At 35.0% G+C, this 245,324-nt stretch overlaps 9 protein-coding genes and 5 long non-coding RNA genes across 16 annotated transcripts; 6 read left to right on the forward strand and 8 right to left on the reverse strand.

Annotated features, from left to right (window-relative positions):
• Nucleotides 1-10,172: 10,172 nt before the first annotated feature.
• Nucleotides 10,173-61,931, reverse strand: LOC100373358 (BTB/POZ domain-containing protein 7-like). 2 transcript variants are annotated; one of them, XM_085491528.1, is made up of 8 exons: nucleotides 61,851-61,931; nucleotides 41,760-43,239; nucleotides 33,289-33,497; nucleotides 31,015-31,090; nucleotides 29,025-29,332; nucleotides 24,449-24,623; nucleotides 22,897-23,204; nucleotides 10,173-11,442 (listed from the first exon to the last, which is right to left on the reverse strand). In XM_085491528.1, exons 2-8 carry the CDS (start codon nucleotides 42,958-42,960, stop codon nucleotides 11,260-11,262), a joined length of 2,460 nt encoding a protein of 819 aa, XP_085347654.1. In that variant the 5' UTR covers nucleotides 42,961-43,239; nucleotides 61,851-61,931; the 3' UTR covers nucleotides 10,173-11,259. The 2 variants fall into 2 exon arrangements, with proteins under 2 accessions (XP_085347654.1, XP_085347651.1); XM_085491525.1 differs by lacking the exon at nucleotides 61,851-61,931 and adding an exon at nucleotides 53,653-53,826.
• LOC102800874 (uncharacterized) lies at nucleotides 54,012-55,605 on the forward strand. Its single transcript, XR_438252.3, has 2 exons — nucleotides 54,012-54,228; nucleotides 55,204-55,605. It is a non-coding gene; the product is annotated as an uncharacterized LOC102800874 (long non-coding RNA).
• Nucleotides 61,932-62,100: 169 nt separating the features above from the next.
• Nucleotides 62,101-63,784, forward strand: LOC144350282 (uncharacterized). The gene is made up of 2 exons (XR_013420204.2): nucleotides 62,101-62,280; nucleotides 63,149-63,784. It is a non-coding gene; the product is annotated as an uncharacterized LOC144350282 (long non-coding RNA).
• A 1,013-nt stretch (nucleotides 63,785-64,797) lies between these two features.
• Nucleotides 64,798-114,104, reverse strand: LOC102802144 (uncharacterized). 2 transcript variants are annotated; one of them, XM_085491536.1, is made up of 21 exons: nucleotides 113,912-114,104; nucleotides 109,781-110,158; nucleotides 108,734-108,819; nucleotides 102,674-102,911; nucleotides 99,983-100,111; nucleotides 99,620-99,726; nucleotides 95,085-95,222; nucleotides 93,752-93,882; nucleotides 90,546-90,643; nucleotides 83,600-83,825; nucleotides 78,903-79,076; nucleotides 77,792-77,924; nucleotides 77,334-77,440; nucleotides 76,309-76,366; nucleotides 74,991-75,053; nucleotides 73,755-73,894; nucleotides 73,024-73,110; nucleotides 72,838-72,918; nucleotides 72,122-72,247; nucleotides 70,996-71,261; nucleotides 64,798-69,047 (listed from the first exon to the last, which is right to left on the reverse strand). In XM_085491536.1, exons 2-21 carry the CDS (start codon nucleotides 110,122-110,124, stop codon nucleotides 69,029-69,031), a joined length of 2,751 nt encoding a protein of 916 aa, XP_085347662.1. In that variant the 5' UTR covers nucleotides 110,125-110,158; nucleotides 113,912-114,104; the 3' UTR covers nucleotides 64,798-69,028. The 2 variants fall into 2 exon arrangements, with proteins under 2 accessions (XP_085347662.1, XP_085347666.1); XM_085491540.1 differs by lacking the exon at nucleotides 113,912-114,104 and having other exon boundaries at nucleotides 109,781-110,169.
• A 1,400-nt stretch (nucleotides 114,105-115,504) lies between these two features.
• On the reverse strand, nucleotides 115,505-116,214 carry LOC102800702 (uncharacterized). The gene is made up of 2 exons (XR_438251.3): nucleotides 116,005-116,214; nucleotides 115,505-115,774 (listed from the first exon to the last, which is right to left on the reverse strand). It is a non-coding gene; the product is annotated as an uncharacterized LOC102800702 (long non-coding RNA).
• A 200-nt stretch (nucleotides 116,215-116,414) lies between these two features.
• LOC100376020 (nucleolar and spindle-associated protein 1-like) lies at nucleotides 116,415-123,970 on the forward strand. The gene is made up of 8 exons (XM_085491547.1): nucleotides 116,415-116,593; nucleotides 117,944-118,403; nucleotides 119,048-119,256; nucleotides 119,421-119,492; nucleotides 119,781-120,024; nucleotides 122,242-122,346; nucleotides 123,151-123,250; nucleotides 123,733-123,970. Exons 1-8 carry the CDS (start codon nucleotides 116,504-116,506, stop codon nucleotides 123,815-123,817), a joined length of 1,365 nt encoding a protein of 454 aa, XP_085347673.1. The 5' UTR covers nucleotides 116,415-116,503; the 3' UTR covers nucleotides 123,818-123,970.
• A 6,757-nt stretch (nucleotides 123,971-130,727) lies between these two features.
• On the reverse strand, nucleotides 130,728-135,695 carry LOC144355916 (uncharacterized). Its single transcript, XR_014930802.1, has 3 exons — nucleotides 135,654-135,695; nucleotides 135,220-135,310; nucleotides 130,728-131,067 (listed from the first exon to the last, which is right to left on the reverse strand). It is a non-coding gene; the product is annotated as an uncharacterized LOC144355916 (long non-coding RNA).
• Nucleotides 133,648-135,094, reverse strand: LOC146748121 (uncharacterized). Its single transcript, XR_014931216.1, has 2 exons — nucleotides 134,955-135,094; nucleotides 133,648-133,955 (listed from the first exon to the last, which is right to left on the reverse strand). It is a non-coding gene; the product is annotated as an uncharacterized LOC146748121 (long non-coding RNA).
• A 3,560-nt stretch (nucleotides 135,696-139,255) lies between the features above and the next one.
• LOC100375875 (trafficking protein particle complex subunit 6b-like) lies at nucleotides 139,256-146,055 on the reverse strand. Its single transcript, XM_085491570.1, has 5 exons — nucleotides 145,740-146,055; nucleotides 143,034-143,213; nucleotides 142,531-142,614; nucleotides 142,218-142,311; nucleotides 139,256-140,369 (listed from the first exon to the last, which is right to left on the reverse strand). Exons 1-5 carry the CDS (start codon nucleotides 145,818-145,820, stop codon nucleotides 140,338-140,340), a joined length of 471 nt encoding a protein of 156 aa, XP_085347696.1. The 5' UTR covers nucleotides 145,821-146,055; the 3' UTR covers nucleotides 139,256-140,337.
• Nucleotides 146,056-146,083: 28 nt separating this feature from the next.
• On the forward strand, nucleotides 146,084-173,910 carry LOC102800589 (pinin-like). Its single transcript, XM_006815435.3, has 9 exons — nucleotides 146,084-146,258; nucleotides 147,278-147,379; nucleotides 147,863-147,931; nucleotides 149,072-149,150; nucleotides 149,580-149,677; nucleotides 149,909-149,984; nucleotides 155,515-155,670; nucleotides 157,837-157,975; nucleotides 172,534-173,910. Exons 1-9 carry the CDS (start codon nucleotides 146,134-146,136, stop codon nucleotides 173,016-173,018), a joined length of 1,329 nt encoding a protein of 442 aa, XP_006815498.2. The 5' UTR covers nucleotides 146,084-146,133; the 3' UTR covers nucleotides 173,019-173,910.
• Nucleotides 173,911-175,036: 1,126 nt separating this feature from the next.
• Nucleotides 175,037-187,346, reverse strand: LOC100373060 (actin maturation protease-like). Its single transcript, XM_078008540.2, has 7 exons — nucleotides 187,232-187,346; nucleotides 185,906-186,109; nucleotides 184,422-184,493; nucleotides 183,269-183,393; nucleotides 181,883-182,006; nucleotides 180,782-180,852; nucleotides 175,037-176,658 (listed from the first exon to the last, which is right to left on the reverse strand). The coding sequence occupies exons 2-7, from the start codon at nucleotides 186,076-186,078 to the stop codon at nucleotides 176,324-176,326; spliced, it is 900 nt and encodes a 299-aa protein (XP_077864666.2). The 5' UTR covers nucleotides 186,079-186,109; nucleotides 187,232-187,346; the 3' UTR covers nucleotides 175,037-176,323.
• Nucleotides 187,347-192,109: 4,763 nt separating this feature from the next.
• Nucleotides 192,110-217,929, forward strand: LOC100374116 (polycystin-1-like protein 2). Its single transcript, XM_085504768.1, has 32 exons — nucleotides 192,110-192,170; nucleotides 194,908-195,054; nucleotides 195,356-195,706; nucleotides 195,821-195,857; nucleotides 196,072-196,244; nucleotides 196,358-196,537; nucleotides 196,831-197,081; nucleotides 198,054-198,224; nucleotides 198,988-199,020; nucleotides 200,095-200,226; nucleotides 200,324-200,414; nucleotides 200,522-200,586; nucleotides 200,810-201,055; nucleotides 201,582-201,690; nucleotides 201,794-201,915; nucleotides 202,021-202,297; nucleotides 202,405-202,493; nucleotides 203,168-203,398; nucleotides 203,739-203,909; nucleotides 204,283-204,443; nucleotides 204,856-205,160; nucleotides 205,491-206,131; nucleotides 206,400-206,529; nucleotides 207,281-207,516; nucleotides 208,617-208,797; nucleotides 209,515-209,745; nucleotides 209,877-210,000; nucleotides 210,347-210,569; nucleotides 210,870-210,963; nucleotides 211,709-212,272; nucleotides 214,953-215,184; nucleotides 216,720-217,929. The coding sequence occupies exons 1-32, from the start codon at nucleotides 192,110-192,112 to the stop codon at nucleotides 217,273-217,275; spliced, it is 6,615 nt and encodes a 2,204-aa protein (XP_085360894.1). The 3' UTR covers nucleotides 217,276-217,929.
• Nucleotides 217,930-221,632: 3,703 nt separating this feature from the next.
• LOC102801667 (muscarinic acetylcholine receptor M2-like) lies at nucleotides 221,633-223,486 on the forward strand. Its single transcript, XM_006815439.1, has one exon. It carries the CDS (start codon nucleotides 221,633-221,635, stop codon nucleotides 223,484-223,486), a length of 1,854 nt encoding a protein of 617 aa, XP_006815502.1.
• Nucleotides 223,487-235,059: 11,573 nt separating this feature from the next.
• On the reverse strand, nucleotides 235,060-241,101 carry LOC144350281 (uncharacterized). Its single transcript, XM_078008539.2, has 5 exons — nucleotides 240,846-241,101; nucleotides 240,653-240,753; nucleotides 239,503-239,689; nucleotides 237,974-238,009; nucleotides 235,060-235,755 (listed from the first exon to the last, which is right to left on the reverse strand). The coding sequence occupies exons 1-5, from the start codon at nucleotides 240,898-240,900 to the stop codon at nucleotides 235,487-235,489; spliced, it is 648 nt and encodes a 215-aa protein (XP_077864665.1). The 5' UTR covers nucleotides 240,901-241,101; the 3' UTR covers nucleotides 235,060-235,486.
• Nucleotides 241,102-245,324: the final 4,223 nt, after the last annotated feature.

Below are 245,324 nucleotides of genomic sequence, written 5' to 3' on the forward strand. Positions count from 1 at the left end.
CATTACAATCTGTCTATAGAGTGGGGTGTTTTGGTGTTCATTGTGACATATACTTACGTTTACTCGCACGTCTAGGCATTCAAAAACGCCGATCAGTAACGTTGTGGGAGGGATTGAAACTACGATGATTTCTGACGTCACGAGGTTGCCATTGGCTCCGGTAGGATTTGTCCTCAACGACCCCGGTTTACGACTCTTTCTTTAATACCAGAGAAAGGTCTAGCATTTTTTGAACTTTGAAGACGTTGTACTTTTATCACTTTTTATCACTGGTAAAAAATATTTTAGCGCGAATAAGACACAATAAAACTATTTTCATATGCATATTTCATATACGTTTTCATATGTATCATTGTCCGGTTGCACGGCCTCTATATACTAGTACTAGTACTTGATTGCGCAACGGTCGGTCAATGACCATAGCATGTGACACATTTCTGCACAATAGGGTTCACATTGTGTGCTCTATATTTCATGTCATTAATTAGCAAAGTTTTCTGGAAACAATAATTTCACACAAATGTATACATTTGATTGGGCTGAGCAAGCCCCCCACCCCCACCCCCAATGAACAACAGGGCGGAGATGTACATGTTATCCATGTAGTACCCTTTAGTTGTACCCCGGGAATTAGATGTATACACTTTCTAATACCTGTATCGTTTATCATTGATTTTCTCGTGCGCATCCCGGTAAATATATGATTGAGCAATCGCCGGCCAATGGCATCATTGATTATATCTCACATTTTTGACCCAACAACAATTCTTTCGAAAACTTCAGAATTTTCTGGTTTCTGCTACATTATTTTGTGTTTTAATTGGCAAAGTTGTCAAGAAATAATAACCTCGCTCAAATACACTTGAAACTCTAGAAAGTTAGAAGAAAATTAAATTGTACAGGCAATTAACGGCCTCTCAACCTCAAATCACGTACACATAAGTCGACTCAGAGACTTGTTTACCAGGTTCCGTCTGGGGATAAAGAAATAGGTCTGCGTTTTCATGTTAAAAGTCATCCATCTTAGCGACTCAACGGCATGCATTCATAATTAATTAAAATAATAAACCATTTGTGAATCCAGGGGCCTGTCTATGCGTATTGTTGAGTGCATCATAATTTGACATTCCCTGTTGTGTTTTCCGGTTGTTCATTTATTTGAACAAAAGGAGTACTAAATAATGAATAAATGTGACAACCCTAAATAAATAACTTACGTGGAATCCTTTCTAATTTGTCATCAGGCGGAATTTCGCGAACAAAAAAAAATATTCCAGATAAAACAACAACAAAATAACTACCAAAATATTTTGCGAAGCGCCATTAACAGAATCGTAGAGATGTGGTTATTCTAACTGACTTTCTATCTGAATTGTACACGCACTCAGTTCATTCATTATTCATTGTTATAATATTCGATCTCTAATACTAGTAGTATATTATGCAGGATGTCTTTATTTCACAGCAACCCTTAGGTCACTAAACCTCTGTAGGTCCAATACCGTCGACACTCCAGGGTCCGACTATCATATAGTGAGAAAGGTGAGATGCACTTTTGCTTTAAAAAAAGTGAACACTATTCATTCAGTAGAACCACGTAGTTCCATGATGGTGGGGCATTATTAGTGGATATAAACAAATACCAATCTATAGGAGAAATGTCTCCACGCAGTTTACTATACAGGACTTTTTAAATTACTGGAAACCAGGGTCTACGGTGAAATCTAGTAATTTAACTTAGCTTCAACACCCTTTGTCGGATTTGACATTTTCAAACATCTATCATATTGTGTTATCTTTTGAATGTTGTCTGCAAATATTTTTGTTTAAACACAATAGAATATGAACATACCCAAAAGCGGAAAACATCAGAATGTCAATTTTTTATTAATTGTTGTAAACTTTTCTGACCCCGTTTTTCTGTACATGGAAACACAAACTCGGATAAAAGGTAGTGTACAACTTGAAGCTAACATATCTTTCATTATTTTCTTAATTTTTTTTCGAATTAATTTAACACGTCATGACCAAAATACTATCTTCTTAATGTCTTTAAAATAAATGATGTTTAATAAGTAAGGTTAAAAAGGTGCATCTCATTTATAAATTCTTTATTAAAAATTCGCTACAACACTCCAAGTGCAAATTTGTTAAAGTTATGTAGCTAAGACAATGTTGGTGCAATTAAACTAAGCAATATGAATACAACAGTACAAATTACATTCTGCATATGAATACAAGTGTGGCCGGTTTACAGACTGCATAAGAACAGAAGGTTTACAGAAATAAACCAACGGCCAGAATAATGTGTCACGTGACCACCTTCACTCATAATTATGCGGAATTCAGTGTTACAGTTGCTAGAGCTTTAGTCAATATGCAAGGTCTGGAGTTGACGAGGACTTGTACACACTTTCTTAGATGGGCAAGGGGGATAGTTGGTACAGGTTACAGGAAATAAAAAGACATTTTGCGTTTTTACAGGAAATAATATTAAAGTTCAATATACAGTAAAAAAAAATAGGTTTTTACACTTTACAGATAAAGCAAATTCCTCATTGCATTTTACATTTTTATAATTGTCGCATACGACTTATTTACCACTTCCGTGTCACTGAGAATGTTCTAGAACCGTACTGTGTCTGGGTGGAATATTCTAGATTTTTGGGGGGGGGGGAAACTGGTTGAATTGGTAATAGAACACTGTAGGAGACAATAGAAGGTAATGGAACATTCTAGAAATTTATAGTAAATTCCAGACTCATTATGTATGCTGATGTAATGGTCTATTTATAGACAGTGTGGGTATATATAGGGGAGTTGTTCAGCACTGAGTTCAGATCGGAGATCTCGTTGAAATGTATTGGAGTTTAAGTATCTAGTTATTGGAGGTTTGGAGTTTTACCGCGTTATTGTACTTGATGTTTGCAGAGTATTATTATTTCTTTATTCCACACTATATGGCCACCGGCCTAAAGTACTGTTACATTTCAAAACTTAAATTACACACGGTCGCTTTAAAATTACAAGATACATATACAAATCATACATAGTTTCTCTGTAATGAAAACTCTTAAACAAATATTTACCCAAACTTAGTAAAATATACGAGTTAGTACTCTGTAGCAATGCAATGAATTTCATCTTGGTTGGTGGTGAAAAATAATATTTTGGTAAGAATTTTTGTCTAAGTGCTTCATATTTTGGACAAACCATAGTAAAATGATATTCGTCCTCTGTGACCCTGCAACCAAATGGACATAATCTTTGGTCACGTGGAATACCCAGTGTTCTACCATTTTCAATTTCTAGGGGATGACAGGAAATTCTAAGTCTAGTTATAGCACATGAATAGATAGGAGTAGTCAACGAAATAGCAGCAAGATATCTTTCATATATTAAATCTTGTTTAAACATGCAATATGTTTGAAGCTTTACATTTTTATTAATTTCTGCACACCAATTCTGTCTAGATATATCAAAACATCTTCTTTTAAATTCACTGAAGAACATCTCACTATTATCAATTCTTTGTTCATACCATACATGTCCATAACCAGATGTACATAAAACATTTTTTACCTCTAAAGCCCAACACCTAGACCCCCTTTCTGCTCTATGGTATAGATAATTATAACATTCCTTTAAAATAGTTGAGCCGCCCTCTTGAATCAGTTTCAGCCAAAATCTGACCATTTCAATATTAACATAAACTCTAACTGAGTGTCTCCCTAATTCACCTCTTACTGCAGCATTGGAAGCGTTGAAACTAACTCTCAATAGAAATTTACAAAACTTATTTTGTACTTTTTCTATGTCAGCTATTACACCCCGCATTCCCCACACACAACTACCGTATAACAAAATTGGCAATATTTTACAGTCAAATACTTTGCATGCAAGATCAGGCTGCAGTCCCCCAACCCCATAATGTTTTTTTTTCCAAACAAAATAGTGCTTTTCTAGCTCACTCCGAGATATCTTTCTGTGTTTGAAACCATTTTCCCGAACTCGAAAAAACTATGCCTAAATAATTATATTTTGCTACAATTTCAATTTCTTTACCCCTCAGAAACCATTTTTCATATTTTTTCAGACGAGCCCCTTTTCGGAAAACAATTATTTTTGATTTCTTCAGATTAATATTCAGTCTCCATTTTAGACAATAATCCACTAAGTTATTAAGTAATCTTTGTAATCCAACAGGTGTGCTGCTGAACAACACCAAATCATCCGCATATAACAAATAACAAAGTTTTAAAGTATTTATATACACAACTGATTCCTGTCCTTGTTGGAGGGCACTCTTAAGGTCATTTATGTAAAAACAAAACAGTAAAGGTGATATAACAGAACCCTGCTGCAGCCCAACATTAATATGGAAAAATTCAAAATTCAATTTTTGACAACTTATAAAATAATGAACAATGGTGTACTCTATCAAATGCCTTTTCATAATCAATAAAGGCACAATAGAATCTAACCCCAACAATATAAATATATTTTTCTACAAGGGTATAGAGAACAAAAATATTATTCAAAGTTGATTTACCTTTTTGAAATCCACTTTGTTCCTCAATTATTTTATTATATCGATTCAACCAATTACTTAACCTATCACTGAGGATACTTGTGTATACTTTGCTTATAGTATTCAAAAGCATTATACTTCGATAGTTTGCTGGGTCATCCCTGCAATCCTTTTTGTACACTGGGGTAATTAATCCCCTGCTCCATTCTATAGGAAACGCCCCTTGATCAAAAACTTTGTTATATAGACTGTACAACAGATCACAGATGTATAAAGGTGCAATTTCCAAAACTCAGAAGGAATTCCATCTGGGCCAGGTGATTTATTAGCCTTCAGTTTATTCAAATTTTTCTTCACCTCTGTCATAGTAATTGGTTGGTTAAATTCTACCAATTCCAAATCTACATCAGGTATACCAATATTCTCTATATCTAAATCAGTCATATAATCTTCGATTGAAGCGTAAAAATCATTGTAATTTTCATTTTCCACAAAAACCGGGGTAAACAAATTAGTGATATAATGTGACCATTCCTCCATAGTAATATTTTCTGAAACATTAATTTTATGTTGCTTAAGTTTCTGCCAAAATTTGTTTGGACAGGTTAATTAGTTCATCCCTTCTGAGCTTTTGAAATTCTGCTTTTTTCTCTTTAATGAGTTTTTGATAGGATTGTTTAGATAGAAGGTAATATTTAAAGCTGTTCTGACTTTTTGTATGTCTATAATGATTAAGCGCTTTACTGACTGCACGTTTGGTGACTAAACATTCTTTATCAAACCAAAAATTTCGAAAACACTCATTTAACTGTTTTGACTTGCACACCATATCTTTTCCACAAGTATAAATAATATTAGTTAAATTAGTAGCTGCGTCATCTATATTTCCTTCTATCACATTCTCGTAAAACTCATGACTTAGATTTCTAATGCCCTCTGAATTAAAATTATTTCTATAAACATTTGCTTTTTTAGTATCCCATTTTAGTTTGTTCAGATTCTCAGTATTATGATGGACAGTATCAATAGTACTATTTTCATGTTTGGAAGACAGCATCATGGTAAGTTCAAGTGATAGATGGTCTGATTCAATTCTATTACCAATGGAAAAACCCGTAAAATTTGAGAGATTATTTGGGCTTGTTAAAATATAATCAACTACACTAGTGCCTATACCTGAAACATAAGTAAAATTTCCACTCCCTGTTTGTTTGTTTAAAGAGTCTTCCATTCACAATTTTAAAGTTGGTACTTTTACAAAATTCCAATTTGCAGAGTATAATAATACCAGTACCAGTTGAAACCTCATCTGTTGGCTCCGTGTTCGTATGTTATCATCGCCGCCAGGGAAGTCTTTATGTTGCTGTTGCCATTTTGGTATTTGAACCATCAAACCTGTACTATACCAATTACGGTAATATTACGTTGCGTGTGACAATAATATATTTGATAATTTGGGTTTAAAATCAAAATTGGAAATTGCGTACGAATTACGACATTTAATGTGGTAAATGCTTTATAAGCTTACAAAAAATAAGATTTTTGTACAAATTACGGACGAATAAAATAGCTGATTACATTTTACACCTTGCCCATGAATTTACGTTTTTTATTTATTTAAATCACATTATTGCGAATTTACGTTTTTTGTTTATTTAAATCACATTATTACGAAAATAAAAATATTTGTCGGTGTTTTAAAAAAATAAAAAAATAAATAGTTTAGTTAATTGAAAAATATCAAAAAGTAACGGGTTCAAACCCACAACGTTATCTACAGCAGGTAAAGAGCAGGCAGAGCTTCAAATTGACTGATCAATCGTGATTTCCGATGGAGATTCTAGGAAAATATAGGAATTAGAATAGATATATTTCAATGTAAAGTGTTACGCAGTGAATTATTCATAAGTAAATAAAATATATCTTTTATATTTATGTAAATTAACATACGTTCATCGACGTACAATGACATTACTTACAACCGACTACTGAAGCTATCAATTTTATAATTTTTTCGTTTTTTTTTTAAAGTGTGTGTTTACCCATATAAACTCAAAATTTTGTTCGAAGTCAATGAGGGTTTATATATGCTGAGACCACTAAAAAAGTGGTCTGAGATATATGTTATATACCCAAACTCTCTCACGGTGTTTTTAACACGTGCTAACACACTCAGTTGAACGTGATTGACCACACTCAGTTGAACGTGATTGACCAGTACAAACTCCAGGTGTGATTGACATATAATGCACTCGTGTCGCGTATTCGTTTACATATATCTACTCGGCCCTCGTGTCGGTCAAATATGTAAACGAATACTCGTGTATTACTTTGTACTTAGTCAAACTCTGTGGTTTAGGCAAATCTTGAATCACAGACTCGTTAATTGTATCATGGATGTACATCCATGGTTGTATCATATACCTTCCAAGGTATATGGTTATATGAGATTCAACGAGATGAATGACACCACGTATTAATTTTGCGACCACCGTTTCAAGTTTCGGAATCGTTCTGTATTTGTTTGTGTTTTGCTTGGTTACAGATATTGAATTTCGTGCACAATAGTGTTCATGACTCCCACGACATTCTGGTGTTGTTATTAGTAATATTTAATAATAGAACCACTAATTATATATTGTCACTTATCCTGCGCACTAGACTTGCATAATCTCTTGTTTTTTTTGTGTTTTTTTTTTTGTGTTTCTTTAATAAAACGGCTGATAAAATAAGATATGGGAGTGTATAAAAAAAACGCGAAAGCCGGCTTTCACAGTAACCCGGCTTTCGCCATTTGTATTCTCGATAACGCAATCGTCATGTCACAATCGTCTTTATAGGATTTGGGAGGATTATGCACAGTCCCTCAACAACGGTATGGGGGGACTGTGAACTATGCGACAACACATGGACGCAGGGTACTGTAGAAGAACTTATTATTCACTGTGATTTAGTTTAAGTGCAATGCCACAAATTGAGTGTAAAACATGTGAAGTTACTATCTCACTATCATTATTTCGCTGGGAAATCCATGAATTTCTAAAACCTGGTGAATATGGTCAAATGTCAACATTATTATAGCGAAACAAGATAACTATACAAATTTAACAGTGCCTTGAAGTTTTTGAAAATAGCAAAGCAGCACATAAGAGTCGTCGTAAAGTGTGAACGATTCGACACTCACTGTTATCATGTTACATGGCACCCAAGTCGAACACGACGCAACGTGATAATATTATTTTGTGTTTCCAAATGATAATTTTAAACTAATACCTCTTTTGTATTCACCAACTGTCACACACTTGTGTCATAGTGATCTTCACAAAATGCCAAAAATAGTTTAGCCTGTCTCTCAGGCTAATTAATACAATTGTCGAAGATTATCAGCAATGACCCCTGATTGACTCAATTAATTCGTCTAACCCACAACTAATTTCTCCACCTACAAATAATCGCAAGTTACACACTGACTGAGTATACTAGTACTTTAACTGATCGATATTGAGTAATCCCCGGGAATTCCAATTCATGACACGGCCCGAGAACAAGCATGAAATGGGGGGGGGGGGGTGTTCGCTGCGAGTTCACAAACCCCTATTTACTTTTTCTGATCACAGTCTCTGTATCACTTCAAGTTGATCAAAAGGTGAATGCAAATACTGTTATTCGCCTTTGCGTTATGCATGCATTATACAGTATTTGTGTAGTAATTGGACAGAAAGGGGTTAGTTACAGTCACAATATTAGCCCGTCCTTTGTGAACTGTACCATCATTATAAAGTCACAGTTGTGGGTGTGTTTCAATAAATTGATTTATATCATCATTGTTCAAGACTCGGGATTTACGAAGCCAGGGCAGGTACGAACGTAGTTTAACATTTACACAAACCAAACACATTAGCGTATTACAAGATTACCAAGAGTTTTATTTATACGTCTGCGTATTACGCAATATTTTACGCACAAAGAACAAATATATACATGTATTACACCAAAGACTATAGTCTTTGATTACACATATGTTGGCGATACGCTTCTTGTAGTTTAGTGGAAACTGTTTCCAGATATCAAGGTATGGTTTCACCGTCAAGCGAGGACAGACACACCAGGAAATCTGCAAAACAAATAGCATTCAGGAGAAATAAATAACGCTTTGTGCGATACACGATTTATTCTATAGCAATGTTAACATTAGTTTTGTTATTTTGCAAGGACGCAGTGATTTACTCCTATTTCAAAACTGTCACGCAAGAGGAGCTCATCATGATGGATTGGCTTTTTAAAACATGCTCGGAGGCAACAGTTGACAAGATAAAGAAACAAGTTTGATTAAAGGTTTCAACAGAGTCTTTAGTTCCAGACAATTAAAAGTTCTCTTTTCGTCCACCAATTGCTTTTCACATAGTCACTTTGGGACCTGAAAACGTTTTACATTCATAATAGTTATTATACATCTGTCATCGTAACGCCATAATTTAGCGGCATTTTACGGGGTATTTTTATCCTACCATATTAGGAAATGCGAATTCCAAATATGTAGTGATTGCAGGCATGAATGTCCTCTAATAATAAAAAAACAAACATGGCAGCTCCAAGGTTTGACCGGACTCCAAAGAAGTTCGCTGATTCTGTTCTAAACATTTCGAATTTCGGCATTCTCATGGTTTATTTTTGGAAGGAAAGGATGTATAATAATAAGGTTATTACGAGGATACCGCAAAGTATAAACTCAGACAGTATGCAGTTGCATGACCTCTCCTGCTGTACTGTATTTGTGCATACTTTTCAGGATCCTCATAATAACCTCATATTAAGAATACAGGTATTCCTGGGTTCATCATCAACAAAAGAATTCAAGACTCGCTCTTAAAATATTTTTTTTTTAAATATATTCTGTATATTGATCACAAATGGGCACACCATCTCATGATCAATAGTCCAAAAATAATGTGGTCTGTATCATGTGTATGCAAAATCCACACTTTCAACATTGTACACGTTGTCTATGCCACATATTTGCAACAGAGTGAAACCCCCAACAATTCCTGTCCTGAAATTCTTGTCTTTTTATATCAGTCTTATCATTCAACTACAGTTTCTATCAAGTTTCCTGTCATTTGCAAATTGACAACAGAATTTATATGTTCAAATTACAAATCACCTTGATGCAACCCTTTTTTTTGTAAGAATACTGTAAAATGATTAATTTTCGCTGATTTAGCATTTCAGGCATATTCAGTGGGTTGTAAATTCACAGTTTTATCATTTAGATATGCTAAATTTTACATATTCACTGGGTTTTAATTTAGTGCATTTTCCATTCAGCGAAATTAAAACCCAGTGAATAATTTACCCTTTTACGGTAAAACAAAAAGGACTGCAGCTTTATATTTTTTGTTGGGAAATACCAGAGATTGAAGATGGTTCTATTTTCTTCTAGGCCATGGTGCTCTAGATCAGGGGAGGAGGGGTGCAAGCATACGACAGCTTATTGTACAATAAGGCCTCAAGATATCATGCCACTTTGCAACAAAAGATTTAAATAAAAAACTCATCCATTCAGACCCCATGTAGAGGGTGTTGTATAGGGTTACAGTCCACACACAGGTTACAGGTACAAAAAACAAAACAAACAAACTGGTTTAAAATGTAAATGCGAGACAGCCTTTTTATTTATTCCCTTTTGTACAAATACAAATTTCATTGCATTATTTAATAAAGAATTGATCTCCAGCCATTACTGAATGAAACCATGGCCAAACAAACAAACAGAAAAATAATAATCCAAAAAACAACAACAAAAAGAACAGACAACCATTGCTAATTAAAAGTGGGTGTCGTACTTTAAGAAATCAAAAAATTACAAAATAGGTGCATAATGTAATCTGGGGTACAGTACAAGTAATTCGTTATTAACTACTGGTATATTTCATTGTACTTCTGTTAAAAATTTGCAGGGCTAGCGTAAATATCATCACATGAAATATTACAGAAATAAAAATAAGAATGTTTTTTTTTTTAAAACAGGACTATTGGAATGCCACACAACTTCAACATATTTCAAGCCCCCCTCCTCTTCCTCCTCCTGCCCATACTAAGCCAAATATGCATAAATGCTGTATAACAAAAAAAAAAAAACTGTTCCCTTTTAATAATACAAGTACAAATGCCTGGTTTCATTATTTTCACTGTACAGACTAGACGTACAACTGTGGAAGAGTATCCCATTCGATTTTAAGTACACAATCGTTACGCGGTATCACATTAAAATGTCACATTAATTATAATACATACAAAATATGTATAGAGTTACATCAACACTACAGTATAGTATAGTATAATTATCAGTTATTCAGATTCTAGAAAATGCTTTTTTTGTGTTTTCCATAAAAGTACCAACCAACACTCCCATTAAGGAAAATTTTTGTTCTGTCATTGATATGCGATGCAAATATCCCTGTTAAAACAAATCAGGAAAAAAAAGGAGTGTTGACAGCATTCCAGAACCTCACAACATTGTTACACAGGTTATAAATGCAATGTTTGAATTCAAACAAGAATTATTATCAAAATGACCAGTTCTGAAAAAAATTGCAATCTTAGAAATATGGAAAATGAGAGAAGGAAACAAAATCATTTGTTAACAGATCCCATTGCATATTACATATTTCACATATAAGAGTATCTTTAAAATCTATAAATTTGTTTTTTTCTGATTTTTGTTTTTTTCATAATTCCCCCATTTGACCGTTTTTGTCACGAACAAAGTGCTCATCTCCCAGTTCAGGTTCCCGCAGCAACATCTGATTAATTGACGGGGCTGTAGCTATGGTGATATCAGGTCCAGTTGCCATGGCGATGTCTGGCATCATTTCACTCAGCATAGGAACAACTTGAGCAGCAGCTGCAGCCTAATAGCAAGGAGGAAAGGTACTCATCATTAATTGATTTTGCTTGACACAATGTCAATCTCATCAAGATGATGATTTTAATCTTGAACCCAAGTGACCTCCCTAAAACAGATGCCTATATAACAAGTATGGTAACTAGAGGGAGCACAATAAATGATTAATTCTATTTATAAACTTTGAATTCAGTCAGTCAGTCGCTGGAGTTTAGTTAACAGAGTTGTACAAGACCTGTAGAGCTCCAGAGAATGTACCTTTTTTTAAATTACTGTAGAGCCACAGCCTTACTTTGGAAACGTAGAAACAAAGTCAAAACAGCTTTCTGTGTTAATCCAACAAATTTGATCAGAATTTGCATTAACAATGCGTAACTTGTCATGTCTACATGGTAGCACAGCTGACCATTCTAGAAACAACAAATTCATTTCCGACGTCATATTACAAGCACCACTTCAGAAGTGAATGAATGCTTTAAAGCTTTGAAATTAGAGAAAACGTGGTGAAATAACTGAGGACTGACATCAGTACACAGACCTCAACAAGACACTACAACTTAAATCAATCGCACGGGAGTCGTGTAATACTACCAATATCATTTGATTAGTATTGAATTGGCGTATTTGCCGAGTCGTCAATCAGAAATAGCGTCAAATTGATTATTTTCGACATTCGAGCCTACCTACCTAGGGCAACAACCAGACATTTGACGTATGCAAGTAAGGAGGGGAAAAAAAATCAATTATATTTCACATCACGAGTGAATTAGCATCTATTCGAAACACACGTAGCATGTGCTGATTATGTTGATTTCAACAATGACACAGATTCAGTGACACAGCTTTCACGTTTTCTTAAAAAAGCAAACAAAACATTAACATTTGCCGAGATGAAGTTCATATAAGCAGCCTGCCAGCTGGCACAAGTCAGCTAATGGGAACATTTAATACAAACGCAGTTCAGTCCACAATTTCAAGGAATAAAAATAGAATGTGGTTTTAAAAGTATTGTGAAAGATTTGGAAGTACCTGTTTTGACTAACAACCTACAAAATATATTTAGCAAAAAAAATAATGAGTAAAAGGAATGAAATTCAGTATCAAATACCCAAGGCATTTACACCATTTACGCCTGTGTGATTGAGACATCAGTAATACCTCACAAAACTACTTATAAATCAGTAATTTTGCATTTCAATAAGCTGGTAAAGATGGACAACAAAGTTGCACAAATTTATTGATATGTTGAAGATGTGCAATCAGGAAGCTGTCACAGTGGGAACGATAACAAGTCCTTGTTTATCCATAGACCTTATCTTTTTCTAAGGTCTATGGTTTATCTTGACTGTAACCGGTTGCAAATTTCGCTTCACACTTGCTTCATTTGAGAACATATAAATTAAAGTTAGAAACCCTCTGATGTACTGAAAATAAAGCTCATCATTTTCTTTGGTCTTCAGTTCAGCTTGGTCCTTTTTTTTAGTTTCAGAATTTTTTTGAACAAGTCATGTCATGACAAGACACAGTGCCTGTTAGTTCAGTAGTAAACCAAACTGAAATGTGTCAGCCATTTTGAATCAGAACATGAATCAGAACAAAGGAAATGATGTATAATTTAGATGTAAAGTTTGATAGCATTCAGTCAGTGTTTGTCAGAGACATTGCACTAGAACAGCATTTGTGTTTGGCCATTTTGTCCTGTTATACATCTGTTCAAAGTACCAAGATAAACAATAGCTATCCATATATAACTAAGATCTGGCTATTTTTATTTGCATCAAGGTCCCATTATGTCCAATGCATGTACCAAGTTTGAGCCAAATCCATCAATACGTGACCAAGATCTGTGAATTGTGTGCTCGATTTCTGGTGAAAACTTTTTTTGCTTTGTAATCCATGCAGCCTTATGATTGGCAAACTGTAAGCTGTCTGAGGGTTTTGACATGCCATCTTTCTATGTGTCAGTTCTGCCCATAATCAGGTAGCAAGTTTAATTTGATAGGAATCTGTTTAAGAACTCAGTCTGCTGGGTGTAGTGGCACAGATGCTACATTCAGCTCTATAAAAGCTGGTACCTACAGCAATGGACTTGAGGTATTACAACTTCGTTGCGTTCTGATCTAACTTGAGGGAATACTTTTTTCACAATTAACAAGACTCTGTAGACTTGTGTGTCCCAGACTTTTTATTACAATATACAATGAAATCCTCAATGAATTCTTAATCCACCTCTGCCTGATCATTGTTCGAATATGTCTGTGTGGCAGTTCTTAACATGTGTGGTATCATGTGACTTAACTTGTCTCGTGCCTTTTCATCATACATCGTTGTGCTCGGCAACATTAAAATGTCCCACTGCTCATTAAAATCATTCTGAGCACCTAATTGCTCTTGATTTTGTGCATCGTAGACATTACAAAATATTTGGTTGATTCATAGTACCTTGTTTCTGAGACTGGAAACTGAGTTATGGAGACTGTAATTGCTGGAAAAAACAGCCGCAGCCACTAAAAATAAGTGATGCAGAAATACCGCTTCATTCCTTATATTGCCTGGTTTGCTTGTATTTTTACCTAAGTAGTATTTTTAGTACAAGCGCTAAACCTGTTTTGTACATGGTTAACCTTAGGCTGTTTATTAGTTTTATCAACATTAGAAGGATTAAAACTTTTCTTCTGAAAAGTTTTCAAGAAGAAAAGTTTTCAAGCATTTACAGACATTGCATGGTTTTCTCGACAGCACCAATTTCTAATCCAGTGGAACGGCCGGTCTCATAACAAAATCTACCAACACATTAAAATATACACATGGGATGGAATATTTAGGGAACTGATCATTACCACCCAGCCGGTTTCCTGTGAGTTTGACTCGGTTTACCGTACCGGTCGTTGCTTTACCGTACCGACCGTTGCGTTACCGTACCGACCGTTGCGTTACCGTACCGACCGTTGCGTTACCGTACCGGCCGGTGCTTTACTGTACCGGCTGGACAATTACCGTACTGATAGGACCAATACCGACTATTTATCACCTTCGATTAATGAATGCATGGTAAACAAAGCCCCGGTAACTGATCGGCGCCCTGCCGGTAACCGTGAGTCATGCATGAATTAATTGGGCATTTTGCAAACAATAAGAATTTTTTTTTAGGACTTGTACAACAGAGTGTTACGTCCCAGTCGACTAGAGGACTCGATGGTTTAATTATTTGTTTATATTTGTCAGTAGCTCACACAGTGGAAAGAAAGTCGGGCAACCGTCGAAATACAAATAAATAAATAAATTAAATAAAAAAGTCTTTCTGAAATTCTTCGCATGTGTTTTTTTCAATATATGTGTGTTATTCACATATTCATGATCGCCTGTAACGCTATAAAACGACAGTCCTAAATCGTAGCTTACCCACAACGTTGAATAAAACGTCTCAACCTGTCGCATGAATTCGATGATACTTGCATAATCTGTCAGCGTGACTCGCTTGGCCGAGCTCACATGTATTTAAATTCGGGCTTGGGCGTTCGAAAATCTGTTTTGATACTTTGTTGACAATAACACGCGCAACGCGTGCACGTAGTCCAGATAAAATTCAAGTGCGTAAAACGGAATTTGACCTTGCTCTAGTTCAACATTTTTCCATTGCTTTTCGACCTCATTTTGTGATTTTGCTTATGGAATTGACCAAACATATTTACACATCCCTTCCAACAATCCCCAATGTAACTTTATTATAACAAAACAGAGTGTGCAAGTGTGCCGGTACATCTCTTTTTGGAACATGTGATTGGCCCTGAAAAGGGCTGTTTGGTTTGGGGCAGAATACGTTTTAGACTGGAAAGGTCGGGACTTTTTTTTTGTTTTACAAAAAAAAAAATATAATTACAGCCAATACAAAGTCAGCTTGGACATTCAGTTGTGAGACATAACAAAATAAACGGTGCCAGCGATAGATTTTGCGAATGAAAGAACAAACTAAACGCAATCAAAGGCGCCGACCACTCGCGTTGGAAATAAACTAATAAAACGCGTTGCGACGAGAAATCTCGTCTGCATCTATCATTCGCGCACACGCACACACATGCTATTTTCGTATGTTGAATACGTTGGCAACGTCGTCAAATATTTAGCCCAATCACTGAATAAAAAAACATCCAAGCACACGTGCACTGGCGCCAGATAAAGTGAAAAAATGAAAACAAAATTACGTCTGCACTGTGCATTTGTAACAATAACCAAAACCATTAGGTTACATGCCAAAACTACCGACTCAGGATTCATCATACACAAATATTGCCACTTTCATGGAACTGTTATTTTTGTAATCCACTTTGTCGGCTCAGTTGATTTGGGAGCACTGATCCCGATTTAAAAAAAAAATCGTATAAAATAAAGACGCAGTTCCGTCTGTAGTCATATCCAACAGTTCACTTGGACGTACTGGGAGCTCCATGGTCTCACAAAAATCATGTGTAGCATTATCACGCGCAACTTGAATGTAAATATTATGCAATAATAATGGTAAAGTTTAATCTCTGACAAATAAAAAGACGCAACAAATTGCCCTGGTGGTGTATTTGACCTCGAAAGCTACCGTATAGCAAACATGAACAAAATGATTTATAAACAGACTATAACTACAAACTAAACAAATTCTACTCAAATTAATTCTACAGTTCTGCTTTCTCTGGCGATCCTGTGCATAAAACTGAAATTTAAACAGGTCGGCATTTTACCTGTAAACCGGAAAATCAATGCATAAATTAACTTGTCAGAAGTGTGAATTGCCTCCTGCCAGTACGGTAACGGCCTTGCCGGTACGGCTAATGACCTTCGGGTACGGTAAAGCAGCGGCCGGTACGGTAAAGCAACGGCCGGTACGGTAAAGCAGCGGCCGGTACGGTAAAGCAACGACCGGTACGGTAAAGAAACGCATGCCGCAGGAGACTCACAGGAAACCGGCTTGGTGGTAATGATCAGTTCCCTTAGATTAAGAGATTTATACTGAATTTCCATAAAGCTATCGTGACAGTGGGTCGCATACATTCTGAACTTCGGTTCGCAATTCCCAGGGCTAAACAATAACAGGTGGTATAGGACATTCCTTTTCTTAAAGCTGTGTTCAACCTGACAAGACAAACTTTTAAATATTTCGCAACTAATTCTTGGCAGCCCCCTTTGGAATACAGTTTGAGGTTCTATCTAACACCTTTACCGGGTATATGGGAAAATAAAGAGTTTCATTTGATATCTTTCTACCCAGTGGGTTTAAGGTAAGTATGGTTTAAAATGGAAAAAATTACAATAACAATAACTTCTATTGTCTTCCTGACAATGTAAGACATAACGCTATCGTTGCATTTCAAAGGAAGGAAGACACTGTACCCAAATAATAGAACTACACAAGAGCAGAAAATTTCGTCAAAAAATTGAAAAAAAAAAAATATCCATCAATACTCAGTAAATGATTACACATAAACTGATTAGTTACTTCTATAGTCTTGTCTAGTATTCAAGATGAGAAAGTCACGACAAACGATCCCCTGCCGCGATCCAATTTACATTCACTTTTCCAGATGTTCGTTAACAAATAAACCTTCTTCACTTATTTAAATGAATTGCATGGGACAAAACAAGCATGGTAATTGATTTGGACTGAATAAAAGAAAGACACCTTGACCTTGCCAAGTCTTCTAACAATCTACAACTGTGCTAAGTATGCTATAATGAGGACAAAGTCAGGGGCAATCTCAAAATATCACAATGATACATTTTTGTCATTTACATATGACACTGCCCTGAGTAGCAGATGAAATTGAGACAGTTTGCTGACCGTTCACATTCAATGATATAAACAGAAGAACAGATTACACTGTCTAATGCTGTGTTGCGGAATGTCAAGCCAACAATGGCTATGCAAGTCGTGATGACATCATATTGACATTTAAATTGAAACATTTCTCAACAGATTTTCGGTTAATTTACGTAACAAATGGGCCAGTCTGACCTAATGTACAAAAACACATTAAGAAATTAAAAGCCGAGCATATATGGAAATAGACTGAACCGATTAAAACTTCTGCGAAATTTTGAGAGCGGCCCTAAACCATGTCCGAATAAAACCCACAGGGAATAGGTAACATGACGATGAAAAGACCTGACACATAAATGGATATGAGGAAACAGCATATGGACGTTGTTCAACAGAATAATGCTTACAGATGCGTTCGGTAGACATACGAGTGAGGACAGCAATAGATTAATAAACGTATTCATCAGACGGCACTCAGTATCATCTAACAACAACCTTTAAGTCATTTCAATGACAAAAACACTCTCAGGAACAATCGTTAGGTGGCAGGAGTTTTGTAATCGAAACCAAATGAAAACTAAGTGGGATTGTGCTCCGAGAAAAGAAAGATGGGTATAGACGCAGGTTCGTGGGCACTCGGAGTGAAATTTTGTTATTTTTTGCTCTTTCTTGCTCGGATAATCTTAGCTAAAAATATAGAGGAACCGAGGCACGCATTTGGGATTAAAAGTCCTGAAAGTTTTTCTATATTTTAAAATCGTCTTTTGAGTATGGTATGTTCCACTATTCACAATGCCGCAAAATTTCAACAGACTGTAGCCAAGACTTTTTTGATAATAAAAAGCAAAAAAACTCCCAAATGCCTACGAACATGCATCTATACTTTAAACCAACATATTGACATTTATCGTGGTATAGAACTTGATTTTCGTTATTATCAGTTTGCGTTCAAAGTGTCTTTCAAAATAAATAGGCCTACGAATAACATGACAGATAAAGAAGCTTGTAACCACGGTAATTAATTATTAAGATAAATAGAAACACAGATGGTAATAAAGTATAGTGCATTTCTTGGTTTGTCAGATGTTGAACAACGTTGGAAAATGATCAATTGACACATTTAGCTGAAATGAATTTGCAAAACTGCCAGGCCCTATCATTATATCAAACATGTTCCCTTGGGGCAGGAAGTCGCAGTGATTTTCAAGAAATTGAATCATGGATGGTAGCTTAGGTCATTTTCACAACCGATTACAATGGTACGCAGACCCATAATAATACCAGTAATGAGTTTTTCTTTATAAATTATGATACTTCAACACTATCTAGCATTATACATAGTTATTTCATCTCTACATCACCCTGAATGTGTTCAACAATTGATCAATTTACAAGTTTTCATTTCAATTTTCCATACTAATATCCTTTTGAAAATTGCATCCTGACCCCCGTCATGTTTCATTCGTCTAAAGTACTGTAAAACGCCGCTAGAAATTTTCAAAATTTTATGATTTAAAGACATTTATGAGGACGCACACTTCATCGTCTGTATAACACGAATATGTATTTCGAGTTGATTAGTACTCGATCAATTTTCACCTTAATGGCAATATACCTGTAAATTTTCAGTCAATCAAGAGAAACCTTTGTTTCTAGTAATTTATAAAAAAAGCACATCTTAGATACTTCCTAGCCATCAGTCTAATGACTAGGATGGTAATGTTTACAAAATAAATGCTATATTTTTTCTATTAATAGCACATGTCCTTATGTAACTGACCAAGATGTCCAAATAAGTCAAAGTTGAAACAATTCAGCTACAAGCGACGTTGCGGTCAAAAGAGCTCCGCTGTAATTGTAAACGGAGTTGCAAACGTAGGGTGGTCAAGTTTGGCACCAAGAAAGAAACTAGTCATTGTGTTATTACCTGTTTGAAGAAATGGAGATTGTGGAGTATGATATGGTCAGTCAGAAGAAGATTTTTAAAACTCAAAATAGAATGGAGATTGACCTTAACATCAACTTCAACATGGTTGTCTAATTGCATCAAACATATAAACATTGAAATGACCTGAAATATTTTAAAAATATTGGCTCAGGTAGTTCATAACCCAACACAATGTGTACTGAAAAATACCATGGAAAACATTGGCCCGGGTTGTTCAGAACCCAACACAATGTGTACTGAAAAATACCATGGAAAGCATTGACCCAGGTAGTTCTGAACCCAACACAATGTGTACTGAAAAATACCATGGAAAGCATTGGCCCAGGTAGTTCAGTACCCAACACAATGTCTACTAAAAAATACCATGGAAAACATTGGCCCAGGTAGTTCAGAACCCAACACAATGTGTACTGAAAAATACCATGGAAAACATTGGCCCAGGTAGTTCAGAACCCAACACAATGTGTACTGAAAAATACCATGGAAAACATCGGCCAAGGTAGTTCAGAACTCAACACAATGTGTACTGAAAAATACCATGGAAAACATTGGCCCGGGTAGTTCAGAACCCAACACAATGTGTACTGAAAAATACCATGGAAAGCATTGGCCCAGGTAGTTCAGAACCCAACACAATGTCTACTGAAAAATACTATGGAAAACATTGGCCCGGGTAGTTCAGAACCCAACACAATGTGTACTGAAAAATACCATGGAAAGCATTGGCCCGGGTAGTTCAGAACCCAACACAATGTCTACTGAAAAATACCATGGAAAGCATTGGCCCAGGTAGTTCATAACCAAACACAATGTGTACTGAAAAATACCATGGAAAGCATTGGCCCAGGTAGTTCAGAACCAAACACAATGTCTACTGAAAAATACTATGGAAAACATTGGCCCGGGTAGTTCAGAACCAAACACAATGTGTACTGAAAAATACCATGGAAAGCATTGGCCCAGGTAGTTCAGAACCCAACACAATGTCTACTGAAAAATACCATGGAAAGCATTGACCCAGGTAGTTCAGAACCCAACACAATGTGTACTGAAAAATACCATGGAAAAGATTGACCCAGGTAGTTCAGAACCCAACACAATGTGTACTGAAAAATACCATGGAAAAGATTGACCCAGGTAGTTCAGAACCCAACACAATGTGTACTGAAAAATACCATGGAAAGCATTGGCCCGGGTAGTTCAGAACCCAACACAATGTCTACTGAAAAATACCATGGAAAGCATTGACCCAGGTAGTTCAGTACCCAACACAATGTGTACTGAAAAATACCATGGAAAACATTGACCCAGGTAGTTCAGAACCCAACACAATGTGTACTGAAAAATAGCATGGAAAACATCGGCCAAGGTAGTTCAGAACTCAACACAATGTGTACTGAAAAATACTATGGAAAGCATTGGCCCAGGTAGTTCAGAACCCAACACAATGTCTACTGAAAAATACCATGGAAAGCATTGACCCAGGTAGTTCAGTACCCAACACAATGTGTACTGAAAAATACCATGGAAAACATTGACCCAGGTAGTTCAGAACCCAACACAATGTGTACTGAAAAATAGCATGGAAAACATCGGCCAAGGTAGTTCAGAACTCAACACAATGTCTACTGAAAAATACTATGGAAAACATTGGCCCGGGTAGTTCAGAACCAAACACAATGTGTACTGAAAAATACCATGGAAAGCATTGGCCTAGGTAGTTCAGAACCCAACACAATGTCTACTGAAAAATACCATGGAAAGCATTGACCCAGGTAGTTCAGTACCCAACACAATGTGTACTGAAAAATACCATGGAAAACATCGGCCAAGGTAGTTCAGAACTCAACACAATGTGTACTGAAAAATACTATGGAAAGCATTGGCCCAGGTAGTTCAGAACCAAACACAATGTCTACTGAAAAATACTATGGAAAACATTGGCCCGGGTAGTTCAGAACCAAACACAATGTGTACTGAAAAATACCATGGAAAGCATTGGCCTAGGTAGTTCAGAACCCAACACAATGTCTACTGAAAAATACCATGGAAAACATTGGCCCAGGTAGTTCAGAACCCAACACAATGTCTACTGAAAAATACCATGGAAAGCATTGACCCAGGTAGTTCAGAACCCAACACAATGTCTACTGAAAAATACCATGGAAAGCATTGACCCAGGTAGTTCAGAACCCAACACAATGTGTACTGAAAAATACCATGGAAAGCATTGGCCCGGGTAGTTCAGAACCAAACACAATGTGTACTGAAAAATACCATGGAAAGCATTGGCCCAGGTAGTTCAGAACCCAACACAATGTCTACTGAAAAATACCATGGAAAGCATTGACCCAGGTAGTTCAGTACCCAACACAATGTGTACTGAAAAATACCATGGAAAGCATTGGCCCAGGTAGTTCAGAACCCAACACAATGTCTACTGAAAAATACCATGGAAAGCATTGACCCAGGTAGTTCAGTACCCAACACAATGTGTACTGAAAAATACCATGGAAAGCATTGACCCAGGTAGTTCAGAACCCAACACAATGTCTACTGAAAAATACCATGGAAAGCATTGACCCAGGTAGTTCAGAACCCAACACAATGTGTACTGAAAAATACCATGGAAAGCATTGGCCCGGGTAGTTCAGAACCAAACACAATGTGTACTGAAAAATACCATGGAAAGCATTGGCCCGGGTAGTTCAGAACCCAACACAATGTGTACTGAAAAATACCATGGAAAGCATTGGCCCGGGTAGTTCAGAACCAAACACAATGTCTACTGAAAAATACCATGGAAAGCATTGGCCCGGGTAGTTCAGAACCCAACACAATGTGTACTGAAAAATACCATGGAAAACATTGGCCCGGGTAGTTCAGAACCAAACACAATGTCTACTGAAAAATACTATATTCCAACTGTTACAGTTGTCTAATAGCAGCAACATATAAACATTGAAATGAACTTGAACTAAAATTCAATATTTATGAAAAAAAAAAAAAAAAATCACGAAAAAAATAGGGATATCATCACCAAATGAACAATTTTGAAAGAAGACCAGTCCATGTGTTTACATTATGAATCTCAAAGCAATCTGGCAGGCGGTTTTGGAGAATTAAAAGATTAGTAAAAAAAACCACAAAAATATTGACTAAAAATAGACACCTGCATATGGTCTAATGAAATTAGTAAATCAGAGTCTTGCCCTTGTCAAGAACATTCATGCCAAATTTCAATGCAACATGACAAGTAATGGTTGAAAAAAACATTTTTGACGAAAAATGACAAAGATATGCCCTAAAAATAGAGATTTGGATGTGATGTTATGAAACGAACAAATCTGACAGAGGGCCGCCCCAGGAAAGGATCTAGCTTACGGTTTGGGAGAAGAAGTTGCTTGAAAACAAGTTGACGGACAATGTACGATGAACAGATGACAGGTCCAGTCAACCCATGTGCTCTGTTGGAGAAGTTCAAATACAGTATATGTATATGAACAAATTTGAAGGCAGACGAGAGATTCTGAGAAAATACATGTTTCAGGATGAATCGTGAAACTATCAAAAAAACCAACTATGAATATTTCTGCCGGGGAAATTTACAACAATGAACTGTTAATTTATCCAGTCATAATAACTACCAGGTACAGGTGAGCAGGGCTTTAATGGTTTTACTATGTTAATAACACAACTATGCTTACCACTGGGGAATCAGGAGGATTGGCCAACACAGGAGTTTCTGGATGGCCGCACCACTCTTGTTCTACGTTTCTCCTGCTATGAGAGTAATAATCATTGGTTGGGTCTGTGCTGGCGTCTTCTCCACCACTCTTGAATATCTCTACCGCCTCATCTGGCAGGCCGAATTCCCGGACGACACGCTTCTGTATTTCGTGTATCACGGCACCAATATCGCTACACGGTAGCGAGAAAGCACGCTGAGTAAGATTACTTCGACATAATTCTTTTTCTCTTTCCATTATGGCCCTCGTCGTGTGGACATCAGGGGCTGTAAGACAACACGGAAATAATAATTTATGAGTCAACTTGTCGTTGAAATCTTGCGATTGGAAATAAACAGTATAAGTAAGTGATATAATCAGCACACAGGTGTAATTACTACTATGCCTCGGGGAAAGTATTGAAATAGCTCTGGAAGCAATCATTGTTGTAATAAATAACCCATAATAATGTCAGATAAAATATTACCTCATTTTGAATCATTGGTTTCATATTTAGTTTAATCTACTTTTTTTTTACTGTATTAGTACATGATAAAATGTACAAGTCTGGAAATCTTTGATAATTTGTACGGCTATACAGCGATAGCATCTCTACGGAAAAAATACTACAGATTATGAGAGAAATTTTAACGCTAAGAGATGAAAGACAGACATTTTATTCTGAGAAAAATTGCTGAAATAAAACAAATTGAAACACATTTCCTCTAAACTCGCAAAAAAAAAACACACAAAAACAATCACATGTTGTTTATAATTTGTTTGGTACTTAAACATCAGTCGTCACCAATTGTACTGAGTAGTGCACGACAACAATTCACCAAGGATCATGGGTAATTTAAATGCACTACAGACTGTCTGATGACGTCAAACCGAGCATCTATATTGGGAATTGACAAGTGATTACAGGTTTTTCTTCCGGTTGGTTTTAATTTCACATGAACAAACAACATTAATTCCGCTCATCATATATCTACTCAGACAATCAGGGTCAGTCTGTTCGATAGATTTTAGTTGTTTTTTTTAATTGCCATTTCTACTTAGAGTGGAGAGGGGCGGGGTCCATCCACATATATAAATAATTATTCACAGCCCATTCATTGCCCAAATTATTATCTTTAAACAGGTGGTGGTTGTTTGTCAGCATTATGTTGACTTCTAATGACTCACACAATAGTTAATGGTCACGCTGTGGTTGCTTGACACTACACACAGCAACAACACACAGGTACGATGTAAACACAGCCAGTAAGTTACATGTGACCTTGCAGATATTATTTCCTGTAACTTTCCCAGAAAACCAAATGTAAACAAAATTTAGCACTGAGCAACTTTGCTATTGATCTTACTTAATGACAGTAAGCGTAAAGATGTGCACGCAAATGAGTCATAGAGGAGATAGCCAAAAACAATAAAAATTTGAATTCTGAATTACAACTGGCGACTCTGTATTTCAGCACATAGTATTCTATATAGTAAATGTAAATGGTATATTTTTAATTTTTATAAATACCTGGCAGTGATCCAGCAATGACACTGGGATCGGTGACAGCATCCACTTGGGTGTAACCTCTGCTCTGGTAAGACTTGGCATCTACCATGTACAACGTGTCCGGTATGTGGGACATACGAATCATTCGTAGTCTTACAAGCTCCATTTCAGCTACCATGTGCTCATCAAGAATGGCCTGCAAATCCAGGAATTAAATACATCATGTTGCGTGGGAAAAGAAGAAGAAAAGAGGAGAAGTGAAGAGAAAGAGGAAAAAGGAAGGGGAAAAGGGAATGTACTATAAATATCTTTTTTAATTTATGTTTATTCTAAAAATGAATTTTTATCTAGAAAAGCATTTAGTTACAAGTTTTAGTTTAGATAACCAACTTTTATTATCCTAAGCGACAGCTGCTATTTTTTTTTTTTTTTTTTAATCACGGCTACCAAATAGTCAGTGTAAATGTCAATATATTGCTTCCATAGTGCAAAAAAAGAAAACGTTGTCAATATTACACAAATACGCTGTATTGTAGTAACACAACCAGTATCCATCACAAGATCTGGTATAGTTGATTGATTGATTACAGATCGCAGAAATAAGCTATGAATGAGAGGAACTCAAACAGCCCCCTCTATTGTTATTCATGTGGCTTGTGAGTCAACTAAAGACTGCCCTCACAGGCAACTGTGAACATTATTTATCGGATGAAAAGTATCAGCTGCAGCTCAATTGATGAAGTTTAACAACCACAAATAAAAGCAGGACACTGTTCAAATTTACTACCTTATATTTTTTTTACAGTGAATGTACAGATGTGTTTAATATAGGCAAATGTTCGTACCAACATGTTTGAAAGTGTTGTACATGTATGGCAATGCAATCCACAATCTTAATGACCTTATAACATCAGTACGTGGTTTTAATCACTTTAACTTGAATAAATTTACGATGCTGTTTTAAATCGCTTATAAGTTCCAGTGGGATTAGCATTAGTAATTGTAAAATTTTAAACAATCTTATTTATTTTTAAGTAAACTAACAAGCTTTGAATGACAAATCAATTTTCATAACGACAGCAATTTTTAAAAACAACACAATTGTAACCCCAAACTACAGAATCTCCTGTCTGATAATCAGATTACGAGATACGCCTTAAGGGATCTTTTTTGTTCCTGGGTATTTGGGCAATAGGGATCTTTGCCCATAGATTTGACATCTTTTTCAAGTTACAATAGTATGGAAATTTACGAGTTAAACTATTGCCTGTTATTCTGTGTGTAGTATACATTGAATTAGCATATGGCCAGATATATGGTATGAGCTTTCATTGCGTTATTGAGATGCTATATGATTTTTAAGAATTTATATATAAACATCATTTTTTGTCACCTGTGGTTTTGTTGGAGTTGTGTGTCAGATGCTGTCAATACTGTGTTATACTATTAACTGACAAAACTACTGTAAAATCTGTATTAAGGTAGAGATGCAGTTTATTTGGCTTGCTTTTTAATTGAGTAATTAGACAATGAAGATGGTATTATATATCCAACATGTTATATATTTTCTGAAAGCTTATTATACAAACTTTGTAAAACTTGTCTTTATTTTAAATATCCAGAATGCGTTTTTGATTTTGGGTCAAAAATATGCTTTTTTGGACAAAAGTGGTTTAAAAAAAATTAGCTTAAAAACTTCAAGTCCGTTTGTGGGTAAAATTACATCACTGGATACCTTGGTATACTACTAATTCAAATGCGTCCACTCATCTTGCTAACGGCTTTCAAAGTCGCACAGCATGACCTCAAAGTTCACTCTTTTCTATTTTTGCATAATTTATATATCCATGTTAATTGCGGACTTGTTATTTTTGTTCCACTCGCCGTAATAAACTGTCCGGACGCATTTTGAAGGGGGAACACCTTGTCAATAATGTGTGAAAATTTCGAGGCAAATGGCCAAAGCGTCTATCAGCTATTTTAATTTAAAACCCAAGAATTCACCAAAAATAGAAGACGAGAAAAAGGCTAACTTGCATATTTGCACGTTAAACCGGGAATTACTGCTTTGTCATACTTTGTCATACTTTCTAGACTATTGAAATTGAAAGTTAACGTATAGACATAGACTTTTGATGTAAAACGTTGGACCAGAACAACTGCTCTTGAATATATAAATCAGAAACACGTCATTCATACCAGTGTTTTGATGGGGTCGGTAAAAACAGTGGCAATGCCCAGTAAATATGACGTCATCTCATGAAATATTAAACAGGGGGCGGTCCTAGGAAGGTGACCTTTTATCACGATCAAAACATCATGGCTTCTCTTCGATGTATTTTCAATAAAAAATCTACGAGTATTTCAGAGCCTATGGTTTACCATGAAGAGTACAAAGTGGGATATTAAATTATTTATCCTCGATGATTTTTATGTAGTATTGAGAACCAACTCCAGGAAGCGAACGCACAATAATGAATAATTGCGTAATCCTAGAATCGAAACGCGAGGCACAGAAGTTTTGTTCATCGTTTCCAATCCCATTTTTCCTACTGCAACATATTTGTTAAATGAAATATTTGAATTATGTTCGTTTTTTAAGGAGGCATTTTTTTATTTTTCCGATTTTGGCAACGCCTTATTCAGGGATTTTCTAAGACAGTCGCAGACAATCAGCGCACGGATGTACGTACAAAACATGCTGTTGTACTACTGGCGACGGTCGCCTGCAAGAAGAGAGCTCCAGCTCCTAACGTAAAAGTTTTAAAATTTCGGCCGGTTTTAAATAATTAGTGTTGGAAATCTGACATGTTTTAAGAGTGCAAAATTAAGGTGCATTTTCGAGCGGTCAAATTTTTCTGAATAGAAATCGGCAAATGAAAAAAATAGGAGTGCTAAACAGTGTGCTTCGGTAGTTTAAAAAAATGGAATGTCCGTCAAATTTACGTAAACTTCCCCATTTTCACGGGAAAAAGCAAAGGTCGTGGCCGTGTTGCAGGCTAAAAAACTCAAAAATCAAAACAAAATCATCAATCAGTAAGTATTATGACAAGGAAAGCAAAACATTAGACGCGGAGAAGCGGTCAGCGCGTCAAAAGAGTTGTTACCGTAATGTATCAAGTTACAAATGTACCTCTCTCTGTGATTTATTTTTCATTGAAATTATTTGGTTGTTTTCAATTAATTTTAGCGTACCTCTGCAATTTATTTTAGCATTGTCAGTTGTTTGCTTCATTGAATTAAACGGAGTTCGTCCGGTTGCAAACAAAGCTGTCTCGCACCACCGAGCAAAACTTGTGAATGATCGAAGTACAGGTACCCATTGGACAAAAGATACACAAAAGTTTGTATCTCCCCGACCCAGTGCAATATATCCAGTTAGAATCAAAGCTCACGTGTACCTTATTTGAGGGACCAGATTCTGCCGTAAATTCGGGAAGGATTTAGAAAAAAATAAAATGGGACTTTTAAGGTGTATTTTGGCGTCATTTCAATCATTCCTAATGCCTAAAACAGAGTTTTACCGTAGTCATTGATGCCTATTCAAGAGTATGATGTTTATTGTGACTAGCGTGAATGGGTAAGCTTCGTTTCGACTATGAGCAGTTATCACTGTAAACAATGTTAAATTATTCTTCACATGCTCAGTTTATTTTTTGAGAACAATTATTTAAAAATAAAATCTCTCAGTCAATCAGAAACTCGGATTCATGCCTTCAGGGAAAGTCATGTTTGGACGCTCACATCGATTTGTTTTTCGTTCGGTGGGCTGATGCCTTCAGTGTAGCTTTTGCATCTTCCGACATAGAAATCATCTGAATCTTCTTTCTACCTCTCTTTCTTTTCACACCACGCATAATGTAATGATAAAAATTAAGAAAAAACGCTGAGGAAATATAATGTTTGGTTTGCTAGCGAGCGAGAACTGATTTGAGAATAATTGCACATGCGTGTGAATCTCGATTTGCATATTGTCAATCATAGGTCTTGTTATTTGGTTACTCATGCAAATTAGGCAATTGGACATAAACATTGCCACGTGTGAGTGTTTTTTATTTTTAACCGCAAAATAAACAGCAATTTTAACGGTGTTCCAATAAGAATTCATTGGTCAAATTTTCACAGAATGTTCTTTAGATAAAACTCTATATAAAAAACGAAAAAAACTATTTTTGATTGAAATTCACAAAAAAAGTGCATCTCTACCTTAAAAGCCACAGCTTCTATTAAAATTGTACAATGCAACAGAAGGGATGCAGCTTCCATTAGAGCATCTACACATATGAGAAATGGTGAATTTTGGGATCTCAATTGTTCAAAAAGATTGGGTGCAGCTTCCATTAGGAATGCGGATTTTAATACAAATTTTACAGTTATCATTCAAACATCCATCACATCACTTTGCATTAATTTTAGAGATGAGTAAAACCACTTAAATTTTGTGCAATTTTTACATAATCAGACCCACAACAATGATTTAGAGTGTGAGGTGTGAAGGTTACATTTCAGACAACGATGTGACAAAACACAAATGTCTAACTTCAAATGTGTGCCGCTAACCTAACATTTTCGTTATGGACAACATCTTATGACATACCTTAACCTCGTCCATATATGGAGTGAACAATCGTGGCTTGACGTACATCGGATTATTTTTACATCTAATCCAAGGGTTGATAACCAAGGACTCATCGTCGCTACCGAACATGTGTGACGGCGGTGTACTGATCAATCCCCTCCTAATTACATTGGTTAACACTTCGTTACTGTGCGGTATTATGTGATCAACCCGAATATACGGCAATATATCGCTGAGAATCTCTCGTAATTCGCTGTCATCCAAGTCTCGTCGCTTGATTCCTTTCTTGCTTACACTGTGTTGAGTATTACTCAGTAAATTGGGTTCTAAGAAAGAAAAAATGGATACAGATTGTTTTAATTTAAACATTCAAATTTTAATATTCGACAAAGCAAGGTTCTGACCTTCATTCGTGTCAGCAAGTACAAGAGTGGCTAAAGCAAGCCATGTCACATAGTAAAAGAAAATACTCTCTGGAGAATCTTGGTTGTGTGGCTAGTGTTAATGGTACATGAAACACGAAAGCTTATTTACAAAGATGGCTGATATGATCACCTTATACTGTGACTTGACATTGACATAGACCATCCAGTCATTTATTCACATTTTAGAATGCTCAGAACAAATTGAAAATTACAGCAGATGCTGAAATAAACACTATGCCCCCCCCCCCTATCACTCTACCTTGCACCGTTGCACTATTCAACATTGCCACGACTGTTTGTTATGACTTTGCCTTCAACCATTGGAAATTAACATCATTAATTTACATATCAAAAGTTCCACTATACTGTACAGGCACAGTCAGCTGGCGAACAAGTGGTAATAAAATAAATGCGATATTTAATATTAGGGGTCGCCATCTTGAATACGACCGGATTCGTTTTTGTGTGGAAAAAACCCTTGCATATGTACATCTAATTACACGAAGAACTTATTTTTGGGGTATTTGAAACTCACATTGTCATCTACCTGCAAGGCTGTCGCTGATTGGCTGCTGAGTTTGAATGACAATTTTTGGTTTCAAATACCCCAGGAACTTTGAAATGAAGTTATATATTTGTGAACAAATAATTCAAATGTAGAATTCTCCAAAGATTCAATTATTCGACAAACTGATATTTCAAGTGATTCTTTTCCTCAAAATGATTGTGTCCAAAAGTGTTGCCTTGTTGGGACTGAAAGCGCTGAAAGTAAAACAAAAATCGCTCCTAATAATATTAGCAATTAGAATGAAAACTGAAAGGAATTTGGCGGTTTTCCTGATCAGTTTTATTTTGTCACTCGCTGTAATTTTCATGCCCATACAATAGATAATGAAAATAAATTGTGGGCTCACAAACACTGGTATATTGGTAGAAACAACTTATGACATTTCACTGTTTCTGTAATGGTTTCTATGGTGATATGAATTCATGCCACCAGGATATAGTAAATGATTAAAAATAAAATAATGGGATCGCAATATGTTATGAAAATTGACAATTTCACAATCAGAAAATCTTATCCAGTGAAATATACGAAAACATAGTATTGTTGTTGATTTGAACTAAAATAGTGCTAAAATTCTTAAAAAAAATTGTAATATTTTCCAAATACATGCAATAAGGAACTAAGGAATAATTGAATTTGGCTAAAACTTTCTTAATTTTGAACTACATGTATTACCATTGTTCTTGATATCAATCAACACTAACATAATTAGCAAAAGAATTTAAAGAGAGCCCTCTACAGTTCACATGCACATATCTTTCCTTTTTACAGCCAAATCACTGTATAGAGCTTTAATTAATTAAGTTATTTATATTATTGGGTTTATTTTCACTTATTTGCTGATAGCTAATTTACAACCCAGTTAATGTGTAATAAGTTAACAGAATGCATATACAATATAATGTATTATTTTCTTTCACAAACTAGTGAATTTAAAACCTAGTGAATACGTATCCATGCAATATCAAATCCACCAAAATTAAACCCAGCGTAGAATTTTAAAATTTCAAATTACCTCTTTCTTCTATTCTCTTGATAAGTTGATGCTCGGCCCATTTTAACACGGCTTTCAACACATCTAGCTCACATACCTACAAGAGTTGAAATAGAAAACAACCATAATCAATCACTTAAAATGAGTCAATCAATCATTTATTTATTTCGTCTCTTGATGTCAGATTGAAACAAGTTATTGAAAATGACACAGTTCTCGAAGTTCTCTTTGTGCTCATCATATTAAAGCGGAGGGGTTGGCGCGAACGTGTCCTTGAAACTTGAGTTCCAAGTGGCGTATACAACAGATTGTTTATTTACATCAAAACACGTGTTTCGTGTCATAGTAATATGGCCAAATTAAAAACAGCCGTTATTTGGCCATCTTTGATCTGATTATGAAACACACTGATATGTATGATGTATGTGCCAAATACAAATAAAAATGGTACATAAATTGTGGAAATATAGTAGTAAGGCCAAAAAGTCAGATGGCTGTCAATCGGCCATCCTTGACCAGATTTTGAAACAAATTGTCATGGACATGCATCCTAACATGTATAAAGTACATGTATGTGCCAAATTTGAATGAAAACTGACAGAGCACGTCCAAGATACCGCATAAAAAAACAAAAACAAGATGCCTGCCAGTCGATCATCTTTGATCCAATTGCGAAATAAATTGTCATGGACATGTATCCTAAATGTACCAAGTTTGAATGACAACTGACAAAGCATGTCCAAAAAACAACATTTTCAAAAAACAAGATGGCTGCCAGTCGGCTATTTTGAATCGAATTGCTAAACCACTGCATGTGCATATGTCCCACATAAGGTACTAGGCACATGCAAAGAATGAACGGAATCAGTCCACACGATTCTGAAATATGACGATGGACAGACTGACAGATGGACACACGAACGGACAGACTCAGGAACTCACGGACGGTCGGGGACATGTATCCTAACATGTATGATCTATATACTAAGATTGAATGAAAACTGAAAACACATGTCCAAAATACGACATTTTCAAAAAACAAGATGGCTGCCAGTCGGCCATCTTTGATCAAATTGTGAAATAAATCATCATGGACATGTATCCTAACATGTATAATCTATGTACCAAGTTTGAATGACAACTGACAAAGCATGTCCAAAAAACAACATTTTCAAAAAACAAGATGGCTGCCAGTCGGCTATTTTGAATCGAATTGCTAAACCACTGCATGTGCATATGTCCCACATAAGGTACTAGGCACATGCAAAGAATGAACGGAATCAGTCCACACGATTCTGAAATATGACGATGGACAGACTGACAGATGGACACACGAACGGACAGACTCAGGAACTCACGGACGGTCGGGGACATGTATCCTAACATGTATGATCTATATACTAAATTTGAATGAAAACTGACAAAGCATGTCCAAAATACGACATTTTCAAAAAACAAGATGGCTGCCAGTCGGCCATCTTTGATCAAATTGTGAAATAAATCATCATGGACATGTATCCTAACATGTATAATCTATGTACCAAGTTTGAATGACAACTGACAAAGCATGTCCAAAATACAACATTTTCAAACAAGCAGCCTATCGGCTGAGATAGCTCCGCTGTTAGCAATGCACATTTCAATTAAAGAACTGAAGACGCCATTAGAAAATGAACAATATGTATAGTATCAAAGCAATCAGACTTACAGTTTTTAACAAGAAGTCGAAAATATCACTTTCTACCAAAAATGACTGCCAGTCGGCCATTTTGAATCGAATCACTAAACCACTGCATGTGCATATGTCCCACATAAAGTACTAGACACATGCAAAGAATGAACGGAATCGGTCCAAGGGATTCTGAGATACGACTCCGGACAGACGCACGGAGACCGAATTATAAGTCCCAGTTTTCGGACTTCCTCCGAACGGGGACTAATAACAATTTTGTCAGTCAGCAGTACACCATAGTACTGACAGCATCTGACACACAACTCCAACAAAACCACAGGTGACAAAAAATGATGTTTATATATAAATTGTTAAAAATCATATAGAATCTCAATAATGAAATCAAAGTTCATACCATGACCATTATAAATTTATAACTAGAATACATGGCTAACAAATTCAAACAAAAGCAATACAGTAGGTGCAATGTTGAGGGCGCTGTAACTATTTTGGCTGTAAGCAGCATGTAATTATGGAATAATGGTTTACTAATGTACACGAAAAACCACTATACAATCCATCACATGTAGCTTTGAATACCAACAAGTGTTTTTATTACGTACCTGTAAATAATCTGATTTCAATCCTTCAATCAGATAGCCTTTATTGAGCTCACATAAAACCGGCGATGTCGCTATTGCCAAAAACTCCTCACGTAGAAAGTGCATAGCCTGTCTATTAACCCACTGTGAGCCATGTGCTTGTGAGCTCCAATTCAGTATGGTTATCAAGTTGTCTTGACACAAGCTTTCTGCTATGATATCCTCACATGCTGTAACAAAAATATACAAATAATGTGGATTAGTTTTAACTAAAAATTATTCTGACTGGCTGCTCTTTTTAAGGGCACACGTTCATTTCCTGATGAAAGTAAGACCCACATTTCTTAAGCCTAATCTATTTTCATTTAGTAAAGCAAACAGTTCCCATTTAAAACTATACTTTGCCAGATATATCCAATGTTTTTACTCATTTCTACCCAGAAATATTGAAGAATATAAGAAAAAAGTGCAGAAAAATGTGGGTGAGAAAGTCTGGTGATTAAAATGTTAAGGTCCCATAAAGATGAATATACATACAAAATCTGTCTGTGTATGAGCAAGAGACAGATTTACAAAAATACTTGATTTGGACAAAGATTTCAGAGAATTTTTAACAATAAAATGGCCACCATTTGTCCATCTTGAAATGAATTGTCAAAAGAACATATTTACATATACATATGTGGGACAAGATGTATGATGTAATCTAAAGTTTAATCAAAGAAAGCTTAGAAAGAACTCCCGTGTGCTGAGAGTTTTGGAGACACATTACAAATTAATTCAAAATTACTTATACTTGAGATATTGATGGAATAGCTGAAAACTAATTATGCAAATAAGGTAACTACCTGGCAATATGAACAGATTTAAGTGTAAAACTAATAAGGTCTGCACAATGTACCAAGTTTCATTGAAATGTGATTAGAACCAAAAAAATATTAATTATTATACTAATTAGAGAATTAATATGAACAGATTTTAACACAAAATTAATCAGACTGTCTATTGTCCTAGAGAATTTATGTACCAAGTTTTATTCAAATGTGATGATCAATACTTGAGATATCAGTATTAAATAATTATGTTAATTAGGTGATTAAGAAGCATAAATAGTTACCAAAAACTAATATGGTGCATAGTCTTAGGTTCATTGAAATGTGATGGGTACTCTTTAAAAGTTTCATTGAAATCCAATGAGTGGTTTTTAGACATCATAGAACAGCAAAAAATTAACTAGTTATGCAAATTAGGTAATTAATAGGCACAATTATTTATCCCAAAATTAATCAGGTCTCTGCATAGTCCTAGAATATCTATGTCGCAAGTCTCATTGAAATGTGATGATTAGTACTTGAGATATCAGGTGAAAAGCTGAAAATTAACTAATTATGCTAATAAGGTGATTAATATGCACAAATATTTACTCAAAAACTAATTAGGTCTCTACACAGTCCTCAAGTAACTATGTACCAAGTTTCATTGAAACGTGATCATTACTACTCAAAATATCAAAAGCTGAAAATTAATTAATTATGCAAATTAGGTAATTAATATGTACTGAAAATTACCCTAAAAACTATCAGGTATGTGCAGTGTCCCAAGTTTTATTGAAATGTTATGATTAGTACTTGAGATATCAGTGGAAAAGCCGAAAATTGATTAATCATTATGTAAATTAGGTAATTAATAATATTAACAGATTTTTACCCAAAACTAATCAAATCTACGCATTAGTTCAGAGCATCCATGTGCCAAGTTTCATTGAAATCCAATGAGTGGTTCTTCAAAAATCAGTGCAACAGTCATAGAACAGCTTAAAATCAGTTAATTATCATGCAAATTAGGTAATTAATATTTATAGATTTTTACCCAAAACTAATCAAATCTGCGCACTAGTTCAGAGCATCCATGTGCCAAATTTCATCAAAATCCAATGAGTGGTTCTTTAGATATCAGTGGAACAGTCTTGGAACAGCTAAAAATCAGCTAATTATCATGCAAATTAGGTAATTAATATTCATAGATTTTTACCAAAACCTAATCAACTCTGCGCATTATCCCAGAGCATCTATGTACCAAGTTTCACCAAAATTTGATTAGTGGTTCTTGAGATAACGGTGGAACAAAAAAAGTGACATACATACATACATACATACATACATACATACATACATACAGACATACAGACAGGGTAACTGCAAAGACTCCCTTTTGTGCTTCGCACACGGGAGTCAAAAATGTTTGGTCATATACGAGATATGGAACAGGAGTCATTAAAACAAAATGGCCATCAATCAGCCATTTTGAATATGATCTGGCTCCTTACTACTCAGTGTACTTTGAAATACTTTATTTTAGCTGGAATTTATTTTCGCTGAAAAGTGTTTTTGGGTGTTTTGTATGGAATTTTTTTTCACCGATTTCTGACGAGTTGAATGTGAAATATAGGAAAAATGTATAATCACTGGATTTTATTTTCACTGAATCTTCAGTGAAAATAGCTCAAATTAATTCCAAGCGAAAATAAAGTATTTTACAGTACGGACCAAGTTGAACGAAATCTATCCATACACAACCAAGATCCAGCTGCAGAATGGCAGAAATGCTTGATTTTGACGAATTTTTAGTATAAACAAGCAGCCTCTCGGCTGAGATAGCTCTGCTGTTAGCAATGCACATTTCAATTAAAGAACAGAAGATATCATTATGGGACTTGCTGTTTTCAACAAGAATTCAAAAATAACCATAAATGATTGTGGTTTTTAACAAGAAGAAAATATCACTTTTTACCAAAAATGACAAAAATATTCACCAAAATTAGAAAATTAAAGATATCATTACAAAATGAACAAATCTGAGAGAGATTCACATGTAGTACCTATATATGTCATATCAAAGCAATTGGACTTGCGGTTTTTAACAAGAAGTCGAAAATATCACTTTTTACCAAAAATGACAAACATATTCACCAAAGTTAGAGAATTGAAGATATCATTACAAAATGAACAAATCTGAGAGAGATACACATGTAGTACCTATATATGTAATATCAAAGCAATTGGACTTGCGGTTTTTAACAAGAAGTCGAAAATATCACTTTTTACCAAAAATGACAAAAATATTCACCAAAATTAGAGAATTGAAGATATGATCATGAAATGAACAAATCTGAGAGAGGTCCACCCAAGGTACATATACACCAAGTATCAAAGCATTCAGGCTTGTAGTTTTCAAGAAGAAGTCGAAAAAGCAAAACATTGACACGGACGCCGGACACCGACGCCGGACAATCACTCATATGATAAGTTCCGCTTGACAACGTCGACAGCGGAGCTAAAAATGACAATCTTGAATCGGGTCATAATACTAATGGAAGTGTATGTGTTGCCCAAGATATGTATTTGTAAATGTGATCGGCCAGGAATGTCTGAGATACAAGTGCAGATGCAAAAAAACACACACACAGGTCAAAACATAATTCAATTATATCAACGTTATTTTTTTTTTATGTAACAAAACTGAATTTGACAACGGTTGTTATGTTCTGAAAATTGCAATCAGCATTTCAGATACAATTGGTAATTCAAAAAATATCATGGAAAGCAAAGTAAAGTAAATGCAATGATAAAACATCAATCAAGTCGTGGCGTATTAAGTTGCTGTCACACACTGTAGTAAAAACAATTCCACATTGCCCCAACAAATAGCACCCATGGGACACTAAAAAGACATTATTTCCCTATCGTTACAATATTGTTAGTAACTACCATTGAGTGATGGTGGTGGTTTGTGGCTGTTTGGAGACGCCACTTGCCAATTTAATGCACTAACACACAAGTCCCTTGCTATCTGCGACATCAATATTGCAACATGTAATCAAACAAGGGAAAGGACAGGGCAATATTTTTTAAATAATGATTTTGAGTGTATTTGAAAACCAACGACATATTTTTTTCGTCAACATTTTATTTCATTTATATGAGAACTGTAAAAGTAACTTTAAAAATGTTTATAACGTTGATATAATTGACTTCCACATATACCATACATTGTTATATGTTATTTTCACTGTCTATACTTGAAATCCGATTTTGAAATCGACAAGTACAAACAGTGGCAGCTCGTCAGCAACCTTATCAAATCAAAATGTTGTCTGTATGCTGTGTGAAAGAGTAAGATAGTAAATAAAAGTTGAGTTGCCCATGTCCATCTGAGAAATACTTCAAACTCTGGGTACTTAGATACTAATAGTTTGAAACAAAAGCTAAATCTTCAATTTCTGGCACGTATGTGTAACTCAGCCCATAAGCGTGATTGTGCGTTTTCCTGCTAACATGACTCACAGAGACCGTACGGTTATTAGAGAAAACCGATCAACCTTACTGAAAAGACTATTGAGTGGAAATTGAAAGGGCGAGATAACATCAGAATGCACGTGTTCTAGTATTATTCGTGTTGCTGACTGCCTAAATGAAAAGTATCCAGATGGTAACAAGGGAAACCGTGTATTTTTCAAATAATAAAACTCTCATCAGGCAGCTCTCAAAAAGTAGATCAAGTGAAGACAGATATACATTTACTGTGAAGTAAAAAAAAGGAAAGCAAGCCAACCAGCAGTATACCAGTAAGCTCATTGTTTTGCAAACAAAACAGCAACATTGATAGTTTAAATGTAGCAGTTTGTAATGATAAGCTGATATCAATATTGCTACTTTGTTATCAAAACAGTGAACTATATTAAAATATTGCTGGTTGGATTGTTTTTTTGTTCACATTAAAGTCATACCATCTTGAAATATGTAAGTAGGTGTGTGGGTGTGTGTGTGGGTGTGTGTGTGGGTGTGTGCGTATGCAGACATCAAGTGGGTCACAACAATGAAACAAAACTGAAATAAACCCATTTTTGTTTTGGACAGGAAGTTACAAGTCAAACACGAATCGTGTCTGTGAAGAATCTCAGTCTCAGCCCTATGCTATGCTTTGCATATTCAGGTAAAACTATTTTATTGAGAAAAGAGTAAACGGAGGGGCACAAAGTGGGTCACAAAACAATGTTAACTAAACTGAGTTAGGAGAAACCAACTTTTGTTTTTGGCAGGATGTTAAACGATTGATCTGAATCATGTCTGTGAAAGTGTCTCAGAGCTACTTGTGCTTCTTCATCTTGAGTAAGTAAAAAAAATAACTGAAGTGAAACTTGAAAGGTACATGTAACACGGCAGCTGTCTGATCGCAGACAAATAAAAAAATCAAAGAAAGCTTAGAAAGAATTCCCGTGTGCTGACAGTAAAAGACACATTTTACGAATTTTAAGATCAGCCTTGTAATTAATAAGTATGGCAAGTAATATTTGTCTGCTATTTGAGATGCACAACATGAAAACAATGTGATCCTCGTTGTTGAAGTTCAAATTTGATTTTACATCTGTGGTTTTATTCCAGAGCATCTTTACCACAGGTTCAATTCAAATCTGATTTTTTGTGACATCAGAAATTAGCTACTAATAATTAGATAAACAATATACATGTTTTTCACCATTAAACTAATCATGTCAGATACTGATGGAAAAGCTGAAAATTTACTAATTAATATGCAAAACAGGTAATTAGTATGCACATATTTGAATGTAAAACTAACATTGTTTATGCAATGTCACAGACCATTTATGTACCAAGTTTCATTGAAATGTGATGACAGTGTAAAAGCAGAAAATTGGTTAATTATGCAAAAACGGTAATTAATATGCACATATTTTGAACACAAACTACTGGTAATCAGGTCTGTGCATACTTCTAGAACAGCTATGTACCAAGTTTTATTGAAATGTAATGATTAGTACTTGAAATATCAGCAGACTAATTATTATGAACAGTAGGCAATTAATATGCATGAAATTTTACCCAAAACTAATCAGGTCTGGGCATTGTCCCAGAGCATCTATGTACCAAGTTTCATCAAAATCCATTGAGCGGTTCTCAGTGGAAGTCATGAAACAGCTAAAAATTGGTGCATTATCATTTAAATTAGGTAAATAATATGCACAGATTTCAACCAAAAACAAATCAAATGTACTAATGTTTTTTTAAAATACCAGTGGAACAGACATGCACACACGCACATACACACAGATGCACTAACTGCAAAGACTTCCATGTGTGTTTCACACACAAGAGTCAACAAGATCGAGAAACTATTCTCCTGGCTGATCAGTACAAAATCTATATACTGTGGAATAGTTTATTTTCGCTGGAATTAATTTTCACTGAAAAGGCTTTTTAGGCATTCCGTATGGAATTTATTTTCACTGATTTTTGATTAGTTTAATGTGAAATATAGGGAAAAAAGTATATTCGTTGGATTTTATTTTCACGGAATCATCCCATCAGCGAAAATAGCAAAAACAAATTCCAAGCAAAAATAAAGTATTCTACAGTATCTTAAGGAAAAATAAGACAGTCCAAGGTCAACGCATGTTATTAAGAGGACACAAGTTTTCATTTTACTATGTGAAACACACCATTAAACTATTCAATGCGCAAAGGGGTCTGTGTAAACGTATCAAATCCAAATGAAATCTGACAACGCATGTTCACAGCAATGGCCTATGACATTTACAAGGGTTTCACAGCATGTTTGATAAAATGATTGAGACTATCTCATACGTGAATTATCGGTATTCTAATTTCTCAAGGCAGAACAGGGTGCTGTACTTGTGAGGAAAGTACATTGGACTATTCACCTACCGTTGTGTATGCAGGTGGATTGTACTGACAGAACAATACGACAGAATACTAGTCTAAGCCGAAGTAACTGTAAAAATGCAGTGACTTAAACTTGTATGCATTTTCAAAAGGGGCCCGCTGTTAATCCCGGGACTTACACCAAATGTTCATGCGAGATTTCAAACTACTTTGTCATTTGTAAAATTTACCCGAATTTTTCCAGCTATAAATTTGTTATGATTTGATACAATGTCATTTGGCAGCAAACCATCAGCATGAAATTTCACAAAACACTGTACCGATAGTAACGAGTGACGATCATCGTGAAGCATTGTTCCATGTGATGTATACTTTTGTTGTTTATTTACATAGATTGCAAATGTGCGCTACTCGACAACAACTGCGCCTTAATGAAATACATTTACTTTAATTTTGCGAGAGAAAAGTTTTTACAGAGTCAGTAAAAATCATAAAAATTTTGCAGCAGCGAAAATTTGGGTCATACATGTATGAGACAAATTGACCACTAGTCGGTCAATTTGAGAAGAATTTACAAATCTGGAAACACACATGTACTGAAACTAAACTATTAGTCCGAGCAGGAACTAACAACAGTAATAACGTTTGCTGCTGGAAAGTTTCGTAATTTCATAAATTTATGACATTCGTAAAAATAAAATTTTCACGAAAGCCACTGACGCTTTGTGTCGCAGACCCTCAGAGAAATTTTTTAATGCTACAATGTCTTGAGCATGAAATATACAGTACATCAATGAGAGCTAAAGCTCTTAAGATATAATCACTTGAAATGGAATTTATGAACCATAAAGAACACCTGCCTCCACCCTAAGACAGTCAGTCAAACTATATAGTGCGTGTACAATAAAAATGTACGGTCACCTCAGGGATATTATGAATATACTAGACAGGCGGGGCAAAGGCAAATCATTTTTTTTTTTATTCATTGTGTTTTTTCAATTGCCAAATGCACGTAATTAAGATTACAGAGAGTAATTATCCACCATGCCTAGCATCAATGGCTAGAACAAGAAGCAATCAGCTAGCAGGAACAAAAGACAATTGCAAGTAGGTGAATTGTATTCTGATTCTGATGCTATCATGTGCTCTGGAGAATAAGAATAAAAGAATTTGCATAATACAATTACTGAACATGCTTTGTCGTGTGAAGATAATAAATGAGGCCGTCACAAGGCAGATAATGTGACAATCAGTCACAGTCCCTTTCCGTTACTAAACGGGTATAAGCTTGATAGTACAGTGCTGTCCATTACTAAACATGTACGAGCTCGATGGAGTCTCCCATAATCAAGGAGGACAGCCTCTATTTATAAATGCAGTATTTGCGGTCTCCAATGCAGCCAACAACTCCTGAAATTGCCACTAACCTTAGAGGTCATACGCAATAACCACAGATATTCACAACCGTAGCCAAGAAATAGTATTGAGTTTCTTGACATGCTAACCATCTATAGTGGCATGCTGTGTTTTTATTTTATCTCACAGTGGTACATGTTTATAATCCCCATGACATTTCATACAGACACATACACACACAAGCAAACAAGTTCACACATGCACGCAGCGAAATTTAGTGACATTTCCGTTTGCGAATTTGAATTTACACTTTTTTCAATCTAAAGATTGCAATCATGTAAAACTTAACTGCAAAGATTCACCCATGACTTGGCAAGTAAATTCTTAATGTTTACAAGATGCTACGCATACAATATACAGTTTTTATACACAAACCTTGAGCCATGATAGTTAGATCCAAGAATCGGGCAATCTGATAAACCTCCATTGCTTCTTCGGTTCTCGTTAACTGACCTCTCCCTGATACCATGGCTTGCACTTCACCAAGACTCCCCATACTAGGGCTGTCTTGAATGACAAATGATAAATCTACAACGTCTAAGTAGATTGCATGAAGTAACACTCGGGCATATCTTTTAGGGATAATTGACTCGTCTAAAACAATACGAGTCGGTTGTTGTAAAGTCCTCTCAGTTAACTCTTCCCCTGATCTACATCTTCTGTGGAGTAGATTCCGAAAGAACGGTGATCGAGCTGCTAGGATGGACTTGTGGCAGAATAGTTCTTCATAGATTGCCCCAATGCTTGCTGCTTCTTGACCTTGAACTTCAGCAGCCGGTTCTGATGAGAACACTAACACTGCATCGCAGAATTCACCAGTCTCTAACAAATGCCTAAAGTCGTGTTCTAGTAAATTAGGGGTGCCAAACTGATCACCAAGCTTGACGAGGACGTCCAGATTTTCTAAACGTGACACCTGCGTGTTGAAATCACCTGTATAGAGATATCGCAGGAGAGCAGAGAATGTTGAAATATCCATTCCTTTTGTCCGAATATCCACATGAACTTGCGCCCCATATTGAGGATGCCGTCTGAGGAGATCACGGAAGTATGGACACCGCAACGATAGTATACCTCTGTGCACTGGGAAGCATGTACCAAGGAAGATGAGGTCAATGTCAGTACAGTATTTATAGTCATATAAATCCGATAAATCCTCTTTAAGACAGCTGGCATGAGGTCTTGCTAAATTAGCATGAATAGTCAGTTCTTTCAGCACATTTGTAGCTTCGTATTCTTCGACTAATGCATTTAAATCTCGCATGCTCCACCCAGACACCAAATCTCGGATAATTCTTGCATGGTCATATTTGCTTGACTTTCGCCGACGGATGAATTTCTTGCGCAGAGTGGCAAAGCCGGCACTTTTCTTTTTTTTGTCTTTACCCGAGGAAGACATACTGATACCAGCACCGCCACTGCTACTACTGCTTCCTCGAGGCTCCAAGAAATATTCAGGATATGCTAATGCATCAGAGTACTGAGTCAGAGATGATGATGACTGTAACCGTGCCAACTGCTTCTCTTTCTCTTTTTCCTTCTCTTTCTCTTGGGAAGTTGATGTGTTCACTCCCATTATTCAACATTGGGAGGCTGTCATGTAAATGTTTATCATTGTCAGTACTCCTCACCAGTAATTGACGGCGCCGCCATACACGAGGGAATCAACGTCTTCAGATCTGATGTTTGGAATAATGGAATCTTCCAGTGGGTTAAAAGAGCGAAAAATGGAGAATATATAATCACACAGGTCACCTGGCTCAGTTACAGGAGAACATTGTGATAAGACCCCGATGGTTGAGTCACAAAAGTACTTCCCATGAAACAGTCGAGCACAGTTTCAATATCAAATTCCCTACAAGAAAAAAAAAACAAAATAAAAAAATACATTAAAACCAAAGACACTTATATATTTCCAAAATCTACTCAGTAGTGATGGAAACACAGTTTGCATTTAATGAGAGCAGAGACATGAATATTTATTACAGACGCTTTCAGTGACTACACCGTGCAGACGTACAGTCTGGTATATGACACATCATGCATATAGAAATTTCAATTCCTATTAATAATCCGGTAGGCAAGATCAAAACCAATATTGAAACAGCGACTCATTTATTACCTCTGACAACAAATACGGAAAATAAAAAAATACAAGCAATGTCCACAAAATATTCGTAGCGACAACTCATTAAGATAACTTCAAATTGAAAAAAAAAAAATAATAATTAAGTGATTAAAATAGAAAAATTGCTTGTGGTTGGTGGAGGGGGAACATTATTAGATGGAATTAACATTTATTTGCATATTGATGTTACATACACTGACATATAAATAAAATGCAACTTCTGATACTATGGCATACTAATTTCATGTGTGATTAATACAGCCATTGTATAATTGATATTTAAACAGCCCCGCACCCTAAATACATAATCACTCTATACATATAAATATTGCAGTCATCTCCTGCTTTAAAACTTTAATCAAACAGCTTTTTTTTATGACCCAATTTAATAGTAATTTACCAATGAATGTAATATAACACTCATCCAGACCACATCCTTAGTAACTAACACCTATATAACATCCAGACTCGCTGCAATTGGCCTGGGAGCAGAAATACAATTATCAAAAAATTATTAATGCTTGTGTTCATATATGCAATCATGCATACAACAACCTCATTCATTTTTTTTAAGAGATCAATTTAATATTACGAGTGCAGCTCATTTTGTTTTTCAGAGACGGTATTTGTTTTTATATCCTCAGGTTTATTATTTTAGCAGGAATTGTACCCTCGAGCTGTGTACAGGTCTGTGCACCTCAACATTATTAAGTATGGAGATTGTCAAATATACCCTTTTAAAAATCCACACACATACGTTATATATTGTACATATACTAGTAGTTAATATAAACTTTGACCTACAGTCAATTTGCAGCAAACTTTTGATAAACAATAGTTATAAACAGGTGATCTAGACTGGGGAGAAAGAGAATGCTAAAAAACTAGAAAGCAATTTGTCTGCGCAATTTTTGTTTCATCATATTCTAAGCAGGTTAAAAGTTACCAATAGTGGAGAAAAAAAAGGCGCAACAGAGCAGGATTTTGCGTGACAATGACACTGCGAGATAAATGGATAAAATACAACCTCTTTTCTTTGGATTTAATCAAGTGTACTTAAAAAGCACTTAACAACAGCTTGGAATGCAACCCATATCCGCAACAGCATGCCTTTTTTTTTTGGCCTTCTCTGCAGAGATATGAATGGAGGGGACCAATTTGTATAACCAAAAGCTTTCACTTCTAGTATTTCATGAATACATGACTCACAAAAGCTGTTTCGTAAGTCTTTTTTTCTCTCTATTCAACAAAATTGAAAAGCATTCCAAATTTGTATATACGTGCATTTCAATTAGTTCAAAAAAACAAAAAAATTGACTTTTTTGAAGTCGCTCTAATTATATTAATTATAAGGACTATCACAAATTCATCTGCTGGTTTATAACACATACAGGTTTAACAAATATACAAACAAATTCTTATTCTATTTTATGTGTTGGTATCCTAAGGGTTTGTTAGAACCGTACAATGTGACCTGGGAAGTAATCCGTTTATATTTACATATATCATTGAATTTTTGCTGGTAGAAATTATAGTGATTTGAGCATTAGACAACCGATAGTGTCCATTGTAGTTGAAATATTCCTCAAAGCATTTGTCAGAAGTGATTCTTAATTATTAAAAAAAAACACTCAACTTTTAATATGAGGTTATTACGAAGATACCTCAAAGTACGCACGAAGACAGTACAGCAGGAGTATCGGCAGATGCGCAGCGTAATTAACTTATACATCTTTTCCTTCCAAGGATACATCATTGAAATCAAAAATGTTTAGAACAGAATCAGTTTTTGTGTGGAGTCAGGTATAACCCTGGTGGCAGCCATGTTTTTTTATTATTATTAAAGGACGCTTACCCGCGTAATCATTCCATACTAGTATTTGGAATTCGCATTTCCTAATATGGTAGGATGAAAATACCCCATAAAATACTGCAAAATTACAGCAAGCTGTTACTTATGGCATTACATTGACAGATGTATAATAATAGTTATTATACGAAACTTATTTGCCAATGTAGAATAATTATCGATTGTATTCCAATATGTTTCAACTTTGATCAGTTTTGTTATACGATTGACAGAATATACAGTTGGAAGACGAAGTTCATTCATGTCATACTACATATTTATATTGTTAATATAAATACACATTTTTTTTATTCAACTTTGATACAGCTACATCACAAGAGCTGTGATGTTATCGTACCGCCCATGGGAATCGCAAATCATTGACGGTATATAACTCGGTTGTACTATTTGTTATTTTCTGATAGGAGTACAGATAACAGTGTGTGTGTGTACTATTACCGGTGAATTTCATAAATATTATATTGATATATATTGATATATATATTAAAACAAGTAGCACATTTTATCACTCGCCAGATGTTTTCATATCCACAAAAAATTCACAAACTGCTCACGGTAATTTAGTATTTGTTATTATATTCCAGCCAGGGACTAGAAAAAAAAAACAAGTAAAAAAATAACTCGGCAAAAAAAATCTTACCTGCAAACAATGTCTTGTGTATAGTATTATGTGTGTGTATCTAACATGTATGGAAAAATAAATGTTTTGCTTACACATAGTGCAATGTGTACAACAGATGGACAAACACCGAATGGCCCTGATTTTGAAAAAAATAACTGAATACACAAACAACTCTACAGTACGGTACGCTGATTTTAACACGCACGCTCAGGGATAATAATATTTAATGGTAACGTTATTCTAGGAACCAAAAAACAGACACAACCAATTAGAGGGGCCCCTTTGGCGGTGTATTTATTTAATTCTACTTCTATCATTCAGCCTATTTCCACGGTACAATGTAGATTCTGAAGTGTTGGTATAACATCAATAGGCCATGTGACATTGACTGATCAGAGCAAGGACAGAAAAAAAGAACATGTTTTAAATGGCCGCTATAGAATTAGTGCCGGTAAACTTTTCTGAACTCTACTTCTGCAGTCTGAGTGCTGGAAGTAAATTCTTTTAGAAAATCCTTTTGGATCAGCTTTACTGGCCATACTGGTATTGTATGTCTGATATACATGTATACAGTAGCAACATTTCCCCCCTTTTCTTGCCTCACAATAAAATATATGCTTGATCGATAGAGTTTCCCTTGTATTAAACGACATGCATTTAGAAGCTCAACAGTCATGTGAACGATTTTATCGTATTTTAGTGTGTAATCAGAACCCTGACAACATGATTCTAGAAATTAACAGTACTAGGAGGACATTAGAGCCAATATATCGACTATATACATTAAAAGCATTACTGGAACTCTGTCAATTTTCAAAAGAGAATCTGTCAAACTCGGCAATTGCATCATGAAAGGGTGGAAACAAACACAGTAAACCATTAAAACCATAATTGTACCTAATCTTTGAAAAACTCAATGGGACTGCAACAATTGGGGTTAAAATCGTCACCAGAATTGATGGTTCATGGGCTGTGCCTAATGAGAACCCCCAGTCTTAAGGACCACAGTTAAACGCTCACTACAGCTCATGAGAATTAATCTCTTGTGTGACAGTTCAGTTCTCCCTAACCAAATATGGCTGCTCACTTGCATATTATTATAATTAATCATCTGAGTTGCAAATTTATTTTATTGCAATAGAAATAATTTAACATATCAATAATAACCTCCGGTGTTTTCTAGATTTAAAGTTTAATGAATGGCATTTCGATGGTTAAATCAGTGACCAATCAAATTCATGGCTTTCCAGTATAACTACATGTAATTAGCACAAACAGCTTTTCACACTTTTATGATAGATCGTGTTCTCAACAATTACTGGTCTAAACTAAATACATATACATCAAAATAAACGAGCAAAGTGAACTGAACCAGAATTATGATCGATATGACATTTTAAAATGGTTCAAGATCAAGCATAAACACAACCCCAGATGGTATCTTATAAAGTGTAACCAGTGGGACATCTAACACTCAGGAAGAATGCACGCATGTGAAATCTAGCTACTGTCCACTGAACTGTGTTGAGAGGACACCAACAGTTACTCATCATCTTTGAATAGTTTATCTGTAAAGTGTAGGGATATACAATGTCATTTTCCTTACATGTAAAAATAGGAAAAAATATATTCACTAGGGACTTCATTTGTAAAATATTTTTTTTCAATTCAAGGCAACTAATTTGCATACTATCATAATTAATTTGCACTGGTGTATTGTAAAGTTTAGTATTACAATGGACGAGCACGGTACTGCACATTAAGTGTTATCACATCCCAACACATTATGCAATGTAATTTATCAATTTGTGACTTATTCGTCCTCTCAACATGATGCCAAGTTCAATTATACCACAGACAGTTCAATCAGCTGGACATCTATCTATAAACAATCCAGAGTATTTACAGTTTGCCAAACCATCTGTGGATACATCAACAGCCTGGGGGAGGAAACCCTTACAAGGAAACAGTGTGCATATAGTTTATATGGTGACAGACAAATAGGCAAACATTTGGTCTAGGTATTAGTTAATATTTACTTTTAATGATAACACTCATGATATAACAGCCTATCTATTAAGCCTGTAATTTTTGTGTATACACCGGAAACAATTATCTTATAATATGGTGCAGTAGAATTCAAGCAGAGTAAACCAATCATTTCCAGGGTTTAAAACATTTTGTTGTTGGTGATTATAAAAATATTCATAAAAAAAAAAATTACAGAAAAAATAATACCGTATCTTGCGTACTCTCATAAATGGAGCACTATGAGAATTGTGTGGTACTCCCATGATGCACTGTGGTTGCCCCACGATGCATCTCATTTATGTGACTGCTAGCTAGATTAGTTCTATGTTGATAATGTATAGAGCAAGCATTAAATTAAGCATTCTTTGCCTTTCAGGCATGTGCTGTCACCGTTATGTGTCAGTGCAAAGGACATCATCAAATGATAATATTTATATTCTAGGGCAAGTGTGTTTTAGAGCAAGTGTTGTCATCATCCTTTGTGGTTCAGTGCAAAGGATGTTATTCCTCTTGTTTCATGATGTCATCGTTTACTGTGTTTCAATACAGTGATGTCATCAGTCTTTGTGCGTTACAAGAGGAAAACTGTGCATATATGTAGTTAGATCAGGGGTCGAAATGCCCTTGTGCACACTGCACTATGCACATAGATGATTACCTAGTGCAAGAAAACTCAAAATATAATGTGCACACTGTGCATGTAGAAATTAATTAAGTTCAACCAATATTGTAAGACAACTAAAAAAAAAGCAAATTCTTTCGTGATTGCATCAATCGATAACCCGTAAATGCTATTAAAACTTTAAAACAATAAGTTAATGCAGGTAAATTTCAACTTCAACATGCACACTGTGCATGCAGGGAAAATCCCTGTAGATGCATCAAGGGATCACCACAATTCATATATAGTTATGGCTTCATTTAATTCAATAACACATTGGTTACTAGTAATAATTTGAGATTTAGATACAAACATTTTACAATTCAAAAATGCATCATGTACAACGTCTATAAACAAAAACCATAGTTGACTTCTACTTGACAGCAGAAACTTGGTCAAGAATGGCTGTAACTTCTAAGCTCTGGAATAAACGCATGTACACAGTGGACACACATTTAATGTACTATTTATAACATTAATGCATTATTAATTATCAGTATAACTACTGGTGCATCCAATTGAACAACTAATACTCCATAGACCACACATAAATAAGCAAGGTGATATTTCTCTATTGACACATGTCTATTTATGCACAGACACTGCAGCAGCTGTACCGTAATTTGCTACTGTTGAGTGATACTGATGGCAGAGAGCACTATTCAGGTCCAGGACAAGGCTGCAGAAGCCACTTGTTTAATCATGGAGAAAAAAACACATGTATCGGGGCTTGATGCTAAGGAAAAGTAAAATTGCCATTCTGGCAATTGAATTAAAACTCACTTGCCTTAATAGTTTATAGACAGGCAACATTACATACATGTACACTATGGGCACTAAGTGAGTTTTAACATTAACATCAAGCCCTGAGTATGCAGCAAAGTTTTTAATCGCCCTTTTAGCAAAATTTCACTAATCATTTGAGATGTAAATTTAAGAAATTAGTATTCAAACTCTGACTTCTCTCAAAAAGAATCATGTATCATTATATAGAATCAATTAATTCCAGATAAGTTGAAAATTGTACAACATCTTTGCATTCATCACTCAGCATGTGAATTGGGATACATTATGAATTGCAAAATTCAACTACCCGGTACCTGTAGTTGCTCTATTAGTAACTTATGCACTTATGTGAGTGTAAGTTCTATGTCCATGGCCAATGGATGAAATACTTGAATGATCCAATATACAGTTAATGCAATTGATTTTTCACATGTGCTTCCAGGGGTTTTTCTAGAAAAAATGAACAAGAAGGGAGCATACACAGGGGAATCGTCCTGGAAACGCGCTGTGCCCCAGTTTAGAAAAAAAACCTGTGCATCTAATAGAGTGAATATGGTAGTATTGGAAATATCATCAAGAAAGCATGGGGCTATTTAGACAAGATTCCAGTTGAAACCATAAAAGTGCTAAACAGAAAAACTTATTACTGAATATTATCACAAAACACATACTGTGTTGTACTGAAATAAGTCCACAATCCCAAGTACTTACACATCATACTTCATATCAGGGCAATAATATCAAAAGTATTAATGGTGGTCTCGGACATTAATCACTGATGATCTGACATGTGTGATCTAGATAAGCCAATTTTGGCATAAATTCATTTAAGGTAGACAGTTTGTCTCTTTGATTTTATTTAAAGTAGTGTAAAGTAAATACAAATATGCACTCCAGGCTAGTGCCAACATTATGTCAAAATGATCAGATTAACAAGCTGTCTGAGAAAGTAACACAATTTCTTTGGTAGCGGCTGTTAAAATATGTCATTTGTTACTACAGGCCAGGGTGAAATCCAAACATAATTAAAACTTGTTCCGTATGCTATTTAAAATGCAATTCGGTTCAATTTTCCATGAGGAATAATAGAGCAATTTTTTGGAATACAGAGTGAATATATATACAAAACGATCACATGAAGAATGTTGATAGATAGGTTTGGTTAGACAAGTTGATTAGCAGGATTCCACAAGAAATCTATTTTAAAAAGCAAAAAGGTATACAATCACAAAAACCACATACCGGTAGTTCTTGATAGGATCATATCATCAACAGATTTTACATGCACGTCAATTACTGTAGCTACTAAGTGTCCAATTTACCTTGTACATTTCAATGAATGAAACTACCAACATCAATCAATCAATTGGCAGTCAGGACTTTGTGGAACTGAGAAGCTTCAAAGACCCTAACCCTAAACTTGCAGAACATGAGGATAATTCAAATGTACAACAAGCACCACAAAATTTTCATTAACATGAAAGACTACAAACTGTAAGAATCCTGTTTTCTTCGTAGAATGTTTCTTACTATATATTTTTTTTATTTTATGACAAAATTATATATGTTGAGTTTCATTTAGCGATATCCTGTTTGTTGTATTTAACATCCTGTCAGCTTGGTGGGTCCAACTAATGTAAATGAAACATCTGGGGGTCAAAGGACAGTCTAATACCAAAAACTAGTTACCGATATAGCATTCGATGCAAAATCAGCATATTCATTAATGAATAGTAAAGGTGTACACAGTGATATTTCTAAACGTGATAGCAATATTTCAACATGGATTCGTACGTGACAAATTGAAATGTTCAGTTGCAAACACTGGTAGCATAGTGGTTGTTGCATCAGACTTCACTGACTTGTGATCAGTAAACCAGAGTTCAAATGCCTGACCCTTTCCCCGGTGAGTGTGGTACAGACTCAATGGGAAAGCTAAAAATACTGGTCGAGATTCATTCACTAACGGATGCAACTTTGATGGTTGATGTCCGCAGGTAATCATCTTCGACCAAGCTTGGTCGACACCAAAATAGTGCTTTGAATTACTACTAGTATTTGAGATAAATATGGTTTTTGTGGCAAAATGCATCATATGTCAGCTTCTTGAACTTGCAATTTGAACATAAAGCAAGTCAGGAGACATTTAATGTTCAAAACTGTCACCTGGCTAAAAATAATTAATTAAACAAAAAACAAACAGAAAATTTGGAATACAAAACACAGGCAAGATTGAAAAGAAAACAGGAACATGCAATGTACTGTGGAATACTTTATTTTCGCTGGCATTAATTTTCGCTGAAAAGGTATTTTGGGCGTTTTGCTTAGAATTTATTTTCACTGATTTTTGATGAGATTAATGTAAAATATAGGAAAAAATGTATATTCGCTGGATTTTATTTTCACTGAATCATCCCTTCAGCGAAAATAGCGAAAATAAATTCCAAGCGAACATAAAGTATTCTACAGTAATATAAGATGCAAAAAATCATAAAATGATCAGACATCCCAATGAATACATGAAACAAACGAGGCATAATCAGCTGCAGACTTTGAATCTTCAAAGAATAATTTTATTCAAATTAAACTGAAAATTTGCTGGTCTTGTGGTTCTCTCAGATATTATTGGATTAAAAAAAACAAGATTTAGAAGCAAAACAAAACATATGAATGAATTTGACGAAGACACAAGAATTTAAATTTGGTTCAGTTTCTACAATTAATCATAATAGAATTGAAAAGTTCACACAGCAAAAGTGTGACAACTCTCCTGCATCGAGTTTAATTGTATTAAATATTTTAACAGTTTTACGGTTGTGTGTCATTGTATTCCAAGGTCTATCAATACACACATGTAGTAATTAAGCATGTAGATAATAGAGTAAAGCGATTAAATTTCAAGAGAGACAAATCTTTGTGAATTAGTGAAAGTCACAAAATTCTATAGCGGAGAAAATTTCTCTGTGGTCCCACACCAAAGACTGTCAGTGACTTTAGCGAAATATTGCCTAAGAAAAGCCATAAAATCCGTAATTCATGAAAATTTCTAACTGTTTACTAGGAAGAAGAAGCCAGAAGGTACGATAGGTGTTAGTGAACATCAAAATATGGAATGAAATTCATTATAGGCACATGACAAACATACACCAAGGTTTTACTGGTTGGCATATAAAGATTATTCAAACACACCAACCCATGGCAGAGGTGTATTGACCCTTATCCATGGAGCTCCATACTCTGACTAAAAAAGTCAAAAGTACTCTCATGTTAAAGTTATCAGACATCAAAGATTTAAAATCCTTACTTTAAATATATGTTATTGTTACATGGACGTGTGTGTTTTCAAGTTAATGTAACAGTACAAAATTGACTTGTTGTCAATTTGTAAATCAAGGCCAAATAATTTGCGATTAGTGAGACTAGGTGGCACCTTTTGGAATATATTCCCACGTACGTGCATTTCTATGGACGTTTATGTTTACACGTAAACACAACGTAATTTACTGCAAAAAGAGCACCTTAGAACCATACGGCAAATTCACCCAGAAATTTTGTTGAAAAGTTGGATGAGATCGTCACATGGTTTGTATATGTAAGCTTGTCAGTCTAACCTTGAGTTACAATTAAATATGAGTTACTGAAATGAGCGGATTGCACTCGACCGCAAAATATGTGATACTCTAGTTACAACTAACTAAAAGTCAGAAGACGCGCTATTTGCAGTCGTATGGTGGTACGGTTTAAAATAACGATGGACCGCCAGATTACCGAACAACAACATGGCGACTCACTTCAATGGGTGCAATGGCAACTCGGTCATCGATCAGACGCCGTAAAACTTTGAAAGCGACAATGACAACAAACAAACGGTTCAAACATCTTGTGATCGTGAGCTTGTATTATTTGGAAGTTGATGTTGTTCCTATTTATAAAGGTGAATTAAAAGTGATCACGTTAACAGGAAAGAGCCAGAAAGAAGTGGACGGAACTACTCGCGAATTTCGACCAGGTGATCGTCCTGAAACGGGGCATGGGCAGTGTCAGATTCAGTCGATCCTTCGCCAGAACGCCGAATTGTTACCTTGGTCGACGCCCTTTGTTTGTCTACGGTAGACAGTGTAGTATATGGAAAAACCATGTAACTGGAATTGTTAATAATCCTTTACATACCGTGAAAATTGTGACCGATAGCACTAGCAATCCTAGGTCAGTACATAGCTTGAGTTGAGTAAGAAACTCGTATCCATTATTTTGCCGCAGCTATCTTCGGCTATTGTCGTCCACACTCGGTTTGGTCGATGAAGTCCGATTACCCGACTCGACCCAATAATCACCGGAAGTGGCTGAAACCATTTCAGAAGCAATACGTTCGTCTGCTATTTCATGGATATTTACGTGTTATTACAATATACTTGGTTTTACATATAATAAAACAGATTACATGTCAGCCAGTGATCTATATTTACTAAAGTGTATTCACTTGAAAGTCAAATTCCAAGTTCCCGGATCTCTCGTTGAATAGCCCGTGTCGATACCACTCTTTTTGTAGGGGTAGTTGACGTGATACGTGCAGACGGACAGAGCGGACGCCATCTTGTATTTTGAGCACAAAGTTGAGTTGACACAATGTCCGGAGTAATTCGTGGTTTATTTCAGAGATCTGTTCCGATGTTACGGAATCAGAGCCAGGCAATTCAACGCCGCACAGTTCTAGGTGGGCCAGCAAAAGTGAAACTATCCACTCCGGTACGTGTTTTTAAGTCGTACAGTCGCTGCTAAACTGTCGCTGTAACCGGCGAAATGTTGCCGACGCATGTGGATTTGACTAAAATTCAAGACTGTCTAATTATAATAATGCCATTTCTTGTTTACAGTCTTTTGCACTAAAAGCATTTACGTGGTTTCGTTTAACAGGTTTAAATAAGACACAGGAGAAAAACGCGCTTGTGTATTAAATTGGTTTTATTACCTTTCAAACATCCCACAATGCATTAGTGGGTATCCTTCATGTGTTTGTGATGCTCGGTACGTTTCTTGGATAATAAAAAGGGACCGACGACTGACTTATCCTTATCCTGACCTCCAATCCTACTTAAGGTACTTTTTATTATCCAAAAAACGTAACGTGCGCCTGTGGTCATAGTATGAATGAATGTCACTCAAAAATGGTTCACCAGAAAGATGGAGCCGATTTACTGGGGTATGCTCAGTAGCACAACATTTTACAGAATTTTGTCAATTTTCTTTGTTAGCTAACGCTATAAAATTCTCATGAGAAAGAGATCGTTTGATAGCAAACCGCTAGGGGATGCTGTCAAACATTTTCGTTTTTAACTCTACCTATATAGTATAGTGTTATATAACAATGCAGTTACACTCCAAAGTAGCTTGAGGCGCAACAAACATTGCAGAAAGATTCATTAATGTATGTAAAACATCCACTGAAACTTAATACAGTGGCCCCTCGCTAAGTCGCGGGTGTCGGTGTTTAAAACTTCGCACATTTATGAATAAAAACAAACAGACTCGCGCACAAAGAAAAAAAATGGACATCAAAAACAATACATGTACATACATGTATGTACTATGATTTTGGGAGCCATGGTGATAGCCACGAATTAACCGGGACCGCGAGTTATTGAGGCTCGAGTTAGCGAGGGGCTACTGTATATCGTTCTTCTAATAAATATTTATTCTATCCTTGTTTTGTATTTTCAATAGGAGGGCGTCATAGCTTTCACAGTTATATTCTTTGGCCTGGTGACTGGTCCTGCATGGATCCTGACACACATAGAAGAATATAAGAAGAGGTCATAATATGGTGACTGGACTGTGATTAGTTTTCTCTGGACGCTGTACTTGGCACGAGGTGGATGATTGAAGATGGCAACTGATATAACAGATGAAGAGGATTGACTATGAATAGCCAACTTCATTTGCTGTGTGATTGCTGGACTCTTGTACCACCTGTTTCACCTAAAACTGTCATTATAATTACTCTTTTCTTTGGGTTCCAGTAGAAACTCTAGTTTGGCTTCTGTGTGTAATTTTGAAAAGTTGTATGAAACAAATTAAATTCAGTTTAATATTATAATATAAATAAAGGTGTACTCATTTGTCTAACCATCTGTAAGCAGTGGTTGTAATTCTACTATTAAGCAGTACTCCATTTTCATGAGTGACAAAGTCGACAAAAAACATGAGATTATGTTGTAGTGAACATATTATGATTTTTACTGTCACCGCCATAATATTTCATATACTGAAACTGCAACATTACCAACTAAGTTGCTGACTGGTTTTTAATGAGTCTTGAGATCATTACGAGATTTAAACATGTTAGGTCAAACCAATAGAATAGAATTACTTTTCTTGTTAAATTTATTTCATTCAATTACGGAAAAGTTATCAAATTAAACAAAATGTATGTAATAACTTCTAGACACTTGGGTCACTGCTGCGTTGCAAATAAGTTTGCTCTATTTTCAATGCAGGCAAGGCATGCATAGCAAATGAGTCGCCAACATAGCTGGCAATGTTACTGTTTTAGTTAATAAAAGTAGATGGAAATGACAGTGAGACAGCATGTCCATAATCTGAAATGCCCTCAGAATTCCTAATCTTGCGAAAACTACAGTTTGAAATGAAACTTGGTCTATAGGTTCTAATGGATAATCCACAAACCTGATTACTTATGGCTCAATTCCATGCATAATAATTAGCAAATTAAGTTACATGTAGATAATTTCGGTTGGATGAAGTCTGAAAATGGGAACTTGTCCGCACTTGTATCTTAGATATGCCTGAGCTGGTCTCAATCATATTTCCCACATACATTGTACATTTTAGATGTTGTATGCATTTCAGTTGATCTTGTAATGGTCTTGAAATGACCATGTTAAAATGACCACTTTATCTCATCATAAAACTAGGTCTTTGATCATTGTTTGACTTTTCCTGAATACTGGTATTCAAATTTATATAATGCGAATATATTACAACGAAGCGCATAATTGCGTGAAATTAGTTTAGAACGATCGGTTTGTTTTATTGATGGTGCCGTCGATTGCTTCTTGAGTGTAACAACAAACTGGCTACATTTTAAAAACAATCGGCGACGAAAAGGTTAATGAGACAACTGTGATCTCATTTGTGCCGAACAAACCCGGAATGTGACGAATCGTTTGTATAAAAACAAGATTTGGATGGCAACGATTCAAAATCTACCGATAACTAAATTCTGTACAGTCGTCACTGTTGTGAAAAGCATTTGTGTGTTTGAAATAGTCCAGGGAAAAAAGGTGTTTAGAGTGACCACTGTTGTCTTTTAATCAGCTTCGAAAATTTTTTGTGTTCTATATACTCTGCCATTGAGGAAATTACACAAGCTGACACTAGATCATTCTTCAGTGCAACAAGATATCTTTTCGTTTAGCTCAGAAACTGTACAAAACTGCCCTTTTTAGGGCCACCACATCCTCCAGGATGAGACGTACCGTGTTTTAACAAGTGTAACAGTTTGATTTAGCTGTGGGTCCGTTGCTCTTTTTGTGTCTGAGTTTAGTCTTTGTGGTGGTTTTTTGACTCCCGTGTGCGAAGCACAAAAGGGAGTCTTTGCAGTTACCCTGTCTGTATGTCTGTATGTATGTATGTATGTATGTCACTTTTTTTGTTCCACCGTTATCTCAAGAACCACTAATCAAATTTTTGTGAAACTTGGTACATAGATGCTCTAGGATAATGCGCAGAGTTGATTAGGTTTTGGTAAAAATCTATGAATATTAATTACCTAATTTGCATGATAATTAGCTGATTTTTAGCTCTTCCAAGACTGTTCCACTGATATCTGAAGAACCACTCATTGGATTTTGATGAAACTTGGCACATGGATGCTCTGAACTAGTGCGCAGATTTGATTAGTTTTGGGTAAAAATCTATGAATATTAATTATCTAATTTGAATGATAATTAACTGATTTCAAGCTGTTCCATGACTGTTCCACTGATTTTTGAAGAACCACTCATTGGATTTCAATGAAACTTGGCACATGGATGCTCTGAACTAATGCGCAGATTTGATTAGTTTTGGGTAAAAATCTGTTAATATTATTAATTACCTAATTTACATAATGATTAATCAATTTTCGGCTTTTCCACTGATATCTCAAGTACTAATCATAACATTTCAATAAAACTTGGTACATAGATGTCATATGACACTGCACAGACCTGGTAGTGTTTAGGGTAATATCAGTACATATTAATTACCTAATTTGCATAATTAATTAATTTTCAGCTTTTGATATTTCGAGTAGTAATGATCACATTTCAATGAAACTTTGTACATAGTTACTTGAGGATTGTGCAGAGACCTAATAAGTTTTTGGGTAAATATTTGTGCATATTAATCACCTTATTAGCATAATTAGTTAATTTTCAGCTTTTCACCTGATATCTCAAGTACTAATCATCAAATTTCAATGAGACTTGCGACATTTTCTAGGACTATGCAGAGACCTGATTAATTTTGGAATAAATAATTGTGCCTATTAATTACCTAATTTGCATAATTAGTTAATTTTTTGCTGTTCTATGGCTGTTGCACTGATGTCTACAAACCACTCATTGAATTTCAATGAAACTTTTAAAGAGTACCCATCACATTTCAATGAACCTAGGACTATACACCATATTAGTTTTTGGTAAATATATATGCTTCTTAATCACTTAATTAACATAATTAATTAATACTGATATCTCAAGTATTGATCATCACATTTGAATAAAACTTGGTACATAAATGCTCTAGGACAATAGACAGCCTGATTAATTTTGGGTTAAAATTTGTTCATATTAACTCTCTAATTAGCATAATAATTAATGTTTTTTGGGTTCTAATCACATTTCAATGAAACTAGGTACATTGTGCAGACCTTATTAGTTTTACACTTAAATCTGTTCATATCAGTTACCTGATTTACATAATTAGTTTTCAGCTATTCCATCAATATCTCAAGTACAAGTAATTTTGAATTAATTTTTACTGTGTCTTCAATACTCTCAGCACACGGGAGTTCTTTCTAAGCTTTCTTTGATTAGTTGGTGTCATCAAATTTGTTAATTTCAGACATTAGGATTGTTATCGACACAGAAGAGCTATGCCCGCCCTATAAACTAGCCTAACACAAATGTGCGTCGCCAATAGTGCAGTGGACGGTTGGGCGTTATGTTTGCTACAATGGATTTGTTTATCATAAATGTCTACTCAACTAACCAAAACATAATTGTTTACAAAGCCTGACACGTTTCGATCTGACTAATTTCACGCAATTGTTTGTTGTATGAAGTCTAAACCACAGTGACCATGCTTAACTATGTTTTGACAATGACTCAACAACCGAGAATGGAGGTAAATGCATTCCTTTTTCAGTTTACCTTTCAAAATTTACTAATTGCCATTCTTTTTGGCCAAAATCAATTCCAACAGATCATACCTCCATCTATAATTCACTTATTCATTGTGTCAGAATTCCTTCGGGAATTTCCAGGGAATTGCGTTGGTGACCCACCATATTCTGATTCGTTAGTAACAGATTTTACCTATCAGGTCAAAGGACGTTGCAGGTCAAATCTTGTAAGAAAACATGACAAACTGCTTTGCATTGAATTTGCTAATAAAGGCCACAGGCCCTTAATAATTTTTGACAAATAACATAAACTATGGTGGTAAGTAGTTAATATTGAAATAAAATTGTTACTCATTGTAAAAGTGTTGTGAAAAGATGACACAACTAATTTCACAATTTTATTTTCCCCAAATGGTCGTAATATTCCCCTCAATCTAGCACGTAGTGAACTAAAATTGGCATTTGCATGCTGTTCTAACTTGGTACCGACTTTGAACACAAGTTTTTCAGATCTAATAATGGCAAAATAACAAATATTTTAATTAACGAATATTGTTCTTGACCAATTGCAATCAAACTTTACAAGCTCAAGCTCAGATTTTGTTGAAAATAAGGACAGAGATGCTCTGGGATAATGCGATAAGTTTCTGGTTGCAATCTGTCATATTAACTAACCAATATCTCAACCACTCATTAGATTTCAATGAAACTTGGTACATAGATGCTCTGGGATGAGCCACTCGTTAGCTCCGCTGGCGGAGCTTATATGAGTGATTGTCCGGTGTCGTCGTCCGTGTCAATGTTTTACTTTTTCGACTTCTTCTTGAAAACTACAAGCCTGAATGCTTTGATACTTCGTGTATATGTACCTTGGGTAGACCTCTCTCAGATTTGTTCATTTCATGATGATATCTTCAATTCTCTAATTTTGGTGAATATTTTTGTCATTTTTGGTAAAAAGTGATATTTTCGACTTCTTGTTAAAAACCGCAAGTCCAATTGCTTTGATATTAAATATATAGGTACTATATGTGGACCTCTCTCACATTTGTTCATTTTGTAATGATATCTTCAATTCTCTAATTTTGGTGAATATTTTTGTCATTTTTGGTAAAAAATTATATTTTCAACTTCTTGTTAAAAACCGCAAGTCCAATTGCTTTGGTATTACATATATAGGTACTACATGTGTACCTCTCTCAGATTTGTTCATTTTGTGATGATGTCTTCAATTCTCTAATTTTGGTGAATATTTTTGTAATTTTTGGTAAAAAGTGATATTTTCGACTTCTTGTTAAAAACCAAAAGTTCAATTGCTTTGATATTACATATATAGATACTACATGTAGACCTTTCTCAGATTTTTTCATTTCGTGATGATATCTTAAATTCTCTAATTTTGGTGAATATTTTTGTCATTTTTGGTAGAAAGTGATATTTTCGACTTCTTGTTAAAAACTGTAAGTCCGATTGCTTTGATACTATACATATTGTTCATTTTCTAATGATGTCTTCAGTTTTTTAATTGAAATGTGCATTGCTAACAGCGGAGCTATCTCAGCCGATAGGCTGCTTGTTTAGATTAGGGTTAAATTTTGCAATTACTAAATACCTAATTTGTATTAATTAACCAATTTCAATGTGTTCCACAAATATCTTAAGTGTCATGAATTTTCAATAAAACCTGGTACATACATGTAGCTGCTTTTGGGTAATCCAAAGATTTGATTACTTCAGGGTTGAAATCCATGCACATTAATTGCCTACTTTGTATAAATGGGTTCATGTGACCTCATTAATATGCGCAAGTGTCATCTTCTGCACTGTTGCATTACATACAGTATTCCTTATTTGTACTTCATGCCTGCAATACCTCCAGCACATGGGAGTTCTTTCTAAGCTTTCTTTGATTTCCCATAGAGTCCCATGTATTAATATTGAAATCTACATACCGGGGTACACATTAATATCACTTTTATCTGAAAAATTAGGTTAGACCCCCAATTTTGCAAAATTTTTATAAATTTCATGTATTGTGCCACTTTTTCCTGCATAAATTAGGCAATTTTCCCGTAATTCAATGACCACTTTGATTAAACTCTGTGCATATGTGATTTAAAATAAATCACAGACTGCAAACAACAGATATACAAACAAATGTATTCCTTTCTGTGAGTATAAATTCAATACTATGGAGTACCTTACTTTTATATTGCTTCTCATTTAAAGAACTAATCTTAATCTTAAATTTTTAATTCATTTATATGCCTCTCATTAAAATCAAATTAAAAATTAAGTTTAGTAGTTTCTAAATGCAATAATTAGTATGGTATATTACATGCTGCTTAAAGTGTATTTTTTAATTTTTCATAGACAGCAGTGTGATGTGTTTATGACTGTAGAATGCTGGCTACTTACAATGTTGTCATGCATTCAATTACATAACCCTCTGACCTGCTGTCCCACCCACCCATGTGTAGCTGAAAATAACCCTACTCAAACTGTGGAGGCTAAAAAGCTAGTTACAATTTGGTCATGCTTGGTATATTTAATCATGGCTGTGTACAGTTTTTCTCCTTCAATACCGCGAAAAAATATATCTCTTCTCAGACAATTTTGCAAAAAACGTGGACCCCCTCCTCGTTTTTATTACATGGGTTATAAATTACCTTGACTGTTTTTCTGCCAGAATAAACGATTTTTAATGGCTTAAATGATGGTTTAAGCAATTTATGAGCTTTGTATTTATAATTTCAGTAATGAATGCTGATATTGTAGACACCTTTTTAGACATTTTTGCACATTCCAGACACTTTGGCCCAAAAAAGGTCCCCATTTGGTGACACGTACATGTATGTATACAGCTTTCCAATGAAAATTCAATAGGAAGTTGCCATTCATAAACTGAGCTAAACATTAAATGAAATTTTGAAAAATGAATTTTTTTTGAAACAGTACCTACCATATATGTAGTGAATGAAGCATTCATCCCCGTCTCTGATATTATCAGATTCAACATGTAGTTTCAGTATTAGAACCATTCTGCTGACAGTATAGAAACATGTCCATTGGACTGTGTCTGGATTGCGTCTTGCAATAACTGGCAAAACATAAATTATTCAGAGCAAAGTCCTAAGGTTGACTTGGAAACTTGGTAATTTACGACTCGTTTATACCCACCATGTCACGTAAGCTACACTATTGCATTCTGGGTGATAGTTCTGGTCTTCATACCTATTAGTGTTTTATACACATTTGGAATCAGACTAAACATGGCCGGGTTTATTCACTTTTTTCTTAATCGTTCAGTTATTCTGTCTAGGAGAGGACACCAATTTGCTGCATGGAGACAAGTCCGTACTGGTCCACCTTTAAAAAATGTCACAGGAGTGGTATGTATTAAAGCTCATACTATTTCCTAAACTTCAATTTTAAAAGAAGAAACCTTCAGTTTTTTAGATCTGTTGAATCTAGATTGTTTTATTGTTTTTTTAGATCAGTTGAATCTACATTGTTTTATTCTGCTTCAAGATTGTCTGCTCTGTGGATAGCAGTATATCAAGCAAAATACTGCAATGGCAGCCATTTTGAATTGTACTGGAATTGTATATTTTACAGTGTAAACCATTTTGCATAAACATTATTAATTGATCGGCACACTTAATCTTTTCAGTTAAGCAATGTATTCAAGGTAATATACAAAATTTGTGTCTGACCTAGGGGTGAGAGTATATAGTACGTTGTTCTAAATTCCAAGAACAGAGATGAAATACCTGAGTTATCCAAATGCATGTTTACATTGTACAGAAAGCAAAACAAAAATGATTTCTATCCTGTGTTCCTGTTATCACTTTGCGCAAATGTGATAATGTATTTCTGTTATATTAAGGTAGAAAATACGTTTTCTTGAAAAATAATAAGATTTTGATGATTATTTATATTTATGACAGTTACCAATCACAAAAAAAAAAATTCTAGCAATTTTCACTGTCTTTTGAAATAATTACCAAAATGCTACTTTTTGACATGAAAAATTGACAAAATAAGATTTATGTTATCTAAATCCATAAAGTACAACCTTTAGGTTACAATAATATTTTTTTTCAAGATTTTCAAATCAAAGCCCACAATTCCAAAACTAATTTTGCCTTACACAAAATTCATTTTTCACTAGCTCACTCTAACTGAATCAGTTTCCCAATCTACAATGTGACCAATTGCCTATAATCTTAAGGGTTGTTTTCATGTTATTTTGTATAGGATTCCTCTATAGCCTTTATGGTACTGTTTTTTGGTATGTGTACCGGACCTGCTTACATCCTGACTCACGTGGATGACTACAGACAGCTACCAGATACAAGACCGGCATCTTTGAAAAATTAGCTGAACCGGGATATGCAGTCTCATGGAGTGGAATAAACATAAATGCAGACTGTAAAATTATTGATAATTATTTCCATTAGTGATTTATCTTTAGATGATATTTTGTTTGAATAACCGGACTATGATTTTAGGGAATGTGATGTTTTTGTTTTCTTAATTTCTTATTGTTGCTAGTCCCATCAATACTGAAAGATTTCGACTTGTGAGATGTATACGAAAATGTCTAATTGCACTTGATAAATTTCAAACTACTGGAATATTTACAAGTGGCTTGCAACAAGGTTCAAGATACTGGTTCAACAAGATATGAAGAAATATAGATCATCGATAAAATTGGTCATGGAGAAAGCAACACTAAGAAGTCCTAGCTCCAGCATTTCTACAATTCAAATTAGTTCATGAGTGGTGATGCGTTCCTGTGAGTGGGAATAATTTAGCATTACTGGTACATTCCTTTACTCTTTACATAATCTGACAAAATTTAAGTTAATAAATAAAAAATTTTGAATGTCAGTTGTCTGGATATTAATTATACACATCCTGGTACGCATAGTTCTATGAGAACAGGGACTTATAATTTCCGCAATGCACCTGTATTTCAGACATGCATGGGATGATTTCATTCAAACTTCACACACACATCATGCATCATATACATATACACATGCATTTGATACATGAGCAAATTTAAGATCGCTGAATGGCAGCCATTTTAGTGCTAAAAAATAATCAAAATCCAACATTTCGGGCTATTCCAGGCTCCACTTTGATATACATGTATTTCCAGGCTATATTAAAAGATTTACATTAAAAGTTGATGTAAGGGAAATGCTCAATCAAGGTCAACATTTTCCATTGAATTTATTGCAATTCATACACACATTAAAAAAACTACATTCTCTGAGTTGAGAATGACCTCTGAACTGTAGATTTCATACAGTACACTGATGTTTGCAGTTGAAGAAATTAACCATCCATCAGCAAGATATACATAATAAAAAAAAAAAAAAAAAGCAACAGTGTTAATAATTGGTGGAATTCCATGCTTTTCTAGAAAGACTTTTTAAGGTTTATAAAAATGTGAATTTTGGAATTTTAATACATTCAAGGAATTCCAGGGGATGTACTAACCATGTAATATGTAACATATAATGTATAATGTAGGTGTAAAGTTTGATTGCAATCAGTCAAGGCACATCAGAGATAAAGTTGTGGACAACAAAAACAAAATGATATACATAAGGTCTTGCGTTCAATGTACAAAATGGCTTGGATCATGAACAAATGGATGTGCATTTGTATTTCAGGATGCATGATGTGACATTTGAATGTGATCAGGCATATTCGAACACAAGGCCGATCCACAAGTTCTAGTATTCGAACCGTGTCATAACAGGAATTATATACCAGTTTCATAAATATATTAAAATACAGTTGTTGTAAACTTCTACAATGGCAATCATAAACGTCTTGGTCATTTGTAAGAACAATACAATTAAATAAAAATATAGCCAGTCAAAACAATGTCACATGTAACAAATTAAATTTATTATCAAGCACAGCTCAACATGACAGTTCATTTAATCATAATTAATACACGCGTATGAATATTTAAAAACAAAACACAAATTTAAAATCATTTATTCCAGCATGTACTGCTATACATCAAAGCAAGTTAGTAAATAATACTGTTTCAATGATGTTTCAGTAGATATCTCTGAATAATATATAATTGGTTTAAAATAAAAGAAATCTAATCCTGTAGCAGCTATTTTGTGTCATAACTATTTTGGAGTTTTTTACTTTTATACAAAATGTTACCTTAATCCTATTTTCCATCCTATTAACCCCATCCAAATGTTGGAGCAGCATTTTACACATTTCCATGAATTTTTCAATGATTATTAATTTTTGAACCAAATGGACATAATTTTCCATTGGCTTTAGGTCTTGATCAAAATATTTAAGAAAAGCATGCAGATTTATTTGGTATCTAGTAGTTTTGGCTGGTTAAACAAAAACTCCACAATGCATCCTGCTCTTCTTAAGATAAACCCATTGACCTGCCAAGAGTTGACCTCATTAAAACGTCCGAGTAGATAGACGTTAATGCATTTTTTTATTTATTCATACATTGCCAATGTTTATATCCAGTGACTTACCCTGTGAGGAACACTGTCACAAAAGGTCTACTCTGTTTGTAACAAGAGCTACACGCTTGAAATGTATTGATACAAAATGAGTCAGAATCAGGAAGTCACAGGCTGTGAAATTTTAATGTTTGTCGTCAATTCTATGCTGGCTGCTGGTGTTGTATGTTGATTACTATCTACCAAGGTTCTTTCAGACCTAATCCAACAGGTGTTTATATGCATTAAACAATAATCAGTACATCATCTTAATTCCAGATAATGGTTTTATTATGAATGATGATGTGTCTACTACATAGCTTGATACATACTTTAGATATAATTCAGATTGAAGCAATGTACTACTGACAAGTAATACACTAAAAAAAAAAAATTCAGTACAGTTCAAATATCATGTAGAGTTTATAAAATAGCAAATGAATTTATAAAATACTGAACACGACACAATATATACATATTAAAAAACATTATCTACAGTTTGCAAATGTCATATCAGGTTTTACAGGGTGAAAAAATGGAATTATCGTAAAATGTAGAAAAGTTTATAGGTATGATTGTAGTTTTTATATAAAGACTGTTTAAATATTTAAGTTTAATTTGATATGGGTATGTCACACTAGTGAAATGAATAACATATGAATGAAATTCAGTTAATAATTAACCAAAATTTAATGCGGGTTAGGAACAGGTTATTATGTGTAGGGGTCAGGTCAGTTCAGTTCAGTTTAAGGGTCAACCTGGTTTATTTTATATTTTGCTACCGAGAATTAAGATATATGTAAAAAATATTAATAGCAGAGTTCTAATTTTTACTGTTGACCATATTACATATACCGTAAAATCTGTATTAGAAGCCGCATCCCTAATAGAAGTCGCACCCATTCTTTTTGAATAATTGAGAACCAAAAAATAATCATTACTCATATGTGTAAATGCTCTAATAGAAGACTGCATTCCCTCTGTTGCATTGTACCATTTTAATAGAAGCTGTGGTTTCTAATACAGATTTTACAGTACTACAAGGTGTTTTCACGATGTTGAGGATTTAATGGAATTGGTGCAAAATTTGCTGTGATTCTCAGTGTGTAATTTTCATTGCTAAAACTGTTTGGCGATTTTGAAAATTTGTTAAACAGTATTTTGTACATGGAAATTAGTTAAGCAACCAGCACACGTCTTCAGCAAGATTTTTTTCAGTTGCAAACACATTTTTTTCTTTTTTTTTAACATTGATGTTCACTTTTAAAATCTTGGGATTTTGCACGCAAGGTTAATACTCTAAATAGGATTAAAACAGATATTCCATTGAATTCACAGAAAAGCTAAACACAATTGAGTGAGCAAAAAACATGCATTGTTGTATTGTGTCTCTACTCAAAAGATATCCTTGAATGTACGTCAAGTGGACTTGATGTTTGTTAGTTCTGTAATTGTGTTGTTGATAATTGCAAGTATGTGTGTGTATGAAAGCTGGATGTTATTATACAGCAAAGACTGAATAAAGAAAATGACAACAATAGAAGTGGATTAGACTAATTGTACTGAATAGTGGGAATCACCATGCATCATCGCCCTCTATAGGCCACATGCATAATTATTCGTTTTGAGTACTGAAATGCTTTGTGGTTTGTGAAAAGTTATCAAAAATTGAGTTCGATAAGATATGTTAATTTAAATGAACAATTTAATTTAATTTTAAATTTTAAGCATGAGTTTAAATTTGACAATATAAAATCATTTATACATCAATTCTAGATATTTGAAATATTAGAAATATCATTATTACCGGGGTATAACACTAAAATAGAATTTATTTTCAAAATTATACAAAATCACACAACAATTTCAAAACTCATTATTGCATATATCACACTGTAAATAAACATGAAAACATTAAGCTGTCATACTTTGAAAAGTTATTTGTATTTTAAAGTGAGCACACTAAACTTAAATCAAACATGATACAAGTGCAAATAAACGAAATTGACATACTCTTATTTATTCAACAAAGGCTTTTGGTATGCTCAATAATTTCAAGGTAAAAATACTACTTTTGATACTGTTCGTAACTGAGTTTTGAGTTGCACTTGATATTTGGGGGAGGGGGTCATTAAAATTTACTTGCAAAGTTGGAAAGTGATGTAATTTAAAATTTTATTTCTGTATTTAAAGCATAAGATTAATAAGCTATTCTATAGGTGGTAGGAGACATAAAATTACCTCCTCCCCCTAGCATCAGAATCAACACTAGTGAACACTGGTTAACAACAAAAAAACCAGAGAATGTAAAACTGTACCATAGTCAGCTTCTTTTGGTTAATTTAGAAGCGCACCAGTTTATGTGAGTGACCCTTTGAGAAGGTTATTGTAAATAGAACAATGTGTATTCGATGACTAAAAATCTCACCAAAACGAATGTTTTTTGCTCACATGAGTGAATAGTGTAGTTTCATTCCTGGAAAAAAATCACAGGGCATTAGATATGCCTGATAAATGGTTTGTAGTTAGTTGTTAGGCATTACTATGGTTACCATGCATGTAGCTAATATAAGTAGGTGATTTTTCGTTCATTGTGAGATCTCACATAATGCGTGAAAGGTGCAGACTGAACGTCTGCTGCAAAAATCAAATGACTTGATTTTGAACCTGCATTTCTTTTTACAGTTCAATGTCGAAATTTCATAAGGGAATATAAAGCTATACTACCGTAAGTTAGGAAAAATTGACAATCATCAGATGTTTATAGCACATTAGTAAGCCCAAAAAATAGTTACACGTTTGTTGAATTTCATGCAAATGTTTGATGTCACAATGACGCTATGGCCTTCATTTGTCCTGTTTGTAAGTTCTATTTCAAGCATAACAGTGAGTGGGAACCTGTCTAATACAAAAATATATCACAAATTTGTAATTTAACAAACTATTAAAATGATATCAACATATCTGAAGCAATAAATTATTATTATTTACAATTCAGAAACATTTACTATATACAATATAATGTAAATTTGACCAGAGCAGAGAAGAACATGGGTCCACATATTTGGTAACTTTTACTGCAGAAAAATAATCAACAAATGTCCAAATTTACATTTCAGCCTCAGTTTTAAATGCCCATTAAAAAGAAAATGAATATTGAAAAAGTTATTAATTTTAAGTTGCATTCCCACATTGTATTTGCAGAACACCTCCCAATGATTATCGTGATAACCATGAGAAATGATAAAATCAGTTGTTATGGCAACAAATCCTGAAGCTGATCTGCACTTGGCAGAAACAAGGACATGCAAAGTGAGAATGTAATTTTACCAAATTATGCAGTCTTTGTTTTAAATGCTTTACCATGCAGTGAATTCACTTACAATATTTTGTGAATGCTTAGCCTCGATTTCTTAAGGTGAATGTATATAAAAACTGTATACAATGTATTTATAAAACTTTACAATTCAGCCTTATGTTTCCAATGTTTGTATCGATAAATTGCAGTAAAAAATCAAAAACCATTTTCACAATTCCACTATTGTTGTCTTCCCATAATTTACAAAAGAAACAAATTTTCCACAGTTATTCTGGCCACTCACTAATTGAGTGTGTAAACCACTGGTAACTATTTCTCTGACTGAAATCTGTAAAATATAAAAAAAAAAAAAAATTATTCCTTTTTAACATTAATAGTCATTGACCAATCAGATTCCATTACTGTGTTTGCACACAGCTCCTTAGCACAGGCTGATAAGTCATAAACATTAGCCTGTGCTAAGAAAACGTGCAGAAACACTTAAATGGGCTAAGAAATGCTAAAAACGGGTTACAGTGGGCGCAACATATCTACCGTATATACACCTAACTCCCACACCTGGTAGACAATTACCAAGAGACTTTGCTGCATCCCCAGACACTCAAGTGACTGTTGTAGATGCAATAAAGTGACATACCCGCCTATGTGACAGTTAATCAAAACAACGAACCAGGGTTCACACCCCTAACATATAATGGAATTACCCTCGTGAGTACAGTTTAGTTTTGTTATACAATTATTGCTATATTGTCAAAGTGTGTAGATGAAGAAACTTGGAATGAGATTATTTGTCTCTTCTTAGGTAAAAATAGTTTATTGATGATCGCCAAGGAAGTTGGACTAGCAACAGCAACGGTTCAAGATATTGTGCAGTATTTCCATTTCAACGGTTGGATACAGTCCGACAGGAGGAGTGGCCATCGTCAACTTAAGCCTACACAAGAAATCGTTTATCAAATTTCGTCTCAGATCTCTAGGATTATTGTAACTGGTATATAGTGGAAGAAGATTGCAACAAAATATTGAGTGGACGATAAGTGTTCTGGCAAACTGGCAATATAATTTGGAATAACGCCAACATTCTCATTGATAACAAGAGTGTGTGTTATCTAGATTTCATTTTAAAGGGCATTGTCTATATCTCAGACCTTTATATTTCAAATGGAAAAATAAAAAATTGGACACAACTACAAGAAATTGGGTTTACTCCTAGACAATATCTCCTTTGGCACGGCATAATTTCCGCTATACCACCAGAATGGAGAGGCTGTACTCCCTTTTTTGTTGGACCAGAATTGCCTATTGGTTTGTACATTAACAACATATTCTGTCCATTGAATATGGTAACATGTAAAGTAATACGGAATGCTCTTTCATCTCTTTATTTTATTCCACCAAAATGTAAAACTTATTTTCAGCAGTTTCAATTAAATGAAATTAAGTGGGAAATTATTTTCAAGTTACCATTTAGAGTTACCATTGAAACAAAACTCCAAGAATTCCAGTGGAAACTAAATCATAATGTTTTATTTACGAATACTATGCTTCACTGTATGAGACCTCCTCTCGTCACCTCTAGCCTTTGTTCTTTTTGTCATAATAGCAATGAAACTCTAACACATTTATTCGTTACATGCAAGTATGTTACTGTCCTTTGGACATCAATATGTAATAGATGAGGTGAATTTTTAAATACCCCAGACACCTTCACAGATATTCAAATTTTACTGGGCGATGATCAGTTCTCAAGTTTATTGAACCATATCATTATTATAACTAAACAAATTATTTATTCCTGTAAATTAAATGGCACTTCACCTTCATTTCGTCTGGTAGAAAAAAAAGTAATGGAAACAAAAGAAATGGAATATTGTATATGTAGTAAAAATAGCACTATCGAATTGTTTCAGGTGAAGTGGGGTAATTTTACCTAATGTTGGTTTATGCATCTTTCAATTTTCAATCCACAATTTTTTTCAATACAATTGGAGTTACATGGTAATCTGTCTTCATTATTTGTTGATTTTGTTTTGTTTTCCTATTTGTTTTGTTTATTACTGTATTTACTGTATTTATTAAAGTCCTGTAATTTTTTTTGTTATGGGTAATAAAAAATATTTATCAAAAAAAAAAAAAAACTGGCAATGGGACATCCCATTATATTTTCCTCCCGTGCAACAACGCAACTGGGTCTATGGGATATGTAAAGATATTTTATTTTTATTTTTGATATTCTATAATAGTTGTCCCAAATGTATAAATAAATTTCAACTTACAATTTCATGGAAAACACCCTTCTTAGTTTAGATTTCTTTTTCTTGGGTGTACATTCTTGACTCGATAGCATATGTAGTGTGGAATCAGATGGTGTTTTCGGTATGGCATGTTTTGACTCGTAATCCATCGGCAGATTAGACATAGACCTGGGAGACCCAAGACTACTGGATTTTGTTTTTCTTACTCGATGTCTGCCACTAGAGTTGGAGCTGGTTCTTCCTAAAAATGGCAACGTCTTGGAATCTGAGCTAATATTGTTTGTCTCCTGAAAAAATAAAACATGTAATTAAATTCAGAAATGTTTATACTTTTGTTAACTGTTATATTCATCAAAATTCTGTTTATCATATTCTGTATTTTTCCAACAAAATAAAAATATTTTTCAACAAATTTATCGATCATCATCATCATAATATGTCTGAATAGTTGAACATTATTTTTGCAGAAAAATTGCAAATTCAATCAAATAATCTTTGGATACTGTGCATTTGTGAACTAACTAGAAAAAAAAAGTTTTTCATTAAGATATACACTCAACATGGTGAATGTTATTATATTTCAGATGCTAGTTTCAAGGACAGACAATTCTGACTTCATGTACCAAGACTAAGCAGGAAAACAACGCCCTCTAGTGGTGAAAAATAAAAAAATTCAGAAGGGAATCCATAAATGATTACGACCAGCATATTCAATTTACTATATTTAGTCTATTAGAAGCGCATTTTTAAAAGAAGCGTACATGTAACTGAAAAGATCATCTGGTTGTCAACTATTAAAGGGGCACTTACGAAAGTACATTGTGTGTTTAAATAGAGCAAACTTGATACAATATAAAAAGATGACAATGTAGATAGAGGGTACATCTTTGCATGATACTTAAAACCACTAGCAACATTATAGTCAGTGGATAAAAAACACCCAAATATTTTCACTTCCAAATGCCAGGGCTATATACTGCCCCTACAAGGTCATCTTATTTTTAAGCTGGGAGAACTGAACATTAAAATCAGATGAAACATTCTTTTTTTCAAATTATTTTATTACCAACACTTCATTGGTCTGCTCATGATCCCAAAGTATATTTATATATATTTTATTTTCAGTTCTTAAACTTGATATACTTACTTGCTCTTGAGTGGGTCTGCGATCCACCAGTGGTTTCTTGACAACGACTTCACTGTCTGATTCTGGCATCTTGAATACTTCATCATCATCAAATGGTGAACTTCCACCTTCATTACCATCAAATTCCTTTTGGTGAATCATTTGTGATAGATTGTGCAGAATAATTATCATAATCATATTCAAATACATACCACAGAATACTGCACCAGATTGGACCACACCAATACTGCACCAGACTGGCACACACCTATACTGCTCCTGACTGGCACACACCAATACTGCACCAGATTGGCACACACCAATACTGCACCAGACTGACACACACCATAACTGCACCAGACTGGCACACACCAACACTGCACCAGACTGGCACACACCAATACTGCACCAGACTGGCACACACCAATACTGCACCAGACTGGCACACACCAATATTGTACCAGACTGGCATACACCAATACTGTACCAGACTGGCACACACCAATACTGTACCAGACTGGCACACACCAATACTGTACCAGACTGGCACACACCAATACTGTACCAGACTGGCACACACCAATACCACACATACCGGACTGGCACACACCAACACTGAAACGAACTGGTGCACACCAATACTGAGCCAGACTAGTGCACCAATATTGCACCAGACTGGCACACACCAAATCTGGTAAGAATTACCAATAGCTAAGAACAAGGCAGGTAATGCTCACCTCTGAGATTGTTATAACATTAAACTTTAACTGAACACAACCAGATCTGATCTTTCTCAAAGAAAACCATGTAGGACCAGCCTAGGATAAAGAGAAGTACATTCGTTCATTTTTAAAATTAAGAATAGCTCTGCCTTAATGTGACAGCACTACTTTCACCGTGACTAGCATACACTGAAGACTTACATGTGAGTAGGATTTCACTTCATCTAATGTAAAACCAATGCAGCCAAGAAAGTCTCTTTTAAAGAATGGATCACGATCCCATACGTTCTGAAAAACAAAAATAAATGTAATTTCATCTAATCTATTGAATTACAATGTTCTTACAATCATTAAACAATCATGTATGGGTGTTCTTAAATTCTCTTTCTCACATCCCAGATACTGAAAATGAATGAATTATTCAAAAGTTGTTAATTTCGCTGTTTATAAATAAACAGGACTATTTTGTGAATTTGTGATGAAAAGAGGGAAGTGGTGGTGAAAAGGTTAACAGACCAGCTAAAAGTAAATTAAAAATTCGCAATCAAATTTATAATCAGGACATGGTGAAAACTTGAAATTAGATTTGTTAATTGATAATGATTGAGTATTTAAATTAGTAGGGTTGTTACAGGGTTTCTGAGAATTTGTTGGACAGTCAGTTAGCAAGAAAGCTTGCAACACTGCAAAGCAATTGTTGTTTGTGTTATTCTAGATTTGATGGTACTGTTTGATCAACAGATGTGTTATCAGGGATTCTCTCATTCATAGATGTAGTCAATGTGACGATTACAAATACTGTCTCATGTACATAACCAATAGCAGTAAGCTATTCATTATTTTGAAATGGTGCTGTGAAGTCTAGATTGAACGACAACCAGTCTTGTAAGGGAAAAAACTCAAAAAGACTGCCCTCTACAGGTAATACTTACAATATCCAATACTTCATCGTCATTTGGTAATTCCATGGTAACACTTTCCTCCCAGACAGGAGATAATGAGTTTTTAATCGTTGATGTTTTGAATTTCAGATGACTTTTAATTTTAACTTCACAGTATGGATCGCTATAGCCTATGAAACAAAAGCATGGATGCTGAAATTCAGCAACGGCGTGTGGCTTGGGTGACGATTATACGGGTCACGTAAATCCAGTCTGACATATCAAGGGAGCTTAGGAGATCTCAGCATGCTAGTTTATTATACACAGAAGGGTGTATTTAAGAGGTTTCAGAATTCAAACCACGCACTGCTGTGATATGCTTTTAACACAACATGGATGTCAGTATTACCTCGTTCCTTGACAACATAAATCATGATTATGGCATGATTATGGCAGTCAGGTCTCCATGGCAGTATTCTGCCCGAGTCAAAATACTATTGCCAAGAAACTTCTGACACGAATATATCTTGCAAACACCATAATTCATACGCTTGAAACAAAATGTTACCGGCAATATAACTTTAAGCGGGGCATTTGAGCATGTAGGTAAGAATATGTTGAATTTTCAAAGAAAATGACAAATATTAAGTGATATCCTCATCATGTTCATTATAATGAAAATTATGATATATGCTAATTGGTCACCATATGTACGTAAATTTTGCACAATCCTGGGAGATGCTCGAGACAAAAGTGCACTGGTTATATTTATACTGCATGTACACCAAAATACTACATTCATTTTTAAAATGTCATCTTTAGAAACAAACAACTGAGAATGAGACTAAATTATTCATGAAGCAAAAAAAAAACACATCAAAATGAATGAAGGTGTTTTAGCAAAAGATCAGACAATGTTGCAGATTAGAGAGCTACTCATCTACAACAACATAGCTGGAATATTCATTCATTATTAACAAATCACTATGGCAACACTGAAACAACACTGTGATTATTCTGGTACAATTCAAAGGTTTGAGAGCTGCATGCGATATGGTACTGTAAAATACTTTATTTTTGCTTGGAATTTATTTTCGCTGAAGGGTTGATTCCGAGAAAATAAAATCCAGCGAATATACTTTTTACCCTATATTTCACATTCAACTTATCAAAAATCAGTGAAAATAAATTCCATACAAAACGCCCAAAAAGCCTTTTCAGCGAAAATTAATTCCAGCTAAAATAAAGTATTTCACAGTACTTGATTTCTCTTTTATTATTACTCACCATTGCGATCCTTAGCAACAAGATCCTTTGCTCGAACAATAGTCAACTCCAGAATTCCTCGTCCTATTGCAATCACATAAAAAGGCATGTATTAATTATCATGACAATGGATTTAACACAAATAATTAAACTATATACTTTCACACACAACAAAATAATAAACTGCATAAAATGACTGCATGAATGTGACCCACACAATACACAATAACTTTCTCATGTACCCCAAAGAAAAACTGAACACAAATTTAGGTTAAAATGAGTAGAAGTGATAAAATCAAAGAAAGCTTAGAAAGAACTCCCATGTGCTGAGAACACTGGAAACATATGAAACATTCAATTTATAATTTAAGATTAGCCTTTCAAACAAGAAGCTTGGCAACTTATATTTTTTTGCTAATTGAGATTGAAAACAATAAGATGCACATTCATATAATAATTACAGAAAATAAATTCAATTTTACATCTGTGGTTTAAATGATCTAAATCATTCCAGAGCACCTCTACCACAAGTTCAATTTAAATCTGATTTTTTGAGATATCATGCACATTCTGCAGATTAGACAATTAGTTTGCTCAAATTTAATCCAAAACTAATCAAGTCTTTAGAATGTCATGGCACATATACATGTACCAAGTTTTACTGAAAAGCAATTTAATAATTGGTTTTTGAGATATAGGTAGAAAATGTGTTAATTATTGTGCAACTAAGCGATTACTATGCACAGATTTCAACACAAAACTAATTTATATATATATATAGTCTGTTTCAGGGCACATATGTATCAAGTTTCATTATTGGAAAGCTGAGAATAAAACTATTATGCAAATTAGGTTAATTATCATGGATGTTTATAAACCCAAAACTAATTAGATTGTCGCAATCTCATTGAAATAAGTTGATATGTACTTGAGATATTGATGGAAAAGCTAAAAAACTGACCACAGGCCATCTATGTACCAAGTTTCATTGAAATGGGATCATTTGTATTTAAGATAGCAGAGTAAAAGCCGAACATTTGCTAATTATGGAAATTAGGTGATTAATATGTACGGATTTTTACTCAAAACAAATCAGCAGAAACGAAAAAATTGACTAACACACAACTGCAAAAACTCCAATTGTGTCAAAAAATGATTTAAATGAAAATTTATCCAAAATTTTCTGTACACAGACTTATCTCATGTTCATTTTTCAGACTTCCATGATTTAATTCCTTTCATGTAATAAATTATTTACCACTCCTTTGAGAGAAATCTAATCCACTATTTCTTAATCCCAGGATAAGACGGAGATGATTAAAGTAAGAATTTGACTTACCAAGGTTCAATACTGATGCTTTACATGGAGATGACCTTCCAGCAGTCATCAAAGTTTTCTGAAATTGACAATGAAATAAAAAAATTAAAAATTTTCTTGTTTAATTCCAGGCTTCAAGCCATTGATTTTTTTTTAGCTCAGTATAAATTCTTTGTTTTGTGTTTTTGAGTATATTTAATGGTGTGAACAATTTGTAATTGTAAATAAATTATCAGTTTTGATTTGAGTTTTTGATTCTAAAAAAAAAACACAGTAAATACTGTAAAATCTGTATTGGCAGCCTTGGCTTCTATTAAAATGGTACAATACAACAGAAGGGATTCGGCTACTATTAGAGCATCGTATGAGAAATGGTGAATTTTTGGGTCTCAATTGTTCAAAAAAATGGGTGCGACTTCTATTAGGAATGCGGCTTCTAATACAGATTTTATGGTACAGTTTTATTATTTCTACACACATATATCTATTTGTATGTATTTTGTCAGTTGAAATATACTTTGTTTAAAAAAAGTTGTACTGTACGGATCATATACATGCTAGATATTATTTGGTGATTTAACAACGAATGAAATATGTGAAAACAGATTGAGTTTTGCCAATAAGTACAGGTAATGTCCTATTTTATCATAAAATAAACCTGCTAAAATAAAATAAAATGTTGCATTAACCTTTTCATCACCGGACTTTCTCACCCAAATTTTACTGTACTTTTTACTTATATTCTTTAATATTTCTGGAAATGAACTCTAATTTCAACAACAGACAAAATTTTGGTCAATTTTAATTTTTTACTCAAAACATTTGGCTATTTTTGTCCCAATCTTCTGAAGATGCAGACTATAAACAGAACTATTTTGTGAATTGTGAAGAAAAGAGGGAACTGGTGGTGAAAAAGGTAAAACATTAATCGGAAAAATGATATACCGGTACTGGTAGTTTTAACAAACTGGGTTTTAAATTTATACAGTATAACACCTTGCTTGGCAAGTCATCCTTGATGACAGTTCAGATGATAAGACACTTACAGCAGCCGATGTTATCATGTTAGCACTTTTTTTTTTCAATCTTGGACTGTAAGCTATATCTTCATCACCTGCACAAATCAACTCTGGGTTGCTACGACCAAGTTTCTCTGCAAATATGAATTAGTGTAATTTGTAGGTGAAGTATATGTACGAATCAGTGAACATTTGACTTGGGTTCTAAAGACATACAGTCAAAAATCACTAAATCATCATAGTCAAAAAACATTGTAGCAACAAGGTACTGTAGTACCTACTAAGTTTACCTAAAAAGACCCAATGAAATTTTCATGGCTCGGAAGTTTTTTTTCTTCAGAATTTTACCTGAATAAATTTTCTTCTTGCTTTTTGTAGCGATATTCACTTAGTAGCAAAATTTTGCCTGTAGGTGGCGCTATAACCAATCATGCATGCATTTACACACTCACATTAGCATACGCAAATATTTTACAGTCTCTTACCTGACTCAGCTACTGATGGTACATGCCTAAAAACAGCCGATACACATAACGTACCCAATTTGTTACCCATCACAGCGCCACCAACCATTCCAAATCCAAGCGGTAAATTCTTACGAATTACTTGAGGATTTTCCTAAATGACACAATGACAAGATTTCTTGAGTATGATTTAAATCAGACTTTCTTGCCCAAATTATTCTAAAATTTCCAGAAATGAACCCTAATTTTGGAGCAAACAGACAAAATTTGAGGCAATTTTCAGTTTTCACTAAAAACAATCTGGGCTATTTTTGTCTCAATCTGAAGGAAAGTGCAGACTATAAATGTGCATATTTTGTAAATGTGTGATGAAAAGAGGGAGCTGGTGGTGAAAACAGAAATGACATAAATAAATGTTTTTGTAAATCTTTAAAATTGACAATGAATACAACTAGGTAACTTCACAATTTCTACAGGATACTGTCAAATTAATTGACAAATTGTATTAAAGCAGTCAGCCATATTAACTCAAGTAGCATTAGGCCACAATTAAATAAAGGCAGAATTCTCACTCTCTTAGATAAGATATATGTATACATAACAGTTACACAGGTAAGTATGAGTATTAATTTATTAGACAATTGACCTATTAAACTAGGGCAGAAGGAGGTGCCATCCAACAACTGTAAAATACTTTATTTTCATTTGGAATTTTTTTTTCGCTGAAGAATGATACAGTGAAAATAAAATCTAGCGAATATACCTTTTTTCTATATTTTACATTAAACTTGTCAAAAATCAGTGAAAATAAATTCCATACAAAACACCTAAAAAGTCTTTTCAGCGAAAATTAATTCCAGATAAAATAAAGTATTTTACAGTATTCCAAAAAATATCACTCAACAGAGTCATTAAATTACAAACCTTATTAACTAGTCATAGCCTAGGACACAGGTGCCATCCAAATATTTCAAAAAAATATCTATCACTGGCTATTAAGTCATTAAATTAAAGGTATTCTTAACAAGTCCAATGTGTTTCAACATTAAAAGCCTACCAGTTTTAAAGCGAGCACAAAACAGAGCTGATCCAAATCACAAAAAAACAGAATACACTGATGGTTGTTATATACCTTTGTAAGGGAGAGATTACATGATCCTAAAAAGTCATTGTCAGTTATTTTCCTCCCATCCCAGTCATAGACAAGAAATGAGATGGTTGCTGCAGTGTAATCTGCCACAAAGAACTCCATACTGTATTCCCATTTAGGGTTCAATGTCTGACAGATGTAGTGTGTTGTTTTCACCTGAAATACACAAATCAAGAAGGAACACCAGTGAAAATAAAGCAGACATAATAATTTCTGAATTTCCTAAACTTTTAACGATAATTTATTTCAGTCATAGAAAACATTCAAGTGCCACCAAATTTTACAGTTTCACATAAAATGGTTGCAGTTTTTAAGCCTAGCACTGTTTTATTTGGAAAAGTACAACTCAATTTCACTGAGAATCCTACTTTATACATATTTATTGATCATTTATTTTTAATTGTTTATGTTTTTTCTAAAAACATATTTACTTTATTGTAATCAATTTAATGTACAATGTCAATAAAGTTTACTTTACATATCAATACCCTAGGGTGACCAGGTTGCATTTTACATCATCACGTATTCTGAGGCATGAAATAAAGTAATCCCAAAAACGTTACAGTAAAAAAAACAGTTCATACACAGTTATTTGTCTCATACTCAATTAAATGTGTTGTTGATTCCAATATATTCATTGTTGTTTAAAGTTACAGTAGCATTGGTTACGATTACGACAACATGGACAGTGTTTTGAACATGAATAATGTGAGGTTTTGAACATGAACAGGTGCTGGGAGGGCGAACATGGATTGGGTGGGTGTTCCAGCAAGGGTAAGAGGAGTTTTCCCAACAAGGACAGTGCAGGGTTTCGAACGTGGATAGTGGAGTGGGGCACGTTGTTTGTGTGGGATTTTCTACATGGATAGTGTGTGGTTTTCAACATGAATAGTGTGGGGTTTTCCACATGAATTGTATGGGGTTTTCAACATAGATAGTGTGGGGTTTTCAACATGGATATAGTTGGGGTTTTCAACGTGGATAATATGGGGTTTTCAACATGGATATAGTGTGGGGTTTTAAACATAAATAGTGTGAGGTTTTAAACATAAATAGTGTGAGGTTTTCAACATAAATAGTGTGGGGTTTTCAACATAGATAGTGTGGGGTTTTCAACATGGATATAGTTGGGGTTTTCAACGTGGATAATATGGGGTTTTCAACATGAATATAGTTGGGGTTTTATCATGGATATAGTGGGGGTTTTCAACATGGATGTAGTTGGGGTTTTCAACATGGATGTAGTTGGGGTTTTCAACATGGATGTAGTGGGGGGTTTCAACATGGATAAAGTGGGGGGTTTTCAACATTGATATAGTGGGGGGTTTTCAACATGGATAGTGTGGGGTTTTCAACATAGATAGTGTGGGGTTTTCAATATGAATATAGTGTGGAGTTTTCAACATGGATATAGTGGTTTTTTTTCAACATGGATAGTGGGAGGGGGGTTTCCAACATGGATATAGTGTGGGGTTTTCAACATGGATAGTGTGGGGTTTTCAACAAGGATAGTGTGGGGTTTTCAACATGGATAGTGTGTGGTTTTCAATATGGATAGTGTGGGGTTTTCAACATGGATAGTGTGGGGTACGTTTAAACATGAATAGTGTGGGTTTTCAACGTGGATAGTGTGGGGTTTTCAACATGAATAGTGAGGGGTTTTCAACATGGATAGTGTGGGGTTTTCAACATGGATATACAAATGTAGGGGGGTCAACATGGATAAAGTGGGGGGGGGGTTCAACATGGATATAGTGGGGGAGTGTTTCAACATGGATAGTGGGGGGTCCCAACATGGATATAGTGTGGGGTTTTCAACATGGATATAGTGTGGGGTTTTCAACATGGATATGGGGGGGGGGTCATTATGGATAGTGTGGGGTTTTCAACATGGATAGTGAGGGGTTTTCAACATGATATAGTGGGGGGGGGTTCTCAACATGATATAGTGGGGGCTTCTCAACATGGATATACAAATGTAGGGGGGTCAACATGGATATAGTGGGGGGTTTTCAACATGGATATAGTGTGGGGTTTTCAACATGGATAATGTGGGGTTTTCAACATGGATAGCGTCGGGTACGTTTAAACATGAATAGTGTGGGGTTTTCAACGTGGATAGTGTGGGGTTTTCAACATGAATAGTGAGGGGTTTTCAACATGGATAGTGTGGGGTTTTCAACATGGATAGCGTCGGGTACGTTTAAACATGAATAGTGTGGGGTTTTCAACGTGGATAGTGTGGGGTTTTCAACATGAATAGTGAGGGGTTTTCAACATGGATAGTGTGGGGTTTTCAACATGGATATAGTGGGGAGTTCTCAACATGATATAGTGGGGGGTTCTCAACATGGATATAGAAATGTAGGGGGTCAACATGGATAAAGTGGGGGTTTCAACATGAATATAGTGGGGGGAGTGTTTCAACATGGATAGTGGGGGCTTCAACTTGGATAGAAGGGGGTCCCAACATGGATATAGTGGGGGGTTTTCAACATGGATATAGTGTGGGGTTTTCATTATGGATAGTGAGGGGTTTTCAACATGATATAGTGGGGGGGTTCTCAACATGATATAGTGGGGGCTTCTCAACATGGATATAGTGGGGGGGGTTCAACATGGATATAGTGGGGGGGGGGTGTTCCAACATGGATAGTGGGGGTCCCAACATGAATATAGTGTGGGGTTTTCAACATGGATATGGTGTGGGGTTTTCAACATGGATATAGTGTGGGGTTTTCAACATGGATATGGGGGGGGTTCCCAACAAGGATGCAGTGGGGGCTTCAACTTGGATAGAGGGGGGTCCCAACATGGATATAGTGTGGGGTTTTCAACATGGATATAGTGTGGGGTTTCCAACATGGATATAGTGGGGGGGGGGTTTCCAACATGGATAGAGAGGGAGTCCCAACATGGATATAGTGTGGGGTTTCCAACATGGATATAGTGTGGAGTTTTCAACATGGATATAGTGGGGGATTCAGCATGGATACAGTGGGGGGTTCCAACATGGATAGTGTGGGGTTTTTCAACATGAATAGTGTGGGGTTTTCAACATGGATAGTGTGGGGTTTACAACATGGATAGTGTGAGGTTTTCAATATGGATAGTGTGAGGTTTTCAATATGGATATAGTGGGGGTTTTCAACATGGATATAGTGTAGGGTTTTAAAATGGATAGTGTACCGGGTTTTCAACATGGATAGTGGGGGGATTTCAACATGAATAGTGTGGGGGTATTCAACATAGATAGTGTTGGGTTTTCAGCATGGATATACTGGGGGTTTTTAACATGGATATAGTGTGGGGTTTTCAACATGGATATAGTGAGGGGTTTTCAACATGAAGAGTGGGGGGGGTTACAATATGGATAGCGTGGGATTTTCAACATGGATATAGTGGGGTTTTCGACAAGGATAGTGTGGGGTTTTCAACATGGATAGTGTAGGGTTTTCAACATGGATAGTGTAGGGTTTTCAACATGGATAGTGTGGGGTTTTCAACATGGATAGTGTGGGGGTTTTCAACATGGATATAGTGGGGGGTTCAGCATGGATACAGTGGGGGGTTCCAACATGGATAGTGTGGGGTTTTCAACATGGATATAGTGTGGAGTTTTCAACATGGATATAGTGGGGGGGGGTCCCAGCATGGATACAGTGGGGGGGGGTTCCAACATGGATAGTGTGAGGTTTTTCAACATGAATAGTGTGGGGTTTTCAACATGGATAGTGTGGGGTTTACAACATGGATAGTGTGGGGTTTACAACATGGATAGTGTGAGGTTTTCAATATGGATATAGTGGGGGTTTTCAACATGGATATAGTGTAGGGTTTTAAAATGGATAGTGTACAGGGTTTTCAACATGGATAGTGGGGGGATTTCAACATGAATAGTGTGGGGGTATTCAACATAGATAGTGTGGGGTTTTCAGCATGGATATACTGGGGGTTTTTAACATGGATATAGTGTGGGGTTTTCAACATGGATATAGTGAGGGGTTTTCAACATGAAGAGTGGGGGGTTTACAATATGGATAGTGTTTGATTTTCAACATGGATAAAGTGGGGTTTTCTACAAGGATAGTGTGGGGTTTTCAACATGGATAGTGTAGGGTTTTCAAAATGGATAGAGTGGGGTTTTCAACATGGATAGTGTGGGGTTTTCAACATGGATAGTGTGGGGTTTTCAACATGGATATAGTGGGGTTTTCAACATGGATATAGTGTGGGGTTGTTAGCATGAATAGTGAAAGCTTTTCAACACTATCAAACTGGAAATTTTCATCAGTACCTAACCATTCCCGAAGTACCAAACACTTTTGGAAAAAGAACCGTCCTTTCGTTACAATGCAGGTACATTGTTTATTAGGACAGAAACAAAGTTTGGCAATGATAAACAAGACTGTATTCCAGAAGCATTGGATATAATTGATTTGAATAAAATCATACAAATTGAACCAAAACAAGCATAGATTTCGTCCTTAAAAAAAAATCTCCCACTTAGATTAGAGAGCTGAAAGAATTTACCCCCCCCCTTTTTAAATCCTTGATGAGACTGAATATTGTTCATATGTTATCAGAATTTCATGAAAGAATGATTAAATAAATTTATACTAAACAAGAATTAACAGAAATTAGTATTACCTACTCTGCTATTTAATAAGCTCTCTCACCTTTTGCCTGTTGTTAAACACAATCACATATGGATCTGACTTTCCAGTGCGGTCCATTGCAAGAAGATTACTGCCGCTGTGCACACAGATATACATCACCCCAGCTAACTGACCATCCATTATAGGAGGTAACGCATCAATATTATCCAAACTTATAGATTCTAGTGGGGTGTATTCCATCAAAAGTGACAGCTTTATTTGCTTCTTTTGTAAAGTTATCTCAATACTGAAAAAAAAAACAATAATATAAATATTATTAATAAAAATTATAATATGCAAAAAATAATAATTTGTTTCTATTATTAAGACCTATTATGATGCAAACATAAAAAAATGATTTTCAGTCTCCAAGTTTGATAATCTTTCAATAGATAACCCTGCAGCAACACATAAAACATAGCTTTCTGCAAGATGAACACCAGTCAGCATATCATGAAACAGGTTCAGTGTAGATAAGCCATGATTAATGTGGCGTCTTAAAGACTGTGACTTAATCTGCTTTGGGCGTTAAGTGAGCCGATTATTCAATCAATTAACTGTTACAAAGAAGACGTCTGTCATCTCCCGGACAGTAGAGCACCTTTTCTGTTAACATCTAGATATAACCATCCCTACATGATGTGTGTCAGACAAACAATTTGTATTTATTAGATACATACAAATCAGCAGTTGAAGAAGTTTAATTTTGAATTCCACTGGAGAATTGCTGTTACTCAGTTTAATGATCTCAAGTCAGACTGTGTGTTCAGTCATCATTATCTCATTAGTTTGTGATAGTCAATTCCACGTACTTGCATACTAACTAAACTAAAGTGTTGTTTAGCCATTTTGTATATAAGTACTGTTAAAATACTTTATTTTCGCTTGGAATTAATTTTTTGCTATTTTCGCTGAAGGAGTGATTCAGTGAAAATGAAATCCAGTGAATATACCTTTTTTCCTATATTTTACATTCAACTCATCAAACATCAGTGAAAATAAATTTCATAGAAAACACCCAAAATGTCTTTTCAGCGAAAATTAAATCCAGCTAAAATAAAGTATTCTACAGTAGTCTATATATAATGCTTATCAAACGCAATTATTGGAAGTGCAAATGTATATGCAAGGTTTTACTGCAATTATGTATATTCCTACGTTATATCTATTATCACCAGCATTCCCACGACACAGGTACTCTGATCATTTTAATCATGAATGATTAGGATACACATATCACCTCAATAATCAATTAATATCTGGTGATCAGGGAAAATGTTGACACATTAGCCAACAGATAAATCAGAGTAAAAACTATTCACATATCAATTACATGTGATGAACATAAAATGGGAAGATTTATTTCCTGAGTCAGAAGAGAAGAAATCTTCATTTCAATTAAATATAATATCCACTTATCATCTCAAGCATCAAACGTATGATTAACTACTGGCTGAAAATAAAACATATGGATGAAACCACTCTGATCTCTGAGGCCTACAAACTTGGCACCAATTTGGACAAAGAAAACGTCAGTAATTGGACCACAGGCATAAAAAAATTACTGAACCTTTTAGAAATTAGTGATGTTTGCGAAAAAACCAGTATTATCCCATTAGCTACAAAAAAACTAAAAAATATGTTTGAGAAACACTGCACAGAAACAATGCATAATGACAATAAAGGCACTAATCACAAAAATAAACTTCGTACCTACAGACAGCTGAAAACTGATTTTGCACTTGAAAAATACCTTGAAATTATTAATAACCCCATCCACAGATCATCTATGACTAAACTGAGGATAAGTGCCCACATACTTCAGATTGAAGTTGGGCGATATCACAACATAGATGTCTTAAATAGAACATGCCCTGTCTGTGACTCCAATGAAATTGAAGATGAAGAACACTTCCTCTTCAATTGTAACCAGTACAAATTTGAAAGAGATGCTTTGTTTGAAAACGTAAACTTATCCGGTAATCTGAAAGCACTTCTCAATAACAAAAATTCTGAAACCGTCGAAGCAATTGCCAAGTTTATCAGCGACTGTTTCAATAAAAGAGAGAATTTCATGAAAAGCAATTTACCAGCTGCCTCAAAATAACACCAAAAAAATATTTATATAATAATATTTTCACAGTATTACTATTTATTTCTTTTTTATTATTATTATTACTTATGTATTTTATTGTTCCTTATATCCTTATTGTATTCTAATCTAGATCCCAGAAGGGATACGATATCAATAAAGGTAATAGTTACTATAAACGATTAATGATTAATTGTTCTGTCATGATAAATGATAACATATTGCGTACCTTGCCTTTTGACAATCTACAATGTAGATATTAACTATCGGTAAATCACTAAATTTTCATGTACAGGCACATTTCGAAAATTATACACGCTCGTCATCAAAATTGAACTTGGCTGGTATTTTTAAATGATTGATAAGATTGAAGATGATCAATTAATCAAAGAAAGCAGAGAAAGTTTTTTTGTGCTGAGAGGTATAGATGTAGCAGAAACAGGGAATTTATCTCTCCAGTGAGATCCATGTTATTAAAGCAAACTGAACAACTGTATCTAGAACATCTCTGGTTTACTGTCTCTGATTTATTCCAGAGCATCTACGCACTTTAATTGACATCTGAAGTACTTTTTTGAGATATCATGCAATTTATGTAAATTAACATGAATGGGTTAATTTTCAATCCTAAGTTAATCAGTTCTACATCCATGTATAAAATTTGATTAAAATGTGATGAGTTGTTATTGGGATATTTGTGTTGGTGCATGAGCTATACGATATTTTATAATGTCAAAAATTACAGTTCTGTGTATATGATATGCTGGCATAATTAAGGAGGTCATATGACCATATATGGTCATCTGATTAGTCATGTGCTGCAGTATGTCTGAAGTCTTCAATATAGTACTAGGTGCATATAATCTCTGTTTGCAACAGTGCACATGATGTGGTTAAGAATATTAATAAGATCTGATAAATTTGTCACATCTCTTGTCTGATGTCTTCATTATAGCTTTGGTTACATGTCTGTATTTACCATATGAGTGATTGAGAAATATGACAGTTATGCATAATAATGAGTCACATCACTTTCCAATGTTTTCATTCAGCACTGGTTGTAAAAGTACTTGAGTTATTAGGGTTATGCATATTATGCATATTAGGGTTATCGTACTTTGATTTTTTTAATCACTTATATATTTATTGCTGTAAACCAATAGAACATTTGTAATTCTAAGGATGCAATAAAGTTATTATTATTATTATTATTATTATTAATAAGATAACATGAACATATATGGTCATCTGGTTAGTTATATATGCCTCTCGTCTGACACCTTCATTACATTACTGATTGCATGTCCCTATCTGTAATTGTGCTTGAGATACTGTGGAAAAAAAATCCAGCGAATATACCTTTTTTCTTATATTTTACATTCAACTTGTCAAAAACCAGTGAAAATAAATTCCATACAAAACACCCAAAAAGTATAGTCAGCAAAAATTAATTCTAGCTATTAAAAATAAAGTATTTTACAGTAATATGTTGAAACATGAATATACCACACGGACAGAGTATAAATGCATGCAAAGATAAAGACATTTTTGTAACCACAAATTCAAACTACATATTTTCAGCAATATCTTGAAAAATATAAATGTGAGACTGGGCCAAGTTTCTTAACTGCATTATTGTAACCACTAAAATAATGTTAATGATAGAGACATCAATGAGAATAGACAATTTCCTCCCATATACATTTCCTTTCATCAATAATAAACTAGCAAGGTAATAGTATTGACAGCAGGTACATGCAGTATGATCCAAAAAAAAAATAAAACTAGGACATACAAAATGTAAATTGACTACAATGCAAATGAAAAAAACTACAGAAGTAAAAAATGAAGGTTAAATATTTCCGGAGAAAATAGCATAATGGAAATTCAGACACAACAAGGAAGATTATTTAAATTAATTTTTGTTTAATTTTCATATAGACTGAGCTCATTGTGTTCAGTCTGGAAGTTTCTCATGTATACATAAACATTTTTCTATGTACATAATACCAAGAAACTTGTAATTTGTTTTTTTTTGTCAAAACCACAAAATTTTGAATTATTTTTTGCATGACAAAATAAAGTGAATCGCTTCTTCAATTTCCATAACAGCACATTAACTTGCAAATTCTTTTGTCAATCAGAGTTTCAGGTTTTGTGTGTCTACCAATTTCAATTTTGAGACAGTGATTGCCGAGTTGGAGATTACTGTTTGTGATGTTCTCCCAACCTGAACCAAGTATTTTTCCAGACTGAATATCTTTTTGAAACCTTTGTATGTTCTCAAGTTGTTTCTTTCCTCTGATGATATTCATCATGGATATAATTTTTCCAAAATAATACAAAAGATGCTTTAATTTGTTTGTCTATTATTTTTTATTGGATTTCCATAAATATTTTCTCAGCGGTAATCATGATTGGTTGATATTAGCAAGTTCCACTTCCTTGTACCATTTACTGTAAATTTTTTTATTTGAATCTGCAGCTTCTTTAAGAAGGGTATTATTGTATTCATTATGTGATTGTAACATTTGTGCATTTGTCTCCTGATGAACATATGTAATGGGTATCTGCATTGTATAACCCGGCAGTAGCATTAGTATATGTCCTCGATGGCAGATTTGTAATTACTTTCATCTCCCAAGATACCACTGCCATAAACTAATACCGGTATTGGTCGGATCAGTTTAACAAATAGTGATTAAAAAAGTACGGTAGTTATTTTACATTTTGTTCATATCTTATACTTTCTTTCAAATGAGAACATGGACTTTTGGCCCCTTCATTTTAATTTAATCATTGTTTCTTTGGACTTTCCATTTGGGTTCAGAATTTGATATAATAATTTTTTTTAGGATAATTTTTTCCCTTTTAAAAACAAGCAGCCTGTCAGCTGAGATAGCTCCGCTGTTAGCAATGCACATGGCAATTAAAGAACAGAAGATATCATCACGAAATGAACAAATCTAAGAGAGGTCCACATGTAGTACCTATATGTATAATATCAAAGCAATTGGACTTGCAATTTTTAACAAGAAGTTGAAAATATCAGTTTTTACCAAAAATTACAAAAATATTCACCAAAATTAGAGAATTGAAGATATCATTATGAAATGAACAAATCTGAGAGAGGTCCACATTTAGTACCTATATATGTAATATCAAAGCAACTGGACTTGAGGTTTTTAACAAGAAGTTGAAAATATCAGTTTTTACCAAAAATTACAAAAATATTCACCAAAATTAGAGAATTGAAGATATCATTATGAAATGAACAAATCTGAGAGAGGTCCACATGTAGTACCTATATATGTATTATCAAAGCAATTGGACTTGCGATTTTTAACAAGAATTTGAAAATATCAGTTTTTACCAAAAATTACAAAAATAATCACCAAAATTAGAGAATTGAAGATATCATTATGAAATGAACAAATCTAAGAGAGGTCCACATGTAGTACCTATATATGTAATATCAAAGCAATTGGACTTGCGATTTTTAACAAGAAGTTGAAAATATCAGTTTTTACCAAAAATTACAAAAATATTCACCAAAATTAGAGAATTGAAGATATCATTATGAAATGAACAAATCTGAGAGAGGTCCACATTTAGTACCTATATATGTAATATCAAAGCAACTGGACTTGCGGTTTTCAACAAGAAGTCGAAAATATCACTTTTTACCAAAAATTACAAAAATATTCACCAAAATTAGAGAACAACAATCAAACTAAATAAAATATTTTTGCTCAGATATTGGGGTTATGACACCATGCATTGTAACCATGCTGATTTATCCCCCTGATGACAGCTTTTACTCAGGGGCCCGATGATATCATATTTGAAAAAGCCATAATACCCAGTATTTAAACAGATGAACAGTTGTCATGTGATACATGTATATTATATCTGATAGCTAATATTACCTAAAAATGTAATACATATCAAATTTCCCATAATCCCATTTTTCGCTGAAAGAACTTCTATTTATAGCTTTCTTTGAAAGCTTATTTCATGTGTTTTTTTCATAAATATTTTATTATCAGATTCATTTAATATCTTCTAGCTCTCAAATAAAATACAACGTAATAAACAATCTTCAATCATCTGTTGCTGTGTGAATTTGGTACAATATTTTTTTCTGATATTTTTTCTGACGGTAACACAGTATTAATCCCTTTTATAACGCAGGTCTGAGAACATTTCACTGGTATCCTCAAGACAAAGAGTTTCACAGTGACTTTTCCCAAAAATCTCATGAAAATTGCACGTGAATGTGCGTAATATAATAGGAAAAACACATCCCTGTCTAAAGCCCTTTCATTTAAAAAATAATGAATCCCTGTAGCTTCATATTGGACGAGGAGAAAGTCTATGCCAACTTTAAGATAATGTGTGAGGTAAAGCCAAACACATTAATGCATCTGGACCCTTATTCGAATCCTATATGTTGTTGTGTGTGTTTGTGTTGGGCATTATTTTTCAACTGAAAGAATTAAACAAATTTAGTTAAATGATTCTGATAGTGATGATTTATAAGAAGCAAGGATGAGAAGTGTGAAGTACTTTAATATTTCAATTATAACACTCCAAAGTGTTGAAAAATTGAAAATAAGTACATACAGTGATATGGTAGAGAAGGAAGAAATCAACAGTGTGTCATAAATACTTGTATTTCAAAAAGGCATAAAACGTTCACCAGAAAACAACATGCAAAAACAGGGCAGCACATTGTACTGATCGACCAATGAGAACACAGAGTTTCAATAATGGGTAGCGCGCGGTATAATGGTACATAAACCCGTAAGCAGACAATGTGTTAATGGTTTATTGATTGATCCAGTTACAATCACAGTGATCTTGTTTACTTACTTGTTTTTCATCTCCAGATCATGCTCCGACAAGTTGACTTCAAACGTTGCCAAAGTATAGGATGACAACATTCGTTTACCTTTAACTTTAATCAGTACCTTACCATAGATATAAAGAATTGAAGATAATAATTAACACGTGCACTACCAATAGAGGCAATACGGTAATAGTAATTACCGTAAAATCTGTATTAGAAGCAGCATCCCTAATATAAGTCGCACCTATTCTTTTTAACATTTGAGAACCAAACATTCATTATTTAGAACCAAAAATTCATTATTTCTCATATGTGTAAATGTTCTAATAGAAGCTGCATCCGCTCTATATTGTATTGTACCATTTTAATAGAAGCCATGGCTTCTATACAGATTTTACAGTACTAGATATGCACACCTACACTGAACCTTTGTATACAGGTTGTACTCGAATCAGAAACAAGTATAGCATGTACAAATTACAGTTTTTCCATTTACCAATAAACTGTATTCTAACTAGTGATGGACGCATGGACAAAAAACAAGGAGTATTTTGAAAAAGCTTGTGAATATTATGAGGTTATCAGCTGATACCACTTGTTCATAGAACTGGTTGATAGAAGTGAAGTCATGGTCTAGTATCATCCACAAATTGAAGGTGAGTGGATAATACAACCACAGTCCCATTGTGATACAACCGATGACACCATAAGTATCAGCCAGCTCTATGATAACCTTTTCATTACATGACCAACTCAGAGCGTTGAAATGGCAGACAAATCAGTAATTTATGAAACTTCACATACGAATCATATGCTAATTTTGGCCAATTAGGCATGGCGTTGAAGTGTTCTGTGGAGGCACATTTATAGTTAAGGCTTCTGTTTTGTAATCGAGAGAAATATTACCTGTATTGTCATTGCATAATGCGAGTACGGTAATCCAGTCTGAACCAAGAAATTTCATTTATTATATAACGCCGACTTTTAGAAAAATTAATCAAGCTATTAAATTTCCACAATATACAGCAGTGCAGATTTAAATTACCCCCCCCCCCACAAAATGTAAAGAATTATCAGGATCACTGCAACTTGGTGCTATAAACTTTCCAAGTCACAGTGGAAGGATACACTGTGTTATATGAAAGATGCCCTGAGGGACTGTATATACAAGCTGCTGTAATATGTGCAGCCCATAACCTAAAATCAAAGAAAGTTTTAAAAAAAACTCATTAAAAATTAATTTAAAATTTAAGATTAGCCTTTCAAACAAGAAGCTTGGCAACTAATATTTGAGATGCACAACGTGAAATTAAGTGTTATATTCCTTTTTACCAAAAATGACAAAAATATTCATCAAAATTAGAGAATTAAAGATATTATCTCGAAATGAACAAATCTGAGAGAGGTCCACATGTAGTACCAACATATGTAATACCAAAGCAATTGAACTTGCAGTTTTTAACAAGAAGTCGAAAAATATCACTTTTTACCAAAAATATTCATGAAAATTAGAAAATTAAAGATATCATCACAAAATGAACAAGTCTGAGAGAGATCCACATGTAGTACCTAGATATGTAATATCAAAGCAATTGGACTTGCGATTTTTAACAAGAAGTTGAAAATATCACTTTTTACCAAAAATGACAAAAATATTCATCAAAATTAGAGAAATGAAGATATCATCCGGAAATGAACAAATCTACATACCAAGGTACCTACATACCAAGTATCAAAGCATTTGGGCTAGCGGTTTTCAAGAAGAAGTCGAAAATAACAATTTTGACCAAAAATTACAAAAATATTGGCTATAAATAAGACAATTGAACATATCCACACGAAATGAACAAATCCTAGAAAGTTTCACAGCTATACAGTTTGTGGTTTTTAAGAAGAAGTCGAAAATGTAAAATTGACGACAGCGACGGACGCCGACGGACAATCAGTAATACTATAAGCTCCGCTCGACTTCGTTGACAGCGGAGCTAAAAAAGCTGAAAACTGACTAATTATTATGCAAATCAAGTAATTAATATACACATATTTTAATGTAAAATTAATAAGTTTATGCATTGTCCTTGAGGATTTATGTACTAAGTTTCACTGAAATGTTATTAAAACCTATAAATTATGAATTATTTTGCAAATTAGGTAATTACATGTAATATGAACAGATTTGAACAAAAAACTGCAGGTCTGTGCAATGTCCTAGAGCATTTATGTTTCATTGAAATAGAAACATTAGGACTTGAGATATCAGTGTAAGCCAAAAATTAGCTGATTATGCAAATTAGGTAATAAATATGCATAGATTTTAACCCAAAACTAATAAGGTATGTGTATTGTCCTAGAGCATCTATGTAAAAAAGTTTCATTGAAATGGGATAATTAGTAATTGAAATATCAGTGTAAAAGCCAGAAATTGGCTAAATATGCAAATTTGGTAATTTATATGCCCACATTTTAAATCAAAACTAATCAGGTCTGTGCATCTAAGAATCAAGTTTCATTGAACTGTGACGATTAGTACTTGAGAAATCAGTGGAAAAGCTAAACATTTATTAATCATTAAGCAAATTGTGTAATTAATATATATGAATTTTTACCCAATACTAATCAAATAATTGCAAGAGTCCAAAGCATCTAATCATCAAGTTTCATCAAAATCCAATATATGGTTTTTGAGATATCAGTGTAATGAACAGACACACATAGAGACGCACTGACTGCAAAGACTCTCATTGTGTCCTTTGCACTTGAAAGTAAAAAATAAAGCATCATCGCCTCAAGTTCAAATCCCAATGATACAAGGAACAGATTTTTTCAAGGACTACATACCAGATGAAATTAGAAGACATGATTTTATAATCCTGACAATGGGCGACAGTGATCATCCATGCTAGATACAATTAAATATCATGTAACAAGCACATAAAATAGAATAAGAAAGAGCTGATCTGCTAAATGTGTGTTTTACATTAATAGAAAAACCAGCTTTTTTTTTTTTTTTCAATTTGCCATAGGATATGTAATTTCTACTAACCACCATTAAATCTGTCAAATGTGTTCAGCTTAAGTTATATAAGAAATTAGAAAGCAGATTACTACATGTTTGATCACCTAATAAACCCAGCAGGCATTTGGGTTCAATATACTGCTTAAAGTTAATTGAATCCAAAAATGATCACTTTCAGTACAGGTAAATTCACTACCTAAGACAAACACTCACTTTGTCTTTTTCCAAGTCGTCTATAAGAAAGGAACAAGTATCGGACCAGTTTGCAACAGGAGAGAGTTGCGGCGTCTGTTTTTTGTTCTCATTGACTCGAAACACACACCATCTGTAGTCATCTTGTAACACTGCAGTGAAAATAGATAACAGATGCCTTGAAGAAAATGTTGAATATACTTGTAAAACTGTGCAAGACCCACGAGGAATATTTTTTGTACTACAGCAAGCAATAAACCCTTTCCCTGTTCAGTATATTTTTCAATATTTCTCTTCAGATTGGTGTCAAAACATCGCCATAAAACATCTTGTAGCGGTGATGCAAACAATCTATTTAAAGTTGAACTTTGATTCATAAAAAATTATTTGGGACAGTATGCAATGTATCTAATGGTTAGAAATTACAAATGTTGTCAAGATTGTTTGTTAGAATTTCATCTGCTTTATAATATATGTGCTAGAATTCAAAAAGATTTGCTTCTTTTCTGTGGCAGCAGTACTTCAGAATATAGAGGATTCATGAATTTGCATAAATTCAGACTATATTTTTGAAATATATTTGAAAAACATATGCATTTTTATGAACAGATGTGAGAAAGATTGAATATTCAGCAAACAGAGGAAGATATAATGTCATATCACTTCACATGGTTGGATCAGAGTAGTCAAATTACACAAAACAAAATTGAGAAATCATAACAAAAACAAGAGAAACTGGTGATATGTAGTCAAGGTGATGGAGGTAAAAGTCTGAATGTATTTGCATATATTATGATACTGAGGTTTTTCTCATTGAAGCTGGAATGGAGGGATTAAAACATCAGGAATTGATTCCAGGATCACCAAGCACATTTTGAAATTAGGTGATTGATATAGAAATCAGATGAATTGATGGAGAACTCATCATGTTTGCTGTAAGTGCACTGTATTCAAACAGAAGATCAATTGTGAAGCTTATTAAAGCATTGAAACTAAGTTACCGGTATGTCAAATGTACAATAATAAGTGTATTTGCAGTAAAGATGCATAGAGATGCATGTTTTAGCAGGATTTAAATTACACTCACTAAAGTTAATGTTAACTATTCAACTGTTTATGAACAGGCATTTCTGATGGAGTATATGCGTGTACGTATAAACATCTCAATGTGCAAATCACGTATAATTAATATGCACAGATAAGTAGGAAAAGACAAACACTCTTAATTATTCCGAAATGATTCAGTAAAGAAATGTTTCACAAAAATACACACAACTGAAAGACATTAGTTAGAAGTGAAATTAAAATAGAAAATAAAACCTTAAAATGAACAGGTTTGCTATAGAACACTTACTGTTAAATTTACTTGTGGGTGTACCACTAACAGTTAATGTTATTACGCCATTAGCATACCATTTCGTTTTATTTTTCTCAGGTTCATAACTAGCTTCAGGAACAATCTTTATGTCCAGTTTACCGGGATCCACCAGTTCTGAAAATAATATAACAATGAATGGAACATTAATTACGTCATTGGAAAAATGAGCATTCAAACATAGATCGCATTCCTTTATAATTAACACATCTACCATATTTGCTCTATTAGGAGCACATCTAAAAAAAAACACATATAAACCATAAATTGCATTTGCTGTACCGTAAAATACTTTATTTTAGCGGGATTTAATTTTCACTGAAAAGACTTTTTGGGTGTTTTGTATGAAATTTATTTTCACTGATTTTTGAATCAACTGAATGTAAAATATATGGAAAAAATTATATTCACTGGATTTTATTTTCACTGATTCTGAATAAATTATAAGTGAAAATAAAGTAATTGTACAGTATACTAAATCACTAAACTATTTCTTATTGTAAAAATTCTCTTTAATTTATGTGTTACGAATAGAATAAATACAGTATACCAAATGTAAACACAGGTCATAGCGTCGTCAAAACATCTTGTAGGATTCTACAAATGCAAAAGTATTTGTTTTTGGTATATCCACGCAAAATAATGTGCTATAGACATTTGATAGTCAATAGTGATGAAGTAAGGATATCTGTACGCCATATCTGCTTCTGAAAAATCGGCTTTTCGACATTGAACGATACAAAAAAGAATTTAAAGTTCAAAATCAAATCGTCTGATTTTTATAGCACACTTCCCGTTCGCACATTTCACACATTGTGCGAGATCGCACAGTGAATAAAAAATCACTTATTGCGGGCATTATTTAATCAACATTCAAACTACAATGATTTATAAGCACATCCAAATTCTGGTGATCGTAATAACCTCTTATTTCAAATTTTGAATAGCATCATCCATTGATTCATTCAGCGGGTTCATTCAGCTGACTTCTGAATTACTGTGCACTGACTCGGAACACCAGCAAATCTGGACAGACTCTAAAATATTTCTGACAGTGCTTGACATGTATATATCCATTCACTTCATCAAATATTTCAAGTAATATTCCCAAGACCCTAATAAAGCTAATTTTGTCAAAAAGTGATCTCAGGGGGGAGCTTTAAATTCAGAATAATTTTGAAATATAAGTATATACAGTGTGTGTCCCCAAACAATTATCAAAAGTCAAATATTTATACATTACAGGTGCTCTTTGAGGAGATCTGAGTGATTTATTAGTGTTTTGGGACTGAAATGATACATATTTGATTGTATGATATGCACATAGTCGAAAATTAGGCTAGTGGATTAAAAACAAGGATTATGAATACTCCCAAAATAGACCCAATTTCGTTGATCTCATTTGCATTTATCTTTTTTGACATTTTGTTTGAAATAACATCCAGCATTGTTGATTTTTATACAAAAATCTTACAAGCAATATGTAGAAATATAGTTTTTTTGATTCCAAGTAATAACTAAAGAATTTTAGCAGAATACAGAATACTGAATAATTCCTTGGCAGATGTCACATATTATATATTTTAAATATCACTTCGGGCATAAAAACACAATATTTTTTTTTCACTTTGATAAGAAAGTTGTATTAATTTTGTGTTTTTAAATTTCAATGGTATATTGAGATTTTCATTACAATGTAAGGATTGCTATACCTCAAAACACAGAATGTGTGGATTCACACAGTGGGGAATCGAGTTTATTTCACGCTTGACTACAACAAAATTGTTAAATATACCCGACTGAAATGAGCAAGAATCTGAGTACAGGCAATGTATTATTCACATATGTGGTATGGCAAGAAATTACATGTTTTTTTGTGTTTTGAGGTTGCAGAATTAAATCTTTGATGATCAGTTTGGTTGTTCGTGTATATTTCAAATGTCAAAAAAATGTCTGAATAAATATAAATCTGTTAAAAATGGCATCCACGTTGAAGAACCATTTCATAAAAAATTACATTTCAATCATCCATAATATTCTAAACATTTATGACAAGAACCTGTATCTTAGGCCACACTGATTTAATTTTATGGATGACATTCTCTTGAGACCCCAAAACTAATGTGAGAGGGCGAAAAAATAAAATCCTGCTAAAACCACAGGACTACGGAGCTGTTATTACGAATTGAACCACAGTGTATCAAAAAAACAACAACAAGTCTTTATTTGTAGGAGGCACATGTTGATGTACGAATCTCGTACTGTATTACTGTCACAGGTATCTTCACCTTTGATTTTGAAAAGGCAAGAGGATAAGGCAGATGTTAGCTTTGCCAAAGGCATACACATCAACTCAATAATGAAGAAAAACTTACTGTGTTGTATTGAAACAAAAAATTGAATTAAAAATGAACAATAAGGTTGTCAACAGTAACCTGGAAATTAACTTCTTTGACATTCAAACTACAGCTTTTAAAGTGACACTTCAGATAGACTAAGTGTAGACACAAATGCTCAAGAACAAATTCAACTATGTAACAAATTATAAGAGGCTCAATATTGAAAAAAAAACACCAACAGAGAGTCATCAAAAATTTGGATGCAGAAAATTATGTACATGTATCTTGATGAAAATTTGTCATATGATCAAAATATTACTGACTGTGTGTGCAAGCGAATTATCCGAATCAGAAAATGAAAAAAAAAAATAATAAGGAACTTTTCTTCACCCCCAAAAAGGGACTTCGGCCGAGGAGCTTCCGCTGCTTTCGTTGCAGTTTTGTTGACTTCAATGCGGACAAAGCATTCGAACTGACTTGTCGCCTGACTGACTTTTAGGCCACAATACACCTCCACTCCTCTCCCATTTCTCTCATCGTTGCTGAAGAAACGCGGGACAGCCACTACCGATCTCTCGTATAGCTGTGTAAATGCCACATCTCCCGGGCCAACGTCAATTGCATACCAGTCTACAACAATCCATCCGTTTTACCACTGAACTTTTATGCTCACGTATTTTGTTGGAATCATTTACAACAAAATTGGCATGTTTAGAAGCAATCTCCTCCGCATAGGTCTTTGCGCTTTGAGGTAGTCCAAAACGAGTTTTACGACAAGTCGGCACTTTGCGACAATATGAGTCGGCAAGTTCTGGACAGAAAACTGATCTGTAGAGACTCAGCGTCGAATATTTTTTTTTTTTTTGAGAACAGGCTGAAAACATCCATAAAATTAAGTCGATGTGGCCTTATAACTATTAAAATATGATTCTTTTCTGTCATCAACATAGTTTGTAGATCAATTGCACAAAAATCAAAATTTTCAAGAATATTAGACCTAATTTTGTCCGAAAAGTAGTTTGGTGAGTATATTATATTTGGGTGTTTAAAGAAAGATCAGCTTTAATTGTAGCCAACCACCTTTAAGTTGTATTATTGATTTTTGTTCAAAGCCATTGACAAGCTCAGTAATATGTTTATGGCCCTGCAACCCAGAGAAAAGAATTTAGGAAACAAAAAATTACAATTAGTCGGTCAAAGTTCATTTAAAAGAAAAACAAATTGAAATGCATATGTATAGATAATATATCGGTAATCATAAATAAATAGTAAGTCAATAATAATAAAAATCAAGGAAATGTTCATTTTTTAAAATGAAAAAATTGTGTATAAAACCATCTGATTGCTTAACTGTGTGTCTCAGTAAATAAATTTCTGGAGATCAGTGTTGGGAAAAACATCTTTGTTGTTTTATCATGTTCTAAGACAGTATGAGACTATACATCATTTGAATCGCAGGGTTTTGCTAAAGCTGGTCATTCATAACCGCGAGGTTTCGGCCGAATGAATGGTCCTAATGGCTGGCTAAGATGGAAACTATATACCAATTAATGGTAGCATGACATACTTTAACAGAAAACTATAAATCCCCTTTTTTCAAAAACCCATAAAAACAAAGAAACAAGTCAGTCCATTATTGTGATCAAAACAATTTGACATGGTATGCATTACTAATATTGACTGCATATATATACATGTCATGAGACAGTCTGTTAGAGATTTTGATTAATAATATCTAATAGATCTACTATGAAATGATGTCAAAAACACAACAATATACATGCAAATTAGCTATTTAAAAAGTTATTCAATATCTCAAATATTGAAATTTTATAAAGCAAATTAAAAAGAAGGATTGAATGTTGATGGAATCTTTTTTTTTTGTAACTTCAACATGATTACATGGTCAGTGTTATCACTATTAGGTATTGCCTTAAAGTGAGGTAACGAAACACAAAACAAATTCACTCAGGTAACATTTACTTGTTTACTGCCTTAAACCAAAATTCTTACAGTACAATTAAATAATAAACCTTTATAGACATTTATTAAAATAACAAATTAGAAACCCCCCAAAAAATGGGTGGATATATAACAGAATCCTGACGTGCTTAATAGATTTATTGTACAAGTTTATATTCCCTGTATAGAAATAACAGTTGTGTTTTTGTTCACCTGTGGTTAATGCTTCCATTATTAAAGAGTGAATCCATCCTTTCAATATAGGAATTTCCATTAGTTGAACTGCTTTGAGCACACGCACGGAAAACCACACATCAGGCCTACAGGAGAAAACAAAAAATACAACGCAATACTGAGTCTAATAAATATTACTAAACAAATCTAATTGCAATGATTTGTAGCATGTAATACAATTATGCAATCCGTATGTCATTATTGATCCACTGGGTATCTACAATGCCAGGGGTGACATCCACTGTAATTATTTTGGGTGACTTAGATTTCATGAATTTGCGACCTGGGTAGGCAGATTAGAACCCAAAAATACAAAAAGTTTCAATCAATGAAACATTATACCTTTCAACAAATGATATGGTAGCCTTGGCGATGTGAGGAAATGCCGTGTGAGAATTCATATGAAGAATAACCTGAGCTTTACCGTTGACATTTAAATTCTCGACAGCAACGTCAACATCAATCCCCATACTGTGAAATAATAAAGAATCTTGGTTATTTAAACTGTGAGGAGAAAAGTTACGCATCTTAACAAAATTTGATGATATTCAAATCAGTTATACATTCAAATGGAACTAGAAAAATTAAATCTCCTTCTGATTTTTGTTACCCTCAAAAATAGTTCTGGTAATTTTGACAAGGTTTGACAGAGTCTCTTGTTTTTTTTGGTGTGAGTGGAATCCTGGTCCGAATAAATTATTTAGATTTTTCAAGATGTTTTTAGACCAATAAAATGATTTAAAAGTTTACTACTGTCACCTGTTATGTTGGATGTCCTATGGCTAATGGAAAACTAGAAACTCTGTATTGTTGCCGAGTATGTTTATGTAACTAATTTTATCAATTGTTCTCTTACTATGTAATATATAAGATCATTGACTCAGTAAAAGGAAGTTAACATATTGGTCATTTTTTGTTGAATGCACTATTTTTTATAAACTCACAAAACACTAAGACATAAAAATTAATTAATTAATTAATGAACATTAATGTGTCGTGATGTGGGTTCAGGTCAATGATTTATTTATTTCTTTAATCTCATCAGTGTGATTAACATGTTTTCTTTATCATTAGCACATTTAGTGGAGGAGACTGATTTGAAGTACTCCTGGGAACACTGATGATTCATTATCTTGGCCATGAAGCGATAACAGACAATGAATAAATCAAGTCATCGAAAATGACACAGTCCCTTTTGGTACATTTTTAAAGTTATCTTTTATGACTTTAAGCCCAAGACACTACAAAGAATGAAGAAATCATTCCAAGCATGTCTAAAAAAAAAAGGTTCATAAAATGCAAATTTCAAGTAAATTTATATGTACCAATTAATTAGCAATGAGCTTAGAGAGAATTTGAAAAAAAAATGGCTATGTACATTGTACATTAAAACATCATATTTCATAAATAGTGCTAGACCATAACATTCAACCCATTATGTCTTGTCTTTGTCCCAAATTTAAATCAAATCTATGAAAGTGCATCTGAGAAATGGTAAAGACACATGAAAATGACACCAATATGGCTGCCAGTCTGCCGTTTTGAATCAAATTACAAAACAAATTGAAATACATTACATACATGTATATGTGGTGTTCATATATTAAAGTTTGAATAAAATTGGCCAAGGCATGCCTGAGAAACAGTTATTGACAAGTTATTGGTTAAAATTCAGTCACCTGAATGGAAGTACACATTGAAAAATCTTAGGTAAACATTAGTATATTTCTAGGTATAATGCTTAATCTGATTGGCTGTCATGGTCATGAGGTATGTATAATAAGTTCAAATGTTGATTTTTGGACTAAATAGTTCCTCGTGATGAGGACTCATACTTTCTAATGTAGGACTAGTTTCTGATTTGTTTTTGTTTGTGTTCAATAAAATGAGAGATTGAGTTTAATATCCATCTTCATTTGTTAATTGATTTTCAGATTATCATATTTAAAAAATAAATTCAGCTTGAATATGTAAAGAAGTTTTCACGAATCAATTAGAGATAACAATTCTAGAGACAATCTCAAAAAAATAGATGAACCTCACCCTTTCATTCTCCAGCAAAACAAAATGTTACCGCATAAAATATAAAAGACATGTTTGACAATGTTTTTAAATATGTTGCATGGTTGCAGTCTTATCACTGAACAACACACTGCTAATGTGTAGGCGAGCACTGATTCAATTCACGCTGCAATTCAATTGTGTCAATTTAAATGCCTAATTGTGACACACAATTACGTACTGTAAAATTGAAGTTCATCAACTGAAAAAGACTGAATAGTAAAACCAAAAGATTATTTGCTGTGACAATTTGAAAGTAAAATACCCGAATTAGTTTTTGAGAATCTTTTCGTTGTATGTATTTAACTGAATAACAAATTTATTAGTGTAAAATATTTCATTTTAGCTGGAATTAATTTTCGCTGAAAAGAATTCTTTGGTGTTTTTTATGGCATTTATTTTTACTGTTGTTGATGAGTTGAATGGAAAATATGGAAAAGTATTTACAGTATTTAAAAAGGCTGCTGTAGTAGAGCTTAATCCTTTATGGTAAACCCTACTTATGAATAAAAATACCCAGAAATTTATCCATTTTGCAATAAATTGTTCTCTTTGATCGTCAATATCAAAATTTCTTGATTTGGGTTCATAAGCCTATTTTTGGAGAAAACCATGTTTGTATTTTTAGTGAAATGCAGCCATTTTGACGATATAAGAACGCATTTACCATTGGTTCCCATAGTATAGTAGAGATTTTGTCCTATATTGTAAGTTGTAGGGTTAACAAATTATATTTGTGACTGAAACATACTCAGGTACACCACCTTATTATTTACAGTTTGTCTTTCTATAGCATTTCACTCAAAAAACATCATTTTGTAGTGCTTTTAAATGTTTTTCACTTCCACTGAAATTGAGAAACATACAAACTGAACTACTGTTAATAGAGTAATACACGCATGTGTGACAAAAATAAAATATCACAATTTCATGAGACACCAAATCACAGAATTATATAATTTTTAGACTCACAATTTAGCACCCATTCGTGCTCTTAGTACCATCTTGAACTCCGGTGAGTGAAGCCCAATGTCCGCTTCAAACACCAGTTGATAAGTAGTCACATCCCTGCCGAGACCTAGCGGTGGTTTTAAAACTGTTTCTGGCGTTGCTGGAAAGACGTGCAAGTGGTCAATCACCTCGTACACCTTCAAAAACTTCACATATGGCGTCTGATCTCCAACATGGAAACTATGTAAATCAATAGCATCTAGATAAAATAGGAAGAAGAAAAAGAATTTACTTAAACGCCATTCAGATTTTGATATTGCTGGGAGAATATAATTCGAAGATTTTTTTAAATTTCAACTTCATCTCTAAAATATTTGAAACAAATCACATTCAATCATTTCCTGTGTTTTTTTCTCTGCATAATAAAAACTTGAGAAAAACTCAAATACAGCCACATAAAAGCCAACTATATTTGTTCTCATTTTAAATTCAACAAACTCATGTAAGGTCATCAAACTAAGGTCATCACTGAAATCAATTAATTTTACCAAAATAAACATTAGAGGTTTTGATGCACTTCTGTAAAAGATGCACTTCTGTAAGAGATGCACTCCTTTACGAGATGCACTCCTATAGGTAATGCACTCCTTTTGTAGATGCACTTCTGTAAGAGATAGCACTCCTATAAAGATGCACTTCTATAGGTAATGCACTCCTCTTGTAGATGCACTTCTGTAAGAGATGCACTCCTATATGAGATGCACTTCTATAGGTAATGCACTAATATGGGTGATGCACTTCTGTAAGAGATGCACTCCTATACGAGATGCACTTCTATAGGTAATGCATTCCTCTTGTAGATGCACTTCTGTAAGAGATGCACTCCTATATGAGATGCACTTCTATAGGTAATGCACTCCTCTTGTAGATGCACTTCTGTAAGAAATGCACTCCTATACGAGATGCACTTCTATAGGTAATGCACTCCTCTTGTAGATGCACTTCTGTAAGAGATGCACTCCTATATGAGATGCACTTCTATAGGTAATGCACTCCTCTTGTAGATGCACTTCTGTAAGAAATGCACTCCTATACGAGATGCACTTCTATAGGTAATGCACTCCTCTTGTAGATGCACTTCTGTATTCTGTAAGAGATGCACTCCTATACGAGATGCACTTCTATAGGTAATGCACTCCTCTAGTAGATGCACTTCTGTAAGAGATGCACTTATATATGAGATGCACTTCTATAGGTAATGCACTCCTCTAGTAGATGCACTTCTGTAAGAGATGCACTCCTCTTGTAGATGCACTTCTATAGGTAATGCACTCCTTTTGTGGATGCACTTCTGTAAGAGATGCACTCCTATATGAGATGCACTTCTATAGGTAATGCACTCCTCTAGTAGATGCACTTCTGTAAGAGATGCACTCCTATATGTGATGCACTTCTATAGGTAATGCACTCCTCTAGTAGATGCACTTCTGTAAGAGATGTACTCCTATATGAGATGCACTTCTATAGGTAATGCACTCCTCTAGTAGATGCACTTCTGTAAGAGATGCACTTCTATACGAGATGCACTTCTATAGGTAATGCACTCCTCTAGTAGATGCACTTCTGTAAGAGATGCACCCCTATATGAGATGCACTTCTATAGGGAATGCACTACTCTAGTAGATGCACTTCTGTAAAAGATGCACTCCAATATGAGATGCACTTCTATAGGTAATGCACTACTCAAGTAGATGCACTTCTGGAAGAGATGCACTCCTATATGAGATGCACTTCTGTAAGAGATGCACTTCTGTATTAATAATAAAGAGATGCACTTCTGTAAGAGATGCACTCCTATATGAGATGCACTTCTATAGGTAATGCACTCCTCTAGTAGATGCACTTCTGTAAGAGATGCACTCCTATATGAGATGCAAAATAACATAGCCCAATATTTTATTTGTTCACATCATGGCAATGTGTAAAGTTTTTATAGTGATAGCATCAAAATGAGTAGAGTAAAATCTGTAATACAAACTGCAGCTTCTATTAAAATGATACAATGAAACAAAGGGGATGCTGCTTCTATTAGAGCATCTACACATGAGTAATGATTATTTTTTGGTTCTCAATTATTCAAAAAGATTGGGTGCAGGATCTATTAAGGATGCCGCTCCTAATACAGATTTTACGATACATACAATATGAGTATTTCAAACCATGTATGCATGGCTGCTTCAAATGAAGCCATAGATAACGAATCCTTGAAATGAATGGTGAAGTTGTGAACATGAGAAATGAGATTCATTGTGAGATAAACATCATTAATGAAATAACATCAATTCCATCTCAAAAGACATTAATTTTTCAAAATCGCTAAGGATTATTTATTTATAGGGCTATCATACACTCACATAAACTAATTCTATTTCCATAGCAACTTTGCCAATTAATTTGATTTTTGTTTCTATATCCAGTGGGTACCGTCACAAGACACACTCGGACGGCTCTGGGCTGGCATGATTACGATGACCTTCCCACGACCTTAAAAGTTACAAAGTATACACAATAAATGTCAATATTCTTGTATACACTTGTGGTAAGTTTAGCCTGGGTAAACAAAAAACTTTTTGCTTGCTTTGATTGATACGTGATATTGATAGATTGTTATGGTAATCAATAAACAACAATAAATAATACAATGTATGTGTGACAGTCTGAAATGTCATTTGGGTTACCATGGCGAATAAACAATGCTGAATTCACTACAGGCACAACAAAACTCACAATGCTATCTCAAAGTACTGTAAGTATTTTATTTTAGCTGGAATTAGTTTTCACTGAAAAAGACTTTTTTGGTTTTTTGTATGGAATTTATTTTCACTGATTTTTGACGAGTTGAATGTAAAATATAGGAAAAATGTGTATTTACTGGATTTTATTTTCACTGAATCACTCCTTCTGCAAAAATTAATTAAAGCGAAAATAAAGCATTTCACAGTACTGTGCAGATTATTGATTGCAATTTAACTCATTGTCATATTAATTTCTCAAGCGATAAAACATATAGATACATTGCAAGTGTGATATTATCAAACAGCAATACGGCCATGCGAGTAAAGCCGCTATACAACTACAGGACCATAGTAATAATAATGCTGAATGCCGTACGGGTTCAGAGCTATTTCAAACACGTCAAATTGTTATCATCTTCTCAATTTCACAGGTGCTCACAGAGAAGTGTTAAAACTTGGACTGGTTAGATATACAGGGAATGACACTAACAGTCAAGATATCTATCTAATTGTACCAGCTGTCTTGACCCACAGTTTCATCGATCAATGTAATTTTTACACTTCATGCATCAGAATTAGATCAATAAACCAATACACACCCACACTAGAGAGATTCTAATAAGTGAATAAAGATAAAAACACTACTCAATAGCTAAGTAAAATTTTGAATATTTTTAACTATTAAAAGCCTTTGAGTTTTTCTTCAAAATATTTTCCAGTTTTCTCAAATTTCAGCTCAGACTGGAAATGCACATTTGCTTCATAGTGTACGTATCAAAGAGTGTATTATCATCTTGTTTAAGAAGTCAATCAAATTTGTAAACACCATCAAGCACTAGCTGTTGAAATTGACTGAAATTCAAACTCTAACTACAGATGTTGCTATGGATGTAAATGACAACCACAATCTGAAGTGATTAAAGAAAAAAAATTATTTCTTTTCAGAAGATTTGGTAAATACTGTGAACTGCTTACTAATTTTGTTGATTTTCGGAGGTCAGTGAAAATTGTGACATTTTGCAGCAGTGAATATTTTACCGGGGTCATTAAGACTTTTAAAGTCACAGTGAACACTCATAAATCAAAGTCATTGAACTGCAAACATTGATAGCAGCCAAAACAAAAGTGTTTATAATAAAGTTTCAGTATGCTACATTAGTAATTATTGATACTGAGTAAGAAGTTATCACGACAATGATAAGTATGCTCTATTAATTTCTATTATTAGTCTAATTTTATATTATATTATTATTGACCAATTAATTCCTGCAACTGTGGTCTGAATTTCATGTTATTATCAATCGATTAATTCCTGCAACTGTGGTCAAACAGCTGAATAAATTAAAATGCTGCCCTGCATACTTTATGGCCATCTGTCATTCAATTCACAAACTGATAACAATTTTCATTTGCACTGTTGAGAAATAATTTAGTAGTCACTATCACTATTTATGCACTAGTTTATATGGATTTTTAGTTATCACTTTAATTTCTATAATGCTGTAGATACAACTAGTAACTATGGATGTCATTGTCACTAGTTAACTCTAGTTAAGTATTGATGCAGTTATAAGTAATTATAAATTGTTGTTGTATCACTAGTTATGTATGGTAGTATGTATCACTAGTTACCGGTATGTATGTTTGTCGTTATTACGAGTGAGTATTGTAATTATTACTAATTATGTATCGTAGTTATCCTTAGTTATATTTTATTTTATTTATCGAAAGTTATGTATGTTTGTAGTTATCACAAGTTATGTATTGTGCTTTGATAGTTACAGTTATATAATGCTGTAATTTTTGCTAGTTCTATAAAAATACTTATTTTATTTTACTTTAACAACAGATAACAACAAAAGTATTAAAAAATAAAATAAACATAATTTTATAGCCAAAATAATTAAAGCTTGTAAACTACATCAGATTTTAATCAGATTGGGGGGACTGCTATTGATGTCAATTCATCATCCAGTGTAAAAGCAGAAATTATTCAGGTGAAACTAATTTTGTGATTTCTGAATAACCACAAAAAGCATGATACACAATGACAAAGTCGGGAATTGTGTAATCTCCAGACAGAGACGCAGTTTATTCATTCATGCGAACAGAAACAACAAAGACGGATATTCACAATTACAGCAGCAGGTAATTACAAGTACAAACACGTTATGGCTTCTTTCTTTGGTTGATGATACAAAAATGTAAAGTTTTAAATCAGAAATGCTTTGTCATAAAATCTTTAGAAAAAAACACTGATTCAGAATCAAAATTTTTTTAATGATTTGTATAATGTTATCAGATCTTGATCTGGATTAAAATTATTTCCACATTTTCTTGATATTAATAGCAAGAATGATGTGTTTCACATTACAGTATGTAAAATTTGGAATTTTCTTGAGCTTACATGAAATATCGGAAGTACAGATATCAAATTGTTATGATAATACAAATAGACCTTAATTCTTGTCAAGATATACAATACAAGTGATTCACGTTGCCTTGGTTACAGTATCCAGGTGAATCTTTGGGGAGGGGAAGTAAAAATCCCTGTCACAGACCTTTCTTCTATTATTTAAAAGTTTGACATTCTATCATAGTGAAATAGAGAACGAGTTCTCATGTTCCCTACAAGCTTTTTTTCTGCAACATGGTTCTACATTACCAGTATGTTTTAATATTGTATTGATAAGTACTTAAGTTTACATTTACAAAATATATTACGGTAAAATCAGGCAATACCTAGGTAATTCCTAAAGTGTGAAATGCAGACTAGTTGTCATTGGTAAAGTTAATCATCAAATAACTAATTTATATTCACTGCTAGAAATTTCATACTAAAGAATCTTTTCGAAGGTCAATGTGACTCCCTGTCAAATGAATCCCTGTGAAATTATCACTGCTTCATGATTTCTCAGATTTGTGCAAAATAGCACCTCCTGAGAAATGCACTATAACAATATTAACTGAATAAAACTTCAGGATTTCTTCTTTGAAATAAAAAGATAAGCTGTCATATATATGTTGCTGACACATATCTGAACAATTTGATGGACCTTAAGCCATGATTAAGTACAATCTGAGAAGGGGTTCTTTACCTCAATATTATACAAAAGAGCTGTGTACATTTCGGTATTGCAAAGGAATCAGCTAACCTCATGGAGAAACTACTTTCAGTTGACATTAACACAAATTGAGGTCAATGAAGCAATATTCATCCTTTCCTGTACTGTGGTGTAATAGTTTTGTGAAATTTCATAATTTCAGTTAAAAATGTATAACTCACCTACAAAATTAGGTTTGGCTTTCACCAATAAAGGATCTAGGTGCTTCTTCATGTGTTTGAAAATGGATGGATGGCTGAAAACCCACCTATAAATGAATGAATGAATAAATAAAGAAACAAACACATAAATAAATAAATAAATAAATAAATAAATAAATAAATAAATAAATAAATAAATAAATAAATAAATAAATAAATAAATAAATAAATAAATAAATAAATAAATAAATAAATAAATAAATAAATAAATAAATAAATAAATAAATAAATAAATCAACCAATCAATCAATCAATAGTTGTTTGATTTGTTATTTAAATTTAAGCTTGGGATTATATACAGATAGAGGAAACATTGTTTAATATTTATTGAATGAATTAATACCCTTATAAATGTATATAAATAATAAAATCATTATAAATTACACACAGATATGTATTATTTATATACAAAGGCCTCATTTCTTATTACTATAGAAGAATTAGGATTTCTATATAAATCATGTTTTAATTTTATATAATTTAGAAATACTTTTATGTGTGAAAAAAGAATTGTTGTGAAAGACGATTATTTGTAAATAATGATCGTTTATGTACAAGTCATCTAAAATTCCAATATTTACAAATTTAGGAAAATATTGGATATAGCAGCTTAGGAAATATGTACGAAATGTTAAAAATAGCAAATATTCAGTGGATGCGGGTATATATAGAGAAGTGAAGCGAGTAATCAAGAGAATAGAAGGACGTCACAGCAAATATAGCCTTTTACAAACAAATAAATCCCTAAAATGCACATATTGTAAACAATACTGTACCTTCTGTTTTGGACACAGAAGGTTATTTATTTGGTCGAATACAGGTAGATTTTTCATGCACTGATTAAAACAGATATAAAACTCATATATAAAAATCCACAAATAACTGCAGAAAAAAGTTTATGGCAAAAATATAAAAGACGAACATGAAATAGAATGTATTAATTAAATTAACAACATCAATCATAATTAAATATATTAATTAAAATCAGAAAACGTTAATAATGCTTACCAACGATTTATAATGAAATTCAACCATTCCGCTGTTTCTGATTGTCGCAAAGCTCGCCGACGATGAACTCGCAAAGTTTCAACTTGAATAATTTCCTGAAGGATCTCCACCAACTTGGTTCTCCAAACAACCATTAACAACAATAACATTAGAACGATGAAGGCGTACGAGTATCCCGCAACGCCAAGAAGCCATGCTAACGATAAAAGCACACAGTTGAAGATATAAATGGCTAACTGGTGGAGGAAACTTCTGTCAACTCCATATTCATTATCTTGATCCAGGTTGTCTTTGTTTCCACCATGGTAACGCCCTGCTAAGTTTTCCGTACCATCCCCAGACATATTGATGACACCAAGATGGTCTTAGGCGACATAACTGTTAATAAATTAATTATTAATTAATTAAAATAGATACCGTTAGTGCCTCATATGAAACGCAATAAACAGTCAAAATACAAAGTAATTTGGCACATAATAATGTTTTAACAGGTGGTACATGAATTACAAATTTTCAACGACAACAAATTCACATATTCACGGCTCATTAGTTAGTCACAATTTAGGTCGGAATTTATAAATGAGATACTGCTGTTGCAATTCGCGCAAATTGTCTGTTGTCAAACAAATTAGTAGAAAAAAAAATGAGGACATGTTAAAGCTTACATACAAATAGGCTTGTGTGATGTGATTTTATACTTGCGAGGAAAAGGGATTAATATACAGGAAGTGGGTGGATTTATTATAAACAGGAAGCGTATCAGTGTCTTTCTCTCAGAGGTGGGAGGCGGTATGACATCTAAAAAAAACGCTGAGATTTAACCTACTTCGGTTAATTATAGAGTAAATTCAAATTTTACTTTCAGAAGGAAAAAACACATCTGTTTTATAGAGGACACTCGGAAGATTTATCAGAATTATGCAAGGACAGTTTCAAATATGTGGTATATGTCAAAAGTAAAGCAAGTAAATTTCTGATATAACTACATGCAGTTCATTTAAGTAAGAATAATTGATACAAGCAAGCTGTTGCAGCCGTTACACTAGTCAAATCCAAAAACAGGTAAAATGTAAAATGGAACATGTACATTCATACAGTCCTGCTGAGTTTCACTCTCATGATCCCATAATCCAATATTATTCAGTAAAAATATACAAAACTCTCAAGCTACATAATTTTTCATTTATGCACATTACAGTATAAACAATGTGTTCAAATGTTCATGGACACTGAGCGGCAAGTACCTATAGATTTATTCTGTGTTAAACCAAAGACTATAGACTATTAAACCCAAATAATCAAACAGGAATCTTCAAAGTTTGAGAAAGGTGGAGAACTGATCAGAGAAAACTTTCCCATGTACGTCATTTGGATATTAGTTTATAAATATTTGTATCACCCACATTCCCCCAAAATCTTTGTGCAGATTTTTTGTTTTACATGTAAACTAAACTAATATAAATATCATTCGTAATTATGAGGTTGTATCAAATCACTTACTGGGCTTCTGTTAACTTAGCGGCAGTCATCAATGGCAATTTAATTTTATAAAATCTTGCAACAACAAAGTATATCACTATCAGCAAGCAGGAAGCTTAGTAGTACCCTGAGTACCCTAGCTCAGAGGAAATGTTGGTTATTTACATGGATTCAATGTGCTCTGTCAGAATGATCCTGAGAACTCTGAGCATCTAATTATCAATGACACTACCCTGTGGATATTTTGTGAAAACTACAATACAAAACAATACAAATAAGATGGGTTTACAAAGTAAAAAGTGGACTACTTTGTTGCCATGTATCAGACACTTCCAAAGACGTATACATCACAAAGGAAAGCAATATTATGTTGAGTGATGTCATTTTCGCAAATCATGAAAATGCACATGTGTTTATGTGTGTTTGCCTGTAGGAGATAACAAATAATTTAGTATTGTATTCTCTGAGTAAGTCGATACTGCTTTAAAATATTGATGTGCTGGTAACAATTTAAAAATAAAACTGGTGACCCTCAGTGTATTTGTGGGGATATATATTATATCTAGGCCGAATATCTAATCTCATACTCTCAACTGTGTGGGTAATTTTTATAGTGGTGAATGCTACATATACAAATTCAATCTTACCGTTCATATATATATTTACATATTAATGTTTGTGAGCACATTTCTTTTTTTTTTTATGATCAATGTTTTTGAAAATATTGGCCAATATAAATTTGACAGTCAATTTTCCAAAAGCTTTAGTTATTATGAAAAAAAAAGATATTGCAAATAACTGTCCTTAAACCATGGTACTTATACTTTTCTGTTGTATAGGCCAATGCACTGTGATGTCACATAGGATAATGTTGTATGCAAAGTAATTAAACGATGGGTGGCCATTTATATTTTCCTTGCTGCAGTTTAGCTAATGTTGAAGTTAGGACTTTGAAGTTAATTGCCCATTCTGGAGTTACACTATTTTCGCCCGACCACACCCATTTTTTGACCCAACCATGCCTGCTTTTGACCAGACGAAACCCACTTTTTTGACCATGCCAAATTTTTGTCACATTTTTGGAATAGACCACTAAAAAATGTCAATTCATGAAGAAAATTTCATGACTTTTAATTACTAACTTGAAAACTCAAAGTTAATTAATGCCACTATGTTACTTTAGTATTCTAAGAGTTTCAAACATATGATAAATTGCTCAACCATTGCATTCTGACAGTTTCTTCTAACCGAATTAATCAAAAGCTAATTTTCATGTTTGCATACAAGTTACATGTAGGTGGTGTATAAAATAAAATTTCTAGCTTGCCATAATAAGTACTTACATTTTACATGGTGTTGATTCAGTTTATTTATGGCTGATTGTGGAGTTGACAGTGATTTTATACGCGTTTTTAACCCTATCTGCTCACATTAATGCAGAGTAATAACATTTTGTTTATGCTTGGAATTAAGTAAATAAAGTACCGTTGTCTGATTTAAAAAAAAAATGAATTGATTTTCGAGATGAGTGGCGTTACTACCTCTATGCTGTAAAATGGTCTTCAGAAATTTTGTGCTACAATTTTGTTGCCCCTGTATTCCCATGGTGTGAAAGTGGGTGTGGTTGAGTCAAAAGTAGGTACATGTATGGTCAACCAAAGTATAACTCAAGAGCAACTTTAAGTCATAACTTGAAGCATAGCAGTCCCACCTCACTCTGATGTTGCCCTATTGTTATGGCCAATAAGCTGCAGGCCCATACCTGGGTAAACACATGATGCCACATACTGTTGAGAAAGATCACATAAAACGACACTTGTTGGTATGACTATCCAAAACAGATCAAAAACATATTCACTAATATATCAGCTACCAAAATATCCACTTTTCCATTCTAATATCTTAATATAACCTAGGCATTAGGATTATGCATGAAAGCATAGTACAGCAGACATGAAGCAAAAGTCACTTTTAAAATGCCATTGTAGGAACTGTGAGATAACATGAGTTTATGATTGTATCTGTAGCTATTTGACTGCAAAATACTGCAAAATACTTTATTTTCGCTGGGATTCAATTTTCGCTATTTTCACTGAAGGAATGATTCAGTGAAAGTAAAATTCAGCGATTATATGCCTTTTTCCTATATTTTACATTCAACTTGTCAAAAATCAGTGAAAATAAATTCCATACATACATAACAGCCAAATTGTCTTTTCAGAAAAAAATTAATTACAGCTAAAATAAAGTATTTTACAGTTGACAAACTGGGTCCTCTAAAACTACTGAAAACATTTCCCATAGGAAATCCAAGGCAGAGTTTTCCAATAGCATTATCGAGTTGAATAAATGGTTTTACAGTATGTCAACCAAAAATTTTTATATTCCATATAAATTAGCTAAAATAAAGTACATCTACAGTATCGTATTCAAGTGTAGTTCCTCTGTCGTTGTCAATATTTGAAGTTGCTATTTTACTTTGCTTTTCGTTATTAACTCGTTCAACCTACCTTTTCTGAAGTCAGAGTCACACATATTTTAGCGACAGGATCATAGTTTATAACGAGTCAAAATTATTATGTAAACTACTTGTACCGTTTCGTGTGCAACCATGGTCGTCGTATTTGTATAGTGAGCGACAGGTCAACTTACCAATCTTAGACTACGTTACTTGAACTTTTCTTGTCTTAACCAACATGGTGAAAGCCTTCGAGGCTCTGAATTTATGAACCGTACCTGCTACAACCGATTTCCTTGTAAATGCATAGTCACAGGTGAAACCGACGCTTCGCAACGAAACCTCGAAGCTCGGACTATACAAGAGTGTTATTATTTTGCATATGACGACCGCGATATACATCAGAGATGTTAGTAGAGCGCCGTCTGTTTCGTGGTGGTTGTAAAAGTTTGTCCTCTCGTTTTCTGCAATGAATAAGCGTGGTTCGCCATTGACGGCGCTCATTATTACATGTTACGTTTTTCAGTAAAGTGAAATGTATTTAATGATCTTTAATAGTGAATATAGGAAAACTGTCAAATAATAAACCAACAATTACCGCAGTAAAAACGCTTTTTTGTCATTAAATTTCAAATTGTTATTTTTTCTTTACATTATATTGTAACACAAGTTGCTGTACATCGAGCAAATGTCATGATAAAATCAACAAAACCTTCGGCTCTGTACATCGATTTTCTCTGCACATTTTACGATCATCCTTACCGTCCAGTCTGTTATTATGATTCGTATTTTTAAAAAAAAGGTTAATTTTACAATTGTTTGAAAGATGCAATCGTCTATCCTAAGAATTGTGTTACAAGATAACAGATAGTCATCTATCCTCATTCTTTCAAAAATGTTATTCTTAGTTTTATTCATTTTTTCCCATTGAAATCATTTAACCATTGTGTATCGAGGGACTCCACTCTTGGCACGTCGCACAAATAACCTGTCAACTTTGAATGGCATGGATTTCGAACTTTTTTCAAGAAATGGTCTTTGGGTCTGGATTTATTCCAAGGCATTTGATCCCTGGGCGCACTTCCATTGTGAGCCATTGTCTAGAAAGTATAACAAGTTGCCATTTCTGGCACTTTTGACCCCAAAACATTCAAAATCAAACTAGAAAGTGTATGCGGGGCTTTGTCGTTGACTCGATGACATGTTCGACATGGTTTTGAAATAGAAATACGTGGAAACTACGTATTTCATTATACGCATTGTTCCCGTCGCGTGGGACCCCGGGCACGGTAACCAGGCACTAGTCTGCATTGATTCAAACATCAGTTTCTGTTTCAAGTCCCCCAAAAGTTGTAAATCAAACGAGATCATGTGGACCATCGCGATCTATCCCAGCTAAGGTTGTACATGAGCATGTAGGCAACCTTCCATGGCGGTTATTAAAAAACCGAGCTCGCTTCCATGGACCGAGGTTTCCTGGACGCGCACCACTGCACTATGTACCATGTATTTCCATGGGCTCTGTGTGAACGCTGAGGAGCTGGTGAAAACAGCCAAAGTTGGGAAAAACACTCAAATTCTGGCCACAGAGATCTCTGGAAAGGAGAATGACTGAAGGGGAGGGGGTCTCAACAACTAGCCCGAAATACAGTTTTCTGAGACACGGTTTTTTAGTAACCGTGTCTGAGAGTTTTCGACCGTTGTTTTCACCGGTGATGGTTGTCAGGCGGTGAAAATGTCTGGATGTTCTCTCCCGAGAATACAAAACAATCAATGATGCATAATTTTTATTCTGATATTTCGCGTTATTTACATACATGATTGAAAGACGTTTTGAATATTGCAAAATACAATCTTTTGTAACGCGTAAAATTCCCCACAAACATATAACACTATCATTCGATGTCGTTGTTCATCATGGCTTGGTCGGAATCGGGTTTTTTGCTGTGACCATCCAGTGCAGGTATTCCATGCCCTACCCACCACGGTATCCCAAGGAATGATATCCCCGCCAAGACGGTGAAATACTGTGACAACACTCTTCTCCTTCGAACACTCTGTAATATAAAGGCGAATATACAAACTACATAAAACAACGAATTATCGAGAGGGGAGGTGTAATATAAAGTCGAATATACAGGACTACATTAGAAACCGAATCATCGGGAGGGTAGGCGGTACTGGTTATTTGAGTTTTTTTTTTGTCAAACAAACGCACCGCACACTTATTCTTGGAGAGATGAGGGCGCCATGTAACTAATATAAGAAATAAAAAATCCAGACTCACCGCTTGTTTAACATTGTGGACGGAAGATCTCAAGTATTCAAATATTGCACTGTTCCGGCGAGAATATGAAATAATGTGATTTAGTATAGTTCTTTTAGACATGATTGTTGTACACGGCACACAGTTACTAAATGACTCCTTGGCTTCAAGCTCAGAATATGTTATAGCTATGCTGGTTGCACGGTATATTATATTTTTTCCAGTTGGAGATTAATACAAGATCTTACTTAATTTCTTCTGCCGAGTGTCCGGTATATATACACTTCAGCAGATAACGTGAGGAAGTCAGATCTATGACCGGTAGTTGCATAATTTTCGTTAATTAAATGGAACAGTGATCTTAGCCAATCAGCATGCAGTAGCGCGGACTAGCCAATCATACGCGAAAGCGCCATATTTGAATTCATCCTTCATTAGCATATTTGAGACGGAGCGTATATGCTTGTTTTCGTCAACAAAATCCACGTTTTTTCCGTAAATTAGTTCCATATAAAAGGCAATGAACGTAAATATGGACAAATTAGATGCGATGAAGCGGTCCGATTTGCAGAAATTAGCCAAAAATGTTGGCATAAAAGCAAATATGAAGGTGGGTTGCTGTAATCATCGACTACAAGTCGTTGATCGACACAATGTTGTTTTTTAGTTCCATGGATTTAGATTTTAGATTGTTCGTATCATATACATGTCCTGGTATCATTCGTGTGTGACTAAATTTGTGTTTGATCTTGATATAATACACACGAACTATTAATAGGAAATTAATCTCCACCGTGTCGTAACTGTTTTGAATTGAATTGAGGTCAAATAAAGTGACCCATTCACATTTCAATTTTCCTTTTGAACCTTTGGATATTTGTTAAGCCTCGGATGTTAATTATCGTTCTTTATAATATGTAAAAGCCGCCACCCGATATCACTTGTTCGTAGGTTTGGTTGTACAAATTACAAAAAAAGGAAAACTAGTATCCTCTAGTAACCTATAACAATAACATAGTCAACTTTGACAGACATATACTCGCAAGCTGCTCATGATAATCCACATAATATTAGTAACATATCCTAGAGAAGAAAACTATCTGGGAAATGTATTTTTAAATGTGATAAAAAATATGTAAATGATGGCCGGACAGACTTTTGTCACAAGCTCAGAATATGGCGTGTTGATTCATGGTGTGAGCACTACTTTATTTTTACTTTGAATTTACTTTCGCTGAAGGAATGATTCAGTGAAAATAAAATCCAGCAAATATATTTTACATTCAAAAGTTAGTAAAAATAAATTCCATACAAAACACCCTTAAATTCGTTTCAGCATATAACAAATAAAATATTCCAGGCCAACAAAATATTTGCATTTAATGTTTTTTTGAATCACAAATTACAAATAAAAAAAATGTATTTGCTAGATGTTAGTATTGCTTATATAAATAGCAGAGATATGTCTATAGTCAAAATAAGTCATATTTCAATAATCCATTATACTTGTACAATAAATACAACTGTTGAATTACTGTAAATGTAAATGCATTAATTATTCACTGTATTTTAATTTCTCTAAATTAAATCTACATGAACATGTAAAATGGTAATAAAACTCATTGTTTCCTTGATAAATTCGTAAAATTAAAACAGTGAATATTGTAAAACACATTGAAATAGCTACATGCCATTTTAGCGAATTTTAGCTAAAATGCCAACAATCTCATTGCGAGAATATACTTTATTCTAAATTAGCGACATCTTGAACTAGTGAAATTACAGGTTAGCTAAATTAGCTAAAATGACATGCTAGCTAAAAAGACGTGTTTTACAGTATACTCAAAACATCAAAATAGTGAAAATAAATGGTTTTACAGTACCTCCACTGGCGAGATAGAACATATTTTGAATTTTACACTTTTCACTTGATTGGAATTGTTTTCTTAATTTATAATAGACTGTGAAACTGATTGAGGCACTGAAGCAATATTATGCAGCACAGCCAAGCACCCCTACAAAATCTGATGAACCTAAGAAAGCCCCAGCGCCCCGTAACTCATCTGGAACAAAGACAAAGAAAATCAAAAGATCTACGTTTGAAATTCCATCAGATGTAGATGGGCCGAAAGAGTTGACAGAATCGGAAGAGCCCATTAAATCACAGAAACGTAAACGAAACAGTTCATCTGATGAACCAGAATCATCTCCAGTTCAAACTGACAGTACACAGCCGATTAAGAAAAGAAAAACGCGCTCTCCAAAAAATGACGTCTGCAAAACAACTGAGAAATCACCGATGAGAAAATCACCAACAAATCACAGTAAACCTTCACAGGCAACACCACCGAAGCCTGTTGTTGATTCTGATATGAAAGCAATCATAATGGCTGAATTGGACAAAAAAGTTCAAGAAAGAAGTAAGTTATGGGGTTGCCATACGTGGTTCCTTATTTGCATATTATTCAGAATAATATTTACATATTAATCTATATTAATTATACTGTGAATTAGTTTTTCTAGCTAAAATGGCAATTTGAAAATTTTTTTATTTTCATGCACCAGACCATTCAGATCAATGTTCTCACTATCATCCACACAAAGTCCAGCTTGGCTCTTATACAATTTTCCTTCCACCCACTTAGTTTTTATATTTATATGACCTTTTGCTTACCCAGAGAACCAATCACATTCAACCCCGGACGTCACTCATGGCAAATAACTGAATACATTAGCAGTTAAAAGTCAACATTGATGCTTTTGTTTGGGTTCCAAACTCCCACAAAACGAGTTCATATTGCGTTATCTCTCCAAATAATGTTGTAGTTTGCAGTGCTTTTGTGGCATGTTGCAAAACATAAATACGATTTGGATCAGCAAATTTGTCTGCGATTTTGTCTTAAATGTTGCAAAACAGGATTACAAATTATTATTTTCACTGAATTGGCATATACTAGTAATTCTTTCACATAGTATTCTGAGCTTTCACTGATAATGAAATACCCGTTATGTTGACCTGTTTGTGAGAAAACCTTTAAATATTCACAAATTTTATTTATTACAGAATCAGTGTTGTCTCAGTCAACTGGTAAAATACCCCGCTTTGCTGCATTTGCCGCAAGGAATCGAGATTCCAAGCCTATCACACCTGGTAACAAAGACTGGAACAAAATCCACAGTAAAGGATTTGACAAAATGGAAGGAATTGACCAGTATCTTGAAAGAAAGCGACAACGAATGGAATCATTAAGTGCTTCAACTAAGAAAGCCAAGGTATGCATGATTATTATCCTGTCTTCATTGCCATGACAATTGTTCTGTAAATTATCTACATAGATAAATGTGTCGAAAAACAGTGCCTATACAGGATGTGTGAAAACTCTGCTGCACCATCTCAATTATACCGGTAATATATACTTATCTGTTCTTTGTTTTAGAAAATTGTTGATGAAGCCAAAAACGCAGCTGAAAACTTGAAAGCAGTTAAAACACCCAAGTCTGCTTTTAAGGTGAGTGTAATACTATTACTGTATTTAATGCATTAGAGAGGTGTTTCTATTGGCAAAATAAGATCCTGTATATAACGAATGCAATTTTTGGTTCATATGCATACTGCCCTCATAAAAGTCATTCAAAGAATAATGAACCCATAATATATCTGACATCTGGTAGAGGGCGTACTATACACATCTGAGTCCTTCGATCAAGTGAAGCTGAATGTTCTACTGGAAAACAAAAATAAAAGCTAGCTCGATGTTAATAAATGAATGACGTCAAACTATTGTTTTTTATTTCAGAACGTCAGGATTGCCAAGTCTGTTGGTCGTATGAAATCGCCTGGCAACTTCCTGAAATCCCCAAGACCAGTTGTAGTGAAACCCAAAACCTCCAATTTGAAAACACCGATTAAGCCAGTATTGCCACCAATTTTAACAACTTCCAAGACTCCAACTGTCAAGAAATCTGTACATCTAACTGTACCAACCACAGCACCAAAATTGGCAAGAAAATCTGTTGGAGTTGAAAGAAAATCTCTCGGCAGTAAGTAGTCTATCCTGGACAAATTTACGGGTTTAATTCTCACGTTGTACTATCATCCAAATCGATCAGCCTATTCATACTTATAGCAATCACTAAAATCTATATATCTGGCAAATGTTTAAATCACTTAATATGTGACCATGTGCATTTTCGCCAGCCAATCTGTTTATTCAGCCGTCACCTCAACACTATACAAATGTACATCCTAACAGAGGTGGACATACAGTTTTAGCGATCCGAAGAGCTCATTGTCAACCAAGGCGAAGCCGGGGTTGACAATGAGACTACTTGTATTTAGGTTGACGAACTACGCAATCACAGATCGATTGTCTCAAAGTGTGTTGCTGAGTGCACTGGCGAACACACGACAAGCTTGACTAAAAATCATGCGAAATCGCTACAAAATCCTAGTTTTTTTCTCCAATAAAAGATAGTCAAATAGTGAACGTAAACCTGGCAAACCAATTAGTTCACGAATATTGCTGCATATCGTGTTCCCCTGCCGTAAATCAGGTAAATTGAGGAGGAAGGTACCCGGATGGAGGTAGACATAAGAATAAAGTCGAGACACGAAAATGTCTACCTGTAACAGGGATCTCGCCAGCCCAACGTGAGTGCCGGTCAGTCATGAATATTAATGAGCTATATGAATATTAATTAGCAATGAATACTAATGACTAAAAAACAGAAACAAATAAATTATTGATGCAATATTAATGTCTATTGTAAAAAGTTAAATAAAACACATTTGAAACGTTTCAGCTAGGAATATGTTCACGGTCTTATTTACTCTAAATACATTCTCCTTCAAAAAATCGACCACATAATTATTTGGAGTATTGTTGTAATTTGTTATTCGTACCATCAACTTCTAAAACGTATATATTCACAGTAATGAATGAACAAGTAAAACTTCCAAACTTTCAAAGTTACGACGTGACATAACTTACTTCACGATGTTATACACCGGTTATACCAATAATTCTTGTTACTCAGTCATGATGCCAAGCAAAAAAATTTTATTTAGTTTTATCGGGAGTGAATATTTTTGATCACTCGATCGCTTTGGTAAAAAACACAGCCATGATGTTTGTGACGTATTAGTTGACCAGCACGTGTTCTTTGACCCGATAGGTCAATAATTTCATTAACCAATCAGAATGCCGCATGGTAATGCTGGTAGAATCTGAAGTTTCCAAATGGTTATGATCATAAAAATTACATTGCGGAAGTAAAGCGATGTCGTAGCACGATGTATTGACGTCGATTTCAGTTGGAAACTGTACGATGGTTTTCAAAAGAGGAGATTAGCAATTTTTAAAGGTAAATTAGGTCCTGAAAGAAGAGTTTTTACATGATTCGCGATGATAACAGTTCAAATGTACTTTACCAAATCACGCAATAAACACGTTAATTTTTTTTTTGAGTAGCGTAAACTGATCGTGAACTTCGCTTTGACCATGTTATATCAAGGTACAATTGATTCTGAAAGAATTTTAGCTTTCAATCCAAAGACTGTGTCTATCACAGAAAGTATTTAGTTACAAACAAAGAGGTGCTAATTTCACAAAATTGACTAGCCGCTACGTATCGTGCGACTAGGTCTATTGTTTACAAATTATAATCTACGACTGGCAGAATGCGTGTCGGTCGGTACATAATTATAATAACAATCGGACAATAGTCCTGGTCAGAAGCATTTCCGTGGTGGTCGCTAATTTTGAGTGTCTGGCCGGGGCGGACCACCATCGACCAGCGTGGCGAGATCCCTACTGTAATCCGCGAATCTGATTGGGTGCCATAGTCATGAGGTATAATAATATACCATAGCAGATTCTGATCATCTAGTTAAAGTGAGTCCTCTATGACAAGTTAACATTCTGCCTTTTTTTATTTCTATTGCCATAGGCTATACCAACTCTGATTAGGTGCATGCATTAGAGTCATGTCCAATCAGATTTATTTATTTTAGTTTAAATGCCTCATATTTTTGTAGAATTCATTGGGTGTATGTATACATAAAGTTTGCAAAACCCTGTGATTTGGACAATAAATCGTGTGTATTATAAATCAGCTTTGACGTAATCATAAACATCCAGAATATCTTGAACATCAGAAATAGTCTATTTGCCTGATTTGTGGGACACAATTTAAATCTGTCTATACTTGCTTCCTCATCTATATACACCATTACAATGCAATTCTTTTCATTTTCAGATCGAGTCATACAATTGAATACAACTCTCACTCCTAAACCAAAGAAAACAGTTTTTGATTTGCAAGCTAGCTTGCACAAGCCATTGTCGTATAGACCATATACAGGTATGGTAAAGCATTTTATATATAATTTTATATATAATATCATGTGTGGTCAAGCCGACCTTGTAGCCTATCAAGCCTATTTCTATCAAATGTAACCATTTTCAGATTAATATTTATTTGACCCTAATCCTGGATCAGATGTAAGGAATGTACTGTTGGTAAGGGACGACATCAAAAGATCGTGTCGGATAGAAAACTTATTTGCTTTAGTTTGGGGATGGGGGTTTTTGACCTCAAAAAGTTTCTATCCTACAAAAACGATTTTATTTTTTAATAAAGTCAAAAATCTTGGAGTATTTGTAATTCGTTTTTTTTCTATCCATTCATGGACAAAAATAACAGAAAATGAAAAAAAACAAAACATCCAAGACGAGAAAATGGTTTGGTCCGAGTGTAAAGTCTTTTTACACCCACCGACGACCAACTGCTATGCCATACTCCTGTCGGATTATTAATTTGTATTTAATGGTGAATGTAGTCTGACGCCATGGTTTAATATTTATCAATTAAATTTCAGTGGGGGGTAGGGGGGTTTGGGAAAATAACTAAAGGAATTAAGTTTTTTATCCTACATTTAACTTTTGATGTTGTCCCTAAGAGGGTATTGTTTTGAATGGAATGTTGCTAAGTGGATATTGTTTTCAATTCACTGTTTGCTAAAGATATTTTCACTTGACTAGCTAAGTGCTTAGCTGTTGCTAAGTGGATATGTATTGTTACGATGATTTAATGCTCAACACTTGTTTTCGATGCAAGATATAAATAAAGTCACTGTAGCATGACGTTTGTTTTTTCCGTTAACAGGCAAGCTGAAACCATTGTGTGAAAACAGCTCAAATAAAGTCATTCGACCAAATCTCGAGAAGGCAAAACAAGAAATTAAAAAACCCAAACTACAGACAAGGTACTTTTTTTTTTAGTTTCATATAATTTGTTGCGCTAGCCCACGTATCTTGGTTAGTTGTATGCGATGTATCGCCTTATTCAACAGTCAATCTACTCACAATAATTAACCATGGAGGCTAGATGCTGTGAGTAGTCAGGACGTGCATAGTCAAACCCCAGTCAAACCAGTTAGCAACTTAGCTGGCCATGTTACTATTTTGGTGTTCCAAACAATATGGCAGTGTCAGTAAATGTAGTGATGCGATGTATATTGTCAAGTGACATAGTCGCCATGCTGCCTCTTGTTTTAATACATAGGTCCCGTACAACATTTACAAAACATGTAAAATACATTGCTTGTTTACAAAAACTCTGGGTGCCAAAGTTTCCAAAATAATCCTAATTTTTTCATCAATTTTGATCAAAATTATGTCATTGGCTTTAAAATTTAATAGAAATTTTAGTTTGGGGTTAATCAAGTTTTTTTTATTTATGTTACAGGGACGATAGAAGAAATGCTCATACACTTCACAGAAAGACTATGAAAGCAAACAACATGATGGCAAGACGGGGTATTACATCATAAATCTATCATTTTATTTAGCAGCAATTTTTAATTTTACACCAGAATTTGATATTTTAAAAACAATCTATATTCTGACTGCCATTTTTTTTCAGACATTCATTTTTAAAAAAAACAAACAATTATTTTATGAATATTAGATTAACTTATCATGGTCGAGTAATTCATGAAATACTTTTTAAAATTAGAGATTGTCACATTTCAATATAGTTAGGGTACATTCAGTAAGTAGAGGTTGTTCTCTATTATTACACCATTTTGGTGTATTGAATATTATATTTTGTTGTCTTTCTGTTTGTTGACAAAACGACACTAGCAAGCACTCATGTCAGAAATGATGTTTCTAAACTGTTATCATTATTGATATCTAACTTGTATTGCTGTCTTCTTCTTCACCCATATGCTTGCTGTACGTGTTTTATATAAAGTATGTAAGATTTAATAGAATTTATCAGTAAAATGAACAAATGATATTTTCTGGATCTCATGGCAAAGTGTAGTTGTTTCTGTATTGCCTGTGATACACAGCAGTTGATGGCTGTTGGTATGTGTTTGATGAATTTATTTTTAACACAATATATCACAGTCACTGATTAGTTGTTGATTCACACGGTATTAGATTTCATGTTGTTTTATGTTGGTTTCTTTTCACCGTTGTAAATAATGTGTGCGTTACTTACTGATCACGTTAGTTTTTAGTCTTTATGTATTTTATCCTTGACAAGGAACTGTTCTTTCTTTTGTATTCCATTAAATATTGGATTCTGATAAGAATTTTTGTTCATTTTCTTTGTGACAGGAAAGGGTGAAATATTTTGAACAGTTTGTGTTGTTAAACATGGTTATTAACTTCAAATCTGCCGAAATTCTTCAACCGAACTTCGTCAGAACACTACAATTTTTTTGATTTGTGTGCTTTAGTCTAGACACAGTATTAAAGCCGTGAGTAACTAAGACTAAATGGCCATAACTGGGTTCTAACTCAAACCTAGTGTTTGAATACACACTCAGCACCTTGATCTACCTTAAATTTAATGTCAGTCTTTAGCTTTCAAACTATGATGTTAGACCATGAATATAGACTTTGAATATACAAAATGTAGTGTCCATTTGCCACATTTTCAATTTGAAAATTATATGAGAACAATGTCCATTACTCGCTTTTATGTCGTATTCCATTTGGAAATAGAGGGCACAGTGCTTTTCCAAAACATGAAGGCTATTTACAGAACGCTGGATACATTTTTAAGTAATACACCATCTCTCAAAATGAGCATTTATAGATTGTGAGGGTGGCTGATTTTTATTAGGTTAAAGCACTTCGTACACAGGCCCTTCTGGGATGTAAGGTCAGTGGTAAAGTCCCTCCAGTCTCTCATCTTGAATCAGATGTACTCAGAAATAATATGACCACTTTCAGTTACCTAAATTACAAGAGATCTGAGAGCTAAGGTTCCTTATACTTGCATACAGGTACATTGAAACAAGAGAATATGATATTGACCTGCTCTTGTTAGTTCCCAACTCTTCAAAAACTAAGAGGTTTATGGATTGGGTTCTGTACGTCTGTCACAATTTTTTAGATTTTCTTGGACCCATTTTTTTCAAACTTTGTACACAGTTTTATACATTGATTCGTATCACAATTCCAAATCATAATGAATTGTGGGACAGTTATAATCAAATCAAATACAACTTCTATACAACTCACACATGGTTTGTACAGAAACAAAATTTTAATGCACCGATATAATAAGGATGAAACACTTGAGTTTTGTGTGGCAAGGACAGGGAAGTGCACAATAATGGGAGAGATTCAGTCAAGCCCTGTTATCACATAATAATGGGCAGTGTGGAGATATGTGAAGCGGAAAAGGTGAGAAAAAAAGAAAGCAAACTGTGGTTAATGCATTGGAGTTTCTGAGCTCACAATTGGTATGCGAAAAAAAGCTCGTTGGTAGTGTTGCAGATGTTTCAGGTTTGTTCTTTCCATATTATGACCACAATATTATGTATGCCACTCTAAACATTCCAACTTTAAAACGAGACCACAAAATAAATAAAACACAAAAATGGGATATAAACAAAAACACTGATTGGAATGAATTTCAAAATGTTTTAACCACCAAGTTATCATCCTTTGATGATACCGTGCGTTTGGCAACTAAAACAACAAATAAACAATCAGCATGTGATGAAGTTTGGAACCAGTGGTTAAATAATACAATTGAAACATGTCGTGAGGTTATAGGCAAAAAAATTACATCAAGTACCGGTAGTGCTAAACCATGGTTTGATCAAGAAATTAAAAGTGCAATAAATGAAAGGAAAAAATCAAATAAAAAACACAGTGGGTTAAAGAAAACAGCAGTTACCATGACAATGAAGGTAAAATATTATGGAATAAATATCTAGAAGATAAAAATAATGTCCAAAATCTTATAAAACCGAAAAAAACTGAAAACAAAGTTAAACAGTGTATTGAGGTTGGTAAATGTGGAGGTAAATCAACTCGAAAGTACTGGTCAATTCTAAAGGGTCCTAAACAAAGAACATATTCTTCAGTTATTCTTGACCAGGAACATAAATTAATCATCGAAAAAGATAAAGTTAAAAATGTTTTGATAAATTATTGGGAACACTTGGGTGAAAGAAGTCATCAAAATTTGGATGAGAAAGATAGTTTTTTCCAAGAATCAAAAATGTTTGAAAAAAAAGTTCTAGATTCAATAGCCAAGTATGAAGAAGATTCATCACAAAATGTAAATAATATCTCCGTAAAGGATGAACAAATAAATAAAATAAAATCAGATCTCAAGAATAATAAAGCTGCAGGGCCAGATGAAATCACCCATGAAATCATCAAAGGTGGTGGCAAAGTAGTGACAGACTCATTAAAATTGATGTTTAATATGTGTCTCCACCTTGAGGTTGTCCCTGTAGATTGGGGAAAAAGCATAATAATACCATTACACAAGAAAGGCAATATAAAAAATCTGAATAACTATCGAGGCATTTCACTCAGCCCAGTTATTGGAAAAATTTATAGTAAAATAGTTGAAAAAGAATTAACCAATTTGGTGGAATCTAATAATATTTTAGGGGAAATTCAAGGGGGTTTCAGGAAAAAACAGACTGACAATTGACCAAGTGTTCATTCTAAAAGGGATAGCTTCAATTCGTAAACACCAGAAAAAGCATACATATTTTGCCTTCTTAGATTTTAAAAAGGCTTATGACAGCATTTGGAGAGAAGGTTTATGGTATGCTTTATGGCAGAATGGTGGAAAGGGCAAATTATGGCGTATAATAAAAAATACATATAACCATATTGAAAGTAAAGTATCATTTGGCGATATTGAAACAGATTATTTTACACAGAATGAGGGTTTAAAACAAGGATGTGTTTTAGCCTCAACGTTATTCTCAATTTATATGAATAAATTCAAAAAACTGTTAGATGATTCACTACTTGGTGTTAAATTGGATGAAATTTGTATAAATGGATTGTTTTTTGCTGATGATGTGGTGCTTATTGCACCAAATGAGGTCCAACTCAAATCCATGTTAAATGTCACAAACCATTTCTGCAAGCTATGGAAGATGACAATTAATGAGGAAAAGTCAAACGTGTTGATCATTAACAAGAAAGTTAACAAAAACAAAGATCGGCAGATTGGGAACTCAAAGATAAAAGAAGCTTCTGAGTATAAATATGTGGGTTATTGGATTACACGTAACTTGTCAGATCATACACAATGTACAAAAATGTCTGAAAAGTTTAACAAGTTATTCCCCATTATGAAATCAATTCTTGGTAACCATGGCAATGTAAATAGAGTAGATTATGGTATATCCCTGTGGAACCACATTATTAGACCTGCCTTAGAGTATGCCTGTGAGTTACTAATATTTAGTTCAACAGATATGGAAAAATTAGAAAGAATGCAACGTACAGTGGGAAAGTTTATTCTAGGAGCTTGTCGATACACAGCAAATGAAGCCGTTCTGGGGGACCTGGGGTGGATAACTATGAAAAGTAGAGTCAGTTTATTAAAACTGAATTATTACAAGAGGTTGTGTTTAATGGAATCAACCAGATGGTCAAAAATTATTTTTAATAAACTAACAGCAGTTAAAGAGAATAATCTGATTAAGACCTGGCCATGGCTAAATAGCATTGAAGATATAGAAAGAAATATAAAGATAAACAAAAGTCAATTCACTAATCTGTCTGAAAGAAATATTAAAAATTTGATTGTAAAAAGTGACGAGATTCAATGGAAACAAAAAATGGCAGAGAAATCAAGTCTCGTTCATTATAGAAAATTTAAAACAAATTTAAAATATTGTGAGAAATATTTAAATTCTTTATCCAACTTCAAGGGCACCCAATTAAAATTCAAGGCAAGATCCTGCACTCTTGGTTTGGCATATGAGAAAAGGAAATGGGCAAACTTGGATAATAATGATTGTATCTGTCCATGTTGCAAAAAGGAACCTGAAACACTGGAGCATTTCATATTACATTGTGAATGTTTCTCAGCACAGAGAAAAACTCTAATGGAAGGGATTGAAATGCTCCTATGTAACAAAAATGAAATAAATTTACATAAAGACTTCATAGCAAATAAAGAAGTGCTATGTTTAATCCTGGGTGACAGTACAAGGCAGTATAATTCAGTCCTGTGTGACGAAATTGATACTTTTACAAAAAATTCTTAGTTGATGCCATGGACAGTAGAAAGAGGTATACAGATAATATTTAATATTTTTCCAGTGTACTTCTTATATTTTAGTTTTCTTATTTTTTGTTGTTGTTGCTACTTTTAGATGTTTTTTGTTGTTGTTATATTTTGTTATCTTAGTTCATGTAACTTTATTTCTTTTTGTCTATCAACAGTTTTTTTTTCATAAGTCTTTGAGTGAAATGTATTTTTTATTTGGTGCAGCTCCTAGTTTACATAGTGAGCCCCTGTTACAAAAGGGAAGCAATAAATAAATAAATAAATAAATAAATAAATAAATATGTGGGTAAAAATTGAATATTGCGAATTCATACACAATATGGTTCATGCATTGGCCCATGAGCACTGCCTGCGTGATAATTGGGTAGCATGTGTACCAATCAACCAAAGAAAATGACCTGTTGCAGCAATGTTGAACATCATATCCTAGTACATGTAGCACTTGAATACTTGGTAATCACTTGTCACTCTTTACCCCATCCCTTGATTACCATTACAGGCAAAGTAATAACTAGAGACTCTAAGCGTGATAAGATGCAATACCTTTATTTCTGAGAAAGATTGGCATCAAGTTGCCATGGCGTACATTGTGCATAAAAATATACCAAAGTGCAATGCAAAAAATAAAGCACCAGTTTGAATGTTCCCAATAATTGAATAATTTTTGTTTTAATAAATTGGGATAGTATAAAATAGACACAAAATGAGTTGTTTTTATATACGGCCTAACACTCCTGAGTTATTGTACTGGATATGTAGATGTGATACTAATCAGGTTGACACTTGAACATCGGTCACAGTCATTGCACTACATTGTGATTGAAATAGGTCCTATGCAACATATACTAGTACATGGATTGTACGATAACTTGCTTGTTTACATGCAATTTGATACTGTTGTGCATTAATTACCATACCAATAGAAGATTATGTGCAAAGGTCTTAGTTGTATCACAGCCTGCGGTTGTACGAACTTTGCACTCAATCTTGGGGTTCAGCAAAATTTGCATTCAAACCTTTTGTTTTATATATTTGATAAAAAATGGTACATATATTGTACTAAAATATGTTTAGAAATGGTGGCTGAGTATTTTTTACATTTATGTAAAGTATTGTCAGTCACACAGTGTGAACAAATAATATATATGCCGCGTGGGAGTCGTATTTAAAGCGAGAGGGTTGTCACCTGCGCACACGCGGATTTGAGTCCCAAACGAAGATAAAAACGCAAAGGCTCATAGGTAGACACTTGTTTGTAAACAATGACACTATGGCCATCTGACACATGCGCAGGTGACAACTCCCCACTTTATCATAACATGGTGTGATGTCTGGTACTTAAATCCACTTCTCCTGGTGGACTTTGAAATGTATCTATAATGTAGGCAAAATATAATTTTCTGTAAGTAGTAACATATCATTTTGATTATCAAGCAAAAAAAAGAATTCACGTTTATTTTAATAAATCAGGGCTTAGGATTTTCCAAAAGTAGAAAAAAAACTAAAAGTTCCAAAAAATATAAAAGTTTACCATATTGAAATAAGTTCACTTCTTAAAAATACAAAATAGAATACCAAGGCCAAAGGGAAATTAGGTACAAGTATGTATTAAAACTAATAGAAAATCAACAACAAAAAAAGTACCTGGAAGACTTGAACTGACAAGGTGTTAGATTATGATTATAGTTTGAAATTACCAGAGGCTAGTTGGCAAGAAAGGATTAAAGTTGAACAACAGTTTGATCTGTAGTCGGCAAGACAACGTAAATGTCAATAGTTGGCAACATAGACTAAACTCACAGCACCATATAAATATAAAATTTGGCACCAATAGGACATGTTTTGTAACTAGATTGGGGTAAACTGACTCTTAAAAGAAATTGTTTTGAAATGATTTGAGGCAATTTAGTAATCACATAGAATGACACATGTTAAGAGACGTGTATCTTCATGCAGGATTGGATTTAAGCAGTCATGTAAAAATACTATGCTAGATATGATAATGTAACTGGTTCTACTTATTAACTGTGTAAATGCTGAAATAGTCAGTAGAAGCAATCCCAAGCGATGGATGGTTGGTCGTTGATGCAATCCAAATGGTGTCGGAGACGAAACAATCCCTTTTGCACATTCTTACTCGATCATTAATTGAATAAATCTTATAATTTGTTCTTTTCTTCCCCTATTAAATATTAAGTAAATCTAATCAAAAATAGTAACATGCATTGTGATAACGGTGGGGGTGCATTGTGGCGGCCATCTTGGTTGTGCTTTCAACATCCTGATCTTTGCGCCACCATGTTGGCTGAGCATTTATTGGGCAGTTCCAAGCCGCGGTGTATCACGTTACAAAACTCCTGGCATCCAGCACAGCAGGGCGGGAAAGCAGAGAAGAATGCATAGAAGATTCCACAAAGAAGACCAATCGGCCATCCAAAGACCAGAAGGATAATAAGCCAGAGAATACTCCATAACCATCCACAGTTTGCCATCTTGAATCGAGTTCTGAAATAAAATACAGACACTGCAATGTATGAACCAAGAATGATGTTGATCATTGCAACGTACTTGTCCTCGCATTTATTTTCATCTTATATGGCTGTAAAATGGTGAATATGTTTGTTATTCATTTTCTTTTCTCACGACTGAGGTGCAGATCGGTAACAAGTTGGATCTTCTTATTAAGGAGAATTCCCCACAATATCTGGTACTTTACTAAAGAGAATTATCATTTTTCAAATTTAACAATATAATTATTTAATCATGTTGTTATGGAAACAATTATAACAGTTCATTTTACTAGTATCGTCCAGTGTATGTATCCCAGTTACAATGCTTGCTACAAACAATTATTCCATTTTGGAATTTCTGTTCTAAGTACCAACAAGCCTCAAAATTTGTATATTCAATAAGTAAAATTAATGATATGCGAGAGAAAGTAACCAGTTATGTGACAGATATCAGATACTCTTGACAATGACAGTGCTGAGGTTCTTTAACACACACTGAGAATAGCACACTTTAGACACTCAATCCATGTATGCATGGCACAGTCCCCGTTAGTTATCAAATTTAAGATATATAGTTTTCTTTATAGTAATATAGCTGGAATATAACCATGTCAGGAATATGATTATGATAATTGTTTAACATTAAAAAGATTGACATTTGTACTTGTCCATATTGGAAGATATTGCTCTGGAACAGCATTAATTAAACAAAATCAGCCATTTTGAATACACGTATATATCTATAACATGATGTATAACGAATATATAAAATTTGAACATAATTAGTCAAAGCATGCATGTCAAATCAATGTATCTGTATATCTATGACATGATGTATAATGAATATTTAAAATTTTAACATAATCAGTCAAAGCAAGACTGAGATATGGGTCTAGAAGCCTATTCATTAAAACAAAATGGCCGCCATTCAGCCATTTTGAATCCGATCTGAAAAATTAAATTGTTTGCATCAAGATCCCATAATGTTTAATGTGTATACCAAGTTTGAACCAAATCCATCTGTAAACAGCCAAGAAATGCTTGATTATGATGATTTTTTTAGCACACAAATGGCCGCCATTCAGCCATCTTGAATCAGATCGTGAAACAAATTGACATGCATATGTATAATATCAACGATGATGTTTGTGTGAAGTTTGATTATGATTCGTCCAGGCATTTCTAAGATATGCAGATGCACGCATGGACGCACAAGGGTCAAAACACAAGTCCCCGTTTTCGGCCTGCGTTCGAACAGGGACTAAAAAATACACAAATTAGAGTCTGTACATACATCGGATTTTACTCTTGTGCATGTAACTGGATCATTAGCCTGACATGTAGGTGTAGTAGCGTCCTTGCAGCTGAACGGCATCAGACCTCACTGTTGGGTTTGGAGCACCGCGAAGGGCGCAACTAATGCGACTCGTCAGGCTACTGGATCATGTATTGTATGGATAAATATATTCAAGTTCTAGTGTTATTGGAGTATCATGCATCTATCAATCAACAAAACTGTCTATTGTGGTGATATTATCTGTAAAACCCCCAGTTAAATATTTCAAACTTAGCGTGGGGACTAAGTTATTCAACAGTGTTCAAGATGCTCGTTCAGTATTAAATGGTACCCCCACCACACTCTCTGCGACTTTAATCCAATACATTCCATTTCACCAAAGTGTTCAAACTGTGACTGTCTAAAACACAAATGAATAACAAAATTTACAAAATAAAATTCACCACAAATAATGTCTTTTGTGTTTATTACAATATAAAAAGCGTTACATGAATATTTTGAAAAATCTGAAGATGGTTTTTGACATCAAATTACAGAATATTTCATGTGATGTACATACATGTATATGAATATCTAGATTGTATGAAATTACAGTGGCTCATAAAAGCAAAGAAAGTAACGGTTATTGAAAAAAGCATTCAAAACTAGTGATACAAATTCATTGTGATCAATTTTGAAATCATGAAATTTACAAAGTTTTATTTTTAAGGAAGGTGGTCATCACAAAACCTCATGTTTGAAATGGATTCATGTGACATATACACTGTTTGTTTACACATCATTTGAATGTGGAAATGCAATGTGGGGGGGGGGGGTTTGTCAGAATTGAGTCCCAAGCGAAGATAACAACACACACTAAAAATGCAAAGGCTCATGGGTAGACGCTTGTTTGTAAACAATGACACACGATGGTCGTCTGATGCATGCACAGGTGACAACTCTTCCGCTTTAAATATTCATGTATAACTGTAAATTGCTTTAATTTCACAAAAGACAAATTTTCGCGAATTTTGAAATAACTCCCTGAGATACCTTCAGAGAAATGACCTCACAAACACTCAAATTATTAAATAGCAAGCATTTTTAAACGGTTGACAGTATTCATTATTTGATTACAATAGAGTGATGTATGATGGGAAAATCTTTTGGTTAACAATATTGCTACAATAGGAAATGGAAGATTATTTTTGTCTCGTGTATTAAAAAAAATGTACTCTATTCGGACAATATCATATATACATTCACGTGCAAATGATATGAAGTTGTCATGCCAACAGCTTGTTTTTTTTGTTTTGTTTTTCTAATCTTAGACTTTTCTCCTAATGCTGTTTCTTCAATTCATTCTTCCATCAGCAGAGTGATTTCTGCCCAACCATATTCTCTGTGCAGGTCAGTGGAAGCTGGACGGCTTTCAAGAGTAGATCACAGACTTTCTTACAACAGTCTATACAGACGGAGAATGGCAGGAACAGGATGTAGAACCAGTCAAGGATCCAGGCAATTGGCCAAGCAATGAAGATGAGAACGAAAAACCAAAAGATGGCCCATAACCAACCACAGTTTGCCATGGATGAAAAGTGATTCCCCTGTAATGGAGAAAAACAAACATATTCATTTTCTACAAATGTAAACACAATGACAATCTCACTAGTTTGTGTTTGATATAGGTCCCATGTGACAAATACAACTTGCGTAAAATACACAAAATTCAAACCAGTTTGGACGGCGACTAGGATCCCGGAATATATATCACCCATTGGTTTATTTTTTAAAGTCAATTACCTAATTCGTCCTTCATTTTATGAATATCTTTTGATGAACATGATATTAACTAATGTAAATGTTATTTGTTGTGAATGTGAAGTACATGGGGATGACTAGATCAGGGTTAAACTCAAAATATAATAGATAACATACATTCAGTTGAAGAAAAAAAACAGAACAGAAACCATATTTATATCATGGATTGATTTATAACATGTCAAATGTAAATACGTCGAAAAATTATTGACTGTAAAGTTCACACAATATTTATAGGTGTAATAGTCGAATATGCTAATTTGGTTGTGCCATATGCGACCCAGATTATGGCGACGGCTGTGAATTTTTAAAATGAAATTTTGTTTTTGCATATTCAAGTCATTTAACACTATGGAAACGGGTATAGGTACTTGAGTTGTCGCCGGGAGTATTAAAAGGAAAGTTGTTATCATAATCGATGGGCTGTCAGCGTACGTGAGTGACCTCATCGGACACACCCTATTTTGACACCCAAACTCTGGTCCACTACGCAGCAAGAGTTCACACTATCGCACACTTCTACATTTTAACAGTCTTTTAAATTTAACTTTTAAATACAGGATTTGTACTAATTCGAGTGGAAGCAATGGGAATCGTTGTCATGGTTAAATGTATGTATAATAAGGATAGTCTCGAGTTGAGAAGTCAGGTCACTGAGTGAAAACATGGCTGCCTTTGTTTCCGGATTCTTTCTACAATCCGCATTGGTGTCAATTACAGTAGGGCGGAAAATTGGAATATCGATATTTACAACCAAAAACGGAATTAATAGAAAATACACTTACCTAAATATTTAAAACAAGGTCCCCTGATCGATCAGCACCCAATATCACAGGAAAATTCCGATTACCGTCTTTGATTGCCGCAGAGAGTGATAATTTATCACTTAGCGTTCGCCGGACTGGGAGGATCAACTCAATGGACGAGAGAAACCATCGAAAGTGCGATCATTGTCGATTCGGTTGACATGACAACGGAAAATAAACACAACACAACAATGTGAGGTACGGATGAGTGACTTTGTAATATAAATAGAGTACAGTTACTTACCTAAATCAGTTTTACAAATGACTTTTATTTCTACTAACAGCTCTCCGGGCGTCTCATTCGACTCTTCGTGACCTAGATAATTTGCATATTGCTATTTCCCGGGTCAGAAAAGCGGTTGCCCCACCCATTGATGGTCAGTTCAGGGCCTATTAAAATCATTAAAGTTATTTATTTGTATTGAAATGTATGCCTTCAGAGGCGTGGCTCAATATTGTATACATTCGTACGGGGGAAACATACTCCAGTGTTACACGTTATCATCATTTCCAACGTGTTCACTTACATTTAAAGTTATTTTAATTGAGTAACGCCCCGTCTGACCTGTAATATAGTTATTCGCAATTTCTCGTTAGACCAATTTAAGAATATAGAAAAAGGGTAGCGACGCTGAATTGTTTATTCTTAGTTTAGTTGTTTTGAAATCATTGGCTGACTTTCTGTAATTCAGAAAAAGTAATATTTTTTCTATTCGTCATCTTAAATTGTGGTCATTTTATGATCCCGAACTTGAAATGGCTTTCAAAGTGTAATATATTAAAATTAGAAAAATATTAAAAGGCTTGGGTACTTCTCTTTCTATCTGCCCATGGGTACGAATGTGGTTCGAGTAAATTCCCCAGTAAAATAAAAATATGAGTTGTCTGTCTCCATATTTCACTGTAGTTACTAGCGGTCTCAGAAGTTTGAAGCGCCACATCCCCGTCCTCGGTCACGGTCCCACGCCTTATATGATATGGGTTACTGTATACAACGTACGTATATTATATTTATTGAAGGTGTGCTTCTCGACAAATCTGTCGCATTACATGTTACTTTTTATTTTATCTCATTTTATTAAACTGCAGTCAACATATATAGGCCAACTATAGGTCTGAATACAACAAAAGTAAGGCACAAATACAATGACACTGAATGCCACTTTAACCTCAAAATAAGAAAAAAGAAAAACTACTAAGACAAATAAATACAAAAACGCAGAACACTACTGGCTAAAATAAATATCGAAACTACTCTTAAATGACTAAAACTTCTAATATTAATAACAATATTATCACTGTTGGACAATTAATTAAAAAGAGTCAGAGCACGTGGAATGAATAATGAAGTTCATACATTGAGACATTTCATTTTGTGAAAAAGATAACGTTGCCACGTGGAACGAAACAGTACATGTAAACAAGTATTATAATGTATTCAAACAAATAATAAATGTTATTAATTACAAAACTCTTAGGAGGGAACCACACTTAATACTCGATATGCGATATACAAATAAATAATAAGGGACACACGTTGTTTGTTTGCTCCGAAAACAGGCCTTCCGATTTTAATATGGTTATCCGAGATTTGTAAATATATTTGCTGAAAAATATTCGTTTTTTCCGTCGGTGAGTATGCTCCTTCCCCGCTAATGTTAATACACTAGCGTTTATGGAGCGACACGAACATGTCTTCGTATAAGACTTATCCATGCTCGACATGCATTATATTTATTGCAGAATAAAAAGTGAAAAGCTCGTACATCCCATATTAAAAACAAAACATTAAATATAAACAAAGAGAAAAAAATATATACAAAAAAGACTTGACTAATAAATAAATTCATTGTTCTAGCGTAGCTGTGGCGTATACATAAGTTATTTACGGTACAGAACTTAAAACTTCGAACACTGTAACGATTTCAAGATCACTATTAGTTAGACGCGTATAGAGTGATAAAAAAACATGTTTCGTCTAAGAGCGTCAAATGTAGGAATGTTGGAGGACACAAACATACCGCTAGCACTACAGTCTCTGAGCCGACCAAAGAATAAACGAAATGCATTATTAAACACAACACGGAGATCATAAATACTTTTACGACTACCGGTATATTGAAACCAAAGCTGTGCACATTGCAACAACAGGTTCGGAACAATGTCATTTTAACATTACTACTGTAGCTCGAAAATTTTCTCTGTCGTACAATGATTGAATCTGTCGTTGTATGTCCTCGTCTTCTATGCAATTACTAGTAACAACAAATCCTAAATAACTTAAACGTGCTTGTGCATAATTTTTAGTCTAGAGTCACCAAGATATACGGGTTGAATTACATTGCTTCTAAGAGCACTCTTCCGTGGAATAAAGTACAATACATTCAGACTTCTTAGGATAGTAAATAATATCGAAGACCGACCCCATATTCAATAGCAAACATTAACGAGGGTTCGCAAACCACGGATGGAAGTGCTAAGGATAACCAATTATATAATTAAAAACATTATTCTCATGGAAATATATATAAATACGTATTCTGAACGAGAATTTAATTCATCTGTTGACACACACATGCAGGTAGCTGTTCTATCCATCCACAATACTGTTGCTTGCTATCTCTGACATGTCGATGACACGGTGGTTGTTGTATACTAGTATTATTATTTAACTGACAAAGTAATCCAAGGCATGCATTAATTATATTTTGTCCCCAAAAACATGATGACAAACTCGAAAGGGGGTAGCTGATACAGGTTACAGGAAATAAAAAAAGGCATTTACGTTTTTTTACAAGAAATAAAATGAACGTTCCATGTACAGTAAAAACACTTTACAGATAAAGCAAATTCCTAATTACATTTTTATAATATATTTGATAATTTAAGAATCAAAATTGGAAATTGCGTAAGAATTACGACATTTAATGTGAAGAATGCTTTATACGCTTAAAAAAAAGATCTTTGTACAAATTACGGACGAATAAAATAGCTGATTACATTTTACACCTTGCCCATGTCTACAAATTTACGTTTTTTTATCTATTTAAATAACATTACGAGAATAAAAACAATTGATTACAACCCACGAAATACTCTTTTCCGACCCTCATACTCGTATCCATGGAAAAAATATCAAAGATGAGAGTCAACAACGAAAGAAGCCGCACCACGGTGCATTTTGTTAAAAAACACTTCAAGACAATGAACATGTATGATTATAAAGCCTAAAACGGCATTTTGTTCTTCTCCAACAAATGGTGCACCACGGCCTGGGTTGATATGAATCACCTATCATTTACTTGCTGGCTTTACTTGCCTTATACATTTAAAAAAAGATGCATGCCGGAATGTGAACTTTAAATAGTACTTTTATTATTTTGAGCAGCGTCAGTTCACGGAACTTACTACCAAGATTTAACAGTACAGTTGTACCATGGAACGCGCATTTTGTGGTAAAGTTTTATCTGAAACAAGATGTGTGGGGGCGCACTTCAATTACGTCAGCTGTTAGACTTGTGCGTGTAGATTTGTTTATTGACAAGTACCGGTGATCTGTGCAATTAGATTAGACACCTCAAAACTGGCTGCGTTTCTGAGAATATTGAAGGTAGAAAGCCTGACAAATTTGTGTGTTTTGTTACATCCATTTTGTAGGAGTTTTACAAATAAATTGAAATGTAATTCCATCGTGATCTTATATTTATATTCAACTACCCGAGTTCTCCACTATCATTAGTTTGACATCTCCTGTTGAGATTGGTTTGACCACAGTCCCTCCACACCGGGACTGTGACTTGACCTAACTTGTTCTAATAACGTAATGATTTCCGGGCACGCATTGCAAACCAGTCAGCAAGTTAGCTGGCAATGTTGCCAGAACATTATGGCAGTGACAGCAACGTGATGACAAGGAAATGTGACAAAAATTAATTCCCGATTCAACTGCACATTAAAACGCCGCCACAGAGGCTGCACATTGCGGAGATATTTAAAATACGTTATATAAATTACGTGGGAGCCGTACAAGAAGCAGCAAGATGATAATGACGTATTAAAGGTGACGAGTCATAATATGAAAACACCAATACTGCTGATCACAGTTGATTCTGTTCCTCAGAAAAATGAGCGGCTTCAAGTTGAGGAAAGAAATTTGTTGAGTTATTTTGAATCCTGATGACATGCAAAACTAAATGTAATTCACTGAATGTTGTAATCCTTGAAACAAGAAATCCATGCAAACACACTGAGTCCTTCAAGAGAGTTTGACACCAACATGGTTACTTTATAATTATTTTTATTTATCTGAATCACAGTGTTGAGGGACTGTGTCTGAATCAACATAGTGGATATTACATGTATATACTAATTTGTAACGTAATTATCAACTACCAGTCAACAGCGGATGGTAAATAACAGTACAAAACTGAAATAAATATGATCTCACTGGGGGAATGTTTATCTCCTCATAAAATGTCCTATGGCTAGATGTGTTACTTTGTAAATAACGTTCAAACCTTTTATTGTCAATGTTGTCACATTTCGCAATATAGTTATTTCAATTATAAATCTTTTTTTGGTGAAATTTAGGCCAGACTTTTATTATCCCTTGTTTCGTGAACCCACCAAATGAACAGGAGCCGAAAATGAAATAAAAATATAATTTTATTTCAGTGTAATTTCTTGCGCACGCCGACTTGTAAGTGCAAAAAAATGCTAAAAAAAAATTATTTTTATCTTAATTTTTTTTCTGCCCGCCGCATAACAAACCCAAGTTGCATTTTCGTGGGAGTATCATGATCAAAATACCGAAGTCTTGTGCAGATGAGAAACAAGGTTATACATGGAATAAAATTTTATTTCATTTCTTCTCTCCGATCAATGATCTCACTTACAATTTTTGGAGAATCACACAAATCTAATGGAAAAAAAAAAAAAAATTTTTTTTTTCAGCCTTCTCAAAAAAATGCCTTATAAAAACTCGAGAAACAAGGAATAAAAAAAGTCTGGCCTTAGTCAACTCTATCAAGTTATCAGATTAAACAGTATGTCTTGTATCGATAACCAATATCAAATTATATCTGTTTGCCTTCAAAATTTGTGTTGAAATCTAAGAAATTTACATAAATCTGTGTAAAAATCTGCACCAAAATAAATAATTACAAAAATGTAGTCATTTCTCAATCTTTTTTTTCTGTTTTATATACGTTGTTGAACTCAGCTTGACATAGTACATTACTCCACAAACTCAGCAAGGAGACTAAGCATTCTTCATTTCAACACTGGGCATGTGCTGTATATTTTTCTCTTTACATCAAAATCAAAAAGTGGAATAAATAACGTTTTCAGGAATAAATACATGCTAAGACTTCTGGATGATGATCTGGAATTTACCTGAAAGAAAAAATGAACTAAAATAAAAATCAATAACAAAACACATTATCACCACCAATGTAAACATTCATCATAAAACATATTTTCACTAAATTCATGTTTCCATTAATACAACAAGTCTTGACCAAATTGCTCATGTATTTTTGATCAGAAATGTCAAGCATTGTCACTGAGAGAAATTAAAAGAAAATTGTGACAGTGAGAATATTCGAAGAGCTAAAAATAAGTGACACTGAATGCATGTCATATTGTTATTTCAACCAAGGTCAATTTCAGTGAAAAATCATATTATTTTGATATGTCATCACATGACCACCAAGTAAAACACGTACTAATATGGAAAAAAATTTAACAAGCACTAGTTTAGGCAATTATATGAACTTGTGCGTGCTTAAACATATATGGTAGTTAACAATGTTTACTGCGGCGGAAGCTCATTATTTTTTGCCCCAACATCACAAACTTTTCAAGTTTTGACATTCTCCCTAACCCCTAACCATTTGTCAATAATAATGTTCCTTTTTATTTTTTAATCCATGGCAATAGTTTGGCCAAATGTTTCACAACTCATGTGAAAAAAATACACAGTCGCATTAACATTCAGTGGCAATATTATTTACCACAATTTATTTTTATTTGTTAACTAGAATTTGCATATTCACACCTGAGGGAATTGTAAATAGATGTTTGTGAATGCATGAAAAGTTTTATTATATTTCAACTTCCCATAGCAACCGATAAATCACTGCTATATCATTCAACAAAAATTACAATTTGGACAAGATAAACTGTTGCCATGGCAAGTCGATATAAAAAAATTTGCAAGCCACAAAGATCACATGAGTAACGTTACCATGGAAACCAAACTCTGAAAGTGTTAAATCGCAGCCTACTGACACCATTCCTCCCCCTTTCATTTTGGTTATCTGTTGAGGATTTCAGCAGGTATTGTATTAAGTATATTGTGTCACATTGTATGTAGGCATCTCTATTATGATCTGAAAGTGTAGGTTGTCATGGAAACACCCCGAATATGATGTGACTCGGGCTATCTATCCTACCGGTACTATACTGATGTCGTTAAAATAGACCAAAGATAACTGAACTCTGATTTGTATGCATTATTTATAACACAGACACTTTTTTTAAATCGTGACAAATATGAAATATGAATGACATAATCAATGTACACAGCTCTTTTCTATTTGCATATCTCTCACAGTCAGCAGTGACTCAGTAACTCAGAATTAGGCTCCCAGGAATCCAAATGTTTCAATTCTTGCACATTATTATAGATTTAGTAGACGTGTCATTCGTATTATTCTCATTCAATGTTTTTGAATTCAATTTATTTTAAAGTTTTATTTAATTTTTCTGTTCAGTCTTAGGAAACTGATTATTCTGGTCAACAAGAGACACTCTTGATTAAATAACTATTTTTATAATTTTCCAATCAATCAATCATTGCACTTCTCATTTTTATTATGTTTTATGTTTTTCCATTAAGCTGATCATCCCAAAGCATAATATATAATTCACAATCATACTTCAGAAATAAACTATGATATTGCGATTAAAGCATTAATTATTATTTTATTTTATAATTTATTATTCTCTCTGTATTAGAGTATCATTTAGCAATTAGCAGCAAAATTGAAACCCCCTGAACATTGCAGCAGTTTAAAATTGAACTTCAACTAAGAGGGCAGCAGAATTGGAAAACACACAGATTCTGCTTCAACACGCACATAAATATAGTAATGATAGTTGGGATGTGTCAAACTGTTTTTATTCCCTGGATTTACACAATCCTGCAGCTGAATTTTTAAATACTTGATTTAAACTCACACGCTGGCATCTGAGTGACTTCTGCCGTGACAATACAGTTCATACCAAGATTAGAAAGCGCCCCTCTTATAAGGCCGCATGGAAACGCCAAATACTGAAAAAAAAGAAAATGATATGTTATCATAAATATATTCATTATACTGGATTTGAAAGCTCAAATTGTTTATTCTGGTACATGTTAGAATTTTGAAAATTAAGTCAAGAGTACTTAAGCATGACCTCTAAAGGTCACACATCCTGGTAATTTGACATGGTTTGACAATCATGACATTCCATTCCAAAAATGATATTGACGATAGTTTTAATAATATACCTTTGGTGCATACTCCATATACTGTTTGCCTGCCGCAATCTGTATTAGTAATCTAAACCGATTATCCTGCAGTACATACACACCCTGTGATAAAATAACACAATAACCATAAATTAAATTTTAAAACTGAATTAAATTAGTTATATAGCTGCATAGATTAAATAGAGATACTTGATGAATTCACAGTATCATATAACTTTATTATCAAAACACACTTTTCGGTTTGTTATTGTCGTTCAACCCCAAATGCGCTTTAGAGTACCCCTTTCATCAATAAACGCTTGATTACACCAAGCACGTACTTGAAGGTGACATAAAAAAATCTATATTTAACAATGCAAATAAGCAAAATAAAGTTAAAAATCTGTACAATCAATGCTAAACATATCGATAACAGTTGAAAAGATTCATAACTAACAACTGTCAAACACGTCAATGCAGGAACTGACAGATGGTTGATCTCAAATGGGAAGGTAACAAAGTTATTAAATCAAATTTCTCACCTGATGATTGGTTCTTAGATTGTCTACTTGTTTCTTGTACACAGTTGTCCAGAAGTCTTTACAGACAAATTTCATAATGTCAAGTTCATCTTTAAATCGAGGGCTGTCTTTTGTAAACCTTTCAACTAAGCTCTGTCCGACTCTATAGCCAAGTTGTTCAAGTCTCGTTACACATTTATCCTGCAATGCAAATAAAATAAGACTTAGAAACTTTCATACAGTTGCAGTTTTACGAAGTGTACACGACTGAGAGAACAATCACAGCCTGTTTGAATATCAGCTTGTACAAGTCCAAGCTCAATGTCACTTTGGAGAATCAGTATTTTATAGCTCAGAAATACAGGTATTTTGTTTTTTGGGGATTATTTTTTCTTTGTATGTATCGAGTATAACTACACGAGTCTCTGAGTAAAACGATAAAAGCTATAATCTATGATTCAATATTGCATGGTTTCATAAACTTGATGTTTACATACTTCATCTCTCCATCAGTGGTGAGATGATGGCTTAGTCTTTGGTTCACGAGGACAGTACTTTAAGGATACTTTGTGTGAGAAACTGACACAGATATCAGTATAGTGCAAACTATGGAAACATTAATACCATTTTAAAGGTGGAGTGGGCCATTTCTTTTATTTGTAAAAAATTTTGTTTTAAAAAAATGAAAATGTTTTTGTATTTGAAAGGATTAAGTTTTACCACAGTACGTCCATGGTTTTATTTTTTCCACAACCACAGTCCCTCTATCCACTGTGAACAAATCTGAAGCATGTAGGGTTTAGTTTAGTTAATTGAGACCATATAAAAGTCCCCAGGAGGAATTAAAATGGTTACAAATACGAAACAAGCAGCCTGTCGGTTGAGATAGCTCCGCTGTTAGCAATGCACATTTCAATTAAGAACTGAAGATATCATTAGGAAAAGAACAATATTTATAGTATCTAAGCAATTGGACTTGCTGTTTTTAACAAGAAGTCGAAAATATCACTTTTTACCAAAAATGACAAAAATATTCATCAAAAATAGAGAATTTGACATGAAATGAACAAATCTGAAAAGAAACCACCCAAGGTACTTGCATCTCAAATTTGAAAACATTCTGAAGTTGAAATTGTAAAGTTGACGACGACGGTAGACGACGACGGACAATCAGTAATATGAACAGCTCTGCTGTGTCAACTTAGTCAGAATACTGCACAATATAAAAAACGAAAAGGCATAACAGATCTATTTCCACTATTCACCCAGCTGTCAAATCAACCAATGGAAATACCTATTATGAAATTGAGTATATATTTAGCCAATCACATCTTTCCTTCTATTGTCGTGATGGCTTTGGTAGTTTTGAAGTAGCAAAAATTCAACTCTGAAAAGCAACAGCTGAGCAGCTGAATGGCGTGCTAAGTCTGTTTGTTGCAATGTTCTTTTCTTTCAGCTTCTTACCATCTTACAGGGTCCCAGTTTGAACCCCAGTGGGATTTTTTTGTACCACAAAATCGAAATCCGAGCTTGGAATGCTTGCTACTGCTCACACACATTCAAGAGCTCGGAAGGACAATGGTCGCTGACAACCGAGAAAGGAGGGTTATGGGATACAAGTGAGATTGGTTAAATTTTGAAATGCTTACAAAATACAACTTTCAAAAAACAAGCTAACTCAGGTTTTAGGTCATTCTGAAATAAGGATTGGGCGCATTTCCAATAATTTCGTGTACAGTCTAATGCAAAACTGGGTCAAGGGGACGAATAGTGGAAATAGATCTTTTATTCACACAGCCGCGGACAAATAGTCGAAATAGATCGGTTATTCGCACAGCAGCGGACGGATAGTGAAAATAGATTGGTTATTCGCACAGCTGCAGGGCGAATAGTGGAAATAGATCAGTTATTCGCATAGCCGAGGGCGGATAGTGGAAATAGATTGGTTATTCGCATAGCCGAGGGCTGAATAGTGGAAATAGATCGGTTATTCGCGCAGCCGCAGGGCGGATAGTGGAAATAGATTGGTTATTCGCACAGCTGCGGGGCGAATAGTGGAAATAGATCGGTTATTCGCACAGCCGCAGGGCGGATAGTGGAAATAGATCAGTTATTCGCATAGCCGAGGGCTGAATAGTGGAAATAGATCGGTTATTCGCACAGTCGCAGGGCGGATAGAGAAAATAGATTGGTTATTCGCACAGCTGCGGGGCGAATAGTGGAAATAGATCGGTTATTCGCACAGCCAAAGGCTGAATAGTGGAAATAGATTGGTTATTCGCACAGCCGCGGGCAAATAGTGGAAATAGATCGGTTATTCGCACAACCGCGGAGAGAATAGTCACCACCTATGAAAAAACACACGAAAAAACGGAGTAAACACTAACAAATATACCTTTCAATAATATTAATATTATTGGTACCGGGTACATCCACATCGACTTACCTCATTATGATACATGTCCCCATTATTATCAGTAAATTGTCGACATTATAATAAAAAATAACATGAAAATGAAGACGAAACATTTCTCACAGTTATCGATAGAATCACAGTCCCTCTTTCACTAGAATCCACTTTCACATGCACAGGAGTAATGAAAAACTCAATAGATCAATTGAATAACACCCACCAAATACAGCAACATAGATAGATAATTTAAAATTGATCTATTTAATATTGGGCGTTTCAGTCCTCAAGTAACAGTGATAGAATCGGGCACTGACCTTCTCATTATTCTTAAAGGAGTTGTACATATAAGATACTAATTCCATGTGAATAAACTCGAACAAGACATCTTCCGCCATGTTGACTTCCGTATTTTGTGGGTCGCTCAGATTTTACTAGATCCAACTCGAGGTGGCGATATTTCTGGAATGTTTTCAGTTTTGTATCGAATTAGTCAGTTGTACGAACATAATTTCTAGTCCAAATAAACCTGAAACAACTATTTGTGATAAGCCGTTGTGCTTGAATAACAACTGTATGTAGGATACAATATTTTCCTTTTTCACTCGAGAGCTTTGGTACCGTGCCGTAAAATTTTACGACAAGTATTTATTCAGACGGCACATTTCTTAATTTCACCACAGCGGCGTCCTGTATTGAACTGCATAAAACATGGCGGATGATGCGAGAGGTTCGGTCGCTGTGCTGCAACAAAAGCTTGAGCAAGCCAAAGAAAGCTTGCATAATGTGGACGAAAACATAAAAAAGTTAACAGGAAGAGACCCATCGGAAAGGAGGTGAGAAATATTCAACCAAACACTACCGACTCTGTCAAACAAGTGTTAGGGGTGCCGACGGCATTTTACCCAAGTGGCAAGTTATCGTTTGCCGCAACGTGCATTCGTATTTTGAAATAAAACTATCCGAGAGTATAATACATTCGTGAAGTTTATATAATTGGATGCAGAAAAATGTTACCGTATGTAGTTTCTGTCTGGTCATTGCGATATTAGCTTTTCAATGGTATACAGTGAACACCCGAGGGGTGGTGAATGAATTTGTATAATAACAACATGGCGGATAACACCTCAAAATATAGCAAGTCTCTTTCTAGTAGAGTTGGTAATTTACATATTTTTACGGGGACGAGGGAGCACAAATTTAAAAACAAACATAAAGGTCCATAGAGGCTTGTCATTGGTGGAGGATGTAGTCTCCTCTCTTCCAGTGAGTTGAATTATAAATTATGTTTTTACTTGCTTTCTATAATATGTGTATTTGTATAGTGGGAGATCAAATAATGTTGAAAATTGTTATTGATGAAATATTCTATTTTCATAATCATGCCTGTGTGTTGAGTACAAAAGTGCATGAACACCTGCTCACAGTATCAGTGGACACAATTTCTGTGGTTCCAAGTGTGGGAGAAACTGGAAGCTGTTAATCAGAAAACAAAACAATCTGTGATATGGGTTGTGATTGGTGCTAGTAATGTTTTTATTAGTTGTGACGTAGATAGATATACCTGCAGCCTGATAACCCCATTTTAATTCAGTAATGGAAACTAGGTCAAATTGTGTTTTGATATTGAAAAAGGAGACCATGTAATTAATATACATTTTGTATTATTGAAGTGCATTGTATTAATTTTATAAATACCCGGTATATGCAAATATCTATAATTTTAAAATACTAGCACACTAAAAATTATGTATTTCCTACAATATTTATTAATATTGACACATTCCTTGCAGGTAGTAATAAAGTTTTCTTCGGATCCATTCATATCGTAATTGGAGAATTTTGTCTTTTAAAGGTTGAGTGCTAACAGTGTTGGTGGGGGTGGAGATCAGAGGAGAGTGTCATTAGGAGGTCAAACATTCAGGGGTGGCAGAGGTTCAGATATACGAGTCATCAGGTATGTAATGTTCTGCATGTAGTAACATGATTTCACGTATTACTCTTGGTATTGTATGTTGTATGCTATATTTGCAGGGATTTTTTTAAACAAGGGAACAGGGGTGCAGCGCCCTCATGCCATGATCATGCGCCTCCTTACCCTGGGCAACCATAAAATTGACCAGGAATCGCATGTGGTCACAGAACCCTATCTCTTCCAATTGGTGACACGGTGACACCGCTGAATTGCAGTGCTCCCTCTTGCAGTTTTTTCTAGAATAAACCCTGGCACTTGCGTAAATAATAAATAGAGGAATGTCTATGGTTAGCAGTGATCAACATGTGTCATGAGTGTTCTTATGACCTCAAATCACAGTGAATTTTATCTTGTGCTGAAAATTTAACAGTTTATAGTGAAAATGTATGTGGAAGTGGGTTTAAAGGCGTCATTGCTTTATCTTACTGAAATATCGTTCACAATTTCCTGTGTGTGCAATTTTAGGAGGGATTCACTGGATCGGCCTGGAGGAGGAGGACCACCACCCAAACGAAGAGGAAGTGCTTTCAGCAGGTAGTTATTCTGTTCTCAATTTGTACTTTGTAAAGTTCATTCAACATAAATTTAATATCACATTAAGTGGCGAATACTGAGAATACCGTAAAGTATGCACAAAGGCATTGCCTGTCACGTAGGATATTTTTGTATAAATCATTTTCTGCTTGTAATCATGATTTAGTGACGTATAGCAGCCCAAAATCTCTGCGAAAAGCATCTTGCTAGATCTGTATATGTGCGATTATTTGCGTACAGTGTACCGGTAGTCAATAAAAAACAATAAAACAATAAAAAGTGGTCAAATGTGACGTAAATATGACACATTTGAAAAGCTAAATGTCTTTCAAAATCAATTCCACCCGATATAGCGTAATCAAAGTGGAGTAAAATACATTGAACTTTTATCATCGCGAATCATGTAAAAAGACTTCTTTCACCTTTTAAAAATTGCTAATCACCTTTTTCGAAAACCATCATGAAGTTTTCAACTGAAATCCATGCCAACACATCGTGCTACGACATTGCTTACTTCTGCAAAGTGATTTTTATGATCACTAGCATTCGGGAAAATGTCGGGTTCTGTGTTTTTTATCAAAGCAATCGCCGATAAAAGTCAAATTTTATTTCTTATAAAAAAAAAAAGTAACATTTTTTGCATGGCATCATGTCTGAGTAAGAGGAATTATTGGTATAACCTGTGTATAACACTGTGAAGTACATGCAAGTTATCGTTTTTGATGGAAGTTTTATTTGTTCGTTCATTACTGTAAATGTTTTACAAGCTGATGGTACGAATAATAAATTACAACAATCCACCAAATAATTACATGGTTGATTTTTTGAAGGAAAGTGTTTTCGAAGTAAATAAGATCATGAAACATATTCCTCGCTGAAACGTTTCAAATGCGTTTCATTTAACTTTTTACAATTGACATTGCAACAATAATTTATTTGTTTCTGTTTTTAGTCTGCAGCATTTGCATTTCGAGAATTTTACATTTTTATATTCAAACTCTTGAGTGAGCTCATTAATATTCATATAGCTCATTAATATCATGAGCAACCAGCACTCCTATTGGCCTGGCGAGATCCCTTACTGCTTTAATTTATATACAAGGTATATTCATTGGTTCTTTTGTTCCTCCTCCATTTCAGATTAGGTGGTCAAGTTGGAAGCGGAGGAAGTCGTCGAAGAGATAGTGATCCAGACGATGATGATGATTTGGATCACAAGGTAACTAATTATATCATTCCTAATATTATACGAGTCTTAACTGTCATTGTCTGAGGTCTTGTTCTCGGAACAATATGGTGGTGACAGTACTTGCTGCCCACGTTCTATGTATCTCATAATTAGCCCTGAAACTCATTTAGCGTAGATGAATATACTTCTCTAAGAATTCTACAACTTGGCTCCAGAAATGCTTCTATTGATGGTAATCAAGATGAAATATCAATTTATGCTCACTTTGTGACATGTTTGGAAGCATATTATTTATTTTTAAAACAGAATGAGGTTTTTTGACTGGTCAGACAAATTGTCATTTTGAAAGGCTTTGGCAAATGTGACCCCGAATATGAAAATCATGCTCGAGTAGTAATGCAGTTGAATACATTATGTTGACAGCACCATCATTTTTATATTATTATATATTTTTTGCAGCCCTCCCTACAGTCATCGATTGTTGCTACCCCTCAAGATACAAGAACAAGAAAAGATTCCATGGAGGCTTTGTCAACTGATAAGAAAGGATTGGCCAGGTGAGGAAATAAATGTGGTATTATGAAGGAATTGATGTTAACTTACCTTATTTTTTGAACTTGTACTGACCAGTAGTGTGTTGTATATGAATTCAAACAAGTGGCATTGGAACCTATTGCCATCCTTAATTGAATAACTCAAACATTTTCAACTTGCATTATTAATAGTACGGGTGAATATAGTCTGACAAACAATCAATAATCTTGTTGATGTTTATTATATTGTAACAGGAATCGACGTATGTTTGGTCTCCTAATGGGAACTCTACAGAGGTTCAAACATGACTCAGGTCAGACTACTGAGAAGGTAAGTCAAACTTGTGTATTGAGAACACTGCGTGTTATGTTGGAATCGCCAAGTTTACACATTGTTAGTCATAGCACATATTTGTGTGAAAAAAACATGTACATACTTTGGCATAGTATTTGTCAATGTTTTAAATAGGGGCATAACACCTTGTATGTGTGGCTTGTATTTTAACAAATATGACTGTTAGTCACAGCATTTTCGTAGATAATAACAGTTGATCAATGTGTATTGATGTAAAGTTCCAGACTATAAGCCGGCTGGGTATTATGTTGAAAAAAGAAGATATTTCAAAACGTTGATGTAATGTTTTTACCATCAAGGGAATAAACTTTACTTTTTGAATACTATGATTGCAATTATCATTGACTAAAGATTGTGATTGTGAAGCTTCAGAATCATGCTTTCTTAGGCATTATCTTGGATTTGCATTGTTGCTTGTGGCTTTAGTTCTCCCAGAAGCTGAAAAGAATGGAAATTGTACAAGTTGTCCAAGGGTGATTTTTGACAATTCGTGGCTGGTTCAGTCAATCAGTGTTTTAGCTGTGTGTAAACAACGCATCACTTCTCTCAGTGCCATAGTGATAGTATCCAAATATGCCCTGGCTGGTATCAAATTTGATGATGAGTGTGGACCCACTGATGGCTTGAATAAGTTTGTCTTTTCTTCAAAATGTGTGTTCAGGGCCTAGGGGTAGGTTTACAGGTTTTCCTTGTCAAGAAGAGAGCTTAATGTCAAGAAGAAAAAGAGGTGCCTTCGCTCTGATTACATCTAGGGGACTTTGTTTTTTCTATTTCAAGATACTGTCACATTCTCCAAATTTCTCTCAATACATGTTTCAGTTGTATTCATCTCCAAAAATGCTGTCACAAACTGTCATGCAGTTGTTTTTCTGTAGCGTGTAAGGGAACTGATCATTACCACCCAGCCGGTTTCCTGTGAGTTTGACTCGGTTTACCGTAGCGGTCATTGCTTTACCGTACCGACCGTTGTGTTACCGTACCGGCCGGTGCTTCACTGTACCGGCTGGACAATTACCGTACTGATAGGACCAATACCGACTATTTATCACCTTCGATTAATGAATGCATGGTAAACAAAGCCTCGGTAACTGATCGGCGCCCTGCCGGTAACCGTGAGTCATGCATAAATTAATCGGGCATTTTGCAAACAATAAGAATTTTTTTTTACCCATTGAAAGTGAATAATTTGAAAAGGACATGACTTGTACAACAGAGTTTAACGTCCCAGTCGACTGGAGGACTCGATGGGTTAATTATTTGTTTATATTTGTCAGTAGCTCACACAGTGTAAAGAAAGTCGGACAACCGTCAAAATACAAATAAATAAATTAAATAAAAAAGTCTTTCTGTAATTCTTCACATGTGTTTTTTTCAATATATGTGTGTTATTCACATATTCATGATCGCCTGTAACGCTATAAAACGACAGTCTTACATCGTAGCTTACCCACGACGTTGAATAAAACATCTCATCCTGTCGCATGAATTCGATGATACTTGCATGTGTCAGCGTGACTCGCTTGGCCGAGCTCACATGTATTTAAATTCGGGCTTGGGCGTTCGAAAATCTGTTTTGATACTTTGTTGAAAATAACACGCGCAACGCTTGTACGTAGTCCAGATAAAATTCAAGTGCGTAAAACGGAATTTGACCTTGCTCTAGGTCAACATTTTTCCATTGCTTTTCGATCTCATTTTGTGATTTTGTTTATGGAACTGACCAAACATATTTACACACCCCCTCCAACAATCCCCAATGTAACTTTATTATAACAAAACAGAGTGTGCAAGTGTGCCGGTATATCTCTTTTTGGAACATGTGATTGGCCCTGAAAAGGGCTGTTTGGTTTGGGGCAGAATACGATTTAAACTGGAAAGGTCGGGACTTTTTTTTGTTTTACAAAAAAAATATAATTACAGCCAATACAATATAGATATATATAGATTTTGCGAATGAAAGAACAAACTAAACGCAATCAAAGGCGCCGACCACATGCGTTGGAAATAAACTAATAAAACGCGTTGCGACGAGAAATCTCGTCTGCATCTATCATTCACGCAAATGCACACACATGCTATTTTTCTATGTTGAATACGTTGGCAACGTCGTCAAATATTTAGCCCAATCACTGAATAAAAAAACATCCAAGCACACGTGCACTGGCGCCAGATAAAGTGAAAAAATGAAAACAAAATTACGTCTGCACTGTGCATTTGTAACAATAACCAAAACCATTAGGTTACATGTCAAAACTACCGACTCAGGATTCATCATACACAAATATAGCCACTTTCATGGAACTGTTATTTTTGTAATCCACTTTGTCGGCTCAGTTGATTTGAGTGCACTGATCCCAATTTTAAAAAAAATAAAAATATCGTATAAAATAAAGACACAGTTCCGTCTGTAGTCATATCCAACATTTGATTGTTCCAAAGTTGAGTTGACAACGACAGGACGCCTTGGTGAAGCTCTCATTTTCACTATGGACGTACTGGGAGCTCCATGGTCTCACAAAAATCATGTGTAGCATTATCACGCCCAACTTGAATGTAAATATTGTGCAATAATAATGGTAAAGTTTAATCTCTGACAAATAAAAAGACGCAACAAATTGTCCTGGTGGTGTATTTGACCTCGAAAGCTACCGCATAGCAAACATGAACAAAATGATTTATAAACAGACTATAACTACAAACTAAACAAATTCAACTCAAATTAATTCTACAGTTTTGCTTTCTCTGGCGATCCTGTGCATAAAACTGAAATTTAGACAGGTCGGCATTTTACCAGTAAACCGGAAAATCAATGCATAAATTAACTTGTCAGAAGTGTGAATTGCCTCCTGCCAGTACGGTAACGGCCTTGCCGGTACGGCTAATGACCTTCGGGTACGGTAAAGAACCGGCCTGAACGGTGAAGAACCGGCCGGTACGGTAAAGCAGCGGCCGGTATGGTAAAGAAACTCATGCCGCAGGAGACTCCCAGGAAACCGGCTTGGTGGTAATGATCAGTTCCCTAAAGATGTCATTCTTTCTTTGTTTTACAGTTTGGCGCCCCCTGTGGTGGCAAATTGCCACATCGATAGATATTGTGTCTAAAGTTGGTGGGGCTGTCTGATTAGGACGGTATCTACATTAACAATTTTGTGCTGCATTCTTGACTTCTTGTCCCATTTCAAGTTTATAATCATTGTGGAGCTGCAGTATTATCCGGTAATCTAGGCAGTATTGCCACAGAGGGCAGTGTGCACTGTTCAGTGCAATGGGATTCCATTGTACGAGTATTTCAACTGCAGGAACTTTGAGAATGAATACAACATGTATGATTCAGGTCTTAAAGTTTATTCAAAATATTTAGTGCTAAAGAGTGGTAGAATTTGTGGTGCAGTATGGGAAATCATACACAAACCATATTGTAATAATTAAGAATTTATGCCTGATAAAATAACCTTAGTGTTATCCTATGAGTTGTATCACCATGTTGTCACTTAATGTAAAATTGGACAGCAAATCAAGTAAAGCACATCTTTGTTTGTAATGATTCTAAATATCTATGCTATAAATAAAAGACGTCCTGTCTGTTGCCTTTCACGGTTTTGCTTTCCACTTTGAGAATAGCTTAAAATCATTTGAACAACAAAGTCAATTTAATTTGCCTTTGCGCAAATTAAGCCCACGTGATTTGTATGTATGTACCGATATTCAATAGAAAATTGTCCTTTTTTATTCAAAATTAACAAAGATGTATATTAATGCACATACATTTCATAATGCCCTAAAATTTGATGAAAAATTATAATGTATAAGAGGGTTGATGGCCATGTGTTATATCGATTAATAAGCTGCTGAATTATTTTGTCAAGTCCAACCAGGGGAATAGACATAAAATAATATACTGCCACCTAGTGATCAAATTAAATGCTTGAAAATACCGGATTCTGTCATAAATTTGGGGTTCAAAATTTCAAAAAATGATCATGATCAAATATTTTTTTGGGACTTCTATTTTCATTGAAAAACCCACCTGCCTTCAACGCCAGCAGTTGGACCATCCAAGACGAAAAAAACTATTGCAGAAGCTAATCTAAAATTTGATACATTTTTCGTGCTGAATTAAAAAGTAGACCGCCTAAAATTTCATTACAATGTCAACCAGTGTCATCTTTCTCCCGCCAAAAAATAACATTAACGATCCTGATACGCCAAATACAATTATTTGTTTAAAATTTGTTATTGGTAACGAAAGTATATTCTTAAAAAGTTTCAAATAATAACGTGCAAAAAATAAATTCGTTGAATTGTTATGAAATGCAAATAATTTTTAACTTATCTTATCCTAAAAAATGATTCCAAAATATTTAAACACCTTAAAAAAAATGCAGAGAAGTTGCCCTGAGCGATTTCTTGCTTCCATTTTTTTTTTAAAAACCCAAACTGCCATTTAACGACACAAGGCGATTTTACAGCAGAATCCGGTAGACATCAGTACATGATTAGAGATGCTTGTTAACAGTAAGTTGTCCATGAAATGGTTGTTTAGTCATAGACTCTGTAAGATCTATGGCCTAATCCACAATAATTGCACAACATGATTTCTAGAATGAAACTGGTGTAATGACATAGTATTTGTATTGACATGGTTGAATTCTGTGCATCATTGTTTTTAAAAGCAGTGAATTAGACCTCTATTGATAATCTACTTCAACTACTTGATGTGATACTACCAATTCTTATTATCCCGGTTATTAACTGGATAACAGAGTCAATAATAACAATTATAAAGACTAAAATGTTGTGCAAATAATGGCTGCATGACATCTTGATGTATCATTTCCTGAACTCGCATTAAATGTCAGTGCCCCCCCCTTCTCTAATTATAATCTACATCAACTACTCGATGTGATACTACCAATTCTTATTATCCCGGTTATTAACTGGATAACAGAGTCAATAATAACAATTATAAAGACTAAAATGTTGTGCAAATAATGGCTGCATGACATCTTGATCTATCATTTCCTGAACTCACATTAAATGTCAGTGCCCCCTCTCCATGATGCTTGGATTTATTGAAAACAAAAGATTAAATTAACAAACCAAAATATTCTGTTAACAATTTTTTATTTGCACATTAGTCATGATGATTAAAAAAACAAATCTGCCCTGTAAACAGGAGAATGACATGAATTCAGTTGAATTTTGTTATTTTAAAAACTGTAATACTCGATTGAATTTTATGAACAACAAATTTTCGTAAATTTTGCCACTGTGAATCTTTGGTAGTAGTGAAAATTTTACTGTGATTCTGTGAGTTGCAGCGATCTTTCAGGAAATTGGGTCAATCAATGATTTTTCAAGAAAAGCAGTCATTGTCCTGAAATTATCAGAACGTGAAAATCAACTGTTGTACGCAAGATTTCATTGCTAGACAACGTATGCACAGTCATGTTGGTGAAACTTCTGCACTTTGTTGGAATATTGACCCATTGTTTGTTTTACTCAGGAACAACGCCGAAAGACAATAGAAAAGAAATTAGAAGATCAAGTACAACAAGAGAAAATTAAAATAGCGAGTGAACGAAGAGAGCTATTCCAAGAGAGAAAAAATAAACAACAAGAGTTACAAAAGCTAGAAAGGTTAATGGAGCTAGCACAAATGGTACGTGATCAATCAATGTGTTTGATTGAACAAAGCTGTAGTTTGCAATTGTAGGCAGAATTGAATAAATTTGGTCAGCATGTTATTCTTTGAGAACTCTAATTCCTACGTTTACGTAAACTTGCCTTGTTTGAACAAATCAAGGTGCTACCAGGCTTCGGAATCATGTGATAAAGTAAGCTGCTCTTCACAAAAGTTGTTTATCTTGCCATTCAGTTGAAAAAAGCGCAAGTCTCAGCCGATCAATCTCAGTCTTGTCATTAAATGAATTTTACTACATTGCTTGACAATTTTATTAAAAACATGAAATTTTTTGTGATCGATTGCTTTCATCTTCAGTATTGTTTCTTTCTTGTTTCTGTAAATGCCATATGATTAATCTAATCTTGGTGGTAGTTAATTTCTGGGCTTACAAACATGTTTAGTCACTTGGCAAAAAGGGAGACGATAACATTACAAAATATCATATTCTCCAGGTTCATATTGCTGTTAATGCATTATTAGTCCCCATTTGGACGAAGTCCGAAAACGGAGACTTATAATTCGGTCCCCGTCCGTCTGTACGTCCGTGCGTCCATCCGTCCGGAGTCATATCTCAGAATCCCTTGGACTAATTCCGTTCATTCTTTGCATGTACCTAGTACTTTATGTGGGACATATGCACATGCAGTGGTTTAGCGATTCGATTCAAAATAGCCGACTGGCAGCCATCTTGTTTTTTGAAAATGTCGTATTTTGGACATGTGTTGTCAGTTTTCATTCAAATTTAGTACACAGATCATACATGTTTGGATACATGTCCCTGACCGTCCGCGAGTTTCTGAGTCTGTCCGTCCGTTCGTGTGTCCGTCCGTCCGTGGGCCAGTCTGTCCAGAGTCATATTTCTTCTTGAAAACTACAAGCCTGAATGCTTTTATACTTGGTGTATATGTACCTTGGGTAGACCTCTCTCAGATTTGTTCATTTTGTAATGATATCTTTAATTCTCTAATTTTGGTGAATATTTTTGTCATTTTCGGTAAAAAGTGATATTTTCGACTTCTTGTTGAAAACCGCAAGTCCAATTGCTTTGATATTACATATATAGGTACTACATGTGGACCTCTCTCAGATTTGTTCATTTTGTAATGATATCTTTAATTCTCTAATTTTGGTGAATATTTTTGTCATTTTTGGTAAAAAGTGATATTTTCAACTTCTTGTTAAAAACCGCAAGTCCAATTGCTTTGATATTACATATACCGGTATAGGTACTACATGTGGACCTCTTTCAGATTTGTTCATTTCATGATGATATCTTCGATTCTCTAATTTTAATGAATATTTTTGTCATTTTTGGTAAAAAGTGATATTTTCTTCTTGTTAAAAACCACAATCATTTATGGTCGAAAATTATATTTTTGAATTCTTGTTGAAAACAGCAAGTCCCATTGCATTGATACTATGCATATTGTTCATTTTCTAATGATATCTTCTGTTCTTTAATTGAAATGTGCATTGCTAACAGCGGAGCTATCTCAGCCGAGAGGCTGCTTGTTTTTTTATGCAATATCTTAGACGTGCTCTGTCAGTTTTCATTCAAATTTGGCACCTACATGTACTTTATACATGTTAGGATGCATGTCCATGACAATTTGTTTCAAAATCTGGTCAAGGATGGCCAATTGACAGCCATCTGACTTTTTGGCCTTACTACTATATTTCCACAATTTATGTACCATTTTCATTCGTATTTGGCACATACATCATACATATCAGTGTGTTTCATAATCAGATCAAAGATGGCCGAATAACGGCTGTTTTTTTTAATTTTTGGCCTTATTGCTACTACATGGAACACATGTTTTGATGTAAATAAACAATCTGTTGTATACGCCACTTGGAACTCAAGTTTCAAGGACATGCTCGCGACAACCCCTCTGCTTTAATATGACAAGCACAAAGAGAATTTTCAAAAATTTAACGGGGACTGTGTCATTTTCAATGACTTGTTAAACAGGATCTTTTCTTGATATCTTTTTCATATAGTTTAATTCACCATTCTGAAATTATTTGTGCAAGTAACATAATTGTGGTTGCCAAATAAAAATGTTATTTGCCATCAATTTGGTGGCTAGCAAATGTTATATTATAACATGCTAAAATATTTTTTTTCATCCTTTACAGCAAGAAAAATGGGATGTCCACAATAAGAAATTATGCAATTTCATCCGAACAAAAACCAGACCCCATATTTTTTATAAACCAGTTAAAATGTCGGCAGCAGCACAGAGACAGTTAGACAAATCACGAGAAATTATGGAAGGTATGTAAACCCATTTGTGTTATCTCTTGAATGAGAATAAAGAAGTCTTTGTGTGGTAGCCAAACGTTACAATCTTTTATTGTTTACATATACAGTGTTTGATTTACCAAGCAGAACACTGACAACCTGTTGTGTCAGTGATTGGAAAAACTTTCATTTATCGCTGTAAATCACTAGTACAACAGTTTAAAAATTAATACGTTGGGATAAGACACTTCTAATTGGTTCTGTATGTACGGTACATCATTAAAAGCATAATATTTATGTATTAATAAGTGGTAAATTTAAATATATGAAATACAACATGAAGTCGTATTTCGCATTTATAAAGTGCTAAAAATGTATTTATCTTTTATTAAATTTATTATTTTATTTTTTGTTCAAATTCTTTTTTAATGTCTTAACAAAATTGGCTTACCATGGTCAACTAACTAGCATATTTTTATGAAAAACTACTGAACTATGTGGCCTTGTTTGAGATAGTAGTAGTAGGCCCATCAGTTTTTCATTTGTAATGAAAAATGTGAGCACTACTCTTCTCAGGTCTTTAAAGCATGACCCTGCTTGGCCTTTGAAATACCATGCTTGAATTTTTGAGAAAACTTAGTGGCCATGCTTTTAGCTGAAAAGAACTTTTGATTTTCCCAGAACACATCTTTGTGGGTATCAAATACTTCTTCAATATACCTGGCATTAATTCCAGATCTTATATACCGGTACAATGAATAGATTATATCAACATAATATGCCTGATCAAGAGTCCTGTCTTTGCTGAAAAATTATGTGTTAACAGTTATGACCATTGTAAAAACAATGATAATTTGCCATTTGATGTGTTATATACTATTACTTTTCCTATTACTGCCAATTTTGGCTTGTATATCTTTAGTTTCTAGTCTATATTCTGTATTTTTAGTTATTTTTAACAAATAGAAAAATCTTGCTACTAGACTTCCCACTGTTTGCTGCAAGTCAACAATGTCCCTGTGTCAACATATTATTCAAACAGTGTGATGAGTGTGTGGTTGCTGCATTATCATTTACGTGTACAGAGACACAGAAGTTTGATAAACGCATCCCGAAATAGTTTATTTCTCCAAGCATAGATGATGAAGTTGACAGAGGAGTTCAATAAAGCCATTAGTATAACCGCAGACCATATGACATTACTGTAGTTAATATTTGAGTTCCTGTCTATGTTTGTCACGATAGCATAAGGCACCCAACAGATGGAATACACTATGAAAACTATAAATAAATTCATAGCCAACCTATAGTCTTTGGTGAAATTTTGTTGCTTCTGTTGGTGATAGCTGTTACGTGAAATAGTTGCAACTGGCTCGCGATCGAAACGGAGCCTCATCATATGTATTCTCCTTCTACTATCATGTACAACTTTGTAGATTTTAAAATAACACACAACAATCACAATGTAGCTGCTAATTACTAAGCTTATTGTCAAGAACAAGGAATACTTGGTGTTTTGGTCTCCAACGGGTACACCGCAAATGCCAATTTTATGGTTATAACCCAGCTGACCCCATCCAAATAGCGGGATCATTAGAAGGGTCAGCGGTACAAGCCACGTCAGTACGCACATGATTATGGTGTTTCGCTGTGTGTAGATCTTCTGATATGTTTCCATTGTTGATGTGATACTGATGCATCTGTTTAAAGCTATACATGCCAGGTTAGCAATAGACGTGTGCACCGACGTTAGAAGTAGGATTGCCAGAATTATGCACAGTGTGTTTGACAGCGGCCAACCTCGGTGGATTGCACTTACAAGGAAGAATGGTTCACAAATGATGCAGACTGTCAGATCGGCCAGTGCCAAGTTAACAACAAAATAGTTGGGTATCGTTTTCAGTTTAGGTCTTGTAAACACAGCACAGATTGTCAGCATGTTACCAATTGTCCCTGTTATGATGTACAACAATACAATCAATACTATTCCAATGTTATTAAAGTTGCTGTCAGGTTCAACCAAGATACTTTCTGTCGTTACACTAGTGGTGTTCATTGTAGGACTGTAATGTGGGATGACATCTACAGCTTTCAATCTTCGTTACTTTGCTCAGCGTCCATATCCTTAAGTAGTGTTCTTGATTGTTCCTATGATACCATGCACACCTAAGGATTTAGATCTCTTCAACAGGTGGCATTAACGGCCTACATGTTACATTTTATGCTGGAAACTGGTTTCTTAGAAAGCTGCCACCTTTATCTACAGCGTAAACAAAATGAATCGTTTGTTGGATTGCTCCGACTGTTGATACAGCCTGTGGAACATCAATCTCCATGGCAACAATTCCCATAATTCATCCCGATTTTTCATTAATCGCTTTTTTTTTTAACAATTGTGTGTGCCTAATTAATAGCTTTATTCAACCAGCCAATCCAATAGAATTAATCAGCTGTCTGCTTATCTAAACCTTCCACTACATATTCGTATCATAGGCAAGGCAAATATATTTTTTCTGTGAATAATATATAACCTGCTGTTAAAAGATTAAGACCAGTCATTTTGTGAGGCGATGAGCCATTAAAAATGCTCACAAATTTAAATTCTTTGAAAAACCTAGCCACATATTACGGTATTGAAAAATGAGATAACGTGTCATGTCTGTGTTATCAGAAAGCTGGTAGTTGCTGCTGGCTTCTATTGATAGCTTACTCATACAATGTTATCTATTTGTTTAGTCAAACCATTTGCATGTAAATGCTTTTTGCAAAATAACAGTACATTAAGTCAATTCGGGTAGCAGGATAGTTTTTTTGCATGAAAAATGTAAACACCTATAATCGGAATAAATTTTACAAGAAACCATACAATCTATATATGTTTGGAAAGCTCTTGACTTGTATTTTCTTATTATTAATATTTTGTGAACATTATGTTTGTTGTAGCGTCACGTGATTCTGAAAATTAGCGGGTCAATAATTTAACTAACGTGAATAAAATTTTAATTGTCATCTCTACAGTCATTCATGCGATCAAAAACTTTACACTGTTTTGAAGCAAAGATCATGAAGTTTAAATCCGTATTTCTATTTTTTGCATTAAGTTTTTTTTTTCTTTTCAAAAATCACAAATTTCAAGCACGTTATTTGGTGTTAAAGTTAGAGTATACCGGTGGTTTGCGCGAGGTTTGTGAAAAAACGCAATAGAATTTTGCAAATATGTAAATACGGATATGAAGCCAACATATCCAAGAGTAAGAAAAGCTAAACGGCGACATCGTAGCGCTATTCACTGAAACCCATTTAAAATTAGGTCAACGGTAATTGCCAAAAACCGAACACCGATAAATCGGCACTTTTATGATTTCAAGCTTCAATCAACGTTAACTCCCGTTTTAGCAGCAAAATTTACATGGGCTAATTGTAAATGAAATGCTTTGAAAGTTGTTATCGAGAAAAATCATGAACCGACATTTATATCTGTGAAAAACGTTGTTTTTTGGTTGTTTTCTTTCACGCTATGGAGTTTTGTGACGGTCTGTGCTCATAACGAATGGCGACGTCATTCATTAAAGCTTGGATTATGCAAAGTGGGCGGTTCTGTTTGCGAGTAACAAACAATACAGACACTACACTTGGCAGTTGAAGTGTTTGCAAATACAGTGTATTTATTTTTGGGCCGTTGTGTTTGTAAACTTATTAGTTCAAGCATGCCACGAGTTTCGAAGTCTCCTGGAGGCAGCTTGTACATACTGGCGAAAGGGCGGACCCGTTACTGGTTGAGGTAAACCCTAATAGTTTGACAGTTTTACCAGAGCGCGCCGTCCCTTTCCAATCGCTCGCATACCAATGGCAGCTTTTCTATTTATTTCGAAAACTGCTCCCTTCTTTCGGGATGACGGGAAGCTAGGCTGGCTCAGTTTTGATCGAATACAATCTCCTTGCGTGCAAAGAAATTCAAACTGACTGCCTAGACCGTGACGCCTGCGCTCCACTATTGAGATATTGCCTACTTTGCAAAATTGACAAATCTCTTTTTCTAGGGCGCCACTCAACAGTGACATGTCAACGAGTCGAATCTCGCCGTCTTCAAACGATCAGCCGTGACACTCACTTTCACTTTCTTCTTCTACGTCGGAAGGTAACAATATTTTCCTGCAAGATACAGACATCTCTCGAATGTTTTGAACAGGAGTATCACCCACTATATCGAAGTCTGAATCATCTGACTCTCAGTGTCACGGTAAAACTTTCTTCTCCCACTTCATGGCTGACACTGGTTTCGACGGGGAAATCCGTTCTGTACGAACCCAGCATAGTCTCTTTCAACATCTTTTTTGACAGGAGTGATCATTCTTTTGACGTTTTTCTTTTTTCTTCCTCGCTTTCTTTTTCTTGGAAATTTTCGCGTGCTTACTATCTCGTCCATAATTAGTGAATGACAACTAAACTAAACCCTCTCCTCCTTCTTTGCATATTTTGCACATTAATGAAGGAAGCTGCCCTGTTTTTTAATTGGTGTGAATAGAATAATTGTAAAATGTGACCCAGTGATGTATGCCGGCATGTAGCATTTCCTGTGCTATTTAAAATCAAATCCCGCAAAACAGAGTTTTACCGTCGCAGTAACCTCGGGTCTTATACTTGTAGATGAATCTCTTCAAAATTTAATTGTAACCGGACTCACTGTTATCATCTATAAAAACTACCTAGATTTTAGATGATACTTTTATTTTTTACCTAAGTCGTACGAAAAAGTCAGCACTTGCCTTGCGTGAAACACTGGCCCACTATCCGATGTCAAGATGTCGGCCCGGGGGGGGGGGGGGGGGGCGCTTCTATTTTGTTGCCGTGCATTTTGTTCGCATGAGCACATTAGATAAAACAACCAAGTATTTATCAGACAGATTTATTACATGTAACATAATTTACGAATTTAGAAAAACCTAAGCATGCAAGTATGCCTACTTTTTAGCTCCGCTGTCGACTTTGTCGAGCGGAGCTTATCATATGAGTGATTGTCGTCCGTCGTCGTCCGTGTCAATGTTTTACTTTACTTCTTCTTGAAAACTACAAGCTACAAGAATGCTTTGATACTTGGTGTATATGTACCTTGGGTAGACCTCTCTCAGATTTGTTAATTTCATGATGATATCTTCAATTCTCTAATTTTGGTGAATATTTTTGTCATTTTTGGTAAAAAGTGATATTTTCAACTTCTTGTTGAAAACCACAACTCCAATTGCTTTGATATTACATATATAGGTACTACATGTGGACCTTTCTCAGATTAGTTCATTTCATAATGATATCTTCAATTTTCTAATTTTGTTGAATATTTTTGTAATTTTTGGTAAAAAGTGATATTTTCGACTTCTTGTTGAAAACCGCAAGTCCAATTGCTTTGATATATTATACATATAGGTACTACATGTGGACCTCTCTCAGATTTGTTCATTTTCTAATGATATCGTCTGTTCTTTAATTGCCATGTGCATTGCTAACAGCGGAGCTATCTCAGCCGACAGGCTGCTTGTTTTTTTTTTAGAAATGTGCGTCTTTGTAAGCTTTTATTGTCTAGATTGTGACAGTTTTTACAATACACCAACTGACTGCCTTGATATTTGGTTCATATTGCAACATATTGTGTTTTGATTGACTTGCTGACTCACTATTTGAATGATAGGCATGATTCACTATTTTATAGGGGTGGTCAATGTGATGTACAGTGATGTGTAGTCAGTGGTACTTGGTAAGAAATGTGAACTAATTCAGAACACCAAGGATGGTACAATAGTCTGGCCAATTAAACTTGCCATTCGGACTGACAACTTAATTCTAACTATTAAACTAACTCACTTACCTTAGGCAATTTACATTTCAGCATCTAAATTGTGCGACCTATTCTTAACTGTCACCACGGTCTTTTATGGAGGGACTATGTTGTCACCTAACGTTCAGTGTATCGCTGTAAATTTAGATCCAAAGAAATGCAATACCATGGTTCTCTTCAACACAGCAAAATAACTATTGAACATGCATTTGGAAACAAACAGTGCATTATACCCTAGTATAATGGAATGATCTACATTGTGGGCAAATCAAGTCTAAATTGGACAAAAAGCAAATTGTTTTGCAATCAAGAGATTAATTTAAGACATGCTTGCCAGGAATGATTTCCATGTTGATTTACCTATATGTATCAAACAAAGAGCGAAATCAAAATATACCATAGTAAAACCGGACCAGACACAGAATTGTGAGAAATGGATCCAAACTCTTGTAAATGAATAAAATTATTACAGTACTAATAATATAGCATAATATTTGTCGTCTAAGATTTGTTAACAAAAAATAGTGGAAGTTAATTTTAGATTATGAGTCAATAAATAATACATTAGAACTTAAAGCGTTCTTCAGAACTACCTCACAGACCCATTACCATGTCTACGTTGTGCAGCAATGTATCCTGGTGATGTCACCAGGGGAATATTTGTATACAATTTGTCACACATTCTTTCTGGTTCTTGTCGGTTTATATGCTCGAATGGCAGTTATCGTAGTATGTCTCATGTTCTTTATATTAGTATGCCAAAAGAGAAAAGTGCAGAGGGATTAAACATTTATTCTGTTTATTTTGTTTTCTTACAAATTGGTTCCTGCTAAAATGTTAGGCATTTCAATAATACAAATTGAAGCAATATAGCTTTCTTTTACTGCTTCTTTTTAATTCCCCCTGTGCAGTTGAATGTATAACAGGAAGAATACCAATTTTCTGCATGATGTGTTTTATCCATGACGTGTACGGCTTTCACTGGTTTTATCTCGCTGTATACTTTGCATACTATGAAAAGAAATTAATAATTAACATTTCAATCATTTTTAATGGCTTCTCTGTATATGCTGAAGATTTAAGCTATTACCCAAGGTGCCAAGTTATAAAATTCTATTATTCACTCATTTCTCATTATCTACCGGATGTATGTATATCATTGTTTGCTGCAGATTAGCCTGGGGATACCCCAGATCTTGACCTTTTGGAAAATGTACGACTATCAGTACGACAGTTAATAGGCAAAGCTTTTTTTTAGTTCTGCAGGGGTGTTACAATATTATGAGTGTAGCTGCAAGTTGTGGTATTGATACGCCAGGTATCTCTGTACACATTTAATCAGTGCTGCAGTGCCAATGTTGTTTTTTTAAAAAAAGATTCTTAATTATTCTTGAAAATCACTGATTAGACTGGGTTTCATATTTTATGACTGAAATTCTGAATATTTTTGTAAATTTTGGTAAAAACTACATGTATTACTTTTCAACAATCACCAGCCAGATTGCTTTGACATTTAAATACAAACGGAGGATCAAATTTTTTTTTTATCGGTTTTAATATTTGACATTCAGTTGAGCTGTTTCCGCCTGATTCCACACATTTCAATTTACTGTGGTGTTAAAGCTACTGAGAATACTATTAAAGAAATAATCCACAGTGTAGATACTTTATTTCCTTTATGAGCCAATCACCTCCAGTAGTGCGCCTATATTTCAGCAATATTAAATGTTGTTCATCACACTAGGATGCCTCAACAATCCTATGCAATCCAGAAATATTTCATTACCTTGCAAAATATTGTACACCTGATATGGTTTTCAAATAAAATTTATCATATTTACTAGGATATAAAAATGTTGGTTGTGCAGCACTTATGTGAACAATCTATATGTTCATAGGAATCTGTTTGTTTTGGCGATGTATGAAAATACATACTGGAATTAATTAGTCCCCGTTCGGACTTGTAATTCGGTCTTCGTCCGTGCGCCTGTCCGTCTGTGCGCCCGTCCGTCCGTCCCTGTTATCTAAATTGACCTCTTACCACTCATACTTCTTGGTGAAATCAACTGGTTGTAAGAATCTAGATTACCAGCAGGCTTGTTATCTAAATTGACCTCTTACCACTCGTACTTCTTGGTAAAATCAACTGGTTATAAGAAACTAGATTACCAGCAGGCTTGTTAACTAAATTGACCTCTTACCACTCATACTTCTTGGTAAAATCAACTGGTTATAAGAAACTAGATTACCAGCAGGCTTGTTATCTAAATTGACTTCAGACCATTCATCATCAGTATCACGTTCAGATTCTATAGTGTTATTACTACCATTTACAAAATTTTACCAATTATATGCATCATTATTTGTATCAGACACTGTTGTACTTTACAGGTCAGATAAATATTTACAGCTAATCTCAAAATATGCAGGGATGTGTAGTTCAACTATATTTTTTTCAGTACACTCTTGACCAGTGTTGTTGTTCTTGACCAAATGTGATTGATACAAATGAACTACATTTTACAAAACACATCGCAAACTATTCATTTTTAGCTCCACTGTCAACTTTGTCGAGTAGAGCTCATCATATGAGTGATTGTCCGTTGTCTGTGTCAATTTTTTTAGCTCTGCTGTTGACAAAGTCAACGATGCAGAGCTCTTCATATTACTGAATGTCAGTCGTCGTCGTCACATCTTCAAAACCGTTAAACCAAATGCTTTTATATTTGCAACATAGATTCCTGGGGTAGCCCTCAGTCAGATTTGTTCATTTCGTGATATCTTCAATTCTCTAATTTTGATGAATATTTTTGGTAAAAAGTGATATTTTCGACTTCTTGTTGAAAATCGCATATCAGATTGCTTTGATACTATACATATAGGTTCCTCGGGTAGACCTCTCTCAGATTTGTTCATTTTCTAATATCTTCAGTTCTTTAATTGAAATGTGCATTGCTGACAGCGGAGCTATCAGCCGAGAAGTTGCTTGTTTTAATTAATATGTGTACGTGGGTTTCAATGCAAGCCAACTTGTTTTTTTGATTCTGACATATTCCCATGATATCCTTTTCTTTCTGTAACCACAAATTTCAATTCATCTTAATACAAACTGAAATTGTCACTTCCTTTTGGTTAACAATTTAATAATAAGTTTGATACTTGTTATATTATTGTTGTAGGAACCTTCCCCAGGGAATCATTAATAGCAAAAGTCATCAAATATCTGTTAGGCCACATCCATCCTTAATTCCTTGACAAATTCAGGTTATAGCTATGAACAAACTAGTTTTTACCTTAAAATATCAAGACGATTTCAAAATATTAAAAACAAACAAATTTTATGTTGTAAATTCAAGAATCATGTGGGATAGGCACTTTGGTGAACTGTCCTCCATGATAAATATAAGATGAAATCCATCAATTGCCTCAAAATAAATTACTGTTCATATGATAAACAGCATATACCCACTGTGTTGTAATTGCCATAAGCAACATACTAATCCATTTCAAACTAACGAGGTCATACCTGATAATGTACACTGTATAATAAGCATCAGTGCAGGGTGTTTTCAGAGGAGTCTTCAACACTAAAATAACAGTAACAGTGATATGACCTGCATATGCTGTATTAGAAGCGCAAGTTTACCAAAATTTACATTACGTTGTATGCTGAATCATATATGGCATATTTTGACCATAGAAACACCTCTGTAATTTGTGCAAGGGCATGCACAAGTAATAAGCATATGTGGTATACATAGTACACTTTGAATCAAAACATTTTAAAATGGTAACACTTTTTGCACCTCAATGGAAACCTTTAGAGTACTCAATATAATATGCACATTTATATTAAGATTAAATAAAAAATATTGATAGCAACGTGTTAACTCCAACGATTGGTTGGGAAGTCACTTGTGTCTGAATTACTGTAAAACATTTTGATATAGCTACATGCCATTTTGAATATGCTTTTTTTTTAAATTAGCTATATCTAATCTATATTATTATTGATATTACCGGTTATCCTAATATTGTTTTAACATTTCGAAAAATTAATTTCCAGGGTGATAGTTTTCCATTCCTTATAATGGGAGGTTATCTCCCATAATGCATTGTGTTCATGTGCAATAACATGCTCAGTGGTGCAGCATTTTGAATTCAGCTCCAACAGCCTTTAAGTAATGCGTTATGAATTTTATATAAAAGTCAATAATGATCTCACTGGCAGAATAGATGTATCTACGAAAAAATAACCAGTGCCCTACTATTGTACATGTCGTGCGTGTGCGTGTGCGTGCGCGTGCGTGTATGTGTCACTTTGCTATACCTACAGGGAATAAATGTTGTAATCTTTATTGCATTCCACTTGATGGAGTTGGTCTGATCTGAGCATTGAACAGCCTTGCATGTATTAATGTTGTTATTGTCATGCCTGCAATTTCAAACAATAGTAATTCATCTTTTACTTGCCAATTTCAAGTGTTTTTCACTTAAATCAAGAGATGGGCTTCAGTCAGCCACCTGTGTATCTGTCTTTTAAGACAGGCACAACATTTGATTTGACAGGCTAAATGTTTATTAAACTGAAAATTCCCAGTTTTTACAAAACAGCGATAAATAATCAATGACAAATACAGACTAGCAACTATCATGTATTTCAATATACCAGTTATATTTCATTACTGGCTATGACCCTGCAACTCGAAAACCATCCAACTGATTTCAATAAAACTTGATACATAGATGCTACAGGTTAATACATATTCTTGATCACAGATAGTTTAGGGTTGGAACCCATGCATAAATCAGGCAATTTTCTGATGTCTCAATAACTGTTTCAGATTTAAAATAAATTTGTTGCATGAGTGCTCTGTAATATGTTCCCGTTGTTTTAATAAGTAATTACTGTTAGTATTATAAACTTCAATAATGTGTACCAGAAGGCTGATCTTAAATTCCTAATTTAATACACCGGTATTCTGTATTTCTTCTATACCTCTAATACTCTCTCAGCAGACTGATATCTTTCTAAGCTTTCTTTAATCTTACACTAAATATTTAAAGTAAAATAGGAATTTTTTATATTATAGAGTGATAGCAAAAGTATCCTGACTGTCCAACTAGGACTTCATTACTTAAGACGAGTCCATGTTTCTCTGCTGAGCTTATCAGCATGTTGGGATCAAAACTGAGCATCAGACACCACACTGTGTTGTGTATGACATGGGTTCTATCCGATATATACCACACATGTGAAATAGTGTTTGTTGCATTATAATCATGCACTTTCCGTATGCTGGAAAAAAACACACACACAAAATGAGTTTTCAGTAAGGCCCATCATTACTTTTTAATTTTTATTGCATGTTTTTCTTAACATAATTAAAAGCTCTTTTAATTCACTAGATTAAATATAGAGCAATAAAACTTAGTTTTTAAATTCAATGGAAAATGAATCCTCATGCAGTGCACACAACACAGACAAATTTTAGGATTACATGTACTTTTCCTGCCTGCGGTAACTTGACAAAGTTCTTTTAACCTGCCTGCCTGCCTGCCTGCCTGTCTGTCTGTCTGACTACATACATGTACATTATTTGCTCTACTAGTCACACGTGCACTTATATCTAAATGACAGATGTTAAAATAGAACCCATTTTGATAATCCAGTGTACAATAAACGCAATGTTTAGTTATGTGCGTCGCTATTGTGGATGCACTTTTTACAGAGCAAATAAGGCATTGACCATTTGAAATTTTTGGGGTGCCTGGAAGATTTGTTGGGGGGGGGGGGAATTGCAAGCCAGACGCCAAGAAAATTTGCACTCGTCTTCCATTCACCCCTATGATTATAAACTCTATAAAGATAGTTGCTTTGAAATGATCTAACAATCGTATGTTGAACAATTACAGTATCAAATATCAGTTTATTGTATGACATCATATATATTAAGAAGAATTATCATGACACTAATTTCGCAATTAAGCAAAAATAAAGATTTCATCTAAAATATAATTTATCTAGTTTAATGACATAATTGCCAAACACTGCATTAATTATTCACTGGGTTTTAATTTTGCTATTTTCTCTGATAAGTCATAGTCATGTAAAAGTACAATATAACTCATTGTTTGCTTTACAAATTCATAAACTTAAAACCTAGTGAATATGCTCAAAAGATCAAAGATACAATTTTGGGATTCAGGCTCGGCAATAGAGCAAATATAATACATGTAATGAAATATGTTCCATCTCTGCATTAAAGTAAAATAATACTATAAAAACAATTCAGGGGAAAAGTAATGATTCTTCATTTAAACCAAAAATTTGTCTGTGATGTGCGGTTTGTATGAGAGAAATGCGCAAAATGTATTCATTACAAATTATTCTTAGCTGAATTAAATAGTAATAAATGTACATGTATATACATCAATTTTCCACTGATTTTGGTGATATGTGAAATCCGACTGACAATACATGAATTTTAAAATCCAGTAAATATCAAGGGTGAAATTAAATCTCTGTGAAATCGAATGCTTTTACAGTGTATTGTCATTAATGCCTGTGGTGGAAATGAAGATTGAGATAATTAATAATATCACTGGACTTGCACACTCTCTCAGGAAAAAAAAGCTTTCATACATAGGATGTGTACATTGTAAAGATAATTTTGAAACTATAGAATGCTGTTACTGACCTCTTTCCTGTTCATGATTGTTTGTGATCCATCTTGTTCGGTTTTGATTTATCACCTACTTTGTCAATAATGCACATTTAAAAAACCTTGTAACTTAGGGCTATAAAATCTATAAATGTATATGCAGTATTAATATTAGCAGTCAATTATGTTGTTGGTGTTCGGGATATTATTAAGCGATAATAGGCTTGTCTGAACATTTTAATCCTACACGCATAGATGATAACATTGACGGAGGAATTGGCAAATGCGAGTATTGTTATGAAAATTCCCAATGTTGTGTCTATCTGTACTCCTGCAGTTGTAATGATCATATACGGAAGCATGCAAATAGTGAACACAATGCATATGATTAAAACATTGGTTGCTACTTGGAACTCCAGATACTTGGCCTTGCTGCAAAGTACCGTGAGGTTTGGATCATTTGAGTCATTTTGAACTTGATTTGATAGATTACAGACACGATTCCGATTTGTTCTCACTACTATATAAATGGCAACATAACACCACACAATACTGATATAGCATATGCTTAAACCAATTATATTGATAACTAAGACAATAAATGTCTCTGTTGGTACTAACGTGCAGAATTCGATCAATTGGCTGTGAGATTGCTGAGCGTTGTCGCAGAGTAAAAAAAATAGGGCATAACTGAAGGGTAGACACCAAATGAGAACGCACATGAAGACCGTTTTCTGCTTGCTGTACATGCTGTTGTAAAACATCAGCGGTTTGGTGATGTTGATGTTCCGGTTTATTGCTATGGCAACCAAACTGAGGATGGATGCCCCCATACTTGTAGCTGCAATGAATCCGATAGCCTTGCAGACTTGGCGCGAAATGAACCACCCTGGAAAAGAGATTCGTGCAATGTAGACAGGTTCAAGGAGAAAACACACAATCAGATCCACTATGGCGAGGTTTGCGATGAAGTAGTTTGGTGCGGTGTGAAGTTGCTTGGTTTTGTAAATTACCGCGATGGTGAGAGTGTTGCCGATGACTCCAAAAACACTGAAGATGATCAGCAGAGTGAGTTCGATCGTCAGATACAACAGATCCTGTTGATTTTCTAGTAAATCCAATGTGCTGTTGTTACCCATGGTATCGTTTGTCGACATCCTGAAACAATACACTTGTTGTCACATCAAAAAGAATCTCATCAACCCTGCATTCATTTTGTTTTCACTTTAGAAACATATAAATTAGATTCCCCTTTGTGCTCAATACAGCTTTTAATCCTAGATTAGGCAACCTGTGATTGGAGCTAAGCTCACATTACATATGTAGTTAGCTCAGCACGGGTAACTTGGTGTATTATTGCATATGGCAACACACATTAGATGCTATTGGACTTGTACAGCTCTTCATAGTTATTACTGGACTCTGAAAATGTTGATCTGTAATATCAAGAGAAAAGTACAAGGTGGAAAAACAACCACTGAAAATCTGAATGTTTTGTTTATTAAATCACATCAATTCAACTGCAGGAGAGAGTATCCATAGGGATTTTTAAATTTAAAATTGCATGCCCGCAGTGCGAGAAGCTGATTTTAATAACATTGCACTTTTGAAATGTGAATTCAAAAGAATAATCTGATGACACTAAAATCACTTTCACTTCACAATAACAGATTCAGTCACTTTTGATATTTCTATGAACATGTACATAAATGTTTATGGTTTCTGATACTAATTTATTGTCACATAAATGGGTAAATGTAATGAGAAAAAGTAAATGAATTTTTTTCTACTACAAAATGTACATTTGTTGTGAATGAAGGGATAGATTGTCAGTAAATGCTGTTAATAAACAAAACCTTACCTTGTATCGATGAGAAGCTGGCTGTGTTGTGATGTAGCAGAAGCTGACTATGCTAGACAACGCTAGACAACTTAATATCGATGCCCAGGGGGCACAGCGTTGGTTGGTTTCATTCACAATTTTTTTTTTAAACAGTGAATAACAATGCTACTGTGATTTTGATCGCTGCATTGAATATATATTCGTTCATTGTCTGTGTCTTCACTCATGTGTATATCCACATAATTATTTACAGAAGTGATTAGAAAAAGGAGGGAAGAGACTACGAAACTCATCAAAGAACAAGAAGAAGAGATTGAACGACACAGGTTGAACAGACGAGGTGGTGGGGAAGAAACCAATGACGAGAATAAAGTGAAAGAGAGGGGTAGGAAAAGAGATGAAGAGAGTAACCATGGCAATGACATTGAAATGGATGATTTAGCTGAAGACAATAGCATAGATCTTATAGAGCCTCCCGTTGTCATGGCAACTAAGCATAATGAGAAAAGCAAACCCAAAGAAGAAGAAGAAGAGGAAGAAGAGGAAGAGGAGGAAGAAGAGGAAAGCGGTATTGATGAGTCGGGTAAAACAGGTAATGTAACTGTAGATGAGCAGAGAGAGAGTGGGGACATGGTAGTGGTAAGTGGAAAGTCCAATGAAAATAGTGTTGAAGTCGATGACGTGAAAGAGGAAAATAGTGAGTATAAAGAGGAAATGATGGAAGTAACAAATCCATGAAAATGTCATGGCAATCGCATCTCATTTCATGATTCCATTGAGGGTTGGTAAATTATAGAGAGATGATGCTGATTGTGGGGGGTGGTGGTAGAGAATTATAGATGAGAATATCGTGTTACAGATTAATTTCTCAAACTCTGTCTCTTTCACAGGTGTAAGTATAGCAGCTGTTCATCAAATGTTAATATTCTATTCTGTGTACTGGGGTCTAAGACTGGGAAAATGTATCTTGACCTGCAGTTCCTCCAGGGGTTGTGATATCTTTTTTAGTTTATCCATTGCAGCATGTATAAGTGCTCCCCATCTATTTTAGTTTCACTTTTTACTGATTCCCTTCAATCAATTTGTATTAATGTTTCCTATAAGACCTCCCTTTCACATATTTTTTTCTGTGAAATTGGTACACTGAGAAACTATTCATAAACATTTTGTATTCAAATACAGCTGATTCATTTTTTTTTTTTTTACATGAAAACACATTTCTCAGTGTCAAATAATTTTATTTCGAATGAATACTGATGGTATTGTGATTATTTTGCCAGTTTTGGTGCTTATAGAATTTTGGTTTGACATTACTATGGTATACTGCATTTCTTCTAATGGAAGAACATGCATATAAATTAATATATAAAGGTCCCAATTGACGAGTGAAATCAATGCAATTAACATACATTGTTTATTCACACAAAGGTCCACATGCAATTTACTCTACAATGCAGGAAATAGGCTCCTTCTGCTTTAATATGAGTTTCTTCTAGTAGAAGAAATGCAGTATTCCATACAGGTCATATCCCAGTTTGTGTTGCAAGTGGTAAAGCTGTGACATACTTGATTGTAGGGACTGGAATAAGGCAACTTTAGCATCTTCCTGCCATATTCAGTCTATTAAAAATTTTATTTTTTCAAACCAGTAATTAAAACCCAATTTCCCACTACATTTGAGTAATACTTGCTTCACCTGGGGGGTGTTCTGGCTGGCGAAATTAAATGGATGGTTTCATAACCCACAACTTGATAAACACTGTAAACTTAATTTTCTTTCAATGAAATTGATATGTGTTACTATGAGGGAAAGATTGTATTTATATTTGTATATTGCAGATTAACTAAACATAAAGAAACAATGGGGTGGGTGGGTGGGTGGGTGGGTGTGTGCTGGGTTGTTGGTTGTGAGAGGGCGCAGACCTAAGAATAGCCTCCTATATTACAGTTGCACTCTGAGATTATTTCTAATGTTGTGTTGAGGACTATATATTGATAGTCTGAATATACAGGATTGTGTATATAACTGTTTCATTGATTTTGTATTGTGTCCAAATGTTGATGATCGCTTAGGATCTCCGATTGTATATTCACATTTTATTTGCTAAGATTCACTTCTGTGTTGAATTACAGTAATTTGGAACACAGGCAAATCCAAACAAGTCGACAGTTATTTCTCGCAGTTTACGCCAAATATTCAGACATCAATTATTTTATACAATAGTCCTTTCATGGTATACCTGTATAAGATTGCTGATTGTAAACTTCAGCGTTATTGTATTTCCAATATGTTTTCTCTACCACATCATATTTGTTTGGTCTATCTAATTTTAATGTGTTCACATTTTTTTTTGTCGTTTTTAATTTGAAGAACAAATAATTTTAATAGTGTTACAATTTGTTTCATTCCTTGTATTCAGAGATTACAATCCTTCCCCTATAAGGTCAGACATGCAATTTGGCTATGGATTATATTGTTTTTCTAACATTACAGTTAATGTTCTTGATTTATGTTTGATACTTTGATTTGATCTATCTGTTATTCGTCATGTTGGGGGTATATGCACAAATTCACTGTCTGTGATTTCAAGTAATGAATTCAAAGTAATGTCAATATTTGAGACAGACTCATCCAAGGTGAATTGATTTTATCAATATAATAAATGGTTCTTATAGAAATTAAAGTGTGTAACAACTGTTAATGTCGTTAACTGCTCATTTTCAATGTTTATTTTAATTCAGGAAATAAAGCTGCCTTTTTAAAAAAAATTTATTTGATTGTTTTTATTTTCCTATGTTATAAAACTTTAAAGAACAAGGTGGCATACATACAAGTTGAGCTGTATTGATAACATATCAAAACATTGGAATCATAATCCCAATGTCAATGAACTTAGTCACTAAAAATTAATGCTGAATCTCCCATGCTTACCGCTTGAGGGCATTCAGGTTCAATCAATAATTGTCTTTTTTCACTGCACAAATTGGAGTCAGGTGTGGCGAGTTATTAAAACGGCTCAATGTGGTAGTTATTCTATCTTGACGGTGATTTCATTGATTTTATGTTAAATCTAAAGTCTAAGCTCTTCTCATCTACAAGTTATTGAAAATGACACAGTCCCCATTAAATTTTTGAAGGTTGTCGCGAGCATTTCCTTGAAACTTGAGTCCCAAGTGGCGTATACACCAGATTGTTTATTTACATCAAATTCGAACATGTGTTGCGTGACGACGCCTTCGGTTTAAAAAATGGCAAAAAAAACATAGATCACAAATGAAAGCATGTCCAAGTTATCACATTTTAAACAAACAAAATGGCCGCCAGTCGGCCATATTTTATCAAATTGCAAATTGAATCGACATGTACATGTATCCATTTATGACATGCTAAATATCAATGAAAATGATACATGAGTGAGAGATATAGTAATATGGCCAAAAATAAAAACTGCCGTTATTCGACCATCTTTGATCTGATTATGAAACAAGCGGACATGTATGATGTGCCAAATACGAATGAAAATGGTACATAAATCTTGGAAATATAGTAGTAAGGCCAAAAAGTCAGATGGCTGTCAATTGGCCATCCTTGATCAGATTTTGAAACAAATAGTCATGAACATGTATAATCTATGTACCAAATTTGAATGAAAACTGACAAAGCATGTCCAAAATACAACATTTTCAAAAAACGAGATGGCTGCCAGTCAGCCATTTTTAAATATGACCTCAGATGCAATGTCAATGTGATGTTCTAATATATTTGCATAGCTAATAAGATAAACAAATTGATGCTATGCTTTTATTGTAGAGGTCATAGGCCCTTGGAAAGCACAAGTTGTCATATTATATAGCACTTTCAAGCAATAACTAAGTTTTAAAACATTTTTCGAATCCACAGGGAATATGAAACCCTATAGGTACATGTATATGTACACTTTGTTAGCATGTCCTCATGTATAACCAATTTCACATGTAGATGTACAACATTGTATGTCTGGGAAAATTAAAAAAAAGATGCATTTTGATCCTCCAAGCTACAATCAACCACAGCCTGTAGATTGTTCTAATAAGATAATTTGATTGCAAAGACCAGCTTTGATTCCTCCTTCAGGGATCAAATAATTGTCAATTTCTTTCGCTATCTTTGGATCTAAGCTTGTTAATTGTTTGTTACTGTTTTCCATTGCGTCATATCTCCATGTCTGTAGGTGAGTGCTCTTCCCATGTTTGGCAAATAAATAGCACTGTCTACACTTAACATCCGATGGCAGAAGTACAGCCTTCGGAGGTAGATGGAATAAGCTTTCTATTATTTCGTCTTGCTGGCAGTGATGATTACCAACTGAAATGGGATCTGCAGTCCCAAGAAGAAATCCTACAGAATAAAAATAAATTATAAAAATTGAAATTAATGAGACTGAGTTGTATATGGTAATAGATGAAAAAAAGGGCATCAAATGAGTATATTTTTCACAAATTTTTGGAATTATCTAATCCATGAATTACTGAGCCAAAATAACCTTGTTACCAAATGAGTAAAAACACTGATAAATAAGCCATGTCGCGTGTATATTTTCATGATACTGTAATAGCATAGCTGGCAAAGAATTTCATTCGAGCAAAAATTAATTTTCCAGTTGCCTATTAAAGCTTATGGCCTTTCAACTGCCATTCATTCTCAAATGAACTGGCCTAATACAGGGAAAACATTGGTTACTTGTGTGCACTCACTGAATTCATGAAATTTTTTTTTTTTATTCCCTGTCTTGTCACAGTCCACAACTGAGGACTCGTGGATTGGCCTCCGTGCATATGCCCCCCCCCCCACCTGCATGCCTGGGCCAATTAAATACAAAATAGTGTATCATACATCTTGGGATACATATACATGTCTATTTCACGTTCTAATTGGCCAAATGCAGGCCATTTTTGTGCTAATAATTTTTCAAAATCAAACATCTCTGCTATTCTGGAACCAGATCTCAGTCATGTATGAATGGATTTCTTTAAACATGGTACATACATTAGACCTTGATGGACGTAATTTTTTTCAGATCAAAAAGGTCAACTGGCAGCCATTTTGTTTTTATGAATGGGGTTCCAGAGCCATATCTGTAACAGGCCTTGACCTATCATGTTCAAACTATATACCACATACATGTATCACATTTGCATGTATTTGTTCAATAATCAGATTCAAGATTGCAGAATATTGACCTTTTCAATGTTTCAGATTTCATACATACATTAAACATAGGCCTTTTTGAGATCGCTTTCAAAATGTTCGACTTGCGGGCATTTTGTAAATGTTATTCCATAGCCATATCTCTGACATGCCATGGCTGTGTATGTTGAAACTTGGTAACTCACTGGAATTACTAGTATGTAAATACTTGTTTAACCTTAAAATGTGAGTTTAACAAACAGAAACATTTTTTTAGCAATCTTAAAGGGCGGTAGTCGTCGCGCTGCGCACATGTGACATTTATGTTGATAAACATTCATTTTCCCACAATCCAACGAGCTCTTCTAATTGAAATCACAAGCATGAGGATTGATCTGAGCACGACTTGCACTAATTACCGCCAGTGACTACTTTGATACAGTCCAATCACCTAAAAATACCTAATTAAAGCTTGGTAACAAAGTCGCCATCTTTGTTTATATGAGACCCATATATCTTGAGCATGCGTGGCACGACGACTATCGCCCTTTAACCTGTTGAGATTGCTATATCCCTGAAATTAATCCGGCTGTCTGTAAAATTAGAAGTCTATTTTTGAAATGTTAATCTTTATTCTTTTTTTAGTTCTAATGAAATATTACCTGTGTCATTAGTGTCAGTTTGTAATAGGTATTGCCAAAATATGGACACAAAAAGCATAGCATTTATGCTCTATACCAATGTTGATGTCAATACCGATGTCATTAAATTATTTCAAGTGAAACAAGCAGCCTGTCGTCTGAGATAGCTCCGCTGTTATCAATGCACATTTCAATTAAAGAACAGAAGATATCATTAGAAAATGAACAATATGTATAGTATCAAAGCAATCAGACTCGCTGTTTTCAACAAGAAGTCGAAAATATCATTTTTACCAAAAATGACAAAAATATTCACCAAAATTAGAGAATTAAAGATATCATTACAAAATGAACAAACCTGAGAGAGGTCCACATGTAGTACCTATATATGTAATATCAAAACAAATGGACTTTTTTTAACAAGAAGTTGAAAATATCACTTTTTACCAAAAATGACAAAAATATTCACCAAAATTGAAGATATCAACATGAAATGAACAAACCTAAGAGAGGTCTACCCAAGGTACATATACACCAAGTATCAAAGCATTCAGGCTAGTAGTTTTCCAGAAGAAGTCGAAAAAGTAAAACACTGACACGGACAACGGACGACGACAGCAAAGTCGACAGCGGAGCTAAAAAGATGGCCGCTGAGTTCCCTGGCTGAAATGTCAAATACTTTGCCTATCTTGAGTGGCTCTTTGTGACGACCTCTCACTGATCATTTTAATTGTCATTCCCAATAATAGTGTGTGTCATGCGTCATAATGGTTCACATCGCATGTATGATTTCACCAAATTGGTGACTACTCAGCCCCCTTTAACATTTTATGTGATATTGGCCTTGTGTATGGCCACTTTGCCCATGCATTTGTGACTATTATAAAAACAATATTTCAGCAAGATTTAGTCATCTTTATGTGGTAATATTTAATTTAAAAATGTTTGAAATCAAAGGTAGTGCTGCTTTTATAATACTAAACTGCTTACATTAGTTATTTAGGAATATTACTACATCTCTACTACTAAAGTTACATATACCCCGGTAGGTTATGTTTATCCTCTTGGCATGTGTATTTCTAGATCATCCACATTAGCTGCTTGCTGTATTATTCATTGTGAAAGATGATATACTGTACATATTTCAAAACAGGTGATCACTTTGCATGAAAGGTGCGGACTGTATATCTGCTGCAAAAATCAAATAGTTTGATTTTAAACTTAAATTTCCTTTTTTATAGTTTACCGGTAATTGTTGAAATGCTAATCTTTCTAGGGGATTTATGGCGTTGAGGTTCCCTTATTTCACCACAACCATCATCAGATGTCTATCAAGTGTGAAAATACCCAAAAACTATTTTTGTGCTTGTCGAATCCCACATGGTATTTTTGCGTGACACTATCTTTGTTTGACCTGTTTTCATAGAGAGTGCAGGATCTTGCAGTGAATGAAAAATTTACAATTGTAAATCTAGACATATACTGGTAAGCTCAATCATGTAAAAACTTGCAGCGTGCATGAAGCTAAAAAAAGATTAGCTCCATGCAGTGTGTAAATATTATTTCTGTTTCACAAGGTATTGAGCTTTTGAACTTGAGTATATTTGAATCAATCATCAAAACAGAGAATCCTGTGTGTGATTCAGTGACACCCCAAGATGCTGAAAATTCAATTACAATGTACATGTGTAACCGAAGTACAGAATTTTTTAATGATTTTTGGCAATTCCTGATTCCTGATAGTTTGTGCGTTTTTTGTTTATGCACTTGCACATAATGTGTGACCTGAGGTCAACAAACCAGAGAGTAGGACAGATTTTGAACGTTCCAAACACACCGAACATCAATGTTTCCAATTCACAACATAAACATTCCCCTCAAATAAAACTGCCATCATCTTTCAACTAACTTCTACCAGCCTCCGAAAATTTGCATACTATCGGTATTCTGCCCAAGCAAGTAAAACAAACATACGAATTATTTTTGGCGATAGCATCATTTTTTTCATTTTTTTTGCAGGTATTTTGGGAGTTGAAAAACTATGTCACTGTCATATTTACTCGGCAAAATACACAAGTACCATCTCTATTTTAGTCCATTTTCTCTGAAATCCATGTTTCTCAGCTATCCTAAATAGTTCTTCAAGTTGCCCTGGTTTGGACCCACCAACACTCATGCCGCTAATTAATAAAACGGACTTCTGAGGACTTTCTATATTTTTGTCCTACCCATGTCTGTTTCTAAGTAGGTTACATATGCGCAAATACAATTACATCGGGTCTGATGATAAATCGGAATTGGTGAGAATTACAGTACACGTACAACTACACACGTCGAAGGCTTGAATAACAATTTTGTTGATATAATAATTATTACATTTTGTGAGTGTATTTTGTTCAATCAGTACTGGTATCACAGAGGTTTGCAGTCGGATATTTCTCACAATAAACTGGAAATCAGAGATGATGCAATTTAATATGCATCTATAGCTTTCGTATACTTTCGTTTCGCAATGGAAAACCAAGAATTGATTCTCTATTATTTATAAGATGACTGAGCAAATATCAGGTTTACGGTAATCAGAGACAATAACAGCTGGCACGACATCTTTCCCTGGAAGGATTCTTTCATAATGACAACAATTTCAGAAAACGTAAAATGAAATATGATTGATGCCAAATCAATTTGTTTACCTGTAATCACTGCCCAGTGGGCTTTCTGTCCCTGTTTGCAACATGGCTCATGGTTGAAATCTGCATCGTACCTGGCTATTTGGTATAAGATAACAACTACTGAATGCAATATTAACACATGCACACAAATGCAATCTTGCGTTACATCACTTCTATTGTTCTGATCTTGGAAGACCCTGCTTTTTATGTGTCTTCCATTAAAGCGGGAGGGTCGTCACCTGCGCATGCGCGGGAATTGAGTCCCGAGCAATGATAACAACACGCGTTAAAAAAGCAGAGGCTCATGGGTAGACACTTGTTTGTAAACAATGATAGCTATGGCCATCTGACGCATGCACAGATGACGACCCCCCCCCCCCCCCCCCCCCCCCCCCCCGTTTTAAATGAAAATAATCTTGAATAATGTCTTCAAAACAGTGTCTGACACGAATCTTCCTGGTATTTAGGTAATTTTCAGTATAATGCAGCAAAATAGTTTAGAATTTGTTTCGTGTTTGCCTTCATCTCGTTTTATGACAACTGCTTCAGTTGCAAGACACTATAATGATGTTAATTATATAAAGAATAGGGGTTGACTATTAATAAAAAATACTTTTCAGGAGAATATTGCTGGATATTTTTTTTCTTGTTTTCTCTATCAAATGTTTTTTTATTTTGTCATTTATACTGTACAATCCCTTAATACATTAAAACTTTGATGACGTCCTGCCAACATGTAGCATAAAAACTACATGCTTGAAAAATTTATTTTCATAAAAATTTGGAAGGTATTCTCGATCCAATCCTCCAAGCTATAAAGAAAAAAAATGGTTCCTGGTTCTGAGATGGTGAAAAAGAATATTGCGGTGGGCAATTGTTTTTTTTTTATAGTGTTCAACTTGTCAGTGAATCTCCGTGACTAGTCAGTCTTTAAAGATCAAAAAAAAGTACATGATAAATTAGCTGGGATTTATAATAATATGTACCGAATGTCTAAACATTTCATCATGATTTTCAAAAGTTTCACATCAAAGCGGTTTAAATTTCACTACCAAATTGTTTATTAATCCCTAAATTCAGCATGTTATTAATATTTCAATAAAAGATCAAATGAAAGGATACGGTACAAGCATGGGTAGTCCAGCAGATAAATGATTGAGTATCATTGTCTTGTCCCGTAAGCCGTTCTTTTTCACAGTACAGTCAATTTGATGCGCTTCATTACATAACATTCCCATTGTGATAGCTGAAAATAATTACATAATAGAAACCTAGCAGATTACACATGTTTAATAATTTAAAATGACAGCAACTTGGAAAGATTTTCTGTTGACGCCAGGTTGATGTTTTGATGTTCATTAGTAACAGGATAGTCACGACACATGTAAAATTTCATTTCATCTCGATGTTTAATGATGTTTGGTACAGTGCATGTGTTGTGTATAATAATATATAAAATCTTGTTTATGCACAGAGAAGAGAAGTAGCCAGAAGGGGAGTCTGAAATGAGCCTAGTGCATTAACAAGCGAAAAAGAATTCTACACATAAAATTTGCAGATTCAGCATAGGTCCAGTGAAATCACAAAAACATAATTTTAATATACCATATTGTAAAACATGCCATTTTAGCTAGCATTTTATTTTGAATAGCTAATTCAAGATATTAGTTATATAATCACAACTAAGAATCAGGTAATTCATGCATTGTGTGAAATTTGCTAAAAATAGTATGGAGCTATATATCATATATACCTTGAGATACATTTGGTTGATGAAAATTGACAAATTTGGTATTTTAAAATCCTACTGATAATGGAAATATATTTAGCATGATATTTAATATATTTTTTAATATAAAAAATGAGTGTCATTTACATTTAAGGTAGATTTGCACCCTTTTAACCATTTTTTAAATGATGATGAAGATGACATTTAATACATGTCATAATATATATATTTAGAAAGATGGATATCGTATTCTATCATGAAATGGGCTTGATTTCTGCCTTGTAACATTTCTGATGAAAAATCATTAAAAATGAATAAGCTGAATACTTGTCCAATTTTGCGCTATTACTGGACGTGATTTATGACAACTTTTTTAACGAAATCTAGTCTAATCAAAAAGAGCCTAAAAAGATACATCCCATACTTAAATTGTTTTTTACCAGACAGGCTGACTAACATCCCTTGTGGTATTAACGCAAATTGACTACTGTAAAAAACTATATTTTAGCTGGAATTGATTTTGCTGAAAAGACATTTTGGGTGTTTTGTATGGAATTTATTTTCACTGATTTTTGATGAGTTGAATTTAAAATATAGGAATAAAGGATTTTATTTTCACTGAATCATTCCTTTAATGAAAATAACGAAAATTAATTCCAAGCAAAAATAAAGTATTTTACAGTATTGACATCAAATGTCTGCTGTACTCCACTTCAATTAATATCCACACTAAATCATATTCGGAATCACTTTTCATTTCTGTCACAAATGCTACCAACCTGAAAACATTTCTCCTTTGCAAGTGTATCCAAGACTCTGAGCGTGTCTGAATACAACATCCAAGTCTGTTTTGTTGTTGCCATTCAGCAAGTTGGCCGCCATACACAATGCTACCAGACCACACCTGCAGTATAATGGTTTGACAAAAGAAAAACATGTTCTTAAACTTATCTTGAAAATAAACATCTCTGAAAGTCTTCTTGCTTAACACCATGTAAACAACAACAGAGGAAATTGACCACAAATAATTTTTTTGTTTTATTTTGAAAGTGAAAATGCGGGAATTTAGCTATTAATGTAATGTCATTGGGTATTTGACATGCTATTTTAGATTGTGGTGGGCAAATTGACAAAGTTGGAAAAAAAAATCTTCTGTTAGACGTCGTTCTCTGACAGGTACTAGAGAATTTTTCAAGCATTGAGGAGTTCATATAACTAGTGTTTCTATGCAGTTTCTTATGGTTACACACTGATTTCAGAAAAAAAACAGTTTGTCATCATTGTTTGATTCATAAGGTTTTGCTGGCCATCCTCACGAAACCTGTTCATGACTGTTATAGGAAAAGCTGTACCAGGTTTTTCAACTCAGGCAAATTGTATGATTTGATTGGGTGTGCCAGTGAGCTGGACGCATCAACAACTTGCATCAATTTCAAATTTAAACCAATAGATTTTGTCGTCTTTATCATATCCCAGATTAACTGTTAAAAACATGTAAGTTTGATTTCCAATGGAAACGCATCATTAGTGTTTTATTCATCAGGAAAACATGTCAGAGCCGTTGTGTTGATTTCAGCGACACTGAATATAAGTTTGAATTAAATGGCGGTGGTTGTTGCATAGTATGTGTTCCAATTTTGAATGTAAACAAACAATGTATTTTACAAGCATTGTGCATGTTGCTTTGAGTTCCATATCGAACAGAACACGGAGTGACGACCATGGCCCTTCAATGAACCTTGGCTGGCGAAAATGACTAATTTTTTGTTGAACCATTTTTGAGTGACGTATATAAAATAATATGTGTCTCGTTATTTTAACCAATCAAAACGTATAACGTCACAGCGTAATATAATACTGTATTGACGTACAGATAAATATGTTAATTTTCTACCCTATACTTAGCACTGTCAATTTCAAAAATAAACTCACTTTGGGCCATCCTGAAGAAATGACATGACATGTGTATTACATGCAAACCACATCGTACACTCGGGCAATGTTCTAAAAAAAAAAAAAACATATGTCACTCTTTTTTTTTTTACGCTTAAAAGGGTATTAGATTGCATGCAGTATTAGCTGTGATGGAAAGTTCACCAGCTGAACAAATTAATTGTGAAACTTATATTACTATTGATCGAGCACAAGCAATATAGGTTTATTAAGATTGTGATGTATCTGATATCGTCATGGTAATAAAATAGCTGAGAGCCAAATTACTAGTATTTGATCATGTACCATGAATGAACTCTACTCATTAATTAACAGTAAGGAAGGATTTGTTTTATACTAAGAGGTGGTACATAAACAAACAGGGATTACTGAAAATATACCTGAATATACAAATTACATACAATTTTTGTGTTAAAAATTCAGTTTAAAAAATGGAAAGAAGAGAACAATTCTGCTCCTCTAATCTAACCTAACCCCATGTTGAAAAAATGGTTTCACCCTAATTTAAAGGTTCAGTTTGTAGCATTTTTATTGTCACTTAATGATAAAAATTTTATATCATGCATATACATGTATATCAGTTTTTGTTGTCAAGATACATGTGTATTTGTACCACAGCTATCCTGAATTGGCCCATGGGAATTCTTGAATGTCCATGGTTACGTGCTGTAACCAGGTTATGGCATGGATATATGATCAAGATCAAGTCACCGAGTATGTCACTAATTAAATACAAATTTAGCAATGAATATTCACAACAGCAATGTTATTAGATGAAAACCTCTTAAATTTGTGACATAAATTGTATAAATTAGTTAAATCGTAGTTACTGGTACTTGATAATTGTGGTACATAACCATATTGAATTAGAGGAATTGAACAATGTGGGGAAGAAAGATGGTTACATCATCAACATATAAAACCTGTGTTTCAGTTATGAGGTCAGTTACAAAGAATTTGTTTAAATTTTGAATTTACCTGCTTCAAAAAACTAAACACATTTGCCAAATGAAGATTGGGCAAAATAAATCAGAAATGACCAAAATGAGGAAATTAATAATTTGATGAAGCTCCTTCAGAAATACATCAAATATGATATCCGGTGCACTAAATACAATAATGAGGCCCACAGTGTTGCCACGATCACTGGAATGTACTGTAAAACCATTTATTTTCACTGACATTTAATTTCACTATTTTGATCATATTCACTGTGTTTTAATTTCACGAATTTGTCATACAATGAGTTTTATTGTTATTTTACATGTTCAAGTAGATTTAATTTAGCGGATTTTACTTATCAGCGAAAATAGCGAAATTAAAACCCTGTAATTAATTAATACATCTACAGTACATCCTCATTTTTCAGCAAGTTCAGTCATACTTAAAAAAAGAAAAGAAAGAAGAATGAATGATCCCCAATATAAGAACGATGAATACCGGGTATGACCAGTTATACGTACTTTACAAATCTTTTTATTGATTGTCTAATCTCTTCTTTCGGATCAGTATCTTTAATGCTTGCATCAGATGGGGTTACCATGGAAACAGCTTTGCAGAATAATGGTGCTGCTGGTGGCGGCGGCGGCGGAGGCGGTGGTAAAATGAGCTTAGCAGGTTCTTCTGGTCGATTCATCTGGTCTCTGATTAACAGTACTTCCTATACGCTGTTCAGGAAATGATTGTAAAAGATCTTACATGTTAAGACCCCATTTTAAAACCTTATAACCCGCAGTACTATCAATATATTTACCACTGAAAATCCATAACCTTTGATTAAATCAACGGAAACCAATTTCAATAATGTACACTCGCATTATCCCTATACATTCTAATACATTGTTTCGGTACATGTTAAAAAATGCTCATTGTATATTTTCCATGATTTATACATCATTCAATATTTCACATGATTGTCCAAATACAATATGTAAATGAAAATGTGAAACCCAGTTTACAGTATATATTGTCCAGTCTGAGGTGCTGTTATTAATCTTAACCACGAGGTTTAATAATATTGTGTTGTCTTGGGTGTGGCAGCATATCTGAATTACTATGCAGAGATTAATTTATCAATTAGGGGAATATTAACACCTAGACATTGAACTATTACAAAAGTACTTGATATCAATTAGATCATTCTTATTAATAAGCCACCAATTAGCAAACCCAAAATTGGCATATAATCCAGCATATAATTTTACAACAAGAAAAAAACAAGATGAACATTAGAAGCTGGGGTGACTCATTTAATATTTGAAAAAAATAATTAAAAAAAAAAATCTCACACACATTCAATAGAAAAACAAACAGAAAAATTTACAAAATTTTTCTGCTACATCATAGGCACTAACAGACTGTAAAGGTAAATTTTAGGGGTTCCCCCATTTGAAGTTTTCACTTGTTGAAAATAAATTTGCACGATGTCCACATAAAGCATTGTAAATATATAACACCAGTCACAAACCTTCGTCTGAGCGTGGAAATGAAATTGTTGACCTGCTGAGGGCGCACTATGGTACCGTACTTCCTGGATTTCAGTCCGGGTTTCAGTATTCTTATTTTTTGCAAGTTTTCGTGGTAACGTTTGAACAATTTACAGAATATTCATCTAAGTGCTACTGACGATTACTACGTTTATTGTTTAAGCTGATGTGCAATGAAATCTAGCGCTCACTTAAGCTTACAGTGAAAGAATTTGAGATATGTCTATCTCCTATACAGTAATTCAGCATTTCGTTTACAGTAGCTCCTAACCTAACACCAGACTTTTGTGTTGATTTACTTACCTATTACATGTATTCCAGTAGGAATCCTCAGATAGCCGCCAATTATTAATTACCAACCGTAGTATTCGTGATTGAAAACACAGTAGTACCAGCCTTGAATGCTGAATGGCATCCATGAGAAAAAAACGAAATTTGCAGTTGAGGGCGCCCCACAAAAAAACGTTATACCTGTAATTCAGAAAGAGCAAATACATGTACCGTATTTCAAAGGGGACAGACATATAGCAAACTAAAAATCAAATCAATTCATATTATATTAAATCTGGAAAATGACATAGGCATTTAATGAAGTGTAAACATTATTTAAAAGCTGATTCATAAATAAAAAAAATTGAGCCTATTTTTTTGAGTATTCAGTTCATGTAATTTAGATACAGTTACGACTGCACTGCAGTCTTCCATGTACCTAATGTAACTTACTGTAAAACTGCAAACATCTCTATAGACAGCCAGCCATGGAAATCTATAATTAACTTTGTGAGAAACCACAACATCAAATACTATAGTGTTGCAAACTTGAAGTTTGCATTCACAGGATTTTTCAACAACCATAAGTAACAAACATTTCCAATAATTTAAGTTTATTCATATAATTAAAATCTTGAATTTCACAGTATAGCATCTGAATTTTGTTTCAATAAATTATTCTTCAGGAATAGTATATTACAGGTATGTATTGTAAATATGATACACTAAGATAAAAGTATGCAGCAGAATGGGATTTTTACAATTAAATATTGCACCATTGTAATAAATATGGCCTTGTTGATCTGTCATAATAATTGTTGAATGTAATTATTCATTTTATGGCTAAGCTCCTTTTATTTTTCCAAACTTCCATGGTTTACCCCTCTGTCTTCTTGATAGACGTTTTTTCTTCTTGCTTGGTACTTTGGGGAGTGCAGATCTACATAACTTCCTCTGAAAACCCAAAACAAAGTGACTTTTGTTAGGTTAATCACTGGTTATCATTGAAAAATAAATAAAAGTGGAAATGTTTTACCTTAAAATATGCATTTGTAACCCATAACATGTATGGTAAGAGTAAAATAAGTTGTTGTTTCTGAGATGTTCAAAACAAATGGTGTTATGATGCAAATAATTTGTTATTGGTCTTCTTGAGTCATCGTAATTTATAGTTACTATAAACAAGCCCAGACAGTTGATGATATGGTGCATTAAAATATTGAGACCACAGCAAAAACATAACCAACTATAAGTCAGCCTTATTGGGTTGAACACAGAAATAACATATATCAACCAGCATTGTATCATCATGCCAAGTTTAATTTGGCCCGGTCACAATAATCTCAGAGATACAGTTGTAGACATGTCCAAATATTAGGAACTTTAACATTAGAAATGCTATTTTCGCTTGGAATTAATTTTGCGCTATTTTCACTGAAAGAATGATTCAGTGAAAATAAAATCCAGCGAATATACCCTTTTTTCCTATATTTTACATTCAACTCGTCAGAATTAGTGAAAATAAATTCCATACAAAACACCCAAAAAATCTTTTCAGCGAAAATTTATTCCAGCTAAAATAAAGTATTTTACAGTATATATATATACATGTATATATATATATATATTACTGAATGAATTTGTAAACTGTATTTCCAACGACTACCATCATGGACTAAATTTTAGAAGACAGATAGAAGTATTGTTTGTACAATTAACATAAACATTTCAAAAAACGTTTAATTTATTTATAATACAGTTTTATACTAGTTTTTTTTTTATATAGAGGCCAGAAATTCAAACTGACTTGATTTTGTGTGCTACCAGTTGAAAATGCAGCATGTTGCATGAAGGAAGTTTCTTGTCATATATTTCATCAAGGTACTTAAAAGAAAGCTATTGTTGTTTTTTTGGAGCTTTGGTGACTACATCAAAAAATGCTCCTATGTTTACATAAATTGGATCCTCCCATAAAATAAGACTAACCTTTCTGGTTGGCGTACTGCCATAATCTTCTGTCAAATCCAATATCAGGTCTGTTATATATTTGTCTTCGTTTTCTTTTTCTACTTGATGGAGGGTCGATGACAACAGATCATTATCTAGTACTGCTGAATCAATAGAACTGTAACTTGGCAGAAATATGTCACTAAATGCAAATTCATCTGTCATGGTAGTTTCATCCTCTAACAGAAATTATTTAAAGAAAAAGTGTAAACGTGCATGGATAATCATATTATGCAGTTGATGACGATCAATATGTTCGGCAGTATTAAAAAGTAAATTAAACCGATTTCTTTCTCACTGTCTATCTCTCTCTAACACAGTCAAGTCGGTGACTGTGGCCAAATGCATGTTTGTTTGTGGCATTTGCTCTCGTTTAGTCTGCATGTTCGCTGTCACAATAAAATACATTTAAAGTAATTATATTGGAATAAATGAAATATATATGACAAGCTTTACCAATCATTTGTAGTGAATCGGGCATTTCTTGACTTTCTTCTGGTTTTTGCTGATCTCGGTAAAATATGGTTTCCTCGAGATTCCCTGGTGAGTCGATCCTCGGGGAAGCGATGTTCCTCTGAAAACTGCAACCGTCCCAAATGAGACTACAAATTAAACAAAATAACGAGAAATATAAAACACAAACTGTTTACTGGTGATACATTTATAATACTGTCTCTGTTATATGTGTTTTGTCATTGAAATATGAAGATATTTTGTTTCGTGTCCGATAGACACTAAAAGCAAAATACAGTGACCGGTTGGTTCCCTGGCATGTTCCAGACAGCCACAATAAAGACAGTCCTCCCAAATTACCTACCTTGGGTAGCATAGACTAGGACACCTTGAAGGTAAAGCCAACATTTGGGTATTCCAATCATTCATCTCCGTATGTTGCCATCCAGTAGCGTCATCGCAGATGTATCTGCCCGAGAATGCATCGACAGGTCGTAGCATATTACGTCGGTCAACAAATGGAAAGATGTCGCCTGGTGGTGTACATCTTGTCGTCGTCGTCAGTTTTCTTGGAAAATGTTGTAAATAAAAACCAGGACTGGCTTCTAACGATTCTGTGGCTTGTTGTAACACAGAAACGAAGTTAATTCGACATTTCGATATTCGGTTATTCATTTTTCATCTCAAAAGCACCGGCTCCACTTCGCAACCCTCCCTCGCACCGCGTCGGCTCGACTGTCTCAGGACCGTCCTCAACGCGACGGGCGCTTCCTAGTGCAGTGGGAATTTGTAGCAAACTTGAGACCAATCAGAAGACTGTAAAAAACGATGACGTCATTACAATATTTGTAGCAACCTATTTGGATCCCAGTGATTGGTTAGATCATTAATTGTGGGTGGCACGTGTGTTTTCGTACGTACTAGCCATACATCATAATTTTTTCAACAAATGGGGTGCCGTTTATAAACCACTGTAAACGGACTCTGTCATTTCATACTTTTTTCATACTACAGAAAATGAAAACAATTGGGGTCATCAGATCGGGTCGCGTTATCTTTTTGTTCTGCATTTGATTCCACGGTCAAAGTATTTCTTCATATATCATATTTTGCTCGTTGGCATGGACTGAAAGTCCGAAAAAAACTCTGATTACATTTTCAAAATCCCTCTAAAAATATAAAATACTATTAATCACCAATATTAATACGACATGTTCTGCAATCAACATAAAGGACAGAGGGCGCCGAGTGTACGACGGGACGACGACATTTTCTTTACTTACTGCTAGTATAAAAACAATTCGCCCTTTTCAAATGAATGGCAGAAATATAAAGAATTAATGAATCAAGCCTGAGTCACATCAATGTTTATTAGCATGATGTAATACACGTAATCACTTGAGACTTGAAAACTTTGTTAACATTTACTTGCACCATGCTCCTTGCTAGTACATTCTGCACGTTCTCTAATTACAAGTACAATGTTGGTGCTTGTTGGATGGTTCTGAGTCGATTCTGTCATGCTATGGCTTGATGCATATATGGTCATCATTTGCACTTGCGAAATTCCTCCTAGCCTAACATTTTCTTCTTACCTAAATTTGAAAGTCAGTTTTTTTTCTTCGTGTATGTATGTATGTGTGTACGTGCGTGCGTCTGTGTTTTTATAAGTATGCTTTTTAGGCCAGAAAACAGTCGCTTACAAAAACATTTTTTTTACCTGAACTATTCTCTAGAACAATTGTGATTTTCAAATTTTGTAAGCATTTTCGCAATTTCATCTTAGTTTCTTATTTTCTAATTCTTTGTTTATTACTTTTAATACCTTATTATATGTATTTTAGTGACCATTTCATTTCTCTCTAGGGAACTTGAATGAATAAGAGTCAATTATTATTATTATTATTATTATTATTATTATTATTATTATTATTATTATTATTATTATTATTATTATTATTATTATTATCAGTAATGTAGGGTGATGACAAACTATTCACATTTGTGGTCGTTATAACACCTTTGTATAGTTGTATAGCTATTTATCCGCGAAGCACTTTCAGTAAATTTGTAGTAAAACTACTTCTATCTGGGCTTGGGGGCGCTGTAATCATCCAACAGCTGCACCAAAAAGTTTGCAATCTTGTCCAAATTAAACATATTCAGCGTTGATGACTGTTTGTAAACGTATCATTGTACTTAAACACACAAGCCAATCACCAATGATAACAGTTACGTAACCATCACTCGTCGAACGGGAGAAGTCGAACTGCATCGATCGCTTCAGTTGGGAAAGTTCGCATCATACACCCGGTACCAGCGTCATCGCCAAAGTGTTCGGAGCGAGTTTCTCGGGACATATCACAACAGGGCAAGAAAAGCTGCCATGGGAAAGGGTGAATAGGCCGCTGAAAGGTAAGTCTTGTAAATGTAATTTTAGCTTGAGTCAACATGGAGCTAATGAAAGATGAGTCAACCATGGAACTGAGTCAACTGATATTCCGATCAACTTGTACGTCAGTTACAAAACGTGTTCACACACACACACACAAACACACACACAAACAGCTCTGGTGATCGTCAGACCACTGAATTAAATGAAGGCTATTATGTTTTCTTCTTTGATGCAAAGCGAATGTACGTTTCCCGCTCTTCCGTCACGGTGTTTCACACTCTATTCAATAGATGCGCCACAACCTACAACTTCATTAACATTACGGTAAATACCAACATTAATTGCTTGATCTGTGCCACGACACTGGCGCCCTTTCTCTGTACCATCATTTGTAATATTCCGTATTTGTTATTTCATTCCACTTCTTGTCAATTAGCGTATAACTTACACCGCCGTATTAACCATACCTACCATGGAACTACACACCCTGGAGCTCCGTGGCATACGATTGCCCCGCTAATATAGACCGGTCATGATTTCCAACTACAGCGCGGGCGAAAAACTCACAACAAAATTGAATCTATACGACATTATTAAGAATGACGCAATTAACGCATTTCATCACAGAACATGTAATGGTATTGGTCGGTTTATTCAAATTGTTTTAGCAATGATCGCAACATTATGAAAGTACCTCTACAGTCTATGGAGGCTCTGTGTTTAACCAGGGAGCTCTCTGGTTTAACCTAACCATGGTCTGTCTTTTACCTCCATGACCTAACTATTCTACTGACAACATGCTACTTGCCCTAATAATACATAATTATATGCAGTTATTTAACATAACGGTATTTGCTGTGAAAACTGTGAAAATATGAATATACAAACACTTGATTAATCATAGACCTTAGAAAAGGTCTATGGACTAATCAAGTGTTAAACAACCAACCAATCAATTACTCAGCCGAAACTCCAGGGGTTCATTTCACTATTTTCTCAACAATAAAGCAATCACAATACCGCATTGACGGTGAAAGTTTCTTGGATTGAATGCAATTGACCATAGACCTTCTAGAGGTCTATGGATTGACACAGCAGGGTTGAGTGGACTCGCCTGGGAATATTCAGAAATGGCACGATCATAAATGACGATCGCATCAATTGTTTTACCACTTCCATATCGGAAATGCTTTGAGAGTAATTATTGGCAATACATATCTATATATTGTCGGGTCAGAGTTTTCTTCTCATTGTATATAGTAAATTATTGTGTTTTGTTGAGAAAAGCTGACAATTCATTTATTTGTTTGTGCCATTTTGACATATATATGTGAAATAACATGTATGTCAAGGGACGAGGGATTATTGGCTGGATTGATTTAACAACTACCATTTATGGCGATTGCGGTGATTGTAAGGTTATGCAGCGTGATGCAATAAAACTAGTTTAAAAACACAATGCAGAAGACTAAAACACAATGCAGAAGACTAAAAAACAATGCAGAAGACTAAAACACATTGCGGAAAACTAAAACCGAAAAGGGAATCTCACTCATCTGTAAACTACCGTAGAACACGTTGAAATAGCTGCATGCAATTTCAGCGGATTTGACTCTTGGCGTGAATTAACAGAATCAACTATCTCCCTGTAAGAATAGACTTTCTGTTAAATTAGCTGCAACTTGAATTAGCGAAATTACAGATTAGCTAAATTAGTTAAAATAACATGCTAGCTAAAAAGACTTGTTTTACAGTATTTGACCAGCCTAGTTTTGAATTGTTTTGATGTGCGACAATAAACATCTACGATAGCAGACCAGTTCTACTCCAACTGTGTTATTTTTTTGGTATTTGTTTAAATGATGAAAACATTTTTTTTATCTTACCTAGAACATAATCTATATGCGCAGAAATACTAGTATTCTCAACAGATGCTATATTTGAATTAGACTCGAACTCCCTAAGTTATTAGATATTAACACATATGAGATATTTTAGCGCTTTTCTCCGACAGCTATGATTGTATTTTTCGAAGGCAATTAAAACTAAAATTAATATCTTTGTTTCAGGAAGTGACGTCAAGATAACTAGCGATGTATGGAATAATGAAGCGCGGAATCTTGCATATATTTATGAAATTTGCATTATTATTTCTTCTCTCACTTTGCACGAGCTCACAATGCTGTAAGTACTGAAGCATGTGGTCCAATTCGTATCTCATATTACCGGACATACACCACACCATCGCCACTTTCAACTATATATCCGATTCGCTAAGTCATACAAAATGAATTATTTCAGATGTACAGCTGCCTATTTCTTTGATGAACGATTCATTTTTTTTAATACGCATGCGTACTGGTTGTTTTGGTACGTACGATAACAATCACAGCACATGCGCAGCAGTTTTTTTTTCAAAAAATCATCGAACGAATACTGCTGTGTGCGTGTGCTAAAAAGACAAGATGCTTCGTGACAAATAAGGCAAAATATATGTCCATATTTTACTGTTTCACATGTTTTTTTACAACGTGTATTCATTCGTATTACATATTTTGTAATAATACATCTATCCATGCCACCATGCTTTGCGCTGACGTCACGACGAGTCGGCGATTTTTTCGATGTCAAACTTTGCTTAAAACTATGTCAATGTTGGGCACCAGAAAAGCACAACACTCAGTGTACGTTTTCCTGCTATATTATCATCACACATTTCGTGCATAAATGTAATAAACATGAACAAAATAATTCCATTTTGAAAAAAACACGTCTCTGCTTATTATTGATGACAAAATAAAACATTTGTTTTTTTTTTCCCTAAATTTTCCTGTATATTTTATTTTCGTTGAAGATGATAATGTATCCATCGATTGTGACACTGGCGATGTGTTTCGTTGCCATAGCGACGTCTGCATACCACGGGATTGGTACTGTGACGGTTTCCATGACTGCATTGGTGGGGAAGATGAAAACAACGACAACTGCACATCCATTCCCAGTAAGTTGTTGCCATTATGATTTTTACAGTTCCTTTTACAATATTTCTTGGTTATGATCAACGCGTCATTCATGGCTCGGTGATGGCTGCAACTTCAAACTGCAAAGAAGCACGTGCTTATATCCTGTTATAATCGCGGAAAGACCACTATTTTGTTTATATCACCCGTGTATTATTACCGCATGTGCCCGCAATACTTTTAGCTCCATGATTGTGGCTGTTGCGAAACAGTTTGTTTATTGCCTTTGTGTACTAGTATTGTATTGCTTTTATAACTTCTGTGCAATCATTCTATTTCCAGACATCCCCGTTTGCGTCAACATTACCTTCCCGATGTGCCAGAACGTGTTGCCTTACCAACACACCTATTTCCCCAATCCTTACGAGTACAACGCCGACGCGGCCAGACAATCAATGGAGACTCTGACGCCTCATCTCAATTGTTCAGAATACGCGACTTCGTTTTTCTGCGCACTGTCGTTTCCTGTTTGCTCCACCAACACGAATAGGTCGACGATACCTTGCCGGTCAATGTGCGAACAAGTACGGGACGACTGCGAGATCTCGTTGGCTTCGATAGGAAAGCCGTGGATGGTGAACTGCGACGATCTTCCACATTATACCTCCGATGCTAAGTGCATTACGCACTCTGGTTCGTTGTTGTAATTTAAAGTATTGCAAAGTGTTTTATTATAAATAATGAACTTTTCCAAAAATTATTGAGCACACATACAGAATAAATAACAGATTTATTTTTGTTCAACAGGAATGAACACGACATTAGAATTATCCCCTGAGCTCAAGTAAGTTACAACTGGACGTAACAGTCGGTCGGAGTTACTGCGCCCTCTCGGATGAAATAGAATGCGTCTGGGTCTGACGGCGAGGGAGGGCACAGCAACTCGCACCGACTTTGTCAGACGAGTTAAGATCCTGAAGATATTACATTAATGAGTATATGATATGAGATAATGTACCTCTGATGATATCCATTATAACCAACTCTTCCATTTACAGGTGTCTATCCAACTGCTATTTGAACGCTGTTAGTCCCAGTCTACCATTGGTAACCACATACACGTGTCATGACTGTGATCTTGCACTGCTTGGAACGATGTGGACTCTTTCGAAAGCTCGAAACAGTGATACCGTCGAAGCAGTCGACATGTCTGGTCCGTTCACGAGCACAGGTAGCTATGTCATTTACAAAAAAAACAAAAAACAAAAAAACGGGTCACTGGTGCATTGTTTCATTTCATGTCGATATTAATGTTTCTTTTTAATTTCCCTGTTTTTTTTTCAGGATTTACATCAGAATATCTTTATATTAACCCCGATCAGCTTGAAAGTGGAAGCCAGTACATACTGCGAGTTAGTCTGATTTCCAATAATCACAGCGCTGACTTCCTTACCAGCCAATCGCTGAATTTCACTGTCAACTTCCCACCACGGAACGGCACGTGTATGGTGGCGCCCTCTACAGGTATACATTGATTCACCTTACAAATGTGTACTATCCATGGATTGACTAATTTATGGTACATGTAATATACATGTATTACTTTCCTTTTTTGTTTTTGTATCTGTACAATTTTCGGACGAAGATTTTCATTTACACTTTTATATTACAATAACAAAAAAAGTAAAAAAAAAAGGACTCAGAAGGGGGAGTCTGAACAATGCAGACTTGCATATTTCTCATTTAATTAACTTCCATAAGAAGTATTGTAGTATGACGCAAAAGACATAACGCCGTTTCTTCACAATCTTTTGAAGGATATGCCATTATGACTGAATACAACGTGTCCTGCACAGGCTGGGCTGATACCGATACACCACTGAGATATGACGTTTATGCCCGTTCTAGAGGTTCCTCTACCTATCTCCTACTCTACCATGGTTACGATGCAACGTCTTCCGCATTTCCATTGCCTATGGGTGACGTCACGTATAATCACACAGTTGACATTCGCGTATTGATTTCCGACGCGTATTCTGCCCAGACTACGGTGATGCTGGTAACTACGGTGAGCAAAGAGATAGACACACACAATATCGATGTGTTACAACTTTAATACATCAAAACTATCGCAATTAAAATTAACGACGCTTGCCTCAGTCTGTAGGGTCTTTTTATTGCACATGCGCACTGGATATCTTATAAATCGCGCCCTCCAAGCAATTCTATTACGTAAATAGGTGACTCGATTGCCGTTCAAAACGTTGAGATCGGGGGGGGGGGGGGGGGGGCTAGACCTAAAACCTAGAAGGGTGCCTTCGAAGTTGTGAGCATTTTATACCCATGTGTTAAAACAATCCATGAGCATAATTATACCAAAGAACAATTGTGTATATAATATGTATGCCTGGACGACATGAAAAACATGGCTAGGGCGTGATTGAAACAAGTTAACAGTATTTACGCGCAATTTCGATTCTTGCATATACGTGTAGATTCATATTTATTCAACAACTGCTAGTGAATTTTAAACCTATTCAGACAGTAAATAAGACACATACTAGTATATATAACTAGAATCTTTAAATACAGGACCCATGTCCTCAATAGATAATTCTTATATAGTACCCCCCCCTGGAGTCGTCCATTATTAGACATTTATGAGACTTTTTACTCCATTCTAGATAACGAACGTCTAAACAACCAAACAGTTATCGATGTAAAAGGGCTGTGGTCGTCGCGCCGCGAACATGCAACATTTATGTTGATAAACATGTATTTACCCATTATCCAATGCGATCTTTCAATGGCAAGTACGAATACATGTTCGATAGGGCGCGACTTTTTGCAATACCTAATTTGTCAATGCGTTCCAATCACCACAGAAATTTTCTAGCTAAACTTCTATGTGAACTGGCTTGTGCGTGGCACGACTACCACCGACCTTTAACGTCAGAAAAAAGAATGTGTTGTTGCTAGAGGGCGCTACTTATAATTCAAAACTTTCAGGATGTCAGTGCTACTTTTCATATAATTCTAGGTGGAACCACCCTTAATAAGTGGGGACGATTTGTTTTCATTCCTAAGTGGTTTGATACTGAGTACAAACAACTCGTTGGATGAGAACGTTCCTGCCGATGATACAGGTGCCGCAGCCATCTTGGTGTCCGTGGTTGCCTCTGTTCTTAACAACAAAGCACTGATTGGCGAGGTGAGTTCATCTCCATTCTCTGTAACAAATGCACATTGACCGTCTTTATGTCGTTCGCATGCTAAGAAATTCCCAATGAATCTCGATGTAATAACTTATAACTTTGTAAGATTGTGTTACCACAACTAACCGATCGATATTTTGAGATGCGAGAACTTTTTACCACAGAACTAAATAGTAAATGATTAAAAATCACAAAATTCATGGATGTTTCACTCCCACTGGTTGTGGAAAGTTCGACGACATTATATTTTTATTTTGGGGTTTGTGAATAATGGCATGGAATAAAGCCATTTTATCCAACCGAATTCTAGAAGGACCTGCAAAATAAAGGTAGCCATCATACAAATACCAACAAACACACAAGCAAATGGCCTTGATTATAAAAAATAATATTATATTTGATTTCAGTAGTGTTTAGATGTTCTGCTTTTTAGCATTTTCATGCTGATCATAACAATCTGTGAGAGGTATTCTGCATTCTGCGAGTTGGAGTTTTAAACTTACCACTGGAATTTAAAACATTTGGAAACAATGAATATCGATCGGTTTTTAGTCTCAGTTTTGAAGAAAATAAACGTGTTAAAACATCTATCAAAGAGACAATTGTTTCAAGAGATGTTTCCATTGGAAGATCGATTCTTATGTTTAGAAATATAAAAGATGTATACAAAATACTAGTAGTATTCAATTTGACATCAATGTACATATTGTGATCGTAAAAAGTCACACATCCGGAAATGACGTTTCTCTTACACTTCAGGGTTCGGAAGATTCCGTTGAAGCAAAGAAGGAGGTGAGTGTAATCACATCGCAGTACTCGTCCAAGTCACGCCCTATAGTGGCGAATTGTAAATACATACAGTCATTATACTTAGAATGTAACCTCTTATTTACAATGTCAACTTTTACTCGCAGTGTGACCTTTTGCTCGCAGTGTGACCTTTTGCTCGCAATGTGACCTTTTACTTGCAATGTGACCTTTTGCTCGCAATGTGACCTTTTGCTCGCAATGTGACCTTTTACTTGCAATGTGACCTTTTGCTCGCAATGTGACCTTTTACTCGCAATGTGACCTTTTGCTCGCAATGTGACCTTTTGCTCGCAATGTGACCATTTACTTGCAATGTGATCTTTTACTTGCAATGTGACCTTTTACATTCAATGTGACGTCTTAATTACAATGTGGCGTCTTAATTACAATGTGGCGTCTTAATTACTATGTGACGTCTTAATTACAATGTGACGTCTTAATTACAATGTGACGTCTTAATTACTATGTGACGTCTTAATTACTATGTGACGTCTTAATTACTATGTGACGTCTTAATTACTATGTGACGTCTTAATTACAATGTGACGTCTTAATTACAATGTGACGTCTTAATTACAATGTGACGTCTTAATTACAATGTCACCTCTTACTTACAATGTCACCTCTTACTTACAATGTCACCTCTTACTTACAATGTCACCTCTTACTTACAATGTCACCTCTTACTTACAATGTCACCTCTTACTTACAATGTCACCTCTTACTTACAATGTCACCTCTTACTTACAATGTCACCTCTTACTTACAATGTCACCTCTTACTTACAATGTCACCCCTCACTTACAGTGTCGCCCCTCACTGACAATGTCACCTCCTAATCGCAATGTCACCTCCTACTCGCAATGTCACCTCTTATTCACAATGTCACCACTTACTCACAATGTCACCACTTACTCACAATGTCACCACTTACTCACAATGTCACCTCTTACTCACAATGTCACCACTTACTCACAATGTCACCACTTACTCACAATGTCACCACTTACTCACAATGCGACCATTCGCCTCTCATAATTTGATCTCTTTTTACAGTTACGGGAGTCGTCGATCTATGCTTTGAAAACATTATCACAGTCAGTCGACACGCCAGAAGCAATTTCCCAGGTGGCCAGTGCGCTTTTCTTTGTGACGTCACTTCCAGGGGAACTTACCACTGACAGCCAGGTTAGATAACCGACATCACTAATCTTAGACATTTTACTAAATAAAGTCGAACCTTTCAGCAATAAAATTATATATTCTTATGATAATATGTTTTTAGATGAATATAGGAATGGCCGTTCAAGATTTATCCTCGAATTTGGCAGGGATGAAGAATGAGTCAGAGGCTGGTATCCTAGCAACCGCTAAAGGTGAATGGAATAGAACAATCGAATTTCAGATATGCTTGAACAGTGATAAGTGCTTCCCTACATTACATTACTACGCTAATCCACTTAATATTGTGTTTATTTGACAGCAATAACTGATTGTGTTGGAAATGTAATGTTAATTCCCTTCGGAGACGACAATGCATTTTTGCAGGTTAGTATTCCAATTATACAATCCGTAGTTGGATAAACACATACATAGCGTTTTAAAAGTTGACAACTCACTTCAAAAGTATGTCAACAATATTTACATGTTTATAATAAACCTAAAAAAATGAATGTGTCGTGATTAATTTCTCTAAGACCACGTTATTTTGATTTATCATTATTGTACAGATAATTCCCTCTAAAATTTGTTTTTCCCGTTTTTTCCACAGCGTTCGTTTATTGCAGTGAGTGTGGCTAACACATTAAACTCCATTTCAAAAGTTGTTCTCAGCAGACGAGTCCCCGGTCAACCGCCCGTCGTCTTTAGCACCCCGTCGCTGTCATTGCGGCTACAACGCGATGCACCGATCGATATTACGGGGTCGACTTTAGTGTCGGACAGTGGCGCGTTTCATCTGCCACAGGGACAGAATATATTTGGTGACAGCGTATTTGGAAGATTCATTGATACAAAGGTATTGTAATCTATGCAATTAAAGCGGGGGTGTCGTTACCTGTGCATGCGTCAGATGGCCATAGCGTGCACAGTCCGCTGGCGCACTCGTGATAATAAAATAGTTACGATATTTACTATGGGGGCCGCCATCTTGAATGACGCATAAAACTTTAGTTTTAGATAGCGGCCCCCATATAGTAAATATCGTATTTATTTTATTATCACGTGTGCGCCAGCTGACTGTGATAGCTTTACAAACAAGCGTCTATCCATGAGCCTTTGCGTTTTTTAGCGTGTGTTATCATCGCTCAGGACTCAATTCCCGCGCGTGCGCAGATGACGACCCTCCCGCTAAACTAAATAAATTAAAACGTGTTCGTCTTGTGGTCGCCACGGTCACCGCGTTGCGTACAATTTTAGTGGAAAGGCGTGAGACCCACTTCGAATACAACAGAGTGCGATGACTGTGGCGAGCGAATTCAAGTTCGTAATAATAATTTCGTAACATTGCAATATAACATAATTCACTTTTTCCTTTTCACTAGTTTGTATCTTTCAAAGACAACCCGTTCAAGTGGGGGAACTCGTCCGTGACCGTCATGTCTGATGTTATTTCGTTGTCGTTTATGGACCAATTTGGTAATGAAATCGAAGGTCAGTGATGCGAGACTTGTTATTCATACTCATAGTTCACAGTCGATTTTCACCTTTGTAGATCTTAGGATGAAAATTGTGACCACTTTATCGTGCTTTTCAGTTGATGGAGTGGAAGATGGAATTTTAATCGATCTATCTCGACAAGTCGTTCTACCGGAACCATACACAGTCAACGATACCGTCGCTGACGATAATGGTGGATTGCAGAAATACCATGTATATGTAAGCAACGCTTTATAAATATAGTAACGTTATTAGTAGCTGTCTGATGATCGTCCAAACGGAAAATTCCAAACATTGTGACTTGTTCAGTTTGTTTTTCCCTAGTTGCCGTGGCCGGATGTAGCTCTGCATATTATTCTGCGTGCCGTCGATAGTGACGACGATGACGAAGTCGGCATTAACGCTACCCTGTACTTCAACGCCAATGAATCCCCGACGAAGGCCATACACAATTATACCGGAACTCTGCCGAATTTGGAATATGACTCCGACGCAGACATCGATGATGTAACCAGGAATGAGTTGAGAAACACGTTTTTCGTGCCGAGTGACGTCATAAACCTGCCTGGGTACTATTTCATCGCAATTGACACAAACTCTAGTATGTTCCGTCTTTTCACTTTTATGTTTTCGTATAATAGATGTTCGAAAGTAAAAAAATATTTACGACTGTACGCACTCTTTTTGTTCATCTTCCGTGTACTGTAGGTGGCAACGATTTCACGATGCAAATATTCACCTCTGGGTGCAAATATTGGGATGAAGACCACGAAGAATGGAAAGGAGATGGATGCAAGGTAAGAATGATGTACCGACTGAATCAATATCCGGTATAAAATACAAACTTAGAGTTAGTGACTGACCACGCTCGTATAGTTACCCATTAACTATTTCGTACAATTTGCGGGAAAGGTCCCATCTGATAAAAATAATAAAACTAGTGGGATACCCGAACTTGTTTCCATAGAAATAGTAAAGTTAATCCTCACGTCCATTTACATTGAAAATAATATCAAAACATATATAGTTTAGGTTCATAATTCAAAGGTCGCTAACCCGAAGAATTTTTTCTGACTTTCAAACAAGAAGTTCGTGTGCCAAAAGTGTGTTGGTTGCGTCCATTTCTATAAAGGGCGGTGTACCGCGGATGTTCGAGATTTGTAATGATAGACATTGATTTTCCCTCCATCCAATGCGCTCTTTCAATGGCAAGCATGGAGAAAGTATTGACCTAAAGTTATATGCCACGGAATTGCGTCGATAAACATATTGGTAACGTTTCTGTGACGTGTGCAACTCACTCTTCGTAACTCGAACAATTCGGCATTGTACTATGCGGATCTCCATCAGATTTGTTATTTTCTGACTCCTGTCTATTATCATCACGTGCGTTCCTGCAATCTGCTAGTATTTATTTATATAGTGATGCATGGAAAGTTTGCATTGCAATTTTGTTTTGTTTCTGTTTCAGGTCAGACCAAAATCCAATTCCATCACTACTCACTGCGTATGCTCACATCTTACTGCATTCGGATCGGATTTCTTCGTCCCCCCCAACGTCATTCATTTCGACACTGTATTCGACAAGTTTAGTGACCTGTCTAATAATGTATCAGTATTCACCACAGTAATTATCGTGTTTATCATCTATATACTTGCCGTTATGTGGGCCAGAAGACAGGATAAGAAAGATATTAACAAGGTGAGCTGAAATGAGCACCATAATGTCCGATCACAGATAGCAGTGTTCTAATTCTACAAATGATGCCAGTGGAGTGCTCCAAAAGTCCAGGGGAAGCACTCGCGTCGGATTACTCACAATGTTAACTCCTATCAAAAGGCCATTTATAATTTTCTTCAATTTGACCTGAAACTAATTTCCGACAAATTGATCTTGCAATAAATCGACACCCTAACTCTGTCACGAGCACCTCTTTTCTTTGTGTTCGCGAATAATGTTTGTAACCAGGTGAAATGACTGTTGAAATGACAAACAATGCAAATTATAAACAAAATGATCGTTGTTGCTGTTTTATTTTCAGTGGAGCGTCATACCATTGGCTGATAACAACCCGCGTGATAAATATATGTATCAAATGACGGTATACACTGGGATAAGGACAGGCTCTGGTACCAAGTCTGGCGTATTTCTCACTTTGAAAGGAACACGTGGTAAAACTAGAATACGAACACTTTCTGGCCTCAAACAACCGGTAAGTATAGCGAAAGAGAATCACACAAGTAATCAATACATACTGCAAATTAAAGATGATATATATATATATATCTTTGAAAAAATATTCGGACAATTTTCACAGAAGAATGTTATTTAACTGTGCCATGGGACAAAAACTCCAGGATTGTACGTGATAAAACAGTGAACATTGTCATGCGATTTATGACAATTTTTTCCAAAACATTATGAGTAGGCTTCTTGCAGTCAGCGTCATAACTTTGCCACGATGTACATCATGAACTCAGAGGGCGTAACTCGCGCTTTGTGTATCAGATTAGTACACGCTACAGATTTATTCACAATAATTAACAGGTGTGATGAAATGACGTTTTTTTTTTACAATTTTTTAGGTGTTCCAGCGTGGTAGTGTTTGTAATTTCTTGCTAACTGTACCGAGGTCTTTGGGCGATTTGGAAACTCTCCGTATTTGGCATAATAATAACGGGAAAGCACAACATGCATCATGGTATCTGAATAAAATTGTTGTCCACGATGTGCATACACAAGACAAGTAAGTACGACCAACGGTGTTTACTGTAAGTCATATGCACGTGACTTCACGTCACGCGTTATGTGGCTGCACGTCATATATGTTACGACTACGTCACATGCATGTGACTGTACCTCACGCATGTGGTTTTACGTCGTATGTATATTATGACTACGTGGGATACAGGTGGCTGTACGTCATATGTATTACGACTTCGTCACTTGCAATGTGGTTATATGTCACATGTATATGTTGTTTATCGCATGTATATTAATTTACGTCACATTCTGTATGACTATATGTCATGTGAATGTACGACACGTGCCACAGCTTGACAAAAATACCATTTGTTCAGAACTTTTTTTTCTTAGATGCCTAAACTCGTATTATTAGTAACAGTAAACATTCGTCTTCGTTGTCTTTTTTTCAACAGCTTCGTATTTCTTTGCGATCGATGGTTGGCGGTAGAAGAGGATGACGGGAGGATTAGACGTCATCTCCGTGTGACAAACGAACGGGAAATGAAGAACTTTAACCACCTGTTCGCATCAAACGCCAGAGCGGAGTTTACCGATGGACATATATGGTTTTCAATCGTTTCCCGCCCAACAAGGAGCCATTTTACTCGTGTCCAGCGACTGTCTTGTTGTCTCTCGTTGCTCTACACGGCGATGATTGCTAATTGCATGTGGTACAAGGCGGAAGGAAGTGATCTGTATCAAAATATTATTGATGTCGGTAGGTTTATCCGGTGTTTGTAGCGATATAGTGAGAGTTCCTTTATTTCAGCAATATATATTCATAATCATCTTCGCGTTTGCGTATTTCTCCCTCGTATGCATTTTAACCTCCTTATTTGCACGATAGTTTGATTTAATATTGTTTTACCTTCTATATTTCGTCGCGTTGACGTGTGCACTCGGAGCTAAGGTCCGTGTACTCGGCCATCGTCTCGTTCCTGGAGTACCTAGAGAAGTATGTTAACCTTGCGACTCGGTCGACGAATCATTCTAAGGGCTATATCGATGTACTTAACGTTTTTTTTGTTTTGTTTTTGTTTTAATCCAGGTCCCTTTTCCTTTACTTGGCATTCCATCTACGTCGGGTTCATGAGCAGTTTGGTGGTATTCCCAGTCAATATCGTGTTAATACAGCTATTCCGTAAATCTCGCCCATATACTACTAGGTTGGCCAGTCCACGCATCGACGTGACTCACTCAGACCCTAACGACAATGACCACGATGTAGTGGAGGACGAGGTGTATGCCACGCTGAAAAATAAGAACAGACTATCGTTCGACTCGCGGGATCTGGTTTATGGCACATCGCGGAAATCGCTCAGTTTCCATGGTAGCAACATCCCCAGATATGTCAGCGCAGCGACGGATACGAGAATAGACGAGCGAGAGAAAAAAATGTATTTCGTTAATAATCCAGATCACTCGAGCGAGGATTCCGACGAATCGGCAGATGACGCGGGAAATGAGACACCGGGAAAGAGAAAGCCTGCTAAGAATACCAGCACTCCATTCATGTTGCCACATTGGTGCGTTTACATCGCCTGGTGTTTGGTACTCCTTTCCTCAACAGCGTCGGCGTTCTTCACGATACTGTATAGTATGGAATGGGGAAATGACAAATCTGTCCATTGGCTGGTTTCATTTATTACGTCATTCTTTCAAAGTTTGTTCGTTATTCAACCTATTAAGGTGAGTAACCCATCTTTCTATACATGTAAATATGTTTTCCTAATTATAGTTATATATAAAGCAAGTCGGATTCATTTTTTTCTAATCGCATGAGGTATCTCATAAATTAATGCCATCTCGCTTATAATCTATCAAAATGAAAATTAATTCCAGATGGTACCACATTTTTATATTATTACTTTATTCATGTTTTATAAGTACTAAACTTAAAAGTAATAACGTGCTTCTTTCTTAACAATGAATTATAATGATTTTATTTCCTTGTCAGGTTGTTCTCCTAGCGCTCGTGTTAGCGATTGTTTACAAGACGCCTGATTCGCCACATGAAGCGAATTTAAACGTAGAATTATTGGAAGACATTAAGGTTTTGCAGAAAGCTTCGGATAAAAAAGAAATAGGTAAACATTCAGTAATATAAATTCCAGCAATTCGTGTATTCGTGTATTTTGCTTTGGACGTCGTCCTTTTTTGTTGGTATACATTAATTTTGGTTTATGACAAAGCGTCATTTTTTTGCTGCATTATTAAAGATGCAATATGGACAAAAAACAGATATTGTTGATCGATATTCCATACTGTAGGCCAAATAAAATTCTGATTTATCATAAATTACAACTTATATACGAAAGTATTCGTTAGACGAAAAACAAATTAATATGCGCATGTACGTACCAAGGCAATGCACATAGATATTAGAAAATAATATTGTCTCATTGAAAGAATACTCAAATTTGAGCAACAAATAAGTTTACAGTCCAATGTATCTATCAATATGCAGTATCAAACAACAATGTCGACATGCTGACAAGTAACATGTTGTCGTCCATATTGCATCTTTTTAGTACCCGGTCCTGAGAGACGCTCCTTATTGTTGATTGTACCCAACCAGTGGAGGATTTTGATTGGTTGCACCTACTGTAACATTCGTTACTCATATACTCATAACTCATGTTATATCAATAACGTTATTGGAAAGGTGTACCCCCTTAACCTAACACGTGTACTTTCTTATACACGTTCAACGTGGACGTGTGATATAGTGTCAAAACTGCTTTTTAATACCCTCCAACTACTGAACGTACCAGGCTTATCTATGTCTCTAAAGCTTCACCGATATACTAGTAATTGTTCTTCATTTCCGTATTTCAGAACATGTTAACATCGACCAACACTCTTTTATGCCTCCTGACCCGAAGAAGCTGGAGGAGGCTCGTCGTGAACGGATGAAGGAGCGCCGAATGTGTGCTCTCGCCAAAGATATCGTTATATATTGTTTATTTTTATTAATTATATACATTATAGCGTACAGCAATCGAGATTACAGTTCTCACTATTACCACAAATCAATCGACGACACATTCTTTCAGAATAAATACTTTAGAAATGTAAGTTTTTCCGTTATTACCTCAGCCAAGGAGATTATGTTTTTTTGTTGGCGTTTGTTTTGATTGTATGAATTTGTTTAGAAAAGTATGCTCTTGGCAAATGAACCCATCGATTATATTTTGATATAGATATGCATTGGGTTGCCATGGGAACAACGATTTTAGGAATGATTCTTCATTAGTAACTCAAGAGGTTATGGTTTCTGGATTCGGTTGTCATAAGATATGTTTGCAATAGGGCATAGTTATTTAGTTAGAATAAGTACTTTGTATCTGTGGCAGCGGTTTGGTTTCCCTTTTGTTCGGTGACGTGACGTGACGTGACGTGACGTGTTGATGCCCCATGTAGTTAATCTCGAACTACGTAAAGTTATTGGAAAACATTCTTAAAACACATTGGAATAGCCTCGTCCGTTGTTCGTGAATACGACTCAACGTATGAATTAACGGAATCCTAAAGGCTAAAGTGTCAACGATCTCATTGTAAGAATATTCTTTTCTGTTAAATTAGCTACATCTTGAATTAGCGAAATTACATATTTAGCTAAATTGGCTGAACAAAATAAAAATAACACGCTCGCTGAACAGACGTGTTTTGCAGTAGCTCAAATGATGCTTTATTTAAACGCTGAACCCAGAAGACTCGAATCCAAAACTTTTAAAAAGAATACTGTATCCAGTTTTCGTAATCATTAATCACAATATCAGCAGAGAACTGCTCCACTGCATGACTGAATCTATAAATAACCGGGATGTATGTGTTCCAGTCATTTTTGGAAAATACCCTAACAGATAAATGTTTAGAATCAAACTTGATGATTGGATAAGTATATGTTATAGGGAACTTACATTCTTGATGGAGCTAGTTTAAAGCGCGGTGGTCGTCGCGCAGCGTGTGTTCGAATTTCATGTAAATAAACAATGTATTTTACACGCGTTGTATACGTCGCTATGAGTCCCATATCAAACAGGACGCGGCACGACGACTGCCGCTCTTTAACATTGGTTGTTGTTTATTTCTTCGTACCAAGCCTGCCATGTTGAGGCAGAGGTTTCGTATCGGTTTCTACGGTAACAATCGATCTGGTTATTTCCTATAGCTTGAAAGTACTGGATTTGAGGGATTGGGAACATGGGTAACTACTGTGTTGTTACCTCAACTCTATCCAACAGAGATGTATAACGGAGACAGCTTATCTTGGCAACAGAGGAGATTCATCAGCGATTTGTCCAGCTATCGAATCGGCTCACCACGACTGAGGCAGCTCAGAGTACGACCAGGTTCGTGATTTTGAAAATATTATTTCTATTTTGTAAAATTAAATATGTAGTTTATTTTACATTAAAAACGATTCAACATCCCAAACCTGACTCGTCCGACTCGACTTTATTTTTTCTACCAGAAAGCACGTTCATATCTTGATACATTTTTAAAATCACTGCTCTGTGTTTCCGGTATGGCATATTATTCTGAATGTATTGCTTGAAGCATACTGTACAGTAAACCTCAGAGAAGACACGTGTATATTTTGTAATCGACATGGCAACCATGGCAACAAGCCTACTACGCACAATAACCATTAATTATACAATATTGAAACTTTTGACATGCTATACATACTTCCCATTCTTTGTAATGGAGGTTCCATCAAACTCTGATGATGATGCCTTTGCGATACACATGCTTGTTGAATCAATATTAACATCTTTTCAACATAGAGGCAATTGTAGCCTTTCGACTTTAGATGGATAACACATCAAATTTCTGAGGATAAAAAAAAATATTTAAATCAAATGCGTGTTGGCAGTTTTCGTCGAGCAAACTATAATCGTCAATTTACAACCGATGGTTACAGTTCTTACTTCTAAGAAATTAAAATAACACTTTTCATCGCAAGGTATTTCCATCCACATCAGTCAAGAGTTCGGAAAATAACACGACTTGTATACCATTGAAGCTTGATTAATATTGTCGACTATTTTTTGTCCTAATGACAGGTCTATGCACTGTAATGGAACAGTTTTCTTCATTGAATATGACATGCAATCCCGAATATTCTTATCAAAATTATGATTATTCTTCATACAATGAATTCTGGACAGTTTTCAATGACAGTGCGGTCTTCTACGACGAAGTTTGGAACTACCAATCCAGCGATGAGTTAGAATCGTTGCCCTTATATGGAGTTCAGCGTCTGTATTATGGAGGTGGATACGTAGCGGAATTGGGTAAGTACAGTTATCGTACATTGTAATAATACTGAAATGCCCGAATTTGTTTCTCGCGAAATTATTTTGAAGTACAAGGTAATGTTTGTTGATGGTGACCACGATGACGTCATTTTGTTCTGTTCTTACAGGTACAAGCTTAAAAGAGGCTCTTTTTAACTGGAATTATTTGTGGCAATCGAAGTGGTTTGATCGTCATACAAGAGCATTATTTGTAGAATTTTCTCTCTTCAATGCTAACGTTAATCTGTTCAGGTATGTTCATGTCATAAACATATTTCAAGAGTTTCTGCCCATTTTTAAATATGTAGGTCACACATGCAGAATGTAATAATTTTGTGTGGGTTTCTGCTGAAAAGTAACATTTCGATCTACATCGAACGAGCAGGTTTGTTAATGGCCACTTGGTCATTCGCGAGCACGAACAGTTTTCATAGTATTCATCGTAGTTTCTCAATAACTCGAGATAACCGTGGGTATCTGTCTTAAAATAAGGTAGGACCTGTTTAATGTAACCGATTGACATTTTGAGATATGACGAACTCTCTCTTTCTCTAAAAAATAATCATCATTTGGTATGTCATTGTCATTATTCTTACAGCATGGTAACATTGTTAATAGAATTTCCTGCCACTGGGGCTGCTATCGTTTTCCCAAAAAATTCAGTTCTACGATTATATCACCACGTCGGCAGTTTTGGGACCTTCTTCCTTTTCTGTGAAGTCATATTCGTGGGATTTGTTATTTCTTTCCTCTTACGAGAATGTTTTAGAATTAAAGAACAGAAATGGAATTATCTAAAGAATTTTTGGAACCTAACAGAGGTAGGTCAATCTGTAACCCTCATTCCAACATTCCCGCGCAACTTTGTGGTAGGAATCTTTAATGAAGAAAACGTCACAACACTGCATATTCATGATATTTTATTATCAAACATTAATAAGGAACATCGTTCAACTGAAAACGATTATGTGATTTCTTCATGTAGTCAGACCTCGTTTCGTTCACCATTATATTAGTACATTACAGAAACCTTACGAGGGATGGCTTCTTCAGATGTTCAATGAAGTGTGGCATTGATAATAATCTTTTTAACGTACGTTTTGTTTGTTTGTTATTTTTAGATTGTTCGTATTTCCCTGTGCGTGACTGTCATAACGATGTATACATATCAAACCATCTTCTGGGACCTGGCATTGAATAAACTTTCAGGAGACGGTGAGAAATTGTAAAAATAGATGAACTGTTATTTCTGCCGGGGTACACGTAAAATAATTTGCTCACAAAAAAATGGATTGTAGTTATTAGAGTATTAGAGTGATTTTGAAAATTGTCGATAAACAACACCAAATAAGACAAAACAGCAATTTAAAATCAAAATGATACATTAAGACTCGCCAAAAATAGAATTCTCAGTACAGATATTGTTTGAGAAGAATAAAAATGCTGCAATGTGTTAGAATAACCACCCCTGCAGAAATACTGGTATCATCTCTTGAGTAAAACTATATCATATTAAAATCGCATGTATTCATTTATTGTCTTCAGTCTACACGATATTATCTACCGTTTAACGATAAAAGAAAACCTTCCTGTCTACCCCAAAATCTTCACGATTTTAGCTATGTCTGTCATTATGAAAGCAATTTGCATTGTTGTATGAATAATTGCTGTATTCCAGAGACATAGCTTTTATTGATAATTCATCTTAAAATTTCCCGGGCAATGTCGTAAGTAATAGTTGAAAGTTTTAAATCTCTGTCAAAAACTTCGTTTTCAGGAATGCTTGAACCTACGTTAACAAATTTGTGTCTATATCATTTTCGTGCACACATTTAATTATATAAACTTCCAACTGTTTGATAGTGTTAAAACAACCCACATTGTATCCACAGTCAATTTTATTGATCAGCTATTATTCTGGAACATTTCCGATGACGTATTTCATGATTTTTATCCGTAGGACCACAATCGTTTGTCAATCTTCAGCGAGCGGCCGCGTGGGATGAACTATTCGTTTACATACTGTCGGTGATTCTCTTCATCTCCTTCATACGACTTATCAACTTGCTCAGGTTCAATAGTCGCATATCTCTGCTCTCGTTCACGCTGCAACATGCTGCCAAGGACTTCGTCTACTATGGAATCAAATTCTTTGTAGTGATGTGTGCGTACGGACAGGTGTTCTTCATTGTCATCGGCGGTAAAGTTGGCTACTACAAAACGTTCACGTCGACCATCGAAACCCTGCTATCCATATGGCTGGGGGTGTTTGATTACCAGGCCACTTACAACGCCAGTCGTGTACTGGGTCCAATCCTCTTCTTCACGTTCAGTCTGTTCATGTACGCTATATTGACGTCCATGTTCATTAGCATCATTATATGGGCTTTCCTGGACGCTAAGGTGCACTGCGAGAAACTGGGAAATGAGTACGAAATGATGGACTTCTTGACAAGGAATATTGCCGAATTATTAGGGATACACGGTGAGGATGGGGATGATGATGATAAGGAAGGCAATATTGGTAAGGAGTTATTCACTACAGTATTCAAATATTTTATTTTCATAAGATTAAGTTTTTTAATAACTGAAGTTTAATACACTTTTCCCAAATCATGCCCTCTATCAGCGAAGTGATTTATCCTAGGGGGCGGAGCTACGTCACAAGACGTTCCACGTTGCTACGACGGGCACCACTGTACATGCATTTCTATGGGCTCTGTGCGCGCTACCGTGGAGCGCCGGTCGAGCCGATGAAAATTCGAGAAAACAACACAAACTCAACTTTGAAGTAATCCCGAACAACCAAATTTATATATGTTACACACGTAGGGCTAATCTTGTTACACTGTTAAGAGGAGTCTCAACAATCATCCCAAAGTACCGTTTTCTGCGAGTTTTGGGCCTTTGTTTTCACCGCCGCAGGTTGCCAGGCGGTGAAAATGCCCGGATGTCCGACCCCGAGGATAGGTGAAAGGAAGACTATAAAGACATATATATGCTACGTTCATTCAGTTTGTCGTCGTCCGCTAGTAAGAAAATCCCGTCCACGTCCCTACACCGTCGCCATTATTGTCTCCCATCTACGACTTTCCCTGAAGTCGAAGATACAGCTTTTCGCATGCGCGCGCATACCGTTTTGGGGTGTAACCAACCTCCTTCCCATAGGCCTTTGCGCTTTACGCAATAGTGCCTCTGCCACAGGCAGCCTTCAATTGTGTGGTCAATCACCATACTACGCACGGCCATTTTTCCGCAGTTGTTTCATTTGAAACCGAACTACAAAAAGTGGACAAAAACGTATGTGACATCCGAACTATTCATTAATGTCAGACTTCAGTAAAAACGTAAATACGAACCATTTTATCGCGAACTATATTTTGCAAGGTAATGTTATACCGGTAGTAGTGAAACGGCGCACGTGATACACTAAAACTTGGAGGAAAAAACATCCTGTTAACGAATATAGTTGGGAAAGAAACATTAAATACTAATTTCACTGAAAAGGGTTTCCTAACATTTCCGTTCATCTTGTATTCTGCTGAATATTTCAAAACTATTTCTGGCTTGAACGGGTTCGATTTTCCGCGTCTAACTGCCATGGAACACAAAGGTTCTAGTAAATTTATAAAGTTATTTATTTATTGTACAATCTAATGCTTTCTCATCTGGGAAAGGATTGTACGTTTCTAACGCAAGTCATGCATATTTTAATCTAATTAACTGAACATTTTATTCAAAGTCGGGGCGTGAAACGTCTTATTAAAGTGACTAAAGTAACCAAGTGACTTACGCATAACTTTGTTAACCGACAGGGTCTTGTAGTTCGAACATATTCGAATATGTAAATGAGTTCTATGCAAAGCTGCTTTGTGCAGTGATGATAAGTAACGCGCATCGAACTGTGCGGAGTTCGGGGTATAACGTAAACTTGCACGCGTGATTATTGTGCTTCTAAGTTCTAGGCGTACCAATCGACGTCACAAAAATAAAATTCCCTTCTATCGACTATCAATAAACTGACATACTTGTATTTCCCGCAATGACAAAGTATACGTATTTTTGCACCCAATCCTGCTACTTGCGGGAAAGTGGTATATTTACGTCATTATTTGGCATCACGTAAGAACTTCGTCGCGTGAGGGCGCGACTTAAATGAATGGTGTATAAAAGTCCCTGCGGCCAAAGCCAGTTTTTATATGTGCATTGAAAGCATTGTAATGTAACACACATGTCAAGTTATAAAATAAAATATGGTCGTCTTGGGCTCGTATGATGTTATAATACTTGAACGTAATCGCAGCTGTGTTATTGAAAAATGACTGGGCCGATGTCAATAATTTTTTTTTAAGTGATTTGAATCAATATGATTCACTGGAGATCTTTTGTAATGTATAATGTGATAGCAAGAATGAAGTTTCTTCACATTTGCGTCTAGTTTTGTCATCCGATACAGTTTGGCCAATTGGAAATCATATATGATCAAAAATTTTTACAAAATATGGTTTGTCTTTTATTTACTCCTCTTATGTATTGTACCGTTCTCCTTCGCCGCCTGTTTACAGAATGGAATAGTCCGCTTGCCAATGACCGTTATCAATAATAGTGATTAAAGTATCAGTGTACATTGTCAATTTACCGAATACATATTATTTATTTATCATTTGTAAACGGATCATTCCATTCTGTAAACATGATGCGAAGGAAATTGGCAAGAAGTCCACTATGCAGGAGGTGGTATTGTAAAAGACAAACTTTTGATATATTTTTTAATACAAATAATACATTATTCTCACCTCCTTTGGTGTCTCCGTAATGCGATGGCGATGGTGTTGAATGCTAGTTCTCCGCTGGATACATTTCCCGATAACAATATATGGCCGACTGACACCCATTTCAACATAACCATTTTCTCAGATGACTGGTCCAATTGAATTTGAACTTGGAGATGATGGTCATGTATGTTGACGTATAGACGCTTACTATTATCATCATCCCAGGCGGGATTCAATTAATTTCGGTTGAATGGTGGTTTATTGATAACAAGGTCATACTAGTAGTAATTAGCACGATGTCAAATAGCGTTTGAGAGACATCATTTAATTTTAAAATTATCTCAATCACGCCAGAGTCAAATAATTTCAAATAAAATGCGTGACGATGACTGTCATTAACTTATTATTCGCTTAATTGTGTACTTATAGCCGAAAAAATAAATAATGCCTGCGAAGACAATAAAGTTAAACCTAAGACGAAGACAGCAGAGTACACCGAAGTCAACGAAAAACAGAAAGCCGGAACAACAAATAGTAGTTCTAAACCGAGGAGAAAAAGTATGCCGCGATGTTTACTAGAATCGAAACATCTGGATGACTTGGAGGAGAGAGTTATGAGAATGGATGAATGTTTAAATGGTTTTAAATCAATCTTAACATGGTAGGTATAGAAACGTGTTTTTCTTTTTCTATTTCAGTATTCCCGCCACAGCAATGTCTTCTGGGTATCGCAATGTCCCCTGGGTAGTAAAAAAAACCTTCCGTCGAAGTTACTTATTTGGTTTATCGTTTGTTGGACTATAAATTTCTAGTGATGTGTTCTTTCTTCATGATGGATTGTGCTTTCAGAATCTTAATTACTGTCGAGTCTTACTATATGAGCGCGTTATCACCTGCTTCCTGTATGTCAGATTTCTCTGCATGTCTGCTTCCACACAGTTATATATAGGTAGCGTCTTGTATATAATTTCGTTCACTCGGCGCATCACAGGCATTCCCTTCCTTTTTAGAAAAAAAATATTAATTTCATTGAAAGTTGTTTCCAACCAGCCAATCAACGAGCACAGTGCGAACGACGTCATTTGAAAACGTTTGAAAATGTTATTCAATTGGCCAATAGAAACCCCTTGTTTCAGTTTAAATTGTGAAAATTATAAATATTTATGATGATGAAGGAATCCATTTGTTACGACAAGAGTATGATTTGATAATAAATGATAGTTGACCGTGTTTAATTTTGTTAAAACGATTATTTACGAGTAAAATGACCTGATTAATTATAGCTTTTGTGCAAAAAGCTCTCTTCCATGTCTTACATACACATTATATAGTTTAAATCTTACCGCTTTGCTGCGTCTTTGCCACCAATAATTATTGTACGGATATTTCCTGATTGCAGATGAGATTTTCGAATACGATCACATCCATTTCATTAAAAAGTGCCCCCTTATGTCACACATCACTGACTAGTAGAACTTAATAGACAGCATCGTAGAAATCCGATAAAAAAGAAAATGAATAATTCTAGTGATGGTTCCAAATTCCGTTACGTGTGACCGGTTTACAAATAATACGCAGCGGTAGCGGCTTTCGATATTATATTATGGCATAGTTCAAACCTTAAAATTACAAACTAGCTGTGTCGCCGATACATATTACTAAACCAATAACCTTTCGTAAGATATGTGTGCGAAACATTTAGTTATGATGAGTTCATTTTCATGCAATATACACCCAATCCTGACGCGTGAATAACAATGTGAAAACAAATCATGGAATAATTGTGCCGATATATGTATTTGTAAATAGAAACGTCACAATTTGGTCGCGAACAACACTGGTTTGATGGAAACATAAACTCTCCAAGCGCGCAGGGGATTTGAATTACTGTTACGTACTTAGAACTCAACGGAGCATACGCATTCGTGTCATTATTTTGTTTCTTCGAAGGATGGCCACTGTGAGCTGCAGGCGATTAATCATAACCCAATGTGTGTATATAATATCGAGCATAAATTATAAAACTATACTCAATATTATCCACGCTGCGTCTTTAACGGTGAGATGGGAGCGAGACTAAAGTATATACCAAGAAAAGATACGACCAGAAAGTTTTATAAACGTCAACATTGCTATTGTGAGTGCAGTTCATTATCTGTATCGTCGGAATGTCATTTCTCTATTTTTCTGACACAGGGAAGATTATATTGAGAAGAAAATGGTGGACTATATGAATTTCAAAACACACCTATCATCTGATAGGGAGGAATCCATCCAAGAAGTGATAGTTTACGTCGACGATAACGAAGAGGAAGAAGACACACAAGACGACACAGCGGTTAATCCCAGGGTAGGGGTCTGCGAGCTATGTAAAACTAGACTGTCCACAAACGGCATCGAATCACACTTGATGCTACAGTGTGCATCCATCCAACCATTCCGAACAGAAATGCTTCGCAATATGATTGAGGTGATTGAAGATATTCCAGTCACGCGCTTAAGGGATAAGGCCTTATCATGGTGGCAGTTTTACAGAGAAAACTGCCGACACATCGACCTGACGTACACTCATAATCAGAACAAGGCACTTCGAATCGGACGAGATAGTATGAGGAGTTTTGACCTGCCTCTCCGCATACAAAGACGACTTTCGCGCGTGGTCGCAGTGTATCTCGAACGCGCCCTCGAGGAACCGTGGTGCAGGCTCAAAGAAAAAAGTGAACGTTTTAATCTTTATGATTTTGTTGTATAATAGAGAAAAAAAAATGTAATATACTCCCTCGAATCATGGTTGCCTTGTTTCAAAGGCGCCAATTACTGCTTCATATAAAAAGGGTGCATTATATGTTTGTTTTTTTCTGAAACGCACAAAGTATACTAATTGCGTGACTATCAATCTATTTGTTTCGAAAATGAGTCTCTAATCATGCCTTTGAGAAGCATCGTCTTGAACTTGAAATAGATCGAATGAGTGATAATGAGGATCGATTCTGGACTTGTAATAAGCCTAATTGTAATGAGATTTTTTTCCAAGGTGACATCAATCCGCTTTGTATTAAAACTCTGCAAAGTACATTGTTCAAGTGAAACGTCTCATCTCATTTCACTCAAAGTCACTGGTGTAATTACCTCCAGCTGCTTTGTTTTTTGTTCATCCTTGCTTCCGAAAAATAGGAGCGAGGCCTATATAAAACAGACCAAGGCAGCGGGGCATGGTGTACTATACGGGTACACAGATCAACATTTGCATAATAACGGTTAAAGTAAACCGTTCAATATTTTAGCAATGACGTGCTAATATGTACATTTCTTTATCTCAGACATTATATGATGTTTTCTAATTGTTATGAATATTTGTTATGTTTTGGGATTAAAAAAAAATGCTATTTTCAATTTCTACCTAAAAGTCGCTGTTCAATTTTTGTTTGATATTTAATGTGTAGATACTTGCGTTTGATTGACTCTATTCTGGTTACGACGTCTGTTATTAATGTTGTATCAACATTGGATGTGACGACTTCGAACATGTTAAGACGTCACAATGACATCCTTTCGATAATTGGATGTTGTCAATTTGACGAGGAAATTTGACGTTGTATTGATATTGTCTATATGACGTAGGGGTACCTGCTTGGAGGTTGTGAATGAGTAAACAGTCTACCTGTGTATCCATACGCCGATTGAACTGTCAGCAGAACTCGTTACACATGAATCATAATGCGAGATCGAAAGATCGACGTATGATAAGATGCACATCGTATCCTTCCTTGAAATACCAGTGCACTGTTGGTCAGTGTTTCCCAGTTTCATCGATAATGTTGAATCCACGACGATGATTGATTGGCCTATCTCTCAAACACTTTTATATCAAGAGTCAGTTATGGATACATTTTGTTATTTTTAGAAATTTATTTCCACGTTTAAACTGGGTGTAAGGTTACCATGATCTAAAATCGGCCTGATGTAGAACGTACCCATAATTCAAAGTGCACGCGCATTTGCAAGGTCGAGCATGACATCAAAAGAATACTATAGTGTTCGATATGGGGTCCTGTGACGTACTTCAACGCCGTGTCAAATACATTGTTCGGTTACATGAATGACGACCGTATGCTTCACTATGGCGCTTCAAAGACTGATGGTGGTCGAGGTGGCGGATACGGATTCCATCGCGACGCATACGATGCGTATAAAATACACCAAATTTGAACACGTGCTGCATTCGATCACCGTCTTTTAACACTAAAATATATACAGGTATACCGCCTCTTCAATAAAGCGGTACAAGAACATAACTCAATTTGTGCATCGAGATTGTGTCTGAGTCTGTGTAATTGCATTTCACCCCAAGCTTAACTCAACCTCAACCTCAACCTCAACCAAGCGGTCTTATGATTATAACGGACATCGACCTCTTTTTAGCTTAGTCTAAACCAGGGTCTAAACATTGAGATAGAAATCGTCGACGACGTTCAATTAGCATATCAATGCAAATAAGACTGTTAGTACCATTGAAAAGTGAATAATATTAGTCATGAGTGATAATCACGCTGATTCATATGCAAATAAGACATATGACGACACGCCCTGTGTGGTATGGTTCATCCTGCGATATCACGCGTTATTGATAAATTATGTGCATTATATCATAGACCCTCAAGGATCTATGATTTTATTAAGTCATATCCTAATTTTCAAAGAAAAGTCTCGCCATGCAATCATACTGAAAGCTAGTAACTCTCATTTAATACTAAGATGTAAGAGCAACACAACAGGTGTCCTCGCCCTCTAGGAATTGCCTATAAACATACCGACCTTGTGTCTTGAGTACGATGAATGAGTATTTGGATAACATATAATAAAACACTTCGCTTCTGTTTATTGGCGATGTCAAATAGTAAATTCGGATTCGTGCCATTTACAACATTCTAAGCTAAAAACAGTAGTCATTTGTTGCCGTCCTCCTGGTAATTAAACAATTCTGGTTTGCATTTGTGATAATATTCGTATAATATTAGTCGTCTCGCCAATGTTTGTTAATTTACTCATGAATTATGAAGTTATCAATTAACCCAATTACACGAAACCAAAGAAATACAGTTTGTTGATACAAAGTCTGCAACTACTGTTTGTGTATGCTTCTTTTGAATGGAAAAATTCCCAACGAAACAAACACATGCTTTTAGATACGGTCAACAAAACAATGAATTTCACATTACTCAGTATACATTTTATGCAAAAGAAAAAAAACGGGAATCGCGATTTTTTATATTACAAAATTGAATGCCAACATAAAACTAAATAAAAAATATGTGGCCAGGGAGGAAAACAAACTTGGATTATACGGGCTTCGTATATTTAGAGAAATTATGCTAAAACTGCAGTTCCTTTAACCAAAACGCACAAAGAGCTACCACACACTACACACGGTGTACTAGAATATATATATAAAAGTTTCTTTCGTTTTATTGCCAGGTTATCTTAAAGACGGAATATAATTTTAAACTACGTCCTCGCGGATATAATTACAGCGTTCACGTCAATTGCTCAATGTACTTTTCACCCAACGGGCAACACGTACCGGCATTCATTATATTCGAGCCGTATTTCAAGGCAGCTCTTCGTGATTGTAGTGCGCTTCGTCGAGCCTGGAGAAAGACAGCAAAGTTCCACACCCGTCATCGCCTTTAGCATAATTGTACATCGTCGCATTCGATTCAATTCACATAATATGCTATATCCGAATTTTTACTGATCGATCGAAAAGCCTGGCGTTTTGAAAAGGCATTGTACTGATCTAGACTCAGTATAGATAGTATGTTTGATTGAATCTACTGCTAGTATTGTGAGGGTGGCGCAGATATTTGCATACACATGATCATGACGTAACTGAGCGGCAGGATTTGCCTTTGATTGATTATCACTATGCTGTGGAATGTACAAGACATCAGAAATCCGCTGATGTCTGACGGGTCTTTAAACCCTGTAAATTACCTTATCTCGTATCTCGATGCTAATAAGGTTATTGCATTGATGGGTTCCCAAGCATCTTGTGTGTCGTAATAAAGCAAATCCGACCAATCTATAAATATCAGTTTTTCAATGAAAGAGATATCAGAAGATGGACCCCGTTTTTTTGTTTGATGTTATTTTAGCAGCATAATCAATTGATACCGGGTAATCTAGATTCATTCTCCCGAGATGGAACCTCGCTATCTTTGTTTTGATCTCTGTTTATTGTCGACATAATGGGATCGTTGGTTATTCAATGCAAAGCATTCACTTGAGACGACGTCCCCAGGGAAGTGTTGTTTTGTACATTTAAATCTACAAAGACGATTCTAAATTAAATCAGTGCGTACCTTCTACCCCAAATAAATCTAGCACACGGCACGGGGGATTAGACCAAAGGAACACATCGAACGAATTGCCTGTTCCACCCGCTTTATTGTGAGTCTCTGTTGCGGTGAGGATGGAATACAATAAAACACATTACACGGAAACTTGTTCTTAATTCAATCAACCAGATACAAGCAATTAATAAATATAAAGCTTTGTTGACGATCAAAAGTGCATGGCAAACTGTCGGTGCTCATGGGAGTTTCTCCCTACTCTTACCTTTTACACCCAACTTAGGGGGCACGCATTGCTTGAGACACTCGTAAAATAAAGTAGTGGATGTCGCCCGCGCTAGTCACTTTATCGTCACCATCTAAAGTGGATTTCGGCGAGGTATTTTTAAATGGGTGTTCTCTTTGCGATATTTGGCAATATTTTTTTACTGCGTGTTAAAAGAAGTATTTGTTAATGATTTGATGAAAATGTCACTATGCGGAGAGGCTGCAGATAAGAGGAGATGGGTAAACAGAATTATATGCTGACTCCGTCCCTTGGGAGTGTATTTGGAGTGTCAAGTAAATAGGAAGTACGATGTATACAGGTATCGATAGGCTGTGGATGGAGCTAGTTTCAGTGGAGCGCCGGTGAATGGCACATAAGTAACGGAGTTCGTAGTTTACAATTCGCCTCGCAATTCTCGCCCGTTGTCAACCGTGGTTTCGCAATCGATGACGAACGGCAACTTTACGTCGGTCAATCAATCGGACACGATGTACGCAGCAATCACGGCAGCTGCTGAGCCGACCTCGACAATCGGTAATATGTTTCTTGCTAGCCTTTTAAACAGACTTAGCGAATCATCACCAATCGTTCCTACCGCAACCCCCACTACCGCCGACACCGCGGCCGCCAACATATTCGATATTTTCAACGTGACCAAAGGGCCATCGATAGTACCGAGAGATTCCATGGTTCATCAGTACTGGATCGACTCAAGCGTACACCGATATGCCAATGCTGCTATATACTTTAATTTATCGTTCGTCGAGAACAACAATACTGTATACGACAACTACTCATCTGAAGATGTGACGGACGATCTTTCATTTCCGTACCTATTCTCCGTTTCTGTTAGTATCTTGATTTATTTATCATCGGTGTTGGCAAGCTTTCTCACCTTCTTCGGCAATTTATTGGTGCTTATCTCAGTGAAAACCAACCGCAACTTGCAAACAATAACAAACATTTTTCTTGTGAGTTTGGCGATCTCCGACATGGTAGTCGGTATGTTCTCCATACCGCTCTACACTATCTTTATAACGTTCGGTTATTGGCCATTTGCCTCGTGGGTCTGTGATCTGTGGCTGACAGTAGACTATGCGTTATGCACAACTTCTATGTGGAACATCGTCATTATCAGTATAGATCGTTTTCTTTCCGTGACACGCCCGATGAGCTATCGATGTAACCGCACAGCACGTCGAGCGTTGCTAATGATATTACCAGTATGGATCCTGCCTTTAATAGCCTGGGGTCTGGCTATTATTGGATATCCGTTTTTTATTGGCGAGAGAACGCTTCCATCTACCGATTGCCAACTGCCGTTTATTATGAACCCGTTATTGAATTCCACCATCGCTATTACTGTGTATTCCGTGCCGACTGTCGTCATGGTGATCGTCTACGCCCGAATCTACAAGGAAACGTCTCGATTTAATGTCCGTAAAGTAAAGTCGCGCGATATTTTGAGTACGAACACCACGACCACGCCACTAAATTCGTGCGCCAGTACACCACGTAATGCCAATCAGGATTTAAGGACATTTCCTTCGCGATTCAGATTCAAAGAAATGAGTAAAGAAGGTAGGCGTTTATTGAAAGAAACGAGAGAATCACAACAGACCAGTTTTAACCAGCGGTCTAATATACCAGAGATTAGCGTGATGAGCGAAAACGTTGACGACGAAGGCGAAGACGCGCCGATACGCGGTACGTTAAAAGACTTTAAACGAAGACGCGCCGCTAAACAGAGCGTTTCTGATTCAATCAACTTGGGAAAGAAAAAAAGGAACAGCAGTGGCGTTACGATGTCGTCAAATCTAACGGTCCCACACAAAATGCACAGACAGCGGTCCTTCATTTGTTCCTCGACTGGACAGCAAGGCCGTTCCCCTGGCGGCAGCTTTCGCGGGTGTAAAACTCGTTCGCAGTCAATGGGTTCGTTGTCGCGCTTACAACTAGCAATGGTACAGAGAGGATGCAAACTGCCAACTACGGGAGTTGCTAATATTCCAAACAGAATGTCCACTATTAACAGGGACCGCAAAGCGTTGAAAACACTAGGCGTAATTATAGGTTCGTTTTTATTGTTCTGGACTCCGTACCATGTACTTGTAGTCTGGTTGGGTATCTGCACCAAGTGCGTAGACTCAGGTGTATACGCATTCAGCTACTACCTCTGCTACCTGAACAGCACGTTTAACCCCTGGATCTATGCTTTCTGTAATAAAACCTTTAAAGAAACCTACATTCGCATCGTGCTGTGCAGGAAAAGGCGTCACCAGGATCCGTATGACAGACACTCTAGCTTCAGGATGGCGGAAGAAGACAATTCACATTTTTAATTCGAACGTGGCTATGGCACAGACAGTAATCAGTCACATCATAACCTTGGGCGATTTAAAAATTGGATCAATAAGCAATACTGTACGCACGATTCTTATATAAAGTTATTATGGACCATCTAAAATAGAATACTGCTATCACATAATGTCTTCTCTCTTATTTTCGTTCCACGTTTTTTTAATGAAAAACGAAATAAAAGCGATATTTTGATCTTAATGAAAATTAACCTGATTTCGAATATCTATAAAATCAGATTGAATGGGGGATTATAAATGATGAGAAACGATCCACAAAACTGTTGATAAAAACCCAATTAATATAAGAATTGTTATTTGTAGCGTCGGCGTCTTCACTGTGGGAAAGCTACACGAGGCATTAATATCGAGAACAGATTGCATTTTAAATTACATTTGATCGGAGCCAATGAATATATTCATACTGTTTACAAGAACGCTTGCGCAGAGGTAAATGAATGAATTGCTATCGTCTCATTTGGAAATCTCCCAAACGTTACGTTACGTTAACAATTGGACACCGTGTAAGCAATATGGATGGGAACGTGTAATTTTTTAATATCGCTCTTGAATCTATACGTTGATTAAAGCATTAGATTCTGATTTATCATGTTCTAAAAACGTTGTTCTAGCGCTACACAACTCGGCAATCATTATACGAAACACTGATATTTTCTAATACGCATGCGCACTGATTATTTGGTACGTACAATAACTTAACAATCTCACTGCACATGCATATTAGAATTTTCATTGAAAGAATAGTGTTGAGTTCGCAATAAACCATACCATGCTTTGATCATCAACAAAAACCACAAATGTTGTAGCTTTGACTAGTTATAGTGAAGTCAGTTATAACTGATACAGTATAAACGGAAAGTAGCGTATTTCGGTTTGTTTGATAACGATTTAAATCAGAAGTTAATGCCGGTGCCGATTTCGCATATACAATAAAAACCAATGCGTGGTCAAGTCAGAGGGGTAATTTTTTTAGTTGGCACAAACACCGGACTTAACTTCTTTAACCTAATATAAGTTTCAGTATCAAACCAGAAATATTTTTTTTAATCAAGTAATGGCCACTCGAGCTTTTCCATGGCAGTCATTCGATCAATGAATGTAGGAATTGATTATCGTGAAGGCTATAAATAAATACGACGTGTCATATTGCAAACTGCTGTTTATTTCTATCTCCAGTATGAATCGAATTTCGTGGTACACATTCATCCAAGTTGCTTCCTGGTCAATATCGAAACAACACGAAGTCTACATCGATATTATTTAGTCCTTTTCACGACGTATATCGGTTTATTGTGAGCCGTCGACGCAAGTAGGAACCCACATTCGAATGCTAGTATAAATAGCCAAAGAATTGTATACACATACTCTGACCCCGTGCAAGCATAATTAAAATAAAGTAAATCGCTGCTGCAGAACAAGTCCATGACAATTTGATAATATAGTATACTACTAGTAGTACAACATACGTGGACTTGGACTTTTAATCACCATGCTTTTAATATATAGCTTTTAATCACGTAGTTCAGCCAAGCATGAATGTCACTTTCAACTGACTACTAATGTTATTTTATTTCTCCAACGTTCATGTGTGTTTATTTTACACACACGAGAAATGGCTGCACTCCTTCAAGCGCATCTTCTGCCAGCACCATTGCGCGCCGCGCCGCGCGGGAGGGGAATCCTTCACATACATAACTATACGTGACGTGCCACCCATCCGGGTTACTTTCACCCGAAAATTACCGACATATGGGACAGATTTTCGGGGGAAATCTCTAGACATGTGTCAGATTTCGAAAATAACTAAATGAAATTAGATTTTTTGGGCCAAATTGGGGCCCAAAATCTACAGATTTGTTTCATTCCTCCCGAAACAACGGCTTCCTAGACATCGTTTCACCAAATAGTGTCCTTTTCACCCCAATAACGTGCTGAGACCTCCGTCAACCCCCCGGGGCTACATGCAACTTAGCTAAATTATTTCACAATATGAAAAGGCAAGCAAATTGGAATTGGAAGATATTGATTCGTGAAAGATAGTAAAACGATTAATTAACAACTGCTAATCAACACTCGCTGCCCGGATTCTCTGCAATTATACAAACGTGTACACAAGAGCATATTCTCACACGCCGATGACCTATTTCATTTGTGGCATCCTTCAAATTTATAAACAGATGTGGCATTGAAGTTCAGATTTTTTTTAGACGACTAGAATTCAGGGGTAAATTTGGTATTAATTGTTTTCACAAATAGGCAACCCACAGCATATTCATTTCATTTTCATGTTTGTCTGCGCACATTTCGATTTCCGACACCTCATTTCTATTTTTAGAACAACCGTCCAGTACAGAAATGCTATATTACATTAACGTTTGCAGTCAAGCCATAACTATGGACCGAAAAAAATCAACGAAAAATTTGAGAAATGTGTTGACGCCGTTCACTCTCGACTGTCAACTGTGTTCTTCGATTAATAGTCTAAATCCTCCAATTACGGTCGTCTGTTTGCATATTTGTAACATACGTCTGCAGTTCAAGTTTAATTTTGTGCGACGTTTATAGATACACATTGTTAAAACCGGATAATACCAGTTCTTCCATGCAATTAATAAGCCTCGAAATGCCTCAGCGAAAGTCGTCTGTTTGTAATAATAGGCACGTCATATACTAGTACGTCATATCCGGGGAAGTGCAACTTCAATTCTGCAGACGACTATGTCACGTCCCATTTTGATATTCATTACTCAACCTTGTCTGCACGACATTGTCCAAAAACACAAGAAATACAACAAAATCAGAAAATCAATTCAAATCGCACATTTTCGACCATGTTTAATCCCCATGAAATCTGTAAAAGTACTTTCGAAAGATAAATACAACAGTTGTATTTATCTTTCGAAAGTACGTTTTGCAATATGTGATCAGAATATCAAATTAAGTTCAAAGTACACTATAAGACAAGGTGCGTTAATCATTGGCGACTGTATAATACCATGGTATTATACCTCCATGATAATACAAACGACTACTCCTATAATCTATGCAAATACAACGAACAACACATGGACGGGATGAATGATTTTACGAACACCTATCAAAACCAGGTGCATGAAGTTTCCCTAGTCATTTGCCCTTTCCCAATAAATGTGCTGGCGCTTTCTTGAAAAAGAATTATTTTTGCATGACTGCCATGAATATTTAACCCAATGGCAGGTCTACCATGAAATCAAACTTCTGATCCTGACCCAGGAATAAAACAAAACAAAATGAAAATCTCGACTATGATATATTCTTGTCATTATGGGAAGTTTCGCTACACCCATCGTCCGAATCGCACGCCGGGTTACACACTCCTCCGTGTGATGGCGAGGCGATGGCCGAATAGTAAACGTACCTTGGCTGGCGAACTTGACGCGCTGCACCAGAACGGATGTATTATGGGTAATTTCGATGGAACAGAGCGAACACATTGTTGGACCAGATTGGTCGCATTGTCGGTAATTTGTTCAACGCTTTTGTCTCAAGGGGATTGGAGTTAACGATGTAATCAGATACAAGTCGATATTCATAATGCATCGAAACAATAGTAAGAATTCGGGTAAGTGAGTGGTTTGCGTATTGAATATAGTGAAAGAATCTGAAAGCCATATTAGCCTCATTCACTGAACATATAATAACAGAATCAAATAACACTGGCCTAAGAAAGTTGTGTGTTATTTGTAAGCGGAGCTTTAAATACGTACATACGTACATTGAAAGGGAACACGTATACATACATGAGCTCGCTTACTCGGATTTGAGCCTCAAACACACCTTAAATATGAGACCCATGTCCGAGAGCACTTACTTTCAAATTCCCATTTTTCAATAAAGTTGGCTTTTGGCTATACACGTCTCGTGTATTTTTAGTTACTAGTAACTCTAATTGTAAATCTTATGAAACGTCGTTTTTCTGTTTCTTAATATCCGTAGGCGTTTCCTTATTTTACCTGCGCATTTTTGCATTTTCCAACTCAAAATAGACATTACGCAAATCAGACGATAGTTGCAGACTGTCCATTGTTATCAATGCTTTAGCAGACTGGGAAAACGACCGCATCCAACTTTTGCGTGGCTTTTTTCTCTGACTTTTATTTACTGTTCGAAGTGGTGACTTCAGAATCTATGATCAAATATCGTTACTACTAGTGTAGTAATTGGTCTTGATCATGATGAGAATTTAACAGTAATTGCCTGAAAATATCTTTTGCAATTTTTATCCAGAGAACACCTAGTGCAATGGGTGTTTTTGTAAGAAAATGTAATCTGCTAAAACTGTTCAGTCAGCTGTTCATATCTTATGTCATTTGTCACAACGAAGAATCTATTGTTAAGCTGCTAGTAACACTACGATAAAGACTTCCCGTTTTCGAAATTGTGAAATTCTTTCGTTTTTTTTTGGAGAAACAACCCTGAAAACCTGATTTTGACATGATAATTGGGAAATTCATATTAAGAATAATTCATAACGAAATGTATTCCCCTTGCACCCACAAATCATTTTCATAATTACAGATTACACAAGAATATTATACAGAAAAAAATAATTTCATATATTCTCTATATTTGTGCCTTTTATTTGAAATGAATTATGACTGAAAGAAACTGAATAAAATTACAAACTATGTAGTGTGTTCAACAACTCTTGTATGAACAATAACTTATGAATAATTATGATTTTATTAGGTAAAAATACTGTATCTTTCTGCATAAAACCGAAAAAAATTCAGAATGTCGAGAAATCTTTATCGCAGTGTTTAGCGTAGCTAGGTTTTAGCACAATAATGTAGACCATCGTTAAAGGGCGTCCTGTTCGATATGGGACTCATAGCAACGTATACAACACTTGTAAAATACATTGTTTATTTACATGAAATTCGAATACGACCACCGTGCTTAAAGTATAAACACAAAAATGCACACTCAAACTTGTTGATCATATTTATTTATTTTTTTCTTCACATTTTTTACTATAATTTCACCACATATTCAATAACATGGTATAGCTAATAGATAATGTAGCGAACTCTGCATAGTCCATAAATGAGCCACGAACCCAGGTCTTCCTTTGGTTGTTAAACTCTTGAGCATATCCCTGAATAAATGCATTCATATGATGAAGATGGCGTTCATAGGGTTGTTCCAATTTACCGAGTACACTTCAGACCTAAATTGTCTATATTATATCTATAAGTATATTGAATCTTCAACTCACAAGATATGGGCCTTCGTGAGGTTTTGATCGGTGTCCAAATTAAAAAGTCCATCAGCCGATGACTTTCACAAAAAATCAAATACAGTAGTTTCTATGTTCACAGCCTTAAACTCTATTTAGCTAGAACAACTTTGTCTACGTACACATGCACGAAGGTGAAAACTGTGTCTGAGATCTCACTCTCTCTCTTTCTCTCTCCGCGTGTTTCAAATGTACTTTCTTAAACTGCTGAAATCTATTGCTTTTTATCTTTCGTGGAATTAAATCGGGGTTTAAGTGGTCCCACAGGCCAGATCACTCTTCCAGTACTTACAGAGCAAATGAATTTAATGCTAGCACATTAGAGCGGATCAATCTGCTGCTCGTTTGATCCCTGAAATAGTCATCCCTCACTGTCAGCCCAAACTCAGTACGTGACAGTCGGTTGGAAAACTTGTACTAAAGTCACGCAATGAAAAGTACGTGTACGTGCACTGTAATGGAAGGTTCTTCACTCAATGCACGTCAATACGAACAACACACGCACGCACTGACACGTATTGAGTGGCTTTTATTCACAGCCATTATATTGCACATCAAATTGATATTAAGCTAGCAGTGTGGTATCTTAGTATAATCCTTCTGAAGCTATTGAAGATGTACTCGACATATCACACTGATTTACACATAGAGAAAAACACGGTTTTCAATATATTATATTTTTTATAACATATGTGGTATTTTCTGTGGTAGAACTGATTCTTCTCGCCTTAATAATTGACACTTGACATATTCATATGATATGTAGTATCATCTAGAGTTAAAAAAAAGCCCCCTAAAAGCCTAAAAATTCAATTCTACGATTTGTATCTAACTCCCTAGTTTTTTTCTTCTTTATTTTCACCTTTTAACGTTTCTACACATGTAATATTGCTATAGTGAATGTAGAAAATTCAAAAACAACAACGTTTTAGAACGGTATCAACATCGAAAATGACAAAACAGAAGAACAAGGTATGTAATGAGTTCACGGAAACTTTCCCACAAATATACAACTTTTTAAGTAAGACTCATTATTCTATCCTTCATACATCCCTTCCTATCTATAGGAATACAACATACAACAATATCAAATTTACTATCCTAAATTGTGTGACAAAAGCAAACAAAAAAAGTTTCACAATACAACTGATATCTATACTCACTGATAATTTCAATTTTACATTCTAATCGTAAAATTCAGAACAAGAGACATTCTCCAGTATTTGCGCATATCGTTTAGCCATCTGTCCTTCATAATCGATAATGCACCATTGTTGCTTGTTGCTAGCGACATTATCCTACAACATTATGTTTTTGACATAAACAAATACACCGTATTTCTTCGGTGTTATTGTCAACTCAATATTTACCTGGCCGTAAAAGCAAATTCTCAAAATGTTCACATATTGACACAAACTCTATTTAAAATATGGGATATTATAATACCACTGTAGGTTACTGTCAAAAACACTGCACACAAGCGAAAGCATGATTATTATCCGAGTTAACTGACATTAAAGACATGATGTAAACAATTGAATTTCGATTGAACGCAAAAGTACCAATAACAGATATCGAACGACTTCAACTTTGTTATCCCTGTCAATCACATGCAATCATTGATAGTTTTTTCCTTGGTTTCTTCGGTAGTGCACCAACGTCTAGAAGATTTGAGTGTAATGTATTTTACCCTCACGGTTGAAATGATTTCATAATTGCCATCTGTGTAACAATACACAATTTATAAGTTTAGATTTGGGGAAAAAGTTCCAAGCTGCAATTAAAATAAATATGTTTATTGGAAGTAAAATGATAGCATTTATACTAAAATATGAGACCATCTTTGACTTCACAGACAAGCTCATTTTAAAAGAATATACAGAAAGATGATATTTCCACATGTGTGGTGTTGGCCACCATAGGTTGAGACTGTAGCTCATTGCGAAATGACCTTCATTCAAAGGTCAACTTAAGATGGCTTTTATTTCTTACATATATTGTTCCAATTATCCAATGCTACATGCTATGCCTGCAATTTATTCGTTGTAGTATGATTAGGGATTAACATTGTGAAGATATTAATATGTTACTGAACACATTTGACATTTATGTTCTCCGCCATCAAAGAAAGAAAATTGTATTATCTTTTATCAAGTCGTATATATCAAAGAATAATTTAAATCGATTACACTATTGATGTACAATATATACCACATGATGAAGTCAGTTCTTAAATTAATACAACCCATCAAGTCATTTGCAATAAATAGATTGGAGGCTTTGATTTTATCTGTTTTGAAAGCGAAAACATTTCCATGCTGGAGATAACATTATCAGTGTGCTTGAATTTTGTTGAGGTATATTTTTAAATAAAATTTGTGCTTCATTTTTGGTTGATTTGTTCGTTCTTTTAAAGTAGAATATAATAACCACAAATTGACGATTTCACATTCAGACATATTGGTGATATGCTTTCTGCCAACAGTATCAAATTTAGTGATACTATTTCATCGTTACATGCATATTTCAAACCATGTTACCAATATATGCTCTATACCCACATTTATTTTGGAACTTGACACAAATAGTCGACACTCTAACTAAATTACACATTGTAGGACAAAAAAAGATGATTTACAATTTTCTAATCAATAATATTCCACATTTTTATGAAAACATCAGCACATCTGCCATGCCAATGTATGTATCAAGTGAATGCTGTCATCTTGTCTTTTTGTCGAGAACGATTTGCATTAACAGTTTGCTTGTGGAAACATTTAATTACCATTTTGCCAAGAGGTTTGGAGAAAGTCTCGATGTGACGTGACTGTGATATACCACATTTTTTCAAACAGGAAACATTTGATCGTGACTGATATTGATATTATACGGTTCGTGTAAGGAATAACGTTTTAAGGTCAAATATCATTCTTATACATGTATTTTGGTAACAAGCTTCTATTTTATGCTGCCAGGTGTTTTGTATTTTTAGACTTATTTGTAAATTATGAATGTAGATATTAGTTTGGTATGAAGTTATTTTTACCTAAAACGCGTCGTGTCTGTTTCCATATATCAAAATACATCGATGTGCGTTGCCAGATGTATCTTAGAAAAGTGATACATTTCAAGAGTCTGTAAATATAATGATGTTGCCATGCCACATATACCGAACAATGTTGTTTTTCTCTTTGAGGTGCCGCAATGTGCGATATTTGACTCATTAAGTTAATGATTACATCAGCGGCGAGTCACTAATAAATTATTCATACAACATTCAGAAATACATTCTGGAAAATACTGAATATTTTATCAGTTTTACTCCTGAATTGAATTTCAAACGTAATTGTAACACCACGCAGCACTAGTTGCTAAACAATTACTACCACTGATTTGCTTATTGTCTATATTAATTTCGTATATTTTCTAAAAAAGATAAACATGGGTCTAGTTTCCACTAAATCCCATCATCTGGGAACATTGATTCTTGGATTTCCTGGAAATGGGCAGGATGACTGAGCTCCCTGAGAGATCCCGTTTTAAATGATCAGTTCGTCTTTTCAATAACAATAGCATTACAAAGATGATCTCAGATGACATGTCTGATGTAGACCTCAGGTATCATACAGAAACCATTTGAATCAGAAATATATATGACGGGTGCAGAATGCTGCCACTCATATTGTCTTGTTAACTAGACTGTTTTTTACATCGTTTTAATTCATGTAGTCTGTAGCTCAGAGTACATGTTTTTATTACTTAGACACTGAGTGAGTGAGTTTGATACTTCAGCTATTAAATGCATGTTTGTTTTCTTTGTAGTGCTGCCGACTAAACTTTTGTTCGGGGTATGCTTATGCTGGTTGAAAAATTATATTGGCTGTTTTCTACCCGGACCTGTCACAGTTATACATCTGTTCAGTATTGATGTAGAAATAGATGAATCATTGGTAACAACAGCAACAAGAACAGAAGTTGAATACCAGTAGTATTCTAGCAGGTTTTCTATTGCACTCACAACCAGGCCGAGTTCCATATTCAACAATATAGTTTCTGTCACTGGTCCAGTTTCAGTACTGACAGGGTGACACTGTAAAAACTTTCATTAAGATATAACACACTCTTGAAAAACTGTGCCACTGAGGGTTTTTTGTTCACTTTTTCAGCGCTAATTACTCACAATTACATCCCATGATTGATACTGGTTCCCGGTTCAGCTTGAGAGGTTGTTGTAACCTGTGCACCTGCTGCAGGACTTCCTCCACTACATGCCCAAGGCTTTATCTTTTGCCAAGCATACTTACCATCGTAGAGCATGTAGATTTCTTCTACTGCGACACTGTGAATTCTAACAGCAGCATTACAAAACAGTCCGCAGTGCATCATCAATGCACATGAACCTGTTTCCGTTGCTAGATCAGCTCAAATCAAACTATTTAACAGACTCGTTAATATATGTAAGCAATACTTCAATTTTTTATCTGACCTTCGCGTTTCAAACTCTGCTATCCACTCACACAACACCAGAAATCTATTTCATATCTCAAAATCTCACAATCGCTCATTTAAATATCGCACAGCTACCTGCTAGAAGTATTGTTTGATTTTATTTTGCTCTTTTTGTTGTTAATTCATTCTTTTTACCCATATATGCATTTTCATTGTACCATCAGACTATGTTCTCGTCATTTTTGCTTTGAATTTTTTTCCCATACTAGTATTTTTTTTATATCTCTATACTTTGTATGAAAAAAACATTACTGTTTTAAATTAATTACAAATGTATATTATAAACTACAAGTTACATGCAGATAGTAAATACACTTCTCCGGCCAGCCGAGCCGCATTGTCCAGATTGATCTTGGGAGGTTTGTATATTCAAATTCAGACTTCCCATACACGTCATATCACAAGCAGAAATACACGATCTTGAAGCTCTGGTAAACTCACTGACATTCAGTGAAGGGCCGCCACGGCATGAGATTCTATCATCACGGGTCAGAGGGTTACAAACTCATGCAATTCTTGATTGCTCAATTCATGGTAGAAACTGTTACGTTGTGTTGTGTTTGATATATATGAATTTCCACGTTTTCTTGCACATCTTTCTTATGTCACATGACCAGAGATTGTTGTTCCTGAAAAGTGTTTAATCTTTCAACATATTTACCCCTGGCATCGTTATAATCACTAATGATTATTCATATATTGTATTCCTAGTGCTACTCCATCTGCAAGATTACTGTTCATGGAAACAGTCTTCTGTTCCAATAGAGGATTAATCAAACAGGGGGGAAAAGGGTAAATGGTTATTTGAAGAGAATCTCCCAGAGTGCTCGACAAGTCTGGACACTAGAGGGCGCCACTTCTGGAAACATTGTTCCCGGTACCATAGAGGTGCCGGCACGGATAGGGTTTAGTGTCCATTAATCTCATATACACAGTAACTAGCAGCAACTAATGGACAATAAAACTTGCCGTTTTTTCCGCAATATACTGTTTTTTACTTTATAGTTGGAATTTCTTTTCGCTTGAGGGATGGTTCAGTGGAAGTAAAATCCATTGAATATACCTTTTTCCTATTTTTTCCATTCAAATCATCAAATATCAAAAATTCCCTACAAAACATTCAAAATGTCTTTTCAAAGAAAAAAATATTCCAACTTAAAATAAAGTATTTTGCAGTACAAATGAATAATTGGTAATCCAAAATAACATTTTCACTTCACTTTGCGATTGTAAGACAGATATGCATCTGTGAAATTAATTCCAGGGTACAATGCTTGCTTTACAAGATGGTTTCACTGTCATATTAATATATATAAGACGTAAAACACTGCGCTTCACATACTTCAGTGTATTACGTAATGACATTGCGTGAACTTCCCCTTTGGAGGCTCGTTAAATCATCCCCTCACTTTCTGATTCTTCCCTCTCTCTTCCCCCGAGTAATGTTCGTTTAGGTTCCAAGAAACCAACTCACACAGGAGGCTTTGGACATCGTGGCATATAAATGCATTATAACGATTTGCAAATTTTATTTGTTACCATGGAAACTAATGCAATAAATGATAAGACGATTATGTTCGTCGTGTTCTAATGGTGTACTAGAAATTCAGACATCGTGACTGATATCATCAGATAAGACTGATATACCGATACCATATCGCCACCATCACTCTTCTGAAATGTATCGTTGTCAAACTTTTATGATCTGACACACCAAACCTCAGACAACTGAAACCAAACAAACAAGACCTTCCATTCTCCATTTTATTTACTACTTTGCTGCACTACAATATGATATTGTCACACACAAACATAGTCACACGCATTTTCCCGAGCTTATATTGTTAAACATATTCACGCGTTTGCCTAGACGCTTGTTGTAGGCGGTACCAAATTCAAGACATATCTACCTCTCTAAATACGTTTGCAAATTGAAACAGTCCTGGATCTGCGACCTGGTAGCAAAACTGGTTCTATCCAGGTATCAACGCTACTTTGCTACTGTAATACTGTTGCAGACGTGGCCTCGCCCGGTATTTGAAAGGACGCATGTATTTATGAGTGTTTGTTAATGTTCTATAACAGTCAACTGCAGGTTCATCATCAACATATTATTATCCGATTAATATTGAGCTCAATATACACATTCGCTTATTTTTGACACTTTTTAATAAAAGTTAATTTCCGTTGTTTGTTTCGTCTCTGACGTAGTAGGAAAACATAGGAGCGGCAACTAAACTGCTAATTTCGTACGCTAATGGAAATGTATCACACGTGTTCGTAGGTCTACTGTACGCGAAACTGGAGCAGTTGGCACCAGACAAGCATTGGTGGGCACAGGATATTTCACCTTGTACGCCTTGAATCGACTGTAAACCGTCGATGGCGCTCATGCCTTCCGCTAGTAGATAGTAGTCTGCTGATCTCATGTATACACGTCCGTTCTCTGAAATAAAAATAGACCGGACATAATTCTTGTTAACGAAGTTTCAATACAAGTCTAATAAATGAAAGGCCTGTGAATTTCTTTCATTTTAAGAATCCAGACAACTAATATGAACACGATTTCTACGATATCCCATATGTATTTATGTACAAGAATGAACAAAGACGACGGACATAGGATGCCTGTATCAACGTTTTGGCAAAATCACACTGGCGCTGCTTAACGGATATTAAACACTCAAGACTGCGCGGTCAAAAACACATTGTATAAAGGGGACATGATTTATAGCAGTTACGTTACAGAAATATACAAAGTTATGCAAATCACATCGTTGTTGATGAAAACAACATACATCGGAAGCGGAAATTATATTTGAATGAATCCGCGTGTGAAGGATCGATATACATGGTGGATTTGACACTGCTAAGGAAATGTTTTGTTGTCTGTAGTAATAACCAATAACTTGCTGATGTATCATCACATTTGGGGAGACGAGACGTGGATCGAGTTTCATGGCGAAAATTGTACATGCAAGCGACGAGCTGACCACGCCCGCTTTGTCAGACCACCTCAAATGGCATAAATATCACGTGGGAGGTTGTGTCATATTTTGAGTTGTGGAAAACAAATTATGATTGTTTCTGGACTAGACTGAAGCCTAGCGAACCATACGAACGTTAGTATGTTTATCTTGATAGTCCAGTGACCATGGGAACTGGTGTTATAACACTAAATAGTATAAACCGAAAATAAATGGCTAATGTTAAAACTGACATGTATGTGAATACAAACTACGAAATGTTAAAAACAACAACAATTAACACGTGGCGTTGGTTTCCATTAAAATATAATCTCAAAACTTGAACTTGACCACGAACACACGATCACGTATAATTATTAGCGACGGGCTTATTGTTGCCATATATCATTTAGGAAAATCGTTTTTGTATTAATGGATATGGATTCTACCTTCTTAAACGATACTTCAGAGGTCATTTCTAAATTGGTCTTCTAACTCTTTTAAATTGCAATCGATGAGTAATTGAATATCGTGCCCATGGAAACGAACGCTCGTGGTGTTTTTTTTTCTTCAATTCTAAACATTGAATAAATATTGTGTTTCCATTATTAATTGGTGTTTAATGGGAATTTATTGGAACAGGACAATTAAACAACATTTTGAATCGGAATGACGCTATTACCGCCAGATATATGTGTTTTATTGAAACGTCAACACCATTGACGATGGTAGTGGACACATGGGTGCAGATCGACTACTTTAATGGTGGCGTAGCTACATTCATATTAAATGGAGCTATCAAATTAAATATCGGTCAATTTACGCGAGTTAATTTAAGAGTATTGTTACTTTATGGCTCCCGAATCAGTTATGAATTATCCGATTCATAACGTAGAGGGCGAAAACGCAGCGTCGTGTTTCGCTGATCTCCACGTCCGTTCATTCCCGATAGATCGAATTCACGTGATAAATCCAATACATTATTCTCGCATATTTCCATGTAGCTTTGAGAGCCATGTCATGGTCCGTGCATTAAACTGATAGTAATGTATCCCAGCAGTATTGCATTCATGATCGTAGTTAATGCATTGTCAGTGTCCTGTCAAATCTGAGTTGATTGATTTGGCAAGAAAATACAGCTACACAAAAAACCTCACGCTTGTTATCAAGTTGTTATCAAGCGTGATGCACGACTTGAAAATCTGGCCGTTCCTAAAACAAAATGGGAATTGTGCAGTTTATGCCCCAGACACGCGATATACTAGTACGGATTTTTCGTTATTATCCATTAAAATTACAGCATATATTAACTTAGCATAGAATTTCTAAAACTGGTCAAAACAAAACGAGACTGCATCTGCGTCAACGTATTTAATAGATCACACATGTAGCAAATTACATTGAGTAATAACATGCTTTTACAACAGGCCTTATATAATGATAAATTAAATTATACGTTGGCCGGAAATGATAACTGGTGGTTACAGTGTAGGTTTCACAATATGAAAGGCGCTTCCGACTAAGCAAGAGTTACACGCGTCATTGTGTGCAAGACAGTCAGTGGAATGGAAACGCGAAACTTTTTTTTTAATAGACGTGTTTTCATTATCCAGAACAAGGTACACTGGAGGCATACATCCATCACTTGTAACAAGCCCCCGGTATAAATGACTGAATAAACACGAGATCATAAATTACCTGAATTTTGCTGTTGCCGTGGGTCTCCAATTAGATCTGAGAATTAAAGCGGAAAGGGTATTACAAATGGCGTCGCAAAAAGCAATGAGGTTGAACGGATATTAAAAACTTAATCACACATGATTATAGGAATAGTCTCAGAAACGTAATAAAGGGTGGAAAAAATAAATAAAAAAAATAAAACTGGTGTTTTAAAAGCACGTTATGGTGGATGTACAACAGCGGTAGTTACGAAATGCGTGATAACACATGACGTCATCGTGGTAGTTGGCACGACTGTATAAGTAACAGCGTCTATAGAGTCAACGTTTCCTGCGTACAACAACTCATCCGTACCTTGCTTACGTCACTCCGCGCGTCTTGTTATGTAGTCAATCTCCTTGGCGTTTGTTAGACACAAAATGTGGGTAAACTATTGAAGTTAGGTGTGAATAAAAGCAAAAATAACTGATAAATGAAGAAAACCTTCCAGCAAGGCTGAAAACAATTTTCCGGTGCGTTACGCGTTATATACCGATAGAGGGCGCGATTTAAAATTGGCGCAGTTCGAGCGATCTGTAGTGCGCCATTGGTATGTAATCTCTTGATATTTTCTCGAAAACTGGTCGAACGAAAATGAATGTTTTTGCATTAATTAATTGACATACTTTTCTGAAAACTTATTTGAAAAGTTACCGTTTATTCATTTATTTCAAGAGCAACACCAAAAGAAACTCATACCGTGTTTTTTTAGTATTTGCCATTTCCTTGTCTTATTCTGAATAAATAGGTTTGTGTGTTAACTAAAAATAACGGGAATATAATGGAAAATGCTTCGAGTTTTTGCAAACAATTTAAGGCTGTAATCATGTATTTATAATTAGATATGGTGCAATTTTAATAAAAAAGGCCGTAAAAAGTTTGCCGGGAAATTTGGGTCTACTTGTGAGGAAATAAACATGCTTTATATACGGTTCGAACAAGAAAGTATACGAAAATACTGTACAATGAAATAATGTACCTGAAACTACATTTTTAAAGGCATGTCAGTAGTTTGTCTTAAATTTATGCTAATATATTTACGTTAGCATATGTCATGCTCGAAGTTCGCTTTCGATGCACTGTTAACCAAATGTTAATAATACATGTACTTAGTAGTTGTTATATACATTTAAAAGAAGTGTACTACATAACGGATGTTCACCGAAAACAATTATATTGAGGAAATCCTTATATCGAATTTTGATTTATTAAAGACGGCCGTATTCGAATCATTGGTCGAACAACCCTCGTGCGATTTTGTGGACTTAATCGAAACATAATCTACAAGCCGCGAATTCTCGGTTATACTAGGCTTTCAGCGAACCGGATATGTACTTTAGAATACCGTACCCGTTGCTGACTACTTCACACGTCAACAGCTAACAAAACAAAATAAATCCAATAATATAACTTTAATGCGATACAGATTGCCTCTAACGCGCTCCCAGTTTACATAGGGTTATATTATATAAATTTTGCATACATAATTGACTGGTTCATTTTATTACCTGATGGTTTTTCCAGTGTATTGCATCTATCGCTGTTACAACAATATACACATCGTGATTCGACTGAAGACGAACGGCACTGTGTCGGATTCACGGTTTGCTGCGCGTCGAAACATTTATAAATGTCTTCGCAATATTTTACCACCCTGTGTCCATCGGCGTCGTCGGTGATGTTATTAGAGCATACCTGTATAAAACAAGATACCTGACTCAACCGTAAAATATCACCTTTAAAAATGGAGTTGTTGTGAGTTGGTGGTAGTAAATTGCACTGATCTTCATGGTGAGAAAACACTGCTGAAACACCTTTACACCAAAATTACCTGTTTCAGTTTTTTTTTTACATTATTTATGTACATCGAACAATATGCACATTTCATAAAATAACACGCACAAAGATCTATAATTATAATGGAGTTTTCTAACAAATAAATAAGTATTATCAAGATAAGAGATGCCAAGTGTAGGAGGGTTAGTTGAGGATACTTAGTCATTTTTGTTTCACTCCTTCTCATTATGGATATGCGGTTGAACAGTGCACGACTTTTCTTAACACAGAACACAATCATTTTAGACAATTTTGCTTAGTCACGGGCACAGTCCCTCAACATCGGGACTGTGTCACGGGTGACCGTCTCAAAAAAAAAAAAAAATGCTATTGTTTCAGTAGTACTCAAGTTTCTAGGTACATGAATCTCTCCTTGACAGTTTCCCTTAATATTTTGATGGTAGTGGATACCATAATAACTGAGCTCATATAGTGAAATGATCAAATAATGGTAAAATAGTAATGATAAAATATTGTGACAATAATAGCCAAATAGGCAAATAATAATGAAATAATGATAAATAATGTCAATAATATCACAATAATAAAGAAATAATAACAATGAGGTCAAATAATGATAAATAATGGTGACATAATGGGCAAATAATTTTCAAATAATGTAGTAAATAACGAATAATAAAAATGAAATCCAAATAATTATGAGTAGTCTAATAATATATATGATGTTATATTAAAAACCTAATACTGGCAATTTCAAAATAAACAAATCATGATAATTAGCAAATTGTGCCAATATGTTAATTTGAAACAAATTGTAAAAAACGCATCTCATAATCCTTCATAAAAATAGATCTGGCTCACCTGATCTTTCCCGCATAAAACGTCACCAACATTATTACATTTTCCGTTGTTTTTTTCTCCGTCGGGACAACTGTAACACCATATAGTTTCCGCTGTATATACTGTCAAAGTCAAGAACAATACATTCCATTAAATCATCGAACTTGAAAATGGGGAAAAATATAATCCATGATTAGAAGATAAAGTGGCCTACCTTTATATAACATGGCAAAAACAAACGGTATTGCGATAAATCGTACTCGAGGCATGGCCGGGGCTGTTCACCGTCGCAGTGTCGGGATAGCTTCGTAACTTTCCGGAATTGTCGAGCGAAGAGCGCAAAATTCAATACACGTAAAATTGCAACAACAGACTGAGACTGCAGTTATTCGAAATGTCGTGACGTACATAAGTTTGAATTGTAGGAAAAGAAGAACAAAATACACACACAGTATCCACGTGTTCGTTGTTTTACCTTACACGCAATAAAAGAAAAGAAGATGTCATTTGACAATCTAGTCAGGAACTGAGAAACTATTCAATTCCGGTAGGTATGCTATTTACAGAAATGTAAATGAGCGAATTATCTACAGATCAATACGATGGGAGGGATTATCGATTTTCTTTTCACTTGGTACGTGACCGGACAAAGCCGCACATATAAAGTTCGGGGTCATGGTTACAGTAAACGAATGCCAAAACGCAAACTCTTTGTAAAAATATTTTAGTTGTTTGACAATTATCATAAATTTAAATTGTGCCACAAATGCTCAATCTTACAAGTGTCAACTTCTAGTTAACAACTCATACCATTATTTCTCATATACATGTACTAGTATATGTCATCAGTCGATATAGCCTCTCCACCAAAGGCGTTCTAACACTGACATAATGAACGCAATTCACTAAAATATAACAATAATTTTCTGGAAAATATGCTGGTTACCCCATATGAATATTATTTATTTATTTAAATGAAAAATGCAACCGTTATTATAAATTAGTCGTCATGGTATCGTACATCGTGCTATTTACTAAATTTAAAAATAATACATGTCGTCACGTCTTTGGACGTCATGGCATAGCTTTTAGTATTTCGATACGCATAGTACGGAGGGTGGTCACATCATACTCTATTAAGTAGGTAAACATTACGTTGGATTGAACAACATCACTGCACAAACACACTTTATTCACTTAGCAAATCAATTGATACGTTGTGAACTAAGACTATTCATATGACCAGTGGATAACTGTACACGTGTTTGTTTTCCAACTCGTTCGATTTAGAAGTGCAGCTGGCAAGCAAGTAACCATAACAACACGCATGCAAATACTAGTATATTCTTAATTATGCATCTCTAGTTTAGTTGTAATGACACGTAACAGCGTGGCCTGCTATGATCATGGTTCAACCTGGGCGGGAGGAGCTAATGGTGTGGGCTGATAATAAATGTGAACTTCTTAAATGAAATCATGACATATAATCACGAATTATGATTGGGCAAACCTGTGCTGATTTCAATTTGCTGGTAAGTTGTATTGGCGGGGGGGGGGGTGGTCTAAAGAATGAAAATACTGAACATAGGTAATGAAAACTACAAATGAAATTGACATGTTAAATCGTAAAAATTAAAAGTCTCACAGTTTTAATTAAAAAAAAAGTAATTAAATAAGCATTTATGGGGAAATAAAGTTTGCGACAATTCATCCTAAAACACCGGACTGACACTTTTTCATGATGTGTTTATGATACATTATATATATATATATATATGCGAAGCGGCGATAATAACAACAATGTACATTGGCGACATACAGCTTAGTTATCACAACATTAGACACACAAGAATAATTACTTTAGAGATACGCTATATTTTGTACTCATAAACATAGCCGCAAATTTATCCATTTTTTAGTGTTTTCAGTAAAACTGTGTAAGGTGATGTTGCTAGTTTCCCTTGTGTGTGTATGCCATGCAGTTACATAATTCAACAGGAATGACGCTGTGATATCATTGCTCAGATTAGTGCTTTGACCAGATTGGCGCCAATTTCCCGCATGCTAGTAAATGAAGCAATTTTCTTCATAACGAGTATTTATTTTTTAATGATTGCCATTCACCTGTGTGAATTTGCAAATACCCTAAATGGGCCCCTCGAAGTTTCTAATAATACAACCTATATCCAGAAACTAAAATTAAAAAAGTAAAGTAATTCAGGATTGTTTCTTCTCCTGTGCGATGCCCTTTCTAACCACCCTTTCTAATCACCCTTTCTAACCACCCTTTCTAACCACCCTTTCTAATCACTTCATGGTGAATACTATTATCACATATGGCGTGCACATGCGTATTTGATTTAACTGTCAACGCTATTTGCACATGCAACATGTTCGTGACAATAGCAATTGAATTGGTGTTACTTAGACGTCCCGAGAAAAGACGGACACCTAAATGTATTGATCTAACTTGATCTAACAACGGATTAAGACCAAGAACGAATCCATTATTGTCTATGCTTGAATATTACATACATACTCCATATGGGCTGTTCCTTCAAGTTGACAGGGCGGATACAGGATACAACGGGTACTGTAAAAATATTGCGTTAGTATTACTCGTAGATCAAAACGGTGTAGTCATGGGCCCCGACAGACACCGCGGCCAGCACGCTACACTGTTCATTTCGCAAATTTTTCGTAACTGAGATCATGGATTCGGTATTCATTCCTTCCAACATTAAAATACTAATACATATGTACCCGTGTGCTAAAGCTTTTGTTTGATAGTTTTGATACTGAATCTGAGCTATTAAATATTTGGTCTTCGTTTTAATTTGATCACTTATTTGTGGATTCTTTTACCAAATATACCAAAATCGGGGCAGGGATTATTTTCAATAAGAGTCAATGTGAATGTTAGTGTTTTGGCCCCGTACATCAGTATTATCATCACTGTTCCTGTTACCACGTTTGAACCATTTCTTTACAGTCCTTGATGTTATGGTGTACAGTTCATGTACACAACAAATATCAGCCAATCACACTTGTTATAACAAGCAAACAAACGTAAATACCAATCGCCCCATAAATACATAAACGACCCTGAAACAACATGTAGTGGTTGACTTATTAATAATAAGTATAATGTAATGTTCGCAAAAAATGCTCAAATTATTAAGTTCGTGTTTTTTTATTGTCGTATTCTCTATGTTTCCAGGGCACTGAATCAGTGAATTTCACAGTCTTTATTTAAATTTTTCATTTGTATATTTTAATCGAAATATTTGAATAAATGACTCGGAGGTAAGAATGATTGGTCTAATTGAGTGTTTTATTAATTTCTTATTAATAATTTACTAATTGGGAAGCAATAAATACGTGATTTCTCAGTTTGTCAGTATTGCAATTACAATAGTCTAACATATTCCTTTATATATACCAGAATGCGGAAAGATTGGAAAATGAAACGTGACAACGCGTAGATATGGGTCCCATGTACCGTATACAACGACGTTTATAGAAAAATGTTGGCGTTTTCTTTTCAATCGTAGAGGGAGCTTGCGTGATTTATATATATTTTTGAAACAAATTCTCTACACATACTATGTAGGATACCCAAACCACTTTCAAAATATTCTTACATGCACTGTATGTGCAGAAATATCATTGGTTTAAATGATGTAGGGTATAAAAAAGTGTTTTCTTGTCTGCCAAACAATGCAGTAGTACTGTAGACTTATCAACAAAAAAACTATTCTCTACAGGTACGGTACTTAAACTACTCTCAAAATATTGTATTGTGCGTTCACGGATAAAATGTATTCATATAGACCCGTGTTGTGCAGCAGACTCACTTGTAAATATAAGTATCTTTATAACCGCAGAGGGCAGTAGTTACGGTAACTCTGTTCAAAGATCCATGTTTTTGTTTCAGTGCGATTATTTTAAGAAAAGAACGTCGAGAACATGCGTACACATAGGGAAACGGCAGAAGAACAGTTTTTAGTATTATGCACCCACATATTTTCAAAAATAAAGGGTAAGTGGAGGCGGCCGGTCCAATCACCGTAAAAAATAATTCTATTCACCTGCATGTTATTCATTTGTGACAGCATTTTTCTCATCTGTGTCACTTTCATTTAAAATGTATGTGTCTTTTAGCGCAATGATGATGTTTTGAGTTGACTAGGAGTGTGAATAAGTCAGGTAAAAATTGAATTCATTATTTACTGAGTTAATATGATATTATCATATGACAAATGTAAACAGAATCGGAATGTACTTGCAAAGCTTTACATATTCTTCACCTGAAAGGCGTGCCGCCACGATGGATGAAATATCTCAATTTGTGTCCACCAACAAAATTACCGTTGAGGGCAGTATGAACAAACAAAAACGGATAGACAACATATGGAAATTTGTGCTTACAAGTTTTAGTAGGGGATTTGGATTATAACACGATCTAAATCCAACGTTAAGCCTATAAACGTTCCATTTTTTAGTGCCAAATCCCTTTGTTAGGTACAACAACAAATATTTCTTTGGTGTTTGTGAGCTCTTGTGTGATTGGTCAATGCATGGACAGCTATTGTATTCCCAATATTCAATGGTTTATCTAACTCCATGGTAGCAGGTTATTCGCCAGCGAACTGTAAATTATACTGGGACTTGTTTAACTAATCTAAAGTCT

Source organism: Saccoglossus kowalevskii, chromosome 2, assembly GCF_978046115.1.
Source record: "Saccoglossus kowalevskii chromosome 2, keSacKowa6.1, whole genome shotgun sequence".
Lineage (NCBI taxonomy): Eukaryota > Metazoa > Hemichordata > Enteropneusta > Harrimaniidae > Saccoglossus > Saccoglossus kowalevskii.

Coding starts and splice junctions, on each gene's coding strand:
- LOC100373358 (XM_085491528.1), bottom strand. CDS start 42,960: ATGGGAGTGAACACATCAACTTCCCAAGAGAAAGAGAAGGAAAAAGAG. Junction 33,498..41,759: donor TCTAACTATCATGGCTCAAG/GTTTGTGTATAA, acceptor TTTTTGTTACAG/CATGTGAGGATATCATAGCA. Junction 24,624..29,024: donor CATATATGGACGAGGTTAAG/GTATGTCATAAG, acceptor CTGGATTTGCAG/GCCATTCTTGATGAGCACAT.
- LOC102802144 (XM_085491536.1), bottom strand. CDS start 110,124: ATGTCTGGGGATGGTACGGAAAACTTAGCAGGGCGTTACCATGGTGGA. Junction 90,644..93,751: donor ACGACTTGGAAAAAGACAAA/GTGAGTGTTTGT, acceptor ATCTATGGTAAG/GTACTGATTAAAGTTAAAGG. Junction 75,054..76,308: donor AGCATCAGTATTGAACCTTG/GTAAGTCAAATT, acceptor TGATTGCAATAG/GACGAGGAATTCTGGAGTTG.
- LOC100376020 (XM_085491547.1), top strand. CDS start 116,504: ATGAACGTAAATATGGACAAATTAGATGCGATGAAGCGGTCCGATTTG. Junction 119,257..119,420: donor CTTCAACTAAGAAAGCCAAG/GTATGCATGATT, acceptor TCTTTGTTTTAG/AAAATTGTTGATGAAGCCAA. Junction 122,347..123,150: donor GTCGTATAGACCATATACAG/GTATGGTAAAGC, acceptor TTCCGTTAACAG/GCAAGCTGAAACCATTGTGT.
- LOC100375875 (XM_085491570.1), bottom strand. CDS start 145,820: ATGGCGGAAGATGTCTTGTTCGAGTTTATTCACATGGAATTAGTATCT. Junction 143,214..145,739: donor CCTTTAAGAATAATGAGAAG/GTCAGTGCCCGA, acceptor TTTGCATTGCAG/GATAAATGTGTAACGAGACT. Junction 142,312..142,530: donor ATATGGAGTATGCACCAAAG/GTATATTATTAA, acceptor CTTTTTTTTCAG/TATTTGGCGTTTCCATGCGG.
- LOC102800589 (XM_006815435.3), top strand. CDS start 146,134: ATGGCGGATGATGCGAGAGGTTCGGTCGCTGTGCTGCAACAAAAGCTT. Junction 147,932..149,071: donor AGAGGAAGTGCTTTCAGCAG/GTAGTTATTCTG, acceptor CCTCCATTTCAG/ATTAGGTGGTCAAGTTGGAA. Junction 149,985..155,514: donor CAGGTCAGACTACTGAGAAG/GTAAGTCAAACT, acceptor TGTTTTACTCAG/GAACAACGCCGAAAGACAAT.
- LOC100373060 (XM_078008540.2), bottom strand. CDS start 186,078: ATGAATCGACCAGAAGAACCTGCTAAGCTCATTTTACCACCGCCTCCG. Junction 183,394..184,421: donor TTTCTTCAGGATGGCCCAAA/GTGAGTTTATTT, acceptor ATTATACTGCAG/GTGTGGTCTGGTAGCATTGT. Junction 176,659..180,781: donor CCACTGGGCAGTGATTACAG/GTAAACAAATTG, acceptor TTTATTCTGTAG/GATTTCTTCTTGGGACTGCA.
- LOC100374116 (XM_085504768.1), top strand. CDS start 192,110: ATGGAGCTAATGAAAGATGAGTCAACCATGGAACTGAGTCAACTGATA. Junction 204,444..204,855: donor GATGTGCATACACAAGACAA/GTAAGTACGACC, acceptor TTTTTTCAACAG/CTTCGTATTTCTTTGCGATC. Junction 210,964..211,708: donor GAATAAACTTTCAGGAGACG/GTGAGAAATTGT, acceptor TTTTATCCGTAG/GACCACAATCGTTTGTCAAT.
- LOC102801667 (XM_006815439.1), top strand. CDS start 221,633: ATGTACGCAGCAATCACGGCAGCTGCTGAGCCGACCTCGACAATCGGT.
- LOC144350281 (XM_078008539.2), bottom strand. CDS start 240,900: ATGCCTCGAGTACGATTTATCGCAATACCGTTTGTTTTTGCCATGTTA. Junction 240,754..240,845: donor TTTTGCCATGTTATATAAAG/GTAGGCCACTTT, acceptor TGACTTTGACAG/TATATACAGCGGAAACTATA. Junction 235,756..237,973: donor ACGGCAACAGCAAAATTCAG/GTAATTTATGAT, acceptor TTTTTATTTCAG/AGAACGGACGTGTATACATG.